This window comes from Acomys russatus, chromosome 1 (assembly GCF_903995435.1).
Source record: "Acomys russatus chromosome 1, mAcoRus1.1, whole genome shotgun sequence".
Taxonomy (NCBI): Eukaryota; Metazoa; Chordata; class Mammalia; order Rodentia; family Muridae; genus Acomys; species Acomys russatus.
Window position 1 is genome coordinate 82,147,813 of NC_067137.1, and position 256,069 is coordinate 82,403,881.

General features: G+C 43.8%; 1 protein-coding gene and 2 pseudogenes across 2 annotated transcripts; 2 read left to right on the plus strand and 1 right to left on the minus strand.

Moving 5' to 3' along the window:
• Positions 1 to 9,943: 9,943 nt before the first annotated feature.
• Rtn1 (reticulon 1) lies at positions 9,944 to 223,472 on the minus strand. 2 transcript variants are annotated; one of them, XM_051147319.1, is made up of 9 exons: positions 222,902 to 223,472; positions 108,730 to 109,500; positions 102,056 to 102,817; positions 22,977 to 23,184; positions 19,226 to 19,364; positions 17,563 to 17,632; positions 17,057 to 17,103; positions 16,913 to 16,971; positions 9,944 to 10,017 (listed from the first exon to the last, which is right to left on the minus strand). In XM_051147319.1, the coding sequence occupies exons 1-9, from the start codon at positions 223,140 to 223,142 to the stop codon at positions 9,975 to 9,977; spliced, it is 2,340 nt and encodes a 779-aa protein (XP_051003276.1). In that variant the 5' UTR covers positions 223,143 to 223,472; the 3' UTR covers positions 9,944 to 9,974. The 2 variants fall into 2 exon arrangements, with proteins under 2 accessions (XP_051003276.1, XP_051003267.1); XM_051147310.1 differs by lacking the exons at positions 102,056 to 102,817; positions 108,730 to 109,500; positions 222,902 to 223,472 and adding an exon at positions 37,634 to 37,812.
• On the plus strand, positions 72,413 to 72,894 carry LOC127190365 (small nuclear ribonucleoprotein Sm D3-like; annotated as a pseudogene).
• LOC127195353 (G protein-coupled receptor kinase 5-like) lies at positions 129,887 to 131,541 on the plus strand (annotated as a pseudogene).
• Positions 223,473 to 256,069: the final 32,597 nt, after the last annotated feature.

The following is a 256,069-nucleotide window of genomic DNA, read 5'->3' on the forward strand; positions in this document are numbered from 1 at the left end:
ACTCCTTTCCCGCCACAGTGGACCTCCCTCACTCAAGCCAGCAGGTTTGGAGCCCGAGAGCTGGCAGGAGAGGGTTCCAATACTCTAGCGGTGTCCGGCTGCTCAGCACAAAATATGGGCATGTGGAGGTGCTTTTCTGACATTTCCTCTTTGGCTTTTATTGTCCTCGAGTCACATTTCCTTTCTGGAAATACACACAGTGGACCCTTCTAATCCAGCCTTTTTATTTGTCCTTCCCACCACCCCATTTATATCGCTGTTCTTTGTTGTCTACAAACCCAGGCTAACCCCTAAGGGACTATCAGTGTCCTCACCATCTATTGGAATTATCATAGATTTTTCTGTTTTCCTTAAATATCTTTATCTCTCTTATCTGTAATATTTTATTCTCTCTGAACATGCTATGTGAAATATGTTTAGCACCTTCCTTAGCTCACGGGTCTTTTTTAATGAAATTAACTCTGCCCTCTTCAAAGGACCTTTTAAATTTTTGAACCAGAAATTTAGATAGACGACACGAAGGAACACTTCATAAAAGATTAAAAACAGTCCCAGAAACACATCAAGAAGAATTTTACCCACATTAACATTGACATAAAGACAGGGCGCTCATTTTTTACACTGTATAACTGAGGTTCAAAAGAATAATACTTTAATGTGAGAATGTGAGTTTCTATGCCCTATCTGGAGAACAACTTAGAGCACTGTATGAGGGGTCAGCACATAGTAAGACACCATAGAAGGCTTCTGTGTGCATGCATGTGTGCGTGTGTGCAAGCCCACAGGCATTTGTATATGGTTTTCTATGGAGACCGAAGATCAATGCTGGGTGTTTCCCTCAGTGGCCCTCCACTTTATTTTTTGAGGCAGGGTCTCTCATTGAATCTGGAACTTGCTCATTTGACTCAACTAGTTAACCACCAAGCCACAGGGATGCTCCTGTACCTAACTTGCGTCCCCCGTTCTGTGATTTCAAGGATGCAGTGCTATGCCAGGCTTTTATGTAGGCACTAGGAATACAAACTCAGGATACCCTGCTTGTGAGGCAAGCATTATACTGACTGAGCTGGCCACATCCTTAGCCCAAAGAATGGTCCTTAAAGAAACTAACCATGATTGTGTCCAAGGATATATGATGAATTTGTTACCATTTTATTTTATCAAAAGTTTAGTTAGTATACAAAAATATGATGTTTCAAATACATATGCCAATACACATGTATGATACATACATGTATAAAGTTATTTTTAAACAATAGAAGTTATGTAGAGTTCAAAAGTATGTGTATTAGGACACTACTTTTAAATAACCTTTGAGGCATCCATGTTGTGGGATGATGTAGGCGGCAAGCTACTAAGCGGTTCAGAGCATGGACCCAGATGAATTTTTAAAAGTTTTGAATTTATTATAACTTATTTACACTACATCCTGATTGTTATCCCTTCCCTCTTATACTCCCATCCCTGCCCTTCCCCTCCTGCTCTATTCTCCTCTAGACCCCTGACAGAAAGGGACCACTTTCCCACCATATGCCTGCAGCCTAGCAAGTCTCATGCCCACAGCCTGCTTCTCCTTCCTCTGTGTGTCCACCTGGCCTCCCTGCAAGGGGAATTGATCAAATCAAGGGCACCAGAGTTCATGTCAGAGGCAGTCCCCGCTCTCCCCACAACTGTGGAGAATGCGCTGTCCATTGGCTAGATCTGAATAGGGAGTCTAGGTTTAACTTTCATGCATTGTCCTTGATTGGTGCAACAGTTTGTGCAGGGCCCCCTGAGTCTAGATCCGCTGGCCTTAATGGTCTCCGTGTGGGGCTCCTGGACCTCTGAGTCCTTCCATTCCCCTACTCTTCCATTCCACTCTCAGCATTCCACCTGGGGTCCAGCAGCAAGCCCTAGCATCTTCCTGATCCCCCACCTTCTGACCTCAGCCTATCAGGTCTCAGCAGAATAGCCCTGCCTCTCCTTCCTCTGTGTGCTCACAAGGCCACCCTACCAAAGAGAAGTGATCAAACCATGGGGGAGTTCACGTCAGAGACTCTGATGGATTTAAGTGAAATACCAAAAAAGTTGTAAATTAATACTGTAAACATTAGAAAGAATGGCTATAAATTGGTATGTTCATACAAATATCTAAGGAAATATTTAGATGAGATGGGCATGTTTATTAGTGTTCACATGTCCATGAGTGTTCATATGTCAGAATAGATGACACCCAGCTTTGGCTGGCTGCAGTGAATTGTGCTTCAATTACCCCTCAATTCAACTCTAAACTCTGTATGTCAGTATTTCCTGATAATATTCTGTTAGTGCCCGTCTCAACACAATCTTATGAAAAGGTTCTAAAAGCCTGATGTGCTATCTTTCTGTTGCTGTGATCAAATACACTAGACAATTGACTTAAAAGGAAGGAAAGCCAATTTCACTCATAGGTTTGGGCCCATAATTGTCTGCCTTTGTTTTCACTTGGTCTGTAGTAAGACAGAACATCTTGGACCAAATGCTCTCACCTTGTCGTGAAGTAATGTGTTCGTGATAGGCTGGAGTGTTAGTTGCAGGAATGAGGGCCTTTGTCAAGTGAGTGCTTGCAGACTAATCAGAAATTAGGACAGAAGCAGCTAGCCAGTGCTGCAGTTCCCAACAGTCCCTCATCCTTAGCTATCTGAAGTCACTCACAAATCAGGAACATACTCGCTGAGAAAGGTAGTAATAGTATTGTAAACACTTCCTTACCAACAGATGTTTTCAACACGCAGACAGACTCTTTAAGTATACGAAGTCTCAGTTTTCTTTATTTTTCATTTTCACTTAATACTTAATCTTAAAATGTGTACCAGATTAGATTATTCATATGAAGATGAGTCAGTGCATTCATAAACTTTCTACTTGACTTTAACCTCCACCCGCCTCCCCGCCCCGTGCTCCAATTTCCAAAGTGCAAGGAAACGCAGGACCACCCCCATATGTGGATGCAACTGAAAGTGGAGACACAAACATGCCTTTGCAATTCTGGCTCCCACACCCTCCCACACCCGTTTAGGAGGCTGCCTCAGTCAGCTCCCTGCTCATCCATGTCTGTCCTGGTTTCCTCTGGCCTCATGCCTAGTTTGCTGTACTCCCCTTCCAAAGGCTGGATTCAGATATGTTGTAACCCTTAAGGATTTGCTGACAGGTGTTTGATGTCTGTGTGGCAGAAATGAAGTGGTGAATCTTTTAACAAGTGAGGCCTCTGGTGAGGTGGCAAGACGTGCCCTCCTTTCTTTCTGGCTACCTGGTGATGAGCCTTTTCCCTCCCATGCTTCTGCCATGGCAGGATGGGTGCCGTGATATGACACAGCCAAGAATGGCCACAACGGGACTGATACTGTGCGGACTCAGAGCCTCCAAAAATCGTTGGTGAAACAGACCTCTTCTGCAATGAGTATTTAGCCTCGGTTATTTCATTCTAGCAATGTACAACAGGGCAAGCACAGAAACCTTTTAAAAGAGTGCTTTACATTTTGGCTATGATGCATCCCTTCACCTTGAGTCTAAATTGCCCCCTCTTAATTGGTGTGTGTGTGTGTGTGTGTGTGTGTGTGTGTGTGTGTGTGTGTGTGTGTTGCAGGTATGTGCATGCACACATGGGTTTAGAGACCAAAGCTTAAGACTGGGTATTATCCCAATTACTCTTGTCTTTATTTTTTGAGACAGGGCTGCTCACTGAATTTGGAGCAAACTCCAGCAAAACTCATGGAATCCCTGTCTATCTCCCCTCACTGGGATTACAAGTGTGTGCCACTAGCCTGGTTTTTCCACAAGGGTGCTGGTGAGCAAACTTCGTGCAATTGATGCTTCTATTAGTTAGGGTTCTCTAGAGAAGGAAAACCAATAAAGTGAATATGCACATATATGTGGTATAAAATTTATTAGACCAGTTTATGCGGAAATGGTAACACTGAAGAGTCTGAGAAACCCACCGTTGCTCAGTCCGTGACATCAGGTACTTCCACAGTCCCAGTCTAGTAGAGAAAACCTGGAGGGTTCCAAGAAGGCTGCTAGTGGTCTCCAGTTGATGAAGGAAAGCCAGAAACTATGGCTCTAGGGAAGCAGCAGCAGTAGCACGATCATCACCATCACCACCATCATCACCATCATCAGTTATCACCACCACCATCATCATCACCATCATCACTGCCATCACCACCATCATCACCATCATCACCACCACCATCGCAACTGGGCAAAGAATTTGAGTCTGTAGACTTTTTACATCAGAATTATCACTCCATGAGCATTTGTAAAAGGATGACTCTTAGGCTGATTTCAGGTTATAGCGTGAATTCTCAGCTCCTTGGGACAAGGAGCACCTGGATTTACTGAACAACGTCACCATAATTTCCCTGCTCTGGCATCTTCCCCTGTTTCAGTGTAGACGTGTGTTCTAGATCAGGGGCACCATGCATACAAAATTAAGGCATTATATAAGACTTTCTCCATCTCTGTTCTCAGCAGGACTGTTATGTAACACCTTCGTTCAACCCTCTTAGCTGGGAAAGACCAAATGGGAAAACTGCCTGGAAAAGCCCTGCAGTTAAACCCTTAGGCTCTCTCCTGTCAGCAGTCAGAGTCTTGCTGGGTAAGGATGGCTCTTAAGATGCAAAGACTGCAGGAGAGGGATAGAAAGACTTAGTGTGCAGAGCCCCACTTACAAACCAGAGAGACAGACCTTCCAGGCCTTGCTTTAGCTTTGATCAGCTGTACAAACATTGAAATCAGTTTCTGCATCCAGAAAGTATTATAGACCCTTTCATCTTGCAGGATTTTTGAAATTTTAGGCATGTTTATGAGAACTCCATTCTACACAGTACCTGACTGGAAGACACTGTATTATTTCTAAGAATTTCCATCTCAACATAACCTTCCTGACTAATAAATCATGTACGCAGCTTGGCTAATAATTTAGATGTATCCTGTAGAACACCCAATTTAAGAGATTAAAGAATAGAAATTTAAAAACAGGCCCCATTGTTTCCCCTGAAAACAGAAAAAAGATAGAGGCATTTTGATCAAGAAAAACCATAAGAAATGCCAGGAGGAAACACCTGGTCCAGGACATTCTTCCCAGTGACAGGTAAAGGTCCTGCTTATGTCAGAAACTCAGATGGGCCACCTCAGAAAGCCTACCATAATGGGCATATGCCGTACTGTGTGCAATGGCATCCGTGGAGAGCCGAGTATTCTGTTGGGGACGTGTTCTGTGCTATCACATACAATGGCTGTTCTTTCCTACCCAGGGAAATGAGAAAAGCACAGCTGTATTACAAAACAGGAAGACAAGATAAATTTGTCCTGGGGATATTGCCTTGTAGCAAATTCTCCTTTAACTTGAGGACACTTAGGCATAGGTAACTGAACAGAATGTGCACTGCAGAGTTCCTAGGAAGTTTGAGGGACACCACATGAGAAAAATCACCACTCTACTACCTGATAGAGGCTGCACTCCAGTTCTCAACCTATGTAATGCTGCGACCCTTTAACACAGTACCCCATGTTGTGGTGACCCCCGACTATAGAGTTATTTTTGTTGCTACTTCGTAACTGTAATTTTGCTACTATTGTTTGTTTGTTTTTCGAGACAGGGTCTCTCTGTCTGCCCTGGACTTGCTTTGTAGATGAGGCTGGCCTTGAACTCACAGCACTTTGCCTGCCTCTGCCTCCTGAGTGCTGGGATTAAAGGCGTGCACCACCATGCCCAGCTTTGCCACTGTTATTGATCGTAATGCAAACATATGTTTTCTGATGGTCTTAGGTAGCCCCTGTGAAAAGGTCCTTTGACTTCCGAAGAAGTCACAAGCCATAGGTTGAGACCCACTGCTGTGGAGGCATCACATACAATGGTAATTTGTCCCTAGGGGAATTCAGGTGCAGAGGCTCCATGTTTGCCGTTGTGTTTTAGACATAAGAGAAAGATAAACCAGAAGCTCTGACAAGCTTATGCCCTGGGAGAGGACAGGAAACATCACCAAGTCCACCTGAATCATTTAAACTTTAATTGTCTAAGCAATCGATTGAGTAGAGTACCTAAATGAGTTTTCATGATAGTTCAGAAAATGGTGAAAGGTATGCATTGCTGGGCTTTCCCCCTGACTTCCTGTGAGGGCTTCCTGGCTCCTGCCTCTGAAGAGGAAAGCACCATTTGCCACTGGGTGGATTGAACTTGTAGCAAGCTTTACTCTAGCTGTGGCCAATGAAAATCATCAGTAACAAAAACGGTCAAGGGCAGGAGAGATAGCTCAGCCGTTAAAGGGCAGGCTCATAAAAATGTTTCTCAGTTGAATTACAGCTTAATTGGGATGTGAGTGTAATTGGGTAGTCTCGAATATCCCCCTCAGTTCAATATGAGTATTGAAAGAGCAAAAGGTGTATCATACTCCGCCACATTTAGTTCTGGAATGACCATGATGCATCCTGCCCCTTGCCATGTGGCTGCTGCCCACTCAGATCCTCCACAGGCCATCAAGGTTCACAGCGAGAGCCATTTCATTTGCTCTGGGCTTCCTGGAGGCTCTTTTCCATCTTCTCCTTCTCCGTCTCCTTCTTTCTCCTTCTCCTTCTCCTTCTCCTCCTTCTCCTTCTCCTTCTCTTCTCCTTCTCCTTCTCTTCTCCTTCTCCTCCTCCTTCTCCTTCTCCTCCTTCTCCTTCTCCTCCTCCTCCTTCTTCTTCTTCTTCTTTTTTAAACCAAACAGCTGCTTTTATTCCTGCCTCTACAGGCTGTGAGAAGGCTAGCAGTCACTGCATATCCAGCACAACACACCCTTTATTTAGTCACAGTAGCGGATCATGACTGAAGTTCGAGCCAAGCAAGTGAAGGAGTCCAACTCTGTCCTAGGGATCGACTGTTTGCACAAGGGCTCAAACGATATGCAGTATCAGCATGTCATAGAAACCTCGATTGGCAAAAAGCAGCAGATCTCTCTTGCTACACAGATGGTTAGAATGATTCTGAAGATTGATGACATCCGTACGCCTGGGGAATCTGAGGAGTAAACTGTCCATCTTCTTCTTATGTATCCACTGAGTTGCCACACTATTTCCACCCCATCCAGTACCACCTTGGCTAATATGGCCTCTATATGACAGCATGTGACACGCCCAAGGTCCTATCGAATCTTATGTTCCTGCCTATCATTTCTGTGTGCCTGATCTATCCTTCAGGCATCTTCTCTGCCCCTGCTACCAACCAAATGAGACTCTTAATCAGATCCTCCCGATGAGGTGGGAAAGGAATTCTAAACCAACTGGAGAAATGAAATCCCATGACCAGTGATACTGATGGTCAGTTCTGCACAATAAAACCACCTAGGTTCCTGGTCCTAGAAGATAAGAACTTGCCTTGAGAAGAAAGGCTTGAGGTTAGAACCCTACAGAAAAACTAAATCCTTTTATTTAATACGGATGCATTTTTTTTTTTTTTTTGTCTGTTCTTTGGGTGTTGGGGATTGGAGCCAGGTCCACACACAGGTCCACATGCCCTGTGACTGAGCTGTACAAGCTGAGCCCAAGAAATCCTCTTCTGTATTGTTAAGACATTAAAAAATGTCCAGGCACCAATTTAAGTTTATTATCTTCCCTTCCCAAGCCAGTTCTCCTTGGCTTTCCATCTGGAAAACTGTTGTAGTCTCTTGCTCAGCTAGTCTTACACAGTTGTGGGGTTAGAGCAAGAACAGTGGATTGCTTGGGATATGAACTATAAGCAGGCAGCCACTCTCAAGGGCAGCCTTGGTCTCGAGAGTCTATGACAAGTCAGCCACCAACTTTGATCAAATCATCCTCTGCTTTACCTCTTAGCCCCACCTCTTTCCATTGGGTGATTGACAGGTTAGTCAGGAGACAGGTGAATGCTGAATGGCTTCTTTCCTTTGTTATCATGGCTCCACTGGTACCTGTTTGCGTTAGAACCCTGTTACAGTGATCTATAGTAATCTCTGGTGTCGTGCACCACCATCGTGTTTCTGTGACTCAGGACGAAAGCCTAAAGCCCCATTACTTTCTGCGAAAGAATCTACTTGGCATCACCATCCCCACAAGCACCGCCCAGAGAGCCTGGCTTACTACTGACCGTTTTCTGCATACGCCATGCTCTTCCTTGTCTTGATTCCTTCTGTATGTTCTTCCTTAATCCTGGTGAAGCTCAGAAGCCAGGCATTCAGCTCTGCTTCCCTGAGCATCCTTCTCTGGTCCGGAGCTTGAATGGCAGCTCTGATTTCATGCCACCCCCTTGTCTTGTTAATGTTTACACATAAGCACCGCCCTACCCCCAGCAGACATGCCAGATCCTTTACCATTTCCATGATGTTGTGCTGCCCTTGTCACTCTTATGCCGCTTTGCTAAATAAGTAATTGTAATGCTTAAGGAAAAAACTTTTGCAATATCTCCTCCCGTTGATGCACCTTTCAATCACTGCTATCTGATCTCTTCCCCTTTGACTTCAAATTCCAGTCAGGAACTAGAACACACAAAAGGGGGGCTGAGGATGAGGCCCAGTAGAGTGCTTGCCTACCGTGCACGGGCTCCGGTCCCCAATACCACATAAACCAGACCCAGTGTCACCTACCTGTAATCTGAGCATTTTGTACGTAGAGGCCAGAGGGTCAGGAGTCCTAGGTCATCTTTGGCTACATAATAAATGGAGGCCAGCCTGTACGACATGAAACCCTGTCTCCCCCTCCCCTCAAAGTACAAATGAATCTTTATAAGAAGGAGAGTTCAATCACTAAAAAATTAGCCCGGTGGGGACGGGAACTACAGACTTGACCTCGCTGGCTTGATCATCGCGCGTTGTACACAGCAGGATCTCGGAGAACAGTTGACCACAGAGTGAGTTCATGACCTTTACAATGGTTTTATACCAGGGTTGTGCTTCATAAGATGATAAGTGTTTATGTAAGGATTCATACCACGTTCAGGCTTTTGGGAACTGCAAAATATCCACACTGACCCATCAGAGTACAACACAAACAGCTGTCCCATTGTGGCTTCTACTATCAACACAGTGAAGCTGTAAGCCAAGCTGGACCCGGACCCTGCAGTTCTGGAGGCGATAACAAGTTGAGCACTTGGTCTCAGCCCTCCTGACTTCCTCTTTAGGTCTTCTCTGGCTTTTGCATTTTCCAGTAAGATCACCACAAGACAGGGAGGGGTGTCTACATTTAATCACATTTATTGATGCATTCAGTATCAAGTACATAAGTGCAAATCTCCAGAGTCCGTGATTAAGTCCGTTAGGAACTACAGAGGAAGTAATACAAACTGTAATAAAGTCAATGACATGCTGGCACCTTTTTGTTACCATACATGTAAATCAGCCCAGGCGTCCCATACAATAAAAGTACTGCGTGTTCAATTTGGATGTATTCTTTAATCCAATCATTTAAAGTTATACAAAACTGATTACCATATGCAAGGCCAACTGGTTTATATTAATTTTTATGTTGTGCGTGTTGGGGAAAAAATGGTAAGACATTGGCCTACAGTTCTATATAGTGTCATTAAAGATGAATCCAACCAGCAACCCAAGGACATGATAAGCGATTTCCACTACTGCGTCAGCGCACTTGGCAAGAAAGCCTAGCCACAGGGACGGTAGAAGCTACGGAAGCATTGCAGAGAGAAGAAAGAACATCAAGGAAGGAAGGAAGGAGAACTTGGGCTCTCACCATCATGCACTTTTTTTTTTTTTTTTTTAGCAACACAAAATTAAAAACCACATCTAACACACTTTTCTCTATACTTTAGTGCTTGACACGAGGGACTCAAATATCCTAAGAGTACAGGAAGAGCCTGAAAACACGTGTCTGAGAGTTTGCTTCTAAGGTTACGGTACTGGGGAAGGGAAACAATCAATTTGCAGTAACGAGTAAGAAGAGAGCTGTTACCACTCCAGCAATTCCATTCAAGTCCGGCTTTGCCCGCCCGCCCGCCCGGGGGCGTCCTTCTACTCAGTGTGTCTTTTGGCGCCAGGGATTTTAGCCTGAATCCTAAAAAGGAGGCAAAAAGCAAAGGGTTATGCTACAAACGGTATCCTTGAAATCATGTCATGTATTCAGTAGGTGGCTGTACTGTCTGAGGAATTAAATAGCAAGATTATTCTAGAAAGCATAGCTGTATAAGTGGGTCTCTAGAAACACTTATAAAGCAATTAAAATGAACCAAAAGTTGAAAGGTGCCCAGACGAGAGCGCTGCATTCGTTAGCACAGCTTTTTAGGAGATGGGATGACCAAGTGGACTTCTCTCACAGCTGCAGATTGTGATACATGTACCCTGGCTACTTAGTCCTGGGAACTCCTGAAAGAGAAGGGGGGTGCAATGTCTATCCCAGGACCATGAGAATAAACTAAGGTGGGTGCTGGCAAAGGAAGAGTCACCCAGGGTGTGACAAAATACCCAGAAGTGGAACTAAGTGGAACTAAGTGGAACTAAGCTTGGGTCCTAGTTCCAGCTATTGCTGTTCATTCATTAAATAAACCTTCACGGCTTAGAAAGTTCTCTCTCCCTCCCTCCCTCCCTCCCTCCCTCCCTCCCTCTCTCTCTCTCTCTCTCTCTCTCTGTCTCTCTCTCTCTCTCTGTCTCTCTCTCTCTCTCTGTGTCTCCTCTCTCTCTGTGTCTCTCTCTGTGGTGTGTACATGTGTCTGTGCCTATGCAGATATATATACATATACACACACATACATAAACATACACATATATGTGTGTGTGTTTGTGTGTGTGGTGAGGGGGATAGGTGCATGCACATGTGTGCATATGTGTGCAGAGACACAGCTGATCTCCACCATGTCTTTTGAGACAGGGTCTGCCACTGCCTTTCAGGCTGGGCCTGCTGGAGAATCTGAGGGCTATGCCTGGCTTCCGCCTCACCAACACCGGGGTTATAAATGCTCACCGCTGTGCCTGTTTGTTTTGTTTTGTTTTAATGTGGTTTCTTATGCTTTGGCAGCAAACAGTTTACTAACTGAGCTCTCTCCCTAGAAAATTATCTTCCTCATGTGGGTGACAGACATCGCCAAGACTCCTAAAGCTACGCACTGCAGCCACGGTCCCGGCATATCTGTCCCCGTTTCAGGATGGGTTCATTCTAGAAGGGTTCTGTTTACCTATTGATCTGAAGCCTTATGAGTTCAGCTTGCAGACTAGAACTGTGACCTTTCCTCTGCACCAGGCAACCTTCAACATTCTAGAATGTAGTATTCTATGAAGGGCAAGGTACTTTCATGGTGTTGTCCTGCTCATGGGGGTTGAAGAGAGTCAAATAAACAAGGAGCCAAGAAGTTCGAGAAGTTCGGATGGTGACAAACGCTGTGAAACAATGCGAGACAGTGTGAGAGGAAGGGAGGGGAGGCTGTGGGGCAGTGGGTGGAGCCCGCTGTAGAAATCCTAATCTGAGAAACAGATGCCCCAAACATGGGCAGGAGCCAACAGGCAAAGATTTGAAGGTTCCGGGCAGAGAAAGCAGAGCGTATAGAAGCCCAGAAGGAGCTTTAATGTTGAGGCAGGTCTGGAAGCAGGTGGTAACCCAATGATGTTAGGACTTAGGGTGATGGTAAAGATTTAAATTCCATCCTAGGTGACTGGAAGGGGAAGCTACTGATAAACAAGGCAGGGGGACAATGCCACCTGATTCATATTTAAAGAAAAAAGAATCATGATGGTCATTGTGTGGAAAATAAAGGATGAAGTGAGAGGAGAAACAATAATGAATGAAGGGAGAGCAAGCTGCAGGTACCAGGTGGCAGTGGCCAGGATCAGAGGGTAGACATGAAGTAGTTTTAAGATCTAAGCTACAGATGGGGCTGGAAAGATCTTCTGATGAACTGAATGCTATACGGGCAGGGTGAAGAGGGCATTGGTTAATGGCCTGAGCAGCAGTGAGAATGATAATGGCATTTATCAAGATGACAAGGACAGAAGGCAACCAGGCCTAACTGGAAGATATCTGGCATGTGACTCTGAAATGTCTCTCGGGCACACAAGAGGAAGACATCTAATAAGAAGGGTAGGTAGAGGTGACTGTCAGCACAGGAGGTCCCGGGTGGAGACATGAGTATGGAATCCTGGAGACAACATTTGGAGCTACAGGACCAGATGAGAGGTTGGTGGGGAGAGGAAGATCCAGGGAAAATACAAGTGACAGCAGCTGACTGACTTCTGCTCAGATATGTGACTGCCAGGAAGATCGCTGCTCTGTAAGGCAGTGATTTCTTTGCTAAATCACATTTATTATTGCTACTTTCCTCCTTTTCCACACAAATCCAAGAGCTCGGTGGTAGAGTGAGGCTCCAGGATCAAGCATCGGTATGTCAATGAGAGGCCAGCCCTGAGTCTGTTGAACTCAGACATAGAATGAGTAATAGGGGATAATAGTGACCTTGGTTTCTTTAGCTGTGGGGTTCAGTCTTGTATCGGTACCACTAAACTTGCACTCTTTTTTTGTTTGTTTGTTTTTGTTTTTGTTTTTGTTTTTTGAGCCAGGGTTTCTCTGTGTAGCTTTGGCTGCCCTGGACTCATTTTGTAGACCAGGCTGGCCTCGAACTCACTGTGATCCACCTGGCTCTGCCTGCTGTGTGCTGGGATTAAAGGCGTTCGCCACCATGCCCGGCTCACCCTAGTCCGTACTTGGCTGGTATCGATGAGTCCATTCCCAGGCTCCATTGCTACACCTGCAGCATTCGTCTCAGCTTGACCACATCCATCCATCCATCCTGTTCTCTATTTGTAAAGCTGGCTTTGGGAAAACCTAAACGTGGAACATTTCTTCCCTTGCTGGGTTTTATTTTTCTCACTCTAGTTTAGTGTTGTAACTTAGTCAAGATCTCCAGGTTCTTTCTGAGTCTTGAGCTAGCCCTCCGCTGTATTCACTTTTACCACAAGCCTCGTGCCACCTGGAGCTTCGATAGACATCCTTGTCTCCACACAGTCATGAGGTGTAATGAGGCTGAAGGTGACCAAACCCTGGATCACATTGCTTTATCTCGGGCAGGTACATGATAGACTAGTGGACATCCTTTGCCACTACTGTTTCAACCTTCTGGAAGTCTACAAACAGTGTTAATCCTGTTTACTAAAACTTGACCAGGGCCCCAGGATATCAGACCAACCATGGCCAGAGGAAGCCATAGCCTTCCCCCACTTCAGTGACAACATTCTGAGTGCCTCCGTCTTGAAATTGGACATTCGATTCTTTCTTCTCATTTGAAAACTAGGACACATCATGTTTAATTTGGGTGTTCAGGGAGCTCCAGTTATAGGATTATTAAATAATACCTAGAGATGTTGGACATAAAACTGCAGGTGTTGGTGGCCCCTAGGCTGTAACCCACCTAACTGTATAGGGGGTTGTAGCCCACCTGACTGGACAGGGGGCTGTAACCCACCTGACTCTATAGGGAGCTGTAGCCCACCTGATTCTATAGGGGGCTGTAACCCACCTGATTCTATAGGGGGCTGTAACCCACCTGACTCTATAGGGGGCTGTAACCCACCTGACTCTAGGGGGCTGTAACCCACCTGACTCTATAGGGAGCTGTAACCCACCTGATTCTATAGGGGGCTATAACCCACCTGACTCTATAGGGGGCTGTAACCTACCTGACTGGACAGGGGGCTGTAACCCACCTGACTCTATAGGGAGCTGTAGCCCACCTGACTCTATAGGGGGCTGTAACCCACCTGACTCTATAGGGGGCTGTAACCCACCTGACTCTATAGGGGGCTGTAGCCCACCTGATTCTATAGGGGGCTTACTCACTTAAGCAAGGTGTCTAAAGCTCTCACTCACATCTTTAATTACTTCTACAAATATTTATCTAGCCCTCTGTAATCTGACACCATTTCCCCCATCTCGTTTCCCAAACCATGAGAAGTGCTGTTAGGCATTAGGCCCTGAGGAGGTTTGGGATACCGTCCTTCCTTCTCCATAGGCTCACATAGTTGGACACTTGGTCTCCAGCTGAGTGGCTATTTGGGAATGCTCTGAGGCCTTTCAGAAATGGAGCCTCATTGAAGAAAGTGTGCCCCTGGGGTGTAGCCTTGAAGGTTTATAGCCTGGCTCACTTCCTGTGCATGTTCTCTCTCTCTCCTCCCCTTCTCTATGACGTCTTTCTTGCAGCTGTTGGCCAGGGCTCTCTATCACAGCGACAGAAAAGTAACTAATGCACTCCTATTTTAGAGATGGGGAGCTGAGGCAGAGAAACTGCTGAATGGCCTGGCCAGACAGAGTCATCTGACTCAGTTAAGCTGTCCTAAAGACCAGAATTGATCTCAGGGGGGGCAACAGGATGATGGGGTGAAGAGAACAGCTATCCTTTCTAAGTCCAAGTCAATACTTTGTGGACGCTGTCCCAGTCGGTCACCATCAGTCACATGAGGTTCACATATTTATACCATACACATTGCAATTACAGAGAAGGGCTCGGGTTCAGAGAGGCAGAATAGCGTTTAGGAGGGACTTGCACAGGCTCAAATCCATTCTCAGCCGCTTCAGGAGGACAAGCGAGGCTTCTTCTCTTGAATTATTCGAACATGCGATTAGAGTTTCAGAGGATGAAGAGGCCTAAGTAGCAAGATCCTAAGAAATGTCTCTAAGGCTTTAGTGCAGGGCAACACGGGCTCTTGAAGAACTCATTTTTTCCCCCTTTCTGACAAGAGTGTAACTTACCAGTTTCTCTCTTGGCTTCGACTACCAGGAAATACAGGCAACCTGAGTTAGGCTGAATTGGAGAAGCCCTATTCTCATGGGCGACATGTGGTTTTCATAGCTTTGATATCCAACTATAATTTAACAATTATATTGTGTGTACATTATATTTCTTTTTCTCCCATCTTTCCCTTATTTTAGCTCTCCTGTGGCCAACCAATTTGTTTGCATTGTGACAGCTTCTGAGTTGGCAGCCACACTTCTAGTCTCCCCCGCTCCACTTCTCTCACTGGACTGTCACAAAATGATCTCCACACACTGCGATTATGATGACATTAGCACCAAGGTCCATTTCATGAGTGCTCATCACCTGGCCTTTCTGTCTGAATTCTTCCCAGTCTCACCACTCGTTTAGGCTGTAGGCACAGTGGCTGAGTCACTTCCTGACCAGGGCCAACATTTCTGTGCATTTCTCTGTACTTAGACCATTTCCTCTGCTACTGTTTCTCTCTACTATCCTCTAGATGAATGTTTATCTGTACTTCAGGGTCTCGGGCCAAATGGCACGCACCTTAGTGTTGTTCCATTATCCACTCTCAGAATTACCCTGTCCTCACTGCTGAGAATGCCACACAGCTCTCTCGTAGTGATTACATCTTTTCATACTTGATTCTTTATAATTTCATTTGTATCAATGGGCTGAGTTCCCGTCCAGTTGGTCTCAACCCTCCTCATACCTTCTGTGTCACCATAGCAAAACAAGTAACATTCTCTTTAGAACAAAGTATCCAGCGCCTCGCGCGCGCCCCCCCCCCCCCCCCCCCCCCGCCCCTACCAACAAATGAATAGATGTGATTTTTCTTAAGATCCCTTCACTGAATATTGTATGATTTTGGCCCTAAAACTCTAGTTCCAGCTTCCAAATTCCCTCTCAGGTTTTCTGGAGCCGTAAACATAGTTCTAGCTTCCCAAGAGTTACCTAGGATCTTCACTAAAATGTAAACCGCAGGCCATCAACCCCAGATATTCTAACTCTATAGGCCTCTCTGCCTTTGAGTTGACTCCAGGCTTAAATAAATGCCAGCACTTTTCACACCATACCATTTGGTCATTTCTTCACATAAAATGACTCTTTCCTTCATCTGTTGGCTTTTATTACACTAGCAACACGTGGGTCCCAGGTGATGTTTTCAGGCATTGTGAAACACGCCGAGAATCACTACACCTCCAAACTGAGCATTGAGCCCTACAGAGTTCTGCATGACTCCAAGGAGACAAATATAAACGGGGCTCCATGAAAGTCAAAATGTCCTCTGCACCGAAAGAGAACGGCAGCCTCTGGGCCTGAGATACACGGCAGGATGCGGAAGTGACTGTCTGAACCACCTGAGTCTGACCACCTAGGCTCAGCCATACAATGATTTCATTACTAAGTGGAGTTTATATATTGACTGAGTCTGATCCTGTTGTGACATGAATCTGTAGCTGATAGGTCAGCTTGTAGTTAAAAAAAAAAAAAAAACCAAAACCAAAACCAAAATCCCAACTACCAATGAAGCACAGTTATCATGGTGGGTGGCTACAAACCTAAGAACACAAGGTGAGACCTTGGGAAGCCATAGGCTAGATGATCATGCCAGCTGTGGACATGTAAACCTGACATCTTTTTCTCTAAGCATCCTATAGGCAGCTCCATAAAGCAGGGCCTGTTAGAGGCAGAAGGTTAAGCAAGCAGCGGAATAAAACAAATACAAACGTGTGGAGTTAAAAGGTTATATATAGTAAAACACTTAGGTGACAAATTATTCATCCACTCAAGTTTCAGGAATAATTTTGCTGGTTTAAAATTAGTAGCAGTCACTGTTCAAAAGATGGAACGTGTTTATTACGTGTTTTTATTTCAGTGTGACTGTTCACTTAACGTTTCTAAATTAGGTTTTCTTTCTTCTCCCCTCTGTCTTGTTCTTGAGGAAAGTTTAGTATTACTAACTCGATAAAATGGATTCGTTATGATATCTGGGATAAGCCATTAACAGTTTTATTTAATTGAAGGTTTGAACATTATACTTATTTTTTTTTTAAAGAAAGAATTTAATTGAGGTGAGAATGAATGCATGACTCCGAGGAGTAATCTATAACTCAAACCTGCTGTTTCACCACCTCTTCACCACATCCTACAAAGCCACTCCCATGCCTGCGTCAGAGCGTGGCTTCTTTTTGTGAATTACGCTGTGTAACTTACTTTGCCACGACAGTGTTTATGTGAGTCCTCACGAGTCCCAGATATTGGTCAATCTGTGCCTACAGAGAGGAAGACATCATGAGCTCATCCAGACAGCACGATGTCAAAAGTTCACATGAATGCCTGACCCCACCTGCAACTTACCTGGTGCTTAACGTACACCACGGGTAGAGTAAACATTGACACCACAGCTGGGGGAAAACAAATATCCCATTAGAACTCTGAGAAGTATCAGCAGGATACTTACAGACATGTTTTATACAGTCATGGGACCTTAGCATTATTTAAAAAAATAAAATAGGATTGCAGATAAAAGATGACAGGACATAAGAAAAACAAAGGCAGAGCCCTCTGTAGATAAATCGTCATTCCTAGAATAAGGGCCTACCTAGTGTGGCCTTTCAAGATGACAGTTGGTGACCTCTCGCCACTGTAGATATAATGCTAGAAGCCAATATAGCCGTGTGCTTGAAAATTTAGAAAAGCACACTTAAAAATCCATTGTTGATTGAACTACAATTGAAAGGGAGATACGCTCTACTTGGGGGGAGGGGATCTGGTGTTTATTCCTAGCACACTACCAAGAAGCTGAAAGCTGACAGCCACAGAGGCACCAGCTCTGCCACCTGTGAGGCACAGGAAGTCCTTACCCATAAGCAGCAGGGTCAGGCCGTTGAAGAGCGCGCCAACGTAAGTCAGGAGCCACATGAGGACTGCAAACTGGAGAATGAGAGGACAGTCAGAGCCCACCACCATCCCTCCCAGAGGGGGTCCACATCTGTCCCAGTTAGCTAAAATGGGCGGCAACAGGAAATGGATTCCTGAGATATGATTTTGACAGGAAGTAAGAGTACAGTAAGGTGTCTAAAGCTCATCGTTCTGGTCCTATGGAGACCTTGGATCATGACCCAGGAAAATGAGAGGCTAAGCTAGGCATTTGGCAAGCTGCAGCTCTTAGCTGCCTTTATAAGGGCCCAGGGTTTAAGAAGGGTTTTTACACTATTAAATGGTCAGATGAAATAACAGTAGTCTCCAATGTTCTGTGAGTTTATATTAAATTTAACTTGCAGTGTTTATCAATAAAGTTTTATTGTACACACTCACAGCCCTTCATGGATGGTTTGTCTTCTGTTGCTATTATGCTATAGTGCCCAAGTTGTGTGGGGATAATATGCACTGAAGCCCTATTTGACCTTTATAGACAAGGTTATATGACCTCTGTTCTGGCCCACAATCATGTTACAAACACAGGCACAGTCAGCAAGTGTGGTCTCCTGACATCATTGAGCATCTGGAGACAGTTCCTGCTCCAGCGGTGCACCTTGAAGGCCAGGCCCTTACCTCTCACTGCTCCCTCTGACTCACCTTGAACAGTTGCTAGGCAGTCCCTGGCACAAGACCTCAGCTACAGTATGCACCAAACACCCCTTAAGGGCAGAACTTATAACCACCTTCTCTCCTTCCCCCAGTTCTGCTTGTGGGCTTGCTGAGTCCTGTTTCAATCACTTGGATTTCACCAGGAAGTCACAGGGAGGTCCAAACAGCCCATTTAAAAAACAAAAGCAAGAAAACAAAAATCAATTCACTACATCCGAGGTTCTCAACTTGTGAGTCTCGATCCCCAAACCATCAGAAAGCACAGATATTTACATTGCGGTTCATGATAGTAGCAAAATTACAGTTATAAAGTAGAAACAAAAATTATATGGTTGGGGGTCACCACAATATGAGAAACTGTATTAAAGGGGTGAAGCATCAGGAAGGTTGAGGACCACTGCATTAGAAACTACCTGGAATAAAGCCCATCCCCCGAAGCCCTCATGCATGTGTGTGTGTGTGTGTGTGTGTGTGTGTGTGTGTGTGTGTGTGTGTGTGTTGCTTTGTCCTGGGTGTGGGTTTTCCATTTTAATGCTCAATCCGAGGAGGTCTGGAGGCCTTACTGTTAGCATCCTCAGCAGTATATACGTATTCCTCACATTCTTAAAAGTGGTTAATTAGGAGATGGGCTGAGAACTTGGCTTATGAGTCTACACCTTACACCCTCCCATGTAAAATGTCTAGAACTAGGTTTAATCCTCCTTTTCCTAAACTGGGCAACCCTGGATTAGTGTCTAAATGTCTCTGAGCCACAGTTCTGTCATCTGTAAAATGGGACTAGCTTGGCTGAGTTTCATGGTGCCACACAACAGGAGACTCTCGGATTCTAGACTAATTGGAGCTTGCTTTGAAGACTCTGAATTGTAGCTGTCTGTCGCATCCTTCTTTTCAGGAGAACATCTCCAGATTGTAAGGCAAGGGAGGTAGCCATCATACTTTTAAGGAATCCACCAGGTCCTGGACGAGGAAGAGCCTCCGTAGCTCTTTCAGAGTGCTGTTCACGTACAGCTGCAGGCAGTCTGTGTACTTCTGGATCTGCTCCTGCGACAGGGTGATCTCCAGCTCCAGGTAGGCCCTGTCAACAAGCCGTCCCAAGAGAACACCATTAGAGGGTTGAACAGAGGCTGCTGCACCCCAGGGCCAAGTAAGTGCACGTCATACTGGGAGAACAGTGGCTGGGTCACCTCCAAGGGTTATGGCTGCTGGCTATAGACACCATGCACACTTGCTTCCCGTACATGTGGAGTGCAGCATTTCTGACTCTCTGGGGGATTTGTGACTCCATCTACAAAACACAGTATTAAAGGGTGAGCTAGTAACTCAGAGAAACCGGGAAGGGCTGGGGAAGACTGCTGAGCAGTCGGCTTCTTTACTGATTTCTCTACACACGACTACAAGGCGATAAGTACCTTCCTTAGATACAGGAGCGATCAGAAAACCTCAGCTGCCAAACTGCTCCTTGATGAACTCTAAGAACTTCTGTTTATGTTCTGAAACTAACTTCCAGGTTTCTGTAGAAAACAATGACTATATCAGTGGCCTGGACGTTATTGAACACTCATTGGTCCTAGTGAATGGTGTTTTTAGTAATGAGATTTTTTTTGTCGTTGTTCAAGAAGTTAGATTTAACTCACGGGTGCTAAACTAAATGACATATAGAATATATTTGGACACCATACATAAGCATCCTCTGCTTGGCCACACACCTCCAATGACCTCTGGATTCCCTTCCGTTTCCCCTCCTCTCTTATTTGAAGGCAGCCCTGGACTGCCTGCCTAGCCTAGAGTTCCTGAAGACATGAGGTGAACGGAGATGGAGAGCCAAGCGCCTTTGTCTTGAGCTATACGGCGAGTTGTGGACTAAAGGCTACACTCCTCCAGAACTCTGCCGAAATCCTTACTCTTGATGTTGCTGGCACTATCAACCAGGTATTTTTGAAAGTGATTATTTAAGAGGATGGGACCCTCATGAACGAGACTGGTGCCCTAAGAACCCTTTTATCCTCTTTATTGGAGCCCCAAAGAACTCGATGCCTCGTGGGGATACAACAAAAAGATATTAGTCTATAATTCAACCACAGGCCAGTTTAACTACAGATTTTGCACAACTGGGAGACACATATATTTTTTTTAATCATTTGACCCAACAAGTCTATGGTACTTAGTTATAACAGTCTAAACTGACTGCGGGAGTTCCTATTCAAAATTTAAGGCTTTCCTCTTCTTGGAGGAAATAACAAAAATACTGATTTGTCCAAATAGTGTGCTGTGATTAAAAATACACTGAGTCGGGTATGCCCTTTACTGACCCAGGTGACTGCAATGAAGCCACTGCAAACTTTAAGCCGGCCTGCTAAAGAACAACGAAGGAGCCAGGCTACCTGTACTCTTTGATTTTTGTTCCTGTAACTGGGTACCACAGGAAATAAGACAAATGGGACCCAAGTTTCCCAGGCTTCATCTGTGGGAGACAGGCACATGGCATTTACGGAAACAATGACATAGAATGTGGAAGAAGCATGGATGGCTAAGACAGACACCGAGGAAGAGGAGAAGGGCAGAGCTGGGGACTGCAGCCATATGCTAGTGCCAATCAAATCTTGGTTGTGTGTGTGCTGCTAGAAACAAAGACATGATACTTCTGCGCTCTCTCCCGTGGGTATGGGAATATGTGAAGGCAAGCCACAGCCCGGATGGCCCAGTAACTTAACATTAGAAAGAAGTGTCATGAGTGTGCACCAGGAGGTACCATGAGGTATCATGAGTGTGCATTGAAGTACCATGAGTGTGTACCAGGAGGTCTCATGAGTGTGCAACATGAGGTACCATGAGGTGGTATGAGTGTGCATTGAAGTACCATGAGTGTGCACCAGGAGGTCCCATGAGTGTGCAACATGAGGTACCATGAGTGTGCACCATGAGGTACCATGAGTTTGCACTGAAGTACCATGAGTGTGCACCAGGAGGTCCCATGAGTGTGCAACATGAGGTACCATGAGTGTGCACCAGGAGGTACTATAAGTGTGCACAAGGAGGTACCATAAGTGTGCACTATGAAGTACCATGAGAGTGCACCACGAGGTTCCATGGGAGTGCACCAGGAGTTACCATGAGTTTGTACCATGAGGTACCATAAGTGTGCACTATGAAGTTCCATGAGTGTGCACCATGAGGCACCATGGGTTTGTACCATAAGATATCATGAGTATGCATCAGGAGGTGCCATGAGTGTGCATACTATCACTGTGTTTGGCACTGAGGTCAGGACCAAGATGCTGAGAAGGAAGGTCTGATAAGAAGCCTCAACCTTTAGGATACCCAACCCCTAAACAGGGCATCATTTTCTTTGCTGAGACCCTGCTGAAATGGAGGATTTGATTCAGCTGACAGGCGAGGCAGAGTAAGGGTCCATGCAGAGGTGGCCCTGGTGAAGTCTGGAGACTGGCCCAGATGCTGCAGCATCCTCTTTATGTCTTATCCAGGTCTCAGCACTGTCCCTCAATTATATGAAATGAGGCTGCATGTGGTGGAACCAATGGCTAGTCAGCAGGTATGTGTGACACTTGCGCTGAGCTGGGCAACCAGGCTCACCACCTGCAGTTGAGATGGAGCGGTTTACTACAATAGAGTTGGCTGGATGCCACTGGCTAGCCTAACGCTGCCCTCTGCCCTGCTTTGTATATCTACGCAGCTCACAGATTGCCATAAAAAGCTGGGAAGGGAAGGCGGAAGAAACAGCTTAGCAGTTACGAGAGCTTTATGCTTATAGAGGACCAGAGTCAGTGTGTAGAACTCATAAGCACCTGTTACTCCAGCTCCAGGGGATCCAACACCTCTGGTCTCTTTGAGCATCTACATACATGTACATTCATGCACACAAATGTGTGCATGCATAGCACACACACACATACACACAATAAATTAAAAATAAAATATCTTAGCAAGAGAAGACCACAGCTTTACGCCCTTTCAGTGTTCCCTCTACCCCACCTTCCCCTGCGTCTGTATGTGGTAAGGCTGCTCATGAACCTTGTGCCACTCAGAAGCTTGGGCCTTCAAATAAAAAATGTCAACACACTGTCCTCACTCTACAATATTTACTGGCCATGTGGCTTTGAGGGTGTCACTTTACTTCTTAGAACTCCAGTATTCCCATCTGTAAATAGGGATTACAGTGCCTGCCCTGCCTTATGAAGGTGGTTGGATTAAATAATTGTTGAAATTCTCTTTAAATGAAGAAAAAAAAAAAAGGCATGGGATTGAAGAGATGGGCCAGAAGTTAAGTGCACTTACTGCTCTTTCAGAGGACCTGGGTTCGATTCTGAGCACCCTTACAGTGCCACAACCATCCTTAACCCTAGTTCCAGAGGAGCCAACAGGCACTTGTGTGGTGCAGGCAGAACATTTCACACACACACAAAGTAAAATAAGTAAGCCTAAAAATTCAAACTTAAGTAATTAAAAAAATTAAAAATTACAAACACCACACATAGACAATGGATTGTGATTACTTTTGTAACCCAGTATTGTTATGACAAGAATGAATTTGTTACAGAAACTTTAGGTGGTAAAAAAAAGGGTTCAGGAAAACTATGGAAGGTTCCCAGAGCTCTAGGGAAAAGTTCCCCAGGATCCCTGTGAGCTGGCAGGGAGGCAGGGGGAGGGCTAGCCAGCCTGGGACACTCACTTGAAAGGGTGACCCTCATCTGTCTTCTGCACGGCTTGTAGAACAGACTTGTAGATGCGGAAGCTGATGGTGGCGGAGAGGGCAGCCAGGGCCAGGTAGGCAACGACGCTCACGACGCTGAACTGGGTTAGGGAGAAGAGCAGCAGCAGGAAGCTCCCGAACACAATCCCTGTCTGCTTGATGTCCCGCCAGTACAGAAGGTCAATCGCTGTGGGAGGGAGCACAGACACACACACCACTCAACTCCTGCAGGACCCAGGCCGACCGAGGGCGATTTTGCTGCCGCTGGGGCTGGCATTTGGATTTCCAGAGGGAAGTCAGTAGAGAGACAGCGACACCAGGGACACTGGCTGACACTCCATTAGGATTTGGAAAAGTCTCCAGCCATGACCCGGTAACGAAGCAAACTGGTTTTGGTATGTACCAGCATCTCTGTGGCAGGCACTCCTTGTAGAGTGCCTGGGAGTATATGGCTGTGAAACAGACTTGAGAATACAGAGGGGTCTGGAGGGCCTGTTCTTCCCTCTGCTCACACGGATTACAAGCATAACTGAATGCCCGCTGTCAACATTTGGTCTCAATAGTGGCCGGCCGATGCAGAGATTAGCTGCCACTGAGACTAGGCAGCAAGGAGATAGAGTTTGGGAAGGAAGGTGGTGCCTTTGGAAGGAAAGTTGAGGTGACCTCAGCCAATACCATATGCACCTGAACAAAAATGGTTTTCTTCCAAAAATCCAGGAGAAACCGAGGCACGTGGCTGTGTAACAATGCCTGAAGTTGACATTTGGAGTGCTGGGGATTGCACCCAGGGCCTCTCATGTGTGAGCGAGGCATTTAACCTAGCTCTTAAACCTCTTTAAAATTTTATTTTATTATAATAATTATTAGAGGACTGTGCTGCCAGCCCCAGCTGACAGTTGCATTAAACTTTTACATACTCTGTACCATGCGTGGTTTGAATGAAAAAAGCCATCATAGGTTCATAGACTTGAATCCTTGGTTCAAACAGTTGGCGGAACGGTGTGGGGAGGATGAGGAGGTGTGGCCTTCGTGGAGGAAGTGTGTCACTGAGGGCAAGATTTGAGGTTTCAAAAACCCACGCAGTTCCCAGTGTCTCCTTCTCTGCCTCCTGCTTGTGAATAAATATGTGAGCTCTCAGCTACTGCTCCAGCACCATGCCTGCCTGCTGCCATGCTCCCCACCATGGTGGTCACAGACAGTGGTGACCCTCTGGAAACATGAGCCTCGAGTCTAAACATGGAAATCATTTATGTTTCATATGTAACAGACACACACAGTGTGAGGGCTACTTTAGACTTTTTACAGCATTTCTATGCAGGCCACAGAATTTCGTGGTATGGAACTTGTCATTTGCAGCATACCGTCATCTGCAGTTTTGTCTGTTAGAGATGATCAGCTTATACTGGGAAAGCATCACGCCACCCCTGCCGGCGACCCAAGGCTAATGAGGTGACATGGGAACAGTGTACAGCAAAGTGCTACACCCTCCTCCCAGCAGATTCATCTCGGGGGGGGGGGGCGGTGCAAGGCAAGAGGCTCTTTCCCCAGCCTCAAGGGCCCCCAGCAGTTTGAGGCTGAAGAGAAAAAATGTCATTTGTACCAATCGCCTTGCACTACCACTATGGTCCCTCAATGGCTTCAGCTCAAAGTTACCAGATGACAGCCATTTGTTTGAAACAAACAAACAAACAAACAAACCATGAGTGCCTTTCTCTTATGACACTTCTCTGACACAAGCAGTGGAGGAAGGTTAAGCTCAAAATTATGTTTGGGGATGAAACAAAGATTTTTTATTTTCTTCTTTAAAGTTGGGCCAGGGACTGTGCTAAAGCTTCTTTCTACCCAATCACCTGTCACACTGATTGACCACTAGAAAATAATCTTTCGATAACTCTCTTTTTGCCTTGAAAGTCATTATCTATCTTTCTATCTATCTATCTATCTATCTATCTATCTATCTATCTATCCATCCAGAAACTGTATGAAAAGACTTGCTTTTCCTTAACCATGAATTCACAGGATCTGTCCAAATAATTTTCCCTTTAGAAGAGTACCAAAGTATAACATTTTCAGGTATAGAAGACCTTTGGGAAGAAATTATCTGTGAATTCCTACAGGCCCAAAGCAGGTGACAGATGTGAAAGAGGGAAAGATGTCCACATGGCCTGGCTCCTCTTGACAGGCTCAGTGGCAGTAGGTTCAAGTAGGCCTGGGGGCGGGGTGGGGTCTAGACTAGCCAGGCTGAAGGCCTTTGGCTATGGGGAGCCTCCAGCAGCTCTGTTCATTGAGTCAGTCTCCACTGAGGAAGAGCCAAGCAGCAGCCTTTGTGCTGGTAGACAGGGCCATAATAATATATGAAGTTTGAAAGTAGGGAAAGACTTTACAGTTACAAAGGAGTAACTGTAATCTATGCGTAATCAGTGTGACCTCACGGGCAGGCACATTGGGATGCAGACACTTTGTAAGGAAGTCTGAGGTTTCGGGAAGGACTGTGAGAGCTGGGGAAGGTGGTTTACCCCCAACCCTATGACTAACGAAGGAGTAGGGAAACTCTGCAAAGTAGTTCTCAGACCAGAAAGAGGTAGGATTTGCCACTTCCACTTGAATTCCCCACTGACTGAGTTGCTAATTTGACAATATAGGTTCCGACTAGAAAAGTCTTCTACATCTCTGGCCACCTGCACAAAAGCTGAGAGTAGTTGTCACCCAGTCGGGGGCTATCTTGGAAGAATCTGTGGGTAGAGAGGTCACCTGAGTCCAGGTGTTTGGCCATCAGCCAGCAGATCTGCCCATCATCTTGAGAGGATGAGAAGCTTCTATTTAGTCAATCAACGGAAGGCATCTTGTAAAGGGTGGGCTTGGACCCTTGAGTACTTTGTATCAATATTATCTATATGGACACTAAAATGTTCAGAGTCCTCTCGTGTGTTATTTCATCTGAGCCTTACCACAAACCCTATTAGACAGGCAGTGTATTACATGAGGCAGCCAAAAGTTAAATGTGTTTTCTCATTATGCAATGAAACAGAACCAACCCTTAAATTTGATATTTTCTTGCAAACAAAATAGTTGTGTTTTTCACTTTCTATTAAATGGCACCTCAATTCTATTTTAAGCTGATTTCACAAGTAGCTATTCATGAGTTGTTTTTCTCTTGGTAAAATCAAGTCCATGTCTATTGTTTCTTGATCACTAATTTTCCAATTAGTACAGGACTCAAGCAATTATAAAACGTTCTTTCTGTATTTGTAAGGATGTGAAGATCTGCAGGCTATCTGTACTGTAGGAGGAAATTCGAGTTGAGTTGTGGTAGTCTTGCAGTGGTTTGAAGGAAGAAGTGGGGGTTTGCTTTGTAAACTTGGAGTGCAGTTTGTTAAGGGCATGGGGCGGATAAGGAAAGTATGCAGGAGTAATTGACAGCAGTAGTGACACTCTGTGGGAGCAGTGAGGGTTTACAGATGAGACTCATCTCCAAGCTCAGTGAACGAGACGTTACCATCACCAACAAAAGGAGAATATTAGTGTGATTTTGGGGTGAATATGACTCTTGTTTTTAAGCCCCTAGATTCTGACATGAGACCTGAAGGTGGAGTCATAGCCTGGGGCATGATGAGACAGGAATCACAGCAAAGTATGGTAGTTATACACAAAGCCATTTTTTTTACACGCTTGGAAGTTAACCACGTTTTAAGGTTCTGTCTCAGTGGCCTCAAGCTAAAATGGCCTTTGGTACCACATCTTCAGAGTTGTTCGGGTGTCTGTGCACAGCAAGCCACTGGAAACTTGACAAACCAGCAGCAGTGAAAGTCAGTAAACAGCACAGACTACGGATATTTGACTGCATCCAGAAAAGAAGGAAACCGTCGAAGCCCTGGAAGTGAAGGAAATTTCTGAGAAGTGAGGGGCTGAAGGATAATTTAGGGTGAAGCCACAGCTAGATAGAAGTGGAGCTATACAGAGAGCCCTGGGTGTTCTCGGGCAGACACAGCGGTCTAGATTTCAGTATCTACGAAGACAGAAGCTCCCCAGCATTCCACGGGAAATACTGCAGCCACACTAAGGGGAGTGAAGACAGGAAGAGAACGCCTGGGACTAGAGGCCAGAAGGTCATGTGGTGCTGTGCAGGGGGCTGTGCTGGGAGTAGTGGGGTGGGGTGGTAAGGGCCTAGGGAGATGGAAGTTCAGAGACCCAGAGAAGATGGTCATCTGGGGAGTAGTAGCTATATGCACCTCCTGGTTGAGAAAAACCTGGGATTGTAGTGAGATTACATCGGGGAAGATTTTTGAAAAGAGAAGACAGGTGATTGAGCAAGGGATCAGAGAAGACAGATGGATTAGTCAGAGCCTTTCTTCCCAAGAAAAGAAGGGATGAGAGAGACTTTAGGAAAAGAAACAGATATGGACACAGATATGTGAAAGTGATATGAACTGCCTTGAAACTGAACTCTGATTCCACATGGAAAATGGTTAGTGGGTCATCCTGAGTCTGAGGAGGTTAGGGGGCCTGGCTGGATGACAGTAGGAAAGGTTGAAGCCAGTTTAATGTAATAAAATTGTGACAAGCCACACGCAGCTACTGGGCACGTGAATGTGGCTGATTGCAAGTGGGGCAGATGCTCTGCAAGTGCCAAGCTAAAATGCAGGGATCTAGGCTTAGCTTTTTATTAAAAAAAAAAAAAAAAAAAAAAAAAAAAAAAAAGGATGTAAAATATCTGGTTAACGATTTTCTTGTTGATTGTATGTTATAAAGCTAATAATTTTGGGTGTGTTGGATTAAATGGAATATAGTATCAAAATTAATATTGCCCATTCAACTTTTCAATGTTGCTGTTAGAAAATTTAAGTATTTACATGTGGCTTACACAATATTTCTGTTGGGTGATTTCTGCTATACAATGATCATTCCAAAAGGGATGAGTAAAAGGGTCACCCAATGGCAGAGGGGCTTTCCTTCAAGTCAAAGACTCTAGTTGACGCAGACACCAGGGTTCCATTCCGGGTGCTATGGTCAGCAGATATTGGGCTGTCCTGGGGCTGTGAACTGACACACACAGTACACAGTGAGAGGTGACTAAAATCCAAGGGGTCAGATGTGAAAATGACAGTGCCTGGGACCCAGGCCTACAGTGGGAGACAGATGGCCTGGGAGAGGGCCAGGAGCCATGTGTGGCCAGAGTGCTGGCAAACGGTGGGAGGTGATGAAGTTGTGATCGCAGAAGGGAATTTCTGTGTTCTGCGTTCCAAAGGCCGACTTCTCACGTTTGATTTCTGATGGGGGTGATGTGACTCTGTTGAGAGAGCTTTGCAATACCTGCTGCGCTCTGAAGATAGCCTGCTCCCCACTGCAATTCACTTCAGAACTGAATCCCCATTGCGAAGTAGAAGAGGGTGAGAATTTTAATCCAACTAAGGGATTTAGAAGTGGAGGCACAGAGAAGGGATTAGGGTTGCGTGAAATAAGTCCTCAAAGTGGAGCCTCTATGACTGAGCACCGGTGGCTTTACAGTGAGAGAGAGATGAGGACACTCATACATAAGTGTGCTCCCTGTTTCTTGTCACCTGATGCCCTGTAGCACCTCAGGGCTCTGCCAGCAAGAAGGCCACCACCAGGTCAGGACCTCAGCTATGGACCTGCAGAACCATAGGCCATAATAAGCTTTTCTTTATACAAGTTACAGAGTCTGTGCTACTGTGTTATAAACAACACAAAGTGGAAGAAGACCACAGTGGACCCAGAAGAGTAGGCCCTCAGATAAAATTTCCTTAGTAACCTTACAACTACAGCAAATGGCCCCACGTGCCCTGGTTACAGCAAAGCGGAGATGGTTTTTCCTCTTTTAATATTCTCACAGAGAAAAGCCAGAGGGAGTTGAACAGTAGAGCGGCACTCACTGAGCATGCTCACAAGGGCAGGCGCATCACTGCATCACTTTGACAATTCTAATAAGGCCACCTTGCTGCCATCCAAGAGGCAGCACACTGGATTTGAAAGCATGCACCAGTGGGTTCTACCATCAGTCTCATAAATGGGCTAGGATTGGTGAACTCATCTGAGTCCTTGGACCACAGGTAATGAGCACACAGCCACCAGGGACCAGAACTAAACACGGTCAAAGATAAACTGAGAGAGCTGAAGAATCTCAATATCAGTCATTAAAGCAGAGTGCAAAGGGCCCCCAGAATCTCACTAAAAACAGAAATGGCGATGAGAGTAGTGTTCCATCTTTAGAATTACTGGGAATTAAGCTCTCTGTCACCTTTTCTGGACAGAAGGCCCTTTATGGTGACCCAAATGCTTTTGGTTTGGAAATTCTTTGAGATGCACACAGTTCTATGACCCCAATAGTGGCTGTGGTATTTAGAAAGTTTTATTAAAAATGTATAAGCAAAGAAGACAGTAGTGCAGCTATCCATATTTTATTTATAAAATGAAATGTGGCGTAAGTAAATATAAAATGGCAATAAATTAAACAACTGTCTGCATCATCGATCCACTTCTTTCCTTTTCTTTTTTCTTTTTTCTTTTTTTTTTTTTTTTCCTGAGACAAGATCTCTTGTAGCCAAGACTGACCTTGAACTCACTCTGTAGACAAGGCTGGTCTTGGATGTCTGTCCTTTCTACCTCTGCCTCCTGATGCTGGGATTAAAAGCATACACTATCAAGCCCAGATACCGCCCTGTCCAGAAAAGACTACAGGCGCCACTGTATCATAAGTTAATGCTTCTTTAAATAAGGCCAAGTAGGAAAATGTAAAAAAAAAAAAAAAAGTGCTTCTGTAGAAATATCAGCATTTCAAACAAAGTGTCACTGACAAATAATATGATATGGATGGTTACAAACTTTTTGGCCAACTTGCAGTACTCTGACTGCAGTGACCAACCACCTGATGAGAGCTAATAGCAGGCCACATAAACCTGAGCCCTTGCCAATCCAGTGTCCAGAGGAATGATGGGAAAGCCAGTTTCTGACTGATTTTCCTAAGACCAACAATCTATCACCACAGAGCACTGACACAGAGACACTAAAATGACTTACCCTCTTAATCCCCCATTTTACATTAAACGGTTGAATTATAATAAAAGTGCAGTAGACTACTTCAGAGACCTTCAAAGATGTTGCCTTTTAGCGGATTTCATTCCATTTACCGTGACAGAGTCTCCCACGCAGTGGGACTTCAAAGGGTAGTCCAGGAGTCCTGAGCCCAGCTGGTGAGCTGCTGGCAGAACTCACCATGCCTTTTCCCAGCCCACCCTTCATACCACCTAAACATGGCCGATCTAGCTGTCAAGGAAAAAAATGCCAACACTATTTCTAGCTGTTTCAGCAATCCTGTGGATGCTTTGAAAGGCAAGGTGCAGAAACTCAGAGTTTCCCATAGATAGTAAAAGGGCCCAGCATTAAGGCATTCTCTACATGAGCTTTGGAGGAATAAAGGAAAATAAAAGATTGGATTGTCAAAGCCGCAGCCAACAGCAACGTAAGTGCCTTTCTTCAGCAAATGAAGACAACCACAGTACGACTGATTCCTGCTGGCTGCTCCTTGGCTTGGATGGACGGGAATGACTAGATGTTTAAGCAAGCCTTACCATTCTTCCCTGAGCTGGAAGCGATTTGATTCTTATCCTTAAGCTCAAAATCAGTAGCGTTTCTGTTCTCTCCTCACTGTGAGGAGATCTTGGTGACAACCAGGTCCAAGGTCACCATTATGAAACCCAGTCAGGAACTGAAGCCTGTCACGATGCACACACTTAAGTCAGCCTGCTTCACTTTCTTCTAAACCTTAAGCTAAGTCGAGGCCTCACTGGCAAGAGCCTCTCCTCAGACTGTGGTGGTGGAGGAAGTGGCTGCCTGAAGGGAAACATGACAACTGTGGCCATAAGAAGACATGAGAGAAAGAGAGAGAGAGAGAGAGAGAGAGAGAGAGAGAGAGAGAGAGAGAGAGAGAGAGAGAGAGAGAGAATTGAGTGTCTTCACATGCTTTTCCCTCCAGCTGTTTGACTAGTTCAAAACGCAAAACTTTGTTCATTGCGTATTTTGGTTATCAACTGTAATTAGCCACAAGATTGTAAGTCCGCTCTCTGCTGTCCTAAGTCCACTGCGGCATGGGGTAAGAAGAGCCGTGGAGGCAGACAGGTGTTTCTGTTCTGATTTCTGAACTATGTGCTTGACATATTCTGACCAAAATCACAACAGCAAAAAGATTTCTGGAACTAAAAAGGTGCATGACAAGGGGATGACTTTTCCTCATATCTGGACCCCTTTGCTAAATTACTGTGCTCTTGCACATGGGTCATATTTTCTCTGATCTTTCAAGAATCTAATCACCAAACTGTAGATTGGTAAACCTCAAATCTAGTGGTAGCTAACACTTGGGGTTTTTCTTTGGTTTTAGCTGTCATCTAGTCAGATGATATCTTCATTTATTTTGCTTATTGTGGGGCATGCTATCACTTTGGGTTGGCCTGGAATTCACTCTGGAGCGCTGGGTAGCCTTAAAGTCATGGAAATTCTCTTGCCTCAGTCTTCTGAGTGCTAGGATTACAGGTGTGAGCTACCATGTTGGGCCCAGAATATGTATTTTTTTTTATCAATTAAATTTTTTTTTATTTTTTACATATACATTTATATTATTACACATATATACAATAAACTACCTATAGCGAGAACCATGACACAATCAGACAGAATATGTATTTTACAGAATCATTAACGTCAACTTTTTTTGTCTTGATTGTGAGTTAATTATAAGGAAGCCATATTTTCTTAAATGGCTGCTGTAGTTTCAAAAGACCTGGAAGAGTAGTGGTATGAAAGGAATGTATGAGGGAGAGGCATGTGCCCTACAGGCTGCGAGAGATGGGAATTTTGGTTGGTGAGAGAGAGAGACAGAGAGACAGAGAGACAGAGACAGAGACACAGACAGAGAGACAGAGACAGAGAGAATATTCTTTTCTCAATAGGGAGATGATATCCTGAAAACCACACACTCAAGGTCTAACAGGTTTTGTTTGTTTGTTTGTTTTGTTTCGTTTCTGCTTGGGTTCTGTGGATTTAAATTTTAATGATATTATAAAGAAATTTAAAACATTACAGCATATTTATGTTCCAAAGAGAGAGTAACTGAAAATAAAGAAAGAAGGCCAGCTCGCTGTAGTGGAGTATTTCACCCTCAACCTGTATATGTATACTCCTCATAATGCCCATCATAAAAGAGGGCTGCAGGTTTTTACGGAGTAAGTTTCAACTCACAAAAATCTGAGAAATAGAACAGATTTAAAGATGTGAATATTGAACAGCATTTTTGTCAAACTATCTCATCCATTTAAATGTTGATTTTTAAAATAGATACTATAGAAAGTCCATCTATGTAGCTTAAACTAAAACATAATTAAAATAATTCTAACTTACTAATATTTATCATAGTATTATCCTAAATTTTAGGAATAGTCCATGCTACAAAGAGATATATATCTGAAGTGAATAATTCTTTCAGCCCTATGTCAGCTTCTTATGTTAAATCATTTTAAACTGTTTTTGTGCTGGGCATGGTGGCACATGCCTTTAGCTCCAGCACTTGGGAGGCAAAGGCAGGTGGATCTACATGAGCTGGAGGCCAGCCTGGTCTACAAAGCAAATTCCAGGATAGCCAGGGCTACACAGAGAAACTCTGTCCTGAAAAAGAAAATTTAAAAAATTCTTTTCGATATCTCCATATCTCATTTTATATAGATCACTTTTCCCTTTATGTCTAGTGTTCACCTTCATCTTTATGATGTACATTTCTGGAAGTGTATACACAGGCAGACTGATATATTTAGACAATACTCAGCAAGTATTCATACTGATTAACTCTGGGTGGTAGGTGATTTGTGGCTTTTATTGAACTTCTCTTTGCAAAAATAAAAATTTGTAGTGTGTGTGCATCAATCGTCAGGGAAGGGAAAAAAGCCATTTCCACCTCAAACTCTGATACATGCCCTTAGAAAGGTTCTCTTGACAATGCTAGAGATGCTATGGAAAAAGAAATAGAGCATTCTTTTTTTTTCCAGTGGATCCAACTGTCCAGGCCATACACATTTGCAATTTTATCTGCGTACCTGGAGTCCTCCTTCACCAAGGAAAGTCCCAGAGCCCCAGCTGAGCAGGTTCCCATGGGCTCTCATTAGAATCTGCACCAGGGAGGAGCTTGCTGTAATACTTGGCATATTCTAGCAATGAGTCTAAATAAAAAGCTGGCTTTGGCCAAAGGTAAGACTGGTCTGCCTTGATATGTAAATGCAGAACTGTCTCTATCAAATTGCATTTTTTTTACGTGTTTATATGTGTGAACAGGTGTGGGTGCACATGGGTGCACAGGTGAGCGTGCATGCATGTACTTGTGTGGAGGCTGAAGAAAAACCCCCCGGGTCTCACTCCTCAGGATCCATCCATCCCATATTTTGAGACAAGGTCTTTCAAAGGGAACTGAGGCTCCCTGAGTAGGCTAGTCTGGCTGGCCAGTAATCTCAAGGGACCTGCCTGTCACCGCCTCCTCAGGGCTAAGATCACAAGCAGATAGTGAACATTTTTTTTTTTTTTTTTTTTTTTTTTTAAGCACAAACTCTGGGGAATCCTTCTTGGGACCTCATTGCTTATGCAACAAGAACTTTATCAACTGAGTTATTTCTCCAGCCTTCACGTGCAATAAAAAAAAAAAATGACTACTTCTTTCCACTTCTGTAGCTAAAATGTATGTTTGCCACATATTATGGGATGCTTGGGTCTTTAATAAATGTTTCATCTAGTAACACTTGGATCAGACAGTCAGTCCTGAAGCATTTCCATAGGGCACTGTAGGCTACCCCAGAATTTCCAAAATATTTCCTTTCGAAAGAACAACTAAATACTTCATCAAAAGTTTGCATTCTGGTGGAGTCATTGTGCAATAAAAAAGGAGTTGAGCCTTTGCACCAAGCACCTAACAGATTGTCCAACTGCCATGCTACTATAGATGTAAACTGTTAAATTTGCTGAGCGCAGTGAAATCCAAAGAAGGAATAGAGCGAGAGAGTCCTATGGGTGGATGTTGCTCATTCTTCCTTATGTGACATCATCTAGATTTAAGTGGAGTGGCTGAAGACCAATATAGGGCTAACTGCTGATCCTCTCGCTCTCTTAAGGCCTGAATTCCCCCGCCCAATACAAGGACAGGAAACGTCATGGACGCTTAAGACCAAGTGCTACAAGTACTGACTAGTCGCTAATATGTGCAAGAATTTAGAATGTTCAACCAGCGACGCTGGGGACGAGGAGGACAGCTGTGTAGGTGGGGCATGCGTTCTGCATTATTGCCACGTGTAGCTTTGTCTCTGAAGAAGAGCTGCTTTTACTGCTGAATTTACCACTTCTCACAAGTCTCGCTTAACTTCGCATAGTCTCCCGCCATCCAAGAGTCAACTGGGAATTTGAGAGAAGATCCTTGTCAAAACAGAAACTTGAGGCTATGAGGGCTATTCAGCATTATTCAGACAATTCATCTTTAGACAAATCACCAAGGAGAGTACCAGTTACCTCAGGGGCAGATGGCAAGACAGTGGGAAGCAGGGCTCGGGCTGTCACTAGCTGTGCACCTGACCGAAGCCTCATCTATCACTTGCAAAATGAAAATGTGAAAACAAACGTCCATGCACAGGATTTGAAAGGATTGAACAAAAGCAGTAAAATTGCCTCAAAAATAATTAAGATTGTTGTAAACTATAAGAATAGCTCCATTAGGAAATTGAATTCTGTAAATTTTAAAATTTTAGAGGGTTTTTTTTTTTTTGGTTTGTTTGTTTGTTTGTTTTGTGTTTTGAAGACAGGATCTCAAGGTCTGGCCTTGAACTCAATGTGTGAGCATGGCTTCCTTGAACCGATCTTCCTGTCTCTATATCCTAATGCTGGGATTACAGATGTGTATGCCGATGCCCGACTTAGCCTTTTCTGTAACCCTTTTTGCTTTTGATTTTTTGTTTGTGATACAATGTTGTTCTAGCTTTGAACTATCTTCACTCCTCAGTCTCTTCAGTTCTGGTATTATAGGCATGAACTGTCATGAATTATTGCCTTTAGCTGAAATCATCTCTCTCTCTCTCTCTCTCTCTCTCTCTCTCTCTCTCTCTCTCTCTCTCTCTCTCTCTCTCTCTCACACACACACACACACACACACACACACACACACTGACCCCTGCACTCTAGTTTTATGATACATTTCAGTGAACTACTCTGATGTAATCTGTAGGTGAAAATGTTAACAATGCAGAGGAAGCCTAAAGCCCACACATTTTTATCTACATAAAGCTTCTCAATACTTCCAGGACATTTTCACCAGTGGCGACTGATTCTCACGGTATGGGCAGTGCCTCCTAGGACACACCCATGTCATTTGTGGACTGAGCTCTGCTGGCCTAAGAGTTGAACACCCCAGGAATTACTTACTGGTCATTAGCAGCTTCAACCCTGTATACATAGTAAACTCATCGTAGGAGTGTTTGTTTAAAAACCACAATGCTAAGCCCTAGGGGTGGAGCCCAGCATCCTTTGTGTTTCTTAAAGCATTGCAGGTGATTCTCGGGGGCTGCCAGGGACTAGAACTATTTGCTTTTAAATGATATGGAACCTAAGTGAAGATGCGCTTAGAATCTACCGTAGGTTTCGTCTATGATGAAAGTGAAAGTTCTGACAGGGAGGGGAGGACAACAAAGGAGCAATTCATTCATACCGTGGCTCTTTGGTGTCACCGAACTACCTAGTTAATTATTAGTCAATTTTCAAGTCAATGTCTTTGCTCTGTTTGAGAGGGAGAAAGATCAATGAATCTAATGACAATTAAAGGTCACTGGCTATAAAGGCTCGCCAGCAGTTCTAGGTTAATCTCCACAAGTAGCTGTGTGCTTGGAAAGAGACACAGTTGCCTTCAGAGGGCAAATTATTGCATTTTATGCTGATTCCTGATTTTATATTAAAAATATTCACGGCAACATTTAAAACAAACCAGTGCAAACCCCTTAGCTCTGTGATGTCATAATGCTCAGTGACCTATACTAATGAAACAAAACAAAACAAACAAACAAACAACAACAACAAAAAAAAAACCCGCCATCTTTCCATATCTACTTCTGTTTAAAATAGAAGACGCCCGGAACTGAATACTAATTGGCAGTCCTCCTGTCCATCTGAACTTGAGATTCTTATGAAGAACTGGTTGCAGAGTGTGTGCATCCAAATGATGGGCCTCAGCACATGTATCTAGAAGGAGATATTGCATAGCATGTTCACAGGCAGCTGCTCTATTCAACACATGCGGCTCCATGCAGCTGTCACCATTTGCTAAAATTACACCCCTTGACTGCTCATCTCTTATTTATTGGCTTTTAAATTTATGTCCCACCTATCTACTTCTGACAGTCATATTTCTAATAGGCCCACATGGTTTGAAGTAGACTGCTTACTGTATTTTATACCATTGCCACCCAATTCAACAAACAAGAGCCAAAGCAAGAGTGCTTTAATTCTGATATTTGTGTTTTTATCTTTTCTTAAGAAAAAAGCCATAAGAAAACAATCCTACAGAAGCATTAAAAATAATAGAAACATTTTTAGTAAAAAAAAAAAAAAAAAAAAAAAAAAAGATAAAAAGAGCTACCACACCCGAGTGCTCCTGGTCCCCAAGGATGCTGCAAACCCCTGCAGGTTCCATCAAATGCGCCTTCTTCAGAACTGTATTTGTAAATATCAAAAGACATGGGAGCTAGCTAACCCCTGACTTTACCTCACACAATTCATTCTTGCAAATTCTTCCTCCTCCTCATGCAAAATGAGCAAGGTGAGGGAGAAAATCTTAATTGTAACAAAGGGGAGATGGATGTGTGATATACGAGGCTGAATAAAAATGGCTGAAAGGCGAGGATGGAGGGCGGCCACACCCAGTGCTAATATGGACCGTTTCTAAACAAATCTGTTAGACCAGAGGGCAGCCGCTCCTGCTTTGCTTTCCCTCCTTTTAGTTCACAGCAACTCATTGTTAACAAATAAACGGCATAGGTTATTCCAATGACAGTCACAAACACCAGAATACTTCATACTGAACCTCCCTTATAAGTGGCTACGCCATCATATTTTCAGGATTTGGAGAGCTGGTCTGCATTTCCAGCTTCCTTTGTGTGATCACAAAAAACAAGCCTGAGATGGGTGTGTCCCTCCCCCCTAAGGATGCCCTCTCGGTTAATGGCTCTGATCTCAACCTTTGGGCAGAAATAAATGCACTGCGATGCAGAAACAATAAGGAAGCACTTTAACTCCGTGGCTGAGAGATTAAACAAGTCCCGAATGATCAGGCCAGAAAAGCTCCCTGAGGAGACAAATGATGCATTATTTACAATGCCACAATACACAAGAAAACAAAGGGGTGAACTGGGAGGGGACAAAGACAAGGGGGTAGGCAAATATCATCCATGTCGATTTTGCAAGAACAGGTTTACTCCCCCCCCACGCCCCGCAGAAAGCTCCTGGGTGTAAAGCATGCATAGGTCCCACAGGTGAAATGATGCACAAAGGCCGAGTCCGGATCGCGGTTCCGCGTGCGCCGCAGGCATGCACTACTGAAATAAAGAGAATACCCTGACTTTTCCAGTTGCTCCACACACAGTCCATCTTGGTGGAATCGGCAGTGGCCTGCATAGTGCGGGCTTGGCGGGCTCGCCGTGGCTCTCCTCCAGGCGCTGAGCTTGCACTCCGCGTCGCTGCCGGGCTGCGGCGGTGGGATCCGGTGGCCGCGCGGCTGCAGACTAAAGCGACACCGGGCGCGAGCTCAAGGGGCGGGCGGGCACGAGCGCCACAAAGCGCGACAGCGAATCAGCGCGGTCCCGGAGCCACGCGCGCGCGCACGGATGCGGCTGCTCAGCGGGAGCGCGGCGCAGGCTAGACAGCTTTGAGGAGCAGCCCCTCCAGAAGGAGCGGGTGATAAGGCGATGAGGCGCGCGCTCGCGCAGGCTAGGTACCGGGACGACGCGGCGAGGGATTGCGGAAGAAGGGGGAGAAGGGAGGAAGGAAAGGCACGCCCGCGTGGAGATGGCAGCTAAGAAGACGAGGGCTATTCCTAACCAGTGTGGTGCATAGTCTAGAAATTTCTTAGAAACATGAAACCTGTTGGCCAAGGCATGTGGCGGTACAGATGCCGAGAGCTTACAACATAATGCCCACTAGTCCTCGATGTTCACTCGCCTCTGCTGTCCCCAGTTCTAAAAAATGCTGGACACAGATTGCTGCTCAGAATCTTCCAAAGGAGTGCCAAATTCTGCCCCTTGTCTGGAATATTCCACAATTACCTAAAACCTTGTGAATAAGATTGTGGCTACCATCCTGCCGTTGTCCAAGCAACCATTACTGGGTAGAATTTTACTATAGTCTCAAAGGACCTTAACTCTCCTGCGTTTGTAGATGGAATAAATAAATATTAGAACGTGAGGCTTGGAAGCTCCAGGTCGAAGCCCTTAAGGGTTGGCACATTACATGGGGCCATTGTTCATTGACAGGGGTGATCAATTTGGAGGACCCTCAAACAGAACTCAGAGGAGCAAAGGGCTTTCTGTCAACGATGCCACCTTTGGGATTGGGCACAGTGGGGTGAGGGGACATGCATAATTTGACGGATAAGGTTGGCTTCCAAGATTGGCTAACCAGAGACTTCTGGCGTCCCTGTCAAAATGTAAATATAGAAGGAAGTGAGCAGTGGGTAGTGGCTGACTATATTTGGGACATAGCATGCCTCCACAGTAAATGCTCTACCAGAATGTACACAAAGATCTTGGGAGACTAGATAGAACACAGATGTGCTGTGATGCAAGAAAGGTAAATTAGCAACGGATAGGAATGGAATATGTCCACAGTTTGGGATGGGGCTCATTGGGAGACAAGGCAAACATGAAGATTGGGGATGCTCTACCTTGGGGAACCCTAAGAGGATATCAAAGGAGGATTTGGTTGGTTGGTTGGTTGGTTTTTCGAGACAGGGTTTCTCTGTGTAGTCCTGGCTGTCCTAAGACTCACTTTGTGGACCAGGCTGGCCTCGAACTCACAGCAATCCGCCTGCCTCTGCCTCCAGAGTGCTGGGATTAAAGGCATGCGCCACCGTGCCTGGCTCCAAAGGAGAAGTTCTTAGTCATCAAGGCTACGTTTCCTGTTCTGTTTTCCTCTGACATAGCCTTTACTCTCACCGAGTACTTTTCTCCCCCTTCCTGAAGGAGTAGAGCCTTCTAGATGCCTCCCCAGTTCTCCAAGGAGATCTAGTCAAATTTGAATTCACATATCCTGAATTGGCAAAGGCCTAAGGCAGGTTGTGCTTGGAAGACAGGATTTCTTCTTCGCTCATTTGTTAGGAGGATACGGTCTTTAAAATATCATCTTTTGGAGTCATGCACATTCTTTTCAGGATACGAGGTTCCAAAACACCAGCTGGGCCCCTCTGCCGGTGACTGTAGCGTCTGAAGCTACGCCTGAGGAAGCTTACTAATTATGGCCACGGGGATATTTTGACACTTCTGGGTAGCTAACCTCTCTACAAGGGAAGAGTACGGGGTCTCTTCAGAGCACACTATGACAAAGCACTTTTCAAATCCACCTCTACAGGTTGTAGTGGCCTTGCTCTGTTTCTGTCCCCCACTTTCACTCCATTTCTTTCTTCATTTCACAGCCAGTCATTGTTGGGAATTCAGTCAGCAGGCTACTGAAAAATCTGGTAAATGTCCATGAGCTCATCAGCATCAAAATCTCCCCGTCTCATGCAGACTCAGAGAGGAGAGGGCTGAGCAGGAGATGCCAAGAGTCTGTTGCTGCCCCAAGGACTTCTCAGTCTTTGGAGCCTGAGCCACTAGGAGGCACTGCCAGTCCAACAATCACCTCAGGTTTCTAGGTGAAGGTGCTGGCAGGTACCATCCCTTCAGTAAAGGGACAATAAATAGCCAAATTCTAAGTGCTCTTTCACATTCCCAGCAACTCTGTATATTGCTAATCAGACTGAATAGTGTATATTGCTAATCTCAGCAGGAAAGCGAGCTCAGCACACTCCCAGCAAAGAACAACTGGGGGGGGGGGGGAAGCTCTTTCTCAACCAGAGGATAAATCGTCAGAATCCTTGGGCTGCACATTTTAATTGACCACAACACGAATTAGAAAAGGCAGTTTAGCTGAACAAACACACTTTTCTGAATCATGCTAAATCTGAAGAAAGTAGTTTGATGGGAATTGAAAAGCCAGTAGGGTCATCTGATAGTTAAAGGTTGGGGGAGTCAGACTTTGGTGATGACACAGGACCAGATGGCTGGACTCAGAGTCTCAGACCTACGCCGCACTGTGCTGCACCAGTTACCTGGCCGTCAGCCCTGGGCATCTCTGGACTCTCACGGTACACAAAAGGCTCTCGCTTTCCATGTTTGCCACATGAAGTAAGAGTTTGCTTCCCACAAACATGGCAAATGGATACTTTCTTTGCTTGCCTGGACCCAGAACTGATTGACAACCCTTGCCAAGTCTGAAGCAATTACACAGGTACAAAAGATATGTAAATTTCCTTAAGAGGTGAAAGGGAGCGGGAAGCAAAAGAAAGCAAGTGTGCTAAGAGCAGGCAGGAACTGCCACAGCCTTCTTTGAGCCAGTGAGGAACAGAGGGGCTTTTTCCACTGCCAGCTCAGAACTCTCTCAGATTAGGTGCCTGCCAGGAGAGGAAGCGATTTTCTTTAGGTTTCAAGATGGAATCGTGCATTGCGCAGCCTGTTTTGAAGAAAACAAAACAACCAAATTCTGTAATCTCATCCCAGAGACTCAGATGAATGCTGGGGGCCAGTATGCCCATTGACTTTGTGGTGTCTGCCTCCCAGTGCTCCAGCCTCTCACTGATGAGATTGGTGCGTGTTTGCTATTTTCTAAGGAGGGCCGGCAAGGGCCTACCTCGAAAGGGAAAGTTAGAGCAGGTGAAGGCTAGGGGAAATCCTGGCAGCCCCCTCACCCCAGCAGTGGGGAGTTGAGGCTCGATAGGGAATTGTGAGGCCAGCTGGTCTTGTTTCATAACATAACAAGGCCTTGTTTCAGGAAAAAAAGACATACAAGCAAAAGAAAAGAAAGAAGTGAGGGAAGGAGAAAAAGGGGAAAGAGAGAAAGGAAGAGAGGGAGGAAAAGGAAGAAAAAGAGCAGAAGAGATGGCTGAGATGTAGGGAGAAAGGATATTCAGCGACCCCTTGAGTTTTTATGCCTGGATGAATGACTGGGAGCCCAACTCGAGCATTCCCCTTGAACATCTTGATTCTTTAAAAAAAAATGTTCTGTAAAGCATTGCAATTGGAAGTAAAGGCACAGAAGTAAAAATAGACTTCACTGGGGTCAAAGAATACTAAGCATTTGGCTCTATGGTATATGGAATAAGAATGTTTAAAGAGACAGCCAGTTTGGTCCTTAACTGCTGTAACAAGCCTATTGCAATTGTGGGGGCTGAGATCATGGATTAGCACTTACAATTCAGAAAATGCATTTTTCATGTGTTCTGGGTTCTATCACCTCTGGGGAGTAGAGACAGTTACTTTGGTTTCTAGATTAATTCTTTCATTCACACATATTTATGGAGGCAATACTAGGCGTGCACCTCTACCTACAAAGGGAGCTTCTCACCTGGAAACTATAAATAGACAGAGACGATTGGAAGGCTGTCTGAAAAGGCAGAGTGGGTACACAAGGCAGAATGGAGGGGCCTTCGGGACAGGCTTCTGAGTGGAGGTGACAACTGAGTGGAGAGCTAAGAAGAAAGACCACCACCACTTTGAATGACGGGAAGTTTCTTGGCAGGCAAATCGTAATTCCAGGCACATGCAGGGGTCACTTTGTGACAAGCCCGGGGGAACAGCATTGTCAGTAAAAAAGGAAAAGACTCCAGAGTTTCAAACAGGCTATTCAGTGAAGGAGGTGAATAAACTGACCCACACGGAGGATTTTACAAACAAAAGGCATCAATTCTTAGACTTCTGATCAGCAGTCAACTCTTCAACAAGATAAATAAGTTATCAGTATCATGACCTCTATCATACTGAACCTGAGAAACATGGAGGCAAGGAGTTGGGAGGGGAAAGGGCACTCAGCAGCGGTGACCGGGGCTAGCATCCCAAGTCCGCCAGCCCCACCTCAGAGAGAGTGCTAGAAGGGGACAAGAAAGATCATTTGGCAGAATGATAATATAGGTCCTCTCCTACCCCTAACCCTGTCTAACCCTAACCCTAACCCATCCAGCCTCCAGTTCTTGGCCCAACAATGGTGCCAGTTATAACTCATCTTATACAGTAGGACTTATATCCAACTAGAAAGTGATTACTTAGTTCACAGTCATGCCACCATTGTACCAATGAAAATATCTTGCCAGCCCAGTCACTATTGTAGCTTACAGGGCTCATAGCTGGGTAAAACTATGATTTCTTCTCTCCTCCAGGAGCATTCACAGCACTTCTTAGCACTGCTAAAGCTATCCAGTAAGGATGCATCTTCCAGGTCAGCAGTAGCTTAATATTTCCATGTTCTATGACTCCTATACTTGGTGTCTTTAGCAATAAGGTCTTACAACCAAGTTCTCTGGACATAATTATTGTTACGCATGTAGATCAACACATCTCTTAATCCTCATCAGAGAAGCTTCTGTCTGCAGTAGATTGTAAATAACACAGAGGGCCACAGCTGACCAAGACGTAGAGAGTAAGAGCCTGTGGAATGTTCATCCCTAAATAGAACAGCTATACTGCATGTACACATGCACGCGCATGCACGCGCATGCGTGCGCGCGCGCACACACACACACACCAGGGTTCTGAGATCATTGTGGAAGAGCCAGAGGTAGCAAATATATACAAGGAAACAGTGTCCTCAGGACACACCAGGGCAGCGGCATATATGAATGTAGAGCAGTTAAGGCAGCATGCACAGGTACCATGAAAGCTCAAGCCAGACAAATCCTCAGGAGAGGGAGTCATATACACCAACTCTTGTGCCTAATGAGAGCTATTGGTGATTTGTGGCTGCCAAGAAAAGGAAAGTTGGTTTTCTTTAAGAGTAGGTAAATCATATTTCAATGGCCACACATCTATGGATATATGGGCATCACAGATTTGATGAACGAAAGAAAAAAAAATGGACAGAAAGATGGGTATCTAGGGTAGAAGGCGGACCTGGGAGAAGCTGGGGAGGAGGTGACTGTGTTTTGAAATGCTCAAAAAAAATGATTTAAAAAAAAACCCTAATATTAGGGGTTAGAGGACGGCTTCATGTTTAAGAGCACTTGCTGCTCTTGCACAGGTCCTAGATTCCCAGACTCCAGTATGGTGGCTAGCAGCTCTCCACGGGTTCTGAGGTCCTCTTTGGGTCTCTGTGGGGCACTACAGCATTACTTGCACGCACTCTGCACACAGGCTTGCAAACAGCTATATACATAAAGAAAATCTTTGTGAAACTGTCAGTTAGTTTGGAGGAGTTTTTAAAAAGAAAGGCAAAACTAAAACGGAGAGGGAAGTAGGATACAAGGTAGGAAAGTGGGTGAAGAAGGCGTCCGACCATCCTTGACAGGCTAAGGAGATGGGGTATTAGGTCCTGACCCGGACAAGTCAGATTGGTGTACTTAGTGTTTATGAGCCAACCCTATAGGAACCAGCCGTAAGATATAACTAGAAACGCATGCGAAAGATGGATAACAGAGTCAAGTCAAAGAAACAGGAGATAGGAAAGATATGCTTCCAGGATGGAACGCATCAAGGAAAGTATTAAAAATACATTGAAATATGCCTGAACAGGGCTAGCGGAAAAACAAAAATCACAAGATCTCAAGTTGACTAAAACAAAATGAGCTGAGGGATGCTTAACGGAGAAAAGTCTAATGCATTATTCAAGCAGAAAAGTCAAGAGTAGAAACAGAAGCGGCTACAGTAACTTAGTGAATTTTCACAAGTGATTTTCCTAAATTCGCTCTCTTAATGCTGTTTGTAGATTCTTTTGACCTTCGATGCTCACAGGCACATCTCCTTTAAATACAAACACGTTATCATTTTTTCTCTTCACCTTGACTTATTTATTTACCTCTGTGTGCTTACCTGTTTGTTTATGTGTGTGCAGGTGCACATGTGAGCACCTGTTTATGTGTGTGCAGGTGCACATGTGAGCACCTGTGTAAATGCTGGCCAGAGGCCCGCCCAGCTGTCATTGCTCAGAAGCCGGCAGCCTTGTTTTCTGAGTGGGGCCTCTCATTGGCTTGGGGATCCGCTGACTGCTAGCAAGCCTCGGGGATCACCCCGGTGGTTGGAGCCACACCACACTGCCTTACAGCTGACTCCTTCCATGTGTTCTGGGGGTTGGACTCAAGCATCACTCACTGAGCCATCTCCTCAGCCCATACCAGCACACTAAACTGACTACAGCTTGCAGGAAAACAACGAGTAAAATGGCAATGGGTGACTTCGTCTTTCTCTTGAGTTACAGGGGAGAACGGACTGTGAGAGGCCGCACTCACATTCGCCATTACAAGATGGCGCTGACATCCTGTGTCCCAAACTGGTAAACAAGTAATCTGCGCATGTGCGAAGGAACTTTCCACTTGTTGTGCTCTGCCTCTCCCGTGGCGTCATATCGCCTGATGAGTAACAGCCAATCAGGGACTGACACATCCTAAGCGGAGAACAGTTTCCTATATAAGGGATGGGTTTCTGCTGTTTGGGGTCTCCATTTTACTTGTCGTAAGCTTATGCTCTCCCTCTTAAGACGCATTAAAGCTTTACTGCAGAAGGATCCTGTGTGTGCAGCGTCGTTCTTGCTGGCGAGACGGTAACGCGAGTCACAACGGACAAGTTCTTACCACAGAGTGAATTTTTTTTCTGGGACTTATGAAATTAAGAAATTGTTACTCTAGGTCTAGTTTTCTGAACATATATTAAATTTTAGCAAACACCTTTTCTAAAGCTACCGAAATGAATATATGTGTTTCTCTGGTTATTCTTTGATGTAGCAATTACATTCAGTGAAGTGTGAATGCTTAATAAAACTTTTATTCCTAGACTAAACTCCGAGTCTTGAATGTGGTGCCTTTTAGTATACTGCTCAATTAAGGTCCAGTTTGATAAACTTTCTTGTACAATTGTTGTATTTGTGAGAAACGCACCATCCTCTGCCAGTACCTCCTCCTCCTCCCTCTCCTCCTCCTCCCTCTCCTCCTCCTCCACCTCCTCCTCTTTATCTTCCTCCTTGTCCTCCTCCCCTTCTCCTCCCTCTCCTCTTGCTCCTCTTCCCCCTCCTCTCCCTACCCCTGCTCCTCCTAGTCCTTCTCCTCATTCTCCTCATCATCTTCCTCCTTGCCTTCTTTTGGAAATATCTTTATTTTTATTTTGCATTATGGTCACATTAGCCTCAGCAGTCAAGTTGAAAAATGTGACTTTTTGGAAGTGTTTATGTAAAATGAGATACTTATTATAATATCTGAAGAATTCACCACTTAGCCCACTTGGGTTGAGTTGACTCATATAATTCTTCACTAAAGGTATTTTGAGGTGATCCCTGTTTTTTATTTTCTAATTGTAATTTTGGTTAGTTTTAGCCAAGTAAATTTGCATATTTAAAAACTGGTTGAACTGGTAATATAGCACAATGACAGGGAGTCTGCCTAACATGTGTGAACTCACAAGTTCAAGTCCCAGCATGGCAAAAGAAAAATATCATTACAATTATTGACATAAATTACTCATAACTCCACCTTTTAACATTTTCAGTAATCTGGAAGAGCCACTGCTGTGTCTCCCTTCATTTGTGGCATTGTCACATTTCCCTGCATCTTTTTGATCATCTTGTTAGAAAAATTTCAATATTGTATATTTATTTTTAAAAATTAAATTCTTATTTGTTGTGCTTCCTTTGTATATTTGCTTTATATTACTTTTGTTTTAATTTGCTTCAGTTTTACCAGACCTTTCAAATGAAAGCATATTATTGTTTTCAGCTTTAAAAGATATCTATTATGTTCATTTAAAACCATACAGTTTGGGCTGGAGAAGTGGCGTAACAGTTAAGAGCATTTACTTCTTTTCTAGAGGAAAAAAAATGCTGTTTCCAGCAACCATGTTGGGTTGCTAAAACTTGACTGTAATTCCAGCTTCAGGCAATCTGATGCCCTCTTCTGGCCTCCATGAACACTGCACTCAAGATGCACAGACCCACACATAGACACACGTAGTAAAAATACTATTTTTTGAAACAACCCATAAAAAAATTAACTATACACTTTCCTCCAAGAACTACTTTAGCTGCATCCGTAAACTGTAATACATCCTGACCGGGGACACAATGTGACCGGCCGGCTTCTTTCTGCTTCTGCCACCACATCTTCCTGTCTTAACGGACTGTGTCCTCCACCTGTGAGACAAAGTGAGCCTCTCCTTCTTTTAGTTGCTTTAGTCAGTCAGCTGCGGAACAAGCAGCTAATGCACACGTCGTCATCCATTCCTTCTCACTCATTCCCAAAAACCTAATAAAATGTTGTTGTTGGATCATTGGTCTTACGTGTCTACATAAATTTTATAGTACAGTGGACATGGTGTGAATAAAGCAGCCGTAGAGAGTCACAGTTGATGCTATTGGCCCCGAGAGAAGAGTTTATCCTTCATCTATTACGCAATAGAATAAGTTGTTCACAAACCGAACTGAGTCATTGTGAGTTTCAGGATTTTTGTTTTGAGACTATCTTCCAGACAGACCTCCAAATTTCTGTGTCATTAAGTAGCTCAGTGTCTTAGTTAGGGTTTCTATGTCTGTGATGAAACACCAAAGCCAAAGCAACTCTTATAAAGGAAAGTATTTGATTGAGGGCTTGCTTACAGTTTCAGAGTGGAGTCCAGTATCGCCATGGCCAGGAGTGTAGAGGCCGGTGGGCATGGTGCTGGGTCAGTAGCTGAGACAAAGGGAGAGAGAGAGAGAGAGAGAGGAAAGAAGGAGGGAAGGAGGAAGGGAGAGAGGGAGGAAGGGAGGGAGAGACAGACAGAGATGCAGACAGAGACAGAGAGAAATAGAGAGACTGTGCTTGGTATGGCCTTTTGGAGCCTCAAAGCTCACTCTCAGTGACACTTTTCTTCCAACAATGCCACACCTCCTAATCCATCCTAAACAGTCCACCAACTGCAAACCGAACATTCAAATGTATGAGGCTATAGGAGTCACTTTCACTCAAACCACTACACCAGGGAAGGGTTGAAACTATTTATTTATTTATTTATTTTTGTTTTTTTTTTTGAGACAGGGTTTCTCTGTGTAGCCTTGGCTGTCCTGGACTCACTTTGTAGACCAGGCTGGCCTTGAACTCACAGCGATCCTCTGCTTCCCGAGTGCTGGGACTAAAGGTGTGCGCCACCACCGCCCAGCAACTTTTGATTCTCTTGTCTCCTGGGGTTTCTATTTTAACTGGACGCCACCCATCTCTGGTTGCCTTGTGGATGATATGCTCCTTTTAGGAATGTTTCCAGTCCACAGTAAAACACAAGGTATCAGTCTTGTATGCTGCCTGGGTACTGTCCAGAGCTCCTCAAGTTTCCTATGTGCTGTATCAAGACAGCATATACAAGGTTCATAAGTTTTCTCTCTGTCATCATAATCCTATACGTAGCCACCATATTAGTTACTTTTATGATGCTGAAATAAAACATCATGATCAAGGGGACTTATAGAAGGGTTTATTTGGGCTTCTGGTTTCTGAAGGATAGGAGTTTGTTACGGCAGAGACGTATATCAGCAGGTGGCAGGCGTGAACTGGAACAGGAAGCTGCAAGCACAGAGCAGAAAGAGCAAGCTGGAATTGGCTTGAGGATTTTCATCTCAAAGCTTGTCCCCAGTGACATACTTCTTTCAGCAAAGTAGCACCACTGAAATGGCCCAGAATGGCACCATCAACTAGGGACCAAATGTTTGACTGTCTGAGACTTATTGGGACACTAATTCAAACCACCACAGCCCCATTTGATATTCAGTTGATGCCTCTGTCTGATACTTGCTCCTACAGAATCCAGTATCGATGACATCTGCCCACCCGGGTGCATCTGTCTTCTCTAGTGAACTTTAGTTTGCCTCAAAGTCATTAATCTCTTTACAAAGTGACTGTCACCTTTTCTTTGACTGCTTCCCTAGTTGTTATAAGAAGAATGACAACACACTGCTACTTACCCCTCGTAGGGAGAAGTCTACGTTTAAAACATTTAAAAACTCCAAATAATAAGTATTCAATGTAACCACTTGATTAAGGAAAACCAAATTGGAATTTTAAATTTTTTTTAGAAAACATTGAAAAACTACATATATGTCATATGGGATAAGACTAAAGCAACATTGTGTTAGAAAGTATTTCACTAAATGCAAATATCAGAAAAGCAAGCAAATAGAAAATTAATGTAAAGCATTAGAAGTAGAAAAAGCAAATGCACACAAAGGATGCAGAAGAAAATCAGAAAGATAATAAGGGCACTGGATGAAATACAAAGTAACAAAACAGCACCAGAAGTTTGGAGAGCAAAGCTTTCTCCTAGCAACCTGTAAAGTTTTGAACAAACAGAAACCAATAGTTCTTCTTACGTCTGTAATCAAACTTTGGCAAATGTTGCTTTCTAAATTGGAGAGGCTGATGGAAAGTAAAATAAATAATAAGAAATCAATTTCTACAAAATAAGCCCCAAACCCCTTAGGCAGTTCATGAAAGACAATATGCAGATGGTAAACATATGAAAAAAAATCTCCTCTGTTTCCCCACAGAAGGGCATTTTAAAATAGAAAATAATAATTTTACAGACCTATGAGAACGTCCGAAACAGGACTCTGACATCATCAAATGCTGGCTAAGGTGTGTGGCAACAGGGACTCTCATTTGCTGATGAAATGCAAAATCGTGCAGTAACTTTAGGGACAGCTTGGCAGTTCCCCATGAGAGGACCTTTCTGTACAGTAAGCGGTTGTGATCTCTGCCATTTACCTAAGGGATGAACCCTGCACACAAGCATTTACAGTAGTTTTACTTATAGCTGCACTGACTTAGAACCTACAGTGTTAGTCTTCGTTGGGAGGATGGGCAAATGAACCTGGCATGCCGGGCACTGGCATATTATTCAACACTAAGAAGAAATGATTTCTTAAGTCATTAAAGGACACAGAGGTTAACCGCATATTGCTAAGTGGAAGAAGCCAATATTTTACACCGTGTGATTCCAACTACGTGGCATTCTAAGCACCAAAACCCAGTGAAACAATCCATGGCCAGTGGCTGCCAGCGATCTGAGGCTGGAAGGAGGGTGGTGCACTGAGTGAGTACTTGTAGGGCAGTGAGATTTGTTATGGCCTATAAGGATGATGCCATTGTGACACCTTGGCACGGGCCTGTCATGATGCCACCCTGCCGTGGCCACATCATCATTATGGGTCATAACAAAACTATGGTGTTATACGCTCTTACTGTAACTTTGTCCCAAGCCACAGACTGCACAAAACAAGAGCAATTCCCCGTGCACACTGTGAACTGTGGGTGATAATGAGGAGCCAGCATGCGTTCATCAACATAACGAAGGCACCTCTCAGTCATGGGCTGTTGTTAAAGGAAGACTACGAGCCAGGCAGGCGGCATAAAGGAACTTTCTGTATTTTAATTGTGTGTGTGTGTGTGTGTGTGTGTATGTGTGTGTGTGTGTGTGTGTGTTTGTATAGAATCTAAAATTGCTTTTAAAAGTAAAGGTTAGGGCAGGGGACATAACTCAGTAGTAAAAAGTGCTTGCCTTAACACACGAGGAACGCAGCACAGTAGTGCACCAGCTGCAATCCCAGCACCGGGCGAGGCAGAGGCAGAGGCAGAGGCAGAGGCAGGCGGATCTCTGGGAGTTCCAGTCCAACTTGGTCTGCAAAGCGAGTCCAGAAGAGCCAAGGCTACAGAGAGAAGCCCTGTCTCAAAAAACAAACAAACAAACAAACAAACAAACAAACAAAAAAACCCATAAAGAAAAAAGAAAAAGAAAACAGAGAGAACTTGCTTTAAGCCCCAGAAACCACGTTAAAATGGCCAGGCCTAGTGAAACGTGCTTGTAACTCTGCCACTAGAGAGGCAGAGAATAGTGTGTTTGGGGAGTTTGCTGTCTGCTTGTGAGAGTGAGCTGAGTAAAAGCCTCTGTTCTAATTAGAATAAATAAATAAATAAATAGGACTGGGGAATGACGTCCACACCTGAGGAATGGCCCCGAGCCCATCTTCCGGCCTTCACAGACGCAGGCATAGGTGTTGAGCACACACAATTGAGCATACCCACAGGCCAACATGCACACAGTCTAGTAATAAAGTCAGAGAATGATAATAGGCCAATTGCTGGCTCCTGAAGATGAAATATGAAAATCTTTGACATTATTGACCATGGAAAAAGAAAAAAAGCATTTTTTAAAATGAAAAGGATTATGTATTCATATATAATTTTAAAAGTACCATTACATAGATGGCAGAAAAATAGAAAATTTAGACAAAACATGTCACTAAAAATTTAACTTATCAAAATAGACTCAAGAAGAACTACAAAAATATGTCTACTGCTGTATCTTCTAAATAAAGGTTATTTATTTATTTAATGTATATGGGTACTTTGTCTGCATATACATCTGCACTCCAGAAGACATCATCAGACAGTTGAGAGCTGGCATGTAGGTGCTGGGAATTGAACTCAGGACCTTCAGAAGAGCAGTGATTGTCCTTAACCACTGAGCCATCTCTCCAGCCCCCTAACTTCTAAATAAAAATAATTGTTTTTGTTGTTGTTGTTTTATTTTAATGTTCTGGGCTGAGGAGATGGCTCAGTAGATAAAGTGCTTGATGTCCAAGGGTGATCTAGCTCTTGGTTGTGATAAGGGCCTTTGCTGAGACTATACAACAACAAATGGACAATGGGTTTGAAATGACACTTCTCCAAGGAAGATGACTAAGTGTCACCTGAAAAGATGAATCATCAACTCAGGTCAGACCATGAGTCAGCACTTTGCACCCATCTCAATGTGTACCAGCAAAGAGAAGGAAAGTGCCAAGTGTTGGCAAGGGAGTGGAACAACTGGAAGTCTTGCACCTAATGGCGGGAATGTGAACTTGTACCAGCCTCTTTGGAAGACAGTCTGGCAAGTCCTCAGTTACAGTGTGACCCAGCATTTCCACTCATGCATTTAAATCCAACAACCCTGAAAGCATGCACACGTGAAATGCATACGTAATTAGTCACAGTGACTAAACTATCCACCGGTCAGTCAAGCGCTGGACAAATCAGTGTATGCAGATTACGGAACACTTCTCTGACATGACTTAACTTGCCAAAGTAACTCCATTTTGTTCTAGTTTGAGCTAACTTTTGTTAGGGGTTGGTCTGATGTATTTTGGTGCTAATTACTGTGGTCTCTGTGCCCCCCCTTGTACCTGGCCTAAGAGCCTAACCTGTTTGACCAATAAAAGGCCAACACACCTGGGCAGGGCAAATGGGAATAGGTGTGGCTAAGGATCCTGGGCTTTGGGAGGAGGAGAGAATCTTGGGAGGAGGAGAGACAGGAGGAAAGGAGAGGAAGCAGAAGGCTGAGCCATGGGTTAGGTGGAGGAGAAGCACATGGCCAGTGTGGATGGAGACTTGGCCCAGATGATGATAATTAGCAAGTATTTGGGATTATGGATGGGAGGTATCTTGATAGAAATTATTAGAAGCAGATGGCACGGGATTGGGGCATACCTGCCCCACAATGGGAAGTAGTTTAGGGGATTAACATCTGCCCTGCCCCAGGTTAACTAAGGCTGTTTTAAAATATAACAGGTGTCTGTGTCTTAATTGATTGTTAGCAGGTTAGAAAATAATAATAACTTATTATTATTATTATTATTATTATTATTATTATTATTATTATTATTATTATTATTGTCTAATACTAAGCATTATTAGGCCATACTGGTAAATTAACTAAAAAACACTTCACCAACTGCCTCCCAGCCCAGGCTGATACATCCTGCTGATCAGAACGCCTTCACACAGCCACACCTGTAGCTTGGGGAGGCGCCTTGTTTTATAACAGGAAATAAATTTGTTTAATCAACTGAACTGAAACTTTGGAAACTTCTGCCTGTGGTGTGATGTAATTGTGGGTTTGGGCTTTATAATTTCTACCCTGACTGCATTGGGGCTGGGAGTTCTTTGTGGCAGCCTCCTCTGATGGCAGGCTTAAGCAAGGGAGCACTGATGAGAGATAAAAGATGGACAAGCCTTGGAAAGGTAAGAGCAGGAACCAGCCATAAAGGCTACTGGCTGCGATTCTGTGTACAGAAAATCTCAGGTGAGGCAGGCAGGATAGAAAGTAGACCAGGCCGGGGACCGGAAATGGAATGTGACGGCTGAGATGTTTGAAATTGGATGGTTATGCAACTTTGTGACTAAATTAAATATAAATCATTTGCATGTTGTTCAGATTGGTTGTTTTGTGAAATAGTTTCAAAAAAACAAAAATCAGAAACAGGGAGGGGAAAAATAAAGTAACAGCCGTCTCTAGGAGGCTTCAGTCATACACCTTGCACAGTCGGAGCCGCAATCCTGCTTTATTTGCCAGATCTGCACGGCATGCGTACAGCACTTACCGGGGCAGCCTGGCAACCCTAAGGAGCAGCCTGGGCTACTGCTTAGCTCACTCCCAGGCTAGCCTTGTTCTCCATCTCAGCCCCTAACAACATACAGCTTCTGGCACAGGCTGGGATACCTCTTCTGAGCCTCTGGGCAACCAGAGAGCTTCCAGCTCGCCCTTTCCTGGGCCTCCTTCCAGACACTTCTCTCAGAATCCTTCCCCGCCACACACTACGTCTCCTCTCACACCCCCCACCCCTCCAAACCCCCACCCCCACTCCTCCAACCCCCCACCCCCACCACACGCTGGGCTTCCCAAGCTCATAACTGGGGTTGGTTTCTAAGGTCTATGGTTTCCACCAATCATTTGTGAGTTTTGTAGTTGTTGTTTTGTTTTAATTTTAACTTACACGTTACTTTGCTCCTCTCTCGCTTGCTCACACTACATCCACTCCTGCCCTCTGCTCAGGAGAAATTCTAAATGCCATTTGCCAATCACTGGTCAGTTAACATGGAAGAGCACCATCTTTGGGTTTGTTTTGTTTTTTTCATGCACACATTTATCATTTCATGGACTATAGCTGGAAAGAGGAAAGATGGCGAGAAGTAACAAAAAAAGGTCCCCAAATAACCACACTACAACAAACAAAATTCACCTAGGGAGCCTGACATCAGTTGGGTTGATGGCGACCTGACACGCAGCAATCTGATAAACCAAATTATTATCATAGACTACCAGGGCCTTATCTCGTGTGTGTATGTTAATCATGTTTCTTATTTTCTTTATCATATGTTTTGATTTCTGTTTCTGCTATAAGCCTCCTCTGTGCATACTAGATATTCACGTTTCTTGTAATAATACTTATTTAGCTATATACTTTGAAAATTTAAAAGTCTGATTGTGTATATCAACTGGACATATCAGTGGGATGTACCCTTGATTCCCTGCATACAACAGGATCTGACTAACTCCCTTCTCTCCCTTACCTGTAGTAACCATCATCCTATCTTCAGGTGAACATTTTATTGTATTTGCTGCCAACATGAGAGAGCATGCCATGCTCATTTTTCTGTGTCTGGCTTATTTTCACTTGGCAAAAAATGTCCTTTAGTCCCACTCATTTCATTGTAAATCATATGGCTGTATTCATCTTGATGGCTGGAAAGTATCCTACAGTGTACGTATGCCACAGTTTCTCTACTCATTCCTTGTTTTTAGCTGCCCAGACTGACCTCCATCTTAGTCACTGTGACTGTTGCAGCAAATGTGGTCATCCCACATCTCTCTGCTCTGCTGGTTTTGTTCCCACGGGATACACACCCAGGACTGGTTTTGCTGCATTCTATGCTAGATCTAATTTTAGAGCTTTGGAGACTTCATCCTGTTCTCCACAATGGCCATGCCAATTGGTCCACCGTCCATCAATATAGACCTCCTTTTGCTCAGCTTCATCACCAGCATCTATTCGTTTACTTATAACAGCCATTCTAACTAGCATGAGATGATTACAGGACCAGGCAGAGGATGCTCTTCCCAATGGCTGCCTAATTCCTTAAGATAGTAAACTATTTTCTTGCAAAAAGAACTCATAGATGCAAGCTAACTTTGTTAACTATTTCTCATACACCCAGACAATATTTCTTCTTCCTAAACTGCCCCATGGCTAGGTATGATACAATTAGAGAGTTGTCCTAAACTCTCTAGAATACTTTAGAATAACTAGTCCTAAACTCTTTACTCTGCCCTGTTTTTCCTCCCTCAAGAAATATTATGGCCAGTGCTTTTTTCTTGTGCATTCTGTCTCTTGATCAAAACCTAATGATTTCCCTATGACCTTCTGTGATGTGGCATGTCCCTTTTCCTAGGACATGTAAGTAATAAAATTCTTCTAATGACATTGGTCTCTGTTACCATCAGTCACCCCTATAACTTTAAATCTGACTCCCAAATGCAACATTGCACCTTACAGCAGTGTTTAGGGGGCCACTCCTATGATTAAAACATTCTTGGACTGCAGTGAGTAAAAGGCCAGCATGCTCTACAAAGCAAGTCCTGGACAGCCAGGGCTATACAGGGAAACCCTGTCTTGAAAAACCAAACCAAAACAAACCAAACCAAAACAAACACCAAAATATTCTCTAGTCATCGCTCTCTGAATGTGAAATGTCCCCCACCGGCTCAAGTTTCAAATGCTTCGTTCCTAGTTGCTGTGTAGGATGAAGCTATGGAGACTGTCGGAGGCGGGGCCTGGCTCGCTGGATTGAAACAGTAGGGGCAGGCAGTTGAAGGTTAGTCTTGTGGCATTGGCTTCTTCTCTTTGCTTCCTGGCCTGGCCACCATGAGAAGATCTCCCCCTCTGCTCATACCTTGCCTGACTTGCCATGATGCACTGCACCATCTGAAATGTTGAGCTAAAAGAAACCACTTGTCCTTAGTTGCTCTGCCAAGTATCTGGTCTCAGTGAAAAGTAGTGACCACACTATCTACAAACCAGATACAATCGTGGAGATTAGGAAAGGACCTTTATCAATCCACTGGTGATGTTTTCAAGTCATGGTGTTTTACTATTCATAAGGAAAAGTCTAATTAGAAAATTCTGATGCTGAGAGTTTTGAGGCGGTGTATTCTAGGTCTGAGTTGTGGGTGGGCTTGTTCAAGGGTGATTTTATGGTTCACAGTGATGTTGGCTAATTCTTCTCCCATCTGCCACCTGAAACATTCCTACTAATAAACTTACTGGGTGGTATCAGGATGGCACCATTGAACATTTTCTTTGTCTCCTTGGTACAGGGAGGAGCAACTCCACCTTCTGCCTCCTGCCCATTCTAGCCACAGATGAGTTAGAAATTGTCTTTGAAGGTCATCATTGACCATTTGGATGGAACGCAACAGCAACTAACATAACTGAATGGATGCTTATTACAAAAATTTGCCTTGCACATCAATGTAAGCATTTTCAATAAATCATCACAAGAGGGAGCGGCTAATTTTGAAGCAGTGTCTCACTGTGTAAAGTCACCCCAAAGTGGCCTCTTTTGCTGAACGTGCGTTAGTGAACAAAGACCAGAAACTAGCTTGAAAATAATGATCTCATTAAATATTAACAGCGCAGCGGCAAAGTTTTGCAAACGCTTGCAATTTTGTAAACCTCCCCTAAGATATCTAGGGGGATCTCTCTCTCTCCCTCCTGCTCCCCCCTTTCTCTCTAAGTACTAATCTTAAAACTTGGGAAGCTACACAAGCAGCAGTCAATTTTTCCCCCTCAGAGGCAACATGAATCCACAAAGCCAAACTCACTATTTAAGATGTGGAACTTCAGGAGTGCGTTTATATTAGAAAAAAGTAAAAAAGACAAGAATGTGAGTTATTGCAGAAGCGCTGTGGTCAAACTCACTCTAAAATTCAGTAGCACATAGCCCCGGTAGCTTCAAAGGAACAAAAGCAGTAAGACTGAGTGAGTTTTCCTCCTGGAGATGAGCACTCCTACTCCTGACACACACACACACACACACACACACACACACACACACACACACACACACAACATACCCACATGCATGTGCACACACACACACTCACACACATACACACATGCACCCCCACCCCTGACATGCACAAACACATGCACACGCACAGAAACATACCCACATGCACGTGCACACACAGACACTCACACACACACACACACATTTAACAATTACTCAGCCTCTGTTTTCAGGAGGTAGAATGATCTAGAAGTTTCAGGATCCAGACAAGTATTTCTTCTGTCTTAATAATGGAAATAGCAAGTACTAGCTCATGTTGGCTGAGGCAAAATGTTTGTAATCGTGGTCTTGGAGTCTTAAAAAAAAAAGGCCTCATAGTATTCTGCAAAACTCACATATGTTGTTAACTTTGAAATCAAAAGAACATGAACACACCTTTTGACTAACCTTCTTCAACTGTAGGCTCAACGCCCCTACAGAATACATTTTCATTTGGCTAAAGATGAAACCGTGTGTTGGCATAGGCTAACTTAGTCTTTTCCACTAGTGTATTTTTCTCAGAAGACAGTGATATCCAAGTGTAGTAATGTGTAGTAATTTTTTGCAGGTGTTTTATGAGTCATTTCAGAATGTGTTTAAAAGAAGCGGCTTGCTTGAAATGTTTTTGAAGTAACTCTCATTAAAACACCAATGAATTTGGAAAGCTATGCCTATGTGACATTCCTTTAAGGACTTTCTGTCCTAAGCTGCCTCACACACCTGGAGGCACTGGGAGCACCTATCGCTCCATCTTCTCACATTTTAAGTGATTGCAGCATCTACAAAAGACTTCCGGTCAGTGTACAGGGACCCAGAAATGCATACATCTAATGCTGTCATCTAAGCTTTAAAAGGGCACTTGCCTTGCAAACACATGAAAAAGCCACACTTCTGAAAGGAAAAGGAGAAAATGCCTTCTCTTGACAGTCTCGCTATGTTTGTGGAGGGTTCTTCTTGCTTCCTATTTAAACTTCAACTAAAGATCAACTATCAGGAGTTTGTACAGGAAGTCTCCCTCAGTCGGTCCTAGCTTTAAAACGGCAAAATAGGCCAGGCATGGTGGTATATGCCTGTAATCCCAGCACTTGGGAGGTAGAGGCAGGTGGATCTCTGAGTTCCAGGGCAGCCTGGTTTACAGAGAATGTTCCAGGAAAGCCAGGGCCAGGGTCTCAAAAAGCCGAAAAGAAAAAAAAAACCTCTCCAAGACAGCGAGCAGTGATTATTTGTAACTCATACATAAGTCAAAGATCAGAGAAAACATTCCACTCTAATGATACAATACCAATGGTAGAATGCACTTGGTAACATATACCAAGCCACAGGCCCTGAGTTAAGTTGGTCACATGTGGGTCTCCTCTTCCCCTGGGGCTGTTGGCTGTCAGCTCACTAGGGCAAGGAGGAGCAGAGGCAGGGTGAGCATGATGGAACAGCTTCCGGGATCAGCTGCAGGGAGGCAGATCAACTTTATCCCAGGAGTGAGGGGAATATACAAGAAAAGGGAAGCAGCCAGGAGGAGCTCTGATAGGTGCTCGCAGGGTACTTCATTTGCATTAAACAGCACAGTCCTATCACCTGTGCAGGGGCACACTACCTAATTATCATATGGGCAGGGAGGGAGAGCTAGCAGGGAGCTGTGCCAAAGGCCGTATGTCAGATAAGGTTAGAAGCACCTGTGCCTAAAGATGCTCTCCAGATGAGGTCAGGCAGACGCCCTGCAGGGGAGAGGGAGCTTACTCTTTCTCTCTCTCTCTGTCTCTCTGTCTCTCTCTGTCTCTCTGTCTCTCTCTGTCTCTCTTTCTCTCTCTCTCTCTCTCTCTCTCTGCCTCTCTCTCTGTCTCTCTCTCTGTCTCTCTTTCTGTCTCTCTGTCTCTGTCTCTCTCTCACATACACACACACACACACACAGACAGACAGACAGAGACAGAGTTAGAGAGAGACATCCTGTGGGAAGGATTGGGGGTCTTGAAAAGGGTAGTATCTATGTTGACTTATGACAGACAGCACACTAAGCGACACAGACAGTGTGTTGTGTGGTGGGCAGGAAGGAGAAGCAGGGGAGAGTGTGTGGTAGCATGTGGGCAGTCAGAGTGCTCAGCAGGGAGGCAGAAAACTAATTTGTGGGTTAAGAAATTTAAGGTAATTGAACTCAGGACCTTTAGAAGAGCAAGCAGTGCTCTTATCCTCTGAGCCAGCTCTTAATTCCCAGCAACTACATGGTAGCTCAAAACCATCTATAATAAGATCTGGTGCCCGTACATGCAGACAAAGTACTGTGTACATAATAAATAAATTAATCTTTAAAAAAAAAGAAATTTAAGGTAAAATGTAATCTTTTGAGAACCACAGGAGGAGGAGCTCTAATGTTTACTATGTTTCAGAGGGAAAGCTAAATGCAGGTAGTTCTCTGGCCAGGTTGATTGATGTAGCCAGAGTGTGTGACCGCAATGTAACCTTATCTCTAAAATAGCCATGGATTGGGCTACTCTCTTGTGAACTTCCAACACATGTAGAAAACAAGGGCGGTGAAAGTGGAGACACACGGGAGACGGTGGGACCAAAATGGGTGTGGTTCTATAAAGGCAGACATCATTACTTTTCAGAAGAGTCTGGTGATTTAGAGATTATAATCTGTGCCTCACAGATGAGGAGCTCAAGATTTTGAAATGTCAAGTAGCTTTCCAAAGCCACACATCCACAAGTGATGGGCCAGGATTTCAACTGTGAAGAATGCTGTTCTTACAAGTAGGGACCATGGAAAATCACACTACTATTTTTTTTTTTTGCTATTGGTTTTTGCTTATGTTTTTTTTCAAGTCAGGGTTTCTCTGTGTAGCTTTGGCTGTCCTGGACTCGCTTTGTAGACTGGGCTGCTCTCAAACTCACAGAGATCCATCCTCCTCCCATGCCTCCCAGTTGCTGGGATTACAGGCGTGCACTACCACGCCTGGCCACATTACTTTTTTATGTTTTCCTTTTCTTTTGTGTGTATATGCTGTAAACCAGGTGTGTGTACATGCCTATGTTTGTGGTGTGGTGTGTGTGTGTGTGTGTGTGTGTGTGTGTGTGTGTGTGTGAGTGTGCATGTGCCTGTTGAGGCCTAAGGTTGATGTCTGGAGTGTTTCGATCACTTTTTCCCTTCATTTTCCATTTTGTATGTATGTACAGACATGCTTCTGGTGTGAGTAGTGCACATGCCTATATATGTGAATGCATGTGTCTGTGCACTTGGAGGCCTGAGGTTGTCAGGAATCACCCTCCATTGCACTTCCATTTTACTCATTGACACAGGGGTTCTTAGTGAATCCTGGGACTGCATATGTCTGCTCTTGTTGGCTACCTTGCTTTGGGAATATCTTGTCTCCATTTTCCAAGGCTGTGGTGGTTTGAATAAAAAAGTGGCCACCATAGACTCACTGAGAGTGGCACTATTAAGGAGGTGTGGCCTTGTTAGAGTAGGTATGGCCTTGTTGGAGAAAATATGTCACTGGTGATAGGCTTTGAGATTTCAGATGTTTCAGCCAGGCCTACCTAGTCTCTCTCTCTCTCTCTCTCTCTCTCTCTCTCTCTCTCTATATATATATATATATATATATATATATATATATATATATACACACACACATACACACACACATATATATGTATATATATTTAACTACTTCAAAATTCAAAATTAATGGCGTGAATCCTTGGAATCTATACATTAATCTTTTTGGGTTATTCTAATGTTGCCAAAAAAAAAAAAAAAAAAAAAAAAAGAAAGAAAGAAAGAAAGAAAGAAAAAGGAAGGAAGGAAGGAAAGAAGGTAGAAAGAGAAAAAAAGTTGAACTGCTAGTTTTTAAATCCACAAGGCCCAGACATGCTTGTTCTAACAGGTTGAAACGGTTCCCAAGGAAGATCTGAGGAGGTGCTACCACTGGGGGAGATGGGATTCTTCACAGCATGGCCCCTGCTAGGAGGGAAGAGCTAAGCATGCTGTGAGTGTGTCCTTGTTTCTTGTTCTGCGCCAGGCCACTTTTCCCAAGTGAGGAGGCTTGGGTAGTGCCCTCTCAGGGCTGTCTGCAGGACTTCCTGTTTCCGCCTTCAGAACCCCAGTGCTTGAGTCTCTCTCTGCCTTGGATGCTGACCCTTAGGCTGCATCAGCTTTCACAGGTGTTACCATCTTTGAATTTAAGAAGCAGTGACAGCTTGATTTTCCTCAGACTTGCTCAGCGGGGCTCTCTCTGTTTGGCTTTTGTCATGGCTATCTGAGGTCACTCATGACAATTTCTCCAGACAGTGGCTATCCTTTGAAGACAAAAAGCAATAAATAGAGACACAAAGGAACAACCAAGTTATTTCCCAGGAGACACGAGAGAGTTTTAAGATGTGAAAATGTAGTCTATGAAGACAAATAGTGCATTAAGTAGATAAGAGTAGGAAATGTCAAGAAAGAAACAAACAAAGAAACAAATAGAATTAAAAAACCTGACAATACTTTTGTGTTTTGTTTTTGTGTTTGTTTCTTTGTTTGAGACAGAGTCTCCCGTATCAAGGCTGGCCTTGAACTCACTATATATCCAGTATTGAACTTCTGATGTTCCTCTGTCCATTTCCTGCACGTTGGGATTACAGGCATGCACCATTATGCCCAGTTTATGTGATGCTGGAGAGCAACCCCAGAATGCCATGAACGTTGGGTAAGCACTATTCCAACTGGACTAAATCCCCAGCCTAATACGAGAGACATCTGGAAACCAAGCTAAGAAACAAACAACAAACTGGCCTTAGGGAGGAGGACAGTAGAAGGACCAGGCATAGAGATTTGGTGATGCAAACTGTGGTCCTGGGTTCTACAGGAAATTGGGGGTCTGGTCTCTCTCTCCAGTCAGCTAACCACCTGCCCAGAGCTCACCTACCCCGTAGCTTCAGGAAGTACCTGAAGGGCAGAAATAGTGACCCTAGTCAAGAGCAAGGAGAAAGTGGCCAACTATCCAACTCTGGAAAATCAGTAGCACTGGTTTTAGGTTTTTGGGTTTTTTGGGGGGGGGGCTTGGAAATTTCCTAGCAAAACACAACAGTATATTTCTATCTCTTGGTGTTCACTGTCCCCTAAAATAGTATTTCTTACAAAAATAACACTCTTTTCCCACTCCAAGTATCTTGGCATCTAAATGCTATTCTAAGCACTTTAGAGGGATAAATTAGTCAATGCTATTTACAACAAGGGCTGCCATGCTGTGGGCTGAGATAGCTACCTTCAGATTGCAAAGAAGAAAACAGGGGTGCCACACAAATGCTAGAAAGCAAGCTGAGGGGGCAAGTCCAGCTTAGGCAAGATATGGAAGGCAGCCAATGCTTAGCCTAGCAGTGGATGGGGGGGGGGCGTGTAAGGGAAGTATGAAAAGGGGTCTTTTCTCTGAACTTTTATTTAAAGATCAAATGCTACTGATAAAGCCTCTAGGTACAATTATATCTGCTCCTTCTTGACCTTCTAACATAAAGCCCAAACCTTCCCTTGCTATAAGACGTTGGGACTGGTCTTTGAACTGAATGTATCTTAGCTCTACAGTGTGAGAAAAGAAAGTGGATTTATACACTCGGATCATTGCAGATAACACACAGTGGCTCAGAGGCTAACTGGCTCATGGACAGACTTCTGTACCCCTTCAGTACTTTCTGCCCCCTCCTTTGTGAATGCCAAATGAAGGCTTGCCACTTTTCCCATGCTGGCGCCTCAGAGCTCAAAGTTCTGGGCTGGGCAACCAGGCACCAGTCATGTATAGCTGCTAGAGTTAAATGAAAAAATAGGGCACAAGGAAAGTGCTGAAGTAAGAATTAACAGTGGACTAACTTACGGGAAGTGAACTGCCAAGGTAAAGCCTGGGGCCTATTGCCAAAGACACCTGAAGCTTCCCAGGTATCCTGAATATGATACAGTCTTCTGTAGATTCTACATAGGCCTCTGAGTGGACAATGTAACCTTTTTCCCCCCTTGGAACTATTAGGTATGCTTGTTTGTTGCATTAACAAGAAAGGCAGGCAGGCAGGTGAATAGATGGACAGACAGACAGGCAGACAGACAGACAATAAGTAGATAAAGAGAGAGGGGGAAGGGAGGGAGGGAGAGAGGGAAGAAGGACAGAAGAAAAAAGGAGAAGACAGAGCTGGAGGGCTGCTGAAGGCAATTGCCACCAAGCCTGACCACCTGAGTTCAGTCCCTGGAAATCATATGGTAAAAGGACAAAAATGACTTTTCCAAGCTACAACTATCTTCTGACTGCCACAGGGATGTTGTCGCACATGCATGCAGATACGTCCACCTCAATAAACAAATATTTAAAACAAACCCTAGATCAACCGAGTCTAAAATAAGGCTTACATACTGTATAATCTTTATGATGTAGCAACAGGGAAATTCTCCCTCAACGGCTGCATACCCAGAATCCTCTAGGATGCATCTAACAAAGCATAGTTGTCTCCATGGTACCTGTCACCATGGCAGCTGAGAGCACTCCTAATGGAACAATCAAGTCACTAAGAAAGCTCTTGGCTATGCCTCCCAGCAGCTTTGTTCCTGGATAAATCGAACTCTGCTGGAATTCTGTTGTTTTGAAGGCGTCACCTTCTTCTAAAGTAGACCACTGCTGCTAAACACTGCTTAGCTGATATCCTACAAAATCTAAAACAAAAAAATCCCTTTTAATACCAATTAGAGGAGTCTCTCCCATGTACATGTATATGTGTATGCAATATACGACATGTGTGTGTATATATACGTCTCTGTTTGTGTGTGGGGGGGAGTGTATACATTTACAGGGCTCCTGGGCCCTCCTTTGCTCATATGACTTTAAAGACCTCAGACAGAGGTGCAAGGACTATGTATCGAAGTCTCAGTCCTTGAGCTAAATGGTGAGTTCTAAGAAGCATTGGAGGGCATCTGAATCATGTTGGCTCCTAGAGTTTGGAAAGGGAGAGCCCGGACTGTAAGGATAACATACATGTGCTTGGAGTGTGACAGGTGTGTACACGCCATGGTGAGCAGATGGAGGCCACAGGCAACTCTGTAAAGGCATTCTCTCCTCCTCCTTTACCAAACTTACACAGTCAGACTTGCATTGCAGGCACTTACACCAGGTGAGTCATCCGGCCAGCTCTCTCACTTCCCTTCAGAGGAGCAATTCCAAAGTAACTCATGTAACCCCATTTTAAGGTCCTATGTATAAAGGTTGTACATGGACAGAGACAGAAGTCACCATTTATAGGAAGGCCACCCTAACAGTTATCTAAAATGATCAGCTTGCTTCTTACACAATAAAGTACAGGGGTAGCTCCAATTCTCAATGGCCCCAGATAGAGGGGTTATAATACGTTTCATACTTAATGTTAAAAGTAGGGACAGAAACAGTACCTAACATGAATGGCTGAAATGTTGGTGATGCTTACCAACCCAAGTGACTGCCTCAAAGGTGACAGTTATGATGCCTATGTGTTTTTGTAGTCACAGGATGTGTGTCGGATGCTATCTTTCTTGCCTCCCTTTATCCTCAGCATCCATAACTAAGGGTGAATTCAGTGTTGAGCTCTGTGGCTCTGCCTATAATTCATCTTCACATGCAGACAGTAAGCGCACCAAGCCTTAGAAGAACAAGTTCTAAGTTGGACCTATGAATATTCTCTAACAAAAGATCAAGTTCTTAGCTTCTTGGGTTTTCCTGCCTTTCTCTCTTTTCTTTTCTTTTGAGATAGGGTCTCATGTAATCTAGGTGGCCTTGAGCTCCTCCTCCTCTTCCTCCTGCCTCTCTTTCAAGTGCTGGGATATATGGCGTGCATCACCAGGCCTGGCCCTCATCGCTTGCTTCTTCAGCGCTTTTTTGTTACTGCTATGATTTACTGTCCTTCAAGCTTTAGGGATTGGGTTTGTCATGAGAGAGGGACACAATAGTTTGTATGGAACAATGTTTTCCTAGAACCCATAAGATAGCAGTCCTTTAGAAAATATATGCTTCATACTTGGTGTTAAAAATATGGCCTTGCCAGGCCGCAGAGGAAGAGGATGCACGCAGTCCAGATGAGACTTGGTAGGCTGAGGTCAGATGTTAGGCAAGGCGGGCTCCCTTTTCTGAGGACTAGAGGGGGGAAGGAGAGGGGATGAGGGAGGGAGGGTGGGATCGGGAGGCTATGAGGGAGGGGACTACAGTCGGGATGTAAAGTGAACAAATTAAAAATAAATATTAAAAACGTAAAAATACAGACAGGGATGGAGTGCAGCTCAGTGCTGAAGAGCAGCAGCTGCTCTGGTAGGTGACCCAGGTCCGAGTCTCAGCATCCACACGGCAGCTCACAGCCACACGCAGCTCCAGTTCCAGGAGATGCAGTGTCCTCTTCTAGCCTCTTTAAGCACTCCATGCATGCTGTGCACAGACATACACGCAGGAAAAACACCCCACACATAAAATAACGACATAGAAATGGACAGAAGTACTGAAAATGTGCTGAAATTTAAGAGACAAGAACGGATAGTGTCATAGTTCCGTGAGGGTCCTGTGGTTAAAAGTGGTAGACCACAGGGCCCTGTATAGTCCATTTGGTCTGCGATCCCCACTGTACCTTTTGCCTAATAGACACTGTCACTGTGGGGTTACTCAGCATTTAAGGGTACAAGCAATAGCAGGAAGGAGCGCCACAATGACACTTTTGTTCAGAGTCTGGTAGACCTTGTTTCTGTAGATGATACAAAACGCTTGTGATACACACTGGCTGAAACATAAACTGGCCAATTCGAGGTCCTTTCTCAAGGGATTCCTCAGTTTACACTGACATGTCTTCCAAACTTAATCTTGCATTCTTTCCATGGGAAATTGTCATTGGAATCTCTCTCTCTCTCTCTCTCTCTCTCTCTCTCTCTCTCTCTCTCTCTCTCTCTGCCACTGAATAAATATATTAATCTGTTTAAATATTTACAAAGGTGGCATTAATTTTTATAAACTAACAGCTACAGCTTTTTTAAAAAAAGTGTATTTTCAACTCAGCCTTAGATAAGGGGCATGAATATAGTACATTTGTAGTCTGAGTGTCATGGAAAATCGAATTTTGCAGATTTGAAGTGACGAAGTCAACATAAAGAGTGGCAGTTAAGAACTATCATTGTGACATTTGGTCCTAGGACAGTGTACCACGGAGTGTTTTAAGACTGGCCAGAAAATGTTGTTCCTCAGCCAGGTGAGGCCAGCTACAGATCTGTTTGTTTGGTTTTACTTCCTGCCAGGTTAGGTACCCAGCCAGCACTGTGCCTGCCTATCTGAAGCGCTCCTTTCTTCTCTTGTTCCCTGACCTCCTCAATTTCAGGTAGTTGCTCTTATTAAAAGTGCTTCTGACTTTTGTGTGCAGCTAAACAGACTGATGACCTATCTAATTTCCTCTTCTTGGGTTTTCTGTTCCTGTCATTAGAAAGACTATCCCTGTGTTTTGCTATTCTCTGTGCAGTTCTTATTATTGGGGACTGTGTTTTGAGTTACTTTCTAATAGTTTTGGTGGATGAATTTCTGAGGGCTCCAAATACACAATGCACATCTGCTTTACAAAGGTATAGTCACATGCCAGAGGGAAAACACCTGGTTAGAATAAGGCGGGCCTTCCTTCCTTCCTTCCCTCCTTCCTTCCTTCCTTCCCTCCTTCCTTCCTTCCTCCCGTCCTTCCTTCCTTCTGTCCTTCCTTCCTTCCTACCTTCCCTCCCTCCTTCCCTCCTTCCTTCCCTCCTTCCACCCTCCTCCCTTTCTTCCTTCCTTCTTTCCTTCCATCCCTCCCTTTCTCCTTCCATTATCATCATCGTCATCACCATCACTACCACCATCATGGTCTTCCACTCTCCTACTTAGTTTCTGTTTTCACTTATAGTTGTTACTAGTATTTATTAAATGATCTGTTTCACAACTATTTACAAATTTGTTCATTTTATTTCATGCCTGTTAAATACAAAGTTTAAAGCTAAGCCATGTATTTGAGAGAGTGAGAGGGGACCCTAGAGGAGTGGGAGAAAGGAGAGGAGAGGGTAGAAATGGCATGAACGCAGTACTCTTGTATGAAGTTTTCAAAAAAATATTTTAATTAAAAAAACTACACTTCAGACTTTGACGTTCAGTTGCTGCTAAACTCATCTTGTGTTTGCAGCTCTGTTAAGATGAGTAACTCTCAGTGAATCATAAATCACCACCACGTGTAAAAAATTACCACCATTTATTTTCTTCTTAGGTACTACTGGTTTTATACATTCTTTTTAGTGTCTAGATTTATAAAATTCACATTATTTCCAGGAGCAACAATTAAGACTTTTCTGTTTTATCAATCATGTATTTCTAAAATGTATACTTACAGAATTATAGAATAACCAAATAATAATCTGAGGAGTTATATTTTTCTCTGTATTACTACATGACAACATCCAAAATGGTATATAATAACTATCCTGTATATAGTATAGATAAGTATAGCAGAGCATAGCATAGCATAGTATAGAACTATAATCATTCAGATCATATTTATAAAATGCAGGATGCTTAGACTCATGAAAGAGAAGACTCTCCTACTTGTTACATACAACAGAGGAAATCTTTTGGTATCTAGCTAGTATCCTCTGGATTATTCTAGACGTTCCTCAATGGTTTTGCATGTGTATGTGTAGGTGTGGAGTACACCTGTGTGCATGCATGCTCTAGCGTGAGTGTGGGTATATGTGAATATACTCCTGCCTTCTTCCATTGCTTGCCACCTTGTATCTTGAGGCAGGGTCTCTTGCTGTGCTCAGAGCTTGCTCTTAGGCTAGTCTAGCTAGTTGGCTTGCTCTGCCATCCCCTGGCTTCAGCTCTGGAGGCTGGGGTTATACTTGGGCAGGCAGCTCTGCCCACATTTTAGGTGGGTGCTGGGGATCTGAATTCCAGCCTTTTTGTGGCAGGGGCTTTCCCCAGGGAACAATCTCCTCAGGCCCTAGTTTCTTTGGGTTTTAAAGGTAAATTTCAGCTACCACTTCTCTTCATATTTTAGTCTGTCAATTCCCTTGTTTTGTTTTTGTTTTTGTTTTTGTTTTTGCAAGACAGCTTCCTTCAGAATTTATTTTTATCTGAGGTACAGGTGAGTTAAAATCTCAGATTTTGCCTTCTTATATAAACATTGGGTTGGGCAGGTACAGAAGTCTAGGCTCTAGGACATTTCTCCACACAGACCCGAGATCTGTTGCCTGGGCTTTCACATGCACAGTGCTGCTAAGGAGATGCTTATACGGAACAGATTCTCATTTGCCACTCTCCTCAGAGAGCTCCCCTCCTCACCGCACTGTGTCTGGGTATGGTGTGTGCCTCCTTCTGTCAGCTTTTCAAATATGTAAGTTTTCCCACCAAGGAGGAGGCTAGTTAATAGTGACTGCATCTTCAGGTCTCCACTGTGTTTCTCAACACTTTCAATGCTCAGGCCCCAGTCCAGGCTAACTGAATCAGAGGCAGAACCAAGGCTGACGGTGCCAGGCTCATGCTGAGGTTGCATGCTAATAAACCCACTGTCATTGGAAATACCTTAAGTCAAAGGTGAGTTTAGGGCATCTACCCCACCGAGCTTCTTAACTTATTGATACAGCAGCAGAGAATGCCAACTGCTGCCCCTTGTGGCTAACACAGCTGCCTTAAGGAGGCAACTTGCTGTTCCCACACAGCCCAGAGGACAGGACCACAAGTTGCCTGCCCAGGAAAAGATCTAATTCAACACTCAAAGTATGGCTTCTTGCTTTGGCACCATCTTGAACTTAAATGGTCATTAAATTGAAAGTCTATCTGTGTTGTCTTAAAGCTCCGTAAGTGAGGAGTATGCAGTCAAGTTGAGAGACATGGCTGGGTAGGACAATTGAAAGGAGTATTTTCCCCAAGTTACCAGAGTGAAGAAGGGTTCAGTTTGGGAAGTGTTTAGAATATCTAATCCCTGGAGAAGGATGGCTCCCACTTTTTCTTCTCCATTCTCTATCCAATATGGAGGATTCTCCTGGTCATCACTGTCATTCCTCTGCGTGGGGGTGAAGGCAGCTAGGAACCCTCTTGTCTCGGGTTCCCTAGGCTGTGGGGAGGTTCTGCCAGCTCACTTAGCTGCAGTCTGCACCAGGTGGGAGCCTGTGGGGATGGACAGCAGTTACAGCTCTCGCTTTGGACTGGCTCCCACTGCCATTGAGCTACCCAGCCTGGCCCTACTGTTCAAGTGTTCCCCTGAACTTCCTATTTGAGCTCACTAGTTCATATTTCCAGTGCCTAAAGCAATTCATTGTCTCGAGCAGTGGTTCTCAACCTTCCTAACGCTGCAACCCTTTCAAACAGCTCCTCATGCTATTGTGACCTCCAACCATAAGACTATTTTCATTGCTACTTCCTAACTAGAGTTTTGCTATTGCTATGAATTATAACGTAAATGTCTGATATTTCTGATGTCCTTAGTGATGAGCCTGGGAAAGCGTCATTCAACCCCAAAGGACATGCGACACACAGGTAGAGAACTACTGATCTAAAATTTATTTTTACTACCTCAATGGGAAAAATGGAAGGAGGCGGGCATGGATTCCCTGCTTTGCTGTTGTGATACATGCCTCTCCCACAATCCTCTGTTTTATTAATATATATCTGTTCTTTGCTGTACTACAAATTAGTTGTAATATTGGGCCAAGTCATTTTAACATCTCTGGGTTAACTTTAATTTTTGAAGCAAAAATGCTACTGGAAAATTTTTAGCTCTCCCCAGTGCTCCTATTTAATAATTCTTCCATATTCTTTAAAGTCATGAGATTTCATTCTTATCTAGAATGATAAGGTCCTGCCTAAAATGCCTGAATATCTCCTTTCTATGGGAAAGCAGCATCTACACGCATCATCCAATCAGAAGGCTGATGCCTCTGCCTTTTTGCCCAGGCATAAGTAAGGTGAAGCCCAAGGTGGTTCTTCAGCAGGTGCATGCTTATTAATAAGCAGTCCCCACTGTAAGTGGGCCAATGCCCTGTAGGAAAAGTCAGTCAATAAACACAATCACATTGTTTTAGAGAAATAACTGAAAGAGGCTAATATACAGCTAACAACCATGGTGAGCTGGTGATGACACCTAATCTAATGGTCACACAGTCCTCTGTTAGGTAACACGCAATCTGAGACTAGAATACCAAGTCAGAACCATGAACAGATGGGGGATGGGGGAGATGGGGGATGGGGGAATACGGTCGGTAGAGCGCTTGCCTGGCACGGGCGTAGGAGTGCAACTCTAGCACTCAGGATGTGGAGGCAGGAGCATGGGGAGTGGGAGGGGTGCAAGAATGATAGAAAAGCAGACAGAGAAGACACACACACACACACACACACACACACACACACACACACACACACTCTGCAAAAAGCACACTCAGGTAGGAACAACTTTGTGCTAGAGACCCATGAGACCAGTGTGGGTGGAAAGTGGTAGAGATTAAGTAAAGTGAGGCAGTAAGGACCTTAGCTTTTGTCCCTATGGCACTGGGAGGACAACAAAGGGTTTCAAGTTGGCTGCTGAAGTCTGAATGTCACTCAGGCAGTGGCCATGTGCAGACTATCTAGCGGGGGACACAAGCTGAAGCCGGGAGGTCATTAAGAGATAATGAGTGACCCTTCAGAAGGATGTATTGGCTGTGGGGTGAAGGTTTCTACCCCCTATTTCGTATGCTGAGGTCCTAATGTCTGATGTGATAATTTTAAGAGGTGACGCCTTGGCCGGCATATAATTGGGTCCGAAGGGTAGAGGACGCTGAATGGGTTTACTGACTTCATAAACAGTGTGAGAGCTTTCTCTGCTCTGACTTGTGAAGATATACAAGATGACCAGCTGCAAACCAGTGAGCGATTCTCACTAGATACCGGTTTTCCTGGCCCCTGGCTGGCTGAGCTTCCCAGCCTCCAGATCTGTGGGAAACAAATCCAGGCTATGGTACTTTGTCACCAGAGTCTGAGATGGCATCGGCAGTACTGTGAAAAGCAAAGGCAAATGTCTGCCCAGTCCGCCTCCTCGTGTCTGCTGTGTGAGCAGCTCTGTGTTCATTTAATTGACTTGATTTCCTCGGCTGAAAGCTGTAACCTGGAACTCCGGGCTACATTCAGTATGAGTGCTGCTGTCCAAAGCTCATCCCCCCCCCCCCGCCCCCCGCCCAGTGGCTTACTTTCCCCTGTGGTGCAACAGACAATGCTGCCACAGAAAGCTGCAAATGAAAAAAGACACTGTGAGGGTCCACAGGGAGCCAGCTGTCTACAGCATGACAGATCAGAGAGTTCAGCCAAACCGGAAGTGAGATGCATGCTGGCAATGCAGCCAAAGATGACTTTGTTCTAGTGGAATCTGTTCACACACAGACTGACTTTTCCAGTTCCCTTTCTGTTTGTCCACTCTTATTTGTTTTCAAGAGAATGTGTCTGAAAGAAAATGGTCTATTGGCGTCCTGAGACTTTTTTTTTTTTAATTAAGAATGTGTTTTTTTCAGCCAGGGGCGATGTCATACACCTGTAATCCCAGCACCGGGGGAGGCAGAGTCAGGCAGATCTCTGTGAGTTTGAGGCCAGCCTGGTCTACAAAGCAAGTCCAGGACAGCCAAGGTGACATAGAAAAACCCTGTCTTGAAAACAAAAACAGTAGCAAGCAAGAATGTTTTTTTCATACAATATATTCTGATCACAGTTTGTCCTTTCCCAATTCCTCCCAGATTCTTTCTACCTGCACAACTCCATGAAGCCTCTTTCTCTTTTTTCTCTTTCCTCTCTCTTTCTCTCTCCTCTCTCCCCTCACCCCCTCTTTCAAACAGGCAAACAAAAAGTAAACACACTAATAATAGTAGTAGTAGTAGTAGTAATAATAATAATAATAATAATAATAATAATAATAATAATAATAATAAACAAAGAGAAAGCACAAGAAACACACACACACACACATACAAAAGCAAAATCCATAAAAACACAAAATTGGACACCATAATATGTAAACAAAAGGTCTGTAAGACTGAACTTTAATTCTAAATATCATTTTTCGATACGGAGTTGCCTCTGTCCTTTGCCTCTTTAGCCAGGCTTTGGACAACTCAGCCTCATTGCTCAGATAGTCACCATTCTCTTTGAAAAAATAAAGATAATTTTGTTTTGCTTTGTTTTTTAACTGTAGTCAGTTCTTAGTGAAAGTAATTCTAGGGGCCGATTAAAAGCAGCCAATCAGAGGCTAGGGAGACGACAGCTCAGCCAGTACAAAGCCATACAACCAAGAGGGGGTGGGTCATTTCCAGAGCCCACATTAAAGAAAAAGCCAGGCAGCTGTGTGTGCCAGTATGTGCTTACAATCCCAGAGCTGGGGAGGGGGAGAAAGGTGGACATTTACAACTGGCTGTCTGTGGTGGTTTGAATGAAACTGCCCTCCCACCTCCTCCTCACCCCCCATAGGCCCACAGGGAGTGGCACTAATGAGGAAGTGTGGCCTTGTAGGATCTTTTTAAGTTCAAAGCTAGTGTGATATACTTAGCCAGTTCTAGGCCAGCTAAAGCTACATCTCTAAATAAACAAACAAACAAATAAACAAATAAATATAAAAAAGTAAAAATCTTAGGTAGCCCCTGAGGAATAACTCCAAAGGTTGGGTTGTCCTCTGGCTTCTACATGCATATATGTGCACAAACACTCCTCCACATGTGTGCAACTGTACACAGATGAGTACACACACACACACACACACACACACACACACACACACACACACGCACACACACGCACACACACACACACAGAGCAAGAGATGACTTCTCTAAAAACAGGAGCTTCATCATTCAAGACAGGAGGGAGGAGGGGACAAATTATTTCCAAGGATGTCAAAGATTTGCAAATGCCATAGAATTGGAAGGAAGGGACAGCCAGTATGAGTGTGTTTACACACACAGCACTCCTGTTTGAAAGTCAGACTCTCATCACAATGTTTTCACATGACAAAGGGCATTTAAATATCTTTTCAAGAAACTCTAATTGCAGCTCTCTGAGAGTATTTCTGGAGATTTGCTTGATACTAAAACATTAAAGTGCAACCATTAAAAACTGAGAAAATGCCATATGGCATCTTGGTAATCTCAAAGCTTCAGGTTGGAAATAAAATTCCTATGGTTTCCTTATGCCTGCTCTGCCGTTTAAAATTGATTTTTAAGTTTCCAGTGTGACTCGGGGGCTGTTATTCCCCCGCTTCACGCCTTCGTTTTCTAACATTTGTGCCAGAACCGAAAAGGAACCTGCAGTTACTTGCACAGGAAGAGGCCTGCCAAGATGTCTATTGGAGTGCCGATCAAAGTCTTGCACGAGGCTGAGGGCCACATAGTAACATGTGAGACCAACACTGGCGAGGTGTACCGAGGGAAGCTCACTGAAGCAGAGGACAACATGAACTGCCAGATGTCCAGCATCACAGTCACGTACAGAGACGGCCGAGTGGCACAGCTGGAACAGGTGTACATACATGGCAGCAAGATCCGATTTCTGATTTTGCCCGACATGTTGGAAAAATGCACCCATGTTAAAGAGCATGAAAAATAAAAACCAAGGCTCAGGGGCTGGCCGAGGAAAAGCTGCTATCCTGAAGGCCCAAGTGGCTGCAAGAGGAAGAGGACGTGGAATGGGGCGTGGAAACATCTTCCAGCAGCGAAGATAATTTTCTCTGTCGAAGGGAACTTTGTCCTTTTTTCTCTTAGGTTTTGGGAAGGTTACATGTGCATATGTCCTAGGTTTTCTTTTGATATTTCTCTTTGTATCAGAGAAACTGTTAAGCTAAATAAAACGTGGTTGTTTAAAAAAAACAAACAAAACAAAAAACAAACAAAAAAAGTTTCCACTGTGATAGATCAATTTATAGTTAGGATGAAAAAATTACTGGGTACTTAGCTCAGTGACAACACTGTAAACTTACACCAGCTGCTAGGTCCCACCCCCAAACCAACCTAGCGGATGCCACAGAAAAGCAAAGGATGCTGAGAAATCTCAGAAAGTCATCTGTAACCTGGAGAGTGGCTGAGGTCTGGACAGTGTGCACAGCAGACATCAGTCTAGAGGCAAAAGTGGAGGGATGACCAGCACGCCACCTTCATCGTCCTTATTTCCATAGGAGAGGATGCCAGGGGCAGAGAAGCAGCAACACCAGCCTCCGAGGACAACCCGAGAGCATTCCCTCTTTGTCCAAGGACACAGAGAAGTTCCCAGACAGACACTCAGAGGAGCCATGACGGGTGACAGTGAAGGTGATCAGTGTGAGGTCAGGCAAAGGTTGAAAGGTCAAGTTTATTCCATAACACCAGAAGCTTCCCTTTGGAAAGAATTTTTTTTTCCCCAAGCATACCAAAGGTTTACCATGTGAGGATGCAAGTTAACCTCTCAAAATAGGTAAGAACCAACCGATGAAACCAAGAGATGAAAGAGATCAATCAAAAATCGAGACTGGAAAGTTAAACAAAGCCTGCACCAAAACTCACAGAGTAAACACACAAAATTAGTGAAGATACGTACAATTTAAATATCAAATATTTTCAAAGCTAATGAACTTCCTACTCAACAGAATGCAGACACTTTATTTTCTTCAGGCAGGCATACAACATTCCCCCAAATCAATACTTGCTAGAGCACAATTGAAACTTAACACATCCACTGTGAATCAACACTGTGAATTGTAAATTAAAATTCATGGGCAAAGAATAAACACTTAGGTCTGAATGATGGTGTGTAGACACTCTTTTTATAAACTCTATTCTATTTGGGGTGTTGACATCTCTACCCTCTGTCACCAACCTCTTAACCCTGGGTAAGAGAGAAAGAAGGTTAGTGAAGAGAGAGGGGCACAGACCTTTTTCCCTCAGCTGTTTAGCATCAGCTGGGTTCCCCTGGGGGTGATAGCAATCTCCATCAACAGCAAAGGCAGCAAGCAATGGTGAAAATGAAGGAACTGCCCCCCCCCTAAGGATCCCTATTAAGGCCAAAGTCTGGGGCAATGTAGAAGCTGGCCTACCCGGTCCTCCCTTAAGGACCCCCATTAAGGCCAAAGTCTGTAAATCTCCTCTGGTGCAGACTACTTTAACACTTCCTTTCTCTGCCAGTAAAACAATTCTGAGAGGATCCACAACTGATAAGGGACCCTAGCCACCTGCCAGGGCAGAGTGTCCCAAGAGTCAAAGAAATCCACTGTTTAGACTAACGACATAGCCAGCTCACCTCGAAAATGTCCAAACATACTCAGAGTCAAGCTGACCAGCAAATGATCTAGCACATAACAACAGCAAATTAGGGGAAGCCAGGCCAAAGTTCCTAACGCCCCCTGGGACTGCTTCAACCAATCTTTTCCATAGGTCGACTTGTCCTCCACTCATTACCCAACCACGAAACGCCAAGCCTTGTAACTCCCTGCTTGCAGCTTTTCTGTCCACGTGTTAACCAATCATATACTGTAAAATTCACTTCTTTGTCTAAAACCTATAAAAAAAAAAAACTATGAATTCGCTGTTCAGGGCTGCCTCACTCTGATGTGTGGGTAGACCCCAGTGCACTGGGACAATACACCTTTTGCTTTTGCATCCATCTGGTCTCCGTCTCTCACTTGGGGGCTTCCAGGAATAGGTTCTCCCGACTAGAGTCTTACAAAAGCACATATCAAACTTTCTGAGAGTTTTAAATACACCTGTGAAAAACTGAAAGTGTAATAAATGTTCCGTGTTTCCAACTCAAGTGTTACAAAAGGCAGCAACAATATCAGTATAAGGCACAGAGAAGACAGCAACAGAAAAGTAGGGAAACTGGAAACTGAGCTGTTTTTGTAGTTGTTTGAAGATTAAATTTTTGGGTCAAGAAAAGAAGCGAAGAAACGAGGTGCCTGGAAGTGAGGTAAGAGCTGCGGATATAAGGCAGACCACAAGTCTTATTACAAGCAACTGCATGCTGATAGTTTGAAACTAGAATAAAAATACATTTGGTAAAAAAGTATAAAAATGTATAAAATATTAAAATTAGTACAAAGAAAGTGTCAGAGTGTTCCACACCAAACAACAGCCATTAGGGATAAAGTTGAAATGGTAATGAAAGACTTCCTATGTTAGGAAAACTGTAGTTTCGGGTAGTTTTATACTTTAGTTCTACCACGCTTCCAAAGAGCAGATATTTGTTTTATACGAGCTGTTCCAGAAGCAGACGAAGAGGGAAACCTACCCAGGTCAGTCGATCCTGTAGGCATAGTCCTGGTTCCCTGATGGGAGGCTGGTACAAGAAAAAGTAATTATAGATAGCACTCATTGCCACATAGTGTAAGGCAAAAGGCTGTCAAGGACAGGCCCCGTAGACTACAGCTTTACCATGCCTCGGGAAGGTGACGTCTGGAGTGTTACTTAACTTCTGAGCACCTCAGTTTCCTTATAATTAAGACAAGCATGATAAAATTCAATATCCATGGCTGCCATAAGGCTTAAGTGATGTATCATATGTCAAATCCTTGGCTGATAGGCAAATGTTCTACAGTTATTAATAATTAACACTGATGTGGATGTCAAAATTACAAATAAATCTTAGTGAATCAACAGACACTGAAATGTTACGGAAGCAAATCAATGCTTTATTTCAAAAAGGCAAAGTGGTTAATATTAGAAAATCCATCGGTGTAACTCACAGCATCGATTGGCTAAAAGATAATCACGTGGCTAATATGAATAGATGCAGATAAAGTGCCCCAACACTGAATAGGTTTTTAGGACTGAAAATATTACAGAGGTAGAAATACAGGAAATCTCTTTGATAAAGACTATCAGTCAAATTATTCACATAATATTTAGTGGAGAAAGTCTGAATGTGTTTCTTTGAACTACTTAGATTCAATGCAATAATGGAAATCACAGTCAATGCGGTCAGATGAGAAAGTGTATAAACCAAGTGTATAAACATGGCTGAGTATAGCATTGTAAGGGAAGAGTCAGGATGATTATTGGGCATATATTGTGATCATGCATACAGTAACCATCAAAGGTCCAAAAGCTATGCTCGTGTACTACTTTGGCAACTATGAGGTGCAGATGCCCGTGCTCATCTGCACACACACACAGCACTGTCCTTACTCAGATGCAAGGGTATATAAGGCATGCACCCACGAGGAAGGCAACAGTCTGGAAAATGTACTCTAAAAGTTACACAAAAAAGAAAGAGCCATGTAAAATGTAACCTGTTCCAAAAAGGAAGGAAGGAAGAGAAAGAAAGAGTAGACACACTCTGGTCAATATTAAGACAAATAGTAATAATGCAAATATTTGTGGTTCTGATGCAGGAACCACCAAGGGAAGAGAATTAGGTTATCCTAAGTGGAATCCTAGGGAGTGATGCTTGAGAGGTGAAAAGGTGACACCACAGCTCAGCGTGGAAACAGATTCTGTCGAGAAAACCCGATTCCGCATATATAGAAAAGAGTGAAGAATTTACCTCCAGCTGTGCTCAATCAGGCATTACCAATTCAAATGCGAAGTCCAGCTCAGTGGTTCTCCGCCTTCCTAATGCTGCGGCCCTTTAATACACTTCCTCATGTTGTGGTGATGCCCAACCATAACATTATTTTTGTTGCTACTTCATAACTTAATTTTGTTACTGTTATGAATCATTATGTAAATATTCGTGGTTTTTGGATGAACTTAGGCGACGACCCTTGTAAAAGGTCATTCAACAGCCCAAAGGATCATGACCCACAGGTTGAGAACCACACTGATCTAGATGGTAAAAGAAACTGTAAAAAGTAATGCAAATAACTTTTGGGCTTTGAGAAAAATTTCTCTAAAATACAAACCAAAAGTAACAAAGCACAGAGTGAAAAATTTCTGTTCAACAAATAACTTAAAAGAGTTAACAAGCAGGTGTCAAACTAGAAGGCCTAAATCAATAATAATAATAATAATAATAATAATAATAATAATAATAGTAATAGTAATAGTAAATAACATTGAGAGTTAGCAAGAAGCCTTGGCTTATAGAGGAGGAAAGTAGAAAATCTGGGTGTAAGTAGCCAGCTGAAATGTAAGAGTCCGGGAAAGAAGCAAATACATACGTGAAGAGCTAGTTATCCTCTTCAGTAACTAAGGGGGCAGTGAGGAAGAGAGAAAGGAAGAGAGGTACTAAGGAGGGAGCAAGGAGAAATACTCTTGCTTCTGTTAGACTAACAGGAGTCCAAAATTCAAAGACCAAGTATTGAGAAGACTGATTGCCTCCCCTGTGGGCTTGTAAACAGAATCTGGTATTTGGTGAGGCAAACCTGGCTGCTTTGAGGTAAGTCATGTATACAAGGCACCGCTGAGGCAACCACTCAGCATGCGTAGCATGGCTTATGAGACTTCTGCTGCGGCGTACATAGTTTGTGTAAGACACTTTAATTTTTTTGTACTAAAAATGTTTATGTAATGTATTTAGGTCATATTCTTTCCCCTATCCCAACTCATCTCAGAACCCAACTTCATGTTCTTTTTCTTTAAAAAAAAAAAAATCAAAATAAATCAACTACAATAAAAAATATTCAAACAAAACAAAAAGAGCACACACACACACACAGACACACACACACACACACACAGAGAGAGAGAGAGAGAGAGAGAGAGAGAGAGAGAGAGAGAGAGAGAGAGAGAGAGAGAGAAACAAAAACAAAAACAAAAACATGGAGTCCATTTTATGTTGGGCCTGCCCTAGGATATGGTAGGGTCTACCTAGTCCTCCACTGAAGAAAACTGATTTTTTTCCTTTCCCAGCAGGTAACAGTCACAAATGGCTTCTTACTGAGGGGTGTTACTTGGTGTCCACGTCTTCTCAGTGCTGGGATTTTGTCTGGCTCCTGTGAGCTATTCATAGCACTGCTGCGTGGGTGGTGCTGAGCAGCTGGAAGCCACCTGGGAATCTATGGTACAGTCTGACGGCTACATACAGAGACTTTACATAGTGGCTTGAAGCGATAAGCTCCGTGCGCATGCGTGTGTACATAAAGCGCGCTTGTGCCCCAACATGAAGCTTCTTCATGCGCATGCGTGCTGTCTTAGTAACGCTGAAGTAGTGGAGGAGAACAGAAGCACGGTGTCATGTTTTAAAAACTAAAGACATGCCAGAGGTAGGTCTTACTGAGGTAAGACGGTATATGAATCCTGTTAGAGTGGGCCTCTGAAGGAGACAGGGATGGGCATGTAAAGAAAAGAAAGGTAAAATAAAACTTGGAGAGCCTTCCCACTGGCCGATAATGATGCTCACAGCTCCCATGACATGGACAACTTACTGCTTTTATGGGATGTCTTCCTTCCACACACCACACAGCAAACCAAGAAATACAAAGAAAAGAACAAACTGCTGCGGTAAACCCAGTGCCTATGAATTCGAGCAGAAAGGGAGCTTCTAGATCAAATTATTTATCTTCTTTATAATAGAAAGCCTGGCCTATCTCCTCCCGTTTTTGTTTTGCAGATGCCGGGTCTTGCCATACAGCAGGCTGACCTTGAACTTGGAATCCTTCCTCCAGCCCCCAAGTGCATTACAGGCCTGTGCCACCACATCAGGCACTTAAACCTCTTTCTTAAAAAAATTTTTTTTGTCCTTGTACACTTATAAAGTGTAACCATCCTTTATCAATTCAATCAGCAAGCGGCTCCGGCATCGGACTGTGTAGACTGGCTTCCAATGGGTCACTCTGTTACAGCAACACGAGCTATAAATGCCTCAGTAACAAGGGACCCTGAAGATCAAGACAGAGTTAACGAGCGATTTTGTGGACGTCGGAATAAGCTTCCCAAGTTTCCATCACCTCAGCTACGTCTTAAACTTTTCTACCGCCAACAGCAATTTGATGCCAAGGCGTAGACAAGGTCACGTATCTTTATGCTGAGACAGCAGGACACCATTATTCAAAGCCACAGGGGTCATTGCTAAAAGTCATAAATCCATGGCTTGTTCCATGGCAGAATTACCTTGGTATCTTCAGATGGCTTCCTGCCCAAGACACTCACTCATCCTTAAGGCCACATTAAAGGTTAGTCTTGCAATGTAAGAAAGGGACAGGTGTTTGTGTGTTTTCAGAATTTTGCTGGGAGAAGAGCCTTAATTTCTCTTTCAACCTTTCCTAAAGGATTAAAATCTCTTTGCAGAATTGATTGCCTCTGTAGAAACATGAGATGGAAAACGTCTCTCACCACAGCTACATGAGTTGGTTTCTGAGGGCAGGCCGGGCAGGCCCAGTGACAAACCCGCAAGTTATGTGTAAGTGACAGATCTCTAGGTGGCACGGAGGCAATGGGACTGCCAGGTCCCGCTACTAGTTTAAGAAGCTACACATTTCAGTAACCAGGACACCGAAGGATCAAATCTAGACGAGAGTGCTTCCTCCTGCACAAAAGACTTCTTCATAAAGCAATAAAGACAGGTCACCAGGAAGGCGGTGTCCAGGATCTTATATTTTGGATCCCTAAACCTAAGGAACTCTGTTGAAAGTCTCCCAGCCACTCCCACGGAGAAAAGAACATGAAAAAAACAAGGCACAGAAAGAGTTTAAATGAGGCGTGGATGTAGCTCAGTAGGCAGAGTGCTTGCCAACTGTGCACAAAGCCCCCCACTATCACACAGAGCCCAAGTGTGCTTGACGGGGCACACCTGCTGCCCTTGCTCTCAAGAGGAGCAGGCAGGGACACAAGAAGTTCCGGAACATCCTCATCTTCAAAGTGAATCTGAGGCCAGCTTGGAATACATGAGACCTGTGTCTCAAAACAGAACAAAAAAGGGGGGGGGGGGGGAAGGAGAGGGAGAAAAAGGGAAAGGAAAAAGAAAAGAAAAAGAAGAAAAAGTAAAAGTTATACAGATTCTCCTTCCTGGAAAAGAAGGTTGCTGCTATGTTGTAACGTAACCAGCTACAGATCTGCTGGTCTGAACACTCAGTGGTAGAGTGCCGACGTTTTGCTTTACTTGTTCTTTAAGGGGGAAGCTGCAAGTCATAGACACTTTGCTTTCCCAGGAATCATACCGGTTAACGACTAGTGGGCAGACTCACCTTCCCCTCTTCCTTTTTCTTTTTTCAAGAGTTGACTCAACTGTCACCTCAGATGGTCTGCAAGGTCTAGTGGTGCTTTCCACAGTGTTGGTTCTTAAGGTGGAAGTGTGGGTCTAGTGGTGCTTTCCACAGTGTTGGTTCTTAAGGTGGAAGTGTGGGGATTGACTGTAGGGTTTTGCACACTCTGGGCAAGAACTATGCCACTGAGCTATACTCTTGGCACAGAATTTTATTAACTTTTTTCTTTTTTCTTCTTTTCTGAAACAGAGGCTCACTAAGTTGACAGGCGGGCCTGCAAGAGAGGAGGAAGCAGAACTGGGCTAACAGGACGTGGGGTTTCTCTCGGGAATACGGAAATGTTCTGAAGTTACACCATGGTGACAGTGGCATAAATGAGGAAATAACCCATGGAATGTGGATGTCAAAATGATGAATTTTCTGGTTTGTGAGCGGTGTCTGAATAGAGCTGTCACAAAACAATCAGCAACCGGCTGTAGCTGGCTGGTCCTGGTTCCCAATTCACACACAGTTGCTTGTGCCCCACTCACTCCATCTCTGAAGTGACCCAAGTGGAGGCCATGTTCTCTAGGACCATTTTTAGGAAAAGTATGTCCCTCTTTGAAAAGGCATGTCATTCACATGTGTCAGGGGGATCCAGAAAGTACTGTCCGCGGCCAGACAACTCACTTAAGCACCTTTGCTTAGATAAGAGCACTACTGAATTTAACAAGATTGTAACAGCCCTCCAGATCTGAACACAACTGACGCCACGATGTACCATCCGGGCCATAAAATCCAACATGCAGACAGCACCACCTGCCAAAACGAGAACAAATACCTAATCCATTAAAGCCCATAGTTCTGGGAAAGTCCCTAAATGTACTGACCTTGCTTTATGGCTTTCGTAGTTCTGTTTATGGCTAATCGTTCTTGCTAACTGAAGTGTGTCAACCCAGAGTCTTGTGTGTATGTGTGTGTGTGTGTGTGTGTGTCTGCCTGTCTGTCTGTCTGCCTGTGTGTGTCTGAAAGCTCACTCTGAGAAAGGGACTACACTAAGATACCAAAGATCCAGTGTAGTCACTGGCCAGCTGATACAGACTTTCTGTTGGCTTGACCCTGTATTCAAGCAGTCATCTCTGGTAGATATGCCACAACAAAACAACTAACACTGGAGGTTATCAATAATTCTTTTGGAAAGGTATTTATGGATAAATGAGAATTCCAGAATCTTCCTTCCTCTAGGAACTGTACTGCCCCTGAAAGCCTATGCAAGAGAAGAGACCCCATGTCAGTAAGTCTTACTAAAGTGCAGTTCTTTATTCTTCAAAGCTTCTCAATCATCTCCATCTACTGTAAATAATATCCTCTTGAGTGTCTGAGACTTAATTACTTAACTAAAACTTTTAAAGTTCATTTCAATTCATTTTGTCCTACAAAAGTTTGTTAAATTCAGTCTTTGGTACTCATTCTTGTGGTGACTTTATTCAGTCTCAGAGTTTTAGATAAAACATTTTCTGAAACTGTTCAAGCAAAAACATCAGTCACTATTTGTCCTCCCCCCCCCCACATCAAGAAATGCTATCAATTCTACTTTCAAAACATTTCCAAGATTAGATTATTTTTCACCTTCTCCATTGCTGCCACACTGACCCGCCATGCCCTCTCACTGCTGCCACGCTGACCTGCCATGGCCTCCCACTGTTGCCATGCTGACCCGCCATGCCCTCTCACTGCTGCCACACTGACCCACCATGCCCTCTCACTGCTGCCACGCTGACCCACCATGCCCTCTCACTGCTGCCATGCTGACCCGCCATGCCCTCCCACTGCTGCCGTGCTGACCTGCCATGCCCTCCCACTGCTGCCATGCTGACTTTAGCACAACTGACGCCATGAGTTCTGGAAAGAACCTACTGTGCATGTCCCCAGTTCTGCCTTTATCCAGCCACAGGCTGCTCACTGCACAGTGGCCAGAGTGCCCAGCAGAATCCTCAGTTGCAAGTCCTTCAGAGATGTGTGGTCCCAGCATAAGAACCTCTGAACATGAATCTTCACTTTTGGAATCTCTACTCCCAAGAAGGATCAGATCTCTGGCATATTCCTAGACCTACTGAAAGACCGCAAAACTGCAATGGTCCCATGCAACGTTTAAGAACGTTCAGTGGGAGCATTTCTGTCTTTGTGAGGATGAAATGAACGAGCTGTGGGTACGCAGGGTCTATCATCAGGAGAAAGGGAAACAAAAAGGCTCAGAGTTGGATACTTGCCAACATCAAGAGGCATGAGTTCTTGAGGCTTTAGAAGCCCAGAGCCTCTGGAAGCTGAACCCCAGTGTACACCCCCAGTTCACAGGCTGTGTCTATACAATGGACTAAAGATGGCTTTTTGATTTTAATTCATCGTTGCCTGCACTGACAGGAGAGATGTGATGGGTACTGGAGATACAGTCTAACTGCTTGCCACTGAGAGGGAAGAGAACTCATGGGCATGCCAGCAGAGCAGCCAGAGAGATGAAGTGCTGGTCCCAGAGTCTGGCTTGCTGTTCCTGCTTTCCCCCAACACCATGGTCAGTAGGAGAATCTACCTCTCTGGAAGGCTGTGCCTCCAAAAAAGCAGAGCATTTTGATGCCAACCCTGCATACCAGGTAGACAGAAATGGGTAATAAGAAAACCAAGTCCTTGAAAGTGCTCAGCGAGATGCAGATTTTATTAGCCAAACAAATATTTTTCTGGTTCTAAAAGCAGGATAAAAACTGAAAGAAAATGCTCTATGCAGTCAGAAGAATAAGGACTGACCTCAATCTCCTTTGTATCCAGAGTCATCTTATTAAAAACACCCCCAAGAGCAGAAGATAATAAATAGGACATTCAACGCCTTCTCTCTATTCCCAAACTCAATTTTGCTTTTGCTTTCATGCAGGCTACTGCAGGTTCCTAGGTTCAGGCTGGGGAGTCTGCGCAAACCAATAAGAATATAGAGCTCCCTGTATTCCCAGCCCCCCGCAGTGCCCCCATATTGTACCTGTCCTGTGATGGCCTCCATGGAGGTAAGCATTTAAATTTGACAAAGGTCTATTGAGTTTTGCAAGCTATGCAGCAACCCCAAATGTACCATATAGCTGGGAGAAACCAGGTAGAAAACACATTTGCTTCCTTCCCAGGGGTGAGCTATCATTACATCATCTGAAACTGGTACTCACGCTATTAAAGCAATAATTCTTTTTTTTTTTTTTTTTTTGCCATCCCCGGTAAGCCAAATACTATCATTACTTCAGGACAACCTAATCTCTTCCCTTGAAGCAAAAGGGAAAAGGAAGAACAGGGGGATCATTATTCTTTTAGTAATCCTCCCTGCCCCAGATTTTTTGGAAGATGCAGATAAGTACAGAAAGATGATAATACATGCAAATCTCTACTGCTGTAACATAAGTCAGTAACACACAGGGCTGGGATCAGTGTGGCCTGCATTGTGCCTGTAATATGTCGTTACATCATTCCTTAGCTGCATGTCTCAGCCAACATCTTGTCTGCTTCACCTTAGCTTCCTCAGTTCCCACTCAGAAGCTCACGTTCACTTGATTCTTGAGTCCATGAACGTGTGGGTATATACACACGCAGGCAAACGCACACAGTCACGTGAACACAAATGAACCTACATGACTTGCTCATGGTTCTGATTGCCTGACCCTAGAGTCTCCTACTATACCTAATGATAGAAATATTAGTCTTTCCATGATGTTCAGTGCTCAGCTCAACTTGCCTTCAAAACTAGAAGGTGAGGAGAAATGAACCTGACTGCTCATACTTAACTCTGAAATCCACTGGCCATTGAAACTGAAAGCACTTGTAATAGGAATTGCTGGCATGATGTTCTTGTGGACTGTGTACAGTTTTCTCTTGTTCATTCAAATGCTGATTTCTCTATCTCACTATCTGGTTTCAATCTGGACAATGCATTGTGATGTCTGTTCTAAGTACCTTCTGTCTCAAGTTTGTTAAACATGCCACTATTTGTTTTCTGTGTTGCCAATAAAAGCCAACTAGCCAATGCTGAGCAATATAGAGAATAGGGTGGGACATTTTGGTCCAGTGATGGGGGAGGGGCAGAGAAAGAGCAGGACGGAGAGGAGGAATGACATGGAGAGGACTGGGAAGCACCAGGAGGAATGAGCCAGACTTAGAAGATTAGTAAAAAGCAAATATAATGTGGGCAATCTGAAAGGGAGGGAACTATACTAGCTTGGAGGCTTAGAATGTAGCAATTATTGTGCAGCATTGTGCTCTAGCTAATTAAATAGATACTAGTCTCTCTGTGCGGTTATTTGGGTACATAACTGCTTAAGAAGTAAGCGCTGGTTTATTAACATGATATATCAATATTAAATATTAATAATCACTCAACAAGGAATCAATCCCAATGGTGTGTGACATATTATATGAATGTCCTGTGATGGGTTGAGGGTTGACGAAACATTCCATTAACTGCAACTCCTTCTGAACAGGTTCTTAGGTGCTCTGAAGTGAATGCAGCAAAGAGACAGACACAGGTTCTCTGTGTGTAATGATGGGCGAAGCCCAATTCTACCCAGTTTCAGTGGGACAATGAACACTTGTGGATTTTAACTATCAGACTGGTTTCCCATCTGTGTGGTGTTCCTGGGTAAGGATGAAATATAGTTACATAGCTCACAATGAGATACATCTGTATCTACCAAAATCCTCAAGATAGGCTTGTTGACAATGTATCTGTTGTCCCTCTGAATACATTTTATTCACTGGAGATGTGCATTCCAATATTTTAAGTCTTTTGTTTATCCAGCCTTCTTTAATTACCCTATTTAAAACAGTTTCCTTTGGCTTATTTGCTTACTTTAAAAAAAAAAAAAAAAAAAAAAAACAGTGGAGTCTCACCATGTCTTTGAAGCTGGCCTCAAGCCTAACCCATCTCATCTTTCCATGTTCTGGGACTACAGGGGACGTGACACCACGCCTGGGCTTATTATTAACTCACACCACAGATCACCACTTTGTAGCGAGTTATGTGGGTTTATTTGTACACATTTATCTCCTTCCCTTATAGAACATCAGAGCAGCATCAAGTCTGTCTGCTCTCCCCTCCCTCCATTCCAATGTCTAGTAAAAAGCCTGGCATGTACTCGTTCCTTAATAATTATCTGTTCAGTAACATTACCGAAGAACTGGCAAGTGTTCTCTTACCGAGAGTCAGGCTGTTATTTCAGATAAAGCAAAGAGGCTTAGGAGTGAACCGGCTGCTGACTTAAGGCACACACACGCACATCCCTTTCTGCAGGCAAAGCAGAAGTCTCCGGGGAAATGTATACTAGAGCCTAGAGAACATACTCTCTGGACAGTAGCCGCAGGCGGTGATCATCAGGAAGAAACAGCACCATCACAATGGAAGGCTTGGAATGAGATGTGCTGCCTTCTACTGAGATTTAAAAAAAGGAAAGGGAACTGCTGCAGGGAAGCCAGATGGGATTGAATGCCATGAAATTTACAGCAGATGGCACTCAAGTATTAAGCTAACATTTGCTTATGCTCCGAGATGAGCCGTGTGAGGGCTGGTTACATGGTGTCTATTTAGAAACACGCAGAAAAAAAAAAAAAAAAAAAACCCGGTATTGCTAAAGCATTACCACCCGGTGCACTTTCAGATGAAAAGAAACGTTGTTATTATTCAGGCTGGGTTAGTCTAAGGAAACCACCCAGAACAGGGCAGGAGGAGCCCACTCTCTCCAGAGCCTGTTCAAAGATGGCCTCGGTATGATGAAGCTGTGAAAATCTGCTTCTGTGAACTCCATGGCAACAGCAACAGTCCTCAGACAAACACTCCATGAGCCAGATTCGCTTTTCTCCTTTCTGAACACCTTTGCATGGATATTTTTTGCATAATGTTGAAATACAACCAGCACTGCGTCAGGTGTAAACACATCGTCTGTGCCAAATGCTTCACTTTTAGATTTGGTGTTTGTCATTTTCTCACTTAGTCCATGGTGATGACTCTGTGGTAACCTCAGAGCACCTGGCTCGGGGTGCGGGGGGATGCCCCAGAAACTATTGTCACCTGAAAGTTAGACTCAGTAACATTTATAAACCATAGGGGCTACCCAGTCGGAAGAGCAGATACTCTCAAGGTATATAGGCAGGGCAAAGTCATCAGCCTATTGGCCATCTACTTTGCATATACTGTTTAATGCTTCTTCCCAGAAAGGGGTGTCATAGGATATTCTTTTCCTTTTCATTAAATGGCAAGTGTAGAGACTAAAAAAAAATCTTGATCACCAAAAAGTCAAGGTCAGAAGTAACAAGAAAAGCCATGTAGCTATGTAAGCAGTGGAAAAACCCGACTATTTTATATGCGTGAATACTTTTCTGATAAAAACATGTATCGTGAAGAGAGAAAAATCTATCTAATAATCAAATAACCTGCAGAGTCCTGCTCAGCTTTCTGTTATAATTAGGAGACATTTGATCATAAGCTAATTAAAATAGATCAACTGAAAGGGGGAAACTGAGAGACTACTGAAGAAATATGACACAGTAATTGACTGTATAGGTAGCCCTGAGTTTATGATGTTATTATGATGCATATTGAAACATTTAGGGATGAAATACCATGTCAGCGACTTAATTTTAAAAGACTTGTGCCCAAACCAATACAACCAACATGACAGAATCCTAATGTTAAATTCTGCTGGCCTGTAAATGGAAATTTATTCTCTTATTCTTTCTAATCTGTGAAAGAAATCTTGTGAAACAATCTAAGTATCTCAACATGTAGACCATGGAGACTCATTCCAAATAAACAACGAGAGTCAAGTATTTGAAGGGTCAGGCTTTACCTGCTATCAAAATACGTGTTACTAATGGGTGGCAACTCCTTGCCAGGGTGTCTGGATTCCTGCCTGAGGTTTTGAAAAGGTGAGGCATGTGTAAAGAATAAACATCAAACGATCGAGTCCTTACAATAACACCCTCCCTTGACAGAAACAAGGATTCCATGTGAAGCCTGCTTCCCATTTGTTGCATGGCACTATCCAAAGATTTCTCTGTACTGGAAGCACAGAAAGGCACATTTTCTATTAAGATAACTGAAAGGTGTTTTTATGCAGATTTTTTTTGTGTGAATGGAGCCACATTTTATGTGACAAACTCTCAAACTATTAGTTATCTAGTCTAAAGGGGTCATCCTGTATTTATTATTATGACATTAAATCCTGCCTCAATATTATTTCAAAGGTCTCTGAAAACCCTGTTTACCAGAAGGTAGCATTCCTGAAAAATAATCCAGACAAAACTTCTCTGTGTGTGAAGCTGCATATGGGGGTGAGGGAGGGGGTTGAGGTAAGGAAGGCAGCCATCTGCCACCTATCACCCTTGACTCAGCCAAGTCCCTCAAAGGGAGACGGTAATGTCCTTTCTCTAAGTTTCTACCACCTTCTAGCTGTCCTGGCCATAGTTAGTTGGTAAAAACAGAGCTGGGGCTTGAGCTAAAAGCTGAGCCCAAGAAGGCGGCTATGGCGAGAACCATTAGATTCTGACAAAATGGCTAGTTCACAGCTCTCACCATCTGGGGGGATATGAAGGCTAACTGGCGAGCATGGAGCATGGCTACCACCCACAACAGAGTTCCATAGGCCTGATGTTGGGGATGGTAGGCCATATGGCCAGGGTTCAGCCATCTTGTCAGAGCCTATACCTTTAGGCTTCTATTTCTCCAGCAGTCTGTCATTTACCAGAAACCAGCTGACCCTGTTGTGGTTCAGAAGTTAGACACCTGTTGTGGTTTATTGTGGGGGACGGTCATTCTAAGACGCCGGAGTTCATAGTAAGAGCTACTCCTTTCTGACTATGAACTACCTTTTCCAGTAAGACTACTGGTAAAATCAGATTAAAGGCCAGCTGCCTGCGAGCAGCAGTTCCAGAAATTTTTTCCTGACTAACCAGATCTTTTACAACTTCACTTTCTCTCTGGAATTTCTCCCTCTTCTGTGATTATAGCAGCTGTAAAGGTAGACACCTGCTGGAGCATTCCAGAGTTAGGTATCCATAGCAACCCTCGTTTATTCAAATATCCATGCCCCCAATGCCTATAAAAACTCTGTGAAATTTTTCAATAAATGGGGCTTGATCAGAATCCAGACTTGCCCCCATTTCTTTGTGTCTTGTGTTCTGTCCTTCATACAGGTTGATTCTCCTCCTGAGCTTTAGTCGAACCCCGGCAGGCCAGGTCACGTGGCACCCTTTGCTAAAAGGCCCGTGACAGAAGTCATGTACAGACACTGGCCAGCACCAGCCAACCCTAGTTGGAGTCGTGTAACAGGATGCTCCTCGTCCCAGAAAGACATCCCTGGTAAAGATTTAAGCCAATCAGCCGCTAATGTGACCATATATGGCCTAATGCCTCTGGACTGTAATTCAGGTGACCAGCCATTCGGCTCCAGCCTATCAGCTATGCTCCCTGAAATTGCTCCTTAGTCTGCCCAATCAAATTAGAAGATAGTACACCCTCTTAGAAGTCCCTTATACTGCGTACCTTTGATGGGGTCGCTGCCATTTTGTATAGATGGTGTTGAGCCCTGCATGTAGGCTGCTTCTGAAGAATAAACACTCTTTGCTTTTACATACTATTTCAGTCTGGGGTCTCCCTTCAACATTTTTTGGACCCTTACAGGCCTAGTATCGAGCCAGCCTCAGGAAAACCTGGCAAGGCGGCGGCTCATCCACCAAAGAAAGCCCGCTGGAGACTTCACAGTCTCCCATGTCCTTAAGCAACCCCATGGCTGACTGTGACCTGAGCATGTAGCATTTCAGAAGAAAACACGGCCCAATTTTTTTAAAAAAAATGTGAGTGCAATTGCTGTGGTTTGTAATGTTGCAGTTTTATCAACCTGACTACTTCCAAAGCATCACTTACTTTAAATCTCATTACAATTCCAGAGAGGACAAAACATTTGCCATCTTTTATATATACAGACAAGGCTTTGGGAGTGTGAAGCCAGTAAGTGGTAGCTGTAGATTCAAACCCAAACTCTTCTTACTTCAGAGTCATCATAACACCCAATAACAAACTTGGTTTTTCACACGGTTCTTCTGTACTCAGAATGACAAAACAAAACAAAACAAAAATCAGAAATGTTTCCACTGTACAGAGGTTGTACAGATTGCCCTTGTGCAGAAGTGTTCCATAGGCTCAGTTCAGCAAAGGAAAGACTAAATGTTGGCCCGCAGTGATGCTACCTTATGCGTTAACTCAAGTCTATGACTGTGTCAGCTGAACCTCAGAAAGCACCTTTCCCTGATGACGACACTTTCCTTTCCAGAGCTAATCGTCCCAGGGGAGTGCAGTCAAGAGGCTAAGTTCCTCATGAGTAACAGCAGGGGATCCACACACAGTGTTCCCTTTTTAATTGGTCCATTATTCTTTAAGCTTTCACGAGATGCAATGACAGTTAAATGGGCTTCGTGGAAAGAGCATAAGCTACTAAATACACCGGCATTCAATAACAGTCTGCAGTGTGCATAAGCAACTGCCTCTCCATGTCTGGAGTCATGATTTTGGATTCATTTGTTTGTCAAATGTTTATAGAGTGGCCACTCCCCACTGGCATCTTTAAAGATGGTAGGGACACCAGTGAACAAAAAGACACACGTTGTCATTGCTGGTAAGTGCTGGGGGAAAGCTCAAGCAAGAACCAGCACACCAGCTGAACTGCTGGTTTCCCATGTGTCACATGACAGGTAAGGTTGTTACTGATTCTGGCCAGCAGACTGGGCTCTCCTTTCATTTCTGTTGCTGTGACCCTAGCAACCAGCAACTGGGGGGAGGAAAAGTTTGTTTGGCTTAGGGTTCCAGGCTCCATCCAGTCCATTGTTCAGGGCCATCAAAGTAGGAACCCAAAGCATCCCACCCATAGCCAGGGAAAAGAGAATAGGCCCCCACAGTCCAGGCCCTGGGGCCATGAAATGGTGTTGCCCACAATGGCCGGCGTCTTCCTACATCTAGGTGAGGAACAAGGAATTGAAACTAACAAGACCCCTCACAAGAAGACGAGATTAACTTGGTGTTTGGGAACGCCAACTAGACAAATACTGGTCTGTAGATATGATTACCAATAGTTTATATTTGGGTGTATTTAGAATATTCTGAAAACAATGTCAATAGGACATGATAAATTAGGTCATTTGGCTTTAGGGAACCTCCCCAAGGTGACCTGCCCTAGTGTACAGGAAGAGGATTTTAGTGAGAGCAAAGCCAGCTTCCTTTCAATCACTGAAAATCAACCAAACCATGACAAGCGAAGAAAACCTACAAACTTTTTTATTTCAAATTTTCAAATAAAAACCCCTTGTTGCAGAAATTGCATTAAATGAGTAACTGGACTAGATTCTTTCAATGCCCCATTTTATGGTATAATTATGACTAACGAATATTTGAATATCAGTAAACTAAGATAGCAAACTCTTAACCTCAATTATTTCAACTAATTGTCACAAGAAGCAAGCAATATAGGCACAACAAACAAAAAGAAGCAAACAGGCTTACTGGAGGATTTTAATGTGAGCATGAGTCGTTACTAGCAGGCATCTTTCAGCCTTGCTGTGCTTCAGGCGCCTCCTCTTAGCAACCCTCCCTAGACCTTGAAGGAGGAAAATACACTACTGCATCTCAGATATGGCCTTGTCCCAGCTATGGCCTGTAGCTATATCACTAACTTTCTGTGGACAGGAAAGTCTATAAACTCAGAAAGCAGGAAGGGCTATGAAGTGAAGTCCTTGACTAAGAAGTCGCTCTCCAGACATGGGATGCACTAGAATCTACACAGGGGGGAGAGCATCTCTCTGCTGGAGGCTACCCCCTTCTACCAGGCTGAGCATCATACTGACTGCAGGCACAGAGAGTATGTAGGAAACAGGGCTAAAACTTCTAGCCCAGGAAAGTGGCCATATGTCTCTTAGAGTCAGGTGCAGATGTGACAGATGAATCATAAGGCTGGAATATGAAGGTGACTCTCTCACAGAGAACTTTTACTCAGATATAGGGTTTTGGTCCCAAACGTCCCCAATCATGAGACCTGCCTCATTTTTTTTAGCCACACTGGCAGGCTCTGGGGAGAGGTGTGGTCCTCAGGAGGCTTTCTAACTCAAAGTCTAACCATAAACTCTGGCTTTGCAATTATAACACATCCTAGTGAAGAGATCTAACTCATATCAAAAATGTAATTTTCTTAGGAAGAAGGGAAGGCACAAAATGGAGGCATCGGCCATGGAAAAGAAAAGTTACGATTGACAGCAAGAGTGTTTTATTCATATCAAAATTATGTAGAATAATCTTATTTGTGGTCTGGTTTCCCATAATTTAGAAAACCACACCTTCGTAAATTTGCTCCAATTACCAACTTGTCACTGTTCCACGAGCTAGAGTCCTGGGCTGAAGACAAAGGGGACAGTGAGCCGAGTACCATGTTCTCGCCCTGATTTTGGTTGTGGATGCCATATGACCGGCTGCCACAGGCTCCCGCTATGGTCGCTTTCCTGCCTTGTTAAATTCACATTAAATGCTCGCCAGGTGATTAGACTAAGTTCCCAGCTCACCAACCAAGGTAGCACTTGGATTAGATGGACATAATACATATTATTATGCGATACCACTGTGAACTCCCATCGACAGCAACACCCTTCTGTGATATTAAATCTCCAATCTCCAAACCAGGAGCAACTTGTCATAGAAAGGTATTTAGCTTCACTTAAGGACAGGTCAACCACCTGTCAGGAAATTAACTCAGTTAGAAAAGGGAACCGAGTGACAATCGAGAGATCTAATTTTGGATCTGGGGTTTTCTACTGTTAGGATGTCACCCAGAACACTGACTGAATCTCAGTCTTGCCTTGAACCTGAAATAAGAGTCTTGGTCCAAAATCTCTAATAAGTAGGAAATCAGGTTCAGACAGTCTGTAGGGTAATATGTGGTTTGGGTAGAAGCTAAACGGTGGGGCTTAAAATTGATTCTACTGGAAACCTTACTCACTTAAAAATATTCCCGGAACTCTGCCCTTGATGATTTTTCAGGAACACATGGTGGTGAAGTGGGTGACCAGCCATGTGGACATTGCAAAAATCATTCAAAGGCCTTATCTTACACCACAACCCAAGAAAATGAACCATGACGTTCAAATTGTGGAAGGGTTTGATCAGGTGGATAGTTAGAGGCTGGATATTTCCATTACAACCACTGGATGGCAACAGACATTAACAGTCTGTTAACCTACACAAAAACTACTCTGCATTACCTGATTTCCTTGGGAATATTCAGTGGAGGTTTGAGTCTCCTACACCTGTCAGGGACAGGTAAATAACACTGAGTTTGAAGGTCAAAAAATTTTGGTTTTGAAACATATTTTGCAAATGTTTCATATTCAAGGAAATCCTCTGTAAGATTTCAACACCCAGCCAAGATTTGTGAAAACCTGAAGTGCCTACCAGAAGGGAAGCATTAAACCAGAATGCTGTGTTTACTAGAATGTGCAGTTCTGAGCTGAATTATTTATTAGTGATGGTGCAATCTTTGACTGATAATAAAATCATCTCTTCTACTTACCATTTTAAGATCTCAGCAAAGCCCTACCCTCAAGCATTCACTGTGATTAAGAAAAAATAAGGGGTCCATGGAGACCAGCTGAGGCTCAATCTCAGGAGAGGTCATGAGAGGCCACTGGTATGTGTGCTGACTCAGCTAAAGTAAAAGTTCCAGGATTGAAAGGGTCATGGAGAAAAATTGAGGCTTGGGCCATGAGGCAGGGTCAGAGTCCCTGAAGAGGCTACTGGTGAGAACACAGCTCAGTTGCAACAGAGCCCCGAGCATTGTGGAGATACCAGTTACCATAGCAAGACAACCAAGGGCAACAGCAGCTGTGGAGTGGAGCCAGCCTGAGCCTGCAAGGCAAGCTGTGGTCTGTGGCCGGCCCTTTGGATCACTGGAGATCCGAGGCACAGAAGGCTGATGCAGCTTTACATTGCTAGACTTCGATTTTGCTTTGATTTGGATGTAACCAGACCCTGGATATTCCTTCTTGGAGGAAGAAAATATTTAACTTATTTTTTATTTTACAGGAGCCCACGGCTCAGACATTTGGAACTTGGTGAGGAGACTGTGAATAATAGGAACTGGCTCCTCTGGTGAGGGGAATTAACTTTGAAAGAGACTTTGGATGTTTTCAAGAGACTGACCTTGTTATGTGTTTAAATTTTTAAGTACTATGGGACTTTTAAAAGTTGGAATGTTTTGATGTTAATATAAGATCTTGTGAAGGAATACAAAAGAAAAGGTTATAGGTTAATAAGTGATGTGTTTGTGTGTCAAGTCGACAAGGGATCAGCTGTCAACTTGACACAGACGTAGGCATATCTGAAAAGAGGGAATCTTCCTTGAGAAATACCCCCCATGAAATTGGCCTGTAGGCAAGTCTGTGGGAGAATTTTCTTAATTAGCAATTGATATGGGAGGGTACAGTGCATTGTGGGCAGTGCCAATGCTGGGCAGGTTGTCCAGAATGATATAAGAAAGTATGCCGAACAAGCCATGAAGAGCAGTTCTATAAGCAGCATTTCTCCCTGGTCTGGGCTTCAGGTCCTGCCTCCAGGTTCCTGTCTTGAGTTCCTGCCCCGAAACTTCCCTTAGCAATGAGGTATGTCTCGAGAATGGTAAGCTGAAATAAATCCTTTTCCCCTTAAGTTGTTTTGGCTCCTGGTGTTTTATCATAGCAATAGACACCATGAGACATTGATAGTGTGATCTTCATTTATATCGGAACTGTACTTTGGATATTCTGAAGCCTTGTATAATTTCTTGGCCTAACCCAAGCTTGTATACAACTCTCTTCAAAGAGACAACATGGCTGCTCATAATTCTTGTCTCTTTCAGGATGTGCCACATTTAAACTCCAAAGGGCCAAACCTGACCCTTATTATAGCTCCAGTGTTGGCCACCTAAATATCACAGTCACCTAAATGCAATGACCTCCCAGACCTTTGCCATAAAAAGATGTTAATAACACCCATGGGCAGTTTTCCAATAGTGAACCCCCCACCCTCCCATCCCCCCCCACCCAAAGAGAGGGGGTCAGGTGGCTAAAGTAGTAACATCTAACTTTAGCTGCATCTCCTTTCCCAGATAAATAACTTTGCATCTGTTTCTAAATCACTGTGTTAACAAAAACTGACATATTATTTAGGAGGGTCTTTAGATCAAACCTCCCCCTTTGACAAAGTAAGTCCTGTACATCACTCTCCCAGGCAGCTCCAAGTCACCAATTTCTCCCCCTTTTTATTGCTATCCTTCCTCTCATCTGCCATCATCTCACTCTGGCAATAACTTCCCAAATATCTTCTGTCTTCCAACTTTCTTTTCCCCCGAACCTTCCTTTCCAATATCACTAATATGTAAATGCAGAGAGAGTCATGTCATTTCCTCATCTGAGACTCTTTCGTGTCTGCAGAGAAAGCCTGGAACCTCTGCACTTGGTGCGAGCAGCAAAGGGCCACCCAGCCTACCAAGCCCTTCTCTGAACACTGCGTTTGCCTAACACATCCTTCTATATCATTTCTTCGTTTCTAGAGTATGCCTGGAACGTTCTTGCCTTTTGCCTTTGCGTTTTCTGCTACACAAATCCTACTTTAATCAGCTCTTGTCACAATGGGCCCTTCTATTGCTTCATTTCCAACATCTTTTCTGACTTTCATATCTATCAGTAAATGCTCCTGTGGCCAGTTACATTCTCACATCGCTCTGAAGATTTCCTCTTCAAAGTCTGCCCTTCTCATACATTAATCCAACCCCTTAAAAGGATCTCTTCACATCTGCCTTGCTTATTACTCCACTGTGTTACTCCTATGGTGTGCCATATTGGCTGAACCAAACAAAGGATGAATAAATGAAGGTCTTACTTTGGGATGGCTAACGTACCTCTGAGTAAAATTCAAGCTGTCTGAATTTCAAGAGTGTTTTGTTTCTGCTTTTGTGGTCACAAAGATAAACTTTAGAAGTGTAGAGACTGTGCCTATGGGTAACTCAATTTTATCAGACAGGGAGACAAGCATTCCAAAGGGGTGGACAATCCCCCAGAGCTGCTTTTTACTCTGAAAATTAGAAATGTATGACATATGTCCCCTTAACCCTATAAGAGAAGATAACTTATATGAGGGATAAAGAACCTGAGTTGGGTCATTATTTATTAGAAGAAGCAAAACGTCTGCTGTCTGTGAACTATTTCCACAGACAAGTTCCAGACCGACTTGGATCTATCTTAGTCGCTTGTCTATGCTCTTTCCATGCCCAAGCCAAATTTACTAATGATTTGGGTCTTATTATATCTCAAGATTTGACAGTGAACTATTTCAACAGTACAAGAACCATACCCTGGAGAAGTGTCAAGACTGTCCTATAAATAATAAATGCCAGTGGCCACAATTTGGACCAATTTTATCTCTGGCAGAGAAGGACATCCCCCGCTACCCCTCCAGTTCTCTGTAGCCAATGTTTAAAAATTATCGATCCACATGCAATTTGAACAATGTTAACCTTGTGTCTAGTTTATAAGAAAAAGACAACAAATGGAAGGCAATAGATGACCTGGCTACTGGCAATCTCATTCCAGAGACGTTCAGAGGGAGACATCTTCTCTCACTGGGAAATGCCTCATGAAATTAGCTTAGGTGCAGAGCAGTCTAATGGTGGAAACTTGATGTCTGTAAGTATTTGTAGGCTGTGATGAGCATCATGAATTGTCAGCTGGATTGGATCTGGGTGAGTGAACTAAGAGACACTCCTCTGTGTGGGTCCATGAAGACATTTCCAGGAAAGACTGAGTTAGGAAGAACCTTTATCAGAGAAAGCAGCATCTTCCAGTAGCAGCCTGGATACGAAGATGTAGGGATTCTTGCTTGCCTGCTTTTGTTTCGCTGTTGAGCGTGTCTGTCGCGATGTTGTTACTGTCATCAGAACCAGCTTCCTCAGCCTTCCCATGTTGACTGAGGGCTAGCAGTTCTCTAGGAATCCCCTAACCGTCAGGGCCAGATTGGGATTGCTGAGGCATGCGGGCTCTTGACCTGAGCACCTCCAAGTCTCAGCCTCAGCATGTAGATAGCATTTGTTGGACCACTCAGCACCCAGTGTGTAAATCTCTTTGATAAATCCCCTTATGCAACCCATATTCATTGTATTGTTCTCCTTCCCTCTGGAAAACCCTGACTGATACACTGGTGCAAACTGACAGGACCCAGGCTGCATCCGGCAGTTGCTGCCCCATCTTGATGAAAACCGACATGGAGCAGCTGCTGTAGCGGAAGAGTGTCAGGCCTCTGGTGGATGCTGAAATTCCTACTGTGAAAGGAAGAGATTTTCCTAGAGTCTTTAGAACCTGATCTATTAATGCAATCCCACAGGAGCAAATAACTATAATAACTTAGTTTTAGAATTACAAGAGAGCAAATGGGTCTACCGTACCAATTTTGCTTCTCCGAAACATGGTGGGACAGAAGCAGTCTATTGTGCAATATTGGAAAGTGACAACAAAGGCAAGTCAACAGCTGGCAGGTGAAAAATCTAGTCTGTGTGATGCCACCCCCATCTGGGAGCCTTCCTGTAAACACTGCCCCAAGGAAGAGACACACTTTTTCCTGCCACAGTTTCCTTCTAAACTCAAGCTGTGCAGCTTGGTCCCATAGAGAGGAAGAGACTGAAGAGGCCTGGCCCGCCCCCATCCTCAGGGCACAGGATTGCAGCTGCTTGGGTCAGAAGAGATGGAATCAGCTGGACTGCCTCTGGCAGGTAGCTTCTCTCTAAAATTACGATAAGCCTGAGGCATCCTTGCTGTGACGCTTTACGGTCCAGCCCGCTGCTTAGCTCATCAGAGAAATAAAGCAGTTCTCAAGCTTCAACAGACTTGTTTTAAGGTCCTATGTAGGCCTTTCCTCATTCCTCATTCTCATTCTGTATTTCAGGGGAGAGCGGGGCAGGGGCATGAACATTTAGCAATGCTGCAGGCAGTCAGGCAACCGTGAAGGAGCAACATGCAGAAAGCACTGTTTCTCACACTGGTGACTGGGTGCGTGCTTGAGGGCTCTACAGTGGTGGTTATCACACTGTGTATGCTTATTTTAATGGTGTTTTCAAATATTAAGGATATTCTGGGTCATTTGGTGTGTAGCTTCTATAGAAAAACCCGACCACAGACACCAAAGTGTTTACACTTGGCTCAGCATTCAGTGCTTTCAGCTTTACCTCAGGATGAAGTTTTTGCTTGACCCTTGCACCCTGCTACATCTTCATACCCCTGTCGCTGGGATGCTCCTCTTCAGACTGTTATCAACAATGCTACATGAAGAATATTTTTATGTGTTTCTGGATAAATAATGTACACTTTCACATGTATCTATATGAGGGATAGTCTATAACACACACACACACACACACACACACACACACACACACACACACACACACACACCCCTGTTATAGGATTTCAGAGGGATAAAGTCTTTACAGTACAAAAGAGTATGGCTATTTAATACAGCAATAGCTATTGTCAGACTCTCCTCCTTGTATTTTGGCAGGGCTGAATAGAACCCAGGGTCTTAGGACCGTTGGACATGCTCTCTAGCACTGAGCTGCAAACCCAGCCTTGAGCCAGTGTTTCGAACGGGAGAGCTATAATCACGAAGGGTGAGTGGAACTCACAGAACATCACTTCATTTGCCCCAGAAGGGAAAGAAGAAGGAAAGGGTGATTTGGATAAAGAACACAGACGTACTGAATTCAGGAAGTGTGCCAGTTACCCAACCACAGTGAGGGAGTGGACTGAGAGCTCAAAAGAGAGGATGTCTTCAAAGCAGGAGACCGAGGCAGCTGCCACAGACAATCTGTTAGCTGAACGTCCACAGGGGATGTTACCCTGGGATCGAGGAGAGGAAGGAGGGGGGAAAAAAGGCAAGGACAGACCTCTGGAATGCAACGGAGCAATTGGAAAAGGGGCAACAAAAGATAGGAAAAGAGGTTGGCAAGTAAGATAAAAACTAAGAAGGAGAAACATCAGTGCAACACGAAGGGGAAAGCTCTGAGAGGGAGTCAGGGTGAGCTGTTCATTCAAGGAAGTGTTATAAAGCTGGTAGTGCCGACCTGGATTTCCAGAATTGCAAGTTCAGCCTGTCTGGATTACAGGGCCAGGTAAAGCCCAGCCTGGGCAACTTGGTGAGACCCAGCCTCAGAAACATTAATAAAAGTAATTAAACTTTACAAAACAAGATACACACTATTATAGCATGCATATAACAAAGCCATTCAAAGTTATTCATTACTTAACCCCAATATTTTACTTCTTAAAACTTTTTTGTTTTGTTTTGGGTCTTTTTTGAGACAGGGTTTCTCTGTGTTAGCCTTGGATGTCCTGGACTTGCTTTGTAGAGCAGGATGACCTTGCACTCACAGCGATCCCCCTGCGTCTGCCTCCCAGAAGGATGGGATTAAAGGTGTGAGTCACCATGCCCTGCTATAACTTTATTGTGTATATGAGTGTGCGAGTGTGCGAGAGAGAGAGAGAGAGAGAGAGAGAGAGAGAGAGAGAGAGAGAGAGAGTGTGTGTGTCTGTGTGTGTGTGTGTGTGTGTGTGTGTGTGTGTGTGTGTGTGTGTGTGTGTGTGTGTGACTATACTGACCTTGGAGGCCTGAAGGGGGCGATAAATCCCTGGAGCCAGAGTTACAGGGACTTGTAAACCACCCAACCTAGGTGCTGGAGACTGAGCAGTAAGTGCCTTAACTGCTGCATCATCTTTCCAGGCCTCTAAACCAGCATTGTTTTTCTTATTTTTTTCTTTCTTTTAATTGAAAGTATTATTTCCATACAGTATTTTAAAGATAGAGCAGGGCTACATCACTGTATTTCCAGAGAGGAAAAAGACAAATTAGACAGAAAAGAGGCATGGGTTTGACCAGCAGGGCATCGTTATGATTTGCAGCAGGGCAGCCTGAGGTGGGACTGTGACTGTGAGTGCCGTAGCCCAGTGCTCACCTATCCTGATGAGTCATACGTGGTGTTAAATGTTTTATTGGGGATTTTAAAAATTAGTCTTTTCATTTGCACATTCCTGAGAGGTGAGATAATCTTGCAGAAGAAATGAAAATGAATCTCCCTTCAGAGTCTGAGGGCACTAAGAGACTGTTCTAGAGGTGTGGAAGGGAGGGCACAGGGCACCAGCAGGGCAGGTCTGCACAGGAGGGAAAATAAGACACAAAGAATAACCTTTCCTCTCTAGCTCTATAGCTGCAGAGGGCTCTGAAGGGTGAGAAAACTCCCAATCACAGAGCAGGGTCCACTAGGCCTGGTACCCCTGTGTCACACACCATGACGCCCTCGGACGGCTGAGTCTTATTTTGAATGTTCCCAAGTCCTAAAATGTAGAGCAGTGTCAATCAGCCAACTCCAAACCATAGCATGAGGAAGCCTTCCTATGATGCCTAAGCCTGAATACTTACACCGTTGACGCTTCACCAGACACCAGCAGGAAACCAGAAAGCCGACCTGGCCTTCTAGTTAAGGGGCAGTCATGCTTGGCTTAAGCACCAACCTGCTGGCCAGTGTCAGTGATTAAGAGCAGCCTAGGGGAAGCTCAGCCGCACATATGTTTTCTCACCGCCTGAAACAGAGCCGCTAAGACAGGAGGGAACCTCAGAGTGCCAATAGCCTTCTGGTGGTTTCTGAGTCATCCGCGCAGGCCTCCGGGGCTTGGCTTCTCCAGAGTGGCCTTTTCATACAGTGCCGCAGAGCAGTGAATTTCAGTGGGAGGCTAGATTTCAAAGGACCCCACAGTGCAGAGGAGAGCAAGGGTTATTCACCCTGGTACCCCTCTATCCTTTGAAAAGACTGCCACTGTCTCCTCTCCCACATCTAAACTTGGCAACAGAAGGCCTAAGCCATACGGGGCAACTTGCACAGAGATCTGAATGGCGCTGCTGAACAATGCTGAATTGGTCATGAAAAGTGCGCCGAAGCCCTTGAGTTCAGAACTCCAGCTTGGCAGGTCTCCAGAAAATGGCTCCTAAGCCAGCCCAACTGTTGTGCTTGTCTCTCAGAGTTCTCAGGGAAAGAAACGGGCCTGCAAACTTCCCCTTTCTCTTCAGTCCTCAGGCTCACTTGTTTTTCTTTATTTTTTTTTTAATTTTATTTTATTAATTTATTCAGATTGCATCTCAATTGTTGTCCCATCACTTGTATCCTCCCATTCCTCCCTCCCTCCTGCTTTCACCCTATTCCCCTCCCCTAGGTCTATGACTGAGGGGGGCCTCCTCCCCCACTATATGGTCATAGGCTATCAAGTCTCATCTTGGTAGCCTGCTTATTCTTTCTCTGAGTGCCACTAGGCACGTGGTGTCAATAGTGTTGTGCACATAGCAACTGTTTCAGGAGCATTAGGGAATAAAGTGGAGACATGCCTGCTTACATGTTCCATGTCATGAACGTAGGCAACATGATTCTAGATCAACCACTTTCAGGCCCCAGGAGACTGAAGTTGTTTGTGTCAGTACTGTTACCCATAGCTCCTGCAAGCCACAGGGCCCTTCCCTAGCCCAGTTATATCCAAGCATACCCACTCATTCTTAAATTTGACTTCAAATATCCCCCATGGCACGAACATAATATACTCCAGGTCCTGGAGATAATTATTCAGATAATCAAGAGTCAACAGGGTAGGAATATTGCTCAGCGGCCCTGAGTTGATCCCCAAATCTTGGCTTCCAGGACCATGGAAAGATTATCTTTTTATTTTTCCTCCTTCAGGCCCTTCCATCCTATTGTGATCATTGTAACGTTTCATGTGTTGACTTCCAATCCGTAATAAGAAATAGTTTTTTCTCTCTTTTTCTATGAAACACTTTAGGTTAGCCAAGGCTATACCCAAGAGGGTATACCGTTGAAATCATTCATCTTCAAAGGGCAAAATACTTGTAAGGAAGCAAAAAATAGAGAAGATGGGATAGCGGTGGACCTGGAGTGAAAGCATGCTTGGACAGTGAACAGTGCCTTGTCTATTCATCTGGTTTAGCCCTGAAGTTCATGAGGAACCTGCAACCAGGCATGGTGGGCAACTCGAGACTCTGGAAGAATCTCATTTATACCCACGGAGTCTGCACAATAAAATATTGACTCCTCAGAAAGCGAACCTAATGACTAAAGTAAAATAATTCTAAATTATAAGCAACTTAAAAAATATTAATGAGTCATGTTAGGTAGTGGTGGGGGACAGGAAAAAACTGTGGAAGCAATTTTTGGTGGCTGTCTTTTCTAATTATCTAGAACTCAAAACCAAATCTCTCCTTCCTGGAGTATGAGAAATGATGCAGCTAAGCTATGCATGGCCCCTTTGGGCAAAACTGAGCTAAAGACAGGTTTAGGTATGAAAAGGTCTAGCCACATCCCGTCTTTAAATAGGTAGAAACCGGAAACAAGTCTGGACAGGTCTAAGCAAAGCGTCACTTTTGCACAGAGGTAGCCCGCCCTGGAGCGGAAGGAAGGCTGGGGTCACCGATTCAGGTCCCAGGGAGTGTGCAAATCCCTTCACGATTGGGTCATGGGGGGGGTGCTCGACTCAAAGGGGGACAGACAACAGTGGCAATGGACCGCTGGCCCCAGGCCCCCATCACGATAACAGGTTCAGTTTCCCTGGGAATACCTCAGGGCACCCCAGGAGAAGTCTGACAGGACGACGCAGCTTGGACCAGAAAAGCTGCCCACTTTACCTTTTTGCTTGTTGAAGAAGGGCAGAGGGGGCAGGAAGCAGGGACCAAGTGGCGCGGGACCCTCGGTGGTGGCCGTGGGGCTTTGGCTGGAACTCACAGCATCCTCCTCAGGCTGCTTCTGCTGTGATGTGGGTGGCTCAGGGGCCGGGGCTCCATCGCCCAACGATGGCTCGGGACGGGATTGGAGGGTGGCAGAGGCGAAGCTGAGCACCGGGCTGGGCTCTGCTGGGCCCTGGAGGCTGGGTGCACGCTCCTCCACTGCACGAGTGCCCGTCTCCTCGTGGATGGCATCCAGGGCACCTGGCTTCATCGGGGGAGAGTCCTGCTCGCGCTTGGGGCTTTCCTCCGAGGCTGAGGAGGCATCGCAGGACTCGATGATGAGCTCGCTGTCCAGCTCGGCCTCACGCTCCTCTCGCAGGATGCTGTACTGGATGGACGGCGAGGCCGGAGAGGGTGGTGGGCCCGACACGTGGCCAAAGCTCACATAACTGGAGGGCAGTGCATCCTCTGAGGCCATGGGGTCCTCTGATACCAACTCAATTTCTGAGTCTCCGGACTCCGCACTACTAGCCTCATGGTCTAGGGGGCTGGGGATGGTAGGCAGCCCGGACTTGGCCTTGGCTTTGGGTCTGTCGACCACCTGGCCCACTGGCCTTGGACTTTCGCTGGTTTCATACGATAACCCCTTAGCTTCTTTGATGGCAGCAATCAACTCATCCTCGGAGACGCTGCCTTTCCCCTGGGACTCTGCAGCAGATGGTTCTGTTGTCCCACAGAGCGAAGGAGAGCCAGAGAGGCACACACACGGACAGACAGATGGACAGAGAGAAAAGAAATCAAACAAAATTCCATTAGGGGAGATGTTTTGTCGTTGCTGGAGAAACACACATCTCATTAGTACAGAAATAGTCTGTTTCCAGGGCTTTGGAAAGACAAGCACCTAAAGGAAGGCTAAATACTGCTGTGGCCCAATTACTTTACATATCTACATATCTTACTCCAGCTGGGGTTTTTTTTTTGGGGGGGGGGCGGGGGTTATTTGTTTTGTTTTAATGATCCTGTCATTTCTTAGCAAGAGAACCTTGGTTGTTTTGATGCACCAAAGATTCTAGAAGTCAATTTGATTTCTGGTTCACGCCCTCGAGAGAGTTTCTAGGCTCCACAGATTTCATCAGATAATCAAATGGACACGTATCCCTAACTGAGCCCCTCAAAATCAAGAAATCTGAAAATTCTCTTGCCCTGGTGCCCATGGCTGCTCATGCCTTCTCTGTTACATTTCCTGTGAAAATGTTTTTATTTTTAAAGCCTAAAATTTAAAGGGTTTCCTGGTTTCCCCCAACCTACCAGGAGGATTATTAGCTCTACCATCTCATGGGACTGAAACTATGGTAGCCTGCTGTTATGTTTTGTTCACCCCCTATTGAGAAGGCATCAACTCAGAGTGACCTCAGTCCCTGGGGCAAGTGTCTGACTTCTGCCTGATGTTCCCCCAGATGGCCTGGAGGCTACCCTTGCAACCTTGCTGAGCTTAGTAGCTGGAATCACCACGCCAACCGTGTTCAGGAGTTTGGTGCTGTGCTGCTACGGGCAGGGCCTTCCTCCTGAGTACCTTGGACAGCCACCCTTGGGCTTTGTGTGGCAAGAACTAACTATCCAAAGCTTCGTGTAAAACACTGAGGTTACTGTGGGGTTCTAGAGAGGCAGGATAACCCAATTATTTATGGCTACATAATGTGTAGCTCTAGGATTCTGAGAGAACCTGACAGAAATAGGTTTAGAGTTTTAAAATTATGTACAAAGCAGGATCAGTTTTACACATCAGCAAGGACGAAAGCCCTAATGATAAGGGGTTGCACCACATAAACAGTATTATAATAAGTTCGTGGAGTGCTAGGTGGTAACAGGTGCCATGAGGGAAAAGCAGAGTCAGGCAAGGCAATTAGATGCTCTGGACAGGGTGGGATGAGGTTTCAGCTTTAAGTGTTATATTGACCAAATGGTTTATATTTAGGAATAAATATGTATAGACATATACAGGCAATAAGAATTAGTGGAAAAGGTCATGAATCTGCAGGAGAACGGGAAGGGGTATAAAGGAGAGTTTGGAGGGTGGAAGGGAAGGAAAAAATGTAATTGCCTTATAATCTCAAAAATAAAATTTTATTGTACTATAAAAAATAAACTACTTTTATATCTCAAACTCTTCACTACTCTTCAGTAGGCCATGAGATTAGCTTCTTGCTATGATTTCCAACAAAACAGCAGTATAAAAGTTACATCAAGTTGCTTCTACATGGCAGTCTAAGAATGATAAGGAGGGAGGGGAGGGTGTCAATGAAGCCATGACCTATGCCTTCCGAGTACAGTGTTGGCATCGGCACACTGTCATCTGTGCGCATCCTCTGCATGACAGGCACTTAACATGTGGAGCTTACATCCTTGTGGCAATAGCTTGAGCACCTGTCTAACATTGTTACACTAGTGAATCTCTCTTTGCCCACATTGGTCCAGACCTATCATTTTGTACCTATTCTGTACATCATCCAGAATCCCTTCCACGCTGGTTTCTGGTTTTCAGCCAATAGGAAAGGCTGAAGGAAGGGAGATGTTGCAGAGTTCATAACTCACTGTGCCTTCTGAAGTTCCAGTTCTTAGCTGACTTCTGAATTGCCTCTTTCTACTCTGCTAGCCCCAGGCATAGTAATGCTCCCCAGCATAAAGGTTCTGTCAACCATCCCTGCACCCATGTGAACAGGACACTGTCTTAGTCTCTTCGGTTGCAGCCTCTGAGTGTGTTACTGGTATCCTGGTAGAAATGGCTTGTCTTGAAGCTAAACATGTGTCTTCCTCTTTCAAATGCTTTTGCTGTTTCATGCGCCCCATGCTTTCCATGTTTCAAAGAAAGCCCAGGTCTGAGATGAGAGCAGTCATAGTTTTGAGATAAAGAGAGGGAAAGTGGTTGGATATTCACATGCAAAATGATGAAGCTCTATGGAATCTAACCTCACAACCCAATATCCTTTAACTAAAAAGTGGATAAATTAAATGAGATATGCCCTTACAGTAGAATAATCTTTGGCCTTGAAAAAAGAGGGGTGAGCCAGTCAGTGATGGCACATGCCTTTAATCCCAGTACTTAGGAGGCAGAGGCAGGCAGATCACTGTGAGTTTGAGGCCAGCCTATTCTACAAAGTGAGTCCAGGACAGTCAAGGCTACACAGAGAAACCTTGTCTCAAAGCAAGCAAACAAACAACAAAAAAGAGGGGTGAAATACAGGTGCATGATAAAACACACCTCAAGTTACTGTGCTAAGTGAAATAAGTCATGATGAACTATATTATTATAATATTACATTTATATAAAGTGTTTAGAATAAGCAAATCCATAGAGATAGAATATAGATTGATGGTTCCAGGAAATGGGAAAATTGGAAGGTAACCGGAGAAAGTCCAGAGTTTCTTTGGGAGTTAACAAAAATGCTCTGAAATGAGATGATGTGCACAACTCTGTGACTATAAAAAACAAAACACCATTGCAATGCATGTTTTCAATGGTTGAGTGATAATGTTATATTTTTTAAAGTAAGATGAGATCCAAGGAGGCTTGAATTTTGATCTCTGCTAATGGAACTACCTCAAGTCACAATAGATGAGCAAAGTAAGTCTAATCATAGCAAAGATATAGATATCAAGCACAAAATGGTTACCTCAAAATGTCAATTCAAGTCTTACATGGAAAGAACTAGAAGATATGTCTGGAAAGGCATGCAAGCCCCTAGCCCTGGAAGGCAGTTTAAGAGTTATTATCTTATTGGTATTATAGAGGCTGGAGGAAATTCAAGAGAAAGCAGAAGAATATACTAAGAGGACAGCGCAGTAGCTAAGGGTTAAAAAAAAAAAGGACAATTTAGAGAGTTTGAGGGACCACAGCATAAAAAAAGATAATTCTATGGAACTCGGACAATGAGTTGGGTCAATAAATAATTGTATGGGATGTGTCCTCCCTTCCTGTGTCACACCTCCTCTGCTTTCTTACAGTGAAAGTCCCTGGTCCCTTGAGCTAACGGGACTGGGACCTGTTTGCCTAGCATTCCTAGGAGCTCACACTTGTGCCAGCTGGCCTGCAGCTGCACCCCTCAGGAGGTGGGTGCATGTCCAATCACTCTGCACAGCTGGAGCCTTGGGGATGGTGTGATGAGTCTGTCCCTTCACTATCCTCTACCCAACTCTCAACAAACATGAACTTAAAGTGTCACAGAAAGAAGGAAGAGCCAAGGAGTATGTATTCAGCCTTTTCAGTGCCTGGTACACAGGAGGCAAAAAGAACACTCACATGAGCATTACCCCAAAATGTTAAGACAGTGGTTTGTTATTATTATTGCTGTTGTTGTTTATTGTGTTGTACCCATGCATGTTTGCATGTGGGTGTATGTTGAGGCCAGAAGTTGACACTGGGCATCAATCTCCATGTATGATGATGCAGGGTAGTTTCTCATTGGAATCTAGAGCTTGCCAATTCAGTTAGTCTAGCCAGCATATTCTGATAATTGCCTGTCTTCAGCCCTTGAGCACTGTGGTTACAGGTGGGTCAGTGTGCCTGCCACCCCCAACATTTATGTGGGTGCTAGGGTTCTGAACTTTGGTCTTCATGTTTCCATGGGAAGCATTTTACTCACCGAGCTATCTCCCCGGCCCAGAACCATACTGCTTAACCACATCTCATATCTGAGGTATGCAGCTCACGGTTGCCCTCAGAAATTCTAAGTCACTAGGAGAAGGTCTGGATGGAGCTCGGACACCTGTCTTCTGTAACTCTGTATGTGACTGTAACAGCTAGGGTTCTTCTTCCAGATAGGTTGGTAAATGTAGGAAATAAAAATACAGAATATTGGTTGCCTCCTAGGATGCAAGAGCTATTGCTGAAGATACCACCAGGGATTCCAGTAAGGAATCTGACCCGGAAGCTGCCTCTCTGAAGACTAGCTCCCATAGTATCCAAAAGTGCTGTGAAAACTGAAAAGGGAGAAAAGAACTCAATAGTTCCCCACAGCTTTAAGGCTACAAACCACAGCAACGACCAACAGAGAAAATTCCCCTAAGGGTGTGGTAGTGCTACTTATGTCTTAGAGGGAACCAAAAGTGCTCTAATTGAACTTAGGGCCTGCTCAGGAAGAGCGAATATATGCCTGGAAGCCCAGACAAATAGCTGTCTGTAGCTAGAAACGTCATAGACCCCCCAGAGGTCAAGACTCTATTTCTTGAATAAACCTTACTTGGAAGGCTGGCACTGACATCTTCCTAAACTAATATAGTTTCTAATCATATTCTAAATACTTATCCTTATGTCCACAATTAAGTGTTGCTCTCACCCCTCCTCAAAGAAGCAGACAGAAGTTTGTACAGAGATCCACACCTGGCCTAGATACAGAGAATAAATTACCCTGGGGGTCCAAGTGCCTGTGGACTGTGTCTGCCATTCATCCCTATACCCAAGGCTCAGGCAACATCAAGGAAGATTCAGCAGAAACATTGTAATGGCCAGAGGACCAGGATGCCTCCTGTGAGACAGGGTCTTCTAGGTGTGGGCAAGAGCTGCACCTGTGACACCTTGCCTAGATGGCTGCCTAAACAAGCTCTGCGTCATGACATCACCAGTCTACGTGCCAACATGGATGGGAGGAATTCCAAAAGGTCCCAAATCTAGATTAATAGCTACAAACAGCTGGTGCAGTGTGGTCTCCAAGCAATGCTGGAAAAGCAAGAGCTGGGCCAGGCCTGTCAGAAGCCATAACCTTATTTTGAACCCCTCCCCAAGATAAGTTTCTAACTAAGACTTGGGGCTCCCACTGCAGTAGGACTGGATGACCAGCAGCTCCAGGCATCTGCCTTTCTCAGCTTCTGTAGTGCTTGGACCCCAAGAGTGTGGCGTCACACCTGTCTTTTTTAACCTAGGTGCCAGGGGTTGGATTTGGGCCCATGTACCAACGTTCACATTCTTTCTCTTACTGAACTCGCTCCCTAGATCCTAGATGTTCCTCTTTTAATCAAAGCTATTTTTTTTTTTTCATTTTCAAGTATACAACTGTAGCCAGAACTTCAGGGATCTAAAGAGAGTGAAGTCACAATGTCGGGGATTGAAGGGACGAGGGAGAATCATCTGTCTTTCCTTTTCCTACTTGTGCCACCCCTAAAGGAGGTGGACCCCCTCCTACTCCAACTTTCTGTTGCACGGATGGAGGGTCTGCCGTGTGTATATGACAAGGCAGCCCAGACAGGGTGCTCTCTCTCTAATGCCTCCAAGAGACCTGGTGGATCATGGGAGAAGAGCTGATCTCAGAGAAGTGATGCCTCCCTGCTGAGCTTCAAGGCCACAGGACAGCATTAATGTTTCCATTGACCATCCTTAACTGCCCCACGCCCCCGTCAAATAAAGACAGAAAGACATTACAATGAAAACTCAACAAGACTTTAAGGGAAACCCCAGACTAAAGCCTATGCACAATGGGCACAGACCTTAACAAGCTGTGTGTTAATCAAATCCGTTAAACTACACGTTACTTGCAGGCACTCCACAGGCAAGCGTTTTGGATATACGTCTTTGTTCCTTCATGCTATGGAAACCCCTCCGTAGGCTGAGGTTTCCCAGAGTGGAGAAACACCATTGTCTTTACCTGTTCCAGAAGATGGAGGAGTGACAGACCCTGGACTGTCGTCTTCAGGCTCTGAGACAGTGACAGTGGGGACTGTGTCAGGACTTGGCTTCAGGCACAGGTCTTGCTTCTCGGGGACCATCTCATGTGTGGCAGTCATGACAGGAGGGTCTATCTCAGTCAGTGTAATCTGGACAGGGGCAGTGACCAGAGGCGCTCTGTGTTGCTCATCAGACAGCTCATCTATGTAAGGAGCAAAGGTAGATTCTTCGAATAAGTGGTCCTTGATGAGCCTGCCCTCCACAGGAGCTGGTTGGTCAGGTGCACGAGGCCCTTCTGGTTTTGTGGAGACCTCCATGTTCTTGTCTTTAAAGTCCAAGTCTTTATCTTCTAGGCCAGAGTAATGCTGTTCCTGTCCTGTTGCCTCCTGAGGCCTGGTTATGTCAATGTATTTATAGGCTTCTGCTTTCATCTGGTCCAGGGGGTCAGCCAGGATCTTGTTCACTTCGGTGGACTCGGCAGGAGTCATCTCTATTCCAGAATCAGAACTCATCAAGCCACGTGGCTCCATGCCAGGCACTTCTGGTAAGGATGGTCCAGGGGTCCCCAGTTCCTCAGGGCTCTCAGAAGTGGTGATGTGACCATTTTCCTTCTGAAGAATTCCAGTAAAGTATGCAGAGTCTTCCCGGGATGGATAACAGATGTCAGAAATCAGAGATGTGTAACACGCCCCTTCTCCATCTTTTAGTGTTGAAGAGGAGTGGTCCAGGGCATCAGAAACAGCTGACATACCTGTCAATCAAAATAACAGAAGACCATTAGTAGGCTCCTGGCTGGAGGTGTTTCTCTGCTGTCTGATCTACCAGCTAGCCTTTACTGAGAAAATACAACATCCTTCCTCTAGACATTGGAGCATCAGCTGGCTAATTTTCCTTGTCTACCTGATAGTCAACTCTGGTGTTTTACAGGCAACAGACCCCAGCAATTCACTGACTTTCAACATCTAGGACCTTCATACTGTGAATTCGTTGACTTGTTTTTGTCAAAAAAAGAAAGTCCGCACATCTATATTCCTAATCATAGCCCTTGACATGGGGTAGAAAAGGACCTGACTCAGGATTTATAAAGGATCAACAGTGCAGACAGCTGGGAAATGCCTGCTCATGGAGGCCCCCAGAGCTGGGCTTCCAAAGGCTCCAGGGCCTGCCCTTGCACTCCAGGGATCCTGTTGCTTTCAGACCAAGCTCATTCTTTGTCTATGGCTCCAAGTTTGGAGCCTCAACCAAAAGTATCGTTATCTCAACAGCATGATTCTGTAATTCTTCAGGTCTCCCTCACTACTTCTCCCCAGATTTGCTTCAAGTGAGCTCACTAGCCTTCCACCAACACCAAAACACCACCCTGGGAATTCCTTCCCTCCACCGGTGCTAAGGGGAAAACAGGTTGGTAAGTTAGAGTTTGCAGAACGTTTCCGTCGGGTCATCTTTCCAGCCCCCACAAAACATTGCTTATTATGAGGAGAAGGGACTGGTGAGACGGCTCAGCAAGGAAAGGCACTTGCCACCAATCTCAATGATCTGACCTCAATCTTCAGGACCCAGACAGTGGAAGAGGACTACAACCTCCACAGTTGTCCTCTGAGGTCCACAGGCACACCAGGGCATTGTGTAGCCCCCTCCCCATGAACAATAAAATTAACTGTTGTTTTTAATTTTGAGGAGAACAAAAAAAAAAAAAAAACTATTTCATGCTGCAAATAGATGTCAGTGAAGACATGGCAGTCCATGGGGGTGTTTACCTGATTCTTTCTTACAACAGTTTTATATATTAAACCTCAAAGTCTCAATGCCTACATGCAAACTACACATATGTGTAAATACATACACACACACACACACACACACTATAAAAATCCTATACACACCCAAAAATATACCAGAGAAAGTCACCATCTTCTGTGAAAGTGATCAGGGTAGGAATACCTACAGAATACCTCTAACTACAGTGAAAAATGAGTCAGAGCCAAGTAGTGTTCACAAGGCATTCACAAAGTCCATCCATGGGAACCTTACCAGCTCCCTTCAGGTGCCTAAATATAGAATGCTACCTTTAGTTACAGCACACACCTTCCCGGACCCACAGCATATCCTCTGCTTATACGACAAGAGATGCACAGATCAGCACAGGAAGCACACCACCACGGAGGTTCTGCTCTCACTGGATGACACCAACATGGGTAGACAGAGAAGGTCGAGCAAGGTGGCGTGGGGGCAGGCTCTGACCTGTGCACCGCTGACTGCAAACAGAGGCACACTACATAACATCTAATTTCAAGTTTGGGTTTCACCATGTCCCCTCCTTCCTTCCCTCCCTCCCTCTGTCCCTCCCACCCTCCCTCCCTCCCTCTCCCTCTCTCTCTCTCCTTCTCCCTCTTTGCCCCTCTCTTCCAAATAAGCTTTCCCAAAGGCTACAGATTGGCCTGGCCTTGAGATCTTCCTGCCTTGGGATCTCCATGCTTCTGCCTCTCAAGTGCTGAGAATATTTCTAATTTTATGATGAGTTTTTAGCCTTTTATAGTTTCTGTGTACCTTTAGAGAGGACTCATCCTTCCTTCTTGTATCTCTTTCTACTTGCTTTCCCTATCCTATTTTCTCTACTGCTCTAATACTAATGCCCAGCCTTACTCTGCCCATTTCTTTTCCAACCCTACCCTCAGTAATTAATATTTTAGTACTTGTACATACAATCCTAGTCTTTTTAAAGTGTGTGTATGTGTTTGTGTGTGCATGTGTGTGTGCGTGCGCGTGTGCACACACATGGGAAACCTGGTGGACAACCTCACATGTCATCCTCAGGAATGCAACCTATGCCTTCTGAGACAGGGTCTCTTATGCTCTGGAGCCAGCTGAGTAGGCTACCCTGGCTGGCCAGCAAGCCCCAGGGATCCCCTGTGTCTGCCTCGCCAGCACTTGGCATTATAAGCATGCCCTGCTCTGCCTGTCTTTTCATGTTGGTTCTGGGACTTGAACTCAGGTCTTCATGCTTAGGAAATTGGCCAGTAGGCTGAGTTAACTTCCCAGATTCTGTTCTTATCCACACATGCCAATAACTTATTCCAGCCCTATTCACCCTCTGTTTCACTCTCTTGTCCCCTCCTCCTCCCACTGATGTCTTTCCACTTTCCAGAAAGCCCACTTTCTACTTTCATATCTGTGTTTTTAATGATCCAATGAGTTTCATTAGAGTTGCTTATAGGAGCTTGGGTCAGAGGTTGCTTACAGGGGCATGGTCACCTGGCCAGTGGAATGTGCGTGAACCCCTGGTGTGGTAGGAAGTGGGGAAAGGTGGTTCTCCAGAGCTCTCGTGCCAGCCTGCCTTGCCTAGTAAGCAGTACTGATACTCATGACCTACTCCCCTTCAAATAACCATCACACTGATTATAGCTGCAACATGTAAATATTGGAGGGGTATGAACATTCCAACCATAGCATTGATGGCGCCTAGAGAATTCTCCCCTTCTGTTGTCCTTCCTCCCCATTTTTAAGGCTCTGGGTTTATAGTGATCATGCATTGTATGGTTCATCGTTACAAAGTCCACGGTACCTTGTAGACTAGTCAGCCCCTGGAGTGTGAGGCTCATGGCTGGTTCATTGTACTGTGGAATAGGCATTCTACATAAATGAATAAAAATGAATGGATAGACCATGGAATGAAGCTACTAAGAACAAAGTAGAGCAAATGAAAACAAGTTACAAAGAGTGATTTTAGCCTTGCACTTGGAAAACGGTGAACGCATGTGAGTTATCTAGCAATGGGGCAAGTGTGATCCCAGTAGATAGTCTGACAAAGAGACGAATCTCTACTTTGTGAAGAGTTGAATGGGACAGCCACAGAGAGCCACTCTGACTTCTTGTGACTTTTGTACTAAATGACTGTCACCCTACCCTGACACAATGTCCTTACTTCATACTTTCCCATAAAACAGAATCAATGTCATTGTCCCAAAGGTGATGCGGCAGAGAATAGGAGCTTCCCCGATGCATGACTGAGTCCAGATCACATTGGCGGTATTTGAGAGCACATAAAAGTAGAACCAGCAATGGAGAACACTCTCTACCCTGAAAATTCTGGCCCAGGCAGCTTGAAATTACTCAAAGGCTCTTAATCTTAACCAGAAGAACCTTTGTCCCACTGCAAACGCTACCAGTGAGGGAAACAGGAAGAGGAACAGCCATTGTGAGGACCCAGTGCTCGTAGCAATATGAAGTTTATAGATCCAAATTCCAACAACCCAACGGTTTAACATTTTCAAAGAGCAAAACTCCTAAAGTCTAAAAATTTAAAAAGAAAACAAACAAACAAAAAAACCCCAAACTCATCTAGAATCCTAAGGATTTAAAAAGCCAAATGCTAAAGCCCTGAACCAGTTCCTTAAACCAAGATTCCCAAAGAACAAATGGTTCTACTTGAGGGCTGAGAGTTAAGTGGCTGAGGAAGAGGCCTGGGCATTTTCATCATATACAGAAGGGTTGAGTGCATCGATACCTGCTAATGCTTTTTTTTTTTTTTTTCATGACTAGGAAATCACCCAGGAAAGACTACATGTGAGTCTCAGCAGAATCGATCTACCCCAAAGAAAATAAATGTAAACATCTGTGAGGAGAGCCATGCCCCTCCCGAAGAAAAGAACCAGCCATAGCAATTCATTGTGATGTAGGATGCCAAAATACTGTTAAAGGTCACAAAGTAAATCTGCTGAAAAGCGCAGTGCTTGTGGAATGGCCTATAATCTATCCCTGTAGTAGACTTTTTCTCGTGTTGAGTTTTGTGACTGTTTCTATTATTTCAAATTGTCAGCATGCACGTTACAATTTGTTACACCACGTATTTCAACTTCACATCAATTCCAAAATTATTGTTATAAATTATGTTCATATGTATGAGGGTTGTTTTTTTTTTTTTCATTTTCTAGTTTTTAAGAATTGCACACATGAGAACTGTATTTACATCACTTCAACCTCTCCCCATTCCCTCCCTACTCCTCTGTATCCTCCCACTCCTTCTCACATTCATGGCCTCTTCTTAAATTACTATCACACATATATGTGTGTTATATAATAAATAGTATGCTATATAATATATTATGTAACACAGATAAACAATATATATATATATATGTACATGGATGGATGGATGTATATCTTGCTGAGTCCACATAGTGTTATTCATATGTACATGTTTAGGGACAACTGCTTGGGATAACCTATCATGGGTTATCCCTGGAGAAATGGATTCTCTCAATAGCCATTAATTGCTTTTTTGGGGGTGGGGCTTTATGAGATTTACCCATCTCTATTGGCATGTCAACTGGCCTTGTCATGGTGTAGGCCCTGCTTAGGGAACCAGGCTGCTAAGATTGGGGGTGCAGCTTGCCTCTGATATATATATATATATATGAGACACTGTCTCATGGCAGATATCTGCATCTTCTGCCTCTTACACTCTTCCTGTCGCCTCTTCCATGATATTTCCTGAACCTCACTTGTAGGGGTTGTGTGTAGTAGATACGTCAACTGTGGCTGGACATCCAGGGCCAGCTCTGCTCTGCAGTTTGACTGCCTGTGGCTTTCTGTAATGGTTTCCATCTGCTTCTTTGGTTCAGGGTGAGCACTGCATTTATCTGTAGGTATAAGGATAACTATTTAGAATGCATTTAGGACATATACTAGTTTAAGAAAGTGGCAATAGCAAGGTCTCCTCTAGGGCTTGTGACCTCTCCATCCAGGAGTAATTGGCTGGGTTTACAGTACCAGACATGAACTCCCTTCTACTGAGCCAGCCTCAAGTCGAATTAGACAGCTATTGGCTACCCACCCCTCCCCCATGATATAAATAGCACTATTGCCCCTCTGGGGATATCTTTCCGTTCCAGTCACTGTTGTGGTTTGAAAGCTTTACAGCTGGGGAGAACAAGTGAGAGTTCTTGTTCCCTGTGCAGCTTACATGGCTAATCCTCAGGGAGAAGGCTTTCAGGTCAGTCCCAGCTTGATTCCTCCAGCCCTGTGTCAATAGCGTATGCTGTCCTCAACCTTAGAGTCTAACCTTTCAAGTTTGCAGAAGCAACTAAAGCAACAGCCTTTACTATTTGGGGATTCTCCCTCTGTATTATCCCACTGGCCCCTTTCCAGTTCAGTCTTCCTCACTGTTTTCCCGTGATCCTTGGTAGTACCTGTGTCCTACTAGTACGTCTCTGGAGCTCCCCCAACCCCATGATCCCTTTTCACTTTCCTTGTTTCTGCCATCACTCCAGAGCCTACGCTCCACACCTCAAGAGTCTCACCTAAGAATCCCAAATAAGAGAGAACATGCAGTGTTTGCCCTTTGACACCAATGTGTTACTTTCTCAATCTATTCATTTGCCAGAAAACAATTCCACGTGTTTGGTGCATTTTCATTACCTGCCCATCAGTTGAAGGACAGTTCAGCAGTTCCCATGTTGTAGCTACTGTGAACAGAGCAGCAATGAACTTGACTGAGGAAGTCCCAGCGGAGTAGACTACCAAGTCCTTTAGGCATAGCCAAAAAGAGGTACGGTAGGGAGATGGAAATCAAAACTACTGCAGGATTTCTTCTTACCCCAATCACGATGTAAGACAGCAAAAACAGCCCAGCACAGGTTCCGATGAGGATGGGGGTGGGGAAGGGACCTCTCACTTACTGTTGTGAGATTGCAAACAGGAAAGCTTCTATGGAAAGTGGGTGTGGAGAAATTTTTAGAAGCTAAAAGTAGACCCAGTTGCCTCAAGAGTGTGTGGTAATTTGATTGAGATGGCTTTCCTAGTCTAGGGTGTTTGATTGCTTTGTTTTTATTTTTCAGTGATTTTTAAAAAATTATGTACTTTGGTGTTTGGCTTGCACACATGTCTGTGTGAGGGTGTTAGAGCCCCTAGAACTCAAATTACATGTAGTTTCAAGCTGCCAGTGTTGGGAATTCAATCCAGATCCTCTAAAAGAGCAGCCGGTGCTCTTAGCCACTGAGCTGCCTCTCCAGCCCTTATTTTTATCTTATTTTATGTGTATGGGTGTTTTGACTGTCTGTATGTCTGTGCACAACAGGCATGTTGTGCCCATAAAGGCTAGAAAAGCATGTAAGATCTAGAGTTATAGATGGTTGTGAGTCGCCATGTGGGTGCTGAGGATCAGACCCAGATCCCCAAGAGGAGCAACAAGCAGGCTGCTAACCACTGAGTCAGCCCCAGTCTTAAACAGTAGAGTGATCTATGTGGTGGGTCTTCCTCACCTAGGCTACTGACACCCACACAAACTAATCTATCATAACGTGTAATAAATGTGTGCATATGTATGTGTATGCACACATAACAGTAATATATACATATTTAGTAGGCTCGATAAGAAAGTCACTTTTATGTAGAAGCTGTGTATATAACAATGTATTTGCATCGCTCCCCAGTTTGCAGCACTGTTTTGAGGGGCTCAAGAGGTGTGGCCTTGTAGAAAATGAGTCACTGGGGCTGGAACTGAGAGTTTAAACTCTAGTCATTTGAATTCACTGTCTCTACTTCCTATTTGGAGTTCTAGATGTGAGTTTGTCACTTTTCTGTTCTGCCACCATGCCTTTACTATACGTATCACGGGTTCTAAGCCTCTGTAATCAGAAGCCCAAATAAACACTTTTTTTTTTCTATAAGTTGCCCTGGCCATGATGTTTTATCACAGCAACAGAAAAGTAACTAACAAGAATTCTGATTTTATTTGGGTTTATCTTTTGTTGTTGTTGTTGTTCAGTTTGACTCTGAATGTTCATTATCTGGGTTGGCTAGTACATGAAAATCTTGAAGCTCCCTCATAATTGAAGAGAAGTCCTTTCTATATACTTGCCACTGAAAAAGAGTAAATTTCTTGATATTTCCGTAATTTGAGTACCTGTACATACAGTGATAGCCACTATTTCAGATGACCCCCATTAAAAAGCTAGGCGCACACATTTACCAACAAAGTGATATGATGTCTATATCTTGCCTTTTGCCCAGTTTCTTTATGGATATAATTTGTGCGCTCATAGCTTTTGCTTTCCCTCTCTTTACTGCTGTTTAGATTTGCATCAATGTGGGCTACTGTCCTCTGTCTTACTGTGTAAAGGGGGCGATAAAGGGGTATATCACGTTTTCACACACCGCACAAATACATCTCTTTAAAATACGTATGATGGCAGCACAGTCCCCTGAATACATGCCACTTAAAGAGTATTTTAGAATGTAATAAGGCATCAGGCTGTATTAGCAAAGTGGTGGTAGCTGATTCCTTTCTAAGTCTATGACCTTACTAGCCCTGGAAAACTGGCTAGGTTTCTAGTACCAGGCATGATTTCTCTCCAATAAAGGGTTTTTACTCTAACTGGACAGCTATTGGTCACCATTGACATGTGAACACTACTTAGTGCACAGTTATTCAAATCTCACCATGATGGCCATTGTCCTAGCTCACAGGTGTTGCAGCTGGGCAGGACTGTTTAATTGGTTCCCTGTCTTAGCAGCTTGCATAATATTTTCTGGAACTACAGAGGCTGGACCACAGGAAAGAGGCTTTCAGGTCAGACCCAGATCAAATCATCTAAGCCCTGTGTCCTGAGCTAAATATACAGTGTTTTCAGAAACAGGGCTCACCCTCAACCCCTGAGAGGCAATCGAGGCCTACAGCCATAATGTCTGTTGTTTAGGGGACTCACTTAGTCAACTGTGAACAGTCTGTGGAAAGTGGGTTTCCCATGTCTGGTATTGGGAATTCTGTTATTCTGTGGTTCTTGTGGGGAGCATTGTCAGTCCAAGTGGCTTAACCTTATCATTTTAGGTAAATATGAAGTTATATATTTACCTAATATGCATATCCTCAGGGGCTCATTAAACAGTCTTGGTTTTGTTTACCTCTTGTCCCTTCTTTTCCTTGGTCTCTCTCCTTTCTTCCCACTTAGACCTTTTCCTCATTATTCTGTCCCCCACTTCATGTCACCTCTATCTTCTCTCCTTACACAAACCCTGTTCCCCCATGCTTATGGCCCATTTACACTTTCCTGGTTTCTGTGCTTATTCCATGTTAGACATGCACATCTGGGGACTTGGAACTAGGAAGTGCAGGTGACAGAGAACATGAATTAAGCATTTGTCTCTCTGGGTAAGGGTTTTCTCACTCAATATGATCTTTTTCTAGATCTGTCCATTTACCTGAAAAATTCATGATTTCAGTTTTCTTTATCACTGAACAGAATTCCGTTGTATATATGTACCATGTTTTCTACTCATCTGTTGAATGGCATTCAGGTTGTTTCCCATTCCTACCTGTTGTGAATAGGGTGACAATGAGCATTGCTAAAAGATGTCAAGTCTATTGGGCATATGTCAAGGAAATATACTTTTAGTTTTTTGCGGGCTCTCCACACTATTTCCAAAGGGGCTACACCAATTTGCATCCCACCAACAATGAATGACGGCCCGCTGCCCATCAAAATAATTTCTCTTCACAGCAAATGTTGGCCACCACAGAAAACCACAACTGAATACAACCCAGAGATGAAGATTATGATATATCTATGTCACAGCTCCTGTACCTATGCTTAAGGTAACATTGAGAAAGAGAGGGTAGAAAGATTGCAAGAACCAGAATATAAGGAACCCGTTGTGAAACAGTCTCTCCTAGAAATGGCTGCATGAACAAGGCTAGAGTAACGGCAGCATCAATGGCCATGCTAACATGGAAGGGATGAAGTCACATGGAGTACCACCATTAGATAAAGAACAAGAGACAACGAACAACTACTGAGAGAAGGAGAGTTAATTAGTCTATCTGAGGAATGAGACCAGAAACACACCAACAACAGCTATTGATTTGTTTATTTTGGTTCTTCGAGACAGGTTTCTCTGTGAAGCCTTGGCTGTCTTGGACTTGCTTTGTAGATGAGGCTGGCCTCAAACTCAGAGATCTTCCATGTGCTGGAATTAAAGGCATGAGCCCCCACTGCCCAGCTAACACATCAACAATAAAAACACACCCAGCAGAGTGAATTTCTCTCTCCCTCCCTCCCTCCCTCCCTCCCTCCCTCTGTGTGTGTGTGTGTGTGCACGCGCGCGTGCGCATGCATCTGCACGTGTACACAGGTATGTAAAGAGGTTATCAATTTAAGAGTAGATGGGGAAGGGGGCAGGTCTGAAGGAGGGTGGAGGGAAAAAAGGGAGGGAGCAGTGAGTTAACTCCATGCTGGCTTTAAAAAACAGTTTAAAAAATGCCTGCCAACAGGTAAACAGATGCAGAACATGTGGTACATTTACACAATGAAGAATTACTCAACTGTTTAAGAAAACATGAAATTTGCAGGTAAATTTGTGATGCTCGGAAAAAAAAAAAAAAAAAAAAAAAGCTAACCTGAGTAAATTAACCATGACCTCAGAACACAAAGTATGCATGTTCTATGTGAACATTAACTTTGAAGTTTTTGATAAGCAGGGTACGAGCCATCCAATCACGGAAGTGAGGTATAGAGCAAGGGCCTCATGGGGAGGGAAGGGTCTCCTGAGGAGGACGAAATAATTCTGCAGAGACAGAGTGCGGATCAGATTGGGAGGGTTACATGAGGGATGGAGCAAAGAGGGGAGTAAGAGAGGGAGAATGAGGGGGACAGATAAAGCTAATAGCAATTTGAGGGGTTGTATGGAAAACTAATACAGTAAAAGCTTCTTATATGGACATATTTTATGTTGATCTAAATGAAATTGCTAAATAACAGAAAAGATGAAGCCCCAACTAGTCTATCTCCCGCCACCAAATGAGACCTCCAGTGCCAGAAGCGGGTTACATTTAATTGAGTTTTTTTTTTTGCCAAAGGTGCCCCAAGGAAACCTCCCAAACAACTGAGGCTGTTGTCAAGCCTATTGGGTGCTCTCCACAATAGTAAGGCCCCATTTCTGATGGTAACACTTACACAACCCATTGCACATAGAGAAGTTGAGCTGGTGCCTACCTAGAGCTTCCCCCCACTGACTAGTGCTCACAGCTCTGGAGGGCACTCTGCGCACTACAAGAGAAGAAAGGCAAACACCAGCCCAGCTACAAGGCCTCCTGTCTACAGTGGAATCCTGCCTGCAAGATAAGCTGGTACAATAGTGGAACACGTGAAAGTAATCAACCACTATCATGTGAGATTTAAGGCCCACTCTACAGATGGAGCCCATGCCTGACACTACTCAGATGGCCAAGATCCTGAGACCTGATAGGCCATGGACCTAGGGGAAAACCAGGTACTACTGTTCTGCTAAAGCAATTCAGCAATAAAAATGAGTCCTAACAACATTCTGTTACGCTCATGGATCAGTTCCTTGCTCAGCCATCAGTGGATAAGTAGAAGAGGGAAACAAATACAGAGACCTACAGCTAGACAATAGGGCAGAGCATGGGAGACCTGGGAATACCCAGTCCTAATTTGGATGTCTTCATCAAATCCCATCCCTCAGTGCTCAGGGAACTCTGTGGAAGAGGAGACTGAAAGATAGTAAGAGCCAGCATAGATTGAAGACACCAAGGAAACAAGCAGACCAAGTAGACACAGCAGAAAGGATGCACATATGAACTCAGAGACTGTCGCAGCATGTGCAGGGCCTGCAGAGGTCTCAGCCAGATGGAAAGAGTGAACACACGTCTCCATTCTTGACCACAAAGCTATCTCCAATTGACAACTGCCCACAAAGGGAAAGTAGGTTTCTCCAATGGAGTCTCTGGGTATACAAAACCACATGGGGCAGGCCCCATGCCCAGTAAGAGATGGACAACACAGAACAAATTCAATGGTATTTGGGAGTGGGGGCTGTCTGAGGTTTTGTAGGGGAATTTTTTTTTCCCTTACAAGGCTTTTGCTTATATATTATAGTTCCCAATTTTGTGATTTTAATGGAATCTCTCTATGTGCAGATGAGTGTGTCTCTGTGTCTGTATGTGTTTCTCCTGCTTTTTCATGGGCTCTTCTTTTTGTTTATTTTAATTGTCTGTTTTCTTATGAGAGAGAAAGAGAAGGAAAGGGTGTGGATTTGGGTGGGTGGAAAGGTGGGGAGGATCTGGGAGGAGTTGGGGAAGGGGAAACCCTGGGAGGAATGAATGTATGAAAAAAAATCTATTTTCAATAAAAAGTAAAATTATAAATAAAAAAGTAAACTGTTTGGTAAAAGAAATGAATAGATTGTAATGATATTTTCTATGTAAAATGTACATTTGATTTATTCTTTCATCAGGATAATTTCTTTAAAAATGGGGTTAAATTTTAAAACACACAATTCTAGTGCATAGTGACATGAATATAACATATTTAGCAGAATTTGGTGTACTTAACCTTGAAATTGTGATGTGGGCGAGAAGAAAAGGAGGAAGGAGAATCACAAAGGTAAATTTTGTTTGCAAATGCCTCAGCCACACCCCCCCCCAAGAAGCCTAACAAAGCATTTCTAGGTTGCATTAAAGCAAATATTAATATAAATCCATTTTATCTAATACAAAAAATCAATTTCTCCTGTACATTTCAAATTAAAAAGTTTTCTAGACATCTCCCAAAATTAAATTCTATTTTTAGAATGATGGTTGGCAGATTTTTTTTATCTTTCTGTTTTTTCATATTTCAAGCATTTTTTTTTCAACACTCTGGATTATAGCATTTAGAATTGTCATTTAGAAATATTGCCCAAACGTGTGTAAAGCACATAGTTTATTCCTTGAATCACCCGTGCCCCCCACACACATTTTAGAAGGGGCCAGGGTTAGAATCATAAGAACACCGAGAGACCCAAATACTTTGGAGGTAGCTGTGTTTTCCTTTCGAGTGAAATGCACTGACAATGTCTCAAGATTCTTGAATCTGAAATTTTATGTTCATTACACAGTGTCTATTAGAGGGGACTCCTGCAAACAGAAAGCTCTCTGGACAGTAAATTATGAGACAGCAGAATCCTGCGGGGATTGTTGCAAACGAGCAGTAGCACTGAGCCTTGAGGCTCAGGAAAGCCAATTAATTCTTGTCAGCACTTCCTGCAGAGCTGGTACCCGTGGGCCCGGGAGCTATCCATCTCAAGCCGCTGCCCAGGTAGGAGCCTGTCTCGCTACCCCGTTAAACAGAAATGCAGGCGATGAAAGTGCTTTTTCTTATCTAGCCTACTGTATATGTGTACATCACTATTACATGTGCACACACATACATAGATCCATATATTATGGGGGAGCTTCTAGGAGAGATTAGTGTGTGAGCGCCTCAGTGGACCCGGTGGGGGTGAACACATTGTCTGAGGGCATCACACACCAATGGGGCACCGTGGGAGGGGCGGTAAATCTGAGATGCAAGATGTCACAATAATTAGTGACTGCCATGTGGCCCTGTGGGAAGGGCCACCTCTGTGAACCACCTGTATCTCTCTCTGTAACCCACTGTTCCCTATGTTGAATTTTCCTTTGTTCTTTGGGGGTTTTGTATTATAATTACAAATTTGCTTGCCCCCTAATGGTTCCTTTGTCTTTGCTCCCGACCCCCAAATTCTAGGTAATTTCCCTTAAAGGCTGAACTTTTCCAGAGTGTCCAGGGAGCCCCCCAAACATCTCAGCTCAGCAGCTCTTTTGCAGAACTTGGAAGCCTAGTTTACGCAGATTCCTATCAGCCTCAGGAATCAGTGTAGGAACCTGCAGAGGGCCCGGCAGACCACAGGCAGGCCAGCAGCGCAGAGAAAATCCTGTGCATTTGAAATGACATTTCCAAATTTTCATTTTATAAGTCAATTTCAGGAAAGTGCTTAAAACAAACATGGAAGGAGCCACGACCTTTAGTCAGAGAATGAAAACAAACTGAAACAACTGCCATCAAATCACATGCGCGAACACACACACACACACACACATACACACACACACCTAATGTGAGCTTTGGTTATAGAAGCATATGTGTGTCACTACCCAGGCAAGCGTAAAGGGTTGGTATTTGATTTTATCTTATTCTAGTTTTTTTTAATTCTCTGGCTGCAGAGCAGTGGGAAGACAAAGGTGATTTCCTGACAATGGTTGTGCTCCCCTCCCTATGCCAAAGCTTCTTAGGTCCCAAACCCCCAGCTCCATGCTGACTCCAGCTGGCTCACAGGGAGGAAGCTCACTCCAATAGGTGGCCTGACTGTAGATACCCCCCCCCCCCACTCCGTTGCTCTCTGGGATCTGCCTTAGATGCCGAAGTCCCCCGATGACAAAGTCACCCTGTTCTACATGACTCCCTGGCCTAGTAATGACAGGAGTATGGGTCCTGTACCCACATACAGATGACTGTACTGAACATGAAAACTTGGAAATTACTAAGACATTGTACAGGAAAGGAATGTGAGCGTTCGGCGGTGAGCTTTCTCCATTGTGGGCAGAGTACACTGTACTGACGGGAGCTGGGATGTGGGACCTGTGGCTTATGACGATAGTTTATCACATACTCAGTACAGACCCATCGCACTGCTCTGAACCAGAGATGGAGGGAGTGCTAGCGAGAGACTGCTGATACCAAAATGTTTCCTGAGAACAAAAGTAGGAGTGCGGCAGAGAAGCATCTGTCTTACCTTTTTTCCCCCGAGTTACAAAAGCAAGCGACCAAAGATAGCAGGAAGAATGGAACCATTAAGGGGCTTAAGCTAACACACAGCAGGGGCAGCAGGCAGAGAAGTTAAAACACAGATAGGGGGTCAGGATGTGTGATTTTGGGGTGAACCCACACACATAGTTTCCCAGACTCGGTCTCCAGCTGTGGCCTTCTCCGGAGTCAAGCAGAGGCACCAGGCCTGAGCACTCCACTCATCTCTCCTAGGTGCTATCCAGAGGCTGGGAGCAAGGATGGTGTGCTGCAGATGTGAAGGATGCAGCTGCCAGGAAAGCCGGGAGCCTCTGTATCATCTAGACAACATTCTCGCAGAATTAAGCACCTCGTGGTTTAACCAGAAAAGTGGGCACCGAGATCGCCAGGCATGCCCATTCTCTACCAGCTTTGCCTATGGGACAAGTGAGCTTTTTCTTTTTTTTTTTAACCATGTCTGCCTGAGAGTCTAAGCCAAGGTCCACATCATTCTTGGGAGTTTAAGGATAAGGACCTATTCTTTTCCTCCACAGTGCATGGCTTTATTTAAAGCTTGTCTGCCAGAATAATAGGTTTAGCTCTGGGGATTGTAAAATTCATGTTTAATAAAAACTGACTCGAAAGATTTGTTTTTATTCCTGTGAATCTCCTGGGTTTGCTTTGCATGAGGAGTTTTCAATTTAGCCAAAAAAAAAAAAAAAAAAAAAAAAAAAAAAAAATTTGTCTGAGGCAAAACCTCAGCCTAGGAGTCCATGTCTCAGAGTTCTCAGCAAGACTGCGCCAAGCAGAAGGCTGCACAGAGCTGAGACAAGGTAAAGAGGAGTCCTGGAAGGCTTGAGGGACAGGGCATTTGTTTATTTTAGGTGTTCTATTTGTTTGCTTTTTTTTTTTTTTTTTTTGCTGGCTATCTACAAACATCTCCCATGGCCCTCTGCGGGAGATCATCATTTTGGAGGTCGTGGTGGAAGTCAATAATATTTAGATCTTAAGAAAAATTCCCTAACACTCCCCATAGACCTTGCACCAGTTTTCAAAAGCTTCACTGATGCAGCACAACTCACACAGCATAAATCCTCCCCCTCACAGTATGTGGTCCAGCAGGCCTATGTGCTCAGACTTATACAAGCAATCTACTGCCTTCAAATCTGCCCAGTTATCATAGATGCATCCTGCTCTCTGCGTTTTCAGTGTAGAAAAAGTACTAAGTTATCTTTGCTATGAAAACAAAAACAAAAACAAAAAAAACCAAAACCCCTATCTATCCCCTTTTGGAACAAAAACAAGGGCAATGAACAGCATCCAAATGGACTTAAGGTTCACTCAACAGGAGGGAAACCACACCTGGTACTGGGAACCTAGACAGGCTCCCAGGGCTAGTGAGGTCATGGATCTTAGAAAAGCATCTGCAGTCACTTTGTATACCAGCGTAACTGCTTGTGGCATTCTAAATCTTATCCTTACACTACACATAAGGGTAGCCACTCCCCCCGCCCCCTCACCAAAGAAGCCGCTCTACACAGGAAATAGAGACCATGCCAGTAAAGCACAACTGGATACAGAGATCAGTAGGTGATGCGGAGGCTAGCCCCAACACAAACTCTCCATCACAGCTCCTGCATCTATGGCTCAGGGAACACGGCAGAGGAGAGGGCAGAAAGATGGCAAGAGCCAGAATACCGGGAAGTTGTCTGTGAAACAGTTTCTCCTAGGAACAACTGCATAGACAGGCCCAGAACCACGGTAACAGCAACGGGCATGTTAATGCGAAAGAGGGGATTTCATAGGGTCCCACCCCTAGACAAAAACATTCACAGGCAGCTAATGCCTGCTGGGAGGAGAGTCAGCCTCTCTCCAAGTGATGAGCCTTCTTCTCATTGGCTGTCCAATGCAGAGTGAATCTATGGGCACACAAACAACAGTAACAGAAACAGAATCAATGAGTTGTGTTTATATAGATTTGTGCATGCACCTCCCTCCAACACACAATGATGATAATTTTAAAAGGATGCTATCAACTTGAAAGTGGATGGGGGGCATGGGAAGGCTTAGAAGGAGGGTAGCTGGGGGAGGCTGAAAGAAGGAAAGGGAAGAGGCAAAGTGTGGTGGCTAATCTAGAGCCACCATGTCGTCAGGGGTTAATTGCTTGGCCCCTGAGATTCTCACTGTTCTAGGAGCAAACCCTCACATATACCAAGTGATGCTGGATAACCTTGCTTCCCAAATTATCCCTGATTGGCTAAATAAAGTTGTCTACATATCTGGGCACGGCAGAAGTGAGCTCATCGGCTTGGAGGACAGAGGATCACGAGGGAGAGAAGAAGAAAGGGGGAAGACAGGAGAGGAGGAGGGAGAAAAAGCTACTGTGGGTTCACATGGGGGAGAAGTACATGCCCAGAGGAGCCTGCTTTGAGGATTGGCATGGCTGGAGAGAAGGGTCCCAGATGGAAAGCATGTGCAAGGCAAATGGCATGGGTTGTGGGTCTGGGGGATAGTAAGATAGGTAGGCGGTTAGTTTCTGCCCAGTTTCAGTGTATAAACTTATTAAAGGCTCTGCCCCGTGAGGACACGGAAGCAGGTGAGCTGGCCCTGCTATGATGACACAGGAGTGAGAGAGCGTGCCCTGCCCTGAGGACAAGGGAATGGGCCCTGATTCAGGGCTCTGAGTGGACCTTATCCCAACATCTACCCCATGTATGACCTGCTGGAACACATGAAGGGGCCAGACCAGCAGATTCAAAGATTAAGAATCTCCTTGACACACAGCAACAGCGCGATATAGGACAGCAGTCCCAGTGAGGATCTGGTAACAATACTGTAGGCCTCCAACCAGACCCATGACTCATAGCAATGAACATTTGAAAGTAAACATATGTGGACAAAAGACTATACTGTGTGATACACTACAGCTTCTGTGACAAGATTTTTTTGTTTGTCTGTTTGTTTTATTTTACTGGGGGGAGGAGAGGGATTTTGGTGCATGAGGTGTAAAACATAGACATTCAATAAAAGTTAAAAAAAAAAACCACTTATTAAAGGGCTAACAGGTGTCTGTGTCTTTTACTGATAATATAGTGGGTTAAACAATAAGACCTGCAATAATTATATGGATTAATAGTAGATATTAAGAGCCAAACTTTTTACTACAAGAGAAAAGTGATGTAATTCTATTTAAATTAAAAACCCAAAGGCAGGGCATGTCCTTTGATGCAGCACACCATGGTGAGAAGTAAAGTGTTATATGCTTTGGGTTGTGGCAACCTGTGCTTGAAACTTCACAGGTGACAGATTTGTTTAGAGATTGGTGCCTATCAAATTGCCCTCAGGAAAGCCCAGGTTGCTCACGTGTAAGGGAAGATAGCAGTAACCCTGTGTTTGCTATGTGCTAAATGAGAAAGTTAAAAGGATTATCCCATTCCATCCCTAATCTGCAAAGATAACAGGCTGTGCCACCATGCCTGAAGACAGCATTTTGAAAAAGTCAGCCCCATCCATTTATGAAGTAACTGGAGCTTGGCGCTGTTTGGGAACTTGCTTTATGAGCGTAGACTCGAGATTCTGGGCCTTTGGCCCCAATGATGAGGTCAGTCAGAATCACTGTGAAGGAGTGTGGACCAGGTCGTCAGTGGCAGGCTTCTTACACAAAGCTAAATGGCCCTGAATTTGGAATTGCATTCCAGCTAATGATGACAGTAAAAGGAATCTGTCTGTGCCAATCAATGTCCATTGCTTAGGAAAACTGTTGTCATTCTAACAAGAAAGTATATTGCAGGATTTATGTTTGCCTGAGAGTACATTAAAGTGGATTCCAAAAGCTAACGGGCTGAACACCTTTTTGAGGCACCTCTGCAAAAAGACTGCTTTATTTTTAACCACAATTATCATCAGCTCCACCACTCTACCCTGGTACAGCAAATACTTTCTTCCTACAGTTTTCAGACTCTAATTCACATGCCTTGCTAGTCATGAGATGCTTGAAATATTAATTTGGGGCTTTGAGCATTCCTGGTTTTAAAGAGAACCTCGTGTTGGTATGCACGTTATAAAGATAGCAATGGGTGAATGACATCTTGGGACAAATTTGCATAAACCTTGAATTCAGGATACACAGCACTTGTTTCAGAGGCAAGCCTTTTTCTCTCAGGAACACACACACACACACACACACACACACACACACACACACACCCCTCATACACACTCAAAATAAAACTAGAGTTAGGAGGAAATGTAGTTTAGTGGCCAAGTACTTACCTAACATGTGCAAGGCTATGGCTTACATCACAGCTCTTTAAAAAGAAGGTATACAATATATGTATAATTCATTAGATTATAAACAAATTTATTCTGTAAATATATATAAATAATATATTACATAAGTATATAGCCATGTAAGTTATAAATTAATTTATATAAATAAAACTATATATAATCTTTAAGCTATAGCACTATAAACATGCATCACATAGTATATGAGCATGTAATTTATTCTAATACATGTATTAGACAATGGGGTCTAGCCTACACTAAGCAAGGAGCGTGATGAAGAAGATTCATATCCTCTACCAACAGCTCCATTCATTTTACTCCTCTGAGCTATCTGGTACTGGCCAAGGTAAACTGTGAGTTTATGACAAGACAATAACTCAGTCATTGATGGGCCAGAGTTTAGGACTATGGATCCAAGTGGCTCTCAGCGCTCAGCAGACCCTTCTACTTTCTTTTAACCTCAGGAATGCTAGGGCAGTGGGTTAACAAGCACGCCTCCAAAACAGGCATCCTTTCTCACAGTGATACAAAATTTCTATCACAACCAGCTACACATTTTAAAGTAGTAATTAAAATACTGCCTACTAGTGTAAGCTATTTGCCAGTCAATAAAAATACAGTGTGATGTTCGGGCCTGGGATAGAGGCTGCTGTTGGGATGAGTGTGGGATTTGTGGTGGATCTCACAAGAGATGATTTCTAGATGGTAGAGGGACACTGTAACCGCCATTTGAGAAGCAGAACCAATAGCAAAGACAGACAATAAGTGGCATGCAGGGCAGAATCCCACTTCCATAGGTGATTCTGGGAAGTGACAGGAACTGTGGCCAAAGGCAGAGGCCAGTAACATGGCTACCATTAGAGAGGTAATACAGATCAGGGGCCCCATGACTCTTTTAGGATCCAAAGGCAAGGCAAATGACTAGTCCAAAACTAAGTCACCTTAATGGGAGGACTAAGGATTGGGGAGGGGTCATGTCAAATAAATTTGTGGGCTTTAAATGTTTTTACATGATATATGATTTCTCTTTTGCACATCCTGTGCCACCGTGTCTTTGTAGAGGTCAGTGTTCAACCTTGGATGGCGTCCTCACTTCCTACCTTGGCTGAGACGGGATCTCTTTGTTGTTAGCCACTATGTGCAGCTGAGCTAGCTGGCTCGTTAGTGTTCAGGGGTTCATTCTCCTGTGTCTGCCTCCCCTGGGAATACCGGATGGCAGGCACATGCTGCTGTACCTGGATTTACGTGTGCTCTGAGGATTCTAATTCAGGCCCTTGTACTTGCATGGCAGTCGCTTTATCCACAGAGTAATCTCCCCAGCTCCTCATCACTGAACTTTTCAATGGAAATATGTAAGTTAAAAACTGACGTTCCCATCTCCACCTTCATTCCTCATCTTATTTATTTATTTTTTTCTCTCTCTCTATAGGAACGGGATCACTGTGTCTAAATTTTACTTTATGTGCCCTCTGATAACCAGAGTCATCGTCCCATTTAAGAATATAGAGATCTACTTTACACATTCAGAAGTCACTACCCCATGACAAGGATGGTCTACAATTCATTTAAGTGTCTCTACTGACATCGGACATTCGTAATGTCGACACTAGTCATTTTACTGTGATAAATAATAATACAGTGAGCCTCTTTGGAGTGTGCTGTATGACATTCAGAAAAGACATAACTTTCTACTCTCTTACTCTGTATGGCTTGGTAAAATGCCTTCCTTTTGTGTAAACTTGCATTTTAAGGAAAAAAAAAGTAGGATTCAACAAGGCAGGGACTGAGGAAAACAGCAGTTCAAGTAGATACAATGAAGGAGCTCTGACTGCCCACCAGGACTTGCTTTTCCATAGAGACTGGAGCTAGACTCAAGGGGGAGGACTGTCAGGCTGGAGAAAGAGGCAGCAGTCCCCTTACAGAGGGAGAGTCTGCTTAGAAATGTGTGAAAGAGCTGTGCTCTTTTTTCTTGGTGTTGCTTTGGGTTTTGAGACAGAATTCCTTCACATACCTCAGGAGGTTAGCCTGCAACTCTCCATCCCTCTGCCTCTGCTCCTGGAATGGTGACATTACAGTTATGTGTCACCATGTCCGGCTTGAGCTCAGTATTGGGGGTGCGGGGTTTCTGTATCTCATGGGTGAACTCCCAGACACATTCAGGGGACCATATGAATGTCAGTTGTTTTCAGCTCAACTTTGAGCAGAAAACCCACAAACCTTCTCTTCTGAGGAATTTACTCAGAGGATTGGCATGGCTGCAGAGAACGGGCCCAGATGGAAAGAATGTACAGAAATTACCACAGTCTATGTGACAAGCAACCAATCGGGAGACTTCTTTTTCGACAGTTCTGTGAAACCAGGTCTGGACTGCAGTGCTACATTCAGTTCCTGGATTTAGTGGCAGAATATGAAGTACTCTAGATGAAAATCTTGGAGGGAAAGGGAAGGAAATAGTGACCAAGTACCTCACTCCAAAGTCCCCTGCCTTCACTGCCCAAGTTGCCAGGACTTGGTCTCCCAGACAGAGACGAAGCTCCTGCAGGGGCCCTGCAAAGAATTCTTGCCTACTTGTGTTCAGTCTGTCCATGACTATGTGAAGGGAGACCCCTTTCAGGAACACCTGGATATCATGTATTCTGCAGTGGAGATGGTTAGAAAGACAACCAGTGGCCAAAAAACACTTTCTGGCAGTATCAGGTGCTGGGCAAAGGCGGCTTTGGAGAGGTCTGTGCCTGCCGGGTTCGGGCCACTGGGAAAATGTATGCTTGCAAACACTTAGAGGAGGAGAAGAGGATTGAAAAGAGGAAAGGAGAGTCCATGGCACTCAAGGAAAAGCAGATTCTTGAGAAGGTCAACAGCCAGGTTTGTGGTCAATCTGGCCTTTGCCTATGAGACCAGAGAGGCACTGTGCCTGGTTCTGACCATCCTGAATGGGCATGACCACCATGATGTGAAGTTTCACATCTACCACATGGGGAACCATGGCTTTGAGGAGGAGCGAGGCTTGTTTTATGCAGCTGAGACCATCTGTGGCCTGGAAAACTTACACCGTGAGAACACTGTCTATAGGGATCCGAGACCTAAAGACATCGCTGGACGATTATGTCCACATCAGGAGCTCAGACCTGGGACTGGCTGTAAAGATCCCCGAGGGAGACCTCATCCACGGCCGGGTAGCCACTGTTAGCTACATGGCTCCAGATGGCCCCAGAAGTCCTGGACAACCAGAGATACGGCCTGAGTCTTGACTCCTGCGGCCTGGGATGCCTCACTTATGAGACAATCGAGGGCCAGTCACCATTTCGAGGCCTCAAGGATAAGGTGAAGCGGGAAGAGGTGGGTCGCCCGGTGCTGGGGACTGAGGAGGTCTACTCCCCCAAGTTCTCTGAAGAGGCCAGGTCCATCTGCAACAGGCTGCTCACTAAAAGACCTGAAGCAGAGCCTGGGCTGCCGGAAGGAGGGGGCTGCCGAGGTCAAGAGGTCAACATGAACGTTAAGCGCCCGGAGGCTGGGATGTTGGGCCCTCCCTTCGTTCCAGATACCCAGGATGTATACTGCAAGGATGTGGGGGGACATATAGCGGTTCTCCACTGTGAAAGGTATCAGTTTGGACCATACAGATGATGGCTTCTACTCCAAGTTCTCCACAGGCTCCGTGCCCGTCCCACCGCAAAATGAGACGATAGAAACAGAACGCTTTAGGGAGCTGAATGTGTTTGGACCCAACGGTAACCCTCTCACCGGACCTGAGCAGAAGTCAGCCTCCAGAACCACCACAGAAGGGGCCGTTCCACAGACTCTTCAGGCTTCAGCATCGGAGCAACTCGAAGAGTTTGCCCACTCCTAAGACCAGTTGTAACCACCGCATAAATTCAAACCACATCAATTCAAAGTCCACTGGACAGAGCTCGTTTCAGCTCTGGCTTTGAAGTCAGAAGTGTGACCAGCTCAGACCCTTCTCACTTGGAAGCAGAACTTGTAACCAATGGAGCTTCCACTGTGGCTGGGTGGCCCGGAGAGCTCCCCTGGGAACCGGGATAGGACACTCTTCACCCCAACAACAAGCCTCCAAGTTTCTCAAAGAAATTTCCACTCAGGTCTGTTTTCCAAGGTGGCCCCAAGCTGGGGTGGACTAGAATTGTCCTTGTTAAACCTTGCAACAGAAACCCAATGGGATATGACCGCTTGCACGGATTTTAACAGCGTCCTCACTAGAACGGAATTTGTCCTCATTATTTTTAAAGGAGAGTTTTGTAAATTTCTCTATCATCTCCATTTACATTTTGTATATTTGTATTTAAATGAAAGTCAGACTTTGAGAGTGTATATTTTCTGTGTGCAGCCACTTGAAGTGATATGTTTTAAGACATTTTAGATTGGGGGGGGGGGCATGGTTTACAAAAATATGTGATTCTAGACTTCCAGAGCCTCAAATGAGAAAATGTTTTTATTAAATGTTGAAAATGTTTTACCTTAAAAAAAAAGTTATAAACAAGCTAGCTTGTGAATTATTACAATGGCGCAGGTGAAACCACGAATGAATAAAAACGTACAAAAAATACTGTTGTTCTTTGTCCTGTGAAATCCTACAAAATGTAAGCAGAAAACCAAAACCAAATAGGTCCTGGAAAGGAATCAGTGATTGACATATTATTATGTCAGTGATAAAATCCGAGCATGGCAGTCTCATGAGCTTTTTCTTTTAAAACCTCAGGGGACCACTATCTCCTGTGTCTGACATTGGAACTCCTCTGTTCATGACTCCTAACAATAGCCCTTTGTCCTGGTCAAAGGCTTAAGTAAACAGATTGGACTAGACACAGAAGCCAATTCCATTTTAGTAGTTTTTCAAATTCTGTTAACAATTAGCACAAATTTTACCTGTTTATCAACACAGACTGATTTTCCAAACAAAAGCTTCCTGAAAAGAGAAACTGGAAAGACAACAGAATCAACTTTTCTTTTTTCTGAAAGGGTGAAAACAGGCCTGAGTCAATGTGTATCTTTTTTTTTTCTAGTTGTCATTTTTACCCTGAGCTCACATGTAGTATTCATTATGCAAGTTTTCATTGACCTGCAAGTTGGTAAAGTCAATGTCCCTATATTTTGGAAAGAAAACAGAGCTATCTGATTGTCTGTTACTGTTGGTCATTGTTTGCCAAACCCCAGGGTGACATGGGGCTTAAAATGATGCAGACCTTTACAGAAAATGACTTGAGTTTCTCCTCTGGATGGCAAAATGACCATTTCACTATTGTTTCATAGATTTGTGTCTTACTTAAGGCTATTTCCTTGCTGGATGAGGAAGTGGAGGGCAGATCTTTCCCGGTGCGTGCGGCAGGTACCTCTGTACTACGTGTGTACTTGGAGTCTGAGCATGCCAACCAGTGAAAGAACAGAAATACCAAATTCTGTGACCAGCATGAACTTACTCCTGACTCCACAGTTCTCAGTATACGTTTTTAACTCTATTCATGCAGAAGTATGTCAAGAGGCATCAAGTCCTGGATGTCTGGACCTTATATCCAAGTTTCTAGGGTTGTAACTGTGAATGAGGTGAATAATATATAAACCCATTAAGCAAATACAGGCATAACCAAACAGCCATAGCAAAACCCCCAACTGCCCTCTCACCCAGCCCGCCTGTTCCCCGTTACAACAGCACTCCCTCCACCTTGTCCACACAAAGAACTTTGAGCCTGTGGCTCAAAGTTAAATTAGCCAATAAGTGGGTGACTGTTATCAGATTTATTTGATTTTCCTATGTGTCAAGCATTCTGCTAATAGCAGTAATTTATTTACACTCTGAGACAACTGTGTGAACTAGAAAGTGACTTGAGTGCGGTATTGCACAGGGTGAAGGGATTTCCAGAATACGGAAAGCATATCTCTTTCATTGTCAAAGTGACACAACCTGGATTCAGCTGGGAGGAGAGTCTCAGTGAAGGATTGTCTGGATTGGGTTTTCCTGTGGGGGACAGTCGTAAGTTAATTGATCTGGAAAGGACCAACACCATTCCCTAAGCAGGGGTCCTCAACTGTAATCGAGTGAGACACTGAGCTAAGCGCAAGCAAGCAAGCAAGCAAGCAAGCAAGCGTGAATTCACTCATTTCTCTCTGCTTTTGATTGTGGATATGACGTGACTAACATTTGAAGTTCCTCCCTGGACTTCCTCACAATGGTGGACCTTGACCTGCAATTATAAGATGAAATAACTTCCTCTCTCCTCTGAGATTGGGGGTGGGGGGGCAAGGAGTTTTATCACAGCAACACAAATAAAACTGGAGCATGTCAACTGTCCCCAATCTGTAGATATGACAGATGTGAAGAGAAGCAGTGTGTGTCACCTTTGAATGGGATCATTAAAGAAGAAAGTGACTGTGTTTCCCATGGGCTAGAGTCCAGTTGCTAGACCGGGGGGATGGTCCCGTGGAAGTAGCTTTGACAGCACAGCTAGAGGAAATACCTCAGGTAATAAGTAACCAATCAGGAAGAATAGGGATCCCTGGGAGACTCATACGATAGACTTACACACACACACACACACACACACACACACACACACACACACACACACACACCCCTCCTCTGCCTCTGGACCGATAAATGAAAAAGGTACTAACTTGTTTAGCCAATATCCTGAGGAATACAAGGACAAATACAAATAGAGACAATGATAATAAGCGCTCTGAATGAAGCAAGCCAAGAGATAAGAGAAAGGATGGGAGGTTATCAGCAAGGAGGGAGGATTACTTCCCATAAGAACCTCTGTGCTGCCTTGGAGACAGTGAGCACTTCTTGCTCCTGCAGAGGACCAGGGTTTGGGTCCCAGTGTTCACATGGTGGCTCACAACCAAGAGATCTGACACCTTCTTGTGACCTTCATAGGCACCAGGCACACATGACACATGACACACACACATATATGAAGACAAAACACTCATACACACAAAATAAAAGAAATCAACCTAGAAGAAAAATTTTCTTTTAAAGCCATTTCTTCTCCAAAAAGGTGACATTTAAGACGAGGCATAGGGCCTGGGTGTGGGGGTGTATGTCTTTAGTTTCAGTCCTGGCCTGGGGGTAGGGAGGAGACAGGCTATCTCTGTGAGTTTAAGGCTAGCCTGGTCTCCATAGCATGTTCCCAGCCAGACAAGGCTCCATATTGGCCCTTTCTCCAAGACAAAAACCCAGCCGGAGCTACAGATAGGTGGGTCAACGCAACTTTTCAGTTTCCCTGTGGTAATCAATTGCTTTCTTCTCAGTGTTGTTTTGATGGGTTTGTTCTGACCCTTGCTGTGGGCTGTGATGCAACATAGACAGCTGCATACAACACTGGAATATCCCATTTCTGGAATACTTCACCTCTCTATATACAATTGTGAAGGGCTGCGAGCACCAGCTAATCAACTAGTGACAACCTCTACCGAGCAATTAGCTGTCTGTGTCATAGTGACATTGTACTAGGAAATACTTGACTTCACAGGGCTTAGCACTCAACACCAACGCAACACATTCAATCGAATGACTGTGTTGACAGAAGTACGATTCAGTAAACAGTTGAAAAGTGTCTTCCCTGCATATAAGGATGGGGCCTAGTTGAAATCATGTATTCTAGAATATTTTTTTTCCAAAAATATGGTAATAATCTAGTGACTGAAATTGGGATTTAGATCCTTTATCTGGCCCTCCTTTGGACTCAGTGACCAAGAGTGACACAGAAATGTCACCTGTTGGATGGGTCATAGCTTTGGGTATTGTTTCTTGCTCCCCCAGAGCTATGAATGGGTTGAGAGGGCTTAGCCTATGGCCCTTTGCTCTCTACCTCAGCACCCATCACCCCACCGCCACCCTCTGCCACCATCACTGACTTAGGGACAAAAGGAAAGGATCTTAGCTGTGGGGTCACTAGGAGAGTCTTGAGAAAACTGTGGCTCTGTTACTTTTATTTAATTCTACGTGCCTGTTGTTTAAAAAAAAAAAAAAGACATGGACTAGAGGGACGGCTCAGTCCTTAAAGTGTGTGCTTTGCAAGCACCATGACCTCCGACTGGTTCCAGGCATGTTACTGACTGTCCTGTTGCTGCGGTAAAACAGGACAACCAAGGCAGCATACAGAAGAAAACGTGTATTTGGGCTTACACTTCCAGTGGGCTAAGGAGCCATCACAGCAGCGGGTGGCAGGCAAGGCTGAGAGCTCACAGCACAGCCACCACCATGAAATGGAGGGCGCAAACTGGAAATGCTGTGGGGCTTTATGCTCCCAGGGTTCTTGTTTAGTGACATGTTTCCTCCAACAAGCCACACCTTCTAAACGCCCCCCAACTCCAGATCAAGTGAAGGAGCCTGTGGGAGACAATCTCACTCAAAGTCACCACACCAGAACTCAAAGCTGGGTGGTGTGTGTGTGTGTGTGTGTGTGTGTGTAATCCCTGGCTGAAAGAGTGGGGACAAGATCCCTGAAGACTGCTGGCCACCCACTCTAGCCTAGTGGGTGAGCTCCAAACCCATGGAGAGACCCTGTTTCAAAGAAGAGACGGTGTTCCTGAAGATGACACCTAAATTGTCCTCTGGCCTCTGCATGCATGTCCGCATATGCACACACATACACATGAACATGCATGTGAACAAACACTCTTAAAAGTTATATTAGCCAATGGTAGGATGACTGTTACTAGATGTATTTGATTTTCCTATGTGTCAAGCATTCTGCTAATACCATACAGGCAGTAATTTATTTACACTCTGAGTCAACTATGTGAACTAGGAAGTGGCTTGAATGAGGTATTGCACAGGATGAAGGGATTTCCAGAAGGTAGGATTTTTAAAACTGGGAGTTTGTGGGCACATGGCAATGAGTTAATCACCTTATCAGTAGCTACAGAAGAATCTCAGAAAGGTTGGATCTTAAAACAATTGCTCCCGACTCTTGTGTGTACAACTACATTATGTTATATTGTTAAGTTTCAAATCCATGACAAATGGCCGAAGAGCCCATTTAATGTATCAAACCATATCAAAGCAGACCTGGCCTCCAGGTTCTCCCAGCATCCCTCAGTCCCTACCTGTTACAGAGCACAGCAGGCATACCTGCTCTCTACCCTGACCTCTCCAGCCCAGGGGCTGGGCTGTCCTTCCCCCAGAGCTCTTCCCTATATAATCCAGACATTTTGGTTACTACCCCTTTTTGTACCTATAGCCTCCTGGCTGTAGCACCTGGTTCCTCCCTCTCTCTTCTCCCTTTCCCTCCCCCCTCTCCTCACGTGGCTCTGGGTTATGTCCACTCTAGACTCTCCCGGATGTGTCTGCCTCTGCCTATGCCTTCCCTTTTATCTGCAACAGACTTTCTCCTCCACCTTATCTAGGCGCAGTCATATCCTTTTCTTTCCATTTTTCTTCCTTTTTTTCTTCCATTCATATATGGTTTGATTTTCCCCTACACGTTCATTAGTAAAAGTGGGGAAGTCCTCTCTTGGGTACCAGTGGGCATTAAATGAAAACAGTGCTAGCCAGAAAGTCTTTTAATGTTAGGCCCTGCCCACTCCACACTGTAATCTCTTCTAGAGTGTTTCCTCGGAACAATTAGCAGATCCACATTGAAAGATGCCTTTGGCGGCGCTGTCTGGATGAAGTCAGGGGTGATGCACAGCAAGCATTCCTGAGGCTGAAAGCACTGGCTGTGCAACAGGAAAATGAATATGAAGAACTCACTGCCAAGCCTCCTTAAAAATGAAATACATTGTTTACGGATGCTAGCCTCAGCGATGAGTTGTTTGGCCCCCAGAAATACAGCATTGATGTAAAAAAGAAAAAAAAAACCTGCTGGAATTCTCAAAGAAGCACTCCTTGACCATTGCATGATCCTCCAATAAGGCTATGGCCAAATGGAGAGTTTGAATGCTGACACACATTCTTGTAAGATCTGCTTGGAAGCCTCTGCTTAGCATTGACGGGGAAACAGAATAAACAGAATAAAGATAAAAGGGTAATTTCTTGTCCACTTATTATGTGAAAGTCTATGCACGCCCTGATAGCATTCAACCTGGGCACAAGTGCCTCTCAGCTGGTTCAGGGGACAAACTGCTTATATTCACTATGTGATCACTGAGAATCCGTCTTGGCAAACACTTGCAGGACTCCAAGGTGGCTAAGGCAGTCAGCCCACACCCCCCAGGCATTTGCACCACACGGGTAGCAGCTGTTGTGGAAGGAACTGAGTGAAGACACAGGATGGAGAAAGTGCTGTGGGAGCAAGCGGTAGGGAGGGAGCATGGCTTCAGCGAAGCCATGGGAAATTTGGTGTCTTAAGCAGAAGTCTGGCCAAAGTATTTGACGTTACATGAAGAACCCCACACAATAACAAAGCAAACACCCAAGATTTATGACCGAGTCCATTTTGCTTAGCCGTCTGCGCCTTGAGAAGTCATCTTATTTGCAACAGGTCAGCTCAATATTTTTGAACTCTCCTCATTTCTATGGTTCAGAATTCAACGCATGCCATGTAGAACCTTACTGTATGCTAAGATCTTGTGTGAATATGTTTCTCCACATTGCTTGTTTTTATAGCTCACGGGGCTCAATTAATTGAGATTAATGTTGATCCGACCAATGTGTTCAATGTAGGTGTATTCAAAAAGGAAAATACAATGGCCAACCAGGTTCATTTCTTTGAGGAGTTTCCAACTTTGAGCATTTGAAAAAGTACACGGCAATTGAACTTCCCTTCCTAGATTGATGTTATCCATCATCAACCTGACCTGTATCTTTAATTATCTCCCTAATGGCTGTGATGGATGTGTGATGACTTATGTGCATTCTCATCCCTCCCCTGGCATTTTGGTCCCACACTTAGCAAGTGGTTGGGTAAGGGCAAGAAGCCACCCGTGGCTGTGAAGGGGTTAAAAATAAGCCCGATTTTCTGACAAGCCCATGTCTGAACTCTGTGTAAGGAGTTCAAGGGCTGCATTATAAGAGGCCAAGTTGGCCTCTTACCTTTTACAAAGCCTCCCCCCACCCAAAACCAAATGCATCTGCGAACACCACAGAGGTATGTGAATCATGAGAAAATGCCACGCCTACATTAAATCTTATCATCAAATAGTATTTATTAAACACCCCCATCCCACATACACATGGCAGTGTGCAAGGTGCAGTCCCGGTAGAATACAGACTCTTCAGCTGCAAAAATACTCCATGATAAAACGCCAAGCAGCTGCTGGGGGTCACAAAGATAGTCTTTCCTGCAAGTATACCCACCATGGATTACAGCAAGCCATGGGATGGAGCAGGGCCTCCCTTACAGAGAAGCCTCTGATGAGGCGCCGTGCTGTTACCCTTATTGGTAAATAAAAGGCTTCTAGATAATTTTAGCTATGCTTCTCCTGGATACAACAAAACATTCCCAGAAGCGCTCATGTGTAGAGTCACGACATCGTATACTGTGCTTTTGAAAATTATGAGATGATTAGACACACCATTAGAAATAACATCTACACATACATTATCAAAGCATAGTTTTATTTTAGACTATCACACTATCAAATATTTATTGCTATTACATTTTATAATTACTTGTGAGGATATGTGCACTAAAAGAATTCATAAAAGCTGAGCAAATTGAACATTTGAAAACAATAGCACTGAAAATTACTTTTTATAGCTAGAGGCTGAAAGCACACACAAGTGAAAAATAAAATTGTTCCTACATCAACTGGTGTTTTGTCTACAGCACAGCAGAAAAATAATCTGTTTGGTTTATGTCACGCAGCTAACTTTCAAAAGATGAACTGCATGGATCAGGCTTTTGGAAAGGCCCTGAGCGGTTTTTAATCCGAATGAGTCATGTCATCCCTCTGGAATGTTGGACCCTTAATCGCTTTACAAATGCATTATTACATGTCAATTCCATTGGCCAACTTATCCACATGTATGTTTAACTGCCTTTAATGTGCTCAGTACCTCGGTGGGTGATTTTGTAGAGACAGGCAGTTCTCGCCCTGTGTCATTCAGCTTCTCTGGGTCTCAGGCTGGTCCAACACACTAACAACAAAGTCAGTCAAATATGGACCACGTGTTTGACATCTTAGAGATGGAAACAGCGAAGTTCAGAAAGGATGCAGTGACGCAACACTTAGGAGACCTTGAGGCCATGCTCCTGGGACTTCTGTGTGAACACAAGACGAACACAATGGCCCAGCTTATGAGGGGAACACGTTTCTATAGCGCTTACTTAAATGAGGCATGAGATTTGCCCACTTTATGCAGCATCTACCTAGTCACTAGCACAACTCTAACGTAGCAGAGCCATTGATATTAGGTGATCGACTGCACATTAATACAATGGTAAAATTTTTAACTAAGGATCCCAATCTTCACCTTAAAATATTCCATACATCAGTCCTTGGCTATCTTACTGCATCCCAAGACAGGAAGTCCAAATCTGCCAGACTCACCCACCCATGTCTTTAGCTCTAAACTATGGCCATTTCAAGTTGGTTGCAGAAAATAAACAAATTAAACACATTTATTTCTTTGACTGTGAAAACACTATCTTACCAAGCCTCATAAAGGCGAAACCAGATAGTTTCACATCGTGCAGTCTCTGTAAGTGAGTGTAAGAGGGTTGCCTGGCTGTTGTATGTTCTCTGCTTTTAAGAGCTAATGTCTGATAATCAAACAGCACATGAAAGGAAAGGATTCATCTTAAAGCCATGGCAAAGTTTATTTACAGATGACAAATATTCATTTGGAATTAAGCCTTCCACTGTCACACAAGATCTCATTTTTCCAACAATGGCACGTGCAGTTTTTCCATCATGTGAGAGTCTCTAAAAGACTGCGGTCCCCATGAGTTACCAGCTCCTGTTTCTGTGTCTCAGATCCAGGGAGGGTTGAGATGACAAAACTGAGAGCATGTGAAAACACTGCCTCTTCTCAGTTATTTATTTAAGGGCTGTTTCCCCTGGCTTCTCACTTGCTTCTTCATTCTACTGAGCATTTGACAGTCTCAGCAATTGTCTTAGCCAAGAGAGGATGGGAGGAAAGGATAGGGGACAAGGAGATGTTGGGTTGACCCTCCAGGGTTCATTTTCAGAAAGGGTTATCGGGCCGGATGATGGACTCAGTAACAGGGTGATTTCAGACTATCTGAGTGTTGAGCTCAGATCGGCCTTTCCTCCTCTCTCCTGTGAGAATCAGGACCTCCTCCCCCCCCCCCCCAGGACCACACAACTAAGACAAACCTGCATTGTGTTTACTAGATAGCAAGTCTCACCTTCCAGTCTTGGGCCAAGCAACCACACTCTGGCAAAGTCCCACTTGCAAAGCTGTGAATGCCGTAGACCTCAGAGTTAAAACCCTGAGCAACTGCTGAGAACATGAAGATGTGGGTCTAATTGCAGGGAGGGCGGTGGGAGTGTTTCTTCCAAAGCTGGCTTTAAAAATGTGATGAATTCCCCCCACCTCAAAACAAAACTCTGTATCTCTCTTCCAAGAATGTGGAATGAATTCTGAATCAAAAGGTACACAGAGTGACATACAGAGTATAAGACACTGCAGACTATTATAGTTGGCTGTGAAGAGCTGGCTTCTCTCAACTGCTGCAGTTTCTGAAGTTGCCTTGCTGGTTTAGCTGTGTCGACACAGGCAAAATTGAGAGTCCGAGTAATTAGAAAAATAACTCAAGCCAAAAAGTATGACCGAGAAAGAAGGCATTTGGCAGCCCTGCTCTACACTATTAAAGCCAGTTTGTAATCTCCCAGTTTGTTGTTGTCAGGGTTTTTTTTTCTCCCCAAAGGCCTCAAATAAAAACACATGACATAATGAAAGCAAACTCATTACTCAGAACTTCATATTTTACATACTCTCCGTGTTCCCTTCTGAATAAACTATGATCACGCTGGATAAATCTGGTCACCACAGTTCACCATCACCATGTTGAGATTTGAGAAGAGCCACGGCAATATCAGCCAAGAGAATCTCACAAAATGTCCACAGACTTCGCCACAGGAAGAATGCATGAATGGACACCAACCTTGAAATGTTTCTTCATAATCAAAGTTTTATCTCTTTCTAACTGAAGTGGCAAAGATTGCAATTGACTTCTTATACACTACTTAGAACTTATATCTTAGGGGGAAATTGCTACAGTAATAAATTAAAAACCTCCTTTGTGCCAACTGGAGATGGCTGGTTAGGCACCTACTTGTGCTCTTCCACATGGTAAGGTATGTCAGGATGTTGCAAGTCAAACATTTCCTTGCTGCCATTTTTCTTGTTTCTTCAGTTTTGACAGGGTCCCATAAATAAAATATGACCTTTCTGCCTCCTGGAAAGCTGGGGGCGGGTGGGATAGAGGGATTCTTTCTATTGTCTTATTTCCTCTTGGCAAGGAAAAGGCTGAGCCAAGTTATTTGCTTATTTATTGAATTGCAGCCTCTACAATAAAAGCACTACTGCCGCAGTTGTTGACAGGCTATATTCAGTGAGTGAATTTTATGTTGAGGTGACATGCTTTCTCCACCTGGGAAGACTGAACATATCAACACCATCATATGGATTCTTCAAGCATGGGAGCCTCAGTAATAGAATTCTGTCACTATTTTCAGGAGCATGTGGACCCCTCTGAAATCCATTGATGCTATTGGGAGGAGAGGAGATGCTACATGACAGGCCTATGACTCACCATTTCCTCTTGGCTTACACTTTAAAGGCACGTGCTAAGATTTTCAGAGCCCTGCTTGTGTTTGCTTACCCAATGTGCTGGTTTGCTTTTTGCTGCTGTTGTTTGTCAATTTGACATAAGACGGAGTCATCTGGAAAGAGGGAGCCTCAATTTCAGAATTGCCTTCATCAGCTTGGCCTATGGTGAAGTCTGTGGGGGCATGTCAATGACTGATAATCGATGTGAATGGTGTCATCCCTGTGCAGGCAGTCCTGGGTTGTGTAAAAGAACAACCCCCATGGAGGGCAAGCCAGTAAGCAGTGTTCCTCCATGGCCTCTGCTGCAGTTCCTGCCTTGGGCTCCTTTCCTGACATCTCTTTTTTATGAATTCTCAATTGAAAGCTGAAAGAAATCCTTTTGGTCATGATGTTTATCACTGAAATAAAGGCCAGCCCAGGACACCTGCTCTTCTTACGGATCTAGCCACTTATTCCCACAGAACGTGCCTGTTCTCAAAGTCTGGGTTACTCATCAATGAGAATTAGGAGACATTTGGTACAGTCACACCACCATGACCACATGCCATTTCAGCAATATCTCCTTTGAAGTCCGTTCCATTCTCTGCGTTTGTTGTCTAATGGCTGCTGTGGCTGATACAGACTATTGGTCCTTTCTCCCCTTTGGTCTTTAGCAGGGCAGCACTCCTTTACCTCATTGTGGGACAAAACCAAAGTCTCAGTTTAGATGAATGAAGTTACAGTACTGGACTCTGGTGCTCACAGACACTCTGTCCCCCTTTTAGGAGGGCTCTGAGGACTAAACAGATGTTCTTTGGGGAAGGGGAGTGCATGTATGAAGGGAGTAACACATTATTTCCAGTAAAGTGCCCTTACTTGCCCCTCCCTCCATCCCAGCTCTTTCTTTGGAAATCAAAGATAGAAGCCATCAAGACTAGAGAAACTAACATTTTGCATCTTTCCTATGCGTGCAGACACTTCCACTGTCTCTCGAGCTTTCTGCTGCCTCTCGTTTGCTGCTCTCTGGTCCCAGACCCTGGCCTTCTTTCAGGTTCTTGAGGTCTTGGCTTCTGATGGACTTTTGTAAGCTCTACGCACCCATGGGGAAAATATGACTCCAACCCTTTCACCCAAGGGCTCTTCCTCATCCTCTACTTACTCCAGAAAGGCTCTCCTGATTTCACTGATCAGATTCCCCTAGCCCCTTGAAGATCTGCTTCAAAGTATCCTCCAGTGCCATTATATTAGTTCTGTGGTTATTTACATTTCTCTTTAAGAAGATTGTGTGCTACCAGACAACATAGACTCATGTACGGTTGTGCTCATCGCGGTATTATAAGATGTGTTGAATTAATAAATAACATTTTTTAATTTTCAGGATGGCCCTTGCATAGTTTTTTAAACCTCAGTTTCTTAAGGATGCTGTGGTGCGATAAATGATTTGCCTGGGCTGTGGTGTGGCTAACTTTGACTGGGTTAATTAACATGGAGGGCATTAATGATGTAGAGAAGAAGAATACAAGCTGAGTCCCATCATCCCTTCCATATGTGCCCAGATAGAAACGAGCCACCTTAGGTTGCTGCCTCCATGACTGACAGCTACTTCCACTGCCAGGTACCTGCCTCTAGTCATGATGCATTGAACCTTTATCCCAGGGGCCAAATTAAGCCCATCCTCCCTTAAGCCTCTTCTGTCAGGTGGTTGCCCCATCGCGAGGAGAAAAGTAAGTAAAGCACACGGTAAGTGATAGATCCGGAGAGCATATTTATCATGCATTCCTCCAGTATTCACTGAACATAGAACATGCTTTGCTCTGTTGCAAGATATGAGAATACAACTGCAAATAAGGCACAGTTCCTTCAGGAGCCTCCGGTCTACTCGAGTGGAGAGGAATATAAATAAATATCTTAAACAGACTATTGCACAGGTTAGGAGGCTTGATTGCATGCAGCAGACACACACAGAGGGAAGAGGGCTGCTGTTTCTATTGAAGGGCAGTCAGTCCTGACAATAATCAGGAATTCTTCAGTGATGAAGGCATTAAAGGAGCCTGCAAAGGAAAAGCTCAAAGAAAATGGAATGAGACTCCTGTAAAACAGCAGACAGCTCAGAGGGGTGAGAACAGACGTAAAGAGGTAGAGAGGAAGTGGGCTGTGGCAGAAAGGAGAGGACCCCATGTGCCACAAAAGGAATGTGGATATTATAGGACTCACTGAAAGGAAGTAAGCAAAACAAAAAAAAACAAAAAACAAAAAACAAAAAACACAAAACAAAAAACAAAACAAAACAAACAAAACAAAAAAACAAAAGGGTCTGACCAGATTTCAGAATACTTACTATTGGAAGTAGAAAGCAGTTGGCAGGTTAGGGACAGTCTACAAAGTACACTAACAGAAAGAGCTGCAGGTACAGTGGTGGTCCAGCGGAGCAATGATGAGAAGGAGGAGGAGGACATCAGTGGTGGGGATGGGGAGGGGTGGACACAGATGTTGCTGGAGGAAGAGAAATGAATGGCATCCACAGCAACTGGGTGAGAGAGATGATAGAGAAAGAGAAGATTCTAAGTGATCTGTGAGTTCCTAGTGTGGCCAGTTAGGAAGACCGCAGTGCAACCTACTCTCCTATGAAGAGCATAGTTTTTGGGAAGACAGAAAATAAGTTGCACTGGACCCACAGAGTTCTGAGTACTTTGGTGTCCTACCAGTGGAGTTGCCCATTGGGCTAGGCAAGTGTTGGTGGGTGCAACTATAGCTGTGGATCAGATGAAGAGGAGACACTGCAAAGGAAGACAGAGGAGCCCCCAAGGGACAAAAACCTACATTTTAGGTAAAGCACACTTTAGACTGCAAAGCTGGAGCCAGCCAAGGAGACTGCCAATATTTTTCTTTTAAGCAATAAGGCACGGAAAACAATGCCTACCATAAAAGGGAAGTCATTCTACTCCCAGCAAATTGCATTGTTTTAGTCATATTCATGGCATTTACGCATCATAAGTAAGCAGCCCAGTGATGATGAGCATTCACCTGACCTCTTAGGAGAACTGGCTTTGACTGTATGTATTGGCACTTAAATTGTCTGTAAAGAAGTCGATTGCTCACGACTTTCCCCATCCCCTTCTCTCCTCTACTTATCTCCATTCTGCAGTATCGCGGGAGAACATTAAGGCAGACATACTAAATGATTTAGCAAGGATTACATCACGAGTCAATAGCAGAGCCGACTCATCAAGTCGCCCCTCCTACTCTTAAGCTCCTCCAGGACTTAGAAGAAACATCCAGCTATAACTCTACACTAATTGGTATTTCCTGTCCATTCTGGCCTTGATCCTTCCCTCACTGCTCCGTGATAGTCACTGCACGGGCCTGAAGGATGAAAGATGAAAGAAAAATTCTATCCCGGAGCCCAGAAAGGATGTTTGTGAGAAACAAGGTTTGTGCCAAAGCCTAATTTTATCTTAGAGAGTAAACGCCATAAAGGAGATGAATTTTGGATTTACAAAAGAGTGTGTGGCTAATGTTCACAAAATGTATCATCTTGGATTTATATCCACAAACCTTGGAGAGGAAGCAGGAGGGAAGAAACTGTCTAACAGAGGGAAGCATTAGGTAAGAGTACCAAGCATCCTGGAACACTAACATTATCACACCAGGAAATGTGGGGCATTGAAGAGAACGGAGAAGCTACAGAAACTGACTCAGTCTAAGGCAGATGCCAGCCCTCACACACTCCCAATTTGTTGTTGGTTTTCTTTTCTTCTTCTCTTTCTGTTTTTCCCTCCTGCTTAAAGGGAACTCCACTTCAGTTCAGTTCTCACTTCTTCTCACAAAGAACGGAGAAGGCCACAGGTTTCCTCAATGTGTAAATTTATTTCAGTGGCAGGGGGTGCAATTTTATCCTGGAGGCAAGTGCTAAAATAACAGTATTTCCTCAAGTACTTCTTAACGGCGTCTGCATCTTGTAACTGCAATGGATATAACGCAGGCCATGGTGACATGGAGCCTCTTGTACCCAGCTTCCACCTCCCCTTCCCCATACACACTGTTCCTGGATGCTGCTCCAGGACATGGCACCTTCATGAAGCTGCTTATGATACAGGCTTATATTTGCATATGCTAATGCACACCAATTACAGTCCAAAAAAATTCAAGCTTTTTTTGTTTCACCATCACTTACTACTCCAACTCCCCCAGAACTTGGAGTCTATACCCAGTCTGATGATAAGGTGACAGACTGTCTGGTCCAGGTCACATAAACAAGATGATATGAGTGCTGGGACCACAACCCTGATCTTTCTGATGTCAAAACCCATGTTCACTGATTTAGTCTAGTTTGTTCCGGTATTTAAAAAAATACTACAACTGGCCATGGTAGTACATACATGTAGTCCCAACTCTTTGGAAGGTGAGATGGGAGAAACATGAATTTGAGGCTAGAGTGAGAGCCACTGGCCACAGGGGGGAAAAAAACTCAGGAGGAAGAATGACATAAAGGGAATTTTTATAAGGAATTTTCAAGGAGTTTAAAACTAAAGGGCTTTGCATGCTGAGGGTCTTCTGGCTGCCTCACAGCATGGTAGAATCATCATAAAGAAAAAAAAAAGGGGGGGTATGCAAGCTCAGCTCTCTCTTCATAAAGCCACTAATCCCAAAGTGGATGGTCATCCTCATGACCACATCTAACCCTAATTTCCCTCAAAAGGCCCCATCTTCAAACACCACCAACACATGGATTGGGAGACTAGGCCCCAGCACAGGAACTTTGGGGATACACTTGAAGCACACCAGTCTCCCATCACTTAGCTGCCTCCCTTCTACCTGCTCATATGACAAAGATGAGAGCATATGTTTGGACTACGTTCATAACTTTATCACCTCACTGCTGAAGGCAACAGCTACATACCTCATTGAACATGGAGATGTCAAGCCAAAGCACACTTAGAGCCTTCATCCCTATGTGCGAGCATCTTTGGTACAGGGAGGTACTCTGCAGGCTACTAAAAGAGAAGCAGAAACACCAAGCCAGCCGCAAACCCTTTGATCTCCAGTGGCGTCCTGCCTGCAAGATATGCTAGGGAAATGGAAGCCCAAGGCTTGTAGGAATAACCAATCAATATCTGATTTGCTTGAGAACCCACTCCACAAGATGGAACCCATACCTAACACTGCTTAGGCAACCTGAGACGAGATAGCCCTGGGATCCCAGATAAAACCAAAGAACTACTGTTCTTTTTTTTTCTTTTTTTTAAATAGCAATAAAATGGACTCCTAATGACATTCTCCTGTACTCATAGATCAGAGCCTTGCTCAGCCATCGTCAGAGAAGCTTCCTCCTGCAGCAGATGGGAACAAACACAGAGACCACAGCCAGACGTTATGCAGCGAGTGAGAGACCTTGGGACACTCAGCCTCAAACAGGCTTCCTTCAGGGCTCAGGGGACCATGGGGAAGAAGAGGCAGAAAGAGTATAAAAGCCAGAGGGGCTGAAGAATGCCAAGAACACCAGGTTATTTAAATCAACATGATCATAGTTCATATGAAATCACAGAGACTCAGGCAGTATACACAGGACCAACACAGGTCTGCACCAGGTCTCTCCCCCCCACCCCACACACACACTGGCTTCCAGTTTAGTGTTTTCATGGGATCCCTGGGTGTGGAAATGAACCAGTCTCTGAATCTCATACCTTCTCTTGGGCTCCTCTCCTCCTGTTTGTTTGTTTTGTCTAATACCAATGTGTTAGTTTTTGTTTTATCTTATTATATTTTATTTTATTACTATCCCTTAGATGCCTGTTTGTTTTCTAATGAGAGACAGAAAGGGAACGGATCCGATGGGAGGGAAGGTGAGTAAGAACTGAGAGGAGTACAGGGGAGAAAACCATAGTCAGGATATATTATGTGAGGGGAAAAAAATCTATTTCAATAAGAGAAAAAAGTAACTTTATCACAGACCTCAATATCTTCATATGAAAGTAGACATCTAAAATGTCTGTCCTGCCGCTGGCTGCTTAGGCTCCTGTTACCCTGTTTCTGTTTTTGTTGCTGTACATGTTGATGTGTTGTTTAATTCTAAGCAGGATGTTGTTTTCAGTCCCTGTTTTTTTCTATGCAATGTCATTTTATGATACAACCTCATGTTCTGACATGATTCACAATGTTTGGCATTTCAGTGTCTGGAAAATATTTGGTTATTGCCATTATGGGACATTCTTTAAAATGACCATGGATAATTTTCTATTCCCTTTTGCTGTGTCCCTATTACGATTACCATTTGACATTGAGAAGTTTACAAGTCATAAGAATTTACAAAATAACAATAATTTAAAATTTACCATTTTAGAGGTTGAGCCCCTCAGCTACATGACTTAATAAAAATTATAAAAAGTATTGAAGGGTCTAGGAAGATGGCTCAACCAGTAAAGCGACTGCTGGACAAGCAGGGGACTGGCGTTTGGATCCCTGGCATCCATGTGACACACCAGGCATGGCTGCGTGTGCAGTGATCCCAGTGCTGGGAAAGCACACACAGGAGGAGCTACAGGACTTTCTGGCCAGCCCGTGTAGCCAGTGTAGCCCGCACAGTGAGCCCCAGGGTCAGTGAGAGACCATGTCTCAAACAGCAAAGTGGAGAGTAATTGAGGCAGAATCGCCTCCACATGCGCAGTCACCTACTTGCACACACACCCACATACACATGTGCACATTTCTGAAACACAAACACACAAAATAAAATAGAAGTCGTGGTTGTTAGATTATGTCATGAGTACTAAAAAAAAAATAAATTTATTAACAGATTTTGAAGCTTCTCTGAAACAAAAGGTTTTTTAGAGTTACAGTGCTGTAGCCTGAGTATTTGAGCTCCCCAGGAATCCATGTTGAAATCTTAACTCCAAAGTGAGGGGTATTTAAGAGTTCAGTGGTGTGGAAGGGTTGGGGGGGGGGTATGGCAGTGGAAGGGTGGGGGGAGTGTGGGGAGGTGAGGGTGTCAGGGTGTGGGTGTGTATGGAAGGAGGGATAGGGGGGTGGAGGTGTCAGGGTGTAGGGAGTGTGGGTGTGTGTGGACAGAGAGGTGGAGAGGTGGGGGTGTCAGGGTGTGGGGAGTGTGGGTGTGTGTGGAAGGAGGGGTGGGAAGGTGGGGGTGTCAGGGTGTGGGGGTGTCGGGGTGTGGGGGTGTCAGTGAGTTATGAGAAGATGATGGTGGAGATTTCATAAATGGGACCAATTACATTAGAAAGAAACTTTGGAGAGCAAGCTACTCCTTCCCATCATCGGAGGGTGCACAAAGGTGACAACAGCCTGATGGGACCTTACCAGGCATTGGCTCTACCTATGTCTTGTAACTCCTAAGTTCTGGGACTGTGAACGATAGCTTCCTGTTGTTTATAAGCTATCTATTTATGCTATTTCCTTATCAGAAGCCCACAAACTCTAAGGTACAGGACACAACAGTACATAAACTTAGTAAAGAAAGGCGGGCTGTGGAACACCATTAATAAAGAATAACTATTGGTGACACTGGCCAACAATAGCTTTGTCAAGGAAGTAAACAGACTTGTTTTAATCCTTTGGTTTGTAGATTTTAATTTTACAATAAAAAATAGCTAGCTGGAAGTAATTATTTGAAGTTGAAAAAGCTTAAATAAGTTTCTATCAATCTAGGCAGTATACTTTCCCCCTGAGTTTACATAGCTAGAAATATGTTAAAGCGCCAATAAATCTTCAGTGCACACAATTTCAAGAACGGGAAGAAATCAGCTTTTTATCCCTTATCAATAAAGAGCCCAAACGAATACTCAAGTATGATTTTCTATGAAGTTATATACATAGGTTTTGTCAGTTCTGGTTGTTAGCTGTTGCTTCCTAAAGGAAAAGACACACTTGCCATACCCCTTCCGGTGTCCAGAAGCACCGGTTCCATGCCGCTCCCACTTCTCCTTCCCTGTCCCAGGGGTGTGTCCATTCTGTCCTAGGGACAATGACTGCTGTGAGGGATGTATCACAGGAGCCATGTGCAATGGAGGCACGGTCTGCATGCCGCCTTTGGGAACTCTGACTGCACCGGGCACAGGTTATGCATTCGACCTGCTCACACCTCACAAGTGCCTCAGAAATGCTCCATCAGTCTGATTTTACAGATAAAGTAAGACAAGAAGAGGTGAAGAAAGTTGACCAAGGACCCACAGTAGCTGAGCTGCTTCCAGCCCAATTCTCATCCCATGCTGTGCCCTCAGCCTCCAAGATTATGGCTATGGATTGTGTGCCAACCATAAACCGCAAAATTTGAAGTAAGGTGAGAGGAATAAAGGAGAAATTGGGGTGGGGGAAGCTACCCTGCTGGGCCCACACTCCATAGACTCTATGGTTGAAATGGTGTGTGGATTGTAGCACGGAGGAGATGGACACATGAGGTCCACTACCACTCGAGTCCAGGGTGGGGTGGAGGATGGGATGTTTGGGAGGGTGGGAAGGAAGAAGGAAGTGGTCAAAGCTGTGCTGTGAGGTACGATTGCTTCCCCATGGGTCCGCTGATTCAGCAGAGGCTGAGCTCAGGCTGCTATGTGTGGGGGTGCTTGCTGTGGAGTGCTAGGGGTCTCCTGAGATTTGGGTGCTTCTCTGCACTCAGACATCAGAGGTGAATAGAACCAGTGGGGTGAACCCATTTTTCCCTTCCCTATAGATAAGGGTACTGGAGAGGACCAGGAGGTCTAAACAATAGTGGGTATGGGGGCCATGAAAGGACACCAAGGATACTGCTCCTACCTTTAAAACACACACACACACACACACACACACACACACACACACACATTCACACACACACACATTTAAAAGAAATATGGAGGCTGATATTCCTCACCACCCCCCAAATGCTCTATAGATTGAACGTATGAGATAGACAAGTGAACAATGAAATCTCGTCCCACTGGGAACAGGGGGCTGTGGTTTGTGCATTTTCCTGTTTTCAAGGCAAGATCAAGAATCCTCATAAAATCTCATTGGCTGTCTGTCATCCTTACCCTCGTGGTATCTATTAATCATTTTCTGTAAGTCAGTTATTTTTATATTATTCTGTTGGAACTCATTAAGCATTGTGAGTTTTAGGCTTATCTTTTTGTGTTTTTAAAATCTTCTCCATTTTTTAACTTTTTAAACTTTGACTGTGTTATCTTTAGATGTACAGAAGTTTTATTTTATATGTGACCAACTCAGTAGGTCTCTGATGGGTGTTTGGGCATTGTGGGGAAAATATTACTCAACGCTGTAGGAACATACTTAGGGTATGCTGTAGAAGAGATGGTGGGGGGAGCAATTTAATACTATTTCTTTCTTGGACTAAAGATTAGCTCTACAAAACATGTTATTGTCATTTTATTTGAAGACTTAAGTGAAAGGAAAATATGCCATATATGAATTTATATTTACTTCTATGCTTCCTGAAAACCAAGGAACAATTAATGATGGTTCTGCTTCTGAAGTCACCAGGACATATGAAACAGGACAGTAGGGAGAAAAATAAGAGCAGGAACTGGTGGGTTTCCTAGACATATTTGCCAGGCCTCGGAGCTCCACTTTAGAGCTGATGTGTCTTGATAAAAAAGGCTTCCCGGATTGTTGCTTTAGGCTTATTTTTGTTCATCAGCTTTACGTTTCCTGTGCGACCAGCTCTCACAGCTCTTATAACATGGCGGGCACGATGCAGGGCCACAGCTCACTGGTTGAACCCTCCAGTGAAGGCTGCAGATGAAGAGAGCCTGTGTTTTACGTTCCAAGTGGCCAATAGCCCATTGCTGTGCCCTCACGCCCTTCCATGCCTTCTATCGCTCACAGAATGATGTGGTCTCTATCCCGTACTCTTCACCTCATCCACGGACCTCATAAAGATTCACGTTGCATCATTTGGATTCTTCCAGCAACACACTGGCTCCAGTTCTTTCTTCTTAGGTTCCGCCTTTTCATTATGTGAGTTAATTTTGGTGCCTAATCACAGACGCTCGTTGCTAACACCCATAAGAGAAACTATAACAAAAGTGGAGCTCTTCAGATCTCGATGCCAAGACAAATGTTGTCATCTGTCTCTACCTAAATACATTTGTTTCTTTCCCATCTGTTTGGAAACTTATTTAAGCAAATTAACATTTCTCAGAATTAATCTGGCTTGCATATCAAATGGCAAATAGTTTTATTTGAAGAAACTTAGTCCTCCTTGTCACTCTCTTTCTCACACCTCTATGCCAAAAACCATTGTTATTCCCAGAACGCAAATAAAGAAAGTATATATTTACTTGCAAGGTTTTTTTTAATATAATAAAGTTTATTTTAAAAAGAAAAGAAGAAGCTGACACTCAGCAGGTACAGCTAACTTGCTTGAAGCCATGCAGTTAGTTGCTCTGTGGTAGAATTACATTCCCCAGAGGCAGGGCAGGTGTTTCTAAGCTGTCCACCCCCAGTCCTTCCAAAATGCTCCACTTTCCCCTTCCATTCACCCATAGAGGTCAAAATGATACTACCATTTGATTTTTAACTCAGGACTAGGATCCCCCTGTTCTTCCTTCCTAGGTGGTATATCTCAGGGTAATCTGAGAGCCCCAGGGCATGGGAAACAATAGGCCACCCACAGACACAGCTCCTCTCCTTCTAAATGGCTTCTTTACTGTTCATCTTTTTGGCCAGGGAAACATAGAATATGCCCTCAACTCCCTCTCCTCAGCAGGCAAGGTAGGACAGGAAGTAGCTTCCTGCCTCATTCAGAAGGTGGACTCCGAGCACTTGAAGACCTCAGGAAAGGTGTAAATTCAAGGTCGGCCTGAGTGACCACGAGAGTTCTAGGCCAGTCTGAGCTATGAGATTCTGTTTGTTAAAAGGTTGAAAGAGGAGCCCGTCATGAGACGCTAACATCCCATTGGGGACCACAGGCAGCACAGGACAAAAGAAGTCAGCACTCAGCAAGGTGTCGCCCTCTCCATCTGTCTAAACCGATCAGTTGGAATCCTGCCCCAAGCAGCAGTCCATGGAAAGTAGAGAGGGCTGGTCCCAACCACACCTCGTACCACAACTACTGTTTCTCCCATTGTACTAGCTGCCATCCAGATGAAAATGATGATGACAGGGAATGCTCTTCAGAGCTGTGTGCCACAGTGATTTCCGTCTGATAAAAGCCTGTAGGAGGAGAAGCAGTTTTGAGTCCTGGAAGGCCTGAGTTTGACTCTAAAAACCTTACTTGCTGCTCTGTAACTTTGGAAGCATCCATTGAGAGGCTTCCTTCTGTGAAACCTTAGGGCCAGAATGACTGGCTCCGGGAAGGTATTCTGTGGGTTTGGGATGCGGGCGGGGTGGGGTGAGGAATAGTTATGAGAAAGGATGAGTGTGAAGAAGGGGAAGGAGAGGTTGGAGGGGAAAAGTCAAACGACAGAAACTTACAATGTATGGAAATTTTCTGCCCAGAATCTGAATATGTCAGATTCACATCAGCATAGATTCTGGCTCATTATTTCTCCTTTGTTATCTGAACAATAGCCATAGAGAGTTCCATGAGAGGAACAAAAAAAAAGGGGGGGGAGGCGGGGCACGATTGCCTGGAGCTGTGTTTTAGCTGTAAGAATTGCCATGCCAGAGCTTAGTAAACATGGCAACAAGATGAGGAAAACTGAAAACCCATCTTTGGAGTACCAAAAATAGTCCTGATAATGACTACAAAAGTAAGCAACTAGAAAATCTTTGGGGAAAGCAATGAAGGGGCATGGTGACCTCTGAGACACGGTCTGCCTTCTTCTTGGGTCAGCCTGACTTCATGCTCAGCTTCCCTCAGCCGACATCTCACGTTTCTGGGTCTCCTATATCCCAGGGTCATCACTGGAAGTTAGGCTGCCCTCTCCAAGCTTCGACCATGCCCACTCAGAGACTTTTTTTTAAAGAACCTGGTGCTGCTAGACACCCTCAGGCCTTTGCCTGGCACCTTGGTGCAGCCTCCACACAACTCCTCCGTTCTATATGACAGCAGAGCCAAAACCGTATGGATGATGCTCACTTATACTTTCATTTTCGAATCTTTTAAAGCAATTTTCCCTATACATTACCCTATTTGCCTTTGGCTTTAACCAATGCCTAGGGTAGTTCTGATGTGGTGAGCTGGATTCTCTTTTCTTAATGCGCAGGTAATTTGTCTTGTGTGTAAATGATTCCCAGAAACCTCATTCTTGGCCCTCAGAGAATAATCAGTGCCCATCAGGTTTTCACATTGAAATTTATTTTCTCCCTATTCTTCTTGTTTCCCATTCTTCAGAATCTTTTAAGGTTATGGATAGCTAAAAGCAGCCATTGCAATGATACAATTCCATGCCATGACTAATCTCTTGGCTTTCACTGATGCCTTGGAACATGCTGTGATGGGCTTGGTTTTCTGCTTTGTAGGTGGTATGTTTGTGAAAGATACCAGAGAACTTATTTTCTTTTTCTTTTTGTTTTGTTTATGTTTTTGTTTTTCAAGACATGGTTTCTCTGTGGAGCCTTGGCTGTCCCAGACTCACTCTGTAGACCAGGCTGGCCTCGAACTCAGAATGATCCTCCTGCCTCTGCCTCCCGAGTGCTGGGGTCAAAGGCATGCGCCTTCAAACCACACAGTCTTCATCTCTCATTGGCATCCTCCTGCCTCGCTTTGGGTTGCATTTTTGAAACCTTTCTAGTTTTGTCATGTGTTCTCTTCTACTTGCTCCTCGGTAGCCTGAACCTCTCTGCCGAGACAAAGAGATTGTCCTGAACCTCTCTGCCGAGACAGAGAGACTGTCCTTGCTTCTCTAACTCCAAACTCATGTTCTCCAAACCTCAGGAGCAAAGTTGAAGGCAGGACACTTCCTTCAGAAGCTTTCCAGGAAATACCGGGAGAAAGCAAGAAACACTTCCTTTCCAGACTTTCTAGGAGTCCCAAGAAATAGTTTTCTATCACTGGAAGGAAGGTTAAAAGGGGAACGCCTTCTGCAGTCCCTAGAATGAACACAGGTTATTTTTTGTTCCATATGTTGCTGGGCTGAGGGCCTTTATTACTTCATGTGATGACAGCAGAGTAATAAAATGATGTTTAAAAAAAAAAAAAAAACTTCCCTGAAATCATGTGACAAGCTTAGTCTGATTATTGTTTAAGGCTATGAAAATAGTGCTTTAAGCATTTGATCTGTTCCGGTCTTGAGGTCAAACCATAATGACAGAAGGAACAAATTACCGAAGCTGACAGAATCCAAACAACAGACGGTGCAGGAACCTTGTGGCATGACCACAGTGTTGACACAACATCCTTTACTGACTGACATAGAGTGTAAGTGTAGGAAGCTCAGTGTTGGTTTCTTTGTAGAAGACTGTTTACAACAGTGTTGCCTTTCTATTCTCTGCCAGGCACAGTATAGGTAAACACAGTTTCCACCAGTGCTCCCAAGTATCCTTAAAGTGAAAAGTGGAGCCAGATTCAGTGTAAAGCAGTTTTCTTATGTTCAGGTTCAACCCAAGGCAAAATCCAAGCAACAGCAATGAAGGCAGCAAAACACATAATATGGGAACCTATTAGAAAAGGCCAATCACTATAGGCCATATTACTGTCCAGGACACACAAACACACCACACATGTGCGCACATGCATGCACACCCACACATCACATACACACACACACACACACACACACACACACACACACACACACACACACAGTAATGAGAAGAAAAAGTTACCCAGACGTATTCATTTGGATTCTTCCAGAATCACCACACTAACTATTCCTGCTATTTTACTCTAGTCAACAAGATCCTTCACAGGCTGCTCTCTCCACTCAAATTCCCAGATTGTCTGTGCAGTGTCCTAATCATGACTTTCCAATATCACCCCAGTAACAGGCCCTCTCAACTCTGTGCACACAGCTGCCAAAGTACAAAGCATTTGTCCTATGCCTGGGAAAACTCCTGTGTTCTCGGGGATGCTTGTCTTTAGTGGTTGGCTCTGTCTAGATCCTTAGCACTTCTTTCCCACTGAGAAGTGGCCAGGAACCTTGAGCTGGACTGACTACTCCCTCTAGCCCCACAGATGTTGATTGGCTTAAGCCACTCAGGGTGGCAGCATTCCCTTTACAGTGGTTGTTGATACAAGAAGACAAGGCAATAAGTACAGTGTGATCCGGGTACTGATAATTAATTCAAATGTGAGTTAGCATGATCTAAAATTGTCCCAGGCTTAGTGGAACTCAATTTCTTTACTCAGTAACCAATGAGCAAGTTTTTGTCTCCACTGATGCTAAGAAAATTAATGTAGCTTCAGGAGCTACTAGCGGTGTCTTGCTGACTTAGGCAGAGAACAGAATCATAAGAGTCATAACAGCCTAAAGGTAGCCTAGGCCGTGGATCGAGTCACCCCTGAAGCCTGCTCACTCTAGACTTTCTAACCATTCTGAATTGAGTTTTTGTTGTTTGTAACACAGAGACACTTGACTGGCATATCTTCCTGGCAGTACTTCCACTTTTACTGGAATAAAGCTTTAGTTCATGTAATAAATATCCAAAACAACAATTTCTCTCAGGGCCAATATGTCAGTTTCGTGATGTTAGGACCTGGGTTTTTCATTTTCCTTTTAAAAGGCACCATTCAGAAGTCACCTACAGTGTTGTCCTATGGACCAGTGGATTGGTGTTTGGCCACATTTAGCTGCCAGAGAGGCTACGGTTGTAGATCTTTCTGGAATAAATACTCCATGCCAATCAGAGAGGAAGACCAGAAGGTGTCAGCCACGAACCGAAGCCAGAATAGCTCCCGAAAGGCTTTGATGCCAGGTTCGGTTTGCATTCTCATTTTATTCTCCAAAACCATGAGGTGGGGCAGGCGAGCGAGCGAGATTTTACAGATATGTAAGTGGCAGCCAACAGGTTGTTAAGGGCAGCAGCCCATTGTCTCAGCTATTTCTCTGGGTCATTCTGTTCCAGGCAGCAAATGAAGGCGTGCTTGGCAAACAGGAAGTGCAGGCAGTGCTAAGTAAATCACGAAGCCAGTCAGTATCTAACAATGGATCTTTTCTGCCTTAGTCTGCTTCACTACGATACACTGTCTTTGTCAGGGCAGCTATATGCGGCCAGCTTAGGGTTTCTTCTCCTGTAAAAGAAGAACAGATGCTGGGAGACCTTTATTCAGAGTTCTCCATCCTGGTCCAGGCAATAGCCCACCTCCTATGACCTACCAAATTATTTCTATGCATTTTCTTAGGCCTACTTAATATCTGCCTCAGCTTAGCAGAATCTCAATCCTTAGTACTGAGCTCTACATAAATATAATTCCATATTGCACATATGTTTGTGTATCTCACGGGTAAAGTTCAAACACTGGCTGATTTCAATAAACTGGAATTAAGGCCAAGTTGCTGTCACATGCCGTAACTGAAGATGAAAAAGGATAGTGACATATCTAGTGAGGTACCCTCTCTCCCAAGGCCATTTTGGAGAACTACATTGATATTAACTGCATGGACAACCAACTACGCCAGCAGACATTCAGTAAAAGATAATGGGTCAACCTTGACACTGATGCTTGCTGTGGATGTAGCATATAGGAACCTGGGTTAACATCTAAATGTACACAGCAGTAACTGTTGCTGATGGAAATCAGAGGACCAAGCTGCTCTAGTCCTCCATTCCCTATGCGGATCTGCTCACAAATACAATATATTTTAGGGAAGAAAAATATCAGAATTGGGTTAATAATAAGTCATTAAAACAATCTATAGGAATCCAAAAATTATATTAACTACTGAATATATTTTAAGTACTACTGTAGTAAAGGGGTAGATAAAAACAATGCAACAAGGTCCCTATCTCTATCCCAGGTAATCTGAGAAGATAGACAGTGTAGCATCTTTCATAAGGATTTATTTTTATTTGTTTTTGTGTGTGAATACGTGCATGTGTGTGTGCATGTGTGTGTGCATGTGTGTGTACATGCATGCATGTGTGCATGTGTGCATGTGTGCACGTGTGTACATGTATGCATGTGTGCATGCATGCATGCACATGTCTGTGTGTGTGTGCGCGCGCGTGTGCGCGCGCGTGTGTGTGTGTGTGTGTGTGTGTGTGTGTGTGTGTGTGTGTGTGCACCACATGAGTGCAGAAGAAGGTATCAGAGTCCCTGAAGCTGGTACTACATACAGGCCATCTGAGCTACCCCAACATGAGTGATGGGAACCCAACTCTGGGCCTCCAGTAGAGCAGTAAGTAGTTTTAACCACCAAGACATCTCCCCAGCCCCATTCATAGCATTTTAGTTTACTTAACACATTCGGTGTCACCATTGTGAACAGGAAAATGTCCATACTTCCTAGTGGTGGGTATAGTGTTTACTTCAATTATACACAAGCTTTGATTGTGTTGGCATTTTCCTATAGCACGTTGTACCCTACCGCACCACTACTCATTACCTGGACCGTCTATGTTGCCTCCTAGTTTCATGTCATTCCATTAAATCCTGTCTTGGCCTGGAATTGTCTCCTGGCCTAATGAACTCCTATTCAGGCTTAAAAATTCTGCTTGGGCACAACCTCCATTGTAAAGACAATTCCCTTACCCCTGTGCACATCTTAATATCTTTTATAGTTCTCATGGCAACACTTTTTGCCTGGCTGCATTTATGACATGGTCTCTGCCCTCAGAGCCCGCTAGGCTTTGGGCCACTGAAGGGCAGCATTTTACTTGGTCTGACCTGATTCCTATTGACAGTGTCTGGGACACTGTTTCTCACTGATGTCAAAGGGTGACGCTGAGCAAACATGAGTTTTTTAATATGATGTGATGCTTCTACTTCTGCCCATGGAACAAAGGAACACAGTGTTTTGAGCCAGTGTCTAGCATCGTGCTTTGCACAACATAGATCAGTAAAAGTTTGTTGGGTTAATGAGTGATCAGCTATGCTAGGCTTATGCATGAATCCAGTGTAGATTCTGTTACCCCTAAATAGCACCTCCAAATTCTAAAGGAACCACTTAAGTTCTGTGAACCTTCTCCCTGATGTTTGAATTAATGTGACGTTTTAACTTCCACTGAGGACTCTCTTGAACACTTTATTAGTTACTGCCCATGAAACTGTCTGAACTTCTTATTCCAGGTTTAAAAAAGAAATGACTGCGAAATACAAAACAAATCTTCACCACTGCCACTTGCCACCATCTAACGAGCAACTTCTATAAGCATACAGAGCGAGAAAAGCCCCTAGGGGTAGTCTTGGGCTCCCAGTTGCATCGGTAATGCAACCTTCTGTGCAATCTGAAAAACCAACCCTGATTCCCAAATGGGGAACTTGTGGGTTCTGATGGAGAAAAGGCAGTATAAATCTGACAGTCTCTGAAGCTACAGAGGATCTCTGTAGGTATTCAAATGTCCAGTAAACACAGGCTACTGTTCAGTCCTCAAAGGATGTGCCTCAGCACATGCAAAGAGACAGATAGCCACGAGGCCAGCCCCTGGGGTATTCCAGAACGTCTGGTGCCGCTAGGTACCTTCCCTGACTCGGGAGCTGAAAGCTTATTATTAGAGTCTGTCACCTGACTCAAGACACTGTGCTTATTTGCTCTGTGCAGAAAAGTAGAAGCATAAAATATCATATTAAAAACAAAACTCCATCAGTTTACTTATTTGTGCCCGGTGCCACCCTTTGACATTAGTTAGTGAGGAACAGTGTCCCAGAGTGACAAGGGACAATGACTAGAAGGTGTGTGTCCCTAAATGCAAAGTAAGTGGCGTGGACTAAGGTGGCTAGCGTTCTGAACTTCAGTCATCTGTGAAGTAGGAATACGAAGGACGCTGCTAGGGGCTGGAGAGATGGCTCAGGGCTTAAGAGCACTCGTTCTTGCTGAGGACCCAGGTTCGGTTCCCAGCACCCACAGGGTGGCTCACAGCTATCGGTAACTCCAGTTGCAGGGAACCCAACGCCATCTTCTGAATTCTGAGGGCACCAGGCCTACATGCAAGCAAAACACTCACACATACAAAGTAGGTACATCTTTAAAAACAGAGTGCTTCTAAAAGCATGAGTATTACACAAGATAAATATAAGCCTTCAACATACATGGCTCACAGTAATGGGAAGCAATCAGCTATTGATGTGATTGTTATGGTTAAGAAAGGGCTTAGTCTCGAGAGAGGCACTAATATCTTTGCCATGAAGTCTAAAATAAAGTACTAAACACTAAACCATAAAAAATGTGAATCATGTTCCTTATGTAATGATTGAATATTGTCGTACTATTTATGGTAAACACACACACACACACACACACACACACACACACACACACACACACAGTGCAATATAACACACTTCTAGAATGAAGGGTGCCACATCTATTTGCCCAGCACAAGAGGCCAAGAATCATGACCTGCTTCTTCTATTAAAATGTATACGATGCTTATAAAAAAAAAAATCGCAGCACAAAATTCACTAGGCAGCTCAAATAAAGAACTGTGTCATGTCCACCAGGCGAAGCTCACAGGAGTGGAAGTCTTTACAACGGCCACCTTCACCGGGAAACTCCCATTCGCTCTTATGCTATGCAGGCAAACTAGGGTGTTAGCTCCTCGAAGTTTATGTGAATTTTATATTGCTACCGTGACAAAACAAAAACCAACCAAACAAAAATCCAATGCTTTAAATGGTATAAGTTTAATTACGAAGCTCAGAAGACCTAAACCAAGGTGTGGATGTGAATGGGACCTTCCTAGCGGCACTGGGGCAGACTTTATCATGGCCCCATACCCTGTCTTCAAAGCAAACACCACGAACCAATCTGTCCAATCAGGGTTCCACTTCCAACCCACCCTTGCACACTGCGAACTAATCTATCCAATCAGGGTTCTGCTTCCATCCCACCCTTGCTCTTGCCAGCCCTCCTACCTTCCTCTCGCAAAAATTCTTGTGATTCTGTTGAATCCTCTCAGGGACTCTCCATATTTTCGTGTCTTTAATACTAAGTACGGAGTCTTTTTGTTCATATAAAGTAGGACCCTCGAATTAGGATTTAGATTTCTTTGGGGGGGGGATGGCACTGTCTTGTCTACCACAGTGAGGAAGTTAGTAAATTCACAGACAAAATCTTTTAAACACTGAGGACTTGAAAAGTAAGATACGTTTTAAAAGTAAAGCAGGAACAGTAAAGCGTTCCTACCTCACCAGTGGCAGATATCTGCTGAGCTCACTCACAATCCTCAGATTTGTCAAGCAACTGGACATCTAACTTTTTTTTAAAGTATGAATTAATTTCTCTCTACCATAATCAAGAGAATTATGTCTTGACTGCACATATATGCGACCTAACCATGTGAGGTTTTTAAATAGAAGGGAGAGTATCTTTTCATGGTTTCAGATGAAAGAAAAAAATATAAAACTCCTTCAAAATGAATTTAGAAAAACCCAAGAATGGTATAGTTATTCTGAATTAAAACATGTTTTCTGAAATCAGCCACATTTATCCAATTCCACTCATACATAATAACCCTCCTGGGAAGAATTTTTTAAGGCATAGAAAGCAGCCAGAGAACATGGTTCCAATTTAAGCATCGAGACGGATCTGGGTCATCTGCAAAATCATAAATTTTCCTCAAAAACACGAGATAGTCCTGGTTATAAAGCTACCAAGAAAAGTGAATTCCGAAGACAAACAGTAGGGTGCGGGAGCCTGCTGATCGGGAGACAGAGCATGAGAGGAGAGGAGAGGCAGAGACAGCCACCAAAAAAGGGTAGATCATCTGGGGGTTTCCTGAATTTGAATACAGGCTGGTGCACCATTTTAGAATTGGGGTCCCAGACATGTGGGGAACTTGCATTCTTCTCCATGAATCCCTACTGAGAACTCACAGGGAAGAGCAAGGAAAGGGCAGAAGAGTGGAGAAAGCCTTTTGAGTGAACTCCCGGGGTGGGGTTGGGAGGAACCTGTATGAAATACGGCACCTTCCCCTCCCCCCACTTCTTTTCTCCTGAGGGGCAGAAATAACCTCTTAAAGCACAGAGGGACTGCACAAGACACCTTCTCCAATGTCGGAATTCAAGGTGGGGCGGGGGAACCATCCTGCCTGTGGGAAATACAGAAATTATGTTCTTGTACTCTGAGAGGGAGAGGAAGCTCTTTCAGGACCAGCATCCCTGCATCCCAAACATAGGTCTGCTCTCTAGGGCAGTGCTGAGGGCAGCTGGGAGAGGCTGGCAGGACTATAAAACAGAGAGTTTGGTTAGCCAAACGTAGAGAGGCAGGAACATTGGGAAAGGGTTTCCTTCAAATTCTAGTGTGGAGAACTTGACTAATGCTAGAGATGGAACAGAAGAGCCTTGCATGCACCTGCAACAGCTTGGTACCAAGTAAAAGGCAAAAAGAATTCTGCCAGGAGGGGAGGGCTGAGGAATGTGGGACACACATTCGTTTTGGAGCCTACTGGAACCTGTTGTCGGTAGATGACCACCACAGGGGATGCAGAGGACCACAGCAGCCCACTCTAGGAATCTGAAGCCTGTGAGTCAGCAGTGGTAACTATAGAAACAAAACCCAAGCTTAGTCCATAAGCACCAAGACTGACTCAACCCTTCACACTAGAAGAAACACTCATTTCTGCGCATAACTCCCTATTCACTTCTTTCTCTGTGTTTCTTCTCTATATGGTGTTAGGCATTTATTCAAAACTTAGAGAAAAGAAAAACCACAATGTTAAGTAGTTGAAAATAAAGCATAAGAGATAAGCACACGTTTGAAACAGGGAATAAGAGACTTTACTGTGATTGGCGTAATAGAAGATCTAGTGGAAAAGGCTGCATGGAAGAAACTTAGCCAGAGAGGCGGGAAACGTTAAAAAAAAAAAAAAAAGATACTTGAATATAAATGATGAAATCAAAGATGCTTAAAAGGCTGAACAGGTGGCTTGACACCAAACAGTGGGTACTGCTCTTGCGGGGAAGCTGAGTTTGGTTCCTAGCGCGCCGCAGTGGGCAGCTCACAATCATAACTCTGTCTCCAGAGGACCAGACTGGCCCTCTCTAGGAACACCCATTCCTAATAGTTGCCTAATTAAAAATAAACCTTTTAAAAGTGCTTTTAAAAACCTCCAGCAACTTCATCATCTTACTGACACAATGGCAAATGACATGGTGAACCGGAAGACAGGGAAGCGGAAGTTAGCCAAGCCTGGCATCTTTACTAACCATGGAGAAACAAACAAATAGGACATCCAAGAACTATAAGACAGTGTAAAAGGGTAGATACAGATACTGTAATACCGAGGTCACCCAGTGTAATGCTGAGGTCACCCAGATCTCAAGACTCCCAATATGACCACCGGGACTTAATACCGATGCAACACACACAGGGTCCTGTATTAGGGGCTCGAGCTTTGGGTCACACTCCTCCCTCAGGCACCAGGACAGGAGAGTGACACCAGAGCTTCAAGGGTAATGGATTTATAAGGGAAAAAACTGTGATTGAGTGTTGGGGTCACAGGGAAGTAAGGAAAAAACCATAAGTGGGGGTTGTGGGTCACAGGAATGTCAACCTTCAGGCAGGTTGGGTCCAGGAGGCTGAATCTCCAGGAAAGTTGCTTCATCTCAGAGGATCACTGGGAGTTCATTGTATCTAATCGCTCTGGTGGAGTTTCTGGAGACGGCTGGCAGGTCTAGTTTATGGCAGTGCGTGGTCATTCCCAGAATGCAGGAAGAAGTGAAGTCACCTGGAGAACAAGTTCTCACAGAGCATTCACAGACCACGGCATTAGTTGCAGAATATACATTACATATAGAATATGGCATTAATTTTGCCCTTCCAGTATGAGTGGCTGGAGTCTCAGGAAGAAAATGGAGAGCCCGAACACAACAGAAGAACAGTGGAAAAGACAACAGCTGGAAAAATTTCAAAATCAATAAAGACAAGCAAACAAAAGACCTCACTCAGTCACATTGTTGAGAACTAAATTTAAGGTCAACATCTTGAGAACAGACAATGAGGTGTTTTATTACGAGAGCAAAGCTGAAAAGCATAGTGACCTCCACAGTAGACAACCCGAGGAACCGTATCAAAGGGCCGCAGCATTAGGAGGGTTGAGGTGAGGACCACTGCTTTGAAGGATAACTGTCTGAGACAGGATCAAGGACTATGCTCTTCCCTTCAAGGTGACAGCAGATGTATCAGAGCAGCAGGGGCACGTTATTTTCATGGAATGGGATATGTGTATTCATATGTACGCACACTGTTGGAGGGGTGTTGCTGCTGTTGTGTGTGGAGGCCAGAGGGGGTGTTGTCAGACGTTTTCTTATGCCACTCCCTGCTTTCCTATTTGAGATAGGGTCTCTCACTGAACTTGGCGCTAACCCGATCACCAAGGTTATCGGGTCAGTGAGCTCCTAGCACTCTTCCATGCCATACCTGGGTGCTGGAGAGCCAAGCCTCGGGTCCTTACACAACTCTGCCACCTCCCTGGAGATATAATCTCAACCAGTTTACAACATATCATATCTAAAGAGATCCAATATTATTATAGGGTAGACCATCTCTACTGATATTAGAGAAAGTGCTATGGTTTTCAGTCTTTCTCATATTGTCCCATGAAAACAACAGCGATTCATGGGGGCAGGGCGGAGTGCATGAACAGAGGCGACTCCAAGCCCAATTTATCTGTGGTCAAATAGAACTTAGCAAACTCCTCAGACCTGCTAACAGGCGTCTTGGGTGGCACTTCCCAAGTGCACCTGTGCATAGGAGCATCTCACAACTCATCCGGGCTCCTCATGTTCTGGGAACTGTGGTCTGGGGACCGATGCCTTGCACACACTGTGAACAGCTTGAAGTTGTCAAAGCAACTGGTATAGTTACTGCATAAAATGAGCTTATTTTTCTCTTTAACCCTAGTTACTTATTAGTCAAATTGAAGTAAACTAAATAGCTGTGAGTACGAGTAATGCTTTTTATAAATAGAATTATGGCTCTTTTTCAGAGGTAGGGCCTAGGACAGTGCTGTGTAGAGGGTGGCCTGTAGGCAGCGCGGCAGCATCACCCAGAACCCTATTGGATGTCATAGGCCTGAATGTTAACTCCGCGGTACAAGGCTTTAGCAGAGAGAAGTGCGACTTTGGTTTTGTTTGGAGGTGCTATTTAGATTTCTCTAAATCTGTATCTCTGTCTCAGCTGTGAGTATGTCTGCATTTGCATTTATTTCCTTGACAGATGGGAAACTTGAAGCCAAGTTTTGGCTCTTAACCCATGCTATTCACACCTGATGCTTGTATTTTATTTGGTACACATCAGCATCAGGTATTTAACGGTACATATAAAACTCAAAGACGTCATTTTATGGACTTTTTAATTGCCGCTTTTAACCTCGAAGTGGCTACCGTTAAGGAGAAATCATCTGTGTTAGCCAAGAATTCTACCACTGCCAAAGCCTCCTGGGCCTGACGTGCAAGTACCTGCTTATGAAAGAAGACAAAATCAAACTTGCTAGAATAGGCAGAAGATTTGATTATATTAGCAGGCTTTTGTTTCTCTCCAACCAAAATTATGTGATAATCTTTCTAAGCCAGGGCCAGCCCAGGGACCATTTTTTGCTTGTCTAAATGCAATAAACAGTTGTCTCTCAAAGAACTCATTCACACAGAGAGGAGAAATGATAGGTAATTTATGGGTGACATTTAATTCTTCTCAGCTTTCACCGCTCAACAAAGAGAGCCCCCACAACAATCCTCCATGCCCCCTGGTGAAAGCGAGGACCGAAACATGTCATTTGCGCTCAGATAAACACACAGGTCCAGCAGAAAATAGCTACTTATCCAAATGAAATCATGAGGACAGGATGTCTCCTCCTCTCCTGGTGACTAAACAGGGCTGGAGGTAGGACACCTGTAACCGGAGTCCCCAGAGGAGCTGCTATTGTGGCCTGCTCTTTGAGTCATCTGTTAAAGAGACAGTGGCAGTCTCCCCAGCGCGGACAGTGGGCTGCATGCCTTGCAGCCACTCTGAGGAGCGCTCAGCCAGTGGACTGGTGCCCTTCCCAGCTAGTAATCCAATCCACCTGCAGAAAGGATTCCAAAGTGTTAAGGAAATTTTCGTCCCTCAGGAAGGGAGCTGGCATCTCAGGGAATGAATGGCCTACTTCCCTCAAAAGCCAGGTCTTCACAGACACACTGAAGAATTAGGGCAGTGATACAGGTAATTCAGGCCACCCAAATCCATGCTGGCCTGAATTATTTGAGTTATAGAAGCAACATCCACTGCAGGGTCTGGTCCCTGTCTAATTCAGGGGTGACTGAGCTACCCAGCCCTTCCTAACTCGGGATCATTTGCAGCCTCTGTCAAACCAAGCAGTAACAGGATTAACACGACCTATTTACATCCTTTCTGCTTGGATTCATTGCTTCCTGTTCTGACTGGCTCTGTCCTTCCTGAGTGGCACTACCTGTCACCTTTCACCAGTTACTTGTAGATTCAGAATCTGAGGCCCCTGGTGTCGCTAGAACTGTCTGTGTGTGATTAAAGCCCCTCTTTTACGTTTAAGATTTTGCTTATTTGTATACTTTTGCCCAAACTTTTTAGAACAGTTTTTGGTTTGTAGAGTTGGAAAGACAATCCAAAAAGCTCCACAGCTGGTCTCTTTTAATGTTAACAGCTTGCATTACTATGTCAATTTTCTACAATTAGTGAATCAATATTGACACAAAGTTTGTACTAAAACTCATAATTTTTCCCATTTCCTTAGTTCCGTGTGTGCGTGTGTGTGTGTGTGTGTGGTATATGTTCACATATAAGTGTGTCTGCAGATGTAGAGGCCAGAGGTTGATGTCTGGTGTCTTCCTCAGTCATTCACCACCTTGTCCTTTGAGGCAGAGGCAGGGTCTTCCACTGAACATGGCCTCACCAAATGTTAGACTACTTGGCCAGGAGCCCCCAGGGAAGCTGTATCTCAGCCCCCTACTCCTCTACAGACTCACGCACCAATGCTTGGCATTTTCATGTGAGTGCTGGGGACCCAAACCATCAGCTACGATCGGTTTCGTGCCTTCTGTACTCCTGGGAGGTATACAGCTTTGTGATACCCCAGTCAGTACACTATACAATGTCCTTTATTTAGTGTCTGTCTGTCTTGTGCTTTTCTCGTGATTGCCCTGGGATTGCAGATGTGGGAATGGATCCCGTGGACACAATGCGATGCTTATCACACTTACCAGTCTTGATATTGGCATGGGTTATCACCGGAAGGAAGATGTGCCAGATTCTTCCAAGCAGAAGTCTGAGCAGAAATTCTTATGGCATTGCTGATGGATCCTGATTCATATTTCTAGCTACTATTCTACTCTATGTAAAATATAATTTAAAAAATAGCCCACTAAAGTAATTTTTAAAGGAAGTATAGAATACTTGTCTATGGACTGACTCCTTGATTACAAAGAATTCACTGGGAGCCTGGCAAACTGTTCAAATCCTGGTTCCACAGCACTTAAAAATGTTTGCTGTGAAATCATTGGATTATTGTGTCAAGCCACTGAAAAGTTGAAAGCCAGCCCCCAGCCACACTGAGTGATGGATGGGTTCCCTCCTAGAAACGCAGTGGGTTTTGTTCAGGGTTTATCACGGTTCCGGGTGCTTTCGCCCCCTGATCATGACGACAAGCGAAGGCTGCAGGCTATGTAACTAGCACATTACCAGGAACTAGGCTATGCTGTCACAGAGACACACTGAGTTTGAAGACATTGTGGCATCTGACTGGGGTTTCCTCAAACAGTAGCTTTTTTCAGTGGCTGCCACTAAGGCACAATAAACCAGGAGAATCATGAGGAAGAAGCTCCTTACTTGAGAGTCTGGCTTAAGCCTCTCAGAAGCTGAAAAGCAAAAATTCATGCACAGTTAAGAGCATGGGACATAAAGGTTACCAACATAGAGATAATATTCCTTTCATATAGCAGATTTTAATCCTAACTATCAAGTGGACCCCATTCCTCTCCCAGAATTCCTCCTGGGAATCCCAGACACTACTGGTAGCTTTGTTGACAGTGGAGTTCCTTTTCCTTCCTGTAGCCCTATGGTTTGTTGATTTACTTTATCAATTACAATGCTGCCAGGTGCTCCTCAGCAACACTTTATCATCCTATTTAGGCTCACCAGCAATCCTTTGAGGATAGAGGTGGGCTTTCTCCCCTAATCTCCTGTTATGGCAAAAATGAAGTGGTACTCTCTCAGAGGGGCCCAAGCGCTGCATGTTCTCCAGTGTCTTACTCTCTGCACCTCAGCAGCCCTTTCTCTCTTTCTCTAAGCCCTAGTGCTCGAACTCTATATTTTAAAATGCCTTTCAATAAAGCCCAGCTCTGCTTCATTGTTTCGCATCTGTTATTCTTTTCTACAGTGAAGTCATGAATCCTGGGTTTTCTGTGTGCACTCCCCAGATGACTGCAGGTGACACTGGACACACCAGCCCTAAGCAGGTCACAGATCCTAAGTGACTGGCTTACAGGGAGGTCACAGGAAATATCACCATGGGGTGATTTTCAAATATGCTAAAAACAGTCCTGTCTTACGAACTCTGTGCTTCTCCCCAATGTCTGGACTGTTGTTAATATGGTACCCTCCTCCAAGGCTCTATTCAAGGACACTGCCACAGGAAGATCTTTCTAAGTCACCTCTAGGTCACCCTCGGGTCACTTTTCCGTGGGACACTATGGTACTCCCTAAGTCCAGAGTGAAACCTTCAGAGCCACAGCGCCTTTCCCTTCTTCACTACATCCATACCAAAGTAGATTTTAGCAGAGGAGTTGGGCTTGTAGGAATCAGCAAGGTGAGGAAGTGAAGGCCTTTCCAGCACGGAAGCCTGTGAGAGCCTGGCTTTGCCTGGCTAGGTTCCCACCCCCACCTCAACATCCCAATGGGTCCCAACACAGATGGCAGCTCACCTGTCTCCCTCAAGGCCCTGAGAGGGAAACAAATGAACAGTAACAGCTTAAACTAACAATGCTGGCAAGCTCACTAACCGTGAACGCAAGTCCATCTTTCCTTAGGAGGCTTACACAGTCTCATAAGAGCTTAGACCGAAGAATATCCTCAAAAGTTTATTTACTCATCACTGAAGAAGGCTCAGAAAGGCAAGAACATGGGACAGAGAACATCGGCTTTCATTTTATCTGTTGCGTTCAGTGCTACTCACGGGATTCTCCTAAAGTTGGAGCCAGGGACGTACACAGTGGGCGATGTGGATTATAAACATCGATAATTACATACTTGCTTTAATAACACTGTAACACATGGTCCTAAAATTCCATTTCCTTCTCTTCTCATTATTATGTATCTTTCTTCTTAGCCTCAATCAGAGGAGATAGCACAATTGATCATAATCTAGCAGGGGAAAAATGGATTAATCACAAGTTGCAATGCATTTTTGCATTTTACTTTTTGATGCTGATTTTTTGAATGAGATTCTTTATTTCGGATTTGGTTGAGGCTCCAAAAGATGAAAACAAAAGAAAAGTGAATAGTCCCAAATTCCAAAGGATATGATTTTTAAAAAATTTTTGTCCCTAACTCATTCAGTTTAAGCCTTTTTAGCTTGAACAGTATAGGAAGGTGCCAATATGACTTCACAACAGCCAGAGTACTTTCTGGAGAGCTTGGGCAAGCTAGGTATAAATTCCAGTGCATGGCAGCACCGTGAGCAGGTGGCCAGTGAGGTGGTTTGTGGATACAGGCTGGAGAGCTGAGCTCTTTTTGAAAAGTAAATATCTTCTACTGCAGCCAAGGAAAGGCCCATCTAGGGCCATCTTGGATCCATCCCTGAGGTCTGAAGGTCACCCTAGAACTGCATGGAGATGTCAGCAACATTAAGATAGAGTCCATCTGCAGCGTATGAACATGCTCTACTGCTGGAGGTCAGACTACAAGAAGCTACAACACTTCCAGAAAGCTTTAAACCTCTGCCATTACCCAGGGAGCCACATCCTTTCACATAGTTCCCATGCTTAAGGAAACCATGGGACACACTGTGACACATTACAGCTTCCACTAAGAGAGAGTTTTATGCTTCGGTGTGTGTGTGTGTGTGTGTGTGTGTGTGTGAGAGAGAGAGAGAGAGAGAGAGAGAGAGAGAGAGAGAGAGAGAGAGAGAGAGAGAGAGAGGAGATTGGAAAAACAGAAGACAGATATGAAGGGATGGGCCAATGAGTGGGGCTGGGGAGCATAATGTGAAACAAAGAATTCTTTAATCCCAGCACTCGGGAGGCAGAGGCAGAAGTGGATCGCTGTGAGTTCGAGGCCAGCCTGGTCTACAAAGAGAGTCCAGGACAGCCAAGGCTACACAGAGAAACACTGTCTCAAAAACAAAACAAAACAAAACAAAGTTTAAAGAAAAATAAAAAGAAGCCGGGGGTTGGGGGTTGGGGGCTGGGGAGGGTAGGGGGGCGGTGCTGTTCCAAGCCTCCCTAGGCCATAGCAGAGCTAACAGGGAGGGAAGCAGCCTGGTCTTTTGTACTTCACACAACTGAGGAGGAGCCCAGAGTTGTGGGCACTCTCTGACTGGATGGAGTTTAGATGACACCGGATGTTTGAAATGTGAGCTGTGTTTATCACTACAGTAAAAAGAGGATGTTTTGTTTTCCAAGAGCACAGGGAAGTTGTAGGACCCACTCCCAACTTCATCCACAGAGGAGGAGGAACCAGGCCCATGAGGCAGACGGGGCAGAGGAAGGGGGTGTCTGGGAGGGTAGAATAAAACCATCTCCGCTTGAACCCTGGTTTGGGGGTTATAGTCTAAGGTACGTTAGTTATGTTTACTTGTAAATTCATTAAGTGTTTTCGTCACTAGAAGTATGTTGGAATTTCCAATCGTTTTAGATCAGAGAGTCAGGATCAGGGGGAGAGTGTCTTAAAGTTGTATGCTGCACCAAAGCACAGGCAATAATTATGTAAATGAATGGCTTGGTGGGATGTAGGGATAAACAGAAGCCTAATTAGTGAATCTGCTAATTGTCCTTCCTTTCCATGTTTAGCATGAGAGCTGGAAGCCAGGAGAAGGGCTGAGAAATGCTGTCTTCAGGACCTTATGCAGTCACTGCAAACGGGACCACAGCAGATGTGGTTGCTTGCCAATGGCCTGTCCACAGCCAATCACAGATGGGAGGTGGAGGAGTCTGTCCACAGCCAATCACAGATGGGAGGTGGAGGAGTCTGCCCACAGCCAATCACAGGTGGGAGGTGGAGGAGTCTGTCCACAGCCAATCACAGGTGGGAGGTGGAGGAGTCTGCCCACAGCCAATCACAGGTGGGAGGTGGAGGAGTCTGTCCACAGCCAATCACAGGAAGGAGAGGGGCTCATGGGAAGGGGGTGTCCAGAACCAATTAAGGGTAGGAGAGGGGTTCCCAAAGCCTTGCCCTTTTTTTTTTTTTTTCAGACTCTCAATAACTGGTGGATTCTGAGAGTCATTGCCTTTAATTGTGGGTCAATAAGATATTAGCTATGTTTCGGGAAGATACATTTATATATATATATATATATATATATATATATATATATATATATATATATATAAAATCAAGCAAAGAAAAAATATATACATATATGTGTATATGTATGCCTGATTACTTTGGAGAAGAAACTTCTGAAGTAAGCACTTAGATTTACTCTCAAAGATTATTTTTAAAATATCCCCAGCTCTCTCAATGACTTTTCAACAAATATTTACAGCATCCCCGCTGCATTCGTTGTGTTGGTTCTCAGAGCAGGAAGATTTTCAATGTGTCTCCTGCATTTCCCCGGGTCTTCATAGGCACTGATGCCTCTATTTACAAGAATATTCATATAGCAAACAACCTTGCAAGAGGTCCTGGATCCCAGACAGGAAGCAGGCTTGCTTCCTAGTCGTGATATGAAAATGGCTCTGGCTAGGGCAAAGTCTGATCAGGTCTCCTGGCAGCCTATGAGAAGATGAGACGTTTCCTAAGCTTCCGGTTCCCTAGCTGTGATGCAGCACCGCTGTGAGTACTGGACCCTGGGCCGCACGGCACTCGCCTCACTCAGTAGAATATAACCGTCCCAGGGAACAGATAGAAAGAGCACGGTCACGCTACCCACTGTGCAAGTCTGTCTCGGGCCCGGAAGTCATCTGTTGCCTGCCAGTCTGCATATTAAGGTGCTAGCTGGCAAGCAGGACAAAATCTCAGATTTCACGATGCTTGGCACTCCTTTTCATGGGCCATTAGGAGAGTCAAAACAAACAAACAAAATAACCCAGAAAGATGTGGCATCTGGAGCAATTAAAGGCATGCCTAGGACATACAGGAGCACTGTGAGCCAGCTGAGCAGGGACACTCGAGAAAGGCTCCCAAACGAGGATGATATATAGAAGACTCTTCTAGTCTTTGGAGGAGTCAGGCAGGTGAAGAACGGAGCCAGCTCATTCACAGTTATGACATTAAAGAAACAGTAAGTTCAGGGAAGTGGGTGAGTCACCGGGGGCATGAACTCAGATTGACCCCAGGCACGCTGAAACGGGGGGGGGGGGGGGGGGCGGGAGTCCAAAGCAAACGCCCTTCCCTTATCACAGGAGCCTGGACTGAGTAGCTGCCCAGTGACCTCCAGAAGGAACACAGAAGTCCATCCACCACAGCACCGAAGGAAGCACCTTAGAACTACATGGTGAGGCTTTATGGAAAAATAATTTCACTCTGTTAATATCTGCCATGTGAATTTGTGGGGGGAGATGCCAGCAAATGCCTACCCACCAAAGACAGGGAGCCAATGACAGACTAGAGTATGAATCTACCCAAGTCTAACGTGGCTGATTGATGAGTTTATTGTGTTTACCTACAGCATAGGTGTAAAAAGTTAGCTCAGGGACATGAGTGATCCCAAAGCATCTACAGCACCCAAAGGTCTCACCCCAGCACAGCTGCATGGATGGAACCTTCCCTTTACTTAATCTCCCACACTGTATTTATCTTACCCTCTTCATAGTCGGTTCTAGATCAGGAGAGTACGGGCAACCCTAACCCTAGCCCTAGCCCTAACCCTAACCCTAGCTCTAACCATCTTGGGCAGAATTACAGCTGGGAAGCAGACAGAAAAAGGAGTGGCTCAACTCTCAGGTGAGACTCCCACCCCCTTCTTCCATGAGGGGATATTAACAGGCCCAGTGCTGAGGATCTGCCCTTACAAGCCGTCACAGCTTGCTTGATGAAAACGGCAGTGGCTATAACTCTCAGAGGACAGTGTTCTGCAGCAAGATCTCATATGTGTGTTGGCTCGGACTCCCTCATTTGGTCAATATTTGTGATGGTTATGTGTCACACAATGTAGTGGGTTTCTGAGGGGCCAGAATGAAGCATCCCAAAAACTGTGAGCTTTCAGCATATTATGGTATATATGTAATATATGTATATGTAGTGTGTGTGTGTGTGTGTGTGTGTGTAATAGATGTGCAGACACATCATCCAGATTTATCAATCCAGTATTCACAAAATAGGCATGTGGCTTCAGAATTTGCAGGAAAGAAACCACAGATTGACAATAGCTGCAAATTATGGGCAAATGGGTTGACACTTCTCATCTCAGCTCTTCATGAGCTACTTAAAAGCTAAAAACAAAATAATTTAATCAGGCATGACTGCAAGAATTAGGAGTCTTCTTTTGTATATTAAAATATGAATCTATCTACATCTACCATTGATAAGCATTAATGGTTAACTGATTTGGGTGTGGATAATCATCACTGGCAAGAGAGTTAAAAGTTTAACATCAAAGCTGGAGGGATGGCTCAGTGGTTAACACCTTGGGCTACTACTGGTGGAGTTCTTAATACTCATATCAGGCTGCTTAGCTGCCTGTAACTTTGGCTCCAGTGGGATCCAACGCCCCCTTCTGGCCTCCATGGGTACTGTACTCACATGCACATACCCACACAGAGACATACACATATAAACATAATTTAAAATAAAAACAAAATATTTTTTTTAAGATGAAAATCAGAAATTAGTCAACCATTATGGTTTTTCTTTTTTCCTCTGAGCAGATTTCTCTTTTTAATCCATCACCCAGTACTTTAGAATCTCATGGGGGTCAGCCCTTGATGGTTTTTCAGTATTGCGTGTGCATCAGAACAGCTGACACTGCTGGAAGTTAAGAACGTTGCTGCATGCTTTGCAGAGGCTGACCTTGGTGCTAGTTACACACTTGGGTAAGTTTGCATGTTAACATGTCTCGGCCGGTGCTATTTGCTATTTCAGCAATAAATACACAAGAACGCTGCTTTTGGTGAGGGACAGAAGCTGTGATCGTGAACCCTGACTGCACATTAAAATCGGCTGAGGATTTTTAGAAAAGGCTTGTCGTGGGTCCCTTCCCAGACCAGTTCACCAGAACCAGTATAAATGTTACTTTCAGTGGAAAGGAGAAGCAGGAGGAAGGTGGCAACAGTGGCACCTCTCTGTGGCTTAGCAGGAAACTCACTGCTGCAGTAAGTCAGACTCCGAGAGCAAACCGCTCGCTACCCAGCTCTGCAGTGTACAGCCTTGTTCTGTCAGAGAGCGACACACAGGCTCCTGAACCTCCTCACACTGAGCCAGGTTAAAAGAAGGGGCTTAGGAATAAAATGGTGCAAAGGGCATAAGATTCAAAACTTTTATCAGTGACAGGCTTTTTAATATAAAAAGATGGATAGAAATTTAATGAAAGCAAAATACAATTCTGCATGTGTTAAATAATTTATCATATGCAAACATATGATGATGTACCAATGTGCCGCAGAAAATTTTTGAAGGCTTAAAGGAACTGGGGTGTTGGGAGGATTCTGGTTTGTGAATGACTAGAGAGCAGTAAGGAAAGGCTAGATAAAATCCAATGAAAGATTCAGCAGATATAAACAGTGTGACTTGTAACATACAAACATAATGTGGTGAAACTGAGGTAGCTGGTAGATGTTTGAGGAGTGTGTGTGTGTGTGTGTGTGTGTGTGTGTGTGTGTGTGTGTGTGTAATTTGGCTCAGCTTTCTCATACCCACTTAGGCCCATTCAGTGCTTCCTTTACGTAAAATTGAGCAGAAGGTTTCATTTCTTCATTGAAAAAAGAAAAAAAACTGGCCAGATGTGGTACACATACTTGCAGTCTCATTACTCAGTAGACCGTGGCAGAAGAATCCCAAGTTTGAGATAAGCATGGACTACAAAGTGAGACTCTGTTAAAAACAAACAAAAATAAGTGTGCTGGGCTAGAGCATTCTGGGAAGAGATATCCTCAAGTGAGAAAAACGGCACCATCAGATTGGCCTGTAGGCAAGTCTGTGGGAGCATGCTCTTGATTAATTATTGATGTAGCAGGAGCTGGCCCACTGTAAGTAGTACCACCCACCCCTGGGCAGGTGGCGGTGGGTTGTAGAAGAAAGCAATCTGAGCAAGCCATGGAGAGCAATCCACAAGCAGCATTCCTCCACAGTCTGTGCTTCCGTTCCTGCCTCCACGTTCCTGCCTGGAGCTCCTGCCCTGGTTTCCTTCAATGATGAACCAGGGCCTGGAAGCAAGCATGAGCTAAATAAACCCTTTCTGCCCCAGGTTGCTTTTCTTGAGGGGTGTGTGTGAGTCATAGTGTTTATCACAGCAATAAAAATTGAACTAGAACACCAGTGCTAAGACTTGAGTATGGTCCAGCTCTGTCTATATCCCCTCAAAACTTAAATTGCCCAGCAGGCATGCAGGATGCCTGCTGCATCTCAGCAGAGCATGCGCATTACTGCAAAGGTTGCAAAGGTGCCCCAGTGCTCAGCACCCAGACAGTGCAACCCAGGGAGATAAATGAGACTCTCGCTGTGCATATATCAAGACAGAAAACAGAGACAGAGCTCCGGAGCGGGTGCTAAGAGTTACTGCTGTGAAATAAGCAGAAAACCCCAACTAGGCAGCTACATGTTGCCAGTGAAGGGCCCACACAAGTGTCCTGGGGTCCCATTGTGTGGCTGAATACTGTCCTACAGCTGGGAGGACAGGCTCTGAAGCCAGAACCTTCCTCCTGACCCCTGGCAGTAAGCTAACAAAGAGGAAAGACTGAATGGAGCCCCCACTGGCTGTCATGAGTTTCAACCCATTTGCTTATTCTTGCAAATGCCACTGTGTCTGATCATCTATGGTTTTAACAAGCCAGCATGGTGGCGACTCCACTGTATCCACTGGGTAAACCCTGAATAGGAGAGCTGAAAATTAATCTCTGAATGATCTCATTCATCCATAAGAGTAAAGCAATCTGAATGGTTTTAGGCTACTACAGGCAACCCAAACAAAGAATGTTCACAGCTCAGAGGGACCGCCATGTTCTCTCTGAGGTAATTTTACTCTGATAAGGAAAAGTTAGCCCTGTTTGTGTTCAGCCCGATTCTCTCAGATGTGATATTTCAGGACTTTTGCTCTGTGATTATAAGAATCATCTGCTTTGTGAAAATAGCAAACCAGACTCTGAGATTATGTATTACAGCTGTGTGTGTGTGTGTGTGTGTGTGTGTGTGTGTGTGTGTGTGTGTGTGTGTTTGAGCTATTTTATATTGCTCAAGACTCTGCCTTGTGCATTATTCATGGGCTCCAAGCAGGGCCTGTAATAAATCACTGTGGAGACGCAATCTCTTGGAAGGAGACAGCTCTTATTTACTCTAAAAAGCCATTTATTTCAAGAGCTTTCTCTTTAAGGCCACTGTCTTGGGCACTGGTGACCCTCCGTGTTTATCCTCACATGGCACTGAGAACAGCTTGGTTCTGCAACTTCAAACACAAAGGGGATTTCCCCCTTTGGATTTCACACTTCAGAGGTGGTAGTCCTGGAATACCTGGTATCTGAGCCCACGATGCAAACGTTGAGTCTCCTGCCAGCTGCAAGAGGCCCTGCCTTTGTTACTTCCTTGGACAGGTCCAGCTGTCACCTGCTTGCCACTCATCTCTATTTGGATGCTGTCATCTCAGCATCAGGTTCTCTTTCCTTGCCAAGATTCTTAGACAGGAGTTTATTGATAATGTCTTCACCTCCTGAACTGTTCCCTGCCCATCAACCAATGGCAGGCACATCTGCTGGTGGTCTCCATGGAAACCTGCCTTCTCTGTGTCCTAGAAGATGCACAAAGCTGGCCCGAGGAAGGATCCTCCCCCACCATAGTTCTCTGTCTTTCTGCCTTTCTCTCACCTCTTAGAGAGCTCACACTGCTCCACTCTCCACCCTGGTCCTGGATTCAGCCTTTTGAAAGCCCCCCCCCCCCATCCCCTTCCTAGCATCCTCCTTTCTTCATCATCCGCACAGCGCCAATTCCCAGCCATCGAACAAGAACTAGGTCTGCAACCATCTTCAGTCACCTGCTACCTCATATGAGCTTTAGTGTCTCCATCCTCCCTCCATTGCTCAGGACCTATGCCTGTTAGAGGTGCCTCCTGACCCGACCACTGCACCAGACACTCAGATGTACCTCCAAGCTGCCTTCCTTGGGGAATTCAGACTCCATTTAGGACACTCAGCATCCCGGAACACACAGGAGCAGCTTCCCCATGACGGTCCAGTGTCAGGATTCTTGTTTCCTTTTTCTTTTATGATTTCCTTCCATTCCTTATGCCCAAGGTGGGGGAAAAGGTACACAAACACCCACCCACACATTCGCAGGCCTTAATCACTGCCAATACAGACCTTTCATTGTAATAAACAAAATAACAGTTTCCTGGGAAGCCACTATTTGTTCTCCCCCATCCTACTAGCACTTTGTCCAATTCCCTGTTGAGATAGAGCTGACCTCATGGTAGTACAGCCCAGTGGTCTGCCTCTCCAATCCTCAGGGAGCTCCTGGGAGATGAAAGAGGAAGAAATCAGGCTTTCCATGCTATCTCCAGCAACTTGCATAGTACCAGGCATAGAGACCTTAGTCAATACTTATTTTTCATGGAAATTTGTTTTGAGATAGAGGATTCAATCCAAGAAGCCAGGCTGTAATTAGCATCAACACAGAACTAAAATGACAAGGATTAGAATCAAAGTACAAAACACCCAGGATCCGAAAGGGCTGCTTGATATGCACCTGTCTAAATGCGGCTCCTGGCTTGAGGAAGAGTCCATGGCCAATTTAAAAGAACAAGGCAAGACATCTTAAGAAGTGCATCTGCTTTGAAAGCAGTAGTCAAATACGGATCTTAAGTACCAACATAAATAACACGCACTTACTCAGGAAATGGCCACTAAGTGCCTCCATGTGAGGGCAGTGGGCTACGCACCGAAGTTAGGAGAACTGTGGTCTCTGTTCTCTTGGGACCTCTCAGTTCAGTGATGAAAGAGGCATTAACTATTAGTGAGGAGAGTGGAGTGCTGCTATAACTGCAAACTTCCCAGTAAGCACTGTGAAGAAAAGCAAAGGCTGGCATGAGGCTGTCTGCAGGAGGAGATACCACCACAATGCTTGTTTGATGGGGAAATGCATTGTTGGCAGGTGGGGGTGGGGGTAGATGGACACATCCCTCCTAGATCAGCTTTTGTTGTTTGTTTTGGTTGGTTGGTGTGTTTTGCTTGTTCTGAGACAGAGTTTTGCTGCATAGCCCAGGCTGGCCTCAAACAGGGTTCCCTTACCTTAGCCTCCTGAATGCTGGCATTACAGACATATGTCATCTCACCCAGACACACTGGCTTTCTAAAAGTGACACCAAGTTACCCTAGGTTCAACTCCAGTGTCTGTCAAAACAGCTCTGCCATTCCGCAAATGCAACCAAGTGGACCATAAAGAAGATAAGCTCCATTTTTCTTTGTAAAAGCTGCCAAGAATCCCATTTAATAAATGTGCCACAATGCCTTTCAGCACACCCTTTTAAACGGAAAACAGTGAACACACTAAAATTTACCTAAGCACTTATTTTCCCACGGATGTATTTGTCTTGAAGAACAGTTCTGAGGAGTGAACATGGCGTCCCTATGACACTCGAACATCCTGGCAGCCCAGTGCCCTCCCTGCCTCCAGTGTCAGACACATGCCCATTGCCCGTGTCATTGCCAGCTGCACTTTTCATTGTCTCCCGTATTTCTGTTACACAGATGTGTGATGGTGCCTAACTCTTGTTTGTTGTAAAACTGAACACTTCTAGAAAGCTGATTTACTGGGGTTCCTTTCTCTGTGTCACCTTGAAGAGGTTAGTCACCTTCTCCAAGCTAAAAGCTCCTCATATACCGTGGTGGGGGTGGGTAGTTTCAGACCCCGTTTCCACAGTGCTGTTTAAGAACAAAATGAAATGGCCTTCTCGGAATGCTAAACCTAGGTAGAGCAAACCTCCTACAGACTGGAACGACTGTGTCTGTTAATCTATTCTCGTGTTAGCATTCCATTGGATGTGTAAGCCCTCTCAAGCATAGACTCTAGCAAAGCTGGACTCAGAAGCTGGGTTTTGAGTCTGATTCCCAGGATGGGAGGCTAGGGAAGACGCTGATGGAAGAGTGTAAACCTTCAGCTGTAGTAGAAATAAGTTATAGAGATTTAATATACTATAATATGCATTATAGTGCATGCCCTTTAGTATATAGAACATATTTGATACAAAACAATATGCTAGAATGATATGTTATAATGTATAATATATAGCATAGTGACATACTATAGTGACTGCAGTTAATAATAATATATTATATACTTGAAGTTTTCTGAGCAACTAAATCTTAGGTAGTCTCACCACACTAAAAACAAATAAATGCAAGTGGCAGCTACATAAATGGTGGATATGCTCACTGACTGATCGGGTGATCATTTAGCCATATACCATTGTATCATGAATTTTAAATATATGCAATTTTATCTGCCAATGATAAACCTGGGAAAATAAAACATGCCCCTAAAAGTGAGTTATCATTGCCAAGATGTATGGAATTTCTGATTTTGTTGATGAGTTTGTTCTACAAAAGTTGACAAAATTCTTTCAAATTCCTCCAGGTGCTACTGTAAGCATAAAGGATGCCATATGTTGGAGAACTTCCTTTGACCTTGCTGGGGAGAACCAGGAGCCCTAACTCTCTGACTAGGGGTAATGTTCAGACCACAGGATTGCAGTTCACAAAAAGCACTCTTGTTAGAGCCTGAGATGATGCTTCTCTTCTGTGTCCCAGGCCACTGTTTAACCACTGGTGTGCTGGCTGGTTTTATGTCCCCTTGACACAAGCCAGAGTCTCTAGAGAGGAGGGAGCCTTGATTGAGAAAATGTCTCCATAAGCTCAGGCTACAGAGAGGCCTGATGTGAGGTGGTCCAGCACACTTCGGTGGCATCACCCTTGGGCAGGTGGTTCTGGGTTCTATAATAAAGCAGTCTGAGCAAGCCACAGGGAGCAACACAGTAAGCAGATTCCCCCACGGCTTCTGCATCAGCTCCTGCCTCCAGGTTCCTGGCCTGTTTGAGTTCCTGTCCTGACTTCCTTTGATGATGAACAGTGCTGTGGACATGTGAGTCAAATGAACCCTTTTCTTTCCATGTTGCTTTGGTCGTAAGTGTTTCCTCAAAGCAAAAGTAACTGTAACTAAGGCTCTTGGCATCCTGCAGAGGTCTCTGCAATAATATGAAAATAGTAACATTGGCCATGCTTAGTTCAAACATCTGTAGTCAGGAACAGATGCTAGAAACATGCCAATTTCTCTTTAAGCCATTTTACTTTATTACTATCAATGTTAACATGTTGTGGAGTGTGTGTGTGTGTCTATGTGTATGTTTGTGTGTCTGTGTCTCTGTGTATATGTGTGTCTATTGTGTGACTATGTGTGTGTCTATTTGTGTGTATGTATATGTTTGTGTGTCTATGTGTATATGTGTATCTGCTGTCTCTCTATGTGTCTATTGTGTGACTATATGTGTGTCTATTTGTGTGTATGTGTATGTTTGTGTGTCTATGTGTGTCTTTGTGTGTCCATTTATTTGTGTGCCTCTGTATGTGTTTCTGTGTCTGTAGGTGCCTGTCCATTTGCATAGCTGTGTGGGTGTCCATGTGTGTGTATGTCTGTGCCTCTGTGTGTGTGTCTATGTGTCTATGTGTGTGTCTGTGTGTCTATGCGTGTGTGTGTGTCTATTTGTGTGTCTCTGTGTGTGTATGTGTCTCTGTGTGTGTATGTGTGTGTGCGTGTGTGTGTGTGTGTACGTGCGTGCGTGCGTGTGTGCATGTATGTGTGTGTGTGTGCATGACTGCAGGCACATACTTGCAACAGTATACATATAGAAGTCGGAGCACATCTTTCAGGAGTAGATTCTCCTTCTATGCATGGGTTCTGGGTATCAAACTCAGGCCATGAGGCTTACAAGGCAAGCCCCTTCCCTGACAGCTCAAACACCCATCCCAACTTCTTGATTCCCGGTTGAACACAACCAAGGAGCCAGCATAAGAGATGCACAGAGACTCCTATTTCAGAAAGCAGATGGCACATTAGAAGTTTGTCCAAATGTCTGGCCTAAATCCTAATCCTTTGTTTCCTGAAGCTTGGTAGTCTGCCCTTCCTCCAGGCCCTGGGCCTGCTGAGCATAATTACACCCCTAGTTCCTCATATAGGCTCTCAGGCTTGCTCTTCTCTTTCCTCTGCCTTAGAGTGTCTCAGTCTTGGCATCATTAGTGCATGAAGCAGGTAGTTCTTCCTTGTTGAGGGGTATTATGTGTATCATAGGATGTTTGGAGTCAACCTTCCAGATGTTTTAGCATCTGAGTCATATCAATCAAAACTGTCTTTAGACATTATCAGATGTTTCCTGGGAGACAAAGTGCTCGCATATCCCCAGATGATAACCTTGGCTAGTTCCTAAATCTAGCTTCTGAGATATCTGGGACTATGGGCTGTGCTTGGAATCCTGATGCAATATAATGGTTCAAAGCTGTACTGTGCAAGACAATACTCTCACTCAGAGCAAACTGCTCTAAAGTAGGCAGATGTGTCTGCTCATATTTTTAAAGATGAATTTATGTAGTTTTAAAATATGTATGAGTATCTGCCTACATGTGTGTGTGCACACTATGTGTGTGCCTATTGCCCTCAGAAGTCAGGAGGTCATGAGGTCCCCTGTAACTGTTGTTACAGTTGTAAGGTGCTAGGAACTGAACTGGCTCTTCTGCAAGAGCAGCAAGTGTTCTTAACCACTGGGCCATCTCTCTAAGCCCATCTTCTGGGATTTTAACATTTTGGCAGTCTATAGGCAAACCGCCTTCTATTTGGCTAATCTGAAAAGATGCAACAGTGCCATGCCCAGGCTCCTGCTCTCCTGACCCAAGGTAGCAGCAGACAACTGGGTCTACACAACTCCAGTGGGCTGTGTTACCAGCGTTCATACTGCAACAAGCCACAGTGCCTCATCTTAGTCTGTTTAAGAGAAGATGAGAAAGAGACTTTTACTTGTAACAGATCTAAAGTCACTCTGCTTTTTACACACTGCACCCAGATCAGATGCCTGCAACCTTGTCACAGGCCACACATTCCAGGCAAGATGGAAACAAAAGTCTGGCAGTCTACAGTTATGATCTCCAGGAGCCTAGTTCACATTTCTTGCCTTAGCATTGGCTCCTGTTTATACATCCGAGTTTGGTATTACTAAATGTATCATAGAAGATTTACATTTCCGCAACAGATAGCTTTTTTGAAAAAAGAACACTCCATGAGAAGCAGGAAACAAAATTACCAGGACCACAGATAAAGATCAACCAGAACAGAGAGGGAGGAGCAGTTGGGAGGTGAGAGAGGAAGAAGATGGGGAGGGCAGTAAGAGAGAGAAGTAACTGACTGCAAACCAAACTGTTAATTGGCTCAGTTCTCCCTCCACATGGCTCGCTGAAGAGCACTGGTGTATTGGTTCCACCCCTAAGGCAGCCTCTAGTGAGATTTCTACCTGTTTTGTGCCTCAGTGTCATTGTGTGCAAAATGAGGGCTACAACAGAACTTCTCTGGTAATGTTGCTGTGGGGGAGGGTTAATGACCCGGGGCATAAAAGTCCTCAACACAGGGAAGTGGCACACAGAATAATGTGTCATAACTCACAGTGACACTGCCTTTATATCTGGTCATGCACAGCTGCTTCTCCTGCCTGCCCAGCCCATCATATTTCCAATCCCTGACCGCCTACACCATCCTTTTGGGCATCTGGCTAGAGGTCCTAGACTTCCCTACTATAATTCTGTGCTTCTGTGAACAGACAGTGAGAAAGGCAGTTTGCATGGACAGCCTCCTCGCTTTATTTCTGTCACACCCCATCCCACACTTGTATCCGAAAAATGTTTTTGATCAAGAAACTCAAAATTCCAAGATGAATAAATAATGGTGCTGATCCCCAAGCAGTACCCGGTTTCACCCAGCCGGTGTTTTCTGGGCACCCATTCTATGCTATATACCAGGCACCAGATGCATCATGGGAGAAAGACAGGCTTCTGTGTCCGTGATAATTATTATATCCTGGTAGTAAAGAAATAAATAAGTGTAAACTACAACACAGAAACACCAGTGATAAGTACAAAGAAAATAAAAGGGGCCTGGCTAACAAGGAGGGAGAGAAGGGAGCAGAGGTGTGGCATCTGGAAAGGGTTGTTAAAGAGGGCTTCTCTGAAGAGGTGACACTCAAGCTTGTGTGAGGATGAGAAGGCATGCCCAGCCAGAGGAAGGTGAGGTGACACCAGCAAGTCTCTCACTAACCACAGTCTGGATGTTCCATGCACTGCCATGCCTTCTTTGCACCACCAGGTATGACAGGTGTTCTTGGGTGTCAACTTGACTACATCGGAAATTAACTAAAACCAAAGCAGCTGGGCACACTTGTGAGGGATTTTTTTTTTTTTTTAATGAAATGATTTGAAGTGGAAAGACCCACTTTTAATCCTGATCTTCTGAGGTGGGAAGATCAGCCTGTAACCTGGGCCACGCCTTCTGCTGGCAGCCTATGTAAAGGACACGGAAGAAGGAAGTTTGCTCTCTTCGCAGGCTTGTTCTTTTTCTCACTGGCAAGTCCATTCCTGCACTGGCGTTAGAGCCAACTTTTTCAGGATCCTGCTGTATATTGAAGACCAGCTGAGACATTTAATCTCCTGGATTCTTGGACCTACTGTTGGTAGGCAGCCATTGTTGGACTAGCTAGACCACAGCCTGTAAACCACTCTAAAAAAAACCCCCTTTACATACACATACATACATACATACATACATGCATACATGCATACATACACACACACACACACACACACACACATACATACATACATACATTCTATTGGTTCTGTTTCTCTGGAGAGCCGTGACTAATATACTCGGTTTTATCTGCTCACTGGACTTGCCCTCTCATTGGCTGCCATAGCAACCTGGGTAGACCATTTTATTTTGCCCACCCAGTCGCTCATCAGGCCCACACTCACCATGCACCCAATCCTAGCAACCAGTCATGGAAACCTCATTAGAAAACAATAGGCTACCAGAGTCTTTGCAGCATCCAAGGACTGTCGAGCTATAAATGAAAATCAATGAGGCAGCCTTGCCCCAGGAGAAATCATCAAGTGTTAGCTTTTCTTCACAGACAGCAGCTCAGCCTTCTTAAGGCCTTTCCCATTTTGCTTTCAACAAGACACACCGGGCAGCTACGTGGAGTGACCCATCACAGCCCCGCCTGAGACCTACCTCATGGTGCCCTCCCCCCAGCTAGCCAAGCTGTCCTGTTGACACACTGAACATATCTACCCTCAGGGCACATCCTTAGATTTAGAATATTTCTGTAAGATTCACTGGCAGAGGCTGCAGCCTCTCTAGGCTTTGTTTCTGCTGGCACTGTATCTAATTTAAGTTCCTTTATGCAAGAGGAACCGGATGTGCTCGAGTGCTGTGAGGCATGCGGGCCCAAAATAAGTTGCTACTCTATTTACCTCCTAGGAAATTAGTTCGGGAGGCTCACCTGCTTTTGCTCACCCAGCCTAACAAATGCTACCTCATCTCTCCAACAGGAAGTCAGAATCACTCCTCTCCGTGAAGAGTCTGCGTATAGTTACAATAGCATTCTGAAGGCACTCAAATATTTGTCTTTAGTCTCTACCCTCAAAGGAGAGCCAGAAAGTTAAATAAATATGACCGTGCTTGCCCCATAATCTAATCATCCTTTCATTGTTCAAAGTGCTGGGTGAAGTATATGTCATTAATATGGATGGAGGAGAGAGGCGGGGACTGGGCCGGAGTACCTGGGCAGAAAAGGGGACGTGTGTTCTAACTCCTCTCCCTCTCCCAGTGAGCACTGTGCTCACTTCTAGGCTGGCAAAGTCGGCCTTAAAAGGATGGAGGCAGACACTGGCAAGAGCATCGAGTGAAGAGAGTGGCAGAGGCCCGGAACAACCTGTGATCAGGAACTGCTGTTTCGTGGGCTGAAAGGAATAGTATAAAATGTGTGCATATCAGCCCCGGTAGGAATAACAAATAGCCTTAAAACCAGATGCCTGCCAGCGTCCAGTGACTTTCCAGTCCTCTCCTGGGCAGTGGCTCTCACCATTGATGCAGCTACACAAAGGTCTCCATTGTAAAACATTTAGCCAGCTTCTCACTGCTAGGTCACAGGGGAAGGTGCCCTGCTGAGTACAGCTTACAGTGTGCATTTCCTCCCCTGGAACATAAAAGTATCTGTTTGTAAGACGATAACAGAGACAGCAATGCATGGGGGTGGGGGTGGGGGTGGGGGGTATTGTCGTTTCATAATGAATACATTGACGCTAGAGACACTCTAAGGTAAATTTTCCTAGGGCACTGAACATCCATGGCTCTAAGTGGTAAGCAGGGAAGCTAAGTGGCCTGGGGTGCGAGGGGCAGTTTTAGATTTTGTGCCTGACTGAATAAAACCCTTACAGCAAGTGTCCAGTGGCTTCCCTTCTGCCGATTGTTTTATTGTTCAGCCCCCCAAGCTCTCGCCATTCCCAGAGACTTCCCATCTCACCACTGAAGCCGAAGCGGCTGGAGAAGGAAGGATGCCTGTTAAGGGATAGGACCCCTGAATGAACACGCTCCATCTTACAGTTTTCCTGCCCAAGAGGTTAGCAACTACAGGGCTGTCTAACATCCATTCTCTCAGTAGCTATTTCAGCATGTCTTCTACACACTGTTGTCGGGGAGAATTAGAGATCATGGCCTCTCTGGGTAAGCTTGGGACCTGACAGAGGAAAAATCAGTATGCATAGAACAAATACAAAATGGGACACAATATTCTATTTGCCAAAACGGAGAGGCAATTCAAATATGATGGTAGTTTATAAGAGTTTTGTAAAAAAAAAAAAAAAAAGAGTTTCGTGTCTCTATAATTAAAATAAAACCTTCTCTCACTAGCCAAAATCAAGCAGCTAATGTGAAAGTGGCCCAAAATTTCAATGACCTCAAGAAAGACTAGATTTTTATAAGTCCTACCCATGGGGTTGGGGCAGAGGAGGGAATACTGAAAAAGTACGCACAAGATTGTTGTTACTTTTGCAATGTCTTATAAATCGATAGTTAGTAGAACATTAAAAACCATAGGAGATGAAGTGATGGCCGGTGACTGGTAGCCACTGCAACGTGAAAAGCCTAGGTAATAGGTTGGTAGACAGAAGAGGAGGGATCAAATCCACTGTGTCTCTTGCTCCTGCCCCTTGTTCAGCTAAGATGGTTGAGGAGCTCTGTTCTGCTTCACACAGGAAGCTCCACCTCAGTCCTACCTCACACAGGAAGCTCCACTTCTGGCCTACCTCACACAGGAAGCTCCACCTCTGGGCTTCCGCCAAGCAGAGACACATGTGCTGAACCCTTTTCCACTGTGAGATTCTCCTTCATATTTTATTGGCCAATCCAAATCATAGAGCACAGCTCACTTTCAGGGACTGGATGTTCCCAGATGAAAGCCAGAAATAAGTCCCAGAGAGCACACTTCTTGCTTATTTTGCCCAAGGCCTTAAAACACAATCACAACGAGTGGTTTTTGAGATTTTTGACGTGAAAAATAACCCCGGATACTCTTGGGAAAGCCTTCATCTTGTTGAATTTCCTTGTGATACCAGTATAGGGTCCAAAAAGGTTTTATGTAGACCACAGCCAAGCAGCCTGATGAGCCTGCCTGGTCTTCTCTCCGTGGCTCAGCCCTCTGTCCACCACACCATAGTGCTGTTACAATGCTTTCAGAGAATTATGACACAGGATGCCATGTGCAGGATCACTGTGGATAACGCTGGGTGAAAAGCAACTCCAGGCTCCATCGGATGTGAGTCTGGTTGTTAAAGTGGCCAAGTATCTTTAGTGCCAACACTGAAGATGCTCTGTGCTGACTCTCCAAGTGCATGCTGCAAGAGAGTTACCTGGCAGAGCCGAGCCATTATGGGACCAGCCTGCACTGTCACCTACAGTGTCTGCATCCTCTCATGATGTGTAGGAATCTTGGGGCATTTTCCATCCTAGGCCTCAATGAATGGAAGAAAGACTATACCTGAAGGAGGCCTGTGGAGCTTGGGCGATGGTGAGCAAACCAGGACAGCAGCAGGGAAGAAGCCTTGGGTGGGGTGGCAGGCACCTGAGAACAAGCCGTAGCTCTGCCTCCCAGCGCCTCTGCCCCTCCCAACTCTCCTTTGTGCTGCCTTCAAAAGCAGAGAATGCCACTAGAGTATCTCTGCACTCCTTCCATATAAAAGTCGCATTATGATTACTTGTTGAATAACAGCTCTGTCCCCAGATAACATCGTGACCTTAAGCAAGAAATACTTAGCATCCCATGCCTTGATTTCCTAAGCTGTAAAATGACAATAGTAATAGTCTGTCTCATATAGTAACTACAATGACTAACTGAGTTAACACATTTAACATAAACAATCCCTTTAGAGAAACGCCGGCACATGGGAAAGCCTAAAGAATTATTGCCAATTAATTTTATTATTGCTGCTGTCAATTATATTGGGAAACACAGCAGCAAGCCCAGGGTTCTGTCCTGAATCCTATAGCAGTTCACTAAAATATACAATGCTTCTATCTTTTCATTTACCAAAAAGTATAAAAGTAAAGATAAATGTTAAAAGTAAAATTATTAAAATACTACTCTGCTAGCCACTGGGCATCAAAAAACATTCCTTTTGACTACATTTGAAAGAGGACCATAATTCCTAGCTTGAACTGGGCTTCAGGGGGCCCAGGTGTTTGTCCTAGGTATTTCTGTACAGGTGCTTGGGGATTCCTATAGACCAAAACCAAAACAGTTGTCATCTCTAAAGTAGAAGCTTGTTTAAGCAATTAACTCTCCTCTTTCCATATACATATAAGTGTGTGTGTGTGTGTGTGTGTGTGTGTGTGTGTGTGTGTGTGTGTGTGTGTAACTGTGCACGCTGTGTATAAATTCCCAGTCCATGAATGGTCACTGATTCCATGCCCTCACGTTTCTCATTTCCTTAGAGTGCAGGAAGCTGGAGAAACACGATGGTCTTCAGCGAGTCTGTATAGTAGAACATGACAAGGGGCCTCAGGAGAGAACAAATGACCAAACACGTCTAGGTAGCAGTCCAACCAAAGACTGAACAGCTATTTCCCAAGACTAAAGAAATTGAAGACTGAACCGAGCACAGCTGAAATTCACCTGAGAACGAGACATTTATGTAGATTCATGTAGGTGGCAGAAGTCTAAGAAGGAAAGCAAGAACAAAAAAATAATATAATAAATGACTGAACAGCTATTTCCCAAGACTAAAGAAATTGAAGACTGAACCGAGCACAGCTGAAATTCACCTGAGAACGAGACATTTATGTAGATTCATGTAGGTGGCAGAAGTCTAAGAAGGAAAGCAAGAACAAAAAATAATATAATAAATGACCTTCTCCTGGTGACTGACACATAGCCGACCTACTAATGTAAAAACAAATGAACAAACAACTCAATTATAGGGACAATATTAAGCAATACTTAAGAGCTAATGCTATGATTTATATCTTGATTTTCATTTTACCAAATTTTGGAGAACATTCATCTTTTATTTAGTACATGATATGAAAATTTTCATTTAGTCAGCTCACAAACAGGGAAGGTCCCAGATCCAGACACGTTACTAGCGATTTCTCTGACACACTTGGAGAGTCTTAAAAATAATCAGCAATTCAGAATTTCTGCTTGACAGGAAAGTCCTTTCGTTGTGAACAGCGCTGCCGGAGAACCACAGCATCAGATTCCAAAGCACACAAAGCTACAGTGATGGAGCACACCGCCCCAGCCTAAAGACATCCAGGCAGATCAATGGCTCAGAGTAGCGTCCTTTACGGGACTCACACACAGGGGGATGACTGATTTTCAACAACAGTCATTCAGGTGAGAAAGCAATGCTTTTCATCAAACAGAGCTGCGAAGCGGATATCAACTAGCAAAAAAAAGAGAGAGATAAATTTCTACCCAATACTTCATATCGCACAGCAAACTTAACTGAAAATGGATCCTACATGCACGTGTAAAGACATGAAACCATAAACCTTCTGGAAGGAAAGGGAGAAACTGTGTTTGTCGACTTGGGTTAGGCGAAGGTTTCTTAGATATGACACCCCAAGAACAATCTGCAAAGGAGCAACACTGATAAATCAAGACTCGATTGAAAAAGAAAAAAAAAAAAAAAGGATTGCTCTTTAAATGAGAATGAAAACACGATGAGCCATAGACCGGAAGAAAGTGAGTGTAAAACAGCACTGATCTGGAGAATACGTAGAGCATTCTCAAAACCCAGTGACCGGAAGCCCGGAGACCTGGTCTTGACAGAGGCTGCAGACTTGAGCATGTACTTTGCTCGGGGAAGCATCTCACCAACACACAGAGACAACCAACACCATGGCCAGAAAGCCAAGCTACCTCCACAATGAGGAAGAGAGCTTAGCCTAGCATGCACGTAGCTCTGGGTTTGATCCCATCACTGAAAAATAAACAGCAAGGCAAAACAAATCTCTCTAATGAGCTGGCAATATTCAGCTGTTAGAAAGGCCAAAGCTACAAAGACTGATAGTGTTGACTCTTAAGGTGTGGAGGAATTACACCTTACCGTCGCTTCAGAAAACAGGCAGTTTCTTAAAAGGCTAAATGCACAACTGTGTCATGATCCAGCCATTCTATTCCCAAGTGTGAATCCAAGGAGAACACATGCATGTATCTGTAAAGTGTATGCACACAGCAGCCGTCCCACGAGTGGATAAAAGTGGGATGCCATATCCGTACGTTGGAGCACTCTTCACTAAGAAACAGGAGTGAGATGTAAATGTACCCTTGATGGGGAGGCCCGTCGGCACTCAGAGGAAGGAGAGCAGACTACCAAGAAGAGACTTGATATCCTAGCATCATATTCAAGGGGAGGAGGTTCCCCATCAGTCACAGTCATAGGGAGGGGGAGTGGGGTGAAAGTGGGAAGGAGGGAGGGAGGAATGGGAGGATGCCTGGGATGGGATAGCAATTGAGATGTAATATGAATGATTTTATTTTTCAATTAAAAAATAGTATCTAAAAAAAAGATAATGCTAAGTAAAAGAAGCTAGCCATAAAGAGAGCACATGACCTCAAAATTGAGGCAATAGTAACTAAAGATTAGTGACAGAGCAAACAGGAGCAGGACGCGGAAGGGCTAAAGAAGCTATGGGAGTGATGGGTACGTTCGCTCTTTAAATATAGCAGTGACCTCATAATTCTACACACAGGTCAAAAGTTACTGCACTGCAACTATGTGTACGTTGTTGTGTGCCAACTGTGCCTTAATGAAACTGTTGTTTTGAAAGAACCAATTCATTAATTTATCCAATGAAACTTTATTGGGCATGTATTCCATGAAGGCACCATTTTTGGCTCTGGTATCCAACAGTGACCAAGCCGGGCAAAGCTCTTTCTGTAGTTTTCTCCAGATAAAAAGTGCTGTATCCATTTTGTATAAAGCTGTTCTGCTTAAATCCAGAACAGAACAATTAGAAGTGACAGTGTCAAAAAGAGGCCTGTCCCTATTGAAGGGCCCATAGGGCAAGAGGAAAATGGAAGTCCCACAGGGAACACCTGGTATATGAAAGTGGACACACTCAGACCTATAGGGCCCACACTTTCTCCCAGGCCCTCCAAACCGGGGGCTAAGAAGGTATATTTTCCAGGCCAACTCACCACATGTGCACTAAAGAGACATGTGAGAACCCTGAGGTGAGATGGAAGCTGGTAGCCTCAGAGTCAGAGTTCCCAAATATCCCAGAAACTACACTGCCCGGGGAGAGTGGAGTACAGGAATACACCTGTCAGGGAATCTGGTCTCCCAGGCTCCCTTGGTTGTCTGGGACAGAACTGGCATTTTCTCTTTTTTCTAAGAGATTCTTGTTTGTTTTAATGTCAGGGTGGTGGTGTATATGTACATGTGTTTGTATGTGGAGACCAGAGGTCTACATCAAGTACCTTCCTAAATCCCTCTCCACTTTATTTTTTTGTTTGGTCAGTTCACTAGTTTTCTGTTTTGTTTTGTTTTGTTTTGTTTTGTTTTTATTGGTGGGGGGAGGGGTGGAGGCAAGAAAGGTTGGTTGGGTTTCTTTTCTTTTTTTTTTTAACATTTTTTGTTTGCTTGTTTTTCTTCATTTTTTTAAAAAATATTTATTATTATTATTTTTTTTTATATTTATTATTTATACAGTGGTCTACATGTATATCTGCAGGCCAGAAGAGGGCATCAGGTTACATTATAGATGGTAGTGAACCACCATGTGGTTGCTGGGAATTGAACTCAGGACCTCTGGAAGAGTAGTCAGTGCTCTTAACCTCTGAGCCATCTCTCCAGCCCTTGGTTGGGTTTCTTGAGACAGGATCTTACTATGCAGCCCTGGCTCCCCTGGCACTCACTATGCACACCAAGCTGGACTACCTAAGTTTGATCCCCAGGAACCACATGAGAGAACTGCAAGTTGCCTTCTGACCCGCTATATGCACTTTGCGGCACACATGCACTCAACTGCACATGCACACAAATAGACATATTAAAATATCAATCGAAAAAGAATGAGCAGGTAGGAATGGGTAGGTTATGGGTGGTAAAGGAGAAATAATACTGCTTAGTAATAAGTCACGTCATCAAACCACAATAATTACAACAGAGCAGACAGACATAGAATGATGTAACAACAGAAAGTTTCACATAAAGACGATTCAAATGAAATGATAAGCTTCTAGAAAATGGTGCTGAGACGAGTCGCCAGCTTGGAAACAAATGTGACCTTCCACAGCCATTAGTCAAAACAAGTACAACCAGTAACCGAGCTACTGTGAGAAAAGAAAATGTCAAAAGAACTTGGAAAAAAAAAAACCCACGTGAGTTGTTTTAGACTCAAGGTGAGGGGACCGTTTTGAAACAAAGGATGAAACACAAAGGAAACTGAAAATAGATCTGAGCACACGCCACGTGTCAACCAATGACAAATATCAAATGGCAAGTTGAAAAATATTGATACATGTATGTAATGGGGGAAATTAATATCTTAAATGATAAGGACATAAAAATAAAGTATATATAAAGAACTTTCACTGAGAAAGACAATCTATCTGAAATCCACATCTACAGTGGGAAGAAAGAATCCACAAGTAGATGCAAGTGCAGCAAATACAACAGAAAGCCTGACTTCATTATAACCAGGTGTAGACAAGATCAGTCAGGCTGAGATGGCACAGTCTACACAAGAACCCGCTACTCCAATAACGAGGTCAGTGTGGGTTTATTTTTAAGAGATATGCTTTAGGAAACAGTATTAACCGAAGGAAAATATTTTTTTCCTGGTTATTTTACTAGCAAGATCTTCCAAGTTAAAATTCCTCTTTGTCTGTTCTCCCCACTGTTGAGATTACACAAGTGCGGCTGAATCTGGATTTTCACATAGCTACTATGGGTCTGAATTCAGCTCCCTATGCTCATGTGACAAGCATTTATAGACTGAACCATGTCCCTAACTCGTCTTTTTTTTTTTTTTTTTGGATTTCTAACAAATATATGCAAATACAAGTTTACTCTAGAAATCAAAGTTGTGTGCATCTACTACTTCAACAATCCCTTATGGGTATAGAAACCTATTCTATACCCATCTAGAACACACATTAGCATGCCCTGAGCATCAACTATCATGATGTGTTCTTTATTGTTTTAATCATTTATTTCAAGGCAACGCTCACTAGATCGTCCACCAAAGAGCTTAGAGTAAAGACAAGATTGCTATTCCTCTGCCCTGCCCAAAGCTTACTCTCTTGAGCAGCTGAGGTCAACTGGCTATTACCCTTCAGCATCCACTAAGCCACTTGCTCAATATTGGTTATTTAAGTGAGAAAAAAAAAAAAAAGTCCAGCCCATTAACAAAATTCATTTTGGTTCTGTAAAGTATCAATTTATGCGTATTTTTAAAACTCAGTTGAAGCAACCCAAAATTGATTCAAAGTTTCAAGAGTTCTAATTCAGAAACAGAAAATCTTTTTTTTTAAGTTAAGATTAAAAAAAAAATAAGCAAAATCAAATGATTCAAGCGGAAACTTGTCTCTCTCTCTCTTTCTCTCTCTCTCTCCATATTTAATGTTTCTTATCTTTAATGTTTCCATGGACATTTCAAACTCTTCCATTCTCAACCTTAACACCCCAGTGTCTGCCCTGAGCTCATTCCTTATGTGCCTCTTGTGGTTCCAGACTGAGCCTCCTCTGCTCACTGGAGGAGACAGGAGCTGGGCAGACCTCTACTGACAGCAGGTGAGCAGCAAACCCAAAAACCGAAGCACCTGAGCTCAACCAGGCACTGCCTCTGCTCTCCTATCAGGAGAAATGAGAACCCGAATCATCCTCAGAAAGCCCTGTGACTTCCATCAAATCTAGCCCAGAAGATGGGGAAAACAGGAAGCCAGCTGCTTCTGTGTCCTTCCCACTCACAGAGCAGGGAAGAAAGAACACAGACTCTCAGGATGACACTGTCAACTCCACTTTCTTCCAGATGTGTGCTTTTGGAAGCAATCTTACCTTCTCTGTGCCTCAGCCTCCTCATTTGTAAACTGGAGACATAAGTACCTACACACATGGTTATGTTGGATCAAATGTAGCAAAATTTAAAACACCTTTGTTGCCCATTGCGCGACCCTAATAGTTAACTTCCTTAATTTTATAACCTACTACTTGTGTTCCGTTAAACAGACATGAGGTCAAACTGCCTTGTAGACATTTTAGTTTCTTTTAAAACTCAGTTCTGTTATGTAAACATGTTTTTATTTTAATCCCAGGTGTGAGATACTGGGCGCTGCTCCAGTTTGTCCACAGCTGATAACTGCCTCGTGAGAGGACACCTGATTTCTTTAAAACTTTTTAAAATAATTTATTAATTTAATCATATTACATCTAAATTGTTAGCCCATCCCTTGTATCCCCCCATTCCTCCCTCCCTCCTACTTTCCCCTTACTCCCCTCCCCTATGTCTGTGACTGAGGGGGACCTCTTCTCCCTCTATATGCTCATAGGGTATCAAGTCTCTTCTTGGTGACCTGCTATCCTTCCTCTGAGTGCCTCTAGGCCTCCCCATCAAGGGGACGTGGTCAAAAATGGGGCACCAGAGTTCGGACACCTGATCTTTGTCAACAGGAAACTGCACCGTGTGGAGGTGTGGTCTTTGCCAGTTAGCAGAGAGAGAAGGGAGGGTGATGAGAAGAGCACTCGTAGGAGATGGTTGGAGAGAGGAGAAGGCAGCAGCTGCTGCTGGGTTTACTGTTGCTGGCTGAATATCTTGACGATGGAGACTGGTATTGCCCCAACCAACCAGACAACTCTAAACAGCAGGAAGTAGCCAAAGAGACCCTCGTCCCGTCTCTTCACCACCCTTCTATCTCTCGTGCCTGGTGCTGGGGCACTGGAAAGGATGGGGTGGAGAAGGGAGAAAGAGATATAAGAAACCAAAACAAAAATATATTTTGAAAGTAGGCCTACCCTGCCTCCTAAGTACTTATGTTGAGACCTATAGACTAGCACTCCAAAGCAGACTCTAATAAATGACTGTTGAGTATCCAGCCCCAAATGGGACAGTAACTCTTTATTGTCCTCTCTAAAACCCAAGGAACATTGCAGAACAGTGAGCAGAGAGACAGAAGGAACCAGGGGATGGATGGGGAAGAGGCTGTGAAAAGTGGTCTCCTAGGTATATAGAGGTCACTGGGAGCATGTGTGCCCAGCAGCTGCAGGTATTGCACAAGACCTACACGCAAAGAGAGGCATGAAAACAGGAAGGGAATAGTTGGGAAAAGGGATGTCAGCAAAAACGGGGAGGGGGTTAGAAAAGTTAATAGAAGTGAACTACCACAACACATATCAAAAATGTAACATAAAATTCCCTCCAGGAGCCAAAGACCAACTTTAAAAAACCCACAATACCAGCCATGAGAAGGCCTCTTTTGAGTTGTTGATCAGGGCTGTCTAAGAGACTCTAAAACATACAGCCTATTGCTGTTGCCCTTGGTTACCCCACAGAGGTAGAATGTAAGTCTCTATTGCTGAAGACACCATGTACTTCAGAAACAGGGCCCAGAGATCCCTGAGCTCAAACTTACCTGAACACTCCCTTCCTGAGGACTTGCTCTCATGTACCAGAAAGTGCCAAGTAAGCTTGTAAAGAATGGAACCAAACAGCAGTCCTACCCAGCTACGATGCCTATGAATCACATCAGTGACCAAAATGGAGTAGTGGCACACCTATCTTGACAGTAACCAACACCTCTCTAATTAGACTTTAAACCCACTCACCAAGAGGGAAGCCATGCCTGGTACTAGAAACCTACATAACTACTCGGTGCTCATCAAATAATGGTTATTAGAGAATGGACAACCACTAAGTCACCAAGCCAGCATAATCGCTAACAACAATCTATAAACACTTGCCCTTATACTCACGGATAAGTGTGGGCCACCATGTTTCATCAAGGAATCTTATCATTGCAATAGACCGTGAACACCACAGAAAGCCACAACCAATCAATATGCAGAGACGTGGAGCCAGTCCTAATGGATACAACGACAAAACACCCCCCTCACCCAAAGCTCAGGAAATTGTGGAAGAGACAGTGGAAAGGCCGTAAGAGCCAGAGGATCAGTGAGATTGTATCTCCCAGGAATATCAGAAGCTGCACCAATAAGTCTCACCAATGTGACTTCCCAAACATGACCTGAACAAGGGTAATACCAACAAATACATGGGAAGGCCCAGAAGACCCCAGCCTTCCACAGAGAATTACAGCCAACTAAGGAAAGCTGAGAGCAGGAGAAGTGGCCCTTCCCAGAGAAGATCATAATCAATTGGTTGCCCAGCACCAAGCTGTCAGCTCTGAAAACACACATACATATAGCTTTATATGGACTAAGCAGGTTATATTTAGGAGTACATGAGCATATACAATACATGTATACATTCAGTGACAATTAGTGAAGAAAGAGGTTATAAAATTGAAGGAGAGGGAGGAGAGATACATAGGAGGGTTTGGAGGAGGGAAAGAGGAGAGGTTGTAATTAAATTGCAGTTTCAAAAACCACACAACCAAAAAGGATTCAGCTGTATAGCTGTAAGTCATGTCATAGATAAACTTTGAGAGATTGTAACTGTCACAGCTACACATACTAAATTGCCAACTACAGGCACGGCAAGCCAGGGTAGCTGCATGTGAGTGGGAAAAAATCAGCTCAGTGCAAAGTGAGGGGAAGAGGAATTACAAACACAGTTTCCCCAAACGAGACCCTGGAGAAACAAATACAGAGTCTCTGTCCTACACACGACTAGACACGCACCATAACGTACGTGGCCACGGAGTGCAGAAGACTGGAGTGTCGTCACAGAATCCTCCGTAGCCAAAGCTTCACTTTAGAAAGCAATGATTACACCATGGTACTTTGTATAAACACTTAGAAAAGCATTGGGGAAAAAAGAGACTTATTTTAAGAAAATAAATGGGTTAAGATTTAGGTCAAAAATCCCAAAATGATTTGTTTGTCCTTAATTGCTCCATGTAGAAGGTCACTCTGAGAACCTCAGCACTCTCTTGGGGCCTGGCTGGCTCTCCACTAGAGTACAGGCTGGCTAAACAGTCGAGTCAGGCCTTCTGGGCAGAAGAAGATACAGGCAGTTAGTTACACAGTCTGCTTTTTCTTTTCTTTTCTTTTTTTTTTTTTTAATTTATTTTTTATTATTTATTTATTTATTTTAGTTATACAGTCTTCTAAATGAATTTTGGAGTGCAAGGTGACAAAACAGGACTGTCACGGTTGTCTTACGACTTATGAAGAAAGAGGATGTGCAGCCATTACTCAAGAGCATTTCTGAAATGTAAAATGGCAAAACTGAAAAGGACACTGCACTATGAAGAAGTACAGAACTCTATATGTGAGAGAGGGAGTGCATGCAAACACAGTGCTCTCATGCATGTACATACACATCACAGCCCACATCTGGAGGTCAGAGGAGAACTTTGGGGAGTCTGTCCTCTTCTTCCGCCCTGCTGAGGCAAGACATCTCTTGCTTGTGCTACGCACTGTGTACTCTAGGCTCGCTGGCCCAGTAGCCTCCAGGTGAGCTACTTGCCTCCATCTCCATCTCTCTATAGGATGCTGGGATCACAAACAGGTCCCACCACACTCTGATTTTTATGTGGATTCTGAAAATGGAGCATATGTCCTCAGGCTTGCAGAGCCCCCAGCCTCCTAAGATTTTCTGTGTTAAGGTCTCCTGATGTTGCCCAAGTATTCCACTAGAGAAAACCAGCCATTTATTCAGCCATCCCCTCACTCGGGAGTGGTTTTGGAACACCCTTTTAGGCCAGGTGTTGTTCTAGGCATTAAGGGTACCAAGAGTGAGGAACAGATGAAGTCTCTCAATATAAAAAAATGAAAGATGTCTTCATAGGTGAGCTGTCTACTCAGGGTTATGAATATAGAGTTGTTTATATTCTTCTTCCTTCTCTTACTATAGCAATCAGAAAAGACTAGAAGTAAGTGAAGGTAAAAATTCTGTCCTCAGAGAGAGAAAAAACTCTCCTAATTTAGTCTGTGAATGTGCAATAAGAAGAGATCATAACAGAGTGTGAAGGGACCGGGCCTACCTTTTAACAAGAGCTGTCAGTTTCTGAAGAGGATAAGGGATGCAGGAGCCTACCTAACATAAATAGGGGATGCACCTAAGGAGTCCTAATCTATAGCACCCCCAAATTCTGTGATTCTAAGGAAAAAAACTGGGCAGTGAGTAATGGGAGGCTTTGGTTCACGCTCCTTTTCCATGGTGTATAGTGTGTTCAGAGTTGTGGGTCACCATTCAAAAACCACAAGAATCTTCACATTTCATATTTGCATTTTCAGACTAAGAAAGCACATGGGGCCCTAAGTAGAACAACGCACACATTTTACATCCTGGATCCAGCTAATTTTTTTTAAACACCATGGCAAATTCTCAAAATGCCCCCAAAATTAAGATTGGTGCGTACACCTGGTCACTTCAGACTGGCAGAACGAGGTTTCAGGGGCACCAGCAACCTGAGAAACAACACAAGCAATGCCCCCCCAAACGCAAATGGCAGACCAGGCTCCAGTCTAAGTGCCTTTCCATTTAGGGCCTTGTGGAACCTTTCCAACTGTCTCAGATGGGTTCTATTGATTCCCAAATGTGGAAACTCGGATGCCCCAGCCTGTGCACGTTTACAGAGCTCCTGCAGATGTTACACTATCAAGCCTAGCCCTTGCTCACTGCCACCTATCAGGAGACAGCAGATGCAATTAGCTCCAACCTGGAGAGGCAGCATCAGAGTGGCTAGCCCACATGCGCCCACGGGCTGCCTTCCCATCCCATCCAGCGTGTTAAAGCCTTTGGACACTTATCCTGACAACGTGATGGGTTACACATCAGCCAACAAACATGGAGACCCACAAAGGCTTCCTTAGTGTTTCCTATAACGCTCTGTCTTGATTTTTTTTTTTTCTTGAAAAACAACGAGCACTTCTGGAGTAATCACGTTGATGCAGACAAGACATAGAATGGCGATTAGCTTGTCAGGGGAGAGACTGGTGCAGAGTGGGTTTCTGAGGATGGATGAGGGTGATGTTTGCACAACACTGCAAATGAGACTTAGCACACTAAACTACCTACTCATAGCCAAGATGGGAAATATCAAGTGTATTTTACCATAATTATAAAATGTATTTTAATCGGGGCCTGGGGAGCTCTGCTCAAACTATGGCACTAACCAAGGACAATACAAGTAGTAAACATCAAACCCCTACCCAGATCTAGCCAATGGACAGGACATTCTCCACAGTTATGTGGAGAGTGGGGACTGACTCTGACATGAACTCTGGTGCCCCATATTTGACCACCTCCTCTAGGTGGGGAGGCCTGGTGGCACTCAGAGAAAGAATAAGCAGACTACCAAGATGAGACTTGATAGCCTATGACCATATAGTGGGGGAGGAGTTCCCCCAAGGTCACAGACCTAGGGGAAGGGAATAGGGTGAAAGTGGGAGGGAAGGAGAAATGGGAAGATACAAGTGATGGGATAACAATGGAGATGTAATCTAAATAAATTAATAAAATTAAAACTTTTAAAAATTAAATGTATTTTTAAAAGTTAATTGATAGGGAAAGATAATTAGTCCCCTTGCTGTTTTATTCAATAAACTATCATATTAGTAAATACACAGTCAAGACTTTTTCTGATGTATCTTACTGGCCCTAGCAAGTCATATCTTCCTCTCCAATAAAAACTAAACGTTCACTTAATGTTTGTGATCTTTAATAGATTCTAAGGATGTAATTATGGAACCAACTTAAAAATAAATTGGCAAATTTGTTAAGGTTTACCTACATCAGAGAGTGATAATAAAGCAAGCAAGGAAATCTAAGATTAAAGTTCTATCATCCATCATGCTGCAGGTGAATTTGACGTTATACATTCTCTGCATTGTTTAAAAATGTAAAGCTGAAGAGATTCACAGTCAGCATATTTAGTACAGGGGCATTATATAAAGCATGCCTTTGTGCTTCTAATCATTTCTCTACACCTATATGAGCCAACGCTATTGATGTCCATTACCTTAAGGTGCAGTGACACACGAGTTCAATATTAATAGATTGCATTTGCAGTGGAGTACTATCACTTTTGAGAATGTTTTTCCATCGATTTTTCTCTTCCTGTATCCGCATCTCACTTAACAGCGGCAGCATCCGCCCACAAGACTGAGCCAGAAACTTAAATAATTCTCTTCTTCATCTCCAAGCTCTAGCTACTGTATTTCATAATAGTCTCAGCGCCTCTTCCTTGGCCTCACTCTCTCATTTGGACTGCCAGGGGAGGTACTTAACTAACCCCCAGACGGCACATGCTCTTTTCAGCCTCCACACTGCACGGAGTTTTCATAACCTGCTTCCAAGAGGGCTTCTGAGTAGAGAAAAACATCTCAAATGACCCTTTACTGCAAACAAAGGGAAAATAATCTAGGGTTCTCAAGACAATCTTTCCACCATCCCATTCGCATCCTCTTCTCTCAGGGAATCTGGACACATAAGGGATTCTGTGCCAACATCTGATCACTCCAGGCTTAGAGTTCTGCTGGTGTGCACTCACAGATGCTTCTCCATGTCAGTTCCCACCACTGGGGGCTGAGGACATAGCTCAGATGGCATAGTGACTGTCAAGTGAGCAGGAAGCCCAGAGCACATAAAACTGGTGGCTGATAGCACACCGTAATCCCAGCACTGGGGAGGTAGAGGCAGGAAGATCACAAGTTCAAGGTCATCCTCCGAATGTGAGGCCATACTGGACCACATGAGATCCTCTCTCAAAAATAAAGCCTCACTGATACCATAATTTCACAGTGCAGGAGAAGGAGATGTCTCAAGGTCTAGGGGAAGGAAAAGCTATTTCCGGGCATTGCCACAGACAGTTCCACAGAGGACATAGTAGGTGAATAAGGGAAATCTCTCACATTCCAGCATCACATGTACCCGCACCACAGCAGATGGGGACTATTGATGGCCTGAACTATCATCACCAATTGACCAAGGCTCCATATCTTAAGATATAAACTTGTAATAATTATAGAAAAACAGAATTTTCTATAATAATACCCAGATGTCTGTAAGCAACCACCCAAGAATGGGGCATTGTGGGCTATGAAGAAGATTAGAATATATGAGGTCAGTGATGTTGCCATGTAAGGGTGAGGTCAGAAGAGGTCAGAGGTCACATTGATGGCATCTGCCTTATAAACTCCTTGCTATAATCTCACTGGTGCTTTATTTTTTTATTTTATTTTTTATTTTATTAAGGAAGGAGAGATAGAATTGTCTGAGATGATGAATTCTGGACCAAGAGCAGCTTTCCCTCATTTTACACTCACAGTAAATGCCCCTTGTTGGCCCCAAAAGTCTTTTCTAAGCATTCTTCTCATCCCAGAATTCCGATGTGGTCATACCCACAGGTCAGAGTTGGTGTACGGACACATGTATGTACACACACATGCATTAGTCATTTTGTTCCCAAGTACTCAGCCCAGAGCACCCAGATACTCTTCTGCCCAGGCTTTCTTACCAGTTTGTCACTAAGTTAGTATAATGGACACAGAAGAAACAGACATTTTGATGCCCTTGGAGGTGTAGCCTGGGCCCGTGACGCAGGGAGTTTATTAAAATCTCACATTTAAAAACTGCACATGATTTCACTCCTTAACTCGTCGACTTGTCCTAAGAATAGACTTTTCTGAACATCTTACTGCTAGAGAAATATTGCCTTTTGTCAAGCCTGGTGGTCAGTGCCCTTGGCCCTTAGCCAGGTGACGGCAAACCTGTTTGAGGACACAATGCCCGCAGCTCTGAAAGCCACATGCACTCTCAGAGAAGCAGCCACTCTGCAGACACTGATTTTGTTTGTGACATAAGAGCAGTTTAGAGGCCTAAGGCCAGGGGAAAAAAAGAGATCTCTGAGCACCTTCATCACTGTTCTAGAAACCCAGGGAGCTTGAGAGTCAAACAAAAGCAAAACCAACAAGTAAACAAACTAGAAAAAGATGCTAAGATGGAGAAACAGGGTTCCCAGCCAAGTCACCTCCAAGCCTTGTCGTGCTAATTCTCACTCCAAAAACCCAGCTCAGTAGCCACTTCCCATAAGAGTTATTCTCATTTCTCCTTTCTGCTGGATGCATCGCATAACATCCTGTATAAATCGCTATTAGATTTCTTCACATTCATAATAATTTACCCATGTCTTTAGTGTCTCCTATTAGACTACTTTATGAGCCATTTTGTCTATAAATATTAATTTGAAATGTATAATTAGTGCATGTTCATTTTGTTAATCAAGCCTATCATATGGTAGGATGATTATGAATGAAACAAATGGGAAAATGCTTCCAAGTGTTGGGGTTGCTTGCTATTTTGCTATTAGACCTTTGCTATTTCGGGGTAATATGAGTCATAAGGTATAAAACCTCAGTGGAGGTTCAGCTTCTGAAAAACTCTAAAGCCAGAAACACTGACTGCCAAGAGGACATTCTCCCAAGTGAAAAATCCCATACCACGACACTTTGTTTCACACACAAAATCTTCATGGAACTGCACAAGATTGCCTCTGGGTTTTGTGCTAAATGCATCTATGAGGTGTAAATGAATTCTATGTTTGTCCCGGGACACCATCCCCAAATATCCCATGGGTATGTGAATTTTCCAAATCTTAAAACAATGCCGAGCCTAGAACGCTTCTGTTCCCAGGTGTTCTGGGTAAGAGACACTTGGCCTGTACTGAAAAGGATTTCAGAATCAGTGGCCAGGACACAGTGACCTGCACTCAGCAGGCAGCAGCAGGTGGATTTCTGTGAGTCTAGCGCAGCTACATGGGCTACATGGTGAGTTCCAATCTCAGAGGAAAAATAAAAAAATAAAAAGAAACTAAATAAATAAACAATTTTAAAAACCCATGAAATCCAAAAGGGAAATGTAAAGAATACTTGAGTTGGGCGGAATGACTCATACCTATAATTTCAGCATATGACATGGGTAGTGGAAGCTAGAAAATCAGTAGTTCAGAGACACCCTCAGCCACTTAATGACTTTAAGGCCAGCCTGGGCTACATGAAACCACAGTCTTAAGACCAAACCAATGTGAGGTTAAGAAAGTTCAAAGTTCCCACTTTAAAGGCAAGCCTTTTTGGAAAGGCTCCTGATAGCCCTGTAGCCTCTGCTTGACCTATGGAATGATGGGAAAGAGTTGCTTTACTTCTTCTTACTTGAACAATTAGTTCACCAATGTCTTTAAATTTTACAGAAAATGACAGCCTAAGTTGTATTGCCTTCCCCCAGTGAAGCCCCTCTCTGAGGGCAGAGCTGCCAGCTGAGTGGCAGGCACTATGGAAGAAGAGCAGTTAAAGGCAACTTTGTCAAGGTAATGTGAGAAACAAAACAAAACAAAAACAAAAAACAAAAAATGTCCGCAAAACCCAAAACCACTGCTATCAAGGACATCCATCCAATTCATTTTTGAAAATCATTAATAAAACTCATCTACCCTCAAATGGCTCTCACCATATCTGTCAAAATTGAATTGGTGTTCGAGTTAGCAGCCTGGGCCAAGGACAACGTAAAGTGGTATTACGTGGATAGTTTCTGCTGATTACTGTCATAGATATAGATGGAAGTACTAATTCCTACTGTACTTGATTTAATGTTACTCACATGAATTTTATATAAAAGAAAGAAATCCAACTTCCAAGCCCCTTGAACAGTTGTGGACTCTACAGACATTAAAAGCTTTGTTAAAATGTGCTATGACCCAAATATGGATTAGAACCATTTTATGTAGCTAATGAAAGAGACAAAAGAAGGCATTGAATTATGAAGCGCTGGCACACAGGGAACATGCTCGCACACTGGACCTCTGGTAAAGGTCACTGGGACTTCTGGAGACAGAACTTCTAGAGACAGCTTGTAGAGACCGTGAGCTGACTCAAGGACAAAGAAGCATTATTTCATTTGATGTAAGTCGAACAAGCTTGCTATGTCCATATACATACGTTATGGACCCAAGTCATTGCCAACGAAAGGGTAGGTAAGACCCAAACCATACCTGACCATAGGAACAACATGGCTTAAACACACATTCCTGAAAATGTATGTTTGTCACCAGCTAAAACTTGATCCCAACTCTCTGGCTTAGGGGACACCCCAGTTGGCCTAGTGAGATCTCACAGAGTTCTCTTTTGTGTGTAGTCTATGATCCTGGCTGGAAGCAAAGGGGAATTAATTGTGCAAATCCCTTGTAACTCTTACTCAAGTTCACCAGATGACAGCCCACACGTCAGCTAATCTCCATTGACCATCTACACAAAAGATAATGTATGAAGTTTATAAAGATTGCTCACAGCTGCCTGCCAAGGACCAGGTACCAAATAAATGTTCGCTTCTTTCACCTTCTTTTTTCTCCCTTTTCCCTGGCCACTCTTTGTTTCCCAAAGTAAAGAGTACATTTTTATTTTATTATATATATATACATATATATATTATACATACACATTTATACATATATATACACATGTATACACACACACATACACATATATATACATGATAAAAGAATATCCAGTTAAGTCCTTGCGCTTAGTACCTGAACACTGCATTGCAATCTCGGGGCTGGTTGTACAGAGGGGGGAAGTGTATAAATGTCCCACATATCTGAGGGAAAACCCTGAGCTAAATTCTTCTTCATTTAGATAAAGTTAATGTGAATTCTTTGGAAAATCCCCAGGGTGAGGAAAGAACATTTCAGCCCACAGATCTGACTCAGCTCCCTGCTCGGTTTCATTCAGCCTGGGGCTAAGGAAGCCCAGGGCAGCCCTCTGAGGAACCCCGGCATGCTCCCCTGTGCCCTTGAGGCTGCTGGGGTCACCTCATTTAGAAAAGTCTTGGACAGCCTGAGGACCTAAGTGGCTTTAAACATGTGAAGCCTAATTTCTGAGAGAACTAAAGGGGAAAGCTCAATCTTATTCGGGATTCTAGACCACAAGACTCTGCCTTTCTGCCTACCTCTCTTTTCGTTACAATCCCAATACCCCACCCCCCAAATCATGTGCTTCCTCAGCAATCTTTCCTCCCTCTGTGTACACCTCTCCTCTGGAACTCTATCTTTCTTTCTTTTTTCTCTTTTTCTATTCTATTTCCCTCCACCTCTTCCCCCTTTCTATCCATGTCCACTCCGGGATTTAGCTAAAGCACCTTGCCTTCACTTCACTTGCCCCATCTGTGTCAACAGGCATGCCCTGCCTGTCTTTCCTAGCACCTCTCCCTCTGAGGCTCTGCCTATTGCTTCATTCCCTCCTTGCAAAATGAGGCTGAGCCCCACAGCCCCTGATTCAGTTTCTTTTGTTTTTAAGCTGTATTTCAATGGCAGAAGGGTAGTGTGGTGCAATGGAGAGCTCCCGGGATGTGGGAGTCTGAGACACAGCTTTGGCCTTGCTCAGCCTACAGGCACTCAAAGGCTGAGTCTGGAACTTCCGTCTGGCAGAATGGTGGCTGTTTTTCACTCTTAACACATTTTGGTAAAAGCTCCTTTCAGGAATTGTGGTGGTTTGAATAAAAATGGTTCCCATAGGCTCATAGGCAGTGGCAATATTAGGAGGTATGGTCTTGTTGGAGAAAGTATGTCATTGAGGTTTCAAATGCTCAAGCTAGGCCCAGTCTCTCTCTCCCCCTCCCTCTCTCTCTCTCTCTCTCCCCCTCCCCCTCCCTCTCTCTCTCTCTCTCCCTCTCCCCCTCCCCTCCCTCTCTCTCTCCCTCTCCCCCTCCCTCTCTCTCTCTCTCCCTCTCCCCCTTCCTCTCTCTCTCTCTCTCTCCCTCTCCCCCTCCCTCTCTCTCTCTCCCTCTCCCCCTCCCTCTCTCTCTCTCCCCCTCCCTCTCCCTCTCTCTCCCCCTCCCTCTCTCTCTCTCCCCCTCCCTCCCTCTCTCTCTCTCTCTCCCTCTCCCCCTCCCTCTCTCTCTCTCCCCCTCCCCCCTCTCTCTCCCCCCCTCTCTCCCTCCCCCTCCCTCTTGCTTTCCAATCCAGATGTAAAATTCTCAGCTACCTCTCGAGCCCACATCTGCCTGCATGTTGCCATGCTTCCCACCATAATGATAATAGACTAAACTTCTGAAACTGTAAGCCAGTTCCAATTAAATGCCTTCCTTTCTAAGAGTTGCTGTGGTTGTGGTGTCTCTTCACAGCAATAGAAACCCTAATTAACACAGGAATCAATGTTCCTGGGTGTTTTTATTGTGATTTAATAAAAACTGAACAGAGTAGATCACTGCCTTTAAAAAATAAATAACACAAATGGCCTTGTGGCCCTATTCCTAATGCACAATACCTTCAAATGTGATTATTTCTGGGGCTTATTTATTTTAAAATATAGTACCTGCCTTCTTAAAATATATTTTAATCCCTTCAGAGAAATAAGTAATCTAACTCTTATTTAAAGACTCTGAGTATGCAAACATCCAATTACCAACAATACATGTTTGACTTTAAAAGACTGTACAATTTCTAGGAAATATGTCTTCATCCATTTTTGTTCTCCTAGTGAGATACTTGATGCTAGGTAAGATATAAAGAAGAAAGATTCATTTGGCTCACAAGTATGGTGAATGCAAATCCAAGTAGCATGATGCTCCTCAGGTGAGCACTCTCTAGATGATGCTACTCTTCAGATGAGCACTCCCTAGATGACAGTGCTCCTCAGGCGAGCACTCTCTAGATGATGCTACTTTTCAGGCGAGCACTCCCTAGATTATGGTGCTCCTCAGATGAGCACTTCTTAGATGATGATGCCTCTCGGATGAGCACTCCCTAGATGAAGATGCTCTTTGGGAGATGAGACCTCCCTACACTATGCTACTCCTCTGTGTGCACTCCCTAGATGATAGTGCTCCTCAGGCGAGCACTCCCTAGATGATAGTGCTCCTCTGGTGAGCACTCCCTAGATGATTATGCTCCTCAGGTGAGCACTCCCTAGCAAAATGGACATAGCCATGAACAAGATCCAAAATGTACTGTAATAATGCAGATTTGTCCTTTCTCCCACTTCTGGTGAAATAAAATAGAAACACTCCTCTAACACCATGAATTCAATTTAAAAATAAATAAATAAACTCATGTAACTTCAATCCTAATAATTCAAGCATGCTGGGTTGCAATTTCCTCTTCAATTATGTAGAATAAAAAGCTTTGTTAAACAAATTAGTGGTGATAAACAACAGCAACCTTAACACTTCTGTAAACAGGGTACATAAAGGCCACTGTCTGGGTTGGAGGCAAAGTTAGTTAATTTATTCTCAGCAGAATGGGTGCAGGAGGCATCTGGTGTCACAGTTCAGGTAATGCTCTGTCACTCCTGCGGCTGAATCCTCATGCCCTGCACAGCTCTCCCTCACAGCCTGACACAGTCCTGCTTTGCTGCATTTATCTTAATATCATCTCTTCAGCTTCATACCCTGTGTGTGTGGTTAGTGTTTCACCAAATATTTGTTTGACAAACAAAAGCAAAATTGTATTGAACTAGGAAACTCCAGCTGCTAGGTAAACAGTGATCTATTTGAAAGTGTCTGGGGTCACTGAATTCTAAAGAGTTAGAAAGTTATTTATAACCATAGAAGGATTGGGGGAGGGTAGACACAAATTTGTGTACACAGTGGTGTTAGAGTACTCCTCTGGGAAACGATTTCAAAGCTTTCATCAGATTCTCAACAAGTGTCTGTAATTCTGAAAAGACTTTAACAAATTACTGATCTAATGTATCTCCTCTCTTCTAACCCCTTGGTCACAGAACCAACCAACACCGCTGATTACATACCCCAGTAACAGGTGTCTCTTCACATGCGGGGCAGTGTAGACTATCCCACATTATAGCTCTGATAACACTGACTCCCTGTCCTTTCCCAGGAGCCACCACGAAGCCACAGGGGTCATCCTCTGTTATCACCTAGACATTTCCTGCTTAGTCCCCAAGCCATCTGACCATAGTGTGTGTGTGTGTGTGTGTGTGTGTGTGTGTGTGTGTGTGTGTGTGTGTGTATGTGCGCGCGTGCTGTCATAACTTTTTGTATGCATGCTGTAAGTCCTACTACAGTTAAAATTTCTCTTGTTTCTGCCCCAACAATGCACTCAAGGCTCTTCTAGGCCCTGCACAGCTCGCCTGTTTTTTTGGTGTGTGCTGAATCTAACAGTTCATCTTTTTAGGGATGGTTGTCTCTCTCCATTGAGAACCAGCAATTAACAAATATCATTGCCTTTTGCCTTTTTTTTTTTTTTTTCTGTATAAGTGACACAGTTCTGTAGCCATGACCCTCTGAGTTTATTCAAGTTAGCCTGAGCTTTCTTAACAGCATTTTGCTAGTATGTTACTAAATTCCTTTTTGAATCCAGCAAATCATTGCTTCTGGCTGAGGCTCATGTGTAAGGACATTGTATCTACCTGGTTTTAGCCACCACCATCCCCTTAACAATTTCATAACTGCTCTAATTTAGATTTCAGGCAGGTTAACATTCTACTTAATATGCAACTTTTACTGTCCACATTATAAAATGGACGTTGCACAAGAAAAGCCCAGCAGAGCAAGGTCATCAAGAAAAGAGATCCAGAATCAGAAGTTCGAGGCCTCGGGTTGCCATGTATTAGCTGTGTGACTTCAGACATGTCACACACTCCCTCTCTAACTTCCATGGATGCTGTAAATAACCATGCGTTCTGCATTAAAGTGATAAGGAATAAATGCCAATAGTCTGGCAGTGCATGCATGGTAAATTCTGTATTAAGAATTTTGTGCTCATATTTAGTGTCTACATAAAGATAGAGTCAGAATTGGGAGTATTGGAAATGGGAAAAATTGCTCCAGATCTTAAGATATATCTAATTACTTCTCTCTGAAGACCATAACTGAAGCCAGAACTAGAAAGAAAGCAAGTCCTGCAAAGGTTCCATGCTGCCGAGCGAAGGCTTTTGTGGCTTATCCACTTCTGTTTCCAGCCTGTGCTCTCTCCCTCTGGCTCAGGCTGGCTGTCCCTGTCCCTACCATTATCCTCAAGTTCACCGACCTTTGTTCTCGTCTCCCAACTCTCTTGTTGAGCTAGCTCATCCACTGAGATGTGGTGTCCACTTCAGATACCGCTTTTGTCAAATGAAACTTTGCCAACTTAGTTCTTCCATTTAGGTTTTGTTGTTGTTGCTGCTGCTGCTGTTGTTACTTGCTGTGTTTATTTCATTTGATTTTGTTTTATTTAAACAGGGTCATCTCATATAAACCAACCTGGTGTCCAGTTCGTAACCCCGCTGTTTCAATGTCCCCAGGGCTACAATGGCAGGCCTGTGCCTTCGAGTCTGGTTCTTTAGAGCTTTTACTTCTTTGAGTTTTTCTACTTCTATTTTATTAAGTGCATTTGCGATTACTTATTAAACTATTTTTGTGGCAGCTCCTTTCAAATCATACCCAGGTAATTCCTAATTGTAATGTTGGAATACCTTTCATCACTCAGGTTCATGTTTGCTCTTAAAATAACAATTGGTTAGTTTTTGGGTTTGTTTTGTTTGTTTGTTTGATTGTTGATTTTCAGACACACAGTTATTTTTACTTCATGTGTATGAATATATGTATATGCACCACATATGTGCCTGGTGTCCAAGGATGTCAGAGGAGGACACTAGATCTACTGAAATTGGAATTGTAGATAGTTGTGAGATGCCACGAGGATGCTGGGAACCAAACTTGGGTTCTCTGAAAGAGCAGCCAGTGCTCTTAACCACCGACCTGTCTGTCCAGCCCCATAACAATTATTTTCTAGTTGTAACCTGGACCTATGAGAATACAGGCCTGACTGACATACTTTGATACCTCAGTGAAGATGGGTGCCTTCCTAGAGGCTGATGGGTAGAAGGGTACAGGCCTAGAGGCTGATGAGTAGAAGGGTGCAGGCCTAGTGGCTGATGGGTAGAAGGGTGCAGACCTAGAGGCTGATGGGTAGATGGGAGCCTGCTAGAGGCTGATGGGTAGAAGGATGCCTGCCCAGAGGCTGATGGATAGATGGGTGCAGGCCTAGTGGCTGATGGGTAGAAGGGTGCAGGCCTAGAGGCTGATGGGTAGATGGGTGCCTGCTAGAGGCTAATGAGTAGAAAGGTACCTGCCCAGAGGCTGATGGGTAGATAGGGAGTGAGCTTCTCTACTTAGCATCTTTGCTACTGAGTGAGCAGTGGTGAAACTCCTGAGTCTCTGCTTGGCTCCCCTTACTACTGCACTGGCTAGCCATCAGGTTAGCTTGTTCCCTTATGGGCCTTTAGTAGTTTAAGACATGATGCTCAATCCTCCTAAAGCTGCAACCCTTTACAATTCCTCATATTGTGGTGACCCCCCCCCAACCATAAAACTATTTTCATTGTTGCTTAATAACTCTAAATTTGCTACTGTTATAAATTGTAATGTGAATATCTGTGTTTTCAGATGGGCTTAGGTGACCCCCTATGGAAGGTTCATTCAACCCACAGGTTGAGAAGCACTGGCTTAAGGGACAAATGTTTCAGTTTTTTGGTTGGAATTGGCCTTCCATTTGTTTCATGATGCTCTCTAGGCAGAACGGTTGCTGTCTAAAAGCATCAGATCCAGCTGGTGCTTTTTTCTTGGGAGGAAGGTCTGGCTTTGGGTGCATGTTTTTTGTTCATGGCCTTTGGTGCCTTCTTGTTGCTAGATTTCCCCGGATCTAGTGTTAGATATTTTAAGAAAAAGAAAGCCTCGAGAGTTTGTTGCTATGTCCAACTTTACATCACAAGGTTCCTAGAAAGCCCGACTTCCCTCCACATTTCAGGCTTTTTATACTTATCTTATATTTAACACTCAGGGCTTCTTGGCTTTCATTTAAGCAGGAAGGAACGGGGAAGTCTGTGCTCTCCATCTTTCCAGAGCATTAGATTAGGTACCTACACTAGACTTTAACTGGGTTGTAGATTCCACACAGTCACAGAATGGGCAAGTGTAGGAGCCACTGCACATCCACTATTTCACAGCCTGCCTCTTCCAGGCCAACTCCTACACATCCCTGAGACTGCCTCTGTAAGCTCCTATTTAATCTGCCCTTTGGCTGGGACACTCCCCCCTTTAAGAGACCAGGTGCTTTTGTGCCTGTGCAGTCAAGCAAATCTTGACAGACATAAGAGTTTGTACCATTCCTTTAAGCACTTGTTGTGCCCTGCCCTGAGCTTTTCCTTTTGTAGGCGTTGGTCATTCCTCCCAACTACAGTGTCACACACTCTACAGGAAATGGGGATAAAAACACAACTTATGCTCCTCTGCTCCCTCAACTTCTAGCTCAAGATCAAGAAAATGAGGTAGCTCTGTAAATTCATATGATGGCTTGAGTAAGAATGGCCCCCGCACGTTCATATGTTTGAATAGTTGGGCCTCAGTTAGCGGAGCTGTTTAGGAAGGATTAGGGTGTGTGGCATCATTGAGGGAAGTGTGGCATTTTTGGAGGAAGTGTGGTGTCCTTGGAGGAGGTATGACATCATAGGAGGAAGTATGGCATGGTGGGAGGAAGTGTGGCATCATTGGAGGAAGTGTGGCATGGCTGGAGGAGGTGTGTCACTGAGGCAGGCTTTGAGAGCTCATAAGCCCATGCCAAGCCCAGGGCCACTCCTTCTTTGCCTACAGATCAAGACGTAAGTTCTTAGCTACCACTTCAGCACCGTGCCTGGCTGCCTGCTGCCACAATCCCCATTATGATGATCAATCCTCTGAAATTTCAAACATTCCCCAGTCAGATGCTTCCTTTTGAAAGTTGGCTTGGTCAGGATGTTTCATCACAGCGATAGAACAGTGGCCAAGAGAACTGGTGCTTTCTCTAGCTTTAACTTGCATTTGATGAGCTTGCTGCCAAGGTTAGAGGTCCATAGATGTCCACTTGTGAGCCAGAAGTCTGAAGACCTCACTTTGAGAAGTACTTCCTTTTCAGAGTTAAAAGTCCATGTTAAAGATCCAGGTGACCTTGGCTTTTGCTTCTAATTCCTGTCGACTAGATCTGCAATAACTCACATGCAATTTCTTAGTATCAAAGAATTTGTCTTAAAGAGTAAGCAAAACAAAGTTCAAAAATATTTTAAAATATATACAATATTCAAAAATTCCCTACTTTGAAGATAAAGGCTTTGGTCTATAATTGATTTTATAATAATCTCATTCAGTAAATGAAGTAGCAAATTCACGTCAGGAAATTAGAAGGAGCTGCTTGAGATGAAAATGTACATCATAAGACAACGGGCAAACATGGCCTCATATGAACAAATAACATGCCAGAAACACACAGTTAGTGAGGCAGGGGGATGAAAAACAAATAACATGCCACAAATGCAAAGATAGTGAGGCAGGGGCATGAAGAACAAAGCAGATGGGATTTCTAGCATCACAGAACTACTTAATGAATTCCCAAAATATTTTAGAAATTTTATGTTGAGTTTTTATGGATCTAGATCTGGCAGTAAAGAAAAAAGGGAGAGAGTTCAAAACTAAAAATTAAAAATGTTGGCAGAGCACATGATTAATATTTAAACCACTGACTCAAGATTGCTCACAATGATAAAGTTCTTCAGTATCACATTAGGCATATTTCTCTTTTTTTTTTTTTTTTTTGAAAGTAGGCATAATATTTGTAACAAAAATTCATCTAAAATATGTAAAATTTCACTATGAAAAGTCTTGATTTGCATGATTTAGTACTTATACTGACCCAACTCGGTTGTCTGAATCTCTTTTTTAGAATATCTATTTTTTAAAGTATCAATTTCTACTCTATAATCCAGTATATAAGCTGTTCAAGTTTTCTGGACTACACAATTAAAGCCTGGATTTTGGATATGAACACAAGCCTATGGTAAACAACAGCTGCAGGGCCGGGAGGAGTTTTTAATGGTGGAGAACCTGGGAGGGGTTTAAAAAGCTCCACTTTTGTGGAGAAAGTGTGATAGGTCATTACTTTTAAGTTAACTATGGTTTTAACAATGGATACTATCCCTGGTTTTATTAGGTGGCTTCTGAGAAATATGAAGAAACACAGTGCCCATGGTATCCCATGGCGAGGACAGGAAGTGGCCCTTTTCCAGGAAGGCATGGAGATCTGGCATCACAAATACCTTTCTTTCTGAGCTTCCTCACCAAATCAGCAGTCTCACTCTTGCTTAGATGCTAGTAAGTGACAGACAGTCTCTGTCCACCGTGTCTAGTTACTAGAACACCGTTCTTTTTCACTCAGTGGAAATCCACTTCTCTCAATTATTCCTCTCAGCTCTGCCCTGGGAAGCCTTCTTCTGTCCTTCGTTTGCCTCATCAAATTGACCTTAAGTATCATATCTCACGGGATTCTTCTCTTCTTGTTGACAACGTTGATCTTCTTCCAGCAACTTCCCAAAGGGGATGTTTTTCAAAGGTCTCACTACTTCCTTAGCATTCACAGCTCATCAATGCCTCAAAACATGGCACTCACCCTTGTTATCATTTTCTATTCCAGCCTGCCTACAACAGGCAGGGAACTATTACCTCTCACTGTGTGCACCGGGGACTCTATCAACACTACATGGGATTGCAGAAAAGGGCTTCTATAACGTCACCACGCCACTAGCTCATAGGTAGTTCATTACAATCCTCAGTGTTCCCAAACCCAATGAGGAACATTTTAACTTTCACTTCCTACATTCTGCACATATTAAACAGACTTTCCTGAACCTATACTCAAAGTTTTATAGGTATGGCTTTATGGACACCATTCTTGTCTCCCCTTCAAAGCTCCTAAAGATACCAGCTACCATGTCATTCACCAGCACCCTCCAACATCTGTCCTTGTTCCGTGTTGTCAGCTGTCATCTAGCGGCTCACTTCATTGCTGTCCTCATCACCCTACAATCAGCTCTTCCAATAAGCTGTCCTCTTTGGGATGCCCCATTTCCTCGCTTACTCTTTCAGCTCTCTTTCTTTCTCTAGACCCCTTCCGCTGGCAGACCATAATCCCTTGTTTATCACCTTTGTCTGTGTTTCAGCCTTCCCATCGGATCCCATGATGCCTTGCATATGGCCTTGCATGTGGCCTCGAATCTACAGCCAGGATTACTGTAAAATATAAACAGAAATAACCTAACCATTTACCTACCCTAAACCAAAGTTTGGCTGGATGTGACTGGAAAAAAAAAGAAGAGGAAGAGAAAGAGAAGAAGAGGAGATGGGAGGCTATAGACTATATGGTGACTTTTCTTAAGACCACCATTTCCAAGGAAATCCCAAAAGCTGATCAGAATTCCTATGATTTTCTCTTCCTCCTTTTAGTCTCCCATTGACCTAGACCATAATATTTTCAATCCCCTTTCAATGTTCCAGCAATTGTGAAATTAGTCACTTAGCTTTCAGTTAGGACATCTGGATACCCAAGTGTCTCAGAAATCCTTGACTGTGAAAACTTACTCCCTTGTGACCTCATCTCTCTATCAACAATGACCAAACGTGCATTGCTAGTCAGGACCATTTCCATCCTCACTGAACACTGAAAACTTGACATCTCCATCTGGACATCTGAAACTTCAAAATCAAAAATTCTGAAACCTAACTCCTTGTTTGTCCCTTAAACCCTGCTCTCTCTAAAACCTCCAAATCCAAGTTAACAGCAACCCTTGTCTTATATTTGCTCAAGCCAAGTTCCATTGTACAATCCGAATGATTTTTTTCCTCTCACATACCATCTATAATCCATTGAGATACAGTACCCACTTCAGAATACATATGAAGAATTTATATAGAAACTGACCTCTTTCATCTTCCCTAATGTTATCACTCTGGTTCAAGCCACCATGGTCTACTAACTGCTCATTCCTCCTCCAAATCTACCCCCATCATTCCTGAATTAGATTCTGGACATAATGGGCTATGTACGCTACTTAAATAAGGTCCCCCACCATGAACAAACACCTCTGACCTTTTCACTCAGTGCAAAACGTGGTGGCAAGGGACTAAAGGACAGGATCATACCATTCAGCCTTTGTGCATCTACTGTTCTTCTCAAGCTTGCTTCACCGCCCTTTCTGGTGCTTCTCGAATGTTCCAGGAACACTCACAGTAGACTTGTGCCCAGTATCTGAAATGATCTTCTCTCAGGTGTCTCACCTCCTACAGTTCCCTGATTTGGCACCACCTCAACAAAGAAGTCTGTGTGACCCTCCCTCCAGCCCTCCTTACTCTGTTTCGACTTCCTCCATGACGCTTTATATTCCTTCAGGTGTCCTTCCCAGTTTCAGTCTTCTCTCCTTCCTCCCCCACCCCAGCTTCCTAAATTTACTTTTGAGAAAACAGATTCTTATTTTTCTCTACTATATCCTGGTGCTTACAACAAGATCTGGTATATACCAGAGGTTCACTAGTCAGTAATAGAATTGTAAAACAAATACTATCTTATTAAAAAATAAATCATAAATATACTTTATTTTTTCTATGTACTCTTTTGTGCCTTTTAAATTACAAGACTGCCTAACACACATTTCTTCCCCAAAAACAAACATTTAAATTAAGAAAAAAAGATAATTTTAAGAAGAGCTCATCTTGCTGCTTTTGGGTAAACACTGAAGTATCCTTTTCCTATTAATATGTCACTCTGTGGCATATCAACCATCCTTTGAAAGAATAGTACTCATGCAACTAAAGAGTTTATTTTCTACACCATTCACAAGTTGAGTTTTCGGACTCTGCATATGGTAATTCTGAAAGGGAATGATAATTCAGAACAGAAATATGAAAAAAGAAAGAGCATGTTGTGTGGGCTGTATTTTAGTGGACCATGAATTTCTGGAGATTAACATACTCCTTGTTCTGAAAGGATTTATAATTTCTATAAACTATATTATTAGCTTCTACTCTTGGCCAGAATTATAGATTTTTGCCTTCCAGGATTTAAGAATCAGTTGTTGTTCTGTCTTTGAGAGAGTCTCCATTTTAACTTTCAGGCCTTAGTCATCTTCTCAAAAGATGCTTGGAATAATGCTGAAACCTCTCATGAGCGCCATGAGACATAGGTGGATGTATCTGAGGACCCGATCTCATCACAGCAACTGCGGGGATTTTACTTGCCATGAGCTTCCAGACGTCCCGATTCTTTGAGCTCTTCCAGACAGTCCATTTATGTCACACGTGGCAAACGTGAACTGAGAAGGTCTTCCCTCTCTTTTCTCACACACCATCACCACAGCATCCTCCACAAACAGTCGGCTTTCTAGTTCATGGTTTCTCAGTGTTCTCTTTGATCTCAAGTAGCATTGAAAGAAACAAAAACTCAGCTTTCTTTCTTTCTTTCTTTCTTTTTTTTTACGGTGTTCTTTATGATGATCTTAGTGGAGAGAGTTCACGTGTTGATATATTAGTCTCTTAAAAATACTGCTTTTAAGTTCTCCAGTACATTTTTTCAAAGCTATTTTGTTCACTATAAAAATAATTTAATTATAAAGCCATAAGGCACTGTGCAAGCTTCCAAAAGGTGGAGGCAATCAACAGTCCTACCTCTGTGAAACCTACGAACCACATGAAGACCAACATGGCATGTTAACCCTAAGAGTGGAGTAATGGCACATGTATCTTAGCGGTAACCAACAGCCCTTTAATTGGACTTATAACCCACTCAACAAGAGGGAGACCATGTCTGCCTCTAGAACCTACCTAACTACTCAATGCTAGTGAAGTCATGATTGTTGGAGAATGAGCAGCAACTAATTTATAAACCAGAATAATCCCTAACAACAGTCTATACACATCTATGCATATACTGACAGGTGAGTGTGATGTTCATCCCCACATCAAGGAAATTTCTCTTTGCAACAAACAGAGATCACTAGAGAAAACCACAATCCATCCAAAATCCAGAGTTGTAGAGCCCAGGACCAATGATACATTCACAAAATACTGCCACACCCAAGGCTCTGGAAACATTGCAGAAGGAGTGGAACGATGGTAAGAGCCCGAGGATCAGGAAGCTTCCTTCACACTTGTGTCTCCTAGCAATACCAGAAGCCACACCCATAAATTCTCATCATGACTGTCCAAATGTGAGTTGAGCAATGATGACACCAATGAACATACCAAACTGGATGGAGAAAACATGGCCTCAGCTGTAAACAAAGAACTATAGACAACTGAGGAAAGCTAGGAACAGGAGAAGTATCCTTCTGCAGGTAAGATCACATCAACTGGTTGTCCAGTACCAAATGGTCAGACCTGAGAACATACATACAAGTAGCATTATATAGAACAAACAGGTTATAATTGGAACATATATGCATGAAATAACAATTAGTAAAAAAGGAGGCTATTAATTTGAAGGAAAGGAGAGAGAGAGAGATGAGTTTGGAAAGAAGAAAGGGAAGTGAAAAATGTTGCAGTTACATTATAACTTCAATATATATATATATATATATATATATATATATATATATATATATATATATATATATATATTAACCTGAATCATACTGAACAAAACTGAATCTTGGAATAATATTTAACAGAGTGACTTATTTGAAGAAGGGCAGAATGAGACAAAGAGAATGAAAGAGAAGTGGATTTGTTTTCCATAGCTATATAATCAGAGCAAGCTGTACTCACACTGATGTGCCTTGTGCTGGCCTCAGAAAGCTAACTCGCGCCCTTGTTCCTGTGGAGTGGGAGAATGGCAGCGGCCTTCCAGTCAAGCTGCCAGCAACAATTTGAGAATGAAGAGAATGAAAACTGACACAACAGAAAGTGTTCGGCTAAACTAAACACAAGTATGAACCAGAAAGTGGCACATGTCCTAGGAATCCTTGACCTGGCATTCAGCAGAGACATTTGTTAACGGTTTACCAGGGTAGTTGAACCCCAGACGTTTCTCACTTTAGAGATAAAACTTTTTATAACCCATGCTACCTAGGTTGGACAGTAAATAACCAACAATTTGCTTCCAAACTCTCAATGTTAGAAGTTCATATGCAACCTAGAAAAGGAACAGAGACAAGTCTATTTGGGGGTGGGGGGAGCGGAGGGAGGGCATGGCAAGCAGAGTGAGTTTCCAAAATGGTGACTTCAAAACTATCAAGTTAGCCTGAAAGTCTTGATGATCTAATTTTCAATGTGTTTTTAAGGTACTTCTAAACTTTAATGTAACTTATCCTTCTGTCTCAGTATTCAGAGACATGTGCCATATTTACCTGCCAGAAATGTTAGGCCAGCACTTCTCAACCTGTAGGTCATGACCCCTTGGGAGGCTGAACAACCCTTTCTCAGAGGTCACATATCGGATAGCCTGCACATCAGGTATTTGCATTATGATTCATAACGGTAGAAAATTACAGTGATGAAATAGGAACAAAAAAAATTCTACGGTTGGGGGTCACGTCAGCATGGAGAACTGTATTAAAGGGTCTTAGCATTAGGAAGGTTGAGAGCCACTGGCTTAGATTATGTCCCAAGGCTGTATCTAAAGAAATTAATTGCATTAGGTTTCCAGACTCTTTGACTTGCTCTATAGATTACAAAAGCAATGTGTGCTGTGGCTTCTTCCTTCGATATTACTGTGGCTTTCTCAAACTATGAAAGAGAGAAAACTAGAATTTTTATCTTCTAGAGGGGATTGCCAGAAAGTATTTCAAATTAAAAAATAAAACACACATTTATCAAATACATACTGTAGTGAATACAGTTTCTGAAGACAATGACTGGTAAAGTACTGTAGTTTCCTGGAGGGTACGTGTAAAAATCCTCTACATAATCTAAAGCATGATAGATAGAGAATATAGCATCACATCTGGCTTTTTGAAAAATATGGGCTGGACATGGTGGCGTACGCCTTTAATCCCAGCACTCGGGAGGCAGAGGCAGGCAGGTTGCCATGAGTTTGAGGCCAACCTGGTCTACAAAGTGAGTCCAAGACAGCCAAAGCTACACAGAGAAACTCTGTCTTGAAAAACCAATGATGATGATGATGAAGAAGAAGAAGAAGAAGAAGAAGAAGAAGAAGAAGAAGAAGAAGAAGACCTTCTTGATCCCAGTGATGTATATAGAAAAAAAACTCTTGCTTTTCTTTTTGCAGTTATCTACAGAATCATATCAAGTTTACCTATGGAATGGTACCACTGAGACCATGCACTCCAAACTGGCTTCTCCTGGCCATCCTCCACCCTGTCCTCCACAGAACTTCCCATACAGCCAGCAACTCAATTCCCAAAACAGGCTGTGAGTTAACTTCTTACCATTTAGATTTCTTCAAATGTTCTTTTTAAAAATCCTTTCTGTAAACAAAGGGCCATTCTTCTCTCCCTTTGTTTTTGTGTGCTCCTTTTGACTAGTTCCCAGGGAAAAAAATAACTGATGATAGGAAAAAGGAAAAAAACAAAAACAAAAACAAAAAACACTTGCTCTTAGCATCCTTTGTATAAAACTGTGAGAGGCTGGCAACGGTTCACAGTTAGCAACTCTGACACTCTGCGCCTTCCACATGGCACGGTGAATGTTCCTTGGCCAAAGCCATCATTGCACAAGCCCACTAGCAATTTTAGATGTGAAAGATTATAGCTCAAGAAGATAGTGTTATTTTTTTTTTGTTATTGTTGAGAATTTTTCCACGCTACAAAAGTGGCAGAAGCAGTGAGAATATCTGAAAATTCATTCAGTGTGAGTCTTTAGAGCTTGCTTTAATGAGGTTGAGCTCTACATGTATTTATTCTGGGAGTTTGCTGAGAAATATTTTTTGGAACTATTTCTTGGGGGACTTTAATTACCATCAATGTATAAAAATAAATAACAGAATTTCTGGCCAGATGGCATGATTGGTGGTTCTTTTTCAGGGGAAAAAAAAAAAACGGTTTTTAAAACCTCCGTGTTTGTCACACATGAGAACACTGCGTGCGAAAATGAAGCTGTCTGCTTACAGAGATTCGCACTTAAAGTCTAAATTTCACCTCCATTGAAGTTGAGGCCTAAAGCATTCTTTCAAAAAGGAATAATAAACAAAGTAGCTTTCTTCCCCTTAGAGGAGGACACAGTGACAAAACCACTGGGGGCCAGGAGGCAGATCCACAGCAAAGGCAGGCTTGGGACACCTTGAGCTCAGACGTTCAGAACCTCAGTAAAGCTAGCTTCTATTTATACAGCAAAATATGGAACTGCAAAGTCAAGCAAGGTGCTCCACGGTCTTCACCAGGGTTTTTTTGTTGTTGTTGTTGTTGTTGTTTGTTTGTTTGTTTGTTTGTTTTTTTTTTTCACTAAAATGCCAGATTTCTTTACACTGGAAAAAAAAACCTGCAAAAATAGTACATAAGGAGGCTGGCCCGGCTTTTAATAGGATTTTTTTCAATATATGGCTACTTATTTGGCTGCCATTTCCAACATCTGTGTCTTATAGACCAGTCTATATTGCATAAGAAGTACAGAGCCTGAAGATTTAAAACATTAACCAAGCAACAGTCGTGTGAGAAATCCCTTCATACAGCAATAATCAAGTAGAGTATTCCTATACAAATATGAACACCTCCATCCTTTTAACCTCCTCCCACCCAAACTTAGAGCCTTGTTTGACTTTATTAGTCCTCTTGATGCTCCGAAAAGGAAACCCCTAAATTACTTGACAAAACAAAATAACTTCATAATAAAGATGCTAACTGTGGAAGAAGTCACCTCGCTATTCTGTGCCAGGACATTGTATCTAATTGTAGAGTAGATTTGTAAACGTTTTCACCATTTAAAAAAAGAAATGATCACAGTTGGTTAATAAGCTTGATTTTAATCACTCCGCAATGTGCACTATATCAGAACATTATATTGTGTTATAAATGTGTGTGTCTATATACATATGTCCATTTGAAGCACTTTAGTGCGTGTAACCTAACACAAGACTGCCTTTGCTTAACTGCTTGTCCTTAATGACACTAATGGGAGGTAGGTAAATCTTATAAACAAAAAAGGTACTGTGTGCCGAGTAAAGGTTCTGCTCTGTGAGCCAGGCTCGGCAAAGAAGACTACAGGCACAGACAGCTTTTAGGTTGTTATCATTTGCTTTTTGCTCTTTGCACTTATATGTTTTTATTTCCCCGTCATTTAGACACATGAAGTTGCAAGAGAGACCAAGAAACTATTATTAGGTTTAAATCCCATCCTACAACCCATAGCCATTAATATATGACAAATGAGGCTGTCAACCTTTGGGTCTTTTCACATTTCATTTTTCCTTTCCTTCCCGCACTCCCCCTCCCATCCCATATTCTCTTTCCCTTCTTCCTCCTGCCCTCCCCCATCTTCCTTCATTTCCTTCCCTTTTTATTTCTTGGTGCCTACTTTTTTTTCTTTCCATTTTTTAACACATTCTACAAATCGCCTTTCCTGGGTTAGATCATGTTTGTTCTAGAGCAGAGTTTAGATGACCCGAGACTCTCCACAGAACCTTCCAGAGGGATTGGCTTAAGAAAGGGGTTTCCCTAAATCAGCTGCCAGGAACACACATATGCCAGTCCTACCCCTCCCCCTACCCCCAGTCCCCTCCTCCAGGAACACCCACTACCCAGGCCTCACACTACATTACCAAAACTACACAACTCCTACTCCAGCACAGCAGAGCCTTTCACACAACAGCACAACACAACACCCACTACAGTATTTCTTCTGGAAATAGCGATAACCAGGTAGCCACCACCCTTCCCTACAATGCCTGTCTCTAGCCTCCAACAGCCAGGGCAAGCCTTGGCCCGCAGGTTGATCCCGCCAGGCAAGGATTTGTTCTGACTGCAAAGGGTGAGTCAAGGGAAGAGAGGCTGTACCCCTGACAGTTTTTTTCAAACGCAAAGGCGAGTTCGGACTGCTTGGTAACTGTGCCAGGACCACTAGCCATAACCCCAGCACTCCAATCCACAACTAGAGGACCTTCACATTTGGGGGTTCCAAGTTTAACTACCCCCTGACAGAGTCAGGTAAAGAGCAACTAGGAAATAAAAAAAGGAAGGCTACAACTCCCAACCCTCCTACGATGCTGTCCCTCCGGAATTAAACGCAGGACTCCTTGGGGTTTGTTTTCTGCGCGGGAGAAGGGGAGCGGAGCTGGAAGGGGAAGTGGAGAGGAGTAGGGTGTGGTGGTTCCTTTGAGGGAAGGAAAAGGAAAATTTAAGTCGCTGCTCTACCTCGCTGCCCAAAACCCAGCAGGAGGGTCCTGAGGCAGTGGGCACCGCCGTTGCTTGGTTGTCTTTGGTCGCCAGCGGTGCTCGCCGCGCGCAAACACGCCCAGAAAACCATCACAACCTGTCATGCCCGCCCTGCTACCCCGAGGCCCCAGACAAGAAGGAGAAACTTGTTCCGGGGCGCAGCAGCAGCCAGGCTTGCCAACAAGGACACAATTGTCTAAGATTGAAACAAGAGTAATAATGAAATAACAAGACCAACAGCTTTCTTCCTCCTAGCCACTGGCAGCACACCAGTCGGCTAACATTTACAGTCGCCCGAGGCGAAACCCTGCAAGGGTTGGTGCCCCAAAGAGGCCAGGAAGATGCAGAGGAGAGCTGTGGACTGGGTATCCACAAGAACTAGGGTCCTGGTCTCCATTTGCGGGGTCTCGGTGCCCGCTGGGCTTACCTGTGGATGCAGTTTCCATGGCGACGGGAGGCGACCGGGCGGGGCCGGAGCACAGTTCCCGCGGCGACACTACCTCAGCTCCAGCGCCGGATCCCCAGGCAGGCTCCCCATCCTGCTGCGCTGGCCTGGCCCCTTTCGGCGGCTGCGCTTCGTCCTCCCCCTCCCCCCGGCCCCCGAACCACTGGGACCCGGGACTAGCCAGAGACAGCGGCTCATCTTGCAGATCCGGCGGTGCAGCCATGGCTGGCGGTACCCCGGGCTAGGCGAAGGCTGCTTGGCAAGGCCCAGGTGCGGTGGCTAGAGGTGCAGACGCTCCCCGCTGCTGTCCCCACCCGGACTCCGGGCTCCGAGAGGCTGCAGAGTCTCCGCGCCGCCTTCGCTGCCTCTGCTGCAACTCAGGCCGAGCCGCGACTGCTGCTCTGGGCGCTTCGGCTCCTCCTTCTCCCCCTCCTCTTCCTCCCGGGCCCCAGGGCGGCCGCCGCCTGCGCTCCTCCCCTGCTCCAGAGGCTGCTGGCCGTGCCAGCGCCGCTTCCCTACTCCCAAGCCTGTTATTACGCAGGTGAAAATGGCCTGCTTGGTCCGTATCCTCCCTAGTGCAGGTGGTCAACCCCGGGCCTGCTAATGGCAGGCTCTGATTAAGGGATGTGCCAAATCCACTTGATTCTGCCCTTCATCTGGGGAAAAACACAAGGAGAGGGCCAGCAGGTACTGGCTGCAGTTTGACTAGGCAAGAAGTTAAGCTAGACTGGAGTCCTGGAGCTTCAGGAGAGCAAGTGAGACTGGAGACGCTCAGGACCACCATTCTGAGGAAGACCAGAGTGAGCTGCAGAAAGGACACTGGTCTGAGCAGTAACCTAGTGAAGGCAGGAATCTGCAGCTTGGAGGTTAAAAACTTGATCCTTAGCAGTTTTCAGAACCGGTCCAAAAAGACAAATAAAACCAATAACAAAACAGAGTACAAGAACGGGCTCCATCAGGAGAAACTCCAGAGGGAAAAAAAAAAGCTTTCCAGATCTGATCCAAGCAAACAGGACGCTATAAGGCATACAAAAAACCGCTGTGCCTCCCTTTGGAAACACTCAGCCGTCAGCCATACAAATTATAGGCTGTCTTGGGCAGTCTGTTTTATTTGAGAAGTGGACATTCCTAGAAACTTCTGCTGCTGTTTCCCACACACCCCATTACTGTGCTCTCTGATACAATGGAAATTCTGAAGAGCGGAGGTGACTCACCTCCATGCGCTATTCCCATATTTAGACGCATCTTTTCAAAGGAGCCGTGTCTTACTGGTTCCTAACCTGTAACATGGTATCTACCTTTTAAGTTTTAGATTAAGCCCAACATCAGAGTAGAGGAGTACAGTTCTCTACTGGTCCTACTCTTAAAAAAAAAAAATCGGGGGGGGGGCACTAGTACAAGAGTATTCAAAAGGAAATGTGGTGGGGATCTTATGGTCAAATTTTTTCCTTACTGATACATTAAAAATTAATTCCTGAGACCGGTGGTTAAGAGAGCTTGCGGATTTCCCAGAGGACAAGAGTTCAGGGCCCAGCACCCACATCCAATAGCTCACAATTGCTTGTAACTTCACCACCTCCCCCCCCACACACACACACACCTCACAAATATTTGAAAAAATAGTTCCTGTGGAATATGTTCATGATCTTCCTTTCTATGACGGCTTAACAGTTGTATGCATGTGACAAAAATGGCTGATTCGATGCATGTCAGTTATTCTAATAAAGCTATAAAAACATCTCCCCCTAGAACCTTCATAGGGTGTGTGTGTGTGTGTGTGTGTGTGTGTGTGTGAGAGAGAGAGAGAGAGAGAGAGAGAGAGAGAGAGAGAGAGAGAGAGAGAGAGAGAGAATAAGCATCTACTTAAGACATAATTAAGTTAAAAAGGCTTCTCCGTGGCACTCAATGGGGAGGCACTTAAATGTGTTACTCCAATATCTTGTTTAGAATGCTTTGAAGTACCAAGAATGCCAGGTGAGAACTTTCTCACAGTTTGATTATTACTATGCCAAAAACATGGGACTCTCAAATGACATGCTTACATGGTTATTAAGGAGCACTGAGTCAAGGCACTATGGTGAGGGAGACAGATATTTTGTTTCTCTGAGAAACACTAAGGAAGGGCATCATTTAAAAACTTGCCTAGCTGCAAACCTCTCCATATGCTCATGATTAAACAGACAGAGTACTCATCAGCTACTTAGCAATGCTCTCATTTCACAACAGCAGAAGAAAAAAAGCCAGTTAAGCTCATTTATATTTTACTCGTTACAGGAAACAGACAATTTCATTTTGATAGATTGTTCAGAAAAGATATGTGGTGTGCCAATGATGTGTCTCAGTAGCATAGAACTGGGTTAGGATGTGTGTGGCTCTGGTATTGATCGAGAGGGGGGGGAAGAGAGAGAGAGAGAGAGAGAGGGCACTCATACTAATAACTTAACAGTACAACTGAAATCTCTAGAACAAAAAGAAGAAATCATGCAGGGTGGTGGTAGTGCACGCCTTTAATCCCAGCACTCTGGAGGCAGAGGCAGGCAGATCTCTGTGAGCTCGAGGCCAGCCTGGTCTACATAGTGATTCCAGGAGAGCCAGGGCTACAAACAGAGAAACTTGCCTTAAAAAAGAAGAAGAGAAGAAGAAGAAGAAGAAGAAGAAGAAGAAGAAGAAGAAGAAGAAGAAGAAGAAGCAGCAGCAATCACATCTTATACCAGTGGATGGCAAGGGATAATCAAACTCCAAGCTAAATAGAAAAAAAAGAAAGAAAGAAAGAAAGAAAGAACAATACAAATAATCAATGAAACAAAGAGTTGGTTCTTTGGAAAAAAGTCAATAAGACGGACAAACCCTTTCCAAATTAACTAAAAGGCACAGAGAATATCCAAATTAACAAAATTAGAAACAAAAAGGGGATGTAGCCACAAACACCAAGGAAATTCAGAGAATAATAAGGACATACTTTAAAAACCTGTACTCCACCAAATTGGAAAATCTAAAAAAAAAAAAAAAAAGAATGATTTTCTTGATATATACCACTTACCAAAGTTAAATCAAGATCAGTAAGCAATTTAAACAGACACCTAACTCCCAGTGAAATAGAAGTAGTTATTATTATTTTTTCACTGTTTTTATTTAATTCAGCTTTCACTGCTAGCATTCTTCTTCTTCTAATACAGACATTCAAATTCGAATTCCAAACTCTTAAATCATCTTTTATCTCGCTCTGCTTACTCTCCATACATTTGCTCCTTTAGCTTATTCATTTGCAAAACAAATTTGTTACCCAGAAAAAATTAGTTTTTCATCTGGATAAATACAATGGCCTCAGTAACTTTATTTTTTCTCTTCTAAATAAATTTATATTCTGTTTATTGCAAGAAGAGTGATATTTTGTGTGGAGGGTTGTTTTTTTAAATTATGTTTCTTTTTAACATAGACATTTATATTATTACACATGAATAAAATAAACTACATACAGCAGGAAGAACCATGAGACAATCATGAGCTATATAAATGATATTCATGGTGATTTGGCTATTTGTATTTGTCAAACTTGAAGTAAAAATCTTTCCTATCTTGTTGGGTCTTAAATTTTTGAATGAAGATTAATATCTGTCATACCTCGTCTCTATTAACTTAAAACATCTATCTTGATCGAAAAACATCTTATCCCCTAACCAACTAAGCTTGATTCTAAGACTAAACTATCTAGTCTTCAATCCCATGAGAGACTTGAGAAGGAATCAATTTAAATACCTGGGTGAACCAGAAGTGCAGTTTAGCAGCTTCCAAAATGAAAAGGATGACTGAGACAGTTTACTGCCTGCACAGTCACCCAGCACTCTCAATAACATTAGAGCATCATCTTCAGCCTTCCAGCCCAATATCTCTGCCAGACACATTTGCGTGGCAGGAAGTATTAAAGACTTACTTACCCTGTCTTGGCAGAGTTTGGCCGTCGACTCTGGCTGCATCTAAGCTTGCCCATTTTTAGGCATAATTCTGTGGCAGAAATAAGGACATATTGCCCAGTGGCTGGTTTGCCACATTTGAAGCCAACTCCATAAGAAGGTTCTTTGCTGTTGATCATCTTCTTTGTGGTAGGCTGGGTGTTTCCAGGAGTTAACTTGTCTTGTTGTGAAAGAATCTTTAGAATAATAAAAACATCTTTAAATGCCATGTTCTGTAGGTCTCTGAGGTTTTTGAAAACCTTATTTAACTACATTACCTTATATATCTATCTGTTAGACCTAGGCTATATATTCTTGTGATAAAATTAGACTAGTTTTTTATATGACCATGGTTTGCATTAATATACAAAATTCTATAACAATGAACTAAAATAACCTTCTTTGTGAGTAACAAGGCCTTGATTTAAGGAGTAGATTTAATAATCTACCTTTTGATCTATCCTCCCTCTATATTTCTATATCCCCCCTTTTTTTTTCAGCTCCTACCTCCTTACCTACAAAAGAAAGATAAAGGAAAAGATAGAGAGGTTCCGAGTCTGACATAGTTTTCTCTCTGTATAAGGCCAATAATAACTTATAACCACCTCCCAATAAAAATGAGCATCTGTAGACCAAGAGACCAAACAGAAACCTACCCAACCTCCCTTAGAGGAAATGGGTGCTCTCTCTCTCTCTCCTCTCTCTCTCTCTCTCTCTCTCTCTTTAAGATTTATTTATTTATTTATTTATTTATTATACATATTCTGTCCACATGTGTGCCTGCCTGCCAGAAGAGGGCACCAGATCTCATTATAGATGGTTGTGAGCCACCATGTGGTTCTGGGAATTGAACTCAGGACCTCTGGAAGAGCAGACCCTGCTTTAATCTCTGTGCCATCTCTCTAGCTGGCTCAGACATTAAAGGCTAGGCTCACAACCAAAAATATAAAGGATATCGTTCTCTTAAGGTTTTTTCAGGTTTGATTTGGGGTAAATAATACCTTGGAAGGGGCCCAAAAAATGGGAAAAATGATTAAGCAAGCCAGGGATTGCGTTTGTGGTCCAGTTTCTAAATGTTGAGAGATTCCAGGCTTAATAGAAGTCCTGTGTGGGACAGACTCAAATGCTAGACCAATTGGAGTCAGAAGCTTTCTAAATACTGTCCTGGAAGCTGCCCAATTCTGATGGGTAACAGCAACTTAGGCGTCTAGGGCTGAAACTTAGAGGATGCAGGATGTCAGCATGCATCATGCTGAGAGGAATGAATCCTGTCAGGTCTGACCCAGCATCAGTCTCCAGCTCTTTTGTTCTGTTTTGCTATGCTGAGCTGCCTCCGCAGCTGTCCTTGCCTCTGTTTCCCAGGGGGTGTTGTGCTCTTTTCCATATTCGGAGGAGCACAGGGTGTTCAAAGTTTGTATGTACCTTCTGAACCATGAGTTGTCCAGATGCAATGAGGCAGGAGCTTGATGTTTCTGGTTAGTTCCCTTCAGTGCCTTTCCCAGCCTCTGCAACTCTGCCTACTAGACACAGTCCATTCTGTGCACGCCACCATCTTGTCCTGTGCTAGAAGCAATTATTAAAACTCTCCCAACCAAAAAACCCAGAGTCAAATGGATTAAGTGCACAGAATTCTACCAGACTTTCAAAGAAGAATTAATATCAATAATAATCAAATTATTCCACAAAATAGAAAAAGAAGAAACATCGATCAATTTGTTTTATGAGACCACAGTTTTCCTGATACTCAAACTACATAAAGACCCAATTAAAAAGAGAGAGAGAATTACAGACCAATTTCCCTTATGAACAGAGATTAGAAAATCCTCCATAAAATAAGTGCAAACTAAATCTAAAAACCCATCAAGAAGATCACCCACCATGATCAAGTAGGCTTCTCTTAGAGATGCATGGATAGCTCAACATATGTCAATCAATAAATGTAATCCACCCTATAAACAAACTGAAAGAAAGCAACACATAATCATCTCATTAGATGCACACACCAAAAAGGCCTTTGACAAAATCCAGCACCCTTCATGATAAAAGTCCTGAAAAGATCAGGGATACAAGGGACATACCTCAACATAATAAAGGCAGTTTTCAGTAAACCCATAGCCAAGATCAACTTAAATGAAGAGAAACTCGACGCAATTCTACTAAAATCAGGAACAAGACAAGGTTCTCCATTCTCCCTATACCTAGTCAATATAACAAGTGAAGTCTTAGCTAGAGCAATAAAACAATTAAAGGAGATCAAGGTGATACCTACTGGAAAGGAAGAAGTCAAGGTATCTTCATTTGCCAATATGAGTGACTCTAAAATTTCCACTAAGAAACTCATAGAGCTGATAAACACTTTCATCAAATTATCTAGAAAAAATGTTACAAAAAGCAGTAGCCTACCTATATACAAATGTCAAATAAACTAGGAAATTAGGGGAACAACACCTTTCACAATAGCCTCAAATAATATAAATATCTTAGGCAATTCTAACTAAGCAAGTGAAAGACTTATATGATCAAAACTCCAAGTCACTGAAGAAAGAAATTGCAGAAGATATCAAAAGATGAAAAGATCTCTCATGCTCATGGATTGATAGGATTAATATATTAAAATGGCCATCCTACTAAAATAAAAGTAACCCATAGATTGAATGGAATATGTTGTGGAAGTTTTGAGTTATATGTAAACATGTTTTTGTTTTAATCCCAGGTGTGGGACATGGGGGCTGCTCTCGTTTGTCCACAGCTGACAACTGCCTTATGAGTGATCTTTGTCAGCTGAGAACTATCTTGTGTGGGAGCATGGTCTTTGTCAGTAGGGATAAAAGACAGCCACAAAGAGAGATTGGGGGCTCCAAGAAAGAAGAAGCCTGCTGATGCTCCCCTTATTGTTCCTGTTTGCCGTTGGTGCTGCGTGACAATGATAAGATGTTGGAGACACCCTGAAACAAAGATTGGACTTGCCCCGAAGAACCCGATGACCTTAAACAGCAGGAAGCACCTAAGGTCAACTACATTCCCTCTTCCCACTAATCTTCTTTCTCCCCTGTCAGGTGTTAGGGTGTTTGAAGGGACTAGGGTGGAGTAGGGAAAAAAGAGATTTAAAGAACCCAAAATAAAAATAGTTGGTTAAAAGTACACCAACAGGAATAACTATAGTAATAAAAGCAGCATGGTATTGGCACAAAAACAGACCTATAGATCAATGGAATCAAATTGAAGACCCAGACATAAATCCACATACTTTGGGACATGCTATTTTTCATAAAGAAGACAGAAACACAGGCTGGAAAAAGGACAGCATCTTCAACAAATGGTGCTTGTCAAACTTGATGGCTACATGTAGAAGAATCCAAACAGATCCATACTTATCACCTTGAACAAAACACAACCACAAGTAGATCAAAGACCTCAACATAAGACCAGATACTGAGCCTGATAAAAGAAAAAATGGGGGATAGCCAGAACACAAAAGGACTTTCTGAACAGAACACCATTAGCACGGACACTAAGACCAACAATTAATAAATGGCACCCCATGAAACTGAAAAGCTTCTGCTTGGCAAAGGACACCATCACTTAGACAGCATAGTAGCCTACAGATTTGGGAAAAACATCACCAACTGCACAGCTGATGGAGCACTACTATCCAAAATATATTCAGAACTCAAGAAACTAGATATTAAGAAAACAAATAATCCAATTGAAAAATGGCGTTGAGACTTAAGCAGAGAATTATCAAAAGAGAAAAGCTCAAAAGGCTGGGAAACACTTACAGACATGTTCAGCATCATTAGCCATCAGGAAAATGCAAATCAAGAGAACTTTGAGGTTTCATCTTATACCCACCAGAATAGCTAAGATACAAGAGACAGCTCATGCTCAGGAGGATTAGATTAAGGGGAACACTCATCTACTGCTGGTGGGAGTACAAAATTGTACAGCCACTATAGAAATCAGTATGGTGTTTCCTCAGGAAGCTAGGAATTAATCTACCTCAAGATCCAGCTATGCCACTCTTGGCACAGAAACACTTGTTCAACCATGTTCAACGCTGCTCTATTCATAATAGCCAGAAATTGGGAACAACCTAGATGTCCCTCAACAGAAAAATAGATAAAGAAAAAAATGTGATAAGTTTACGCAATGGAGTATTGCTCAGCCACTAAGACAATGAAATTTGCAGGTAATGGATGGAACTAGAAAAAGTCATCCTGACTGAGATATCCCACACCGAGAAAGACAAATGTGGTATGTATTCAAATGTATGTGGATATTAGCTGCTAAGTTAATAATAACCAAGCTACAAACCGTAGAACCACAGAGGTTACATATAGAGTGAGGGACTAGGGGTTACCAATAGCTCTCATTAGGAAAGAGAAGGAGTTATGGATGGGTAAGAGGATCAAGTTGGGAGGAGGAAGAAACAAGAGAATAAATATGTGGATAGATAGCTAAAATTAAGGCCATTTGAGCAATAGAATGGAGTACTATATGGATATGTGCAGTGCTACTAGTGCAGTAGAAGCTGTCTAAAATATGTACATGTATGAAGGTGATTTAAATGAAATCACCAAACAGTAAGGAAGAGAGTCTCAACTGACCATCTCTTGTCAACAAATGAAGTTTTCAGTACCAGCATTGGGTTACATCTAATTGTGCTTTTTGCCAAATAGGTCCCCTGGAAACCCCCAAATAATCCAGACTGTTGCCAGGACTATTGGTTGTTCTCCATAAAGTGAAGTAAAGGCTTTATTCCTGAAGACATTGTCTACATAGCTCATTGAACATGATGAAGTCAACACGGTGACTACATGGAAACTTCACCCCTATACACTAGTGTCTTTGGTACAAGAAGGTCCTTACCATGTTACCAAAGGAGAAATGTAAGCACTAACACAACCACAGCCTGTAGGCATAAGGCTATTGTGTAGTTTAAATTCTGATTTCCTACCTACATGTTGTGTAAACTCTCCTCCCCAATTGTCCCCCTGATATGTCAATAAAGCAGCTTACAGCCAGTAGATGAGCAGGGGAAAGAATAGGGCTGGACTTCCTGTCAGCCAGGGGAAGAGGCGTTAGGAGAGGATTCAGCAGAGATTCAGCCACATGTAGAGGTCCAAGGAAGATCAGAAAGAAGACACTGAGGAAAGCTACAACATGCAAGCATTGCTGGGATGTTTACCAGGAGCAAAACAAAATAACACAGAGGGTGAAGAACAGACTTACACCGCTCAAGATTGTGTTGTGAACTTTGTATTATAAAAGAGTCTCAGTTATTTGTGTGATAGCCAGATTAAGAAATAAACTAAGAGAAACAAACATTTTTATAAAAATAACTTCAACAACAACCCTTCTGGTTGACAATGGTGTCCTACCTCCAAGATATGCTAGTGCAATGGGACCCCAAAGCTTTACAAGTAACCAATCAATATCTGATTTGAATTATGGCCAATTCCATGAGATAGAACTGTGGTGGATATAATAAACGTGTTTTCGTTTTTATCCCAAGGGTGGGATGTGAAACAGACTTGTGTGAGGATGTGTGGTGTTTTTCTGCTAAAAACGAACTTGTGAGAGAACAGGTGATGTTTGTCCACTGGGAAAGAAACTGCTTCTTGTGGAGGCATGGTCTTTGCCAACTGACAAACATCCTAGTACCCACTCTGAGAAGATATATATGTATATATATATAAATATATGATATGTATATATACATACACACATATACATATATACATCCATACATTATACATACATACACACACACACACACACACACACACACACACACACGCCCAAAGCAAGAGGTAGGGCTTTTTGGTCTTGGCTGTTCATCTCTCCACTTCAAGATGCTCCTGGAGAGAACCACTCCAGTGAATGCTTTGAGGTTCTGGGTTCTGGATGCTGCTCAGGATTCAGCTGCTGCTCCGGGTTCCAGTCCCTTTTGCTGAATTGCTGGCTTGCTCTTTAATGGGTCTACTAGAATCCTGCTGACTACGCCACAGGAATTGCTCCAAGGAACTGTGCCTTAAAAAGATCTGCTTCCTCTGCTCCCATTAATGTCTTTTCTCTCTCCTATCAAGGGTAGGTGGGTTGGAATGGAGGCATAAGCATTAAAGAACCCCAAATAAGGCAGGCATGAAAAACTTCAAAGCCTACATAGAGTCCAGACTTGGCACTGCCTGGGTGACCAAAATCCTGACACTAGAGAGCCCAAGGACCTAGGGCTAAACCAAATACTACTATTATTTTTTAAAAAGCAATACAATGACTCCTACTGATATTCTTCTGTACTCATAGATCAGTGCCTTGTTCAACCATCACAAGAGAAACGTCTTCCTGCAGCAGATGGGAAAAAATGCAAAGACCACAGCCAGACAGGCACTAGGCTGAGAGAGAGAGAGAGAGAGAGAGAGAGAGAGAGAGAGAGAGAGAGAGAGAGAGAGACAGACAGACAGACAGACAGACAGACAGAGACAGAGACAGAGACAGAGACAGAGACAGAGACAGAGACAGATCTTGAAACATTCAGCCCTAAATGTTATGTCGCCATCAAGTCTCTCCCTTCAGGACTCAGGGAATCCTGCAGAAGAGGAGGAAGAAAGTATGAACCAGACAGGATGGAGAACATGAAGAAAATAAGGCCATCTAGACAACATACGAACTCACAGAAACTGAGGAAACAGGGACGCAAAGTTCACCCCCCAGTGACACACTTCTTCCAAGAAAGGCCACACCTCCTAATAAAGCCACTCCCTATGAGCCTATTAGGGGGAGCATTTTTATTCAAATCACCACAGGAGGGGAGGTGGGGGAGGAGCTGGGATGAGTAGAGGGAGTGGAAACTGTAATCTCAAGAAATATTATGTAAGGGGAGAATCTATTTTCAATAAATAGGGGAAAATCATTGCTGGGCTGTGGGGGGGGGGGCACTGTGGCTCGGTGATTAAGAGCACTTGTTCTAACAGAGAATCTTTCTAGGGTGACTTACAATAGCCTGTGTGTGACTCCAGATCCAGGGAGACTGGCACCTTCTTGTGGTCTCTGAGAGCACCCACACACATACTCTCACTCCTACATACATAAATATAAAACCAAATATTTTAAAAGAAATAAATAGAACAAAAAGCAAAATAAACACTCCTGATCAATAATCGAGAGATTATTAAACTGGAAGACCCTGTTTGATGGCAAGGTTTTGAAAGTTAAAAAGAAATAGATGAAAGAACAAGATTTAAAAGGGGGTAAGGGAATAGCTATTTAAAACTAGCCGGCACCTGAACACATCTGATGTCAGGTTCCTGAAGGATGCTGGAAACAATGCAGACACAGGTGGGTCTTCATCCCAAGAAATGAACGGCACAGAGAAGAAGCGTCATGGATGATCTAGACAGCGCTCTGGTGCTCAGGTCGTGGCTTTATAGGTTAATGGCATTCAGCCAGGTTGAGCTGATGCAGCTTCTATGGCTAAGGAAGGTTTTGCTTCCTTAGTATCTTAGTATTAAATAATAATCAGAAAAGGGTTCTTTCGGTACCTTCCATTACTACACTTAAAACCACGCCCTACACATTGCCAAAACTAAATGAACCCATTGGTGGTCTATGAAGGTTACAACTTCTCCACATTCTTGATAGCATGCTATATTTCATTTTTAAAATCACAACCATATCGATGGGCATGAAGTCATTACAGTTAATCTTGACGGTCTACTTAATGGTACTTAGAATCATCATGAAAACAATCCTCTGATATATCCGTGGGTGATACATTCCATGGACTGAAATCTTTGAAGAAGGAGAAAGGAGAGCTGGGCATGCATTTATATCTCTCTCTCTCTCTCTCTCTCTCTCTCTCTCTCTCTCTGCCTCCTGACTGTGGACATGGTGTGACCAGTCACCTCGGGCCCCTGCTACCACGCCATTCCTGCCACGATGGACAGGAAGCCTTAGCAAACCAAAGCAAACCTCCTTTCTTTGCATTGCTTACACCTGCTCGGTGAGGAGACAAGCGATGGACATAGAACTGTATCGCACTGTGGTTCTGACTGGCCTTTTGTTGAGCGTCTTTTCATGTGTTCCTTGGCCATTTACGTATTTTCTTTGGCAAAATGTCTGTGCAAATTCTCTGCCTGTTCTTAAGCAGGGTTATCTTTCCATTATTGAATTATAAGATATTTTATATATTTTGAATATAAGTCCTTTGTAAGATCCACGAGTTGAGATTTTTTTTTTTCTTCTATTTTCTGGATTTTTAAAACTTTCTTGATGTTATTTGTAGCACAAAACTGTTCACTGTTCTTTACATAAATGCTCAATTTCCTTTTCTTTTTTGTTTAAATTGTTAATAGGGGCTTATCTAAGCAACTTTTGGATAATTCTAGGCCACAAGGATATGTACTTACAAATTTAATGATGTTTCTATAGTTTAAGACCTTACATTTAGGTATTTTATCCCATCTTAGTCTAATTGCCTATGTGATGTGGGTAATTAGCTTTCCTGGTTGACGACTGCCTTCGAGTCCTATGCTGTTAGGCTGTTTTCCCTTTCATAATATTTTTATTGATTATTTGGGAATTTCACATCATGAACCCCAAGTAAACTTTTTCCCCAGTCCTCACACCTGCGACTCCCCTCCCCCACCCCACACCGCCCAAAAAGAAAAAACAAAAAAAAACAACAAAAAAAACAAGTCCAATCTGTATTAACCATATACTCACTGACTCCCAGTGGTCAGCTCCTTCAAGAAAACTGAGTCCTTCTGGTCCGTCCCCACCTGTGCCCCACCAAAAGCCATCAGTTGTGGAAAACTATGCTTCAGAATCCTTGTCACAGTTTTAAGAGTTCTCATCAATGGCTCTCTAGGCTGTTACTTTTTGAGGGAGGAGGGTTGGGGTTGTCACACAGGCCTTCTGTGTCCCTCTTTCTCAACTGTGAGCCTGCAGGCATCGATACCACTGCAAAAATTGCTTCCCTGCCCTTTGTATCATCAGGAACACAGATCATGAACTTCCAGGTGGCTTCTGGAGACAGTGTGAACCACAGACATTCATATGGACTCTGGTGTCAGCAAGTGCCATGGACCTACCTCAGTGTGGTCTCTGGTCACAGTAGAGACCACAGACATCAACACAACCCTCTGCCACAGTAGGAACACAGACTCAGACATGACAGCAGCACCCACCAGGATATCACCATGACCTCAGGTGACAGTGCAGGCTACTCAGACCAATATGATCCTCTAAGGTTCCGCGTCACTAGTGTCAGTCCCACAGGTCTGGGTCCCTGCAGGTCATCAGGTCTGTGTTACAAGCCCAGCATGGCGGGGGGGATATAGACACACTTGTCACTTAGGGATAGAGCCAGGTTCCTAGCTCTCCAGAGGGGGTGGGGAGTGAGTGTTCCAGCAGGCTCAGTGAGCATTTCTCCAGGGATTAACATGGAGCTACTGGCAGTGGATGGGCAGGCCCCAGCGACTGCAAAGGCAGTCCTGCCATTGCTGCCTGATCACCAGGCATCCAGCAGCAGTTTCCCCCCAGAGTAAATGGAATTTCCCATGGTCATGATGAAGTGAGAAGTCAAGCCAACTTTACTTGTGAATTAGGGATTTATAAAACCCTGGGAAATGAGGGTGAATGTGTCTGACTCCCTAGGGCTAAAGGAGCCAGGATACCTCATCTGCATACAGTGATCCAGTGCCTTAGTAATGTGGGCCTTTGTCACAGGAAGGAAGACTGTACTTACTTATCCATCCTATATGTGAGAAGATGTTGCCAGAGCTATAATTAAAGACCATTTGTTGGGGGCTAAGATCTCATCACAGAGTGAGGTACTTCCTGGAATTCCCTATGCTTGTTATCAGGAAAAGTCAGGCCTGTATTTTCTTTCAGGACTATGTGACACCCCTTACAAAAAAATCTGGAATTGCCAGATCAGGTGAGGTGAGGGACCCACTGAGAAAGGGAGTCTGTTCTTCATAGACCATACGCAGAAACAGATATCCATGGACTGGCTATTCAGAGAAGGCCAGACTTCTACCTTAATCAGCAGAGTCCTACAACCACCTGCAGCAGCATGGCCCCTAGCAGCAGCATGTCTCATGGACACCAACACATGTTCAGACTCTGCACAGGCCATAGACACCTACATGTCATTAGGTGATAACATGGGCCATGGACATCAACATAGACCCAAGTTACAATAGGACTACAGACCCAGATAGCTCCATGCTTTAGGTAGCATCATAGGCCATTGACATCGGTATGGCCCCCAGTGGTAGCGCTGGCCTGGATAACAGCACGGCTTCAGGCAGTGGCCCAGACCAAGGACATCTGTGCCACCTTCAGTGGAACCTGAGGTCAGGAACATCAACACAGCTCCAGGCTTCTGAGAGACCAGGAACTTCCACATGAACCAATGGCTTCAACATGGCCTGGGACAGTGGACCACAGATACCAAAGTGGGCCTCCAGGGGCAGCAAGGATCATAGAGGTCTTTTGAGAAAATCTAATCATCCAGAAAATCATCTGTTCTTCATCTTGGACAGGCTGTCATTCCTCAAAACCAGGGTGATCGTTTGGCTGGGCATCTTGTTTGGGGGCTGACTCAGAGCACAGATTCCAAGTTGCTGCACACCACCCTGTCAGCCCCACCTAGCAATGACATGTCCCATGTCCACTGAAGTCTTCTCTCACACCTATCACTCCCAACATGCCTCTGGTTCCTTCTCTCTTCACTGCTTCCTCACTACTCCATTCCTCCACTGTTCCCACTTCTCTATCAAATATTTGTTTGTAATGGTGGCCTTGGAAACTGCATGCAGTGTATCATTCGTGTGGTGTGTGTGTGTGTGTGAGAGAGAGAGAGAGAGAGAGAGAGAGAGGAGAGAGAGACTTTTGCATGCAAATATTCATTGCAATGAGTCACTGGTCTGATTCAAGGGTTTCTGGTTTCTGAAGCATCATAAATACTGGACCATCTCCAAGACTCATTTTGGATATCCGGCTGTTGCCAGACTCATGGTGATCCTGCAGCTCTTGTTCTACAGGACTGGCTCTACACACTTCAGCAGCTCATTGATAGGTAGATGTTGGAGTGGACTGACTCAAAGCCCTGGATCTGGGCCCAGATGGTAGCTGCCATGGCCCCTGTGTTTACTTCTTTGTTGTTGTTGTTGTGGTGGTGGTGGTGGTGGTGGCGGCAGCGGCGGCGGCGTTTGGAGACAGGGTTTTTCTGTCCTGGACTTGCTTTGTAGACCAGGCTGTCCTTGAGCTCACAGAGATCTGCCTGCCTCTGTCTCCCTGAGTGCTGGGATTAAAAGTATGCCCCACCACACTCAGTTCTGTGCTTACTTTTTATATCTGTTATTCTTCCTCATGTATGAAAAAAAACTACTTTGTGTTGTATTTCCATCATTTTCACATCTGATTACAGAAGGAGGGTGAGAGAATCAGAGTTCTTCAAAGAGTCCTTCAAAGTCACCTGCCTAAGGCAGATGTTACTAAAGTCTGCGTCATCTGCCTCGTTCTACACATAGTAAGTCTTGAAACCTTAGAATTAACTTTCTGGTAAAATACTCCATTGACAGGAGTCTGGCTCAATAAAGGTAAAGGTTAACTAGAGATGTCTTCTAGGATTAGTGATCACAAACTGTGTTCAAAGGGTTCAGCATCTAACACAATATGCTACCAGGAAGACTAAGGACAGGGAAGACACTACAGTGTGGTGGGGAGGTCAGAACCTTGGACAGCTCACCCAGCCAGTGGATTCCTTTCCTTCTTCAAACTGCAATCACAGAAGCCCAAGACTGCTGGTTAAAAGCCTGGACTTTATAGAATTAATCTGACTCTCAGGACTCTCATGTGATTTTCATATGGACTCAGCGTCTCCTGGGAAAACATATCATACCATCTTCCAAGATTCTTTTTCAGGCTATAGGGCTCATCTTCAGACCTCAGAAGTACATCATCAGGAAATCGCGTGCCCCTGGAGCGTTGAGGAAGTAGGTTAGTACAAAGAGGAATTTCTTCCTTTCTCTTCTTTCCATCCAAATTTAGCCAGTAGGAGCAACTGGACTATAAGCCAGGGACTGAGATGCTACCTAGCAGAAGCCTAAGAACATGGTGTCACTGGGAGTTGGTGAGCATATTGATTTAAGGCTCAGATCAAGGCTGTATTTGTAATTCTATATGGCTGGTAATAGACCAGTATCAGAGATCGCCTAGAACCACGCAAAAAAAAAAATCTGTGAATTTTATGTGTTCCAAGATTCAACAAGCGCTGTCTACTGTGCTGCTTAGTTTTAGGTATTGGTCAACTTGACACAAGTTAAAGTTACCTGGGAAGGGGGAACCTCAGATGAGGAAAGGCCTCGATAAAATTGCTGAAAAGCCTTTGGGGGATTTTCCTTATTACTTATTGATGTGGTGGGGCCCAGCCAACTGCGGGCAGTGTCCCCCCTGGTCAGGTAAACCTGGATTATAGAAGAACTCAAGCTGAGGGAGCCATGAGAAGCAAGCCAGGGTGCTGTGTTCCTTCATGGCCTCTGCTTCAGTTCCTGCCTCCAAGTTCCTCCCTTGAGTCCCTACCCTGACTTCCCTTCATGGTGGACTGTAGCTACAAGATGAATAAACCCTTCCCCTCCCCCCCCCAAGTTGCTTTTGGTCATTGTGCTTATTACGGTAATAAAAAGCAAACTAGGATAAACATCTCTCTTGGAGTCGCCCTCTTTCGTTGTAATAGATACAAGTCAGTGAGAACTCTCTCAAGGTCTTAGATTCTAATGCAATCTATAATATAATAGCAGCCTGTTAAAGATTATTTGTAATATAGACCTCGTAGGACTAATATGAAGGTCACAGAGGATGAGGCACGTGGTTGCTTGAATTTAAGTACTAGCTCTGAGTTTAGGCACCAGCTATGTTTGTGCTTCCATGTCTCATTTCAAAATCAGAACAATATGTTTCTTCACAAGACAGTTTCAGGGACTGAATGAGGTAATAAGAGAAAGGCGACAACCTAGTGTCTGACCTTAGTGTTTAGCAAATATAATTAACATTATGCGATGCATCAGCACAATGCCTCACACAGTCTACACTAAACCATTCTAAGAGCAAATTTATCAGTATCTCATCATAATTACTTTATTTTGGCATTAGATATTGGTTTGGAACTAGGAAGGTGACACATAAGCATGAGGTCCTGAGTTTGAATCCCCAAACCCACGTAAAGTCAAAAGTGGTAGCATGTATCTGCAATTGCAGAAATCCTAGGGCAAAATGGGACAGGAGACAGGAGAAATCTCTGAGAGCTCACATGCTGGGTAGCCATTGCTCACACTGGCAAGTGACAAAGAGATCCTGCCTCAAAACTGGTGGAAAGTGAGATTATGCCTAAGTGATCCTTTGACTTCCATATATGTCCATATGGAGGTCATATCTGACACCTTCTTCCATTCAGGCATGGACATATATGGAGGTCAAAGGATCACTTTGCACTTATCACTTTGCACATATGTGGATAGGCACACTCCCACATACATACATCATGCACACACATACACAAATTTCCACAAACATATGTGAATGTGTGCAGCTGCCTATATGCATGCTCTCACACACAATGTTCAATTATTGGCTTACCCAAAGCTGAATTGGCAATTCCAACTGCTATTAATGGAAGGCAGTTTTCATTCCATTGCCGAAAGTTAAGATGCTGAAAGCTAAATCATCTTAGGCGTGAGCAGGACACACAACAGTGAATGACTACAAGATTTCAAGAGGAACTCTGACATGAATAAAAATGCAAGCCAAACAGATACCAAACTAATCAATGAGCGTGTATCCACAGACAGGGAGTTGGCTACAAAGTGCTAAGGAAACAGTGCTAGGGAGATGAGCAGGACGTGATGCAAGGAACATTGCTATGAAGAGAATACTGTGAGGGCTGGAAAGATGGCTTAGAGGTTAAGAGCACTGTCTGCTTTTCCAGACGTACCCAGGTTCAATTCCCAGCACCCACATGGCCGCTTACAACTGTCTTTAACTCCACTTCTAGGGGATCTGACACCCTCATCCATGAAGGCAAAACACCAAAGCACATAAAATAAAAATAAATACTTTTTTTTTTTTTAAACCAGGAGAAGTAACACATGCCTCAGCATTCAGAAAGACAGAGGCAGAATTCTGTGAGATCAAGGCCAGCCTGGCCTAAAAAGCGAGTCCAACACAGGCAAGGCTACATAGAGAAACCCTGTCTGGAAAAATAAAAAAGAATATTGTGAAGATTAGTGTTCTGTTGGCTGCTATTTTGACCTCTCTTCGGGATTAGCTGCTTTTCTCACTGCTGTGATAAAATATCCAACTAGAAACAATTCCAGGAAAAAAGGGTTTACTCTGGTTTATATTCTGTCATGGCCTGGAAAGCATGTACTAATCTGGTTGTGATGTATCTGCCGGCTGGAAACAAAGAAAACAAGGAAATGTGGCCAGGCCATGAAATCTCACCCCCAGTGACCTACTTCCTCCACACTGCCTTCCAGGACAGCACCACCAGCTGGAACTAAGGGTTCAAACACAAGAGACACAGCATGTGCATTCTGGGAATTCAAACTGGGTTCAAGCCACCATTTTTGTCTCATGATTTGCATGCATATCTATCGAGGTGGCTGATACCCAGCAAATGTTCAACACATGAAAACTGAATGAAGCATTAGGAGACCATCTCCCAAGACAAAGAACCTTTAGACGAAGCAGTCACTTCTGAAGCCTCAGCTTGCCTCCTTTGAATGAAGCCCAGAGACATAAAATCAAGGTTTCTGCAGGAACCTCTGAGTTTTACGATATCCTTGGTCCTGGTTAAAAGCATATTTTTTTCCCTATAAATTAAGTAGTTCAGATTCAGCTTTCCATCCTCACTTGTCCTGGTTTCTTTCTCAAATATGGCATTGCTGCTCGTGACTTGATCATGCCTTGTTCTAGTTCAGCCTCCTCTTACCTGGAAGCCTTCCTCACACTCCTCAGACATCTGAGTCACATCCTGTCCACACTCTGGCCTCCATCTCTCTCTGCCCATAGCCATGAGACAGAGGCCCTTACAAGATGGTGGTACCTGCAGTCTCTGAGGTAAGCCTTACCCATGCATGTTATTCCCATGGCCACAGAAAAGCAGTGTTACTCTGTATCTTACTATCTCCTGATACTATGATTTTAAAAATAGATACCTTGACAAAAACAACTTAAGAGAAAGGCTTCTTCTACCGACAGTTCATCATGGCAGAGACGCCAAGGCAGCCGGAGTTCGAGGCGTCTGGTCACATAGCATACACATCAGGAAGCAGAGACAGATGAATGCTCGCTGCTGCTCGGCTTCCTTCCTCTCCTTATATAGTCCAGAATCCCAGCCAGGAAACAGAGATAGCAGCAGTGGGCAGGTCTTCCTCATCTCAATTAATGCAATCAAGATAACCCACACCTGCAGACATACCCGGACATCTAGCTCCTACACGAATCTAGATTTACTGTACTGATAATTAACACTAGCCATCTTCAGTCACGGCACTGTCACAGACTAGAAGTAGGAAGTGGCAGGTAGCTGGATCTGTACAGGGCGGGTGGACAAGTTCCACCACGACACCCATAGAACCCAAGTGCTGGAAGTCTTGGTTGTTCTAGCCATCTCAGATAGGCTTAGCTCAAATGCTAGATTCTGGACAGAGTCTAGGAAGCCTACAAGCCCTTCTAGGGGAGTAAATCTTAAATATGAGGCAGATTACAAATTCTGAGAAGTATGGGGGGCATAGGATATATGCTACCCTCCAGATGACAGACTTTTGTGAAAATAAATCTTTATTGCCATGCCTCATGCCTGGTTTTAAGGCTGGCTATCAGGGCTTCTCACGTCAGTGAGGCAGCCATGTTTGCTGCCATCTTTACCCACAGAGATGTTGTTCGCACAGAAGGCAGTGGACAGAGAATTTTTTTTTTCTCTCTTTGGGAGAACACTGTGTGAAACACGCAAAAAAAGATGTGGTTACATGTCACCTGCTCAGGGTCACAGTTTTCCTGGCTGCTTGGATTGTCACAACAGTGTTGGAGTGACAGATTCTGGTGACTTCAAAACCAGCCTTATGTTAGAACAGCCCAGCCCCCCCCCCCACCCCCCCACCCCCCGCTCACACGCCTTCATCTCCAGGGACCTCAAAATAGCCACAGATTAATTTTTTTCTTCTACTCCTTTTGAGTTGGGACCTCTGGATGACAGAGACAGAACCCCAACTTATGAGGAAACTAGGATTCCTAACTCATGCCTCAGCAAGTTTCCTGTGGTGCTTGCCTGGAGCATAGCAGGGGGTTGTCAACAGGGGTGGGGGAGTGAGGTGGAAGGGTGGGGCTGGGAGGGTGGGATGGGGGATGGAGGCCTAGGGAGTTGGGGTGGGGTAGGATGGGGGGGTGGGGAGATGGGGTAGGGTGGGGCGGTGTTGGGATTCATTTTACTTTCAGAGAGGTATTTTCCATGCAGTGAGGCAGGGGCATTGGCTGCTCACAGCATCCATCCCACTGACTTAGTCCAGCTTAGAAGGGTCTTCTTCTGGGGCAGAGGGACCAGCGTATCCTACTTCTCCAGCTTTAAAACAAAGTGCCAAGTGCTAGGGAACACCCCCAGTTCTAGACAAGACAAGGAAGTGGGTCACCACAACTGAGATGACCAAAACAAAAACAAACAAACAAACAAACCAAAACACCTCTATTATAAGATGAAGAGATAAGAGAGGGGTGAATGAACACACCCAGGCTGCGTGCACTCCGTGGAAATGACGTCCGCACCCCACTGTCCAGATTATGTTTTAAGGTTAGGCCTATGTCACCCCTCCAAGCCATCACTTTGGAGTGTTTCATCATCCTTGAGCTCAACCAGAGAGCCTGGGTTTCTCTGCAGAACCTTCTACACACTATCCAGCCCTTGGCCTGACTCCTTTCTGTGCTCTGACACCTTACTGTTTGGCTTTCACTCCCATGTTTATCTTGGGTTCCACTTCTGTGTCTCTTAATCCTGTTTACTTTGGTTTTCCAGGCGTCAGAAATCACCGTGTCATCATCATGCTTGGTTCTGGCCTGAAGTTTCCTCACTAGGGCCTTGTCATGCCAGGCTTCCCTCCTCAAGCAGCTCACCACTGCCCCCACCTGTTCTCAGGGGGAATTCACTAGCCGTCACTATTGAAAATGGTTCTAGGATGGCTCAATACCTAGTTACAGTTATTAGTACTGACACACACACACACACACACACACACACACGGGGCGGCTCAGAATATAAGGTAATTTTCCCAGAGTTACAAAACTAAGACAATACTAAAATTGGATAGAACATAAAACTTTGAACTCTTCCTATAAACATGCTAATTCCATCAACCATGGTGGGGGCACAGTAAACCTCCAACTGACGAATTCTGAAGAGCCCACCCCCTTCTCTCCCGCCACATGCCTTTGTTACTAGCACTCAGTAAGATCAAACACATACAAAGGTACTATTCTGAATTTGGGAAATGAATCTTTACTTCGAAATTTTTTAAAAAAGAAAAATGATTTAAAGTCATTTTTCTATTTATTGAATTTTTGCCCGCACATATGAATGTGTGCCATTTGCAGACCTGGTGCCTCCTGGGGTGAGAATGCCCTGGGACTGTAGTTAGGGAGGTATTAAGCTACAGTGTTGATGCTGGGACTTGAACCCAGGCCATCCACAACAGCAACAAGTGTCCTTAAACACTGAGTCATGCCTCAGCTCCAGAGGGAAAAAAGTTAAAATGTCATAAAATTATGTCCTAATAGCTAATGGAATAGCTTCTAATCCTTCTAAGTGCATTCACTATTAATCATGACTATTGGGTAGTCTTTCCTTCAGGAGCCAATTGCTGTTCTAAACCAGTGCTTCTCAGCTGTGCCTGATAATGGCAGGGCTCCTAAGTCAAAGCTCTTTCATGTTTATGTTAAGACAGATTGACTACACATGCAATATGATAACCCATGGTTTCTTTTAAGTCAACTATTAAAGAATTATTTTAAAACTGTAAAACAATGTTTCTCATTAAAGTTTCCTTCCAGTAAATATGGCTATTATTATAAAAATACATTATTTGTGTTGACATGTAAGGTATTTATTAGAGAGATCTTGCTTCAGTTTCTAGAGTAGATTGATTTAAGCTTTATCACTATGTACTTTTAATTTTCTTAATTTTATTTTTATTTATTTATTTATTTTGGTTTTTTGAGACAGGGTTTCTCTGTGCAGCCTTGGCTGTCCTGGACTCACTTTGTAGACCAGGCTGGCCTTGAACTCACATTGATCCGCCTGCCTCTGACTCCCAAGTGCTGAGATTAAAGGCATGAGCCACCACGCCCAGCCAAATTTCTGAATTTTAAACAAAATCTCTCAATAATTTTTAAGAGTAAGAAGGAGACCCAAAAGTTTAAGAATAGTTTTTCTCTTTTTTTCCCAATTTTTTTTTATTTTATTAATTTATTCATATTACATCTCAATGGTTATCCCATCCCTTGTATCCTCCCATTCCTCTCTCCCTCCCCTTTTCCCCTTACTGCCTTCCTCTATGACTGTGACCGAAGGGGTCTTCCTCCTCCTGTATATGCTCATAGGGTATCAAGTCTCTTCTTGGTAGCCTGCTATCCTTCCTCTGAGTGCCATCAGGTCTCCCCATCCAGGGGATGTGGTCAAATATGGGGCCTACAAGAAGAACATTATGATGGGCAGATTTTGGCCCAGGGGTCCTGCTCAAACTATGGCACCAGCCAAGGACAATACATGCAGTACACTTCAAACCCCTACCCAGATCTAGCCAATGGACAGGACATTCCCCGCAGTTGAGTGGAGAGTGGAGTCTGACTTTCATAAGAATAGTTGTTATAATCAGAAGTTCTTGCCAAGCATGATGGCACACACATTTAATCTCAGGACTCAGAAAACAGAGGCAGTTAGATCTCTGTGAGTTCGAGGCCAGCCTGGTCTATATAGTGAGTGAGTTCTAGGAGGTCCAGAGATACATAGGGAGACTCTGTCTAAATAAAATAAAATAAATAAAAGTTCTATTTATGTGGCACACTAAGGATAGAACCTGAGCCCTTCAACATGCTAGGCAAGTACTCAGGCACATCCCAGTTAAATTCTAAATTTAAAATAAATAAATGTTTAATATTCAACAGAGTGGAAATAAAACTATATTATTGTCACTTTGAAAAACCAATAACTCATATTTGAAGTGCTCTGTGTTAGTTCAAGCTTGAGTCCCTGTGATTAGAACTCAGACAGCACTGCTGCTGTATAGCAACCTATTCAGGCTAAAAGCGAAAGCGAATGGGAGGGAAATCCGTGATAAAATCAAACACCACTTTTTAAAAAGCCTGCAAAGATGAGCTTTTATTTCATTAAATGTACCACCCTGTGGGAATGACAGCCTAGAACACAGAAGTGTTCAAAACCAAACCCACAGAACAGTTAAATCACCACTACAACTGAACTAAGAAAAGCCAAAAAAGAAAAAGAAAAAAAAAAAAAAAAAAAAAAAAAAAAAAAGAACAAAGAAAAAAGAAAACCCAAAGGGATACAAGTTAAGGAAAGAAAGTATCCAGCGAAGGAACCACCTAAGACCAAAGCTTGTGAAATCTTAGGTACAATCAGCTCGCTTCTATGTTCTTCCCCCTTTCTTCCCTCTGTGAACTTGATCAAGGTCCTGCAGCAGGTGGGGCAAAATGAGAGCCACCCTTTAAGGGAGTTGGGTGTGGGAAAGGTAATAGTAATTTCTTTTAAATGATTTATATTCCATTATCATCTTAGTTTAACTAACTTTTGTTTGTAATTGGAAACAGAGGGTTCTTCCAGGTTATCCCCTGGGTCTTTGTCACAAAGAAGACTGTCATTTGTTGCTTCATAAGCAAGAACATTCTTGAGATCCGAGAAAGGACTGAGAGAGGGGCTGTTACCAGGAGACACGGTGACTCTGTCTCATGTCTCATGGACTTAATGGCATGATAAATTGGTTTTCCCCCACTGATTCTACATCAGCTTTCCTTTGGTGTGTGGATAAAAGTGAGAAAATCAACATGCAGGAAGGAAAATTTATTTTGGCTTATGATTCTAGAACCTTCCATTCAAGATCTGCTTGAGCAGAGGCAGACCCGTGGTGACGGTAGCACATGGTAAAGGAAGCTGCTTACCTCATGGAAGTGGGGGAGCAGAAAGCAGAAGCTCTCCAGCGTGTGCCCTTCAAGTGTGCTTCCAGGGACCCACTCCCTCACTTGAGTCCTACTTCCTAATAATGCGTTCATTGAGCTACGGTTCATCAATAGTTAGCATGTTCATCAGTGGGAGCCCAGCCAGGGCCAATGCTTCCACAGAAAAGAATCTGGGAACATATTATATCCACCTTATATCTCCTTGCCTTTCTTGAACAGACCAAACTCAGTCACAAGTCCCTTCACTTACAAAACTAAACACATAAAATAATTCATTTTAAAATGATTTCTACTTTACTAGGATATGAAGAATTACACCCCTACTCTCCTGCCACTGCAAGAAATTATGAGTTCACGATGATTGTGTGCTAGGAAAAAGTCCCTGTCTTGAAAAAAAAACAAAAACAAAAACAAAAACAAAAAACAAAACCAAGCAAAACAAAACAAAAATAAATTAGCTCATTATGAACCTTTCATTTGCGCCTGGGGAGATGGCTCAGTGGTTAAGAGCATTGACTACTCTTCCAAAGGACCCACATTTAGTTCCCAGCACCCACATGGTGGTTCACGGCCATTCATAGCTCCAGTTCCGGGGGATTGGATTCCTTCTTCTGGACTCTGAGGGCATCAATAATGAAGGTGATGAACAAATATACATGCAGGCAAAATGCATACACAAAAATAAATAAACAAACAAATAAATAAAGCACAAGCAAATATTTTTAAAGAGAATATTTTGTTCTGATTATGTAGTGTAGTGTTGGGTAAGTGCAATAAAATGGGAGTCAATTTTCTTGTTTCTCTTTTCTTTGAGCGAACATCACATTTAAAGTTATATACATGGTTCACATTGAACAAAAGTGATCTAGAACACGGAGATCAATAATTGTAGTGGAAGTTTTAGATGTTATGTAAACATGTTTTTGTTTTGATCCCAAGTGTGGGATGCGAAACTGCCTTAGCTTATCCACAGCTGAAAACAGCCTTGTGAGAAGGGGCTTGATCTTTGTCAGCTGGGAACTGCCTCATGCAGGGGAGTGCTGTTTGCTGCTGCTGACTGCTGGAATCCTGATGAAGGGTGGAATTGCCCCCAATAAACTGAGTCTAAAAGGTCTACGTCCCCTGTCCCTACTAACCTTCTTCCTCTCCTACCTAGGGTTGGTGGGTTGGAAGGGAGGTAGAGGCATTAAAGAACTCCAAATAAAGTAGGTTTAAAAAAAAAAATCGAAGCCTACAAATAACTATCCTCATTGAAAGTTAAAATGATAAAGAAAGCAGAGATTATATCATCTCAAATTTAGGTAAGACAAAGGGGGGCTGTCCTGCTGGGGCAGATTCTCTACATAAGCATGGGGCATGGTTAGTTAGTGTGCCTTACAAGAAAGGATCACTGATTAGTTGAAATGTGGTGATGGTTCAAGATGAAAAGTGATTTAAATACACGTTCAAAGTCTCTGAAGCATCACTCTGAAACAAAACTCACCATTTTAAATTAAATCCTCTGTAATACACATATACAAACATACATGAAATGTTCATTTTTACATTACTCATCCATAGCACATATCTATTGCTTGTTGCTAATGTTTTCAAAGGCATAAATGGATTTCTTATATTTGATGTCATGACTCCAAAGTTAATTACATTTTAGTTCTGGGTTTAGAAAAGTTTATTTTGTATTTTCACAGCTAATTTATGCTTCTCTTTTCTTGCTGGATCAGCAGGTCGGTTCTTGTGGTGATCACTCAGGAGAGCTAACACATGGGAGTGATCTTGACCCTTCCTTGTCACTGAGCTGTCTGTAGTTAATAACAACTCTAAATATGTTTCCCAAAACCTCTTGTCAAGTGCACAGATATTCACATTAGCCATAGTGTGTAAATACTATGATTCTATGTGCACCGGCTCCAATTTGTACAGACACTTATTTTTGTGTGCGTGTGACTAAGAGGTAGGTATGTATTAACAGTCCAGAAATTTTTTACTTTCTCCAAATCAAAAAAAAGTTATTTGTTGTGGTTAACAGAATATTGTGGGCTCTTCAAATGCCAATGTGATCTTTAAATTTCAAGACCTGGATTATATAAAATTACACTCAATCCAAACTATTGTGTCAGGTTTTTAAAAGCAAATAATAGACCTTTTCTTAACTTCCAATTCTGAACCAAACCAGATCAGATCTAAGACACAGATATTTTTTATCAATAGTATTAGCCATCAGCAATGGTACTAAAAAGCCTCTTTGGGAAGAGAATGAGTGGCTCCAATACCCATTGTGTCTACTGGGCCTTGTGTCAGCCCACAGGATTTGGGAAAGTCTGTGTCCATACCAGAGTCACCCACATAAAGTCACCACTTCCCATAAGTCCGGAACACTGACGGGGCAAATATCTAGTGTTCAACAACTGGAGAAATAAGTGCAGTTTAATATTTTGGTTTTCCAGTTACTTATTGTAAGATGCCAGAAAGGGAATAAATGCCAACAGGTCTGGCAATCCAGAGCAGCAGGTTTCAGAGGTCTCAGGGCTAGTATGCCACACTTGGAATATAAATGTCAGCGTGTCTGTCTGTTTGCTTTCCCAGTAATCAATGTTTCCAGTAAGATCAATCCTCTTAACTCCCCAGCTTAAACCTAAGGACAGGCATTACCGAATACCTCACGAATATGTCTTCAACACTTCTGCTCCTCTTTTATTTTTCCATGTTGGTTATGTTAAAGCACAGCCTTGTTTCATCCAGTCCCTTCAGTCTGCGCACACACACTCACACACACACACACACACACACACACACACACACACACACACACATACAGCTGGGCACCAACATATAAAACTCAAGGCCATACCAACTGGTGTTACCTTGCATTTCTGACCACTAACTAAACAGGAAGAGAATGCTGCTGGACCATCGATCTCCATCACTGTAGTCTGTCCACTTGGCCACTCTCTGGGACCATTAAATCACCTTTTCTCTTCTACCATCAGCCTCCCACACTGTTCTTCTTGGATGGCATTAAATTCCTGACTTCCACTGGAAAACTGAACTCATGGGGAAAAAAAGACTTGTAAACCCCACTCCCACCACACCGCTGATACACATTTACATAAGTGCCCTTTGTGCCTACCCACCCACCTTCTCTCCTCCCAAGCCAAAGCTCACCCTGTGTGTGCGTCCCCTCTCAATTCCTCAGAACCTTGCTCTCTAATACACGAACCACCTATTGCTCTACTTCTTTTTACTTTCTGCACCACTTGTCTCGTTCATAACAAAAATCCTTTAAACAGTCATCTTGCTTTCCAGTTCCTCTCTGCCCGTTCATCTTCGACCCACTCCATAAAGGAACCAAAACACCAAGGAGCCTTTTGTTTGCAGCTGTGAAAAATTAGCACACTGAGCTTCTTGGGCCCCATCTGTCACCGTCTTCCTCTTTCTGGCTGAGGATAAATTTTTTCTGGTTTTATCTCACATCTCTGACCTCTAAATATTTAAATGTTCTGAAGCCCAGCTCTGCCATCTCACACTATAATTCTCAGACTGTAATTATTCTTTTATATGTTAGCCCTTTATAGTGTATAATATTACACTATAATAGTATGGTTTAGATAAGAAATCGCCCCCCCCCCCCATGGCTCATATTTGGTATCTAGCTAGTGGTGTTAATTTGGAAAGTGGTCTTAGATGGAAGCTGTAGGTCACTGGGCATGGTCCTTTGAAGGTGATACCTGGTCCACCACCATCCTTTCCTATGTACCTGACATTAGTCTCTGATGCCACATGTTCCTACTACCTGGTGGCCTTCCTCTTCACAGGCAGCTTAGAGCCAACAGAGCCAGGGCCTATAGATGGGAGCCTCCAAACCTCTGGAGCCAAATAAATAGTCCCCCTTAAGTGTTCCTCTTGGGGATTTTGGTTACAGCCATGGGAAATTAGCACACTGGGCTTCTGGGGCCCCTACTTCCGTCATTTTCTTCCCCTTTGTGGTTGAGGTCAAGCCTTTGCTGGTTTCCTTTCATGTCTATAACTTCTAAATATTCAAATTTCCCAGAGCCCAGTCCTGTCTTCTACCCACACACATCCTTTTGGCCATGTCATTCTGTATTATGGCTTTCAATATTACCTTTAGGATGATAACACACAATTTTACACTTCCTAGCCTGGACCTCTCCTCTGAACTCCAGACTCCTAATTCCAACTTGTTGCTTCCCCTTTCTATTTGTGTTTCTTGAATCCAGCATAGCAAACACTAAGCTCTCAATGCTCCCCAACTCCAAAAACCTATTTCCTGTTTCAAAGAATACCACTTTCTTCCTCCAGCTGCTCAGAGTTTTGACCGAGTTTTGTACTCTTTCTTGCACGTTACAGCTGATCTTTCACAAGAGCGAAGAGTATCATCTTCCAAATAATCCAACTACCACCCATCTTTTTTGCTGTTATCACCATTGTTCAAGATGCCAAGAACTCATGTGTTAAAATATCCTTGTGACTAGGATGGTCACACATCTTCGTTATATTGAAAACAACGCCAGTTTTTGCTTTTTGTCTTCTTCTCTGAGTGTTATCTTTAAGGCTGCCTTTTCTTTAAACAAACAAACAAAACCAGGCTCCATTTGGATGATACACTATGTGATCGCTCTCATCATCTCTACCCTTCAAAATCCCAGGTGATCAGATGGAAACTAAGTCACCCCTCTGTCCAAAGCCATTCGGTAGCTCCTATCATATTCAGACCAAAGACAAAGTCACGTGAGAGCCACTTAACAGCCCAGCAGGACCCGTGTGATCTGAGCCCATTCCTCCTCAGACACAGCTGCCTGTGGGTCTGCAGGAGCTCCCCTATTGTTCAGTACTTTGCTTGGCAAAAGTGCGCATCGCTTCAGATGCTTTTCCTCCTTCTCATGGCTTCTCTTAGCTGTCGTTATAATTCTCGCCTCTTCTCTTTCCAGCCATTACTTGAATATCATCTTCTGATCATGGCCTTCTCTGAGCATGCAATTTAAAATCGAATGTGTGTGTGTGTATGTGTGTGTTGTACAACACACACATACACACACACTAAAACATCCACTTCCTATCTCCCCTCTTTGCTTTGTCTTTCCTCCTAGCGTTTGTCACTATCTAGCCTGGTATAATCCTACCCATTTTTATCTTCTCGCCTACTGCAAGCTACAGAAATGCTCACATTTTTACCTGTTTCCCCCACTTCTGATCAGAACGATGATGTAGTGGGAGCCATTTGATTGCCAGACACTGGAAGTTAGATAAAGTCAATCTAGACTAATGTGAAAGAAAGTTCTAGTTCCTTTTGCCTCTTTCACTAAAGAATGGCACACGAAGCTAAGCACACATACTACATACTGCTTCTTAATGAAAAGATCCTATCTGTGGAAAGAGAAACTATGAGAGACGTGACCGGAGTCCAAATCATATTCCAACAGCAGTCTGTTTTGTTGCCATGAGTACTGGACTTTCTAGAACTTCACTCTTAAATCCCATTAAAGAGTCTGGTATGGTAACCTGTGATTCCTGGGCTTCCTCTGGCCACAACTGTTCCACTCCAAGCCTCCCCCATGCAAGATCTTAGGTTGGTAGAAATTCAGATGGACCCTTTATTAGTTGCTTTTTCTAATTGCTAAGGCAACATACCTGAGAAATGCAACTTAGAAAAGAAATGTTTATTGGGGTAAGCTGGCTGGTGAAATTGCATCCACAGTCAGACATCTAACTCAGTCTGGAACTCTCTAGGAACTCTCCAGTCCAAAAAATGGCATTTCCCATATTTAGGATGGTTTTTCCTTCCCAGTCCAACCTTCATGGACACCAGTTCATCAGCATGCCCAGAGATATGTTTCCATAGTGATTCAGAATCCAGTCAAGTTGACAGTGAGGTTAACAGTGGCTACCTCCTCCTATTTAATTTGGATAGGGCTACGGCCCTTGGGAAGGTGGTCTGAACAGCTTGACTGCTTTTCACCACCATGATATTTTCCAGAGTTAAGGGCCTTCTTTCTTTTTGTTCAAAGGTCCTTTCCTGTTCCCCGAAAGGTGATCTACGGGCTGCTGTGGATAAGGTTTGTCTCCTTCCTTACAGAACCTGCGATAATCTCTAGAGTTGCTGTAACAAATTAATATTAACAGCAGAGGGTTTTTTTTCCCCCTCCCATTTCTAGAATCCAGAAGTCCCAAATCAATGTGTTAGCAGTATCATGCTCCCTCTAGTGGCTTTCAGTGACTTTGTTTGCTTCTTTTTTTTTTTTTTTTTTTTTTTTTTTTTTGCCTTCTAGAGGTAGATGGCCATCTGGTCACCCTTGGCATGTGACTGCCACCCCCAATCCCTGATTTGTCTTCTTATGACCTTTCTTCCTTCCATCGTGTCTGCTGCTAGACACCAGTCTTTTCTAGGCACCAGTCATTAGATTTAGGTAGGGCCTCTCCCAACGTAATATCATCTTGTTTCCAACTACTTCATGTTTAATCCTCTATTTCCATGATGGTACTTGCATAGACTTTGGGAAGCAGAGGCAGGAGGATTGCCACAAGTCCGAGGTCAACTTGGTCTACACAATAAGTCTTAGTTTACAAAGCCAGGTAACATTCTGAGGTTCCATTATGAATTTTGGGGGAGACACTATTCAATCCATTACAGAGAGAACATTGCCCTGTAGGAAGCCATTTCCGCCCCCCCCCCCTTTATGCTCTTCTCCTGCTGGGGTATATAACTAGTTCTTTCTTTCTTCAACCGGGGTCTTAGTCAGAGTTCTTCAAAGGAAAAAAACTTTCATCCATTCACCCTGAGTCTGGAAGCCCTTAAAAAACAGTCGGTTGCTGGGAACAAATGTTTAAAATGCAGTGGTTTCCCTCAAAAGAATAGCAGCTCAGAGGGAAGAGAGCCGTGCTTGTTCACTCATGTGTGCTCTGACTCAAAATCAGTAAGAGGCAAGATGGCAAGTGCTTCCTCAATCAAGTATTCTGAGAATGTCTCTGAATTAGCATCTCTAAAATCCTTAGTCACGGCCTTAGTTAAAACTCAAAAATAACCATTGTTCCACACTCTGAGATCTGATCTAAAATGTTGCCAAAAGCTTCTGCAAATATTAGGCTTTTCAGGTAATGGCGTTTCTGTCATGTAACCAGTGAACTCTGCCATTGCAATGAGTAAACAGATAGGTATGGCTGTGATCCTACGAAAAACTCGCTTTACAAAAATGTGGAGCAAGCTGGACTTGAACCAAAGGCCATAGTTTGTCAACTCTTTCTCTGTGCAAGCAGCATACTGGACAACTACTTTCCTATTATTCTCCATGTGCCACCATTCCTTACTGTCTGCAGCCACCAGAACCTCAGGAAAAGCCATCTTTTCTTGTCAAGGATATACAGAAGCTATGCCTGCACGAAGAATACAATCTGGTATTTCCTGAATGGGTGGATTACCTCAAAATATCTGTAAAGTATGAATGGAACTTGAACAAAGCAACTCAGAAGGTATGTGAAAGGGGAGTCACTCCTGGGGGAACACACTGAAGACTGATAGAGCCACCAACACGCAGCTCCATCCTGAAAGAAATACAAGTATGCAGTCTAACCTGTGAGAACTACAGTCAGGTCTATACACCCAGGAAAGCTGGGCCACTCAGAGTTCTGGGGGCCTAACCTTTGCTCAAGTGTCAAAGGCTAATTTTGTACCTGAAATTTTAATATTTTCCCTGTTTGATCTTGCATATATGGTACCTATATTCTTCTTTCCTATGTCTCCCTGTAGGAATGGGGAGGTCTTCCTTTGCCTGCCCCACTATTTCATTTGAGAAGCACATTGCTTAGCTTATTTTACAGATTTACAGACAGCCAGGAATTTGCCTTGGGATTCACTTATGCTTGATTTAGAGAATGCCAAGACTCTTGGTTCTAGCTCTGACTTTGGGGCTATGACGATGGAAGTGAGCATGCGAAAATGATAGGAACTGTCAATTGTGTTGCATCATGTAAACAAACTTCTAACCCGGTGGGTACAGACACCTGCTGCCAAATCCAGTGGGCCGAGTTCAATCCCTAGGATTCACATGGCAGAAGAAGAGAACTGACTCCTGAAAGTTATCCTCTGACCTTCATATGCACATCATACGCATGCATACATGTGACAAATAATTGTTACAAAAACGTATTTTAGAATTGCAACCTCCAAAAGGAGAGAAAATCCTTGCCAGCTATTCTTCCAACAGAGGAATAGTATCCATGATGTATAAAGCATTTACATTTTTTCTGGGTGGTGGTGATGCAGCCCTTTAATCCCAGCACTCAAGAGGCAGAGGCAGGAGGATCTCTGTGAGTTCGAGGCCAGCCTGGTCTGCAGAGAGAGAGAGAGTTCCGGGACAGCCAGGGCTATACAGAGTTAAACCCTGTCTTGAAAAAGCAGAAAACAAAGAAGTTAAATTTTAACACCAAAAGAATAATTAATCCAAACAATACATATAAAAATGAACTAAGGATTTTACTCAAAAGAAGTAGAGACCACCAGAAGGTATTTGGCAAAATCTTACACATTTTTAATTATCAGACAAATGCAAATCAAAACTACATTGAGACTTTTATCTTGCTCTAGTTAGAGTGGCTATCATCAAGAGTACAAAATAAGTAAATGCTGAAGACGAGACAATTCAGGCTGAAAGGAACCCTTGCGTTATTAGTAAAAATGTAAGTTAGTGCAGCCTAAATAGAAATCAGTATGAAGATTCCTCAAAAGACTAGAAAAGATGTATCATATGACCCAGCTTTACAGTCCTGGGTATAAAAGGCAGCACACAGTAGAGAGATCTGCTTAGCCATGTCTAAGTCACCATTTACAACAGCCAGTTTACAGAATAAACCTAGGTGTTCATCAGTGAGTAAATAGACAAAGAAAAGTACACAGCCTGTCACAGTGGCCTATACCTGTAATTAATCCCAGCACTAGGGGAGG

Excerpts from the sequence above, each read along its gene's own strand:
- Rtn1 (XM_051147319.1), bottom strand. The coding sequence starts at position 223,142 with ATGGCTGCACCGCCGGATCTGCAAGATGAGCCGCTGTCTCTGGCTAGT. Across the intron at positions 23,185-102,055 it reads CTTCTTCAACAAGCAAAAAG|CGATTGACCTTCTGTACTGG; the intron begins GTAAAGTGGGCA and ends TCCCTCCCACAG. Across the intron at positions 17,104-17,562 it reads CCTGACCCTGCTGCTTATGG|CTGTGGTGTCAATGTTTACT; the intron begins GTAAGGACTTCC and ends GTTTTCCCCCAG.